At 41.0% G+C, this 288,358-nt stretch overlaps 6 protein-coding genes and 1 long non-coding RNA gene across 16 annotated transcripts; 3 read left to right on the top strand and 4 right to left on the bottom strand.

Moving 5' to 3' along the window:
- Positions 1–51,637: 51,637 nt before the first annotated feature.
- On the bottom strand, positions 51,638–66,036 carry NUS1 (NUS1 dehydrodolichyl diphosphate synthase subunit). Its single transcript, XM_065056740.1, has 5 exons — positions 65,413–66,036; positions 59,666–59,788; positions 57,137–57,289; positions 52,570–52,669; positions 51,638–51,870 (listed from the first exon to the last, which is right to left on the bottom strand). Exons 1-5 carry the CDS (start codon positions 65,813–65,815, stop codon positions 51,780–51,782), a joined length of 870 nt encoding a protein of 289 aa, XP_064912812.1. The 5' UTR covers positions 65,816–66,036; the 3' UTR covers positions 51,638–51,779.
- A 2,814-nt stretch (positions 66,037–68,850) lies between these two features.
- On the bottom strand, positions 68,851–78,349 carry LOC102088877 (nephrocan). The gene is made up of 3 exons (XM_005507446.3): positions 78,161–78,349; positions 72,748–73,649; positions 68,851–69,435 (listed from the first exon to the last, which is right to left on the bottom strand). The coding sequence occupies exons 1-3, from the start codon at positions 78,347–78,349 to the stop codon at positions 68,988–68,990; spliced, it is 1,539 nt and encodes a 512-aa protein (XP_005507503.1). The 3' UTR covers positions 68,851–68,987.
- Positions 78,350–88,768: 10,419 nt separating this feature from the next.
- GOPC (golgi associated PDZ and coiled-coil motif containing) lies at positions 88,769–118,125 on the top strand. Of its 2 annotated transcripts, XM_005507479.3 has the most exons (9): positions 88,769–89,168; positions 103,053–103,217; positions 105,720–105,743; positions 109,400–109,575; positions 109,857–110,022; positions 112,330–112,425; positions 113,212–113,376; positions 114,061–114,241; positions 114,761–118,125. In XM_005507479.3, the coding sequence occupies exons 1-9, from the start codon at positions 88,875–88,877 to the stop codon at positions 114,877–114,879; spliced, it is 1,386 nt and encodes a 461-aa protein (XP_005507536.2). In that variant the 5' UTR covers positions 88,769–88,874; the 3' UTR covers positions 114,880–118,125. The 2 variants fall into 2 exon arrangements, with proteins under 2 accessions (XP_005507536.2, XP_064912811.1); XM_065056739.1 differs by lacking the exon at positions 105,720–105,743 and having other exon boundaries at positions 88,772–89,168.
- Positions 118,126–119,503: 1,378 nt separating this feature from the next.
- Positions 119,504–162,173, top strand: LOC110362578 (uncharacterized). Its single transcript, XR_002420035.2, has 4 exons — positions 119,504–119,866; positions 120,461–120,619; positions 123,439–123,494; positions 160,147–162,173. It is a non-coding gene; the product is annotated as an uncharacterized LOC110362578 (long non-coding RNA).
- Positions 128,302–178,159, bottom strand: DCBLD1 (discoidin, CUB and LCCL domain containing 1). Its single transcript, XM_065056737.1, has 15 exons — positions 177,789–178,159; positions 161,734–161,946; positions 150,946–151,083; positions 150,330–150,381; positions 149,505–149,577; positions 147,633–147,766; positions 142,050–142,090; positions 140,544–140,759; positions 139,715–139,845; positions 137,722–137,869; positions 137,516–137,632; positions 135,959–136,049; positions 134,867–134,916; positions 133,203–133,322; positions 128,302–130,620 (listed from the first exon to the last, which is right to left on the bottom strand). Exons 1-15 carry the CDS (start codon positions 178,036–178,038, stop codon positions 130,103–130,105), a joined length of 2,292 nt encoding a protein of 763 aa, XP_064912809.1. The 5' UTR covers positions 178,039–178,159; the 3' UTR covers positions 128,302–130,102.
- A 16,387-nt stretch (positions 178,160–194,546) lies between these two features.
- On the top strand, positions 194,547–272,895 carry ROS1 (ROS proto-oncogene 1, receptor tyrosine kinase). 4 transcript variants are annotated; one of them, XM_021294512.2, is made up of 44 exons: positions 194,548–194,868; positions 196,627–196,680; positions 198,357–198,416; positions 200,055–200,081; positions 202,891–202,951; positions 203,637–203,785; positions 205,203–205,341; positions 205,830–206,031; positions 206,681–206,757; positions 208,924–209,046; positions 209,945–210,129; positions 211,300–211,397; positions 211,933–212,444; positions 213,052–213,264; positions 214,002–214,112; positions 214,622–214,803; positions 215,777–215,968; positions 220,112–220,212; positions 221,780–221,994; positions 222,323–222,480; positions 223,086–223,248; positions 224,078–224,340; positions 225,273–225,336; positions 225,980–226,182; positions 226,941–227,152; positions 227,653–227,939; positions 228,872–229,048; positions 231,459–231,676; positions 232,354–232,495; positions 236,163–236,395; positions 238,989–239,165; positions 240,196–240,370; positions 240,851–240,968; positions 243,070–243,251; positions 243,891–243,983; positions 244,756–244,891; positions 245,298–245,460; positions 245,727–245,791; positions 248,430–248,559; positions 249,188–249,285; positions 250,315–250,518; positions 251,771–251,905; positions 256,759–256,922; positions 266,617–272,894. In XM_021294512.2, exons 1-44 carry the CDS (start codon positions 194,746–194,748, stop codon positions 266,760–266,762), a joined length of 6,930 nt encoding a protein of 2,309 aa, XP_021150187.2. In that variant the 5' UTR covers positions 194,548–194,745; the 3' UTR covers positions 266,763–272,894. The 4 variants fall into 4 exon arrangements, with proteins under 4 accessions (XP_064912802.1, XP_021150187.2, XP_064912801.1 ...); XM_065056729.1 differs by lacking the exon at positions 228,872–229,048 and having other exon boundaries at positions 266,617–272,895; XM_065056728.1 differs by lacking the exon at positions 198,357–198,416.
- A 4,313-nt stretch (positions 272,896–277,208) lies between these two features.
- VGLL2 (vestigial like family member 2) lies at positions 277,209–284,712 on the bottom strand. Of its 6 annotated transcripts, none has more exons than XM_065056736.1 (4): positions 283,937–284,712; positions 281,427–281,718; positions 279,165–279,675; positions 277,209–278,579 (listed from the first exon to the last, which is right to left on the bottom strand). In XM_065056736.1, exons 1-4 carry the CDS (start codon positions 284,015–284,017, stop codon positions 278,435–278,437), a joined length of 1,029 nt encoding a protein of 342 aa, XP_064912808.1. In that variant the 5' UTR covers positions 284,018–284,712; the 3' UTR covers positions 277,209–278,434. The 6 variants fall into 6 exon arrangements, with proteins under 6 accessions (XP_064912808.1, XP_064912805.1, XP_005507504.1 ...); XM_065056733.1 differs by having other exon boundaries at positions 277,209–278,518; positions 279,172–279,675; XM_005507447.3 differs by having other exon boundaries at positions 277,209–278,356; positions 279,172–279,675.
- Positions 284,713–288,358: the final 3,646 nt, after the last annotated feature.

Here is a 288,358-nt window from a genome sequence, read left to right as displayed (position 1 = left end):
ACAAGTTTTTAGAATAATTCCAGTTTTCTATGGAACAACGGTAACCCTTTTCAACCTGATACTGTTGAGCGATCAGAAAACAATACACAGATGTGAAAAATCAAACTAATTCCTTTTGAGATTGAAGAAACCAGTCTTAAGAAGTCCTTTTCAGGAGGAATATGACGATCTAATATTGCTCTATTTCTTTACTTACCTGTACTTTTTACCAAAAAACCCTCAATTTTACAGACTTTGTTCTCTAGCTCTCATTCTCACACTTGGGAAACCCTTCCCCTGCCATGTGAGAGGGGCACTTCTCCTCTGGCTGGTCCCTCAGGAAGTCCAGGCTGCAAAGGAGAGCTCTCTGCCTGGGGGACTAGCAGGTCAGAGTCAGAATCTGACCCATGACTCGGGAAACATTTTTAGGACTGACACAGTAGACATAGCCATTCTTATTTGTCTAGGAGCATCCATCTGTTTCCCTGCCTTAGGAAAGAACCTTGCCCATGTCCCTCCTGCAGGCAGAGCTAGCCACATGTCTAGGCCCCTTATTGTGAATTCAGAGTGCTAGCCCAAGGATAACTGAAGAATGACTCCCTGAAATGGGAAGGGATACACACTTCACAGCGGAGGTGGTTTATTAGTCCATTTGCAAGCCAGATAAGCAACGATCTGACAAAGAGAAGGCTGAGTTTACAAGAGTGAAGTTGCCCCTGGACTAAGTTTCATCATATAATAGTTGCTCCAGTTTCATCATAGAATATCCACACAGAGATAACTCAGAGAAATGTAGAGGCCTGTGATGTGATCTTGAGGTCCTCCTGGCTGTGAGCTCTCTAAGCAGCATCCAAGCACACACTCGAGGTGAGAGGACAGAGATGTACTGCCAGACTCCGGGGCAAAGTGACACAGCAGTTTTGCTGGACAAGAATTCAATTTGGGAAAAGGATTTTGACATCTAAATATATTCACCTCGGGAAAAGAGTGAGAATGCATTTTGGCAGGAAAGAAAGCCATTAGACCGACTGTGGAGGAATCAAAGGAGCTTCCCAAACAGCAAATGTGCTAACCCCTGGAGAAAAACAGCCATGCATATTGTATGCCTTAGTGTCATTATAACACATTTCATTGACAGACTTTTGTTCTAGTTGCTAACATTTTGCTTTCAGGGGCCTCTGGTTCTCTCATCACTGCTGTCATATCTCCAAGAGGAAACAAAATGGCAGGGCTGAAACCTCAATCAAACCTGCCGGAGACGTGAGACCCCAGGGAGTGCAACCTCAGCAGTGACCGAGGGCAAGGGTGGTGTGGTCCTTCCTTCTCCCCCTTTCAAGCCACAGCCACGAGGGTGCTGGCAGGTTCAGCTTTTCCCTCTCTGTTTCATCCGTGTGGTACGGCCATTTGAAACAGCACTGCTAAGCTGCATCCATGCCTTTGCCAGCGCTGTCTGCCCTCTGTGCTCTCTAGCCTTGCATACATCTAGTCCCGCCTGTTTTGGCTCCTGCAGCACAGAGCCGCCTTTTCGGAGCTGATCCATACATCTGTGACAACACAGGGATGTTTTAATTAATTCTGTAGGGGGAGGAAGAGGAATGACCTTTGCACTGCCTTTCCTTCTGCTTTTTTTGCACAGTTTTGGATCAGTTATACCAAAGGCAGACGAGGCTGTTGGAAGCAAAGATGCGTTTCTATAATTTCTAACTTCCTGAGGCCACCTGGGACTGTCGGGATCTTGGTTAGACCTTGAGGCTGCCATAGAGCCTGGGGTATACAGGAACAAACATGCTCTTTTTCCAGTGTGATGATGCTCTGAAGATGGCAAATCACAACACCTTTAGGGTACAGGCAAGAAATGCCAGGTGCTTTATTAATTTGTCCAAGCGGTGGCACAGACTGCCCAGGATGCAAAGTCTCCATCCTTGGAGGTTTTCAAGACCCAACTGGTAAAAGACCTGAGGGACCTTGTCTCGTCCCATGGCTCATCCTGCCATGAGCAGGAGGTTGGACCAGGTACTTCTTGACTTCCCTTCCAAGCAGTTATCCTACAGTCCTATGAATCCTGGTTTTAGTTGTGCTGAGTTATGTTTCAACAGTATGTGCACGTGTAACTGTGGGGTCGGAAAACTCTAGAAGGGGAAACACCTGGGACGAGGAACCTTTCCACCATTTTTTGCTTTGTCAGGACAAAGTTACAGAAAAATGCAAAAGGATGAAGATCTATGAAGTGGCTTATTCTCACATGGCATTATACAAGAGTGAAAATAAATGTACATAAACACAAAAAGCTTGACCAAAGCAAATTCTACATTCCTCAAATTTATTGATAGAAATAGTAGAGATTCAGCACTCTTGTCATTCTCCTCACTGGACTGGAGAGATGAGCACCTGTTGAGATGATTGCCTCAGCTGAGATTTAAAAATGTATATGACCAACTGGCCATTCAGGGTATCCACCAACAGAGATAACAGCTAATAAAATCAGAGAAAAATCAGATTACTTCCTTCACAACCAACACTGTTTGGGTGATATTTCTTATTGTTTTCTGCTGATTCTTTATATCTGGTACATTTTCACGAAAAGTCTTAATTTTTAAAAAATAAAGGCTGGTTTCAAGATACTAACAACTTCTCCTTGTCAAAGTGTAAAGTGCCATTCCATGTTATCTTTTTTCATGTGTCACTCTGTTTTGCAGGCCTTGTTGGCAATACACAATTGTAATTCTGCAAGTGAGAGGAGGGATTGTTGTTAGGCCAAGTTCAAAGGCTAGTCTTCTGAAGGAATTAAAAATAAAGACAAAATACATCGCTTCTTGGAGCAAGAAGATCACACCAGCTAATCACACTTTGCAAATAAGTCCCCTCCCCCTCTCAGTTCCAGAAGGACAGGGAACTGCTGGAGAGGGTCCAGCGTAGGGCAACGAAGATGATTAAGGGAGTGGAGCATCTCCCTTATGAAGAAAGGCTGAGGGAGCTGGGGCTCTTTAGCTTGGAGAAGAAGAGACTAAGGGGTGACCTTATTAATGTTTATAAATATATAAAGGGTGAGTGTCATGAGGATGGAGCCAGGCTCTTCTCGGTGGCAAACAATGATAGGACAAGGGGTAATGGGATCAAGCTGGAACACAAGAGGTTCCGCTTAAATTTGAGAAAAAACTTCTTCTCAGTGAGGGTGACAGAGCACTGGGACAGGCTGCCCAGGGAGGTTGTGGAGTCTCCTTCTCTGGAGACATTCAAAACCCGCCTGGACATGTTCCTGTGCGACCTCACCTAGGCGTTCCTGCTCCAGCAGGGGGATTGGACTAGATGATCTTTTGAGGTCCCTTCCAATCCCAAACATACTGTGATACTGTAACTTTTTGGGTGATTACTTAAAGTTATCATCAGGTTCAAGGCTTTATTCAATTGTTATTTATTATTTTAGCTCTGAATTACTGCAATAGCAGCAGCAGATATGATTAACAGGATGACATGCTTGGGAAGGTATCACCTAACGATGTCATTGTGCCAGCATCATTACAGGTGTTCAAGATAAAGATGGATACATGGGAAGAACAATTATTTCAGTGCTTTAATCCATCTTAATTCCAGAGATTAGATTTGGTGATCAGAGAAGTCATGTTCCACAGTATCCTCTGCAGTAAGTCATACAGTGTAAGAATATGCTAATGTTTAATAAAAGATTCTCTGAATGAACACTGAATTTTGAAAAGAAATGTGGAAACCAGGCTATGTGGGCAAAATCACTGGACTAAATTCAGATCTTTTTGCTGACTGGGATTTTTGATTGGGTCCTTTTTATTTGTTTCTCTTAACTTGTTCTCAGAGCATATTCAACTAGCTCCCATGTTAAACAACAGACGCAGGGCTTAGGCAGAAATTTTATGTGGGTCCAGCCAGATGGGTCTTGCTGCAGGTGCATAAACTGCTCTGGAAAACACATTTTCTTCTTATTTCTGTGTGTACCTAACTGCAGAACTGAAGCCCTGTCTTGTTCTGCACTTAGGACGAAGAGCAGGGGAACAGGGATGAAGAACGTGCTTGTCCTGATGTACAAGCAACCAGGATTTGCTCCTTACTACACTGGGATTAATGAACATGCCTATCATATTCTGGAGAGTATTTAGCTGCCATGCCAACTGAAGCAAGAGCTATCCTCAGAGATAAGAACTACTTAGCAGACAGATATAATGCCTGTGTTGAAGTAAAAGCAAGTAAATCCCACCATAATGTGCTCCTGCACATACTGTGAAATCCTTCTCAAGGAAGCAGAGCCTGGGTGACAGAGTTTAAATCCAGTTGAGACGACTGGAACTGCTTTTCAGCTTTCTCTGACTCAGTAACCCAGCACAGGACAACTGGAGACAGAGTACCAGGAGGATGCTAGACATGCAAAACATTTCACAGCTGGACTTGAAGGCTGCCTCGTACCCATGAAGGTGCATTGCCTGACAGCTAGTCCTGTAAACTACTGCCCACTGTTGTATGAAAAGCCTGACAGATACTGCCCGTCCTTCTGCTCACTGCATCCTCCCTTCCCTTGGACGAGCACAGACTGCATTTGCAGGTTCAGATTCAGCTCTCTCCACCTCAGCTGATCCAAAGAGTTCATCAGAAAGAAGAACAGGCAGCCAAGCTAATGTTACTGAAGAGCAATTGGCCTCTCAAAGTCTATGAAACGCACAAAGTTGTTTCTAATTTTACAGCAAAGACTTTTAGTGAAGAGTGGAGATCTGTGATAAAAAAAAAAAAAAAAAGGCCCACCCTGTGCTTGAGACCCTCTGAAATTGTTCAGAAACTTTTGAAACTACAAGGAAGAGCAGAGGAGTTGACGCAAGTAGTATCATCAGTACTGTGGTCCAGGAGCAATCAAAACACAAGTCCCCTGCACTGTGGCATCTGCCATTCAGTGAGTGTCAGCTGTCTGGTGCTTTGCAAGTGAAAGGAGTGCTGATTCTTCTGTTCTCCAAAATGCCATCAATGCTCAGTGCAACAGCTGCACACAGGATACTCATCTACTCCAGATGCGGATTGTCAGGGTCTCAAAATGCTGAATATCCAAGCCAAGCCTCATGACAAGACAGCAACTTGTGCATCCACATTCATGGAAAACAGTGTATAAAAGCTGTACTGAATTAAAGCAATTTGAGGAATACTATCCTAATTGATTCTGGTATTTCCATCTGCTGGACCAACTGCTGGAGTAGGATTTCTTGACGTCCATCCCTGGATGAGGGGATGAACACAAGAGATTATATACTCCAGTCATTTTACTTAAACTAAAAATATTGTGTAAATAAAACAGAGGCTATGTGCCACTCCTTCCCAAGAGCCTGGATTTCAGACAGAGTGAGACACTTGCTTTGTAGACTGCTTTGAGGCTGCGGTACTCACAGGAAGTGTTTACACCAAGTAGCTGGACATGAGCTCTGGAGCTGTGTTCAATGGTAATGCAGCAGCAATCTGTGCACAGAACAAGGCAGAAATTTTGACAGGCCCCTTACCAGCTCTAAGGTTACATCACGCTTCAGTGTAAGCAGCTGCAGCAACTTTCTAAAAGGTCTGGAGTATTTAAGAGCTACATTACAGCAACAAAACATACCCAGAAAAGGTCAGTGGGGCAATTTCGTAGGCTTTCAGCAAGAAACCTGGAGGACCCCTGAGTATACTCTGGAAGTGCAAACTTTTTTTTTTTACAAGTCCTACCATGTACCTGAAGGTGACCTGAAGGTCACCACCACTGATGTGACATGAGGAAGAAATTTTTCCCCATAAGGGTGGTGAGGCACTGGAACAGGTTGCCCAAAGGAGCTGTAAGTGTTCAAGGCCAGGTTGGATGGGGCTTTGAGCAACCTCGTCTAGTGGAAAGTGTCCCTGCCCATGGCAGGGGAGTTGAACTAGATGATCTTTAAGGTCCCTTTCAACCCAAACCATTCTATGATTTGATGACTCTATAAAAATGTTCCTCCAGCACAGGGAATTGTCTGTATATAGTAAAAATCAACGGGGAGAAATTAAGCTAAGTGGGCAGTGCTTATGAGATGGAAAAAAACAGGACTACAACTATCATTGCTCTTCTCAGATTTTCCTGCTACCCAAATCCTGCCTGACTACACGTTTTGCATGTTTCTCCTACCTCTGTGCCACCTACTCTCCCTTGTTCTGCCATATCATGTGCTCTTTCACAGCACACAACATGGTATCAACAAGCTCCTTTTTGCTCCAGTAACTTAAATAAGTTTAAATCAATTTAATTCAACAGACTCGCTTTTCTGGTAGAAACAAGGCTTTACAGTGTGCCCAATTTAATCCATTAACTGGATTAAGATAAAAAAGGGGTGGCTGATGACTTTCAAGTTCAAGATGATGGGCGACTGAAAGCACCATGGAGAAGGTGCCATATGAAGATACCTGGATGTGCTCTTAAAGGAAGAAACTTAATCAGAAAGAAGAGACCTCCCTTACAGTGCAGTGCTGTGTAGTAAGCATGATTACTTCAAATTGCTAACACTGTGCTTTATCAGTACCTCTGTCACCCTTGCCTCTGGCAGTCACCTCAGAGGAAAGCAAAGAGCCTTGCCTGTCATCTGAGGCAGCACAGCTGATCATTGCGTAGTTTTAGCTGGCCACTTTTACAAAGTAAAACTTGTTGCTTTAAATCACTTTCTCCTTTAAACCATTTGGTTTTGGGGTAAGTCTTGTCCCTGGGGAAGGCAGAATAATTCAGTGTATCAGTTTTACTTTAAAAAGTTATATCAATTTGAGCGCTTGAACAGTCAGCTAATCTCAGATAATTACTAATAGTAACTTCCTAAGTTGTAGTTACCTAAATGTGCTCAATAATGTGACTCTACTTGAAGTCTGTCTTCTAAAGTCTGTAGACTAGACTTTGCCGCCTATCTGCAATGTTTCCATGTAAACTATCATTTGCAGATTTCTTTAGTACCATTGGATATTTTTGGGACTCATCAAGATGTCCACCAGGCATCCCTGGCTGAAATGCTCATAGAAGAAAAGGGTAGGCTACGAAGTCCTGCCCTTCGCAAGGAGAACAGTTTGCTTGTGTCTGGGACCCATGTAATTTTTACCCAACCCAGTTTTGCAGACCTCATCAATTATAGTAAGTCGAAGAGCGACCTTATAGGATAACTCATCACACTCTCTTTCCATTCCACGGATGACCTCCAAGGAAACATAATTTTCAAGACCCTCCATTACAGTGAAATGACTTATTGTCATGTCATTTCTGGCAGTCCATGTGCCTGCACTGTGACTGCTCCATGGCTCATATCAGACACTGAGGCAGTATTACTAACTTAGAATTTTCCCCTGTAGGAAGGTTGGAGATTTTATGTGCAGACCACATAATGATGCAAACGTATTTGCTCTATTATTCCCCAAGTTCCCAAAGAACGTCTAATTTTTCTCTAATGCCCAGTCCACCACTTACAGAGCACATACCATTTGCATGACCAGGACAGAACACGTTACATAGAAGTGGCTTCCTATTTTCTGTTATTCCTCCCTTCCCTGCTCCAAAACTGTTTGGGGATTTTAGATGCCTCAATGACTGACTTTTCTTTTAAAATGAATTATTGAAGATTGTACACATGCAGTTTCTCATTCAGGGTGAGACTTAATTAACTTTCACTAGGCTCTGATTTCCCAGAAAAACAAACTATTCCACACTCAATAACAAGCCCTAAACAAATTAAAAATCTGTTTTTTCTGTCTGAGTTTATGTAAGATTTCACTTCAGCATACAAAAGTTCTCATACAACTACTTCTGTTCTTCTGATCTCTGAAACTCAGGGGGCTGATTTTATTTGGTCCACTTACTCCTGTCTGGTTTCTGACTCTGTTGTTTTCTCCAGAGTCTGCCGGATGTCTAAGCAGTAAATCATGGCAAATAACTCCTGTCTTATCTAGCTAATTGCTACACCAACACAATGAGCAACAGCAAAAGAAACACGGTGGGAGTTTGTGCAACAATAATGCAAAATATTTGGTAAAACAGGCATAAAAGGGAAAAGACAGGACTAGGAAATCATCAGTGTTGCACTTGTATGGCATCTCTCCAACCATGTTTAATAATTCTTTCTCCGAATCAGAAAACCGACCATCACAGCATTTCCTCAAGGTTACCTGCTATCTTGTACTCCACAAATAAGTACATTTTGCTGGCGCATGGAGACTCCTGCCTTACTGCCTACTACTATTTCAATGGTAGTGTGATACTTTTCTCTGTCCTCTTCTAGCAAGTATTTTTGTCATGTCCTATGCTTCTCTTATCCTTCTTGGCAATGTGCAGTTGAGGATAAAATGGTTTTGTCTACCATATCAAAGTCACACATAACTGCTACCAGCTTGAGTTTTATGTGGTACATATTTAAACTTTAACAAAGTTTTCGCCTTGGTTGGTAAAAATGGAACGGTTCCCACTGAGTGTTTTCCATTACCAAGAAAAAGTCTTCAAACATATTTGGAGCTCTTTTATAGTAATTTGCTGCCCAGCTGTAGCAGTCCATTAAATTTAGGGGTTTAGAGCTGATAGATGTCTAACAGCAAACTACATGGATGGGCATCAGACTTTTATAGCAAGGAGGTTACTGGGACTTGAATCCATTTCTTCACACTCAGCTGCGCATAAGAAATAATGAGTTTGAATTTAGAGAGCACTATCTCTTGCACCAGTCTGGATAGCTATGGCACAGGCACAAATATCAGGGCTCTCGACCATAGTTTAGAAAATACGGCTAGAGTGCAGTTCAGTCCACCTGGGCTCCAAAGGTTTGGACTGGTAAACTAAACCCTAAATTGGGGTATCCTGCACTGATAAGCTCAATTTAAAAAATGTTTTTAATCTATTTTTTTTCTCCCCAGAGGAGGGAGGAGCTGTTAGAAGTTGGACCCTTATTTTGTGGCTTTATGAGACAAGGTCTTTGGTGGCAGTACCAGCCCGAGGCACTGACGGCATCCCCTGCTCTTCCCCACCATGCTGTCTCTTCCTACTGCTCTGCTCAAACACATCGTTGCCCAAGGTGCGCACGCAGTTGTTCCTACAACACTGTGAACATGAAGAAGGAATCGAAACAGCTTCTCTAAGGGTGTTTTTAATGTCATGGTTAAACTGGGCGGGTTCTGCGCTGGGTTACATGAAGATCTGAGTGCGAGGGGAGCTGGGCAAGCAGTGGCTTGGAGACTTCATGTCATGAAAACATGGCTGAGGAAACGGCTGCCAAAGGGCTGGGTGCCGTCAGGGTCCAAAGGCACAGGGGAAGCTCCTGTGATGCCCCATAACTTGCGGTTTTCAGATTTTGACTCCTTTGGTTAAAAGAGAGCGGCACTAAATTAAATCCTTGACTAGTAAGGTCGATTAAGTGACCTCAGTTGCAGAAGTGTAGCTCCTACTGGTGTCATACTCAGGGTAAGAAGCCAAATTTCTGGAGATAGTTTTGTAATGCACAGGGCCAGATTCATCTTCTTGCAGAACTACAGGAGCTTTGTGTCTGCTTTGGGAAAACCCTGCCTGCTGCCTGGTGTTCAAGCACAGAGATTATCTCTGCTTCCTCACCTGTAAAAAGATAATTACACAGCCCAACTTTCTAAAGAGCCTTCATGTCTCCAGATAAAATATACAACAGAGAGGCACTACATGAATTATTCAGGCTAAATTAAACTAATGAAGACTCTGGAAATTCAGTTGCTTTTGTTTCTTTTTTTCTGCACTAGGTTCAGATCCTGCAGGGGTCTTTGTGGTCTCAAAATATGCTGAAAGCAGAGCACTGCTAGCTCACAGCTCTGCTGAAAATATTTTCTTTATTGTCTGAAAATATATTAATTTAATTATTGACGAGCCCATTTGTGAGAGAGCTATTGAAGCATGACCAGCTCACCACAGTGTTTTCTCTAACCATAGGCTGCTACAGAGAGTAAAGAATGAAAAGTCAATGCAATCTCTGCGAGACAGCAAGATGAATTTATGAGGAATTACATGCTGGTTCATAAGGAAAAAATGATCACTTGGACAGCAAGGCAGGATTGTAAGGACAGGTCTTGCACTATCCAGGAAGGACCAAGACAGAACACGCACAGTGTCTCTCTGGAATGCCTTACATCCTTTACAGTACATTTGGGGTAGCTCTGCTATGGTTCCTGTTCCAGGCCACTGTAAGCAGCCTCCCTCCCTTCCTCTGTCCCCAAGATGCCAAGAGATGCCTCCTGGAGGAAATTCTGCAATTCTCACCCTGAAATTTCAGCCATGGGGCTGCCAGCACTGGAACACATGAAGGTCTCCTTCTGGAAGCTGTCCATCACATTTACAACCTGGTTCCGCTGATTGATTTATATTTTTTTTTAACCTATCTTTAGCCTGTCAGCTTTTCCCAGCTCACATAATCCTCTTGCGTTTCCTGTAATCTCAGAGGTGTTAAGGGCTCATTTGAAAGCAGCTTGGCTACCAGAGGAGTTTCCCAGCCTGGCTGGGTAGAACCAGATATTGTTATCCTCACTCCTTTGAAGCTGCATACCTGAGCCTTGCTTAACCGGGTCATTATTTTACTTTTCCTTTCCCGGATCTGTAACTAGCTCTTTAGTGCTTGCTTTCAATTAACTCTGCGAATTCAGGCGAGCAGCAATAGGAAATGTGGGGAGGGGGCAGGAGAAGCTATGCAGCTTTAATCAAAAGGTCATCCAGGCGTTTTCCCAGTTTGCCCCACTTTGTTACTGTAGGCTTACACGTGATCCTGAAAATGGAGTTTCTTGCCTAGAGCCTATAACAAACAACCTCTCACCGCTGGGTTTCTGTTTATTTTAATTAACAAAGGGCTAATTCATGACTGACACTCAGTGGAGCGGAAAGGCAAGAGGAGACCAGGCTTAGCCATGCCACCCCATTCCCAGCACTTTGCTGAGCCCTGGTGCCAGGCGGCCCCCACCGGCCCCCAAACCATGCCCAGGCCTGTAGACACAGCTGGGACGTGACTCCTGTCCCAGAGGAGGGCAGGGGATTCACAATTCTTTAGGAAGTACCTACCTGCCTACTGGTCAAGGCAGCAGGTTTATTTTCCAGAGGCAGATCTCAGCCCCAGGTGCACACTGCACTGCTGGAAGGGGCTGAGGGAGGGAGGGAGAGGAGGGCACCAGCTGCCCAAGGTGAGGTTTTGGCACCTGCCAAGAGCATCCCCTGCTTCTGCGCATTCACTGGCAGGAAGATGGAGCTGGCTGCAGCCTACCTAAAATCTGAGCAAGAAGGATGAGGTTCAGGGAGACCCAGCTACCCATTTTCATTGCCTTCTCCCCTTACTTTTCTGGGTGCAGATGTGATTCAGGTTAAAAGCCGCTATGGTTTGGAGTAATTTTACTGAACCACTGGGAACAGGCAGACTGCCAGGGGAAGACGGTCTTGTAGAGCCCAGCTCAGGCAGGATTACTGCCTTTCCATGGCAGAGCAACGCAGGGCTGAGACCCAGTAGTTGTGGGTGCATGGGCTGCATGGTGAAGAGGAGTTGTGCCTTGCCCTGCAAAGGCTTTAATGGCATTCCCCCACAGGAGACCCCTTCTGTGCCTGAGGCCAGGCTGTTGCCTGACACATGGTGTCTGATGCCACTGCTATCTAGGAGGGTGCACAGGCTGTGGTATGGCCCTCCAGCTGCTGAACCACCACAGGAGACCTTTGTAGTAGGGTGAAATTAGAGAGTGTGTGTTTTCCTTTGCTCTGGCCCATGCCAGACATCTTTGAATCTGCCCAGCATCTCAGCTGCACGTAGTGAACAGGAACTTAAGGGCACTATGTTTTTGGAGACATCATGAATTTCTTTTTTAATTTCACGAAAATAAATCCCAGCCCTTAGGAATGTGTCTAGAAGACACATTTGATATTCCAGTTTTTTGAGGTGAAATAGGAGAAAAATGGTGAGCATATGTGGATGCTCTTGGTTAGCTGGCTGGTGAGCGAAGGGTGTTTTTTCACTCTTCTTGTTTCCCCATACAGTAAGCACAATGGAGTGTGTGAGTTCCCCACTCTCATTATCTGATCGTCTCCAAAAATAGGTTCCTGCATATTTCATCCACCAGAAAACTTCGAGAGAGAGAAAAGACCTACTTTTTTTTTTTTATTTTTTCCCCTGCCATTTGTGCCTGAAGCCATGCATCACTCTGAGCAACTACTGAGAAGCTTTCATACTTTCTCCTGCTTTGCAGTGAGCCTGCTACATAGCTGTCAGGACACTGGGGGCAGCCACAGGCCTTACTGCTCCTTCCCAGCTGCTGCTATGGACACCTGCACCCAGGAGCCCCATTTCAGCTCAGCCCAGGACTGTCAGTCCCTGCCCCAGTGATGCCACAGTAGTGCTGGTTGTACGCTGGGACCCCTTGATCATACATCACAGCCTTGTCTCTGGTCCTGTCTACAATCCCCTCTCCTTTAGCTCCTGATGGGAGCACCTGAACGGTCCCTGGCCCCAGTTTATCTCCTTCCATCTCAGGGATTATTGATAGACCTTGTTATAGCCATTGTCTCTGCCCACCGTGATCAGACCCTGTGGGAACAGCACCCACTGGTGAGAGCATGGCCTGCTCTGGGGTCACCCTCAGGTCCCAGCTCATCCCCCTTTGGAAGCAGCTTTCCCTCATCAAAGAGCAGTGGAAACCAGCTCTGACAACACAAGTGTGGACAAAGGGTCGTAATGAACCACATTCATCTTGTAGTATTTATGTGTGCGAGCAGTGTGCACCATTACTCTCTCTGTGTTAAGTGATCAAAAAACATCTTGTATAGCCTGGGTCACGTGCCTTGTGGTGTCTTTGCAGAAGAGCAAGGGGGAAGGGATGATGCTCAGACTCCAAGGTGTTCCTGCTATAAAGTACTCCAAAAGTCTTTAGCAAACCTGTTTATCTATCTGTAATTTTAGTTACATAGCTTACCAATTATCTATCTTGTGATAATGCCTGGTACTTACAGAAAATAAAAGGCTAACAAAGCTTGTTCTCTCAAGCCTTTCCTCATCTGGCATGTGCTCCATCCCCCTGACCATCCCAGAGGATCCTCTCCAGTTTGTTGATCTCTCCTGTATTCGGGGACAAAGCTGGTACTCCAGCCATGGGCTTGCATGTGCCCAGCCAAGGGGAAAAACTGTCCCCTCTCGGCCTGTGGTTGCCCTCTGGCTAGTGCAGGCCAGCATGAGGTTAGCTACCAAATGAGCCTAGGTCAGCCAGGGTCACGAGATGTTCATGTTTCCTCTGCCCGTTCATCCCCTCTCCTCTGAACTCTCTCCAGTCAATCCCATCTTTTGTGAGGATGTTTAAAATCAAATGCAATGCCCACCTGTGGATCAGGTACATCACGAGACATGGTGTAGCTGCCACACAAAGCATCACTTGGTGGGTGCCTGGGGGACCAGGACAAGCCTGTGATGGCTGGAGATACATGCACGTGAAGTAAATTGCTTGTGTCTCAGTGTGAGGTGATCACAAAATGGACACAAAGCTCAGAAACAGCTTGCAGAATGCAACAAGATAGTTGTAATGATGACTGATCTTGTGACAAGTCACTTTGTTAATTCTCATTTTTCCCAAGCATAGAGGTGCTGACATTTCTATCTTTTCTTTAAAAAATATTTGCATACCTTATGAACAGAAGAGCTGAAGTCAGGCATCCATACCCTTCTTACACTTTATTATTTGTCAAAATAATGTCTGGTAGAAGCAAGACTGTGACAGAACACAGATTTTTATAAATATTGCCTAAACTGTACCCCTTTCTCTCCTTTCCTACATTCTCCTTTCTATTTTTTGCTCTCTTCCTTTCATAATTTTCATTTTCTTCTGACTCTCTTTTACTTCTGCAAATCATTGGTCCTTCTCCTGGTTAATTTAAGCTCCCAAAATAGCTATGAAAAAGCTTTTTTCCCCAAAGAAAAAGCAAAATGCTGACATCAGAAAATAAACCACTTCTAAGAATACCACCACTAGTATTTCATATTCAGCAATGAAAGATTCACAAGAAGCACAAAGAAGTTAACTTTTTGAAAGTTACTAATAGAAGTATGGCTTTAAAAAAACTTATTAAAATAGGGATAAATATAACCACATGTACATATAAGAACAAGTAATTTTAGAGTATATACTATCTCTAACGATAACTGGGAAACAGACACCTGGAGTGTCAGATTCTCAGTGTAGTTCTGCATTTTTCTTATGTGAGTTACTTTTTTTCTTCAAAAAGAATTTATCAAGCACAAGCAGATATTCAATTCATCTTTGCCCACAGTTTTCCCAACTGGTATTAAGTCAGGAAATACCTAGAGGAACAATCCAAACTATGAGATGAAATGTGAGAAAACACATAGAGCAATTGTGAGTGAAATATTAGAATTTCAGCTTTATGTTTACAAAATCTTATCTTTTCCAAGTTTATCTTTTCCTGCTAACTTAACCATAGCCACATAGGGCTGTCTGGGGTGCTGTAGAGTGTCACACCATGTCCAGCTGCTGCTCCAGGGTGTATGTGTTTGGCAAGTTTTGTGCCACAGCTTTCAGCCTTGCACAGATGTCTTGTGTACCTGAAACAGCATGAGCTCCTTCTGCTCAGAGACTCAGATTGCTCCTATAGTTTTGGTACTGCAAGAATGCCAGTGGCAGCCACACAAAACTCCCTGTATAAAAGGACTGGTAAAGACTGAGAACTTGCAGGCTTCTGTCTCTCACCTTGCTTTCCATAGTAGCAAATAATTTCGGTAAGGGCATGAAGTGCAAAACGATATGGATGCATTACAGAGTAGATAAGCTTAAAGAAAGGCAGTCCCAGAGAGCCAGCACACTACACGTTTGCAGACAGCCAAGAACAGGTCCCAGCCTCAGCTTAAGGACGAGCACAACACAAAGTCCCAGAGAAGCAGGTCAACATGACAAGGAAATGCAGCCCTGATATCTTGTTTGTCTGCTAGGGGGTGAGAAAAGATGCTACTGCTGGTTGCAAATGAAAGCATGTTTTAGTAGAACAGTACTCTCTGGAGGGTTTATTGTACTCACCCATCATTATTCGCTAGTTACGTGTCCCGGCATATATTGTGTGTGCTTTGGAAAGCTCAGATTCTCAACATTTCCTGCATTCCTAACAGTTAAAACTATCTGATCTCCCATGAGACAGCTGGATTTGCAGTGCTATTCAGCAGTCGCAAGTATTCCTCTTGGCAGTTCATGGAATACTGAGGGGATGAGCTACCACAATTCAATGAAAGGAAACGTTAGCATCTAATAAGAAACCAAGGGAAGATGAGACTTTCTTACAGGACACTAATTTGCTTGATTTTGAAATCCCACAACTTCAAAGAGACTGAGTAGGAAAGACAAACTGGAAGTATCCTTTCCTACAAAAGGGAAAGACATACCTGTATCTTATAAACCATTAGAATCCAAATTGCTAATACTATCGGAAGCAAAGGATGTACTGTCTGTTAATTACAGATTAAATTTACTATCACAACACTCTTACCTGGGAATACTTCTCTCATTGACAGAGATTAATGCCATCTTTAACAACCTAATTTACTGGATGCCAGGTTTTTTGCTATAATCTGCCCAACAGCTGTGTGCCCACCTCACGTGGCTGCCTGCTGGACGAGTAACTCAGGAGTGGAAAGAAGAGTAGAAAGTGAATTTTCAAGGGATTTTCTCAAGAATTAATTTATCTATGATGTTAAACACCATGGTAATCTGTCCTACCCTAGCCTAATTAAGTCAACAGATGACCACCATTGGTTTAGGCTGTTGTTTTCTTCAAGCTTGCTTTTCTCATGTGGGACACTGGAGCATCCACAATCAGAAAAGCAACACAACCCACTCCCTCTGCGAATATCACACAAAGAAACAGGAAGCAACAAAATCCAGAGGCTTCATTTGTCCTTGCGCCAGGATCCACTTTTTAATCCCCATTAAATAAATCTCAGCCAGGAAGCAGCTCCTGCTGCTGTCCCACCTGCAAGGGCTGAGCTGAGGCAGGGCAAGGAAAGGGAGGAAAGGGAGGAAATCTTGGAGAGCTGCTTTAAGCAGCACTGCCACTGCAAGAGGTACATACATAGAAGCAGGCATCCATGAGGGATGAGACCCATTGGCAGGGATGCATCTTGCTTCTTGGCCACTTCAGCAAGGCCTGATGGAGCACGGCCACCTTTGCCTTCCTTCTATCTAACTTCACTTGCAAGCTCATTTGGCAGCTGTTTGCAGGGTATACTGAGGGCTTCTGGCACCTGAAGTGCATCAGGCAAAGGGGAGGGCTCAGCAGTGAAGGCAGCAACACCTTACCCACCACAGCACAGAAACAGGTGCAGCAGAAATTCATTTTATACTGAAGAAGAAATTCCAGGTACCAGAACTTCAGCTTTATTTTGGCCAAAATGTTTTCTGTAGTTTTGTTGAGTCACTTCCATATTATAGGATTCACAGTAATAGTGCCTGAGGCTGCCGTGGATGCAAACCCTCCAATGCCAGAAGTTGCCTCCCAGGACAGAAAACTAGCATTTCTTCTGTTCAAAACACCATGTGACCTCTTTTAATAGTTTTGTTTCCATTGCTCCATTGCTTTTGCCTTCTCTAAGTGCTTACAACACAGTATAGTAAACAAAGGCACTGGTTCCTTGTAACAAGGCATTGCACTGACAATACATTGCATTAATCTTCAGGCTTCACTGAAGAGTTTAAGGGGGTGTCTACCCTCCTCTCTACTGAACATGCTTTCTTTTAACATGGTTTTGGAATGATTGTGTCCGTGGGGTGTCTGTTACTCCCCTTTTGCTCTTTTTTCTTCACTTCAGAATGTGCCACCCTTTTTTTTTTTTCTTGTATTCTTTTCTATTTTTTTCTATTTTACCTCTTGACAAGGTAGGAAAATCAATGGATTTGGGAAGCATGAGGTCTTTTTTTTGCACAGTTTTGAGAAGTGAATATGACATAAGCAAAATAATTACTTTCTCAAGCTGAATTGGCTCAATTCTGGCTGATTACTTTTTTGAAGCTACATTTCAGTACAACTCTGATCAGATCAGCCATTTTTCATAGCTAGTGTTTTTGGCCTGTGTGTTATTTTAAGCTTATCATTACCATGGGACTTGAATTCATTTGGAACTCATTAATAATCAGTATAATTCCCTTTCATTAGAAATCTCTTATTGGAATAACCACTTGTTGTGACAATTCCCATGAAGTGACCATCTCTGTAGATATACAGCTGGTGACAAATTAATACATAAGTTTATATTAAGCTAAAATTCCCTAGAATAATAAAATATCTTAATATCTTCCATGCATAGTTAATAGAAGATCAGAGGATGAAAGGTACATGTAGAAATAGGATCATTTGCTTGGTTATCATAATTCTCCTTTTCTAGTGTAGTACTCTCTAGGGATTTTACATTGCATATATATGCATCTTTCTCTGCACAATTTGTTTTTCTGCCACATGTAGTGGAACTCACGATGGAGTAACACTGGAGAAACACTGACACACCTGATGAAGACAGAGCCCTTCCCAACATTAACAGAATGGCTGGCAGTTCATCGTGTCTGAAGAGAAGATTTTATAATCAAACACATTGAAAGCCTGTGAAAAAAAGGGTTAAGAAAAAAAGAGCACTTTCTTCTTGGAGCATGTGTCGGGGATTGGCTCAAGGAGCACGGACATGAGTCCACCAAGCAACTGTACGAGCAGAGCCCATTTTAGTTGACATAAGTAGGCCTTAGTTAGCTTGTCTATTAGGCCGTGGGAAAGGGGGGAACGGAAAAGTACTAACTAAGGCAGGGTCAGGATATCCTTGAAGAGATAAGAGTCAGAAGAAGGGGGGATGCGCATAGCTAGCTAAACCCAAGTAGGTGGAGTAAGTAAATGTAACCTTTTAGTGCTTAGCCTATTAGATAGAGACAAGTATGCATAATTATGGTATTTGGTATAAATGCACGCTATCTCGGGCAATAAAGTTGAAGTATGCTTTATCACTCATATTGGGTCGGCCGCATTTCTTCCTCCGTCCGCTCGGGTCTGGATCTCTGCTGGGACTTTTCTCTGCAGAGCATGGACTGCAATCTTCTTTGGTTTTCTCTAAACTTTCACTCAGCAAACATATCTGTATCTTGACCTTGTTCACAAGTTATAGGTTTTGTAGAACTACTTGTGTGCAGGCTAACAAAGCCATGCACAAGTATTCATGCTGCTCTCAAGGGGTGTCAGTACGGCACATTTTGCTGAACAATGATGGGTTGTAGAGGAGAAAGATTTTAAGTAGCTCTTCCATGTGTGTAACTGCTCCACCACACGACACAAAACAAACACAATGATTCTGGCTAAATTTGGTGTGACTGAGATTTAAGAAAAAGCCCTTTTTATAGCCACACTTCTGCTGATAACTTTCTAACTCTTTTCTGGAAAACAAGGAGGAAAAAAGTAGACAACCAAAGCTGGGTCTGGAAGCAGATCCCTATATTGGAAGTAAGGGAAGGACAGGGACAAGAGCATGTCCCACGAGCAACTTATTGCCAGTTTTGCTGTCCAGCTTCATACTGCTTCAAAGGTGGCAAGCATCTCTGGGCAAACGTTTCTTTCAGATGTGTACAATCACCAGTAGCATTTCTGTTGCAATAGATCAGGCCGTTTTCTCAAGAAACTCATAAATGTCTCCAACAGCGTTTGATTACTCCAATTTTAGATTACTTCTGTCATTCCTACTGCCTCCATGGCTGGATGGAATAGGAGGCTGCCATTAAGCCATTCATATTGGCTTTAAATATCAACATGATCCACAGGAAAATAATTTCTGCTGCACCAATGGCTGTACCAGAGCAACAAATGCTCTGCGCCTCATCTGCCCAAATGTACTGTGGACAATTGTCTGCAGAACTGATCATAACCCATCTTGGGCCCATGGCAGCGAGTCTTCTCTTCCTAAAGTGGGCATTTCTACCAAGTTTGTCTCAAATAACTCCCACCCTGGAAGTGCCAGTTTCTCTCTATGTACTACAGTGGAAAACCGGCTGGTACCTTGGGTAGGGGCAGCTGTCCTGTGTGAAACACAGCTGTGAGAAGCCGGTCCCACCCCTGGTGACAGTGGCCCGAGGCCTCCCTTCAGTTTTCAGCATGAGGACACAAAGCTCATGATAAAGCAAAGAGTTTCCTTAAACTCCTTCAGAGCTCAGATGCACTGTGAGGAAAGAGACCTTCATCCTCCTAATGAGCAAATGTGTTCAGAGTAAATGCACTCCTTGAAGGGCATTAATGCTTTCATCACCACTGGCTAATGAGCCTGAACTTGCACCTTGTACTAGATACTAATCAGATTCCTCTTTCTGTACTCTCCAAAGCAGTGCAGTGATGCTATTTAAAAATCACCGCACACGGGTGTTCTTATTCAATATTTCTGTCACAGGAGTTGGTAAAGGTCTAGTCCCAGGCAAGAGCAGGGCCTCTTTTAATGTCCGGTATGTTCTTAATTTCTTTTAAGGTTATTATTAACTTATTCAATTTACAAAATCAAATAATAAGCCTTTTAATTGAAGAGTAATTATTTCTTGTAAAATGTAATTTGATTTTTTCCCCTCAAAATTTCAAATTACTTTGGTCCTTTTACATTTTTTTGTGATCATTTGCATAATCTACAACAGTTTCAGGACTGTCTTACTTTGCATAAATCAATTTTGCTTCTTGCTCACCTCATCACTTTCAAGGGGATTCTTTTCTGCTTTACCAGACTTAAATTAATCCTCTGGAGGAAGCGGTGTCATGACACGGCCAGCACCAAAATCTGCATAATGAAAGAAATTTTTTCCATTTAAATTGACACTCAAGAATATCACTGCTCATTAACAGACTTTAGATCTTTTATTTCGTTTTCATTGAGAAAGACAAGCATTCTTTCCCTAATATGAATTTCTTGCAGAAAAATTTATTCAGAGACCTTTAAACTTATTGCAGTGTAAGTTAGGTGCCTAAACACCTTTAAAAACAAGTCTATGGTCTATGTGATTTGTAGAGTATTAACATCACTAGCAAGACTATCAAAATTGCCATGCTTAATCAAAGCAGTTATCTGTCTCATTTGGTTTCTCTCTGGGGTTAAAACTGAGAAGATGGTTGAATAATGGATGGATGTGGAATCACTTATGATGAAAGGGAAATTTCTTTTTAATTCCAAGCACTCAGCAGATGCTTTTGCTGGTGATGATGTTCGATGAGGCCTAATACAAAATCTGTACTGAAACTTATAACTGAGAGGAATGCTCAGTATAACAGAAGGAGAGCATCACAAAACAAGCTCTCAGGCTGGAAGGGAGTGAGATAACACGTTGCTTGTCTCTTGAGTACTAGTACACAGCTGCAAAGCAGCCACATCTGTTTTGCTAGAAGCCTCCAGGGATATTTAGCCTTTCAGGATAGATGCCTTCACACTTTCCTGAAGGCTTTATCATCAATAATTCTTTTACAGTTTCAGAAGAAATAGCTGTTTGTGGGAAGGAAGAGCACTTCTTGCCCTTGGTCCTGTAGCATGGCTGCAGGATGGTGGAGCTTGAGCTCCTCATGTGCGTGCAGCCTTGGTCAGGGTCAAGAGCCAGGGGCTGCCCACTGTTGACTTCTCTCTGTGGCTTCAGGCTCCCAGACACCTGTCGTGCAGGACTCAGCTAAGGCTTCCCCAGACAATGCTGCTGATTTAATGATCACAGCCAATCTGCAGTCCACATTGACCTTTTCCCTTCTGTCCCGTCACATTTCCTCACAAAACACACGCTTTACTGGTTTCAGTCCAACTGTCAAAAGTAACATTCTCTTTCTTTGTAAGATGAAGGTTTTCCTCTTGACTTTATTTGCAGCTCACTGTTTCCCTTCAAATATTTTATGGTATCATGTAGCAATGATATCTGGCTTGCCTTTTGTTAAGTTTCCTGGGTTGTCAATGAGAAAGTTGCTTTTGTCAGCTAAATGAGATGATAAAGAACATTTAAACACTCAGAAAAAAACATTGGTGCACTTCTCCTGCATAAATGTGTGTTTTCCAATCATTGACTATTTCTTTGTCATTGCTATGATGTACAAGGAACACAACAGAATAAACTGAACACAGGGAAGCTCTGATAAGAAAACTTGCCTTTCAGAAACAGCATTGAAGGTTATATTTAATTTGGTAACATTTGTGAAAGACTTTTTAAAAATTATTTTCCTAGTTAGTATGTATTATTCCAAAATACATGCCTTTGATTTTAGAAATTGTCAGAAGAAATGAATAATTTTACCACAATTGTTAGATGTCGTTTGTCTTACATATTCAGTGCGAAATAAAAAAAAATCTGTTGATGCAAAATTTAATTATGTTAAGTCTTGAAAAATATTTACATGCTAGAAAAGTGGGAGACATGGTGACCCTTTTATTGAAAGACACATTAAAAAAAAGCTTCTGTCTGATGTATTTCAAGGTATGCATTTTTGTTTTGTCTTCCATCAGTCTCACCTTAATTCCCTGATCTGTTGTAAAATAAACATAGAAGCAAAGTAAATGATTTTGACTTGAGATCAGCACTATTTTCTACTTTACTTATTAAATGTTTTCCAAATGAGATACCTTGGCTGGTCAGATGTATAACTCAAAAGAATTAATCCTTTTTGGAAAATGTATCCTATTTATCCCAGTATCATTTGAGAGAGGCATTTGTGAAGGCACTCACATTTTTCTGCACTCATGGACAAGACACCTGGAGCTGGGGGGAGAGGAGAAGAGCGGGGACAGTGACAGCCCATCATTTGGACACTGGCAGGGTGGAGAGGGTGAAGTCGAGTTTGGTTCCTTCACGCTGTGTTGCTTCAGAGCTTATGTTGTAGTTACTGGATAAAATGGTTAGTGTATGTATAGGCAGGGATTAACTTGGACCTAAATCTTCCATTTCCTTGGTGACTGTGCCAAACCCTTGGCAAGAGGGGAGTAGCCATGCTATTGAAAGACGGGGCCTTGCTTGGCCCTATGGATAAATGTTGGCAAAGCATCCATGCGCTGCCCAGCACTGACCTGTGGATAGAGGCACTTGCCAGAGAGATGCGGGTTTTTGGAGACAGCTTTGTGGTCAGCATTTCGTCTCTGTCAGCCTTGAGCATCCTCCTACTGATGGTGTTATCTCCAGGTGCTTTCTGTTCAGGCTGCTGTTTCCTTAGTCTCCAACACTCTCCAGGCCCTGCACGACAGGTGCTTCCCCTTCATGTCTGTACTTGAAAAGATTTTCACTGCCTGAGAATAAATATTTTTCCTTCTTCCAGTTCTTAGGTTTTCAGCCAGAAAAAAATAATGTGACCATTTTACACCATTGTGAAGAGCAGATCCTTGGACCATAGGAGTGCAAGAGGGACAGTATACTGCAAAACAGTAAAAAAGGCTACTACAAAAAAGAGATGGGCCTAGTAGAGCTGTAGCTCCTACAGTCAGGATGGAAAATCTCCCTTCTCCCTGAGATCAGCTGATCACGGTAGTTGGAAGCTGGAAAAAGATCCTGCTACAGAGCAGTGAACAATGGCAGACTCTAATATTGTTTTGGTTTGTTGTTTTTGGTTTTGGTTTGTTGTTTTTTTTTTTTTTTAATTCCATTTGTTTAAGGTTTATGAATAAAAGCAGAGAGTATGCTCTTCATCCCAGGAGCTTTCACTCTAATGGGCTGTTAATGAGCTATCAATTACTTATGCAAAAGAAAGTACAGACATATGCACACATTACTGTTCCTTAGCTGAAGGTTTGCTGTGTTTAAATGTTGGGGGCTATACCCTCCTCACCTGGGTCACCGGCCCTACATACATCTTAGTCTACATTCATTCTGTTACAAGGTCTAGCACGTACCACTTCAAGCAAGATTGCATAGCTGAGGTTCATGGACTCATGCTCTGATCTCATCCAACATTGGCAATTCCCCGGGTAAGTTGATATGTAGCTCTTCTCTGCTATCAAGGAGTTGCAGTGTATTAATCAATCCTCAAGCCCTCTTGTGAAGCACACTAGCTGTTAATCTTATTTCTACAGGCACCATCTCCTTCTTCACTATGGATTCTTGAATTACAATAGCTAAAAAGCATTTCTGTTCATTCACAAGGGGACCAGAAGCTAAACTTTCTTCCACCCAGCCTTTGTCATCCACACACTGAGGACTGATCATTGTCATGAGCTTGACCTCATAATGAAATCAGTGACCTTGAAGGTGGCACAGGCAATACAAATCCTCTTGTTCACCCTGAGTTTAGAAGCAGTTTGCCTCACTCCTTTGATCAGCTTCCTCATGAATGAGGAGGCCTCAGCAAGACCTGCCTGAACCACTTAAATCGCTCCCTCCCATATGGTGCAGAGGAAGCATTTGTGTGGCCTGGGAGTGTTGGGACACAGATTGCTAAGCTCACTGCTCGGGCTGCTATGGATCCTTTTCTTTCCTCAGGGTCCTCTCCCATGTTTCCCCACATATCCCAGTCCCTGTTAACCCTGTAGTTGGCTCCAGGGTAGCCTCCAGCCCAGGGGATCAATGGTCTCCCACTCTGCCCCGTCTCCTTTGCTGCCACCTTCCAGAGCTCCACAGCAGCACCCAGCAGTGCTGGTAGAGGGAGTAAAAACCGACAGAAAGTGTAAAACAGCATAGAAAGGTAATTTTTTGTTTTAAAAATGCTTTTTTTTTTTTTTTCCTACTTGTGTGTGTGACTAGACCATGTCAAACAAGATTAACGTCCTGGAATTAGCCAGGATGTTAAGGGTTAAGGCATTTATGAACTTGTTAAGAAATGGAAGCATTATGCAGTCTTCACAATGTTTAATTTTAACTGCCAGACTACAGAGAATCTTTGATTACATTATCAGTTTATTCTCATTGAATGTTAGTCGTTGGATCTTTTTTTTTTTACAGTGCTATTTCTGTGTTAGAGCAGATATTTCTCCTAATTGACTGGAAATGGAGGATTTTAATTAGCCAATCTTTTCATGCAGAGGATTCCAGCTCCCGAAATCCTGGGCCACCATAGGGTTAAATGGTTGTCTAAAAGATTAATGACTTAACTGAAAACATTTTATCACAGATACAGAAAATAAATCCCATTGCCAGAGAGCCACAAACCGTGTGTGCTGTTGAAGAAGGGAACTGCACAAACCAATAACAACTGATTGTTCCTGCACCGGCAAATGGCAGCGATAAGACAAAAATCATTATAAGGATCAAAGTCGCTGAGCTCCTTGGCCAGCACTGATGCTGCAGGGCTGAAATATGAGGTGTGCTTGTGCTGCCTACCCAGGGGTGACTTTCTCCGGAGACATTCAGAGCCTGTGCCCTCAGCTGGCTTTCTCAGCCCAGAAAAGCAGGGATATGCGCTTTCATGCTGGGTTTGCGTGAGCAAGAATAACTCATGCTGCTGCAGCAAGAAAACAGGTGCTGGTTTTTATCCAGAGTTTGTATCCTCAGAGACTGCTGCTGGGACAGACACCATGTGAATTCTGAGCTTCAGAGCCCCAGCCAGACACATACTGTGGGATCAAACATATCAAATTTACAGCAGCTCTGAATTTAGCATTTTTTTAAAAATGACAGTTTCTCTTTTTTAAAAAAACCCACCCCGCCTTTCCCCACACACTTTTCCCTTCCTTGAATCGTTCAACACAGAGCTGGCTGCGACTATAACAAGATTCAGCAAATGATGCACCTATTGACTGACAGGAGAGTCTGGAGAACGTGCAGCAGCAAAATGGACACAAATCTCTCCCAGAGCACAAACATTTAGCAGTTAGGAGTACAGTGCACTGAATATTACATAAACGTTTGGCCACATGTGTTTTAAGGCTTGCTTGCCCACAGACAAGGACATTATCTGATGTTTAGATTAGGTTCGTGTCTACACACTGCAAGTACAGATTTAGTGACTTTTTGGCCAGAAATGAAATCGAAGATGCTCAAAATCACAAGCTTTAAGATATTTTCTCTTTTCCAGGACTAAATCCTGGAGTTTTTAATTGTTGAACAGGCAAAACTTTGTAAGGACAGAAAAATATAACTACTTCATCCACAGAAAAATGTAACTTGGCTGGGTGGGTGAGTGACTCCTCTGAAACTGCTGCCTTACTGTGAACATTGATCTGCTCAGAAATAAAAAAAAAAAGAAGAAAAAAAAAGGTATATTAAAATAAGTCCTTCAGGGCAAGAACTGTATTGTCTTCCATTACACTTTCATTTTTCAGTGCAAGACTTTGCTCTGTAATTTTGCAAAAGCAGCACTCAGTAGTAGGAGCCATCTTTATTCTGGCAGGCTGCGGGGCATAAAAAGTCCTGATCTTCAAGGGAGGCCCCATACACCAATACCACCGACATACGCAAAAATCTCACCTACTTCAAAAAGATTAGGCTGCAAAAAAACAAGCATTGAGAAGAAAAGACGACGTGGCAGTTGTTTGGACAACTTTAACTCAGCTCACGTGTACAACTGTGTTACGGCCCAGTTTTATACAGCTTTCCTCCCTTGGTCCTCTGCACTGTGAAGTGCATGGGGGAAGGTAAGTCACTCATTGAGCAGCTGGTCAATATTTTATTTTATTTCCTTTTTTCTCCAGTTTGTAGCCCCAGGCCTTGTCTACTGCAGGCATTTCAAACAGGCTCTGAATAAAGATGTGTCTATTTTCCCCTGGCCTTTTCTTTAGCCTTCATCATTATTACTTCTGACTGCTCCAGACACTGGTCTACTTGCATTGCCTTGTAGATACTGCCTCCTTTGGTGGGTGGAGGATTGAGGCTTTGAGAGATGGAAGTCAGGGTGATGTGTGCCTGATGGAGGCAACTGGACCTACTTTCCCTTGAGCAGAACATACAAGAGCAGGTTAACTGTTCAGAACATTTTTCCATCCATTTCAGCTGCAGATATTATATCCACAACGGCAGGGAAAAGAAAATAAAAGAGCTCCAGGATGATCCTATAGAAAAAGAGGAACATCAAATTGATGACAGTAGGCTTAAGTGGCTGGACTTTGCAGTGTTGAAGAAAAATAATCGAAACATGTTTCAAGAATAGCCAGACTCCAGCAGGTATTGCTGCACCATGGAGAGCTTGGAACAAAAGCTCTGCCAGGTGTCAGCTGCTGTTGTGTGCTAGGGAGCACCGGGCTGGGGCACGTCAGAGGAATTTAACCTGTCCCCATGAGGTGTGTGATTTTTGCTTCCCAAGAGCAAAGCCTGTGTGAGAAGACTTGCCCCGCCATGCAGCGCAGCACAGCTGCCTGTTCCTGTCACAGCTGGAGGGTCTCCTCGGTCAGGTCCCACCAACAGCAGATCTGTACTGCAAGGAGTGAAGGGGCAGCACTGCCTTGTGTGGGGAGGGGTCCTACTGGGACACCCTTGGATCCAAGTTCTGTACTCATCCCTGAAGTAATGAGCTGTAAGAAGGAATCTTCTTTTTACAGAAAGTTACACAAAGGAGCTACAGAAGTTTTTTCATTCTGCCTTTGCATCCCAAAATATATGGCTTTATTCCTGATAACGTATGATCTTCAGTTACCATACAAAAATAAATAATCTGCATGAGAAAGAGGGCAAGCTGAAAATTTATTTATCACCCAACCATTATAATGTGGTAGATGATCAAACAACCTGTGAAGCTGAGATAATTTTCTTCATCTTCAAGTAGCCACTGGAAAGCCTCATTACATGCCTGAAGTTGCATTGCTTAGCAACAACATTTCAGAAATTCAAGTTATCAGCATGATCACTAATAAGACGGTAAGCTGCAAAAGAATCCTGAATAAACTAGGTGCATTTGCATTTCAAAATAAATGAGAGTAAATGTCAGATTGTGTTTTGGAGTATATGAACTCTTTTTAGCATAGATATATTGTGTTTACTCAAGCATTTGTACGATGGAGACAAATCCGAAATGTTTCTAAAATTTTATAAATATGGCATGTCTGTTAGCTCCAGATATTTTACTACTCTTTGACTGTTAGCTTTAGCTAAAGAAGCCTGCTATCAGAAAAACATGCTGTCAAAGTATGGCACACACAGAACAATAAGAAGTGGTATTTTGCATGGCACGACACAACTATGAACAGGATGAAGATACAATTAGCATTCTGCAATACGCAGGATCCATTTGAAGGACTGTTTGCTTTATTCAACCATAGTTTGTGAACACTTTTTTAAACTTTACAAATACACAGAGAAGAAATTTGTTTAATGTCACCAAAAACCTTTGAGACCTCTGTGTGAAAATGTAGACAGTTAAGAGTGGTGTGGTTCACAAAACCAGTAAGTCTGGGACGTTTCTGTAGCCCTGGATTTCTGGTGAAAAGCACAGAAAACAGCCAGGGGAAAGCTCAATGAAAGTAAAGTGAACTATACCCAAGCACATGGGTGACACGTTGCCTTTCTCACCTGGTCATAATATTGAGCTGATCAGCAACCAAGAAGAAAAGAACCTGTCAGTGACCATGAAGTAGCTGGTTTGAACTTGTCCTTATTTTGTGTCCAGAAAATGGATCTTGAAATGTTTCTTTCACTTGTTCACTCACGGGGATAGCATTTAGGGGAAAACAAACAAACAAGCAAACAAAAAACGAAAAACAACACCCCCCAAACAAACAAACAAACAACACACACAAAAAAAACACACCAAAAACCAAAAAACATTTATTCCTGTTCCCTCTATAGACAAGCCACACTTACCTTCAAGGCAGAGAAGAGACAATGCCTTACCTACCCACTTGTAACTAGCAGGTGCCTTCTCTAGCCAGGACACGTATGGTTGTTCAAGCATTTCCAAAAGATGCTACATCCCACCTGTGCAAAACCTCCTCTTTGGCTGCAGGGGAGTTCTGGCCAGCTTTGACTCATTGCTTTGAAATGCACCCACTGAACTAGAGGACATGATTTTTTTTTTCTAAGAGCACCACTGGGGACAAGCAAAGCCAAGCACAGCAGTGATGGTTCCAAGAGTGGGATGCACAGGAACGACCTTAGAGAAGCAATCAGGTTGTGAGGGAAAGCACGCAGAAAGGAAGAGTGGCCGGGCTGAAGGTCACCCATGAACCTTACCCAGCCCACCACAGCAGGACCTTGTAGGGCACTTTCTTTCCCATACATCCCCTTGCTTTATGTAGAGCCCAGGGCACAGGATGGGCAGTATTGACATGAACAAGAGCTGACATTCTCAGCTTTATTTAGTAAACACTAATCTTTATTCATTTTAGGCCTGAATTACTAGTTTATTCACTGTGATTAATCTCAATGATTTTGCAAATTATCTTTCCACAGCATTTCTGACATCCAAGGAAAAAGAGCTGGATAATCAAGTTTTACTGTTGGGAGACTGATGCACAGAGACATTAATTGGGATGCTCACTCTGAGAGCATCTGACTTCTCAGAGCTGCCTGCAAATGGTCATGGTTGGACTTGATGATCTTAAGGGTGTCTTCCAACCAAAATGATTCTATGATTCTAACATATGTCCCTCTCCTGTGTCCAGAGCATGGCTCATCTCCATTATGTCGGCACCAAGTATTCTCACCACTTCTCCAGTCAAGCACCAGGGTCTCAAGCTTAGTAGTTAGGGATTAGCTGTGAAAAGTTTGTCTTCAGAGTCTTGTCTTTACTTAATTGGATGTGCCAGATAAGCTTAGCAAAAGACAAGGCTACTGACCCTACCTAGATCACAAGTCCCCTTTGCACCCCTGACCAAGAGATCTTATTCGTTTAGCAGTGTTAAGATCCATACTCGTACAGTCTGTATTTTTGCAATTCTACCCAAGACAAGTTAGATATTTCCTTCTCAAATACCTCTGAAAAAAAGACTCGTTCTTCAGGCTTTTTTTTAGTATTAATTCTCAGCAAATAAAGACAAATTCCAAGCCAAGTTTTCTCTAGTCTAGAGGTCATTCAGTGGGAGAGCTCTTTTCCCTGCAAGGGAAGAACATGAATCCACATGACAGGCAAACATTTCTGAAGGAGAGAAAAAGAGCTTGACCTTGGAAAAGAGACAGAGGTATGGTTGTTTGGATACTTCAAGAATACGAAGATGCATCGTTAAAATGCCATGCTTCTTTCAAAGACTTTTATAAACACTTTCTGTAAAGTATGGAAGTACTATAGAATTGCCATAGTATTTAGGTCTTTTCCAACCTAAAGACCTAGCCTGAAGTTATTTTGTTCTGCAAGTAGATATTATTTTAATTTTATATCTTTTTAGGAAAAAAAAAGTAAATACATGTGAAATGGTATTTCCCTTATTTCAAAGCTTAATGCTGGATGTAGTTTAGAAAACACTATAATTTTGAATACTGTGAAACCTCTTGTATTTTGACACCCACACACAGCCCTTCTGGCCTACAAAAAAGGTAAGAATGGAAAATAGCTCATTCTATACTTCAGTCATGTTTAATGTTGAAAATAAAACATGTAGACAACCTTATAATTCTTATAAATAATGATTCCACAGTCCAGAGCAATAAATGTGAAAACTATGGTTTATGATAATGTATTCTGCAGTGACAGTAGAAAAATAGGTCATCGTTTTGAAAAGAAGAGAAGCTATCTATCATGTTGAACACACTAACAGGAAATCTGAAGTAATTTCAGAGGCAGTTAGTCCAAGATATCGTTCTTCTGACCCCTGTGTCCACAGGCACATGTGAATGAAAAGCTTGTCGTGCCAAACATGCAGGAGGGTTTCTACATGTGTCCATCCCAAGGCTTGTCATATTTTGTGTTAGGAATCTATCTATCCATTTCTCTATATCATAGAATATTGATCTGGAGGCCATTAACCAAACCACATGGATTTTACTGGGGGAAAGAAAAGAAAGAAGAGAAAAGAAGAGAAAAGAAGAGAAAAGAAGAGAAAAGAAGAGAAGAAGGAAGGAAAGGAAAGGAAAGGAAAGGAAAGGAAAGGAAAGGAAAGGAAAGGAAAGGAAAGGAAAGGAAAGGAAAGGAAAGGAAAGGAAAGGAAAGGAAAGGAAAGGAAAGGAAAGGAAAGGAAAGGAAAGGAAAGGAAAGGAAAGGAAAGGAAAGGAAAGGAAAGGAAAGGAAAGGAAAGGAAAGGAAAGGAAAGGAAAGGAAAGGAAAGGAAAGGAAAGGAAAGGAAAGGAAAGGAAAGGAAAGGAAAGGAAAGGAAAGGGAAATAAAGGTGTTTAAAAAACAGAAGTTACTCTTATCAGCTACGTGAAAGGCATAGATAACTGCAAGCTCCTGCAGATATACGCTACCACAGAGCAATGAATCATGTTTAATCTTTACTCAGTTAAACACAGTTGCCCCAATAGGTCTAATTAGCCAGCTTTTTAGGCAAACAATTAACACTCTGGTGCCCAGACTACAACCAAACTCTGTAGATTACAAGGAAAAGTATGTGTGACCCATACATCTCCATTAGCACTGGGTGAAGATGGTCAAGTCTCTGGTAGAATTTCATTTTACTTTTGTCGACAGAGCTCCTCAGGGATATATTTCTCTCTGTAGGTGTAGGGTGTGAGGAGATGCTTAGTTCCATGCAACTAGGGCAGGATGCTGAGCCTGTGCTTTAATAAACATTTGACACAAATATTTTTCCAGCCAGACAAAGGCAAAGGTTCCTTCATTTAACTGGTTTTACAAATTGTTAATGTCTGATTCATTTTAGTCTTATTCCTTAATTCTTCTGTGATAATTGATTTATGTCTTATCCACTTTATCATTAAATTACAAGAGAGGAATTAACCCAATCCTATTTTATTATTCTTTTGTTCTACTTTTTTTTCTTTTCCTGTCCACACTCTCTTTAGCAGCTGCTTTTCAGCATGGAAAAACCTGCTTGAACGTATTGCTCTCAGCCTTGATTATCTTTACTCAGTGTTCCTGAAAGTGCACTGCTTATTCAGTATCTCAGGAATAGTCTGCTTCTGCGGGCTGATCTCTGCATAAACTCACAGTAATTGGCCTCCAACAGCCAATTTAACAAGTTTGGTGAAAGTCTTGCATCTGAACACTAATTTTGGAGTAAAAAGGTTAACAGCAAAGTCAACTAAGACCCATTTGTTACCAAAGTAAGAAAAGTGATTTGTCTTTATTTGACTCTGAATCAAATAGATGCCTATAAAAGGTCTGATAATAAATGTGTATCACAAAAATAGTTCTAGAAACTTTGAAAAGAACATTTCTGACCAGGAAAGAATGGCCTCTGCTCACCAGCACTGGATGTCTTAATGGAAGGTTGTCTCAGTCAATACTTTGGGCTTTCTTTGTGTTTTTGGAAAGCTGACCATGCAGGAATTTCCAGTAAAAATTTTACAGTGGTAATATTGCTGAAAAGAGAGCTTTGTCACATAGTGGGATTGAGGCATGCCAGAGTCATGGTCTTGGTTACCCTTCATACTTGTAGATAGATGCTTGGTTTGATATAGAAAACATAACTCCAGGATTTTTTGTTTAATTGTTTTGACAGTGGCTGGAATGAAATGCTAAATTCAGTCTAACTATGGTCTCTTGAAGTGGCAGCATTCAAACAAACAAAACATGCTGAGTTATTTGTGCGTGTTGAGTTTTTTCTCTCATAGCAAGATTTGGACTTCACTTAGTGTAATGCATGCAACACTTCTCTGCAAAAAAAAAGGACCTTCAGAGAGAGCAGCTTCAGGTTGCAGTTGTCAAAACTGTTATGAGGCTTGTTTTCGTTTCATTCAGCCTCTGAATGGAGGGACTGGTGAGTTCTCAAAGTATGGGTATGTATACACATATGTTTAGATTCTGGGTATATTAAAAAGCATACAATAAAGAGTTATTCACATGCCTAAAGTGAGAAAGGGAAGGAGGAAAAGAAAAGACCTCCATCAGGAAGTGCAATTTTTGAGTGTATTCTGCACAAACAACATTAAATGATCAGTATAATCTCTCTTGCTTCATTCATTAAAGTGGCATCTTCTTCATATAATTCCTGAAATAGATGCATGGCTTGGCTCACCTTGGACTTTAATTCTAGACATCTACCATTGAAATGTCCCAGTAAAAATGAGAAAGGAGTGTTCAACTCTGATGAACCTAGACCACCACCCAAAGGTTTTCCAGCAAGAGCTGGTGAGCAAACCCTCCCCAACACACCAGTTCACAGCAGTAGACCCTTCAGATGTCCTTGCCATCAGCCTATCTCCTTATGTGCCCCAAAGTATTGCCTGAAAAGGCTCCAAGGACAAAAACAGGCAGGTGCACTAGTTTTTTATGAAAGGAAGACTGAAAGGAAGAAGGAGTTGGAGGAAAAAAATCCTTGAGGGCAGACTTGTCAGAGACTACTGTGTTCTTCCAGTCTAGCAGTATGAAGGAAACAGGATTGAAGTAAGTCTGGGAATTTCCTCACCTCAGGCAATAACAGTGGCCAATTCAGCATAATGGTTTTATATATATACATAGTATTTTTTAACACCTGCAAAATGAACACTGAGAGGTTTCAAATTTCTTAGCACCTGGCCTTCAGATATTGTCTAGCAGAAGAATTTACTGCAGGTTTTATTAGCTCAGATTTACTCTGATCTAGTTAAAAGTTAAGCTAAATAAATTTCTCTTTAACAATATAAATAATATATGGATGTCATAGCAGTATCTTAAAAAGAAATATTTATTACTTTACATCAACATAGTCTCAGTTAGGTTGGGATGTGTATGTTTAAGTATGGAACTGGGCAGCTGAGATGTGATATAAGAATCTGACTGGGTTCAGGGGAAGTTACTACCAATGCCAAAAGAGCTTAACACAGAATTAGCTCATATTTATCTTTCAAAAACGATCCTAAAAGATTCTATGGTGGACCTGAACATGACTGCTAAAGAAAACAAGCTGCTAATAAATTTCATTTCCAGTGTTTTCTCATGACTATCTGGTGGTTTGACTAACAGGACCCTCAGGGACTTTGGTGTTACTACATGGATTTCCCACACAGTATATGGAATGGGTTTGATTTTTTTCAGAGTGCAGATGGCTTTACTTGTTAATCTCTGCAAATTCCCACTGACCTCTCATAAGTGCACGGTTCTCTCCTTAAGAGCTGATTCAATGTGCCTCCTCCGTCATTTCTCTTTCAGCAACTGGAAGATGTTTCAAGCCATTCTGGAAATAGACTTACGGTGGTGGGCTCAGTCTTGAGAAAATAAGAATTTCCTCCTTGTTTCCCTGTGTTTTTCCTAGGGAAGGCAGTTTTCTGGCCAATGAGAAAAGTAAGGAGAGGGGGAGGTAGGGCACAAAAAATACTTCCGAAAATGTCATTTAATGTTCTAGTTCCTACTTCAGCAGCTGGTATCTGGTTTTGCACCTTGTTCTGTTTCTCTCTCAAACAAACTCTACTCTTTCTCATTTATACCCGAGTCATCACTCCATATTACTTAGGAATAAAATTCACTGTTTCTGCACCATTCCTAGACAAATGGGGGGTGGGGATTTGGGGAGGCGGGGAGGCAGTACTTCCTTTTCTCCCTACAAGATATTTTGAGTCACCTTCTACAAAATTATGACTCAGATAGTGCCCTGAGAGCAATGTCTATCCTCCCGTATTCCCCAGGCGCACACAATCCTTTTATTACACTATTTCACATGGGAGACTCTTGAGCTCCATCTTCTGGAAAATCTGGCGAAAAGCCCCTGTGATTATTTCGATGGCGACAGCGGCGTCACGGGCGGGTGACAGTGGCCTTGCAGACCCATCATGGTTCTCAGTTTGAGCATCAGCATGAGCAGGTTTCCCCAGGCCAAATGTGAGCACACATAAATATCTTTAATTGCGTTTTTCAGCCTGTCGGATGTTTTCTGTGCTTTGGCTTCACTGAGGTGGAGGTGATTTAAGTATGCCCGGCCAGCCCTGACAGGCTGTTTCTCTTTGTTACGGGAGAGGCTGAAACAACATTTCAGATTATGCTCTTACCTTGATCTCCCTTACTCAGCAACCCGAGCTTTTGTGCTCATTTCAAAACCGCACCATCAATTTTAAGAGCTTCCCTTTGTTTCTTCTGGTCCACTTCTCCCAGGGCAGAGTGAACATGGCCTCCTTCTACCCTGCCCTGAAGCGTCACACAGAGGAACAATGCAGGCTGGAAGGCTGGCATTGGGTTGGAGAGGGGTTGGAGGAGGCCACAAAAACCATCGGAGGGCTGGAGCACCTCTTCTGTGAGGACAGGCTGATGGAGTTGGGATTGTTCAGCCTGGAGAAGAGAAGGCTGCAGGAAGACCTTGTTGCGGCCTTTCAGTATTTAAAAGGGGCCTATAAGAAAGATGGGGACAGACTTTTTGCTGGGCCTATTGCTATAGTACAAGGGGTAATGGTTTTAAACTAAAAGAGGGGAGATTCAGGTTAGACATGAGAAAGCAATTTTTTACAATGGGGGTGGTGAAACATGGGCACAAGTTGCCCAGAGAGGTGGTAGATGCTCCATCCTTGGAGACATTCAAGGCCAGGCTGGACGGGGCTCTGAGTAACCTGATCTATTTGAAGATGTCCTTGCTCGTTGCAGGGGGTTGGACTAGATGACCTTTGCAGGCCCCTTCCAACCCAAACTATTCTATGATTCTGTGATAAGTCATGGTTGACACAGCCCACTCTCTCAGGGACCACAGCACCAGAGATCCTAAGCCAGAGAGAAGGAGGGGGATGATGGTCAGGGAATCCTGCCAGTTGGTTCCTGCAAATGGTTTTGCTGACAGTATCCCAGAGAGGGACATCAAAGTGGGACTGTCCTCTCAAATGCAAGGGCCAGCACACACTGAGGTACAGAGTCAGTCCCCAGGGATTCTCAGGCATTTGAGCATTTTACCTCCATGGCACTGCGTATTTAGGGGTCCCCTGGCCCATTTGCACTCCATGAGGCCACAGCTGAAGTACCAACGGGAACACCGCAGCAGCAGTGAGGGCAGCGCTGGGCTTGAGAAGAAGCGAGAAGAACCAGGAGATTTGTAGAAAACTTTGTGGTGGAGACAGCAATACACTCAGTACTCCCCTTGGGACATGTTTGGAGACATGCATTTTCGTGAGTACAATGGCACCCAGAAGCACCAAAACTTGAAACAGGCACATCAAAAAGAGATGGTTACAGCCCAGAAAAGTTCAATATCTTACCACAACAGGAAGGCTGGATGTAATAGGGGCATCCATAAGTGGAGAGATGTTTCATACTTACTAGGCTAAGCAGGGTCATTTGAGGCCTTTTAAGAAAGGGCAAATTTTTTAAATTTTAAATAGTTGGCTTTCATAGGAGCTGGTTGGGAGCAGGAGGGGAATTTAGTGCCATTAGAAGAAATATGGGTACAAAATCTCATTGAATCCAAGAAAAAAACTTAGTCATGCAATCCAATCTCCTGTTCAAACCAGAGCTGATTTCAAAGCTCCACAGGGATCCCAAGGTTGCCTGGGACCTTGTCCTGTGAAGTGTCGCAAATCTCCAGGATTGGAGAGGCCGCATCCTGCCTGGTCCCTGGTTGCAGCACGTGGCCTTCTCACTGAGACATCTGTTTTCCCATTTTTCCCATGTGTGCATGGAAAGTCCCTTGCAATAGCTTGTGACTGTTTTTTTCTGGTCCGGTTATCTCTGAGAAGTCTGTCTCTGTCTTCTCCATTGCCTACTATTAATTTGTGATTTAATTTCAGAAAGCGCTCTTCATTCAGAGGAAAAGAGTAGAGAAGTTGTAGCAGCTAGGTTAACAGCTGCACCATCAACTTGAAACATTTTGTTTCATCTAATTCTGGAAAAAACGAAAACAAAGAAAGAAAACAAACAAAGCAGTGGTTTCACTGCCTGAGTGTCAACAATAATAAAATTTAAGCTTACCATCAGCCTCAGATTCAGCGTTTTCACTCTCAACACCACCACTACATTATTATTTTGAAAGTAACTTCACTTTCATTCACCAACCTGGGTGGGACTAAAGCTCTTCTGAGAGTGCTGACACTTGGTCTGGGACTAGAAAATCCTCTTCCATTGCCATGATTTGAACCCTTCATGAACACAAATGACAAGGTTTAATCACTTTGGGCAAATAGCCTCTGCACTGAAAACACCACAAGATTTTCCTCTTAAAGAAGGGAAGGAAAAGAAAAAAGGGAAGTGAATCTTTATAAATATCATCATACTTTGGGATAATTGCCAGGAAACTATTGAAAGCTTTAAGCCCTAACAAGACAGGAAAAATCAAGTTTATCTGAGAAATGAGACACAAAACACATGCTCTCTTTTTGACTAACAAAATGCAAGGAGTAGATTTCCCTTCCCCCCAATTTTTGACAACATTCCCCCAAAGTAGGAGCAGCTAAGATCATTAAGATTCACATAAACTCATCTTGGTCTCCCAAGGCATTCCTCTCATGTTCCTCTTCCCACAGGAGAAGCTGCAAGCACAGCATGCCCAGGCAGTGGAGAAGAAACAGTGCATCCTTTCCAGACCTTCTAGAATGATGCCTCTCACGTCCTGTTTTGTTCTGGTTTTTGTTTTGGACTCTCACTGTTGGCTAAGCATACATGTGTCACCCCAGCATAAGGTATGACCTGTAAGCACAGCTGTGCCGTAGATGTTATTAATAAAATGTTCTTATTTTCCAATCACTTTCAGGATTATGGGATAAGCAAAGGCCTGAACAAAACATTGGTTAAAGGAAGGAATGTGAGTATTCTTCTCCTTACCATAAGATACCCATCAGAGGGTGCAGTCCTTGGCCCTGCATGTGGCTGCACAGCAAGATTAGACTCCTTTGCTAAAATAATAGCAAGCTCCTAAATAAACCAGAAGTTTTCTTTTTCTCTTCTCAAAGGCACTCTGTTGCTCAAGAGCTTGGGGAATGCCAAAACATTAGAGGTGTCTGGGAGTAATTCATGAGGAGGGTGACGGGTGGTGGGTGAAAGGGAGAGGAAGAAAAGCACCACGGGATGAGGTGGGATGGCCCCAGAAGCAGCCAGGTCCCAGTGGCAGCAATGGGGCCAGGGTTTGGCAAATCTGAAGAGAGGCAGATTGTGCTCTGTGCCCTGTCCTGAGGGAACTGCGGCTCCCTGCGCTTCTCACCTGCAGCAGGACGGCTGCTCAGGTGGAGGGAGGGCTGGGGAGGTCATGCTCACAGCTCCTCCAAGGGATCACCGTTCTTCTGCAGTAACTCTGAGACCCCATAGTGAAAGCCAGAGGAGCTCTCACTGCTCCTTGTTGTTTTTCCCCTGCCATCCACAGCCTGCAAAGTAATTTGGGCCCTGCCTGTTCTGCCTGCGCAGAAGCCAAGATGGGTGTCATAGACAGGGCCACTGCCAGCATCCATCCTTCCCACAAGAGTCTCCTCTCTCTTGCTAAAAGATGATGTTCAGACATCATCTCCCAATGCTTGCCTCCTCACCACACTTCACGTAGCGTTTCAGATGCTTCAGGTGGGAAATGTGCTGTTTGCTGTAGTAAAGCAGCCAGGGACACAGATTTTTTTCTAGCCCTTTGAGGTGTTTTTAATTAATTTCCACTACTGGGGAAACCTTCCCACAGCAGAGACAGGCTCGCTTCCCCTGCGGACATGGAGGTTTTCTGCCTGTTTGGCTTTGCATGCTTCTAAACGCAAGCACCGTGTCAAGAAACAGGTGAAGAACACATTTTCTTTTCCCCACAGCATGAATCCACCAGTGACTGCTTTTCCAGAAGCAAAGAGATCCAAAGGAAAAGAGATTTTTTAGAACTTCAAAAGTTGGAAAAGAAGGCTCCTTGCCTTTCCAGTTCCAGTGCACAGAAATATTCCCCATTGGTGCACAGGAGGTTTCAGCTGGCAGCTTCGGTAAAATTTCGCCACCCAAATCTTAGCTGGTATAAACCACTCCTAGAGCCAGAAGTCCGGAGGGTCAGGAGCAATGAAAATAAAACATCTGGGCAGGGATTAATTATTTCTTACAAGGAAGACCACAAATATATATATATATGTGTTTGTTTGTTTGTTTGTTTTGAGAATAAGTTTAAGAAAACAATGAAAAAACTGCATTGTAAAAGCATCTTCCTTTTTGCATCATTCACAGCTTGGCCAGCCTGGAAAGTGCACTACAGCAGTGATCCCATCCCCTAATACATGTGTGTATTTCCTTCAGTAATTCCTCTAAGTGCAAGTTGGTTTTAAAACTTCTGGCTTTAAAGCACTGTTTCTAAAAGGTAGTCTTTTGCCTTCTCATCTCTTTCAATGTCTGTCTTTGTTTGCTTTAGCTATATAATTCTTCTCCTTTCTGCTTTGCTATTTTTTGCAGTAAATTAAAGTAGTGTGCATGCTTTCCATTATATATATCATTTCAAACATAGAAAATTTTCATCATTTTTTTACATCCTAAATACATTTGAAAAGCAGCATGCCTCACTTGAAATCCCATTTTTATGACAGTCAGAAGCAACAGTTTTGGCTACAATTCTTTTAATTACTTTTTCTTTGATTAAGAAAAATTTATTTCACAGAGTTATGTGTTCACACAAAAATACAAAACACAGAAAGGTCCTATATCAACAAAATTACACTGGTTTTGCAAATTATGCTGACTGCAAATATTTATCCCTTGAACATCTGTCAGACCTGTACTTCCTAGAAACATTTATAATAAGGTTTTCTTAATGCGGGTGGAAGGAAAGGTGAGGCAGGGAACCTAGAGGCAAAATTATATACCATATGAAATACAATCTAATGAAGTGTGTAAGGTACATAGATATTAATTTTGTCTGCTGCTCTTTCCTAAATAATGCTCAAGGCTTCCTAAGCTTTTTAAAGTTTCTTTCCTCTGTTGCCTCAATTCATGAGGTTCAAGTGGAAAGAGACACTGACAAATTTCTGAACATAATTTCCAATAGAGCTAAAATATTTTTTTTTAATTCAGTGGGGCCCAGATAGCAACCAAACCAAATATTACTTTTTAAATTAAAAACTCCACATCTTATCAAAATTTGAGAAGGTTTGTGTGCATGTGGGAAGCAGTTGTTGAAGGAGCCAGTCTGTATCCACTCCATCCCAAACAATCCAGCTGTTATCCAGCTGACATCCATCTCTTGTGCAAATTCTAACTTCATTCCCTATAGTCCTAAGAAATTCCCTAAGAAATGGCTAATGAGCTTTCATCCCATGTTAGAAATGCAACGTGCTCTCAACAAACATCTTTGTAACGAAGGCATTAACCAAACTTTTTGTCACTGAGGATATGATTGTTCTCCTAGTTGAAGAAAATACTCAAAAAGCCTTCAGGACGTAACCGACTCTGCAAGGTACCACTTGAGATGCTCTTCTGGCTCTTGAGGGACAGAGTATGCCAGCACCATATGCCAGGTCTTTTGAGACAAATGTTTAATAGACTTAAGGAGATTTCTAGGTTTGCTGTAATAAGAACCTGAGAATGGCCCTACTGGGTCAGATCGAAGATCATCCAGTACGTTTGTTGCCTCTGGCAGTGGACTGCAGCAGGTGACCAGAGAAGAGCTGAAGAGCTGGGTGACAGTGTATGGTGCTCGCTCAGCCTCTGCTTGTATCCAGCCCCTGAATTAGAGGTGATTCCTTTGCATTTAACAGATCCCAATAGATTTTTCTTCTGTGATTTTCCTTCTTCAAACTCCTATAGACATTTGGCTTTGTCGGTTCTCTCTCTGTCATACTCGCTCTAGTGGCAGGTTTGTAATGTACAGCCTGCTGTGCCTGGGCCAGTACAGGTATTTCTGAGGGGGTTTGGAGACAGAACAGCCTGCTCCTGTGGGACAGCCTCCAAACAGTCATCTGCAGGACAATACTCGGCATTAGAAAGGCAGATTGGTGTAGCAAAATCACCACCAACCAGGTGCAGGTGTACTAGAAAAGACCTCCTAGGAAGAACTTGTATTTTTGTTCAGAAGCTGAAGGCACATTTTCAATTTCACAGTCACCTTAGGCCAAGTAAGACCAAGTCCATGAACAGCCAAGCTGAGGCACAGCAAGGTCAACAGAATTGCCTCTCTCTCTGTATGACTTTGGGGGCAAAACTGGACTAGGAAACCCTTGTACTCCAAGATCGATACATGTGCCCAGTGAGAGGACACGGCATGGCTGTACAAGCAATGGGCATCTTTCATTGGCAGCTGAGTGCCAATGTCTTTTTGTCTGAAAGCACACTTTTGAAAGCTGAAAGCCACTGTGGGCGAGGAGGAGTTGTTCCAGCATGGAGTCAGAGCACATGGCCAGTTTCCACAGCTTCCTTTCTCTGCGGGAAGAATAGGCCAGAATTTCTGACATTTACAACAGGGATACACCAAAGCAACAGTCTTCATCCTCCTTTGTAGTCACAGCAGCTCTTTGACTTTATCACACCATTGATTTATAGCATCAGAAATTCTAGTGTTAAAACCAGAAATATCAGATATTTCCCAAGCTTTTGTATAGACCCAGCGTATTCTCCATAGCTTTGAAATCAGCTACACTTACAGAATCTTTTATTTTTCCCCTATATTTTACTATTGCAACCCTTTGTTGACTAAAACAGAGAATCTGCAGATTCCCTGTGCATGTGCATTTGTCTGAGTAGTAAACTGTAGGAGCTATAGTAGCAGCATCCAAAGCTGGCAGCTCCTTGGAGAAGGAGCACCCTGATGTTTGTGGTTTCAGGTTTGATGTCAGTCTGAGCTAAGGACAGCCAAGGCTCTACACAAAATTCTGAAGAGTGGTCAGTAATGTTCACTGTCCCAAAAGGCCTGAGTTTCTGGAGCAAAATGCTCAGCGCTTTTAAAAAAAAAAACCAAAACATATTTATTGCAGGCTGGGTCCCTGAGAGCAAGAATAGGTCTTGACAGTCCATTTTTGCAAGTGAGTGTTTTTTGGACGCTGGCTCAGCATTCTGCTGAACATAAAAAATTGTATCATGCACTAGTCATGGAAAAAAAACGGACTTTTGGGGTTTTTTCCACTTTATTTATTGGCAGGAGAGGGCATGTACTAGACCTGCAGCTTCTGTATGGCTAGAAAATTTTCATTCTTTTGTTATTTAAATTTCTGACTTATCTCCAAACTTAATATCTTGCTACGTCCATCCCCACTCACAATTGTTTGCTGATAAAAAAAAATGTTACTGAACAATTTGCTTTGAACCTGCTCTGTCTTTTCTTTTTAATATCACTAACTTTCATTTTTTGCATGCTTGCAGATTCTACAGCATAGAATGTCCTCCTGTTGTCCTTGTTTCTGATGTTAAAAACCTGTTCCATCCTTTTGCGAATGACTTTCTTCTATCAGCCTGCAAACAACAAAAGCGGCTTTAAAGATAAAAGGAAGAGGAAGCCAGATTCACTTTTCAATAGCCTCGGGACTGGACACTGTCCCATAGAACAGTGGAGTTTGGCTGCAAAAGCCTAAAGATGATTGAATTAAGCTCACACATGTAATGTCTTGTTCCCACAGGACAGCCCCGAGTGGCCTTTCAGCACTGGTCTGTTGCTAAAAAGATATATAAAAAAACCCCTGAAACATGATCTGGAATCAATATGATATTGTTCTTTCCTTTCCTTGCTTTCCACTTTGCTGCTTTCAGTCTGACAATGCCCCAACCTTCAGAGTCACCTCTGCAGAGATCCTGCTCCCTCCGGAGCAGCAGTGGATGCTCTGCAGCCCTTTGCATCTTCCTTAAGGTCAGATAGCAAAAGTCTCACAACTAAACATTTGCATCTTCTTGCTTGTGCTTTTTTTCCAGCTGAACGTGGAATCTGCAGAATCTTGTGCATTAAAAAAAATAGTACAGATTAATGCAGAAGATTTTAATATTGAATGTTCCTTTTTTTTTTTTTTTCTCTGCATACAATGGCTCAATTTGTTTCAAACAGCCTTCCTAGAATTTCCTCTTTTCAGAGGGGTGCTGGTGCCCCCTGTGTTCACATTAACTCCTTCAACACATGCACTTCTTTCTTCACATGTGCTTTCTCAGAAAGCTGGGGTTTGCTTACCACATGATGTACTCTAACATATCAAAGCAAATACTCAAAGCAGTTTTCCAAAAAATGAGAACCCAAAAGCCCTTACACAGCAATTTAATCTTTAACTCTTCAAACATCGTTTTCTTCAACTGATATCCTAACTTATTAAAGAATAAAATACCATCACACTGTTTAGGAATTGCAATTCTGCATCAATAAAACTTCAGTCTTTTCTTCAGCTGTAGAACTAGGCTAGGCCACTGAAAATAAACATGTATTTTTGGAAAGTATTGTTCTAAACACATCAAAGCAGCAGTATTTATTCCGTGTTTGTACACAGCAGAAATTGAAGATGCAGAATGATATGATCATGCTGCAGTTTTAATTTCCTGCGTAAAAATAAACTGTATACTACAGATGAGAGAGATGAGATGACATTTAATAGATTCCCAATTCAAGAGGTGTAATGCCCAAGATAATCTGACGTGATACACTGAAGAATAAGATTGTGCACGATTTAAGGTCAGAATAATGTTGTGATAGGTGGCTCATGAGCCTGCTGTCAGGTGGTATGTTCTGGCTGTGGAGATTTGAGTTACCCAAGCCATCCTTATTACTACTGTAATAAAAATGAATAAGAGCAGGTTATGTCTCCCATTCACTGACTTAGTATCAAAGCTGACGCTATCTGATGGTGGATGTCTTACTGTGAAAGACTTGGTGACCTATATTTTCTAGTTGTCAGTTGTCTGCATAACAGTAATTGAAGATGGAATTGATTCTTCCACATTGGTCAGCAAAATGGTAAGGACTTGAAGAGGAGACATTCTCCTCAGGTCAAAGCAATAGCTGATCTTTCAGAACATGGTAACTCTGGGGTTACCCATGCAGGTTTCCCAAATATGCCCTCTTTTTTCTTCTGGATACTTTGGCCAAGCAGAATTTGAGCACCTCCACCATCTGTCTGCTTTTCTGGACCAGTGACCTCTTCCTTGAAGCTACCACATGCTTGTTCAAACCAGGTGCTGTCCCTAGGGATTAGAAATGGGTGTGATTCTTCCATGGCACATCACAAATATTTACTGCGCCTGTGTCTACAGGGTGCAATAAGCCGCAGGCTGGCAGCCAGGGTTGCACTTCTGGTCTGTGCAGAAACCAGGCCCACAGAGCACAGGCCACAGCTCTGCTCCCTGGGGACGCTGGGCCGGTTGCTCCCAGGGGCACACGATGTGCTTTGAGAGATGCCAGGTAGGAAGGTGGCAGACAAAGGCCATCAGGCAGTTCCTGTTGCCCTGTTAGTACTGCGGATACAGCATGAGGAAATGGGGCTCCAGCTGCCAAAACATGACAACTCTTTTTTTTATATATATTTATCCTACACAATTATATCTAATACACTTACAGGTATTGATATTGAAAGAGATTCTGTTCTCAAAGTGGTGAAAAATGCAAACAACTAACAAGAAAAGTTTGTTACAAGCAGACCCATTTCTGTCCATTATACTGAGGTTTGGGATCAGATGTGGAACATCTTCAGGTGCCTGAAGATGCAGGAGGCTGTTGCTGAAAACAACATGCCAAACTCATGCAGAATGCTGCTGTCTCTTGCATCTGCAGGTCTCGCCAACCTTTGCCACAAGCTGCACAGGCTTGTATGCAATGCAAACAGCAGTTGCAACCGTTGTTCCCATGTCTGAAGATGCCTCAAGAAGGCAGAAGACCCAGTAAACAGTCTCACCTGCAGTAACAATCACAGGTCTTGCTTCTGCTGCAGGAAAGATGGATTAATTTGACCAGGTCACAATAAAAATGTAGTGTAAGCTGGGTAAACACAATCTCAGTGCATTAGGATTTAAATGCCACCACCAGTAAAACGAGGGAGAGCAGGAAGCAATAAATCTCAGCAGTACTAAACTGATTATGTTGTACAACCATTGCGGTATTAATCAGATCGTTTTGCATATATACAGCGTGTGCAACGCAGCTGAGCCGGCATCAGTGTAAGAAGTTTTATCTTTTGCTCTCATTCCTATGCCCTTTTAAATTCATACCAGAAATGATGCATAAATAGAAATTTAATTTTCCTTCCTTCTTCCATTGAAGAGGACTCCCCCCTCCCAAATCTCATCTTCCAGCATCGCTGTCACCTCCCACACTTTCCACATATTTTAAAGACTCTATATGAATAAAACCACACGCTTGCTTTCAAAGTAAGCCAGCTCCTTAATTTATTTCTGGGGGGAAAAAAAATCCTTAATGAGGATAGACTTCTTCATTTGAAGATCCAGAACTTGAAAGCCTTGCTAGCAAGGGTACCACAGACAGACTGCTGCTGGAGCATGCTGCATGGAGACAAGCATGGCCCCATGCCTGTCCCTACACAGGGAGACCCTTCAGGACGAGGGGCCCCTGAGGAAAGCAGCTGGTCCCCAGCATGTGCTTCTGGCAAGGGGGTTTGAGCCATGCAGGAGCAGGAGGGACATGCAGGGCCAGGTGGAGGCTTCCTGCCCGTGCAGGGGTTTTGCAGAGGTGAGGACATAGTGATGGGTGGTGCTGGAGAGGGGATCTGTGGCTGCAGCTGTAGCCACAAAGGGCTCCTTGCTGCTGCATGGGCAGGCATCACCCTTCTCAGCCTTCTCCTTGGGGTGGACCAGCCAGGCTATGCCCAGCTCCTTCCTAGGCATGAGCCGTCAGAGAACAGAGTCAATATGACCTTCAGAGGAGTATATGGAACTGCTTTGAGCTGGAGGAAGCTGCAGGCATTTGGGGCAGAGATTGCCATGGCCAGCCAGCTAAATAAAACATGGTTGGAGATGGGGAGAATTGCAAGGCAGTGATCATCATCAGACATGCTGAATATACTCCAGAGTATACTTACACAGAGAGGCTCACGCAGACTGAATGGGGCTTCAGTGATGAAGCTGAGAGGTAGGAAACAGTCTTGGCACTGCCAGACAGCATGGGGGAAAGTCCTGCCAGTCCTGTGCCACTGTCCCTGGTACCAGACAGATGGGCTGCATAATGAGCTGAGCCCACCCCCCAGCTGACGTGCAGCACACACAGCACTCACCACAGCAAGCTCCCGAGATGGGCTGCATGGGTTGTCTGTTAACACGTGAGGGAAATTGCACATTTTGATCAGTTAAAACTACTTTAAAATACATAAGCTACCCATAAAATTTGCAAGTTGAGTCTGTGAAAATCCAGGATTCTGCTCTTAAAGGTACTGGGGGTCAGCAGCTGCTTCTGTCAAAATGAGAGGGGTTTCTGTCAGGTCCTTCTCCAGGGCTTTGATACTTCCCCTCCAGTCCCAGAAGCTTGTGACAGTCTTGATCGGATGGTGTCCACAGCAAGATGCCCGGCCTTGTCTCTGAAATCTTCCTGAGATTTCTATCACACCTGAAATCTGCCGGTTCAGGCAGCTGAACTACAGCAGCCCAGCTCTGCAAGTGAGACAGTGCAGGGATGGAGAGCTGGAAAAGGGAACAAAAACCTGAACCCCACGTTGGGCTATGTGATCTCCAGCCTTCCTCCCAAGCAACATTCTCCTGCAATTCTGTAATTCTCATCACCATCTTACTCTGCTTTCTTTCAACACTGTTGAAAAAAAAATTGAAAACTAAAAGACTGAAGTGTTAGAAAAAAAATGGCACCAGCACAGTACTTAATTCTGTATAAAATATTATTTTCATGATGCCAATATAATCTCTTGGGATCCTAACTCCAACAGCATGACTGCTCCATTGTGATAGGAAGAGGAGATTTTATTTGGAATTCAACTTTAAATACTATAAATTGCAGAACGACTCATGACATCAGTTTGACAAAACAACATTGCCCTGCCAGTTCTGGAGAGAGAACCCATTTGAAACGACATTTGCAGATACCTTTGTGCTCCCCAAAATACGAAGCATCCTGCCAACAGAGTGGCAACTTTTGCAAAGTTATAGAATATGAAGTCTAATGGGAAGCTTTTGACTTTGATAGCTGACTCAGAGAGAAATTTTCCATTAAAATTACAACAAACACCTGCAGACAACAAATAAGACAAATGTTTCATTGCAGTTTATCAGCTACTGGGCTTCTAATGTTCACAATGTGAACTATATTACCAAACTGTTGTACTAGTCACGTTTAGTTCAATTAAACAACCCCCTAAAAACATGTTTTCTACATGATCAATCCATTAGGGTCTTCTGCTGTGGGTATTTTTGGGGAGGAGAGGCATATTTTTGCAGGCCTGGGGGATATGTATAGAAAGCAACAGTACTGAGAACTGACTGGCTGCACATGGCCAGAGAACATACGCTGTATTAAAGCAGTGAGGCTTGTCAGGGAGATGAAAGAGCCCTGGCTTGTGTTTGTGTTCAGCCAGTTGGATAGTGCAGCAAAAACCTCAAGGCAAACGGTTTCATTAAACATTAATTTGTGAACTGCTTCAAAGTTAAGGTTGAGGCATGCTTCTGTATAATACATCATGTTATTCATCATCTTAAAAAAGTTGTTTTGGATGCAATTAAGGAATAATCCTACAGCTCTCAGCAGAGTGATTCAATGGAATTCAGGGAGGTCTTGCATCATTTAACACAGATGAACATACAGCAGAGGAAGGGCTTGCAAGTCTCTCTCCCTTTTAATTTGGCAGATCTGAGGAAAAATGCTGTGTAGGGGCTTAAAGCGTGGCCCTTGATTCGTTTGCTTTAGCATTTCAAGCTTATCAAAGTAGCTTACCTCCTAGAAGACAGCTAGAAGTTGTTTACAGCCATTCATGGTGGCAGTGAATATTTCACAAATGGTAACCTTCACAGCAAGACTATTTGCAAAGTTTTGCAAAGGATGGGCCAGAATTCAGCCTAATTCTCCAGTTCATTCCTTGCTCCTGAGCCCAAGCTGCTGCTGTTGCATTAAGTGCCCAGGAGCAGCAATAAGAACCTCTTGCTAAGGATGTGCTGAGTGAGCAGAGCTCTGTGGGAGCTGCAGAGCTCTGGGGGCTGAGAACCCAGAGAGGACAGTGTGTGAAAACCAGGAGGACAAAGCAAAGCACCTGTCCCCATGTCCCCAGCGCTCCTCCTGTCAAAGGTGCTGGCTGGGCAGCACAGTCCCTTCAGTTTTTATGGGTACACCTGCCTTTCAGTGCCAATGAATACACACAGTTAATAGTGCAACATCAATTGCAGTGTAAAGGCCAAAAAGTACTTGATCTGCTCCTAAAAGGTCCCTATCTTTTTAATATGCTTGGGGCTGTTCATGGCAGTTAAGATTTCACACTCAAGCTGAATTCACGAAACATACAGGAAATCTGTCAAGGGGTTATTTTTTCTAGTTATTTTTACGAAGTACTTTAGAAAGCACTTACTGATTTAAGTGTGTAAGAACATACTTTCCTCTAAAAAGAGCAACCTTGCTTTTACATTCTACTTACTTCCCAGTCTTCACTCACTGCAGCATGCCATGCTGTACAGTTGCTCAATGCATGTTCACAACAAGAAGTCCTAAAAATCACTGTAATCTCAAGAACTGCTTTGTAGGTTTATTTCCTGTAGCAGCTGTATTATTGACCATGTTCCCAAAGTCCCTGCTGCAAAGCAACTAGTTCCTTGACTAGACATCAATAACTGTGCACCTCTGGAAAAGGAAAAAGATGGATAAATTTGAATCAATTGTTAAAAAAACAGTAGTCACCATACAGGCAGCTCTAATATTCTTTGCTATTGAAACTACAAATCAACTACAGCAAGCCACCTTTGCTGACTCCATTAACAAACAGCTAAAGCAGGAGAGCCCAGCAGCACCACCCTAACCCTGCTCTAGAGCCAGCTCCAGTTTGGAATCTACTATCAACCTTTACAGGCAGGTTGTAACTGTTCAAATAATAACTCAAAATGCACCAGGGACACTCAAACAGCTTTTCAAGAGCCAGCTTTTTACTCGAAAGGCTGAAGCTAGGTGAAAGCCAATTTAGTGAAAACCCATACAAGTTCCTCTGCACCCGCTGTCTACCAAATTGCACAATAATAAAATTTTAGGGTCATCTAGGGTTTTGAAGGAGACTCCAAAACCTCTCTGGGCAATCTGCTCCACTGACCACTCTCACAGGAAAAGGGTTTTCTGACTTGTAGATGGATTCTCCTGTATTTCAACTTATGCCCATTGTCTCTCAGCCTGCTGCTAAGCTCCACAGAGAAGAGTCTGGTGGTTTTCACTCCCCCTCCATCATATATTTATAAATGTTCGTAAGATCCTTCCTGAACCTTCTCCAGGCTGAGCAGCCCCAGATCTCTCAGCCTCTTCTCATACAACAGCTACTCTGCCTCTTCATTATGGCCTTCTGCTGAACTGACTCCAATAAGTCTGCGTCTCTTGTTCCAAGACGCACAGAACTGGACCCAACACTCCAGATGTCTCACCAGATCTGAGTAGAAAGGATCACCTCCCTTGAGCTGCTAGCAACACTCTTCCTAGCACAACCTAGACTGCTGGCCTTCTCTCTAGTCTGGCTCATGGTCAGCCTGTTATTCAGTGTGAACCCCAATACTTCTTCAAAACGTGTCTGCACACCGGCTTCCTCTTTCAAAAGAGGTCACACTCAGATGGTGAAGGCTTCTTCCGCTCCACACCCTCACTGTGCCCTGCTCAGAAGGAGGGAACTGGCAGGAGGCCCAGCCTGGATCGGGGTTCAGGACTGACTCAGCAGCCAGGAGAGGTCACATGCTTTTTAGTAGCCCAGAACAAGTTTAGCAAGTACCCAGGACTATCAAAGAAGTATTTTTATGGTAAATGCTTTACTGTAAAAGCTTTCATAATAGCTTTTGTAATAGCTTCTAAGAATTTGGACGTGGTATTGATACAAAAATTTGTCCAGTTCTTACAATACAAGAAACAATTGCAGCCTTTCAGTACTTAAAAGTGGCTTATAAGAAAGATGGGGACAGACTTTTTAGACTGGTGTGTCACAAGACATGGGGTAACAGTTTTAAACTAAAGGAGGGGAGATTCAGACTAGACACAAGGAAGACATTTTTCACAATGAGGTGGTGAAACACTGGCAGAGGTTGCCCGGAGAGGTAGATGCCCCATTCCTGGAGACATTCCAGGCCAGTCTGGATGGGGCTCTGAGCAACTTCATCTAGTTGAAGATGTCCCTGCACATTGCAGGAGGTTGGACTAGATGACCTCTGAAGGTTCCCTTCTAACATTCTATGAGTCTATGATAATTTAAGAATAGCACAAAAGAGCATGTCATTTCAAGTCCTCCACTTTCCCAGAGTGTTGTAGCTGTATGAATAAGGCTACATTTCCCCAGTCAAACCTGCAAGAGTATTCATGTATCACCATAGCCTGTAGAAAGATTATAGTCTTTTATTGATCCTTTGTTTTACATATTCAGATTTAACTTTCAATAATAAAGTTCAATAAATTGATTCCCTAATAATAAAAACTTTTTTTACACATTATGTACAGGTAGCCAGAGACTAGAGCCATACAGCATGTCACAGCTAAACCACAGACCCTCACACTGAACAAGCGGGGAGAGGCGCTCACTGCCACGACATACATTCAGAGATCAAGTTGCGGATATGCACAGTGCTTTTGGCACAGCTCACTGAAGACTGCCCACAAAGGGACAGTAAAATAATCCCAACTAAGTGATAATGTGGATTAGTTCAACTACATTAATTCCAGGAGGAACACTTAACTCACAATTAAACTAGCCATCAGAAGAGATTTGATTAAGTTGAATCAAATGCAGCTGAACTAATCATTTTAGTTTCATTAAGCATCCCTCTATAGACAAATCCTAGACCTTGATATCCATCTCCAATATAAAACAAATCTTTGAGATATACAGAAGATTGAGGACTGAAAGGAGCTCAGGTATTAGAAGTATTCTTTGGCAGTTTGATACAAATATAAAAAATATATTACTTTTGAGGACTAAACTAATCTTTTCCCATTTTATACCTTTACTGCCAGCACCAGAACTGCTTCTGTGACAAGTAACACTTACATGTGTTAACTTAAACAAAACATTACATTTTAATGAAACAAAATTCACATTACAGATTAGCTTCAATACTCAAGACACACTCCAATAGGCTATGTGCTTCCCACAAATAAGTTAAACTTAACATTCAGTGAGAAAACTTTTCCTATAGCAATGACAGAACCCAGGAAACATTGCAGGACTCTTCATCTGTCCTGTGCAGGAGCTGGCAAACACCAGAGACCAGTCTGCAAAAAGCAGCCAACTGTACTCTGAGCATTCCAGCTCATACGGAATGTTAGTTGATGTCAAAACCATTAGTTAAGCAATTAAAACATCCCTTTCTCTTACATGAAATATACCACAGTGTTCTCCTGTAAAGGCAAACTGACCTTAGTATGACAAAAAACTGCAGCTAAGAGTTTACACAATCTGCTTTATAACATCACATCAAGCTACAACAGTTAAAATACACTGTTTCACAAAGCAGCAGTCATTAATTTAAAATCTGGCAGTTCCCTTTTAAAAGCAGTTGTTTTCCCTTCTAGTGACGCACCTACCCTGAAGGAGATCAAGTCATTCATTTTGAAGAGGGGAGGGAAAAAGCAAGAAGAAAAATCAAAAAAACCTCACAAACCACAAAAAACCCAGAAAACCAAACCAGGAAGCACTTTCAGAATGAAGTATCCAGTAATTTCACAGCCTGTAGGGTAAAAGGCTGCAACATTAATGTTTGTTTCCAGTAACACAGCTCTAAAAATACTGCTTTGTCCAAATGCTGCTATAAAGACTTTCAAATTATTCCCAACCATAGGAATGGAGCTCAACCAGGACATTCCATGATGAAGACCATTTAGCTAATGATCTACTTAGATATCTCAGGTTTGAGATACTGTAGTGCAGGTTCACTTCATCTTTTCTGTTCTGCTACAGACTCCCATTCAAACTCCTAATGCACAGTTCAGAACAAACCTAACTGAAGGCTTAAGTAGACTCCCCTCCTGGGTACACAAGCAAGTCTCATTCACCATGGAAGTGGAACCCAGTCCATTTTCAGATTTTTCAGCAAGGGATGCCAGAGCCTGAGCCAGCTTGTCACCTTAAGCAAGAATTTTATGGGGAAAATGGGTATATAGACAATACATAATAGTGTTTATGCTTATTCCATATGGAAAACTGACCTGATGCTAAGAAAAGTTTCATTCAGGGCCGTAAGAAAACTTTAAGATGTAAAATAAAAAAAAAAAAAAGAGGATGGATAGTGCTACATGGACTGCCTAACCCCCTTACCATAGAAGCTTCCATTCCTTTTTACAGAACCTTCTCAGTATTTCTAGAAGTTGATACCTACTGCTGGCTTAGTCATCACAGACAAGTAGCAGCCTCTATTCTCAGTTAACAGAACTGACCCCTCTGGAATTCACATTATAAATATATGCAGAGATAAACCAGGTGATTAGCTCAAAAATGCCTGACCATTAAGAACTACAAACAAAAAAAAAACCCACAAACAAAACACCAACCAAAAACCACAAACACACACACCCAAAAAAACCAAAAACAAGCTAACATGAGAGCTCTTCCTCAGATTTATTGACCTTCAGGGTATGGAACTCCTATTTATGTTGTCCTGTAGATTTCACAAGACTTAATTCTCGCACGTTCTTTTGGTCACTGGGACATGTAAGTCAGGGTAATTCAGCTTTGAGCAGCTTTGCTTGCAATAACTGTCTTTTGCCTTTTAAAGGAAATCTCTGCATTTCCCCCTCCCCATAGATTCTCACGCATTCACACAGACTCTCTAGAAAGGTAAGACACTTTATTGAATTTGTTGATAAATTAAGAAAGGACTATGAACCAGACTTATGGGTCACAGGTGCTTGTAAACAGACATCAATTCCTTCCCACAGAAAGCCTGACTCCATGTGCTCAGCAACAAGTCACTTTCCCCAGCGTTGCTCACAGGCTGCATAGTGATGGAGGGCAGAGAAAAAGTCTTCATAGCTGATGTTCAGGTGGGAAGGCAAAGAACTGAGAAAGCAAGTTAGAAAAGTTAAAATAAGCTTTCATAAACACTGCATGATTCACATGGTCAGTCAGGAATATGACTACTCAAAGCTGTTGTCTGAGCAACCTTGTGAAATTGTTCTCAACACTCTTACTGCCACTCAACTCTAGTAGCTAAACCAGCTGTCAATATCTTGTCACTCTCTAAATAAAGTCCACCCATTAGAGCACAGAGGGCACTTTAAATCAGTGAGAAAGCTGGAGAAGCACAGGTCTGCCCAGACATTTAAGTGCCCTATAAATACTCTCAAGATTTAAGAAATACAGCAACTCTAGTCAGTCCAGTTACTGCCAAAATTGGAAAGTAATACAGAGGTATGATCATCTTACATTATCCTATTTCTCTTACATCCTTAGCTTCCCTATTAGAAACCTGATAGTACTCAAAATCCACATAAGGAACACCAACAGAACTGGGATTGGGTGACCAAAGATGTTCCTTAAACCTGAAGAGTAAAGCCTGCTATTGCCTAATCACGGCTGAAGAAGCAATGAATATTCGACAGGTTTCATTTAACAATTTTTAAATACCATCAAATCAATCACCAGACACTTGTTTAGACAGCTTTCCTCTTCTGGCTATTCCATGCGGTAAGTCACACAAAAGATCTGTTTAGTTAGATATTATTGCAACCTGCTTCACAGAATTCATAGGCAACTCACACAATCTCTGTCAGTCTGATGTGCCACGGAAGGAATCCTAATGTGCTGTCCACAGGACCAAACTTCAAGACTAAATCAGGATCAGGAAATCCATTTGTACCTGAAAGAACCGGTTAAATTAGGTTTTGTTAAATTTGTCAGACTTATTTTAATTCTAAACCCTAAGGCATCTGCTTTTTCTTTAAACGCATTTTTTTTAAATGAACTGAAGCTCCTGAGGACAACTTAACAATTAAAAGCCCAAGAGGACAGACTGGTCTTGCATCCCCTGAACAGGCCCAGTTACAGTGTTATTGTAATGTCAGGTAGTTTTCAAAGACTTGCTAAGGCAGTGACAGGAACAGTTACGTTGTTTTCAATAACAGCAAACCCTAACACTGCTGTTTAAACTGACTTGTTCTAGTTTTATCTAGGCAAACTTGGTTTTAGTAGCATAGAACATGCTGTACCCTGACCCATACCTACTACAGTCCTAACTCAACTATGTGAAGTTACAGTCCAGAAGAGTAAAAGAACTATAACACACACATAGAGGGGCAACAAAAAACAAAAACCACACACTAAACCACACCACACAAACTTTGTGAGGTTCCACTGAAGAACAACAAATTGGTATCATAAACCACCAAGAAAACAAGTTGTAAAAAAAAAAAAATATATATATATATATGTATATATATACACACACCCCCCCTACCCTGTCAGGTGAAGTGTCTCTTAATCAGTATGGAGCTAGACAGACAACTTTAAAAACAACTTCTACTATGAAATTTCAGACAAGCTATTGTAGGTGACATCTTTCTGGTTAATGATTAAGGAAGAACAGGGCAATATTTTTTTTCCTGTTACTAAGTGGACAGCACAAGCCACCCCAGGGCAGAGCTAGGTAACACTGAAGGACTTCACTAAGTGCTCACGCTACCCATAACTTAAAAACCCAGACACTATCCTTCCACTAGTCTAACCTCAACTCAGATGGGCATAGAAACAGCTGTTTGGAAAAAGCTAAGCTTCCTTCCCTGAAAAGCCAAGATGAAATACTACAGTTTGATGCACAAGGAAGTTTCCCCAAGTAAAGATAAGCTAATTAAATCTTTAGTAGCTTGCAGTCTTGCTCACCAGTGAGAGTGTCCTACTCATCTACCAAGGTTGATGACAGCAGCCACATGACACTGTCTCTCTTCCACACACTTCTGCCATGCCTGAACTACTCCAGGCCAAAACTGACAGACATGCAAAATAAGCTTAGAATGAACAGTCTTGGTCCAGCTTTCCCTGCTGATTCTATCAAGTTGATTAGGGCTACATGTGGAAACCAGTACAGAACCCCAGTGGGACCCAAGAAGGTTAGCTGTTTTTCATGCACCCACCTAGCTCATCCAAAAAGCATTCCAGCAGTCATAACCCTACTTTGTTATAATGCTGCCATTAGTCATGATTACTGCATGCTCTTGGTTGTTACCCCTTCCTTTATGCACTAATCTGACAAGTTAACTGCATAAGGACTTACACTGCACAACACCCACCTTTAGCAGATAAAGTTTAACACTGCCTATTTGTTCTGAACCTCAGATGTTATTTCTCAGTTTTCACACTTATTAAAAAAAAAAAAAACAAACAGTCAAGACCTTTTTACAAGTTTAAGTTCAGTTGTAGAGGAACTGAACTTTCAGAATAAAGGACTAGGAAACTAAGGTCCTATCAGATTTTGCCCCACCCAGGTTTTGAAACTGAAGCTGGAGACTGAGAAGTTCACATCTTCCCTCCACACTGACTCATCTCAATAATCCTTTTACCAGAGGTAAAGATGCTATTTTCCCAAGCATGTGCATTTCTAAGGAAGGATGAAGTACTCAGATATGAGTACTGTGTGCCACAGTCCAAATCTCATCTCAAAGTTAAGCAGCTTTTGCCTTTTTTTTTTTTCTTATGTGTTCACAAGTCAGTATGTTAGTACAAAGCAGCTTTGCAGGGAAGCAGTGAATACTTAAGAGTGGGGACTCTGGAAGAAGCAGACAGCTTTAGTCATCAGCTGATTCAGTAGCTGAGCACTCCTCAGCTGGCTAGTTCAGCAACAGGATCTTCAACATTGCCATGGCTTTTCAAACAGGAAAACTTTCAGATAGCCCAGTTAATGCTAATATTTCCTGCTGGTTACTATCTGAAGGAAAATGAAAATGTACACTGTAGCATTACAGTCAGAACAGCCTACAGAACAGAAGACACAGTTCTGTGCTTTCCACCCTGCACCCATCTAAACATAATAACACTACCAATGCTTTCCACATGGAAGCTCCCTCAGAGCTGCTGGAGTTGCAGCACTCTGTAAGTATTGCACACAACAATTTGGGAGCAGACTCAAAAAGAGGCCTAAAGGCTTAGACACTCAAGGGACAGGATCTGGCAACATCCCTTTTAGGTCAAGCGTTCTGTGAGGGAACGTGAAGGAATTTGTAGAGCTGACAGCAGTACCCTTCTCTTATCCACACAGATTTTACAGGCTAACTTAAAAAGCCTTAACTTTTAGTCACATTCGTCACTAGGAAGGCAGACATCAAATAGAGACAATATTATAATGCAGCTGGCACCTACTTTTATGAAAACAAGCTGGTTAGCTGAGGCACTGCTCAGAACAAAGTACTCTTACACTGAAGAAAACTCAAGCTGTAAAAATTAGAGCACGACTGCATTAAGAACCAAAAAGCCACACGACAAGCTAGAATCATACCATTTTAGGACTAGACTTCAATAACTGCATCCTAAATATGAACAGAAAGTTAAACTACATTATCACATATTCAAAAAAATGTGAAAAAAAACAGAAATTAGAGAAGTCACCAAGAACACAAACCCCAAAAAATAGTTACTCAAATACTGTTTACAGAATTTAATGTCAATTTAGATCAGTAACTCACAGGTGTTTATGTTCAATCCAATAAGGACACAGAGAAACTAAATTTGCCTGCAACTAAAATGAGTAGTTTCATAAGCTGCTGTTAAACAAGTCATGAAAGAGTAGTTCTTCACCTCCAACTGTCCTAAACATTAAAACCAGGCAAATTAATAAGCAGGACTAGATAGAGATACTATCTTTAGTATATCTAAATTAAATTATAATAAAAATAATAATTAACATATAATCATACTATATAATTTAATATATAATTACAATATATAGTTATAATAATTATAATAAATTATATTATCTCTAAATATCTCTATTAGACACTACCTTTACTATCTTATTAGCCACATAGATTAAGCAGTCTGTTTCTAAACTCTATAGTTTTGACAGATTAAAAGTGTAAGAGATTTATTTTTCTGTGCTCAGCTAGCATGCATTACTTGAACAATAAGTCTGCTTTTTTTTTAAGGTTATGCAGACTGGATCTAATAATTTTAACACCTCTAGACAATGAAATGCATGGATAGGAAGTCATGAACAAGTGTTTGCAAAGCTCCAGTTAAACATCACTGGCCAAAATACATACATGAGTACTAGCTGACACCAGTTCTTTATCAAGGATGCGTTTTAGAAAAGCAGTTATTCATTTCTTTAAGTTGCCTTTGGGGTATGACGGGATAGATGTCCAAGTTATTTCTTCAAGTGCCTTAGTAAACATGTTTAATAATTCCATCACAGTTAGAAGCTGTCATGCAGCATGCAAACAACAGGGATAGAATTCAGTTTGAAATTAAGATTAAAGCATCTAAACTGCTGCTGTTGTCAGTCTACATGACAATTCAGCTGACCACCCATTTGGAGAATTTAAAAAAAAAAAGAAAAAATCATTCTCCAAGTCCAATTAAATGAAGCCACACTGCAATAATGTGCCTGCAGACATCCAAGTTCAAGTGTGCAATCTGAAATCTGTACCCTGCAAAGTTAATTACAGTTGCAATTAACATTCATGGATTGCCTAGGAGAGCTGAGCAAGTACTACAGCTCCACTGCACCACTGGGGAAGCAGAAGGTTGTTCTGAACTACTTCTCCCAGATGTGACATTAGTGTAGCCCTGCCCTTTCATAGCTATTGCACACAGCCAGCACCTCAGTGCACAGTTAGTAATCTGCATGAATTAGTAACACAGATAACTAAGACAGTGGTTTATACAACAGCAAAAGATCAGCAAGTGCTCCATCATTCATGATAGTTACTCAGCAGTACAAGCTCTAATTGCTGTAATTAGATCCGGAAAAGACTCTCTGCCCATAGCCAGGTTTGCAATATACTAACTCGCAAAAAGTTAACCCAGGTTATAATAGTCTAGTTTCAGTGGTACTTTTTCCAGAAAGCTCATCACAGAACATCCCACAGAGGCTGTAAACTCTGAAAAGCAGAGACTCTCCAATTTAGCTTAAGGTTTTTGTTTCCTGCTCAGAGGAAAAGCTCAAAGTGAGTAAACAAGCAAGAAAGATTTTGCAGAAGTCTGAAAGCAATAATCACAACTTACCCTGATACACTAAGCATTGATACACATTCTAAGCAATAAATATACTAGAAACTAAATCAGTTATGCATCAAGTACTCCTTCCCCTCCTCCCCACAGACTATGTCATACTTACTACTTAATAAGTTGTCTAAGACATTCACATCCAGGTCTGTGTACGTTTTTTGCTGCTGTGCTACCAACTGACAAAAGTTCTGAGCAGCTTTTACTATGTCTGCTTTTCCATCTTCTGGGGACAGCACCTTCAATGTAGATTGGCAATTTAAAACTGAAAGTACAAAACACAGTTTAAAAGCAACGGAAATACAGTTGTTTTGAATATGCTTTAGATATTGACAGGATATGATCACAAGTAACTTACAAATTACTTCATATATTATACAGCTAGTCAGATATCTTCCGGATTTTGCTATATTACTGAAAAGCAAGTTGAAGGCACTATTTTGAGGGGTCTTGTGAAAAAATGGTTTAATTAATGTCAGTTTTGAAATTTAGAGTCTTCCAGTGAATTATCATTTGTTGTTATGCTCCCAGGCAAAGCAGCAGAAGGAAGGTGCCTGGATAGTAACTTGGGGGGTGGTAAGCAATGCAGAAAGACTTGCAGTTCAGGGAAAGGAAAAAAGGAACATGTTTTAACAGCTACTGTGAACATTCATGTGACAATGATTAAATTAAGATAGGGTCCTCCCTGAAGATGGTAACAGGATCTTTCAGCCACACCTCAAAATTGATGCAGGAGTTACAAAGCTGATTTAAGATTGTGACAGAGAAGCTAGGGACCAGCTAATATTACTACAGATTAATGGGCGAGTTCTGGTACTGTGACTTCAGAGAACCTTTCACAACAATCATTTTGTCCACACTATTATGAGATAAGTCTTCTCGCATTACATGACTTGCATCATCATCAGTTTTGATAATGTAACTAAGAGGTAAACTTACCAAGGATGCTGAAGACCACCCAGCCTAAAGTAACTGGTTAGATACTAGTGTCTGGACTCAAGACTGGTATAGAACTTATGATTGTTATAGCTAGACACTTTAAAATAGCATTTCTTAAAACTGCAGAACCTGACTGCAAAGGACCACAGAATATAATCAGAAGATTCATAAGAACACGTAGAACACGTCAGTGTATCCAAAGCCACTACAACCAAAGTAATTGTTCCTTAATCTTGTTTGATGTCATATATCTTATGCTAAAGAATTTCTCTAACAGTATTCAGAAGTGAAAGACATCTTTTTGCTTCTCAGAAGTGAAAAATTGCAGTTCATTATTATAAACTGGACAGATGTCAGCTTGATCAGTTCCAAGTACAAAGCACCTGGTCTGACTGCAGAGCCCTTTAAGAATGAAAAATTCTAAAAATTACAGAAACCACTTCTGTTATTCATAGTTTCCAGCACAAAAGGTTCCTGAGACTCAACTGTACCCTTTCAGTCAGCAAGTCTGAGCAGCCTTCCAGTATAGTTCATTTGGTCTGGACATAAATATCCCGATTTAGGTAAGGGTAGTTAAGTATGCTGGAGTTTAAGACATTGACAACATGTCTACCCTGTTTTCTGCTGGTTATTTCAACTTTCACAGGAATAGACAGGAATAACATGGAACTCAGCTGTTTTGATGGAAATGCTAGCACTTTAGCCTAAGCTGCTTACAAGACAAGTTTATGCTACAACTTTGGACTTTATACTGGAAAACTGGCGCAAAGGATCTCATAATCCTATCAGCTCTTGTAGGGGAAGCAAAACTCAGCCAACAGCACCTGAAACATGGCTAAACTACAGCACTAAACTACATGGCTAAACTACAGCACTAGTGACTGTTTCTCAAGTCTTTGAACCACATAATATCATTGTCTTAAAAAAAAGGGTTTTTTTTTTATTATGAGACCTATTTAAATATTGAGTTGTAGGACAGCTGTAAGTACCAGCCTATCCCTCTAATGCAAAAGGCTTGCCTTAGTAAATACATGCTTGTGATTTACTACATTTTGAACAGACTTCTAGTGTTTGTGTTAGTCAGCATAGCTAAGTGAATACTTACAGCAGATTGTGCTGAATAAGGAACATTAACTTTGAAGCATATTCCTGCTTTCCACTTGTACTACATGCAAAAGCTGCTGTCACAGGTATTTTTAAACTTATATCCTTTACTTTCCTGGTGTCATTATACACTGCCACGACAACCAGCTGTTTTGCTCTTTCCCTCCTTCTCAGCATTGAGGTATAAATGTGGAAAAATCAAATAGCATTGTTTGTTAGTTTGACATCAGTTCCTTTACTGTAACTCCAGTGTTTTTTCAATTCTCTCAACAAAAGAATTTATCTCCCTGAAACAGTTGGGAGTTGACCTACACTGATGCGTTAAAGGGGTGATGGCACAAGAGTCAGGCTAAAGGGAAGATCAGACAGCCCAGTAATGATCACTATGGGAAGGAGGGAGCAACACTCCACTATTAGTTAAGAAGAAATATGCACAATGCAAGTTTATTACTAGTCCAGGAAGGCTGCATGTGTTCTAATCAGTGCTTAATGAGGGAAAAGGTCACTGTATACAGGAACGTGTTTAAGTCAAAGCAGAATTATTATTTATACGTGGCTATTTAAAGTCATACCAATCCCACCTTGCAATTCATCTTACCTTGATCAGCTTTGTCTTGATTTGCAAATTTCACCATGTACTTGGAGCAATCTAGTCCCAAGAGTTCTTGCTGCTGTTTTAAGATTTCATCCATCAATCTTGAATTATTCCTCTTGAAAATACCTTTAAAAAAAAAAAAAAGCTGTGTTGTCAGTTGACTGCTATAAAGAGTGCTATAAAACAAATCTAACACTAGGCAGGAAGAAAAAAAAAAAGAATCAGGTAGGCAGTACTGGTTTCAAACTGGAGCTTACAAGTACAATAACAATACAAAACAAATGCTACTGCACATGACTAATTTCAGTGACCTTGGAAAGACAACTCACATGCTTTTGTTCCTCTTTCACCCAGCCTGGTTTCAGTAGCAAGCTGCAACTGCATAAGGGATAGTTTAAGACTTAATTCATTGTCCCTAGCATGCTAGCAATAGTTAGAGATAGCAATACATGACCAACACAGGATCATCAAGTCAGATAAGCACCAAGTTTCTTGAACACCTAGCCCATGCTGCTGTTGATTTGCAGTTTATGTCTGCTGCCACACCATTAAGGCCGCAGGCTAACAAAGCAAGTCACCACAAAGCAAGAGCCAGAAGACTAAATCAGCATATCACGCCATGTCCAATGCCATGGATTTCCTAATAAGAGGGTTTCACAAGGAATATATATTCCAAGAAGTTAATGCAATCCCCAAGGACTTCTTATACTTACATGTTTATGGTAGACACATTTTGAGTGCAGGAGATTACAAAAAAAAAATTGCTTAACCAAACATACTCAGGTTCTTGTTCTAAAATAAATGTTGACTCTTAAGAGAGATACAACACAACTATTTCTATTTAAAATCCACAGTAAAAAATGTTACATCTTAAATATTTACAATGCAAAAGTGTGACTAAGCACATTTACTTAGGAATTGGTAATGCCTTCGTCACACTGTATTCAGGGCTTGTTACTAACAGCCTAAGTTTCTTTCAGAAATCCTATGTCAAGCACTTCTGTTGACCAATTTAAAAATGCCCACACAATCTTACAAGAAACACTGAACTTGTATACAATTTTATGATCAAGCTTATGATTCATCTCAACTCAATTCTGGGATTAGAAACTGCTACAAACAGCAGTTTCCATATCAGTAGTGGCCAAACAGTGTACAAATGTTTGGTTAAAATGATAATACATTAGGAGTTAGTTTGCAAAATGAAGTGATACAACCCATTTAACATGCTGGTCTTTTAGCTCTCGTTAATATTTTTATTAACATATATATTTTATATACAGGCTTCAATAGATGGTAAAGCATCTGTTTTTCCTCCCACCCTGGGTAGTGACAGACTTAGAGACTGACACAGGCAGTTCATAAGTAAGAAGCTGCAAGTTCAGTAGAAGCAGGATTCAAAACTGACAGGAACCATGAACCAGAAGGGCACAACCAGCACAGAGAAATGCCAGGTGGCATCAGCCATTTGTTTGTCTGGCTAAACTATCACAGCCATCACTTGTTAATGTCTTGGTAGCACCCCAAAGTCCAACATTCTCACTTGCTGTGCCTTTCAGAGCAGCAGAATCTGGTAAAACACCAGAAAAGAGTCAGTTCTTCCTTAAAAGGGAACACCTTAGCCTAAGTTAAGCCTAGGAACGAATGAATTTCCACAGCACCTCAATTACTTGCTTCTTCTCAACTCCCAGTGCCAACAAGGAAAGAGTCATAAGGTAAGAAGTCTGTTTTAAGCATCAAACTATTAACAGTTTGAGAAACATCAAACCATAACCAATTCAAATAATGTATATGCAAGAAACTGTTTAACACATGAACAGCTTCTGCCTACATCCTCATGATGGATCCTGCTGGTTGCAGTTTAACAGAGGAAAGCAGAGCTTGAATCATGACACTGGACTTCACAGAAAACAGAGAGCTAGAAAACACTAAGCTCACCTATTCCAAGAGTCTAGAAAAAAAAAAATATAATCTGGAAGTGGCTGAAGGCACTTAAGTTTCTTTCACTTTAAAGCCACTTAAGCTGTCGCTAACCAAACAGGAAGAAATCAAGTTAGAACTTATAAACTAATACGTGATCATTCCTCACACATTTTTTTCTTGGAAGGGCATCCTGTACTCGGAGAACAAGTACTCATCAGCAGTTAAGAGATACTGTCACATTACCCACACCTATAAGGAGATTATCTTCTACAGATAAGCACTAGTCCTGAATATAAATGTGGTCTGAGGACTCTGCCAACTCAACACTGAATCACAATTGTTGAGCATGAAGTTTCACACAGGCAAAGACCTATAGCAGGTGCCACTTCATAAACACAAAAGTGTTTCAGTGACAAAGCCACACCAGATTTATCCCCCATTGAAGTGAACACACTGAATACACAGCAAGTTTTATGGATTGATCAGATACGCTAAACTACCAAGTAATTTGGAAGAAACTAAGAGCCTGTGTTTGGGGCTAATTAAATAACTTATTTTGCCTACTGCAATACTCTATCCTTTCAAAGAATTTCTAAGAGAAAACTGGTCAAAAGTAAAGCAGTTCACTGGAAAATTAAATCCAGGATGAAAACCCCAAGTTCTCCATACAGTAGTACTAAAGGCTTTAAGAAGCCTTCAACCCAAAGCATCTATTGAGAAACCCAAAGTACTCATATCCCAAGACACAACAGGCTCCCAAAAAGCACTTTAGACTTATCCCAAACTATTTCAGGAGAGCTTCACTGACAGAAGCAACACTGAAGCAAGCCCTCTTGAGTGGCAAACTTAACGAAAAAGTTAAAGTATGTAACACTGGTCAAAAGATTCTGCTCCCCAGAAGATATCTTAACAGCTACTATATAATTGCACAATCACTGCCTTCTGACTATGAGAAGGCTGCATTATTTCCTCAGAGATAAGGTCTTGACCAGCATGGCTGGATTTCTACCAAGTAAAAGGATGGGCAATACAGAAGCCCACAGAAGCTTACTGAAGCAGCTCAGCAGAACTAAACTATGTCTCACCACCTGAAAAGATGAAAACAAGCCCACTGTGTAATTAAGGTTCACCCTCTGCTACTGGTAAGACAAGTTGTACCTGACTTCATTGACCTTCACTATATTAATATTACTGCTCAGGGTTCCATCGTTCACTGTCATTCAGAACTGGATTTAGCAACAACTGCAACACTCTAAATCTATCTGGAAAGGCTTTATGTTCAATCCAGATACCATAAGGAGCTTAGCACCAACAGAAAGGCAACATATCTGCTATTACTAGAAGTAAGCATACACTCAAGCTGTATGAATGACTACTTGCTTACGCTCTCAAACCAGTTTAGATGGCTGAGCTGACAAGATGCTGTACAAAAAGCAGTCATGGCTGCCACCCCAGGAAACCCACCAAACATCTAGCAAGAACATCTATGTGTCATGGCAGGCTATTCTCATCAACTCAAAGTTTGGCAAAAACCACTGATTTAAAATGTTTTAGTTGCTCTGCATTCTCTTGCCTTCTTCAATTGTGTTCCAACAAACTGGAATTCAAGCTGACAATTAGAACAGCATATTCTGGTATCAACAGACTAACAAAAGAACGAAACACTGAAAAGCATTATGTCTTGATACTAGAGTCATGAGATTATAGCTATATTTTCAGATTTCAAAGGTGTTAACAAAACATCTTAACACACAACTTTAGCATGAATGTAACACTACATGGGAACAGCAGCAAGTAATGTCCAAGATATATATTTTTTTTCTTGATTGCTAACAATGCCAATTGTTCTGAAAGGTTCTCTCACACACACTGCTCTTCAAAGGACATAACCTTGTTATTTCTGGTCATCATAGTTACAATCTTGCAATAATCAGTCTTAGATTTGACTGGATTTCAAGACATGATGGAGAAGTAGAAGTAGCTTCTCCACACTGAGCTGGCTCCCTGCTGTCAGACAGGATCTCAGTGGCAGTAGCTACCTAAGCACTGGCTGTGGCCTTCTCTCTCTCCTCAGTGTTAAATGGCTGCATGGTGAACAAGCAGAAAAGCAAGACCACCAGGAAACTCTCAGCTGGATCAGTTCCTCAGTTCTCTTATATGTAATTTGTGCAGCAAAATGCAGGAATCTAAAAAGGGACTAAGCATAGATACATATTAAGCAACACTACAGATAGTTTATTTGAGGTTCAACAGAAATTAGAGATCCAGAACAATAAAGTATCTCTCCTCAGGTTATGAGGGGAAACTCTTGTTTGGTAATAGTGTTTGCTCTGCAGCATTTAAGCTGGTTTCCTCCACTGAAACACAATATAACCAAATTCTACAACAGCCCTGCACAGATGTTCAGTTTAAACTGCTGTCTGGTACTAAGACTAGTTTCTTAAAAAGATCTTTGGGAATTTAGTAAAAGTTAAGCCATTTGAGTCTTGTATCATGTGCAAGGACCAGACATGAAACTGAACTATTAATAGCAGTGGTTTCAAAAAAAACAACAACAAAAAAAATCAAATGCCTATAATCAGGGAAAGACCTATACACCTCCAATGCTTTTGCACACTTGGAAACAATACATTGCACCTACTTAGGCAGGATGCACTGTTAAGTTTTTCCTGAGAGAGCACTAGAAGACAACTATTACAGACTGTACCTCTAACCTTGCATAAACTTACAGAGTTAATCTAATTTGCATGACACCTCTAGACAGCCATCACAGGTGGCTCAAAACAACAGTTAAACACTGGTCTCTTACAGTCTCACCATTGGTGGCAAGAGCACCGGGATCTTCAGCATGAAGGCTTCTCCTCTGGAGAGGACAGAAACATAGAACATAGTCCACCTCAGCCTTTAACTGAGACTGGGCATGCTATCAGCTCAAAAATCATCTCTCATCAGCTGGGTAGAAAGCTACACCTAATAAAACCTTGAATATGGCTGGTTTCACCTTCTCTTTCGGAAAGAAAAGGTATGAGAAAGAAAGATTTGTTCCTTCATTATTTAACAGAATGTTAAATCTATACTCTGAGCTTATTTTTAAGATATGCAGCGACGTGGAAGCAATGTATCTGCAAGAACAGGAGTTCAGTCTTATACCTGAAACCCAGTAATGAATAAAATCACATGGTGGATATGAAAAAAAACACCAAAGCTTTTACAAACACTGGCTCAGAGTTAGCTCAAGCACCAAGTAGCACCAGTCCTTATACCAAATGTAGACCATGCAGTTTAATTTTATCATATAAACATCATGCAAGATACACGTGTTCACGTTTAACTACCTTTCCACCCTGTCTCTTCACAGGAGAAAGAATACACAAAAACAAATGGCTACTCTCACCCAGCCACTTCTGGAAGTTCAGATACAGCCTGTAAACAGAGCCTGTAAAAGCAGGCAGCCCAAAGCTCCCCTCCGCTAACAGCCTGTACCCCTCACAGTCTTTGCTCTCAGATGTCAGCAGCTCCTGTCAGCCCAGGGCTGGGGATAAGGCTCTCGGAAGCTCACACCACCAGCTCTCTCCGGCAAGCACCTGGGTGAGCTCACCCCGGCACAGGAGCTGGGGCAGGAGGGCACCCGGGGCGCTGCCTAGGCCAGGCGGCTCCAGGGGACGGAAAAAGAGCCGCCAGCAGCGCGGCCAGCCCCGGCTCGGCAACACGCCGGCAGCGGGCGAGCCCGGGCTCCAGCAGGTCGCACCGCGGGCCCCGGCGGCACTGCCTGCCAGGAACCCTCCCCAGAGCGGCCCCGGTGGTACGAGCTTCCCACCCTCGCTCACCATTATGGTCGTAGACGCTGATGTAGGAGATGCCCACCGCCATGCACCACACCACCAGGCTGGCCATGTCCGCGTAGCTCGGCTCCTCCTCGGTCACCACCAGCCCCATGTGCACCGGCAGCTTCTGCAGGGCCCGCCCGTCCGAGCGCCACCGCTGCCGGCCCTGCGCCGCTCCCCCGGGCCGCCGCCGCGCCGCGCCCGCCTTGCGGAAGGCGAAGGTCCCTGCGGCGGGCGCCAGGAGGGCGCACGAGGCGGCGGCGGAGGCTGCGCGGCGCCAGAGCCACGCGCGGGGCCCGTTGGCGGCGCGGCCGCGCAGGCAGGCCAGCAGCGCGCGCTGCAGACAGAGCAGGGCGCGCAGGAGCGCGTGCAGCGCGCGCCAGGCCAGCCCGCCCGCCCCGCTCATGGGGGGCGCGCGGCGCGGGGCGGCGGCGGCGCCGCCGTCACCAACCGACAGGAGCGCGCGGGACAGCGGCGCGAGGAGAAGGGCGGGGGATGCCGGTGCCTCAGCCGCAGCGCGCCGGCCGCCGCGCCGCCGCCATCCCCTCACGGAGACTAAGTCCGCGTCCCCCGCCCGGCAACCGCCGCCAACGCGGCCATCTTCCTGTCGCCCCGCCCGCTCTTTCACCTCTCACCCCGCCACACGCAAGGCGCCCATTGGCTGCCAGGTGGGCTGCCGTCACTTCCGTCCGCGGAGAGCGAATGACGTGGCCCTAAGGGAAGGGACGGGGCGGGGCGAGGAAGGGAGCGGAGGCGGGAACGGCCTGGGGCTCTGCCCCGCCCCTCGGGAGTGGGCGGGGTCTGGGCGGGGCTGCGCCCCCTGGCGGGCGTTGCTGGCGGTGGAGCCGGGGCGGGGGAGAAGGGGCGGCAGCGGGGGCGGGGACGCGGCGTTTGGAAAGAACCTCGGTGGTTCCTGCGCGTCCCAGCGCTTCTCTGGGCCGGGCAGCGACGCTTCCCCATCTCCCAGTCGCTTCAGGGGCTCGTCTGAAGACGCTCCCTGTGTCCCGCCCCTTCCTTTGCCCTTTCTGGCGCCCGTATCGCCTCGTTAACGCCGGCGTTTGAGACGGGGGGGAATCTGAGCACCGCAGGGGCAGCCGGGCCTCGCAGGAGTCTTTATGCAAACGGTGTGTTTCTCCTCCAAAGCACACTGCAGACGCAGCACGGCGGTGGGAGAGGGGGGTAGCGTGTCCCTGCAGGGGCGCACGCCCTGTTCCCGGGGCTCCCACCAAAGCCGCGGCTCCCGGGGCTTCTGCGCTTCGGCTCGTAGCGGCCAACAGACCTGAAGATGCAAATCCCACTGCGGGCGGAAGAGCAAGAGCTCACAAGCTAACCCCGTACCGTCAGACTGATGGGCGGGCTGAAATGACACGGGGACAGAGGTTCTCCTCCCCCTCTACTCCGCCCTGGTGAGACCACATCTGGAATATTGTGTCCAGTTCTGGGCCCCTCAGTTCAAGAAGGACAGGGAACTGCTGGAGAGGGTCCAGCGTAGGGCGACAAAGATGATGAAGGGAGTGGAGCATCTCCCTTATGAGGAAAGGCTGAGGGAGCTGGGTTTCTTTAGCTTGGAGATGAAGAGACTGAGGGGCAACCTCATTAATGTTTATAAATATGTAAAGGGTGAGTGTCACAAGGATGGAGCCAGGCTCTTCTCAGTGACGACCAGTGATAAGGCACAGGGCAGTGGGTTCAAACCGGGACACAGGAGGTTCCATTTAAATTTGAGAAGAAACTTCTTCTCAGTGAGGGTGACAGAGCACTGGAACAGGCTGCCCAGGGAGGTTGTGGAGTCTCCTTCTCTGGAGACATTCAAAACCCGCCTGGACACATTCCTGTGTAACCTCATCTAGGTGTTCCTGCTCCAGCAGGGGGATTGGACTAGATGATCTTTTGAGGCCCCTTCCAATCCCAAACATTTTGTGATTCTGTGAAATACTTAAAGTGCTGTATTAAAAAATATAATATTGAATGAAAAATTCTGTATCACAAAAACATTTTTCTTGCTCAGAAAAGAACTGCTTCCTGGATTGCTAACACAGACCAACATTAGCCAGCAAAAAACACCACAGTCAAACCATTAGGGAGGCTTGTGCTCTTCCATGAATACCTACTATTAGATATTACAATAGCTACTGAAAGTCTGAGTGGCTGATGAAAAGTTAAAAAGTTAAAATGTAAAGAAAAATGAACTTAACGTCTTTCTGTTCCAGTTATATAGCTTCATGTGTAGGGTGCCTGGGAAACCCAAGTGTCAACTGCATTTGCATAGGCGACATACCCAAATAGCTGCACTCTGACACCTGACAAAACAGCCTCTGTGAGTGTGAGCGTGAATGGGAACTCGGTTACTGAATGCCAACAGAAGATAAAGAATAATAGAAACTGTTTGCCTTGAAAAGTAATTTGCTGGTGTTATTACTCCTCAGTTATCAGCCAAGATTTATGAACTGCCAGGAAACTCCTTGGATTACTCTTTGTAAGTCACTGGTTTTAGTGGCCTCGATAATCCAATTTTGTTTAGTTATCAAGCACTTTGGAAACTGCTTGATAAAATTTGTACATACATCAATACATCAGAGCTGATGCACATAACATTAAGTCCTTTTTTTTGTTATGTTTTTACATGTTTTACATGTTTTTACATGTTTTTTTTTGTTTTTACATTTTTCCTGCCAGTGAAGTGGGACACTTGCAGTGTGCACTCCCATGTGTAGTATACCTAACCTCAAAGTATACATATAGCATCTCAAGCTATATTTGTAGACAATTAGCTGCTCAGCTACCAGAATAAACTCTTTCAAAAACTTTGCCTCACTTGATCTTACCTTAATATCTTCCAGAGGTAGAGATCTATTTCCTGAGAATCCCTCTTCTTCTGTTTACAACCATAGAATTTACTCCAGTGGTTTTATTCCTCACTATTAATTAAATTTGGAACTAGTATGAAATTTAATTAGCCGGGGCACTGATTTTTCTGTTTGTTGCATTTGCTGTGATGAAGGTGAGCCTTCCGTGTTTTGCCCAGAGCTCAGCTGGTTTAGTCTAATGTCATTTAAAATAGTCTAAAATAATTAAAAGAGGCAAATATTACTGGAAAACTGAAATTTATTTGTCAAAAGCAAGAATCTTTGAACCGTTCTGAGCAATTGCCCACATCAGTGTAACTCTCCATCTCCAACTGCAGACCTGTGAGTTTAAATGTGTTGAATGCCAGACTCCTAGTAATAGTATCTTGCAGTATTGCAGGATTTTATTTATGGGCTTTTATGCAACTATAAGAATGCTCTACTGTACAAAGGTCCATACAGAGTTACAGACTGCTTTTCTAAGAGATAATAATTGTATTCTTGCTTCCTTCAAACTACATAGTACTAATGGCATAGAAATGCAATTTATTTTTTTTATGATTTTCAGTTTACAATGGCATCCTTACTACAGCCCTTGTGTCACTAACTCTTATAGTACAAATCAAAGAGAAACTGTTAGCAGCAGCCCAGCAGGCTGGTTGTCAGTAGAGATGCTGGTGGTAGAGGGCAGCTCTGGACAACGTTAAGGTTCACTACAGATTAACCATGGGTTTAATCAACTTCATAATCATAGTAATCATCATCTCTGTTTACTCCAATGCTGGAGGCCTCATGGGGTTTCATTTTCTTCCTGTCCTCTTTGCTTCTTTCCGTGGAAGACAGATTATCTTCACATTGCTGCAGAATCTTTTTGGAAGACATCCAACTTTCTCCCCGGCTTTCTGCGGGTGCCACACACTGCCCTCCCCTGACATCAGTTCCTTTGGCCACCAGTGCTCTTCTGGTTCTGAGAAGGTCACAGGTGCAGTTCCAGGGGTTTCCATCTAAATACAGATGACGGAGACGAGGTAAATACTCTACAACTTTCTGATCCAACTTTCTGATCTTGTTGTTCCGTAAATTTAGAACCTGCAGCTGTTTCAAGTCCTTCAGCTCTTGTTCTCCAACATCCTCTATGTCATTTCCCTTTAGATCCAATCTAGCAAGGTTGTCTGGAAGTCTGAATAAAAATAAAACAACACAAAGATGTTATGTTCATCATATTGATTCTATTTGTGTAAATGGTATTTGGTGGTGGGTATCTGTCTAGGCACATCTGATGTATTAATGTAAAAGTATCGCTAATAAAAAATGCAATCTTCTGCAAAAAACATGTGGTCCTGAAGTGTTCATATCTCTCTTTTTTGTTGTTGTTGTGGTGTTTGGGGTTTTTTTTGCTTACAGGAATACTGTCTGCGCACACTTGAACTATTTTCCCAAATTATTGCACTTCTGACCTATACCGTGTTTGTGCGACTGAACTAAACAGCAATTTTCGTCCCATTGTACTATGAAGAAAGTTATATGTTCAATGGAGTGTCAAGTTTAAAAATGCATTTTGTACTCTTTACTGCCATAAGTATGCCAACAACCAAATTATAGCACCATGAAAGATCAAAAGTTTAGAGAAGAATGGCAACACTGCTCCTTCACATACTTCTGTATATTATTTGTTTAAAAAGGTTTTATAGTTCATAAAGAACTAGAATATTTTCCCATTTTGTTCTCTTGCTCCCATCAGATTCAAACACTAATAATCACAGAAGTGGTCTGTAGGATCATAAGTCGGTATGATCATTAAGAAATCAGCAACAGGGGAAATAGAAGGGCTCCTTGATGGTCTTTCAAAATAGTACTTTAGATAATTAGAACTGATTAAATTTCAAAATAAAATAAAAAACCGATAAACTCTGGATATGATAGCAGACTGGCCAGTATCAGTCTTATTTTCATACATCTTACAAATCTGTGTGATACAACTGTTTTATTTCAAAAGCCTTGCTCATTTATGATCTTCTAATTTCCTCCTGCTCTAGTTAGTGACAAATGCCTAACAGAAAAGTCAGTTAACTGGCATGGAATATTTTTAATAAAATTAATTTGAAAGTACCTTAAAAATTGAAAGTACCTTAAAAATAATTTTGCTATAGTAGCATGCAATGTGATGAGATTAAGAGTCATGGTTAGAGGTTTTAAGGAAACTTATTCACTGTAACTCTCAGGAAAATTATAAATAATGTTACTAAGAACTATTTAGAGTAAAACAGCACTATACTGTAACCTGTAAAGGTTGATGTGACAGTTTATCTCAGTGTAATGATAGGAAGATACCTTTGATAATTACTAAGAGGCTACATTATGACCCTTATTGCTGTTTTTTTATGAAGCTGAATTTGACCTCTTAGGCTGAAAGGTGGTTTCCATATTTGTGTAAATCTCACAACTTCAGTGGGACTATTTCAAGAGTAGGACAGGTCTGTAGTGTGCTGTAGTTTTTTGGGGGGTGTAAGAATTTTATGTGTTGATGTGATTAGTTACTCCACAAAATTTGGTCTTATCAAATGCTTGTCCCTGCAATAAATGTTTTGAAACCTAATCACAAGCGAATATTATAGTTGCCCAGTATGACACTGTAGTGTCAGAAGGGTACTTGGGTAAAACCTTGGTGCCCCTGACGTCAAAGGCAGAGGACATCACCTGAGATGTTTATCAGACTGACTACAGTCTAAAGCCTGACCAGCGAGTCCTTAAACCTGTGAAGAGTCTTACTTTACTGGTATGACTTCAGCTTTACGGCTCTGTTGTTCGACTTCAGCCTGTGTTGATCTTGAGAAAACGCTGACACTGGAGAATGTGGTGAGTGATCCCGCTGCTGGCAGAGCAGCCGTGCACACGCGGGAGCTGAGCACTGCAGCCGTACTGGGACGCAGCTGCTTCAGGGAGCATCATCAGATTCTTCCCTGGACTCTTAGCACTCCCTGCAAGATTTTATGGAGTACAAGCTCTTCTGTATGAGCCCTGAAAACACTCGGATTTGTTGTGGATTATTTTCTTCTCAGAAAAATTAAAAGAAACTTTTTTTCTCGTCATTCCTGCTGAATAACTGCTAAGACGCATTAACTGTGGCACATTAACTATGTTATTTCAGCTTTGGCATTAGTGACCGAGTTCTCAGGTAACTGTCAGAAGTAATACTTTTATTTCTGCACATCCATGTGTACCTGGTGATCAGCAAACAATTAAGTACATAAATTTTACATCTTGTCATTTTTCCCCTCTTTTATGTTTACTGCCTCCCCTTGAAATCTGTATTCATTGTTGAGTTGAAACCAGAAGTCCCCAACATCTCCTTAAAAGCTGTACTGCTTCAAGGCTAATAGAGAACTCTTTCCTGTTAATTCTCTTGACTACAGAGGTTGTAAAATAAGATGGATTAGACAATACTAAAGTAACTAGAAAGCATTAAACATTCCTGTCAAGCTAGACTGAAATCAAATATTTATACACCACTAAATCACTTTCTGCTTATAAAGCTGCTGCCAAACAGATTCAAATGCTAAAGGACCTGATGCTAAACGAATTGAAATTTTACTGCATTATTTATTTGGGCTAGTTAAACCTGTCCACAAGCCATAAAAATAAAATTTAACAGTGCAGTTGTGTTAAAGAAGTTGATGTTAATGGAATTACATAGCTATTTTTATGCCATCTTATCGCACGGCTTTTTGAAATAATGAAATTGCTACTTTATATCAGACCAAACTCCATTTGGCCTAACATACCATCTCTGATAATGGCCAGGACCAACACTCAGATGAATGTGACAGAACCTGTAAGCAGGTCATTAATGAACACAGTATGCCCAGGGGGTGTTTCTTCTCTGCTGCTTTGACTGGAATTTTGCTTATAGCCTGAAGCAGGAGAGCTTATGTGCATTCCAAATACTTTATAATGTGTAATTTAATGAAGTTGGGAATGCTAATATCCACTGAAAAAGCACATTCTTTTTGACCAGACTCAGCTCCTGAAATCTTAATATTTTAACCATAGTAAACTCAGTGCAGGTTGGTAGAAATATCAACTCTAAAATTGCTGTCTTTCCTTTTCATTGAATGCTCTATTAATTTTGTGTTATGGGAGAAGATAAATTTAAGCAGCAGTATAACGTCTCTGAAATCATTCTGTTACATTCTCCTAGCAGGTTCCTCTTATTTGTGTGCTAATTAAACAAAGTAGTCTCACTGGCAGGGGAAGATGTGAAATGAGTAGATTCACTGGGGACCACAGATCTAATGAAAACAGCTCTACTTCTACGCTGAGACTGCTAACGAGTGCTAATTAGCGCCAGTTCTGGCAGTGGGTTTATAGTATGGATAGCCTTCTACCATGACTGGGTCCAAATACAAATTTGTTTTCCAGTTTGGCCCTCATTCTCACAATGTAAGGAAAGAGAGGTGACACCTGGGAACCAGCTGCCCTCAGGTTCACTTGCCTCAGTGGAATAGAAATGAGGAGATTCTGTTCCAGTGCCAGATTGGAAAGCTGCACACACTGCTGAAGGGCTCCTGCCTCAAACGTGCTAACAGCGTTGTTGTCAAGAAACAAGTGCTTGAGGTCTTGTAGTCCTTGGAAGTCCTGCGCTGTCACCCTTTCAATCAGGTTGTTGCTGCAGTCGAGTTTCTGCAGCCTCCCAGGCAGCCGGAGTGGCAGCATGTGGAGCTGGTTCTTAGAGAGCTCCAGTGCTGTTAAGTTAGGAAGAAGCTGGACACCATCTATTGATGTCAGCTGATTTTCTGACAGGAAGAACTCAGACAGGTTTTCTAGGTGTTTCATGTCTCGAAGTCTTATTGTTTTGAGTCGGTTTTTCTCTAATTTCAGCGACAGCAAGGATTTAGGTAGGTCAAGAGGCACTTTTGTCAGAAAGTTGCCACTTAAGCTGAGAAACTGTAGGTTTTGGAAAAATGCAAAGAAGCTGGTTGGGAATGAGTTCAGTTTATTGTCGGCCATGCTCAGGTACTTCAGCCTAGGTAGCTTAAGTGGTGCAGGCACAGATTCCATGTTGTTGCCATCCAGAATCAGACTTTGTAAATTGCAAAGGGAAGAAAATGCACTCGGAGGCAGAGTCGCAATCAAGTTGTTCCGAATATCGAGTACCCTTAGTTTCATCAAACCTTCAAAATCAGATGTGTGCAGAGTGTTGATAGAGTTATCAGCGAGTCTCAGAATTTCAAGGCTAGATGGGAGGAAGGCAGGTATTTGCTTTAGTTGATTTTTGTAGAGTTCCAGGGACTTCAAGGTGCTCAGAGCTTTAAAAGTGTTGTTTTCTACTGATTCTGTGCCACTGCATGACAGGACCAGCTCTTCAAGGGATGACATTCTCCTAAAGTCAGTAATCTTAAAGAGAAAAAAAACCATGTGATAGTACACCATTTGTTTATGGACCTCCTTTCTGTTTACTTGTAGATGCTCTGACAATTGCTAGTTTATATTGAGAAACTGTATATTTAGAATGAGAAACTAGAAGAAATTGTAATGATGAAGGTGTTACTATAGGTACCTGTGGTTTGCCAGTATTTACTTACATTTTTAGAACTTTGTTGTTTAAGTCTGGTTTTGAGCAAAAACATGTATTTGAAGAAAGAGCATTCTTTTTATTTCTGCCTGGTGGACAGCCTAAGTAAAATGGAGAGCTGATATCACCAGTGGCAGAAATCCTTGCAGAGAAGCGATGATTTTTACATGTGCTCAGTGGAGCTTGCTGGAGCAGTTTTAAATTCATCATACAGCCATTTTCATGTATCGAAAGTATTGTCCCTGCAGCATCTGTTTCCCAGAGGAAGTAACCATGGATATCATCAACTCTCCCCACTACGAAGTTTTGGCAGGAAACTAAAATTCAACACTTTCATTCCTTTCCTCCCTCTACTATCTCTCCTTTTCTTTGAATTAAAATCTTCACACATTAAGATGACCAAACCAAAACTGTCAGATCAGCTTGGTCTGAAAATCACCTCTGTGGAACAGATTGCTTTTACAGGAACTTAGTTTTTGTTAGTCGGTAATAAACAGATGCTTTGTGGTGGTAAATGGAACTTAGATGTTAAGTGTGACTGTAATATACAGAGGCATACTAATTGTTTCCTTATTTTCCTGCTCATTGGAACCTGCTTGTTTACAAAGCTTGCCACCTTGTGTCTCAAGTTAAGAAGCAAACTTAAGTGAATCTGGCAGTTCCCTCCAAGCCGAGATGTGAGGAAGCAAGTGATGAGGGTGAACCTGGGAGTTCTCTGAGCACACCAGGTGCTTAAACAGTTGTTCTCTGAAATTATCAGAGATGCTGCCCATTGGCCTATGTGCTTGATTTTTAAAAATTCGTTTATATAGGAATCACAGAAAGCTCAGAGCAAGATGAGCAGCTGTTCCCCGTGGGAGAGGAGGAAGGAGTATCCTCATCTGTTTTCTTTTCCCATGTCCAATATACATCTCCATACAGATCTCAGGACTACCGCACCAGTAAGAGATGTTTAATGCTGGCAGTCTCCATGCTATTTACCCCAGGGCTTAGTAGCTACCAGCATATTTTTCTCTCACTAGGAGACGCTATAAAGCATGTTCTACAGCATAACCCCTCAGCCCAGTCAGGAACCTACACAGAAGGCAGTACAAGTCCTTTTTCAGCACAGGTACTGGGTAGTAATTTAATTCTATTATTCTGATTGAATACATTTGGCTATCATAGTTGTGTATGTGAAATCAGCTTATAAAGGCGACTCTTCAAAGATTCCTTCCAGCTTCATTTATTCAGTTCTTGCATGGTTTTTACCTTAGCTACAAACTCTGCATCTTAAGTTCTGCTAAAATTAGAGCCCACACAGCTGTGAAAGAGGAGGCAGATTTCATTTTTCTCTGGTATCCTTAGATGTCACTAGCTTCTGATTACATTTATTCAGTCTTTTAAAGTCATTTCTGAGCAACGCAAGATTTGATGCAGTTAGTGTGAAAGTGTAGATATGGAATCTCTGTTGATGCAGGTTTCTCCATCAATTACACTTCGGTTCAATGAGGGAATGTACCTTCATAAAATAATTTATATTCTTAACAGTAAATAACAAAGCTGCCATTTTCTATTTTTTCTACAAATGCAGTTTTATAACATATATATATTGCTACATGGCAATTACAGAACAGCACGTTCAGTTTTAGCCATGATTAGGAGACTAATCTTGCAAAACTTTATCATGAGAAGTCCCATAGGAATGAACTGCATTGCTCAAGAGCAGAAAAGCATAGTCCTGTGTACGTGATAGAACAGTCTTAAGGAAATTGAAGCAAATATGAATGTCCGTAAGTTAAATATGTTTTCTCCTACAAGTTCAAAAGCAATGTTTCCTGTATTTCCTCAGCTGATTCCTGTATGTCTATAAGAGGCTTAATTTTCATCTTATTAAGTGATGTGAAGGTCAATGTACAGACATTCATCCTGTAATGTAGTTAGGCTTCTTAATGTGGATTATTATAATTCCTATTTTCTACCTATTTGGTATGCTTTGCCAGGCTTTGTGACCATGCTGTTTTGAGACTTAAATATTTCTCCATGCTGTTACAAACCACCCAGTCTTTCTAATACGCATCAAGACATATTTGAAAGTCCATCAGCTCTCTTTTTGCTATAAAGTGATGTTTTATTCTCTAACTGGGCTGTCTGTAGAGTGATACTCATATCGGTTTACATTTTAAAAACTAGATCTCCTGAAAGTGGATCTAAGACACTGTTCCTTTAATATAAACATTTTAATCATTTTACCATTTTTAATGATTTTTTAATTGCTTTTAGAATTGTTGTGAACTGGGATTTTTTATAAGCAGTTTCTTAAACCAGTTCCCTATTGTGGGGGGCAGATAAACAATTTTCTTTCAGCAGGTATTAGTATACATAGAAATAAACTATATCTTCAAGTGAGAGTGAACAGATTATAATTGGCCTTCAAATCAAGGAGGAGGCAGAAATTATTGAAAAAATACACTAAAAATAATCTGGATTTGTTATTATAAAGTCTGTTTATAACAAACCTTAGTGTGTAAAAATACCAAAAGCAAAATCCCAGCCAGTGTTTTCAATGATGACCAGCCATGTCAGAATAAATACAAAGTTGATCTGGGTAAAAAATATCTACATTTTTTTTCTTATTTTTCTTAAAATCATATGGTATTTAACATACAAACATATCTTATTTTCTTTTTAATTTCTGTACAATTTTAAGAATAGCCAATGCAAGGTAATGTCAAAAAGTAATTGGTGCTCAGTTTGAAACAAAATTTGTTTATTCTTCTGAGGCTTCTAATTGCCAAACCATACAGCACGAAGGGACTTAACTTCCTTTCAGTGCACAGTCACTAGTAGAAGGAAAGCACACTGATTGCTCAGCTGAATTAATGTATAAAGTGAAAAACTCTCTCCTTAGATGGTTTCAGGCACCATTTGTTCCGAACAGCCATAAAACATTTATTGCACTACTCTGTTCACTTATACCCAACGTTTATAACAAACACCTGCCTTTTGCTCAAGTCAGAACCTAAGGTGGTGACTTTACCAGTAACCAAGGAGTAGCTGACAGGTATGGGCCTAAGAAAGGAAAAATGGCTCTTCTTCCTTATCCTCGAAAGAAAATAATACCTTTTTAATTTTCCCACAGAAAATGTATTTCCTAATGATTCGTTTGACAGACTTTTTGTTTAACTAGAGCACATCGATATAGCTAAGTCACACCAATGAAGGTAAGGGGGCTAAAACAAGAAAACCAGATATATTAGTAGTAACTAAAAGAGAAGTAAAATCTTTCTCTGAGTTAAATTGCAAAATTACCGACTATTTCACAGTGCGCAACAAGTATCCCAGATCCTGCTCTAAGCTGCCTTTTAGCCCTTTTCATTCAATGCTGAGAATAAAATCAAATATGCATTTCAGAGCAGTTAAAGTCATATTCTTTGTAAGAGAACAAGCATACTTAAGAGAAAATGTACCTCTTTTGAATCAAACCTTTCTTATTATTTGTCAGAAATGGATACACAGCAAGCATGTACAATACAGGTGGTTGTGTTTCCCTTGTTTCTACCTATAGCAGTTAAATTTATGAAATAAATATATTTCAGGGTAGGAAACAGAAGCACCGTTCCAGACTGCAGTGCAAAGTGAGCATAAACCGATCACAATTATGTGATCCAGTGACGCATCAAGAAACCCAGAATGAACTTTTTTAATAACACAAGTAGTTGGCAGCTTTGTTTAGAAGCTGCTGTTGTTGATATGAGTTACTAGAGAGGCCCAGCATTGCGTTTAGGAACATCTCACGCTCTGCCTTGGACTCCAGCAATGCATGAGCAAGTCCTGATTACTTACTCCCTCTGCCATTTCTGATAGCACTTGTACCTGAGACTTGCAACTCAAGAGGAGGAAAAGAACTTCAGTTTCATTTCTTGGGGAAATTATTGTTGCTACATAAAACCTTTCCGTTTATTATAAAAAAATATTACATTTTATCAAAAGTTGTAAAAGCTTTTAACAAGATAAAAATAATTCTGGAATGCAATGGTTTTTTGGCCATATTAAAAACAAGTCAACATTTGGCTGTTGGGTGTAAATTACTGCTTTTTGAGTTGCATATAAAATATCACCATGGCAGCACCAACTGGTGCTCAGAGACCTCAGGATAATGAAAACACTATAGGAATATATTTACATATCTTTACAAAGTAAGTAGCAATAGAAGCAGATCTGGCACCATTCCAACAGTTTTTAGGATGTGGAATAATCTTTGCCCTTCACTCAAAAGCCATCACCACCAGGGAAACACAGCTTCTGGTTACAGGACACTACCGAAAGTATTTTTACTGGATTTTTTTCCTACCTGGAGTTGTTTAATTTTGCTGTGGCTGATGTAGAGTCTCCTGGTGGTGGAAGGAATCTCTCTGGGGATCTCTGTAGCTCTGTAGCATTGCACTGACTGAGCAGGGTCACAACTGCATCTTCTTGGGCAAATGGTACTTAGACCACTGTGAAAAGAAAGTAAGACAACTAAAAGGTAAGATAAATACATCTTCCAAAACAAGAGCTCTGAAATTGTCTCGGCAACGTACAGCATAAATTAAGCACCAAAGTCCTTTTATACCATGAAATCTGATAAAAGGATATTATGACTGTGTATTTTATCCCAGTGAAAAAACAGCAAAAACAATACCATAATTTGCCTGGGTTAAAATGTTGGCAGGCATTACAAAGAGTGAGAAACTTAAACAGTGATAAGGCACCTTTACATTTGTAGGTATGCGAAATTAGTGTTACTTATTACCTGACATCTAATCTGCAAACATCCATATTATCTCCAGTTTCCTAGTTTTGTTAAATGTGACACCACAGAATTAGTGGAGAAAAGATAAAGAGCTGTTTTATAGTGGGGCTGTAAAACCTTTGTATCTTCTGTGACCCGGTATTAGAAACAGTAAAAACACAACCACAGTCAACACTGGAGATTTTTCACTCTTCCTCTTGCATTATTCAGAATCCCCAAAAAACCCAAGCCCAGGCAGCTATTATTTTCAAGCTAAAACTTTCTATTCACTTTCTGAGTGTCTGTGATACAGCTGAGTGCTGCTGGGTGATACAGATTTTTTAAAGACTGGACAAAAATCTAAGTTACCTGTGTTTGTTCACATAAACCAAAGTTTAATTATTCTTGTCTTTGAAAATTACACAAGTGAAGCACTTGAAAGCATTTAGTATAAATCAAGAGGTAGATGATTAAGAAGACCTATTTAGCTCATGACAGATGGAGAACTCTAAAGTTCCCCCCAGAGTTTTACCTCTACTTACTAGTGCCTCTCTCATGCATTTATTAGCTGTGCCAACCAGAGATGTAAAGTTCAGTTTGTGATTATTTTAGGAACTTAACTTTCTATGCATTCTTTTTCCTTTGTACTCAGCAATTTACAATGTACAAAGCTGTGTACATAGGAAATCTTTGTATCATTATACTGATCTGCTTTGCACTGTTACCTGTTTTCTTCCATCCTCTCCATTGTATTTTCAGTAGTGATTAATCCTATTCCTTGAATTCAGAACCAGGCCAGTTATTTTTCTGAGCAGAAGATGATGTGAAGCTGATTTGGCAAATGGATCACAGAACTCGGGACTGTCCTCAGTGGCAATGCCTGATGGATGCAGCTGGGTTTACACTGGACAGTTGCCATATTCCCTCCTGGAGATCTTTCTGTCTCCATAATCCCCTACACTGTGAGTACAGAACTGCATCCCAGCATCTGCTAAACTAAACAGCAACAGCAGAAACCTTTTCCTAAAACAGCCTGTCAAACTGGCGTGTTTAGCAAGCTCTGCAGAAAAGTCCTGCCTGACTTATGCCATAGTGATCAATTGAACAAAAATGAGTGGGTGAGCAGGATTAAAGCTTTTAAAACAAATATTTTAATGTGTCTTGATGTAGGGCTTGGTACTTGGTTTGTGGTTTGGCTTTTTTTTTTTTTTCCTAAAATAATCAAGGTGCTCAGACAAAGTGTAAAACCTTTCTGCATACTGACAGCTACTAGTGGTATGTATCACCATGCCCTGGAACGGTCTTTGATCCTGTTTTTCCACTGACTTGAGTTTAAATGCTGAGGTCACTAAGACAATAACGCTCGGGATCTCATTTGGCATTTGTGTTCCTCAAAAATGTCATCAAAAAACAAATGCTCTTCGCTCAAGGATGGTAAAAAGAAATGAAGATAACGCCCTATAGTTTGCAGTTGAGAGCTCTAGAGTACTGCAGTGTCAGTTGGAGAATCCCTTTAAATAAGAACTGTACATTGCATCCTTCCCTATTGTGTAAATTGTAAGCCGCTCAGCTGATGTTAGAATGCACAGCTGTAGTTACAAGGTAACACCACAGTAAGGTGCAATGTTCTCTTTACATTTTTTAATATCTATTCAATCGGTCTTTACAAACTAATGGAAAGAAACTTTACTGGTTTAATAGTTCATTTGTGTGACATTAACAATGATTTAATCATGAGTGATCCTATGTATCCATTAATTCCTGGTATATGTCTGCTTTCAGAAGCCAGGTATTTTAAAGTGATAGCTATGATCCTATTAAATCTGTCCTGTACAATTTCTGACATGCCTCCACCAGAGCTGATGCCTTTGTTTTTGCACAAAACTACAACCTGTGGGGTTTTTATTGATTCTAGAACTTATGGCAAACAATCCAGCAAAGAGTCATGGGACTGTATGAGTGTAAGCCTAGCAGGAAATACGAGCTATGCAAAAGAAAAAAAAAGTGAATAAACATTCCAGGATCTCTGTTGTGAAAGCAGCACTGCTGGCCCATGAGTTGCACAGGTTCGCAGGGGGATGTTAAGAGCGCCAATCGCTGGTGGCCATTTCCTGCCAGCAGTTTTTATGTAAACTCTCCGCACCTTTCCATGGGGATTCCTGTACAGGACTAATGGCCTGATATTCCCCTCTGTCATTTCTCTGCCAGAAATAACAAATGATTGAACGATAGCACCCATAAACTGCCTGCGTGAGACGTCCCAAGGACATTCTATATAGTATGTGCTTTAACCAAAGGTAAACAGTTCAGATCAAAACCTGCTAAACCCAAAGTCCATGTTGGACTCTTTTGTGTTGTTGGCATTTAATAAGGACATCGGTTATAGAGTATCATGGCAAAGTAGTAAAAGACATTGGACAAATTTGGATAAAAAGCAAGATTGAGTTGATCAAAGTTAGAAGATCGTTTGGGATTGCCGCTTTGAGTTCAGATGTGAAGAAGGGCTCATAAAGTACTGTAAAGTTTGGCGATTTTTTTTCAAATATATCAGTTAGTATAATACAAATATTATCTTTTTTGTACAAGCCTTGCCTCACACAAGATTTCAGCATCTACAGTACTGGTGTACAGGCCTTTTCTTTCTTCATCAAAGTCATAGGTTTGACAAAAGCACACATATGTTTGTCAAGAGATAATTTTTTTAACCTAAGTTACATTTAGAAAATTACATAAAAGATGGCATTAAAATGGGAAGAATGAGCCTGAAGAACTCTAGTTATGGAGCATTTAGAAACGTCTGAGTTAAGACAGCCCATAAAAACTCAAGGTGGATCCTTTGTTGGGTACACGATGGCACAGACCGTACAAGGGAAGATGCAGTCTTAGCACAAAACACATGAAGAAGCTGAGTCCTTGGACTTGACGCGTCCCTTGACCATGGGAAGGAGGAGTTGCAGAAAAAGACCAGCTCAGGGCCTGCAGGGCATGGGTAGAAGCTTGGTCACTGCGGGATGTCAGAAACACAAACAGTTTGGCAACTAGGAGCTGCTAAGTGGTGGCGTATGCTCTGAAGGATCCTTGTCATATTTAGCTGCCATATGCTATCAAGTGCCTGTCACTGAGTATGTGTGAATTTATAGTTATTTTTTGCTGGAGGTTTTTAACTTGGATTTGGACCAGTTTTTCATAGGGACAACAAATGGCATTTGTCTGCTGCAAAGGTTACTTCCGATCAAGCACTTATCTCCAGGGCTGCTAAGGGAAACAACCATAACATTGTTTTTAAAAACACTATGCTTTCCTTAATCATCTGGTGAACTGTTTTACAGAAATGTTTCTCAAACAAAGATCCTCTGAGGGTTACACTGAATCAAGAATGTCAACCTAGATGCATTCTAAGCAAACTAATTATCTCTAATTAATATAAGGATTATAGATTTATCAAAAGTGATTTTGTATTTTATTCTTACAACATAAAACTGCAAGTAGAGTTTCACAATCAGAGGCCTGTCTGAAAATGATGTCTCAATCTTCTTCATATGCCAAAAATTCTGTGGAAATATTTTTATCCACTTTCATAGCATGTGGAAAATGCACTTTCTGACTCCATGCCAGGTCATCTTCATACACTGGAAACAGCTGCTGGATGACTTAAAGAAGAATTTTTTTCCACACGATAAGTAAGGTAGGTTTCCTTTTCTTTCTCTGCAATGCCTACATAGAGAAGATGAAAGTGATAACCCCTGAGGAATTTCTCACATGTCACCTGTCTGTGGCATGTTTGCATTCCAGAGGAACTAGCACAGTGAAACCTGTTGAAAAGGAATTAAACTTTATTAAATAAAAATGCACATATCAAGGAATTTTAGTCATTGTCAATTTTATGATAGTGCTGAGGGACATCAACCAAGACCAGATGCATCTGAGGCAGGTACCCCACAAAAAAAATGAGCTGAACTCACATGGAGGAGGTCAATTTAAAGAATTTCATACACATATACCACTATTGCTGCTGTAATTGGCTTTTAAAGTATTGCTGCTAATGGTATCCACTTGATGGAGAACTGTTATTTATAACTGAGCCACTGACAGCAGTGCCTATGAAATCAGAGATTATGGTATGGCATGATGACAGTTTTCTAGGAATGATCTTCTGAGTTAGTCCCAAAAGGAAAGAAGAGGGGGAAGTAAAGAGGGAAGATATGATGGCTGAATGCATTCTCGACCTAGAATTTGAACACATGGGTCTTTTGTATATGAACATTTATGTAAGATCTGTAATTAACCTGTGTGAGACTGTGTCTCTTGCAGTACCACCTATAAGTAAAGCAGCAGGGATGGATCATCCAATCGATGCTGCAACCATGCAATTCTGTATCTGGGGTTTTGCACACACAAAAGCGATTCTGGTCAGTACTTAAGGGCTTTTCAGAGTCCTGTATGAAGCAAGCTAGGCCAGGCCCTGCCAGTTTCTGTACATGTCTTTAGCCTTTAAGAGTGGCCTGCTAGTGACTGCACATCCAACAGAACCAGAATGGAGCTTAAACTGTACAAAAACGTCCACTGTTCAAATTGTGAGGCACAGTTTCAACAAGATGAGGACCCTGAAACAACGGGTTTTGAAATTATACTCACTGTGTGCACAAAAAGATGGTTTCCTTCTTCCATGCCATGAAAGCTGAATATTTTTGGCATGTGTTTTATTCATTAAAAAAAATAGAACAAAAATTCAGAATGAGGAGAGTTAAGCATAAGTGTCTACATAGCAATAAACATGGGAATAAGGCCACAATAAACACATGGAAAAAAAAAAAAAGCTGATTTGAAGAAGTGACTTTTGGAAGTTGTCTTGTGTAAAAAGAGACCAATAAGCAGTGAATGTTCCCTTGAAATATTAATATTAATATTAATATTAATATTAATATTAATATTAATAGTAATAGTAATAGTAATAGTAATAGCAATAGTAATAGTAATAGTAATAGTAATAGTAATAGTAATAGTAATAGTAATAGTAATAGTAATAGTAATAGTAATAGTAATAGTAATAGTAATGGCTGAATTGTTGCACCCATGGACTCACTGCGTGGACTGTAAAAGGTGGCCAAATATGAACTCTCTAGGCCTGCAAGGCAGTAATCACCTAAAATAGAAAAAACTAAAAAGTCTGGGGTTTGTTAGCAGAAATTTTGTGTAATGACAACTGAAGATGTATGTCACTTTAAGTATCAGTGTGGATAGATAACTTCATCCTCTAACACGCTTTAGAAAGGCACATTCCAATCATCTAGTCTAACTCCTTTAGTAGAACATGAAAATCTTGCTTTATCATCTCATTTTTCTCCCATACTTTGATGCTGCAAGATGTTTTTTGTCTTCTCTCTGTTCTCCCTTTGGTGTCCCCGCTGGTGACTGAGATGCTTCAGCACACACCACCCAGGGGATGGCCTTGGCACGTGCAGGCGCTGCAGCCCAGCACGCACAGCTGGGCAGCTGCAATCACAGCGGTTTCCAGGTGAACTGACCCTCATGTGCAAACATATGTGTTTATATTGTAAATTCTTTGTGCACAGGTTAGGTCTAACCAAAGGTTTGTAGAATATCTCACACATTTTCCCAGTCTCAGCATGGACACCAGATACCAAATATACAGCGGTGGTAATGTCAATTGAAGTATTATTATTATTACTTTTTTCCTTTTGATTTGGGTATCACTTTGCCTTGTTTGGTACTAAAATGTGTCCTCCTCGTGCTTAAAGTAATTTACTTTCTAAGCACAAGGAAGATGTCAGACAAGTTACCAGGTACTCCAGTAATCCGTTAAAGTATGTAGATTTAAATTTATAAAGTACTGTTTGTTCTCAAATGTATATAATAGCAGAGTAGCACAGACACCTCACGTTCTGTACACTCTACCTTGTCTAAAATAATTGAAATTATCTGTTTAAATTATATGTGAAAAAATTAGCTGGTGTTCAGTCTCAGCAGCTCTACATGGTCAATAAGGTCAAATGAGCAGATCAGGAAGCTTTCAGTGAAGCCCTTTTGACATTAGAAGTATTCAAAAAATTTAAATTCTTCTTGATGTATAACTAGCTGCAACTATTTGTTAGAAATGTCTTCTGGGTATAGAAAGGATTCTCATTGCTAGACCAGTTGACTCAAACTACTGCTGTTCTTTAAATGTTCTTCTATTATTTTGTTGATGTTATCAAGGTAGAGTATACTGCATCTTACTTTAAATTAATTTAATCTATTTAAAGGCCCAAACTGCTAACCTCTCTTAGGTTCAGTTCCCTAATTACTGCACAGCTTGCTTACAGAACATACTTCTGGTTGTCTGGGGGCTTTTGGCAGGCATTTCAAGGGTAAGTGGAACTTATATCAGAATTTTCCGGGGAACCTACAAGTATAGTTTTGAGATAATGAAATTATTTGTGTGTTTACCCTTATAACAGTGATATCTGCTTTTAATTTCAATCCCCTTTTTACGTGGTATTTTTGGTGAGGAATACAAATAGTACCTAATGATAACTACATTTACTCAGATTTGGCATTACAGCCACAGATTTTCTTAATAATATATTGCATTCCTTCTCATTTACCCATAGTCCAGCAAGTATTAGACTGATATTATGCTTTGGGTAGGCTTTTGAAAGAATTGTATTTGAGAAGCTAATCTTTGAGCGGAATAAGCAGAGACAAAACATTGTTTGACTTGTGAAATGTAAGGACATGCAAAGCAAAGGTAGCACTGATAAGGGATGAAAGAGTTAAAATTAATGACCACAAAACTCTGATACCACTGTAGACAAAGACAATTTAAGACAGAGCTGGACCAACCCCTAAGCTAAAGGGAAAGAACACTAAAAATCTGAGAATATGTGTTTCTTTAAAAAGCAGCAGTTATACATAAGTTGCATTAAGTTTTTAAAGGCAGTATTTGCTACAGATATGGAAAACTTCCTTCTCAAGATAAGCAGAAGCTGTTTAAATCCATGATTGAGATATATTAGCAGATTATTCTAATGCTTGGCTAAGTGCTAGATTACTGTTCTGTTAAAAAAAGGCAATGAATGTACTGTCATTCTATAGGTACTACACCAGTGTAATATGTACCAGAATCAAGGCCAAAGCTAACAAATACAACTGATAGTCTTGAAACAACTAATTTTATTATGTGGCTGGACTAATTGAAAGAATAATAATAGTTTAGCTTTTGACATAGCAAATACCTTGATTTCCTGTCTGACCCTGTTGTGAAAAAAAAGAGAGTGTGGCTGTGGAGAATGAACGTTATAACAAAGGTCAAGCAAATGTTCTGTCAAGCTGGGCTCACTCAGAAGCACTTGGGTGACTATAAACACGTAAATCCTCTGCTCAGCTACTATTCTGAACACACCAATTTACTGAGCCACTTTTTTTTTTTTCCAGTGCGTATATATAAAGGTGCTTGTAGCTTTTGTTTCCATCATGGACTGGATTAACAGTAAGAGCACCCCCGTTAGATGCCCAGTTTGTTACTAACTACCTTCAGTTACAGTGCTTTCAATTTGAGCAGTAAAGGGCAAATGAGCAGCTTTGTAATAACAATCTGTAAGTTTCTTTTCCAGCCTACGATAGCAGATCCCAGAGGAAATGTGATATCTGCTGTTAGTGATGAAGTTTGCTTTTATCCAGCTCTTCCGAAAGCACAGATTGAGGAAACACAGTTCTTTCCTGCTCTGACTTCTCTCTTCACATTCCAGGTGAGTGGTCTAACCACTGAGCTGTTAAGTGGTATCTTTCTGTCTCTCTGTGTCCCAATCCATTATTTATGCAAAGTGGAGTAGGGAAAGAAACTCACCCCAGGATGCCCTACAGCCTTGGGGCAGGGCATGCAAGGCTCCATTTTCCTGTTGTCCACTTCTCCGCTGACCGGAGGGCCCCTGTGCTGACAGCCACGTGTGTGGGGCCACGTCGTTGTCAGGACTAGGGTCTTGATCTAGGTTAAAATGACCCTTTTTCGAGGTGGAATTATTACTTTGATGCCATGAAGCCAAGCTGCATGAGACCACTACAAGACTTGCTAACAAAGCTCAACAAATCAACATCAGAAGCTCAAAAATCAACATCAGAAACAATTGCAGTATTTCAAAGGAGATGAGCTTTAAACCAAGGTGAGTGCCTTGGAGAGAGCATCCTTGTAGAGATGGCTTATTCACAACCACTGTGAGCTAAAAAAATGCAAATAGTTTTTATACAGATATAAATGCATTCATCAGTGCTTCTAGAGATGCAAAGGTACCTAGTGCAGTCTTTTTCATAATATAATACTTGCAAGTTTGCATCTTTGCTGAGCACGAGCAATGAATGTGTAACTGCAAATCCAACTGTGTGGTTTGCACCTGCTCCTCGCATTTGTGAATACACTAGAGAAGACTTGTCTTTCCTTGGGGAATGTGTACAGTTCAGTAATTTTATTGGTATTCCAGCTATTGATGTTCTCTTTTGAACCTGAGAAAAAGTGGAACTTTCTGAAAGACACAAATGACGTGTTCCACCAGTCAACAGATGAGGTGCTTGTCTGAAAAGCCTACTGTTTCAATCACTAGAAGTGAGACTGGTTTGTTCAACGTGAGCGTCCTTTCATCCTAAGAAGGACTGCCAGCTGACAATCTTGCTGAGACATGTTACATGAAAAATCATGTCATTGATGGAAATCAAGTACTTCCTCTTATGAAATCTGCATATATAAGCAAATTAAAGGTATCTGGCCAAAAGAAAAAAAGCCAAACCAAACCAAACCAACAAAATAAACAAACCCACAGCAACAAAAAACAACCAAAAACCTCCCATAAACACGAATTTCCTCAAAAGACCCTCTTGTCTCAAATCATTCTGGATGGGGCCCTGAGCAACCTGATCTAATTGAACATGTCCCTGCTCATTTAGGTTGAGAGAGGTTCTCCTCCCTCTCTACTCTTGTGAGACTACACCTGGAATATTGTGTCCAGTTCTGGGCCCCTCAGTTCAAGAAGGACAGGGAACTGCTGGAGAGAGTCCAGCGCAGGGCAACAAAGATGATTAAGGGAGTGGAGCATCTGCCTTATGAGGAAAGGCTGAGGGAGCTGGGTCTCTTTAGTTTGGAGAAGAGGAGACTGAGGGGTGACCCCATTAATGTTTATAAATATGTAAAGGGTGAGTGTCATGAGGATGGAGCCAGGCTCTTCTCGGTGACAACCAGTGATAAGACAAGGGGCAATGGGCATAAACTGGAACACAGGAGGTTCCATTTAAATTTGAGAAGAAGCTTCTTCCCAGTGAGGGTGACAGAGCACTGGAACAGGCTGCCCATGGAGGTTGTGGAGTCTCCTTCTCTGGAGACATTCAAAACCCGCCTGGACACATTCCTGTGTAACCTCATCTAGGTGTTCCTGCTCCAGCAGGGGGATTGGACTAGATGATCTTTTGAGGGTCCCTCCCAACCCAAACCACTCTATGATTCTGTGACACGGTGCAGGGCCTGTGAGGCCTGTGCTGTCAGGTATCAGTCAGGCGGCCATGATCCTCAGGCCCCTTCCCCGCTGGCCCCACGTCCCCTGGTTTTGGTTATTATAGCGTGGGCATGGAGCGGTGTTTGCTAAGAAAAAGTTCTCTTTGATGTTGAAAACAGCAAGCAGTCTTGAGCAACAGATGCTACTGACTGGTGTCCTATTTGCATTAAGTTCCTAGAGAATTTAGAAAGCCTCTTAAAAGGCCAACTCCTCGGGGGCAGGTCGCACACCCAAACACGAAGTCTGAAGTTGAGAAATGCCAAATGCAACGTAAAAACAGCGTTTTTCGCAGCGAAAATCTCTGTCTCGCTCGCGCCAAGCGCGGGTGTATTTTTCAGGAGAGGAGCCCGCTGTCCCCCTCCGGCCCTGCCCGGCCCGCAGCGCCCCCTGGCTGCGCAAGCTGGGGAAGCGCGGCGGCCGCGATCGGGGGTTCGGGGCTCGGCCGTTGCTGCCTGCCGCCGCCTGGAGTTGTGGCAGGCAACACGAGCCGCGCGCTGCTGCCCGCCGGGCCACGGCGTCCCGCCCCCGCCTGTCAGCGCCGCCGCGCATGCGCGCCGGGCGCATTCCTCTGGCTTCCCTGCGTGGCCGCCCCGCCGGAGCCGGGCCCGCTGCCGCCGCTGCCGTGTCCTGCGGGGCGGGAGGGGGCGCGCAGGGCGGCTGAGGCAGGGCGAGGGCTGAGGCTGAGGCGGGGGGCGCGGGCCCAGCCCTGTCCGGGGCGTGCGAGGGGAGGCGGCGGCAGCAGCGGCGGCAGCGGGAGGATGTCGGCGGCCGGCGGCGGTTCCTGCGGACCGGGCGCCGCGGCCTGCGCCGGTGCCGCGGCCGGTTCAGCCTCGGCGGCGGGCGGCGGGGTGTCCATGTTCCGCTGGCTGGAGGTGCTGGAGAAGGAGTTCGACAAGGCCTTCGTGGACGTGGACCTGCTGCTGGGCGAGATCGACCCCGACCAGGCCGACATCACGTACGAGGGGCGGCAGAAGATGACCAGCCTCAGCTCCTGCTTCGCCCAGCTCTGCCACAAGGCGCAGACCGTGTCCCAGATCAACCACAAGCTGGAGGTACCTGAGGGGCGGTTGAGGAGGCTTCTGGGGGATGGAGGTGGGGGCGCTGGGGCTCTTGCCGCCGGGGTCGTGCGGGTCTGGGGGCCCGTGCCCTGCCCGCGGTGGCACCGAGAGCCCCTCCCGTGTGCTGCGGCCGCTGGGAGCCGTACTGGGAGCAGCTGGGGAGGGTTAACGTGGCCCCGTGTTTTGGGAGGCTGTGTCCAGCCCCGCGGGATTCGGGCCTGGCCGTGCCCATCCCCTGGTTTTGGTTATTATAGCGTGGGCATGGAGCGGTGCTTGCTAAGAAAAAGTTCTCTTTGATGTTGAAAACAGCAAGCAGTCTTGAGCAACAGATGCTACTGACTGGTGTGCTATTTGCATTAAGTTCCTAGAGAATTTAGAAAGCCTCTTAAAAATAGGGCAAAGACATATAGTCGAGTTACTTAAAGCTTATAGTCCGTAGTCAAAACGAGGACATTATTCCCGTTTACAAGTGAATGGAACAGAAGAATGGATTGGAGATGGACTTTGACAGGTCCTCTGGCCCCTTCATACCCTGAGACAGATCGAATAGCTCTCTGCCCAACTTGGTGTCAGGAAATTAATAGCAGAGATCGTGCGTTCTGTGAGGAGAGTAATAACTGTCTTTATCGTTGGAAAGTTTTCGTCATGCCTAATCCAGAATTTCAGTCAGGTTGGGAAGAAGGACGCATCAGCTGGAGCCAAGCTGGCTCATGTTGATTCTACTGAAGAGGCAGGGCTGCAGGTCCTGTGACTTACGCAAGAACTAGGGCATTCTGGCAGGAGATTCTGGGGAACTTTGTGGTCATTTTATAACTACAGTCTAACTCGAGTTGTCTTTGGTTTAGTAGGTGATGTAATTTGTCTTGTCCATAGCTCGTGTGGATGTTAACTGCCCTCTTGTCTTTCTGTTACATGTTAGAAGCCTGTTGATGTGTCTTCCCTCAGCTTTTCCTGGGTTAAACCCCTCCAGTTTCTTCAGTATTTTTGTAGGCCATGTTTTTTAGTGTTGTGTTATTCTACTAATTGGGTGTAAGAGGAAAAACTTCTTCAAAACCATGAAGATAGGTGCTTTATAAGAGCTTCAATAGAGAAGGAAACCATGGGATTCAGTTCTTTCATTCCTTTGTGTTACACTTATTATAATAAAGGAACTTAAGAGTCTTCAAACAGTAACCTGTTCTTCTGAAGTTCTGCCTTGCAGTAGGAAGTAAGTAAATTTGCTTTGGTTTTATTCAGGTTTCTTCCTGGTATGAAAGCATTGTTATGCAAAATAATCCATAGGGTTTAACAAAGGATCAGGATATTTCACAATAGAACAAGGAGCTCATTGAACTAGAAGCTTTCTTCATTGCAGTCTTTATTTCACCAGAATACTTTCTGTAGTGATGTTTATGATATTCTTTGTGATTATGTTGCTATGCTGTCATATACATTTTAACATTGGGTGTGTGTATATGCTGTCAAGCTATACAGTAGGCTTAATTGTAAAGGCATAGTAAAATAAGATTTATGGGTTTATAGGAGACAATTGGTATTTATTGTATATTACACAGGGGTGGTGGGTGTTGTGTACAAACTTGTAAAACAGATGAGTTTTCAGGTTATTTTAAGAGAATGAGTCAATACTTGGTAAATATTTATCTGAAAAGTAATTTCAAGCTTAAATATTTTGAAAGGAAATGATAAAACTTGGATCCTGAAAGGTATTTTAGTATCTAATTAAAATTGTCAGGGGCACCTTGATAACTAATAGTCTGTGCCTCAATCATGAATGAGTTAAAGAACAAAGGAACATAGTTCATAGTTGTAACAGCATAATTATTGTGTAATTGTTTGATAAAAATGATACTAAAAATCCGGAGTGAGTGCTTTAGAAGTGAGTAAAAAGCCTTTTATTTTGTGAAATATTTTTATTACAGATAATAGTGTTAGTTCTCGTACCTATAAAGGAGTTATCTTTCAAATAGACATTTAGAAGGTTCTAGTATTTTCTTGAAAGTTGTTAATTTTAGGACCTCATGATTATTAGAGGCAGAAACTTGAAATGAAAACTGCTATTGAAAATCTCCAATGCTCTGTTGAGAATTAGCATCTTTTTTTTATGTAAATACGTGTCTAGTCAGAAGCCTCAGGGACCAAAATGAAGGACACAGTTACATATTTTTAAAGAAGTTGTTAACATTAATACTGGAGTTTAGGATGTGATCAGTTGATTGACTTTTTTTTTTTTTTTAATAATGTGTTACTATATCTCATGTAACTTTTAAAATTGTGGTGATTTCTTAATAGCTTGCAGTTGTAACTTCATAGTGCTTGTACATTTTAATACAAAGCTTTCAACCCATTCATAGAAGTGTCATTAGACATAGTTTACTTAGGTGCAACCACTTATTCAAGCCTAAGTTAAATACATCTTCAGAAGTATGCCCTTATTTGGATTAAAATAATACTTTGACTGAATGTATCAGTGACTGTTAACAGCAAAGACTTTACTCCTGCAGCTGCATTTTCCCACTGTTGCCTTGCTGAGAGATTATTTTCTAAAAGAAAAAAAAATAATAATAACAAATTATGAATATAATTCTGTTGATTGCGAGTTCCATTTCCTTGACCAGCATTGTAGGATCTCATTATAGTATTACAGAGAAGAATAAGAAAGCCAGTTCCAACTTTGATTTATCAATTGTATCAGCTTAATATGCATTCTCTGATCAATTCAATTACTTTTTAGAGACATAGCTTATGTTGGTTTCATGGATGGAAGCTCTTGCTGTAGGACTTCGATGCAAAGAATATTTTGGCATCATTGGTGTATAGATACTGCTAAAGACATGAGTCAAGGCAAAATATTGTATGAGGGTTGTTTCTAAATAGTGAAAGAAGTAGTTTCCAAAGAGGGAGTTACATGCTGCCAATTCAGAGGTAAGTTATTTTTAGAAAGAACCTGAAGGTATGCAGATGCTCAGTAGATGTTTGCAGATAGTTACCTGTGCTTGAGGGTGATGAAAGGTTGTAAACATACTACTGTGCTAATAACATTTGCAATCCTAAATTAAACTACTTAAACCAAAGGGGAGGAGGATTTGTTTTTGTGTTTATCCTGCTGGTCACAGTAGGACAGAGTTAAATTAAGTAGCGTATCAGAATTAAAAAAAAAAAAAGTGTTAGGTGATAGAAGTCCCTGTCTTTACTGAGATCAGCATCACTTCAGAATAACGTACTGAACAAATGAAGGAGTGTATCTTGATACTTCATGGACGGTAAGGTCCTCGGGCTGTTAGAACAAAAGGAGATGACAGCCATTTTAAAGGCGATTTTTGTGATGCTTTGTCTCTCAGAAAGCATTATGAATCAGCAGATGCAGGCTGGCAGTCAGTGTGTGAGATTTCAGTATATTTGTAATTGAAAGTTCATAGGATTTATTTTTCCTGTTTGGCTGTCACTTCAGGTGAAAATGATGCTGACTGTGACATTATCTAAATGTCCACTTACAGTGGAATTTTGTAGCAGTAAAAGAAGTAGGTTAATGTGCCAATAAAAACTGAGCTTGACTTTAGCTCTGGCACTTTGACTGCCAATCTGATTCTGTAGTTTTAAATGAACAAGTTAGAAAGGAATGTCTGGTAGAGCACACCCTGTGTCTTCGCAGTTGTGTTAAGCCAATGTACATGCTGAAGTTAGGGAAAACATTAAAGTATATGTCTATGTAGTTACTCGTGTATGTAGTTTTATGGTCTTGATGAACTCGGAATCAGCGGGTTTAGAGGAACATGTTCCTATGAGCTGAATTCTTCTGTAAGTAACTTGTTACTGTATCAGCTAAAGCATATGTAGTATTATGTAGGTAATCTGAAGATCCCTATTAAAAAGAAATCTGAAAACTGAAATCTGAAAACTAAAAAAAAAAACCACCAACAAAACATAGGTGGTTTTATATGAATGGTGACTTTTCATAAAGTGTGTGAGTCCATTTTATGGAGCACACTGCAGAATCGTAGTCCTGCTTTCTTCTTTAGCAGTACTTTTTAAACAAAGGTAGGACCATACACCTTCTTCTGAGGGTCGTTTTGTTTTTTTTCCTCTCTCTCCTTTGCTTTGTAGTGAGAAATGCACCTATTGAAGCCAAAGATAATTCTTTTCCCCATGACAGGTGTGGCTATAAAACTGGGAGCATAGTTGCAATAACTTTGTGAGAAAAGTAAGTTGATTAATTTTTTCAAATGTCATAAAAATTTTCAGTATTTACTGAGATGTTATTTATTAGCTATATTTCTAACTCTGAATACTTTTTCTGCTTTGGAATAGAAATCTGTTGGTACTAGATAGAATGTGGTCTTTTGGAAAATCAATTGAATGAGATTTGATCCAGCTACTGCTATATCCTAAAACGTGAAGTTTTCAAATATTTGAGAAGTGGAAGTACAAGTTTGCAGAAATTTTCTACTTGGCTTATATGCTAAATTGTCATTAGTTTGATACATACAAGCTCTTTCACAATAATTACACCCTTTTCAAAGGGGTCACCTATACTTAATTAATATCTTCCTGTATCAGAAGTCCTGGAATTCTCTATCTTTTTAACTAGCTTACTTTAGTTTCAGTCAGCATGTAGTTAAGTGTTTTCCTTTTTTTTGCCTCGTTTGTTGGGAGCTGCCAAAAAAAAGTGTTAGGGAAACCAGTATTTTAGTTTATACTTCTTAGTTTTATTTACTGAATTATGTTGCCTAGTTTGTGTGGCTTTCAAAATAATGACACTAATAAAACTGCCAATATGATGTCTAAAAATGGATTTGTGTCTTCTTAATAAACCAGTAGAAGCAGGGGCATACCTGAAAAAAAAATCTCTGTGAAGCAGACAGAAATTTGGCACTTCCAACAAAGTGTGCAAGCAGTAGTTTTAAAAAAAAGTAATTTGTGCTTCTCTAAGTAGGTGCAAACAGAACAATACAGTCAAATACAAAGTAAAACACTGGCAAAAAACAGTACATGAAGCAAAGAGAACACAGTAGTAGGTTGCTGCACAACAAGTATTTTAATGATAGTGATAAAAAAGATCAGTGACTGGCATTTAAATGTGAGTTGATGTATCCATTTATGGAAATTGAAACAAAATGTTTATATGCTTTACATGTGTTGTTATTAAGTTCTCTTCTAATTGTTGGGAGAAGTGTGCTAATAATTACATATACAGAATGGTCTTCAGCAGAGAAGATAAAAATAAGATGAATGCTGTTTTGTATCCTTTTAATTTGCTGACCAGCCTTTTGAATGTTTTGTCAGCACTGGAATGGAATCAGAGGAGTGGAGCAATTCATTTGTAGGTATCTCATGTGCTTTTGTATTCTTTTTGAAATGTATTAAAGGTGGACTAAAATAATTTATGATTCATTTATGCATTCAGTTTCTTATACTGCATTTTCACTGAGTCTGCTTACATAGCTACACTACTGTTGTGTTTACTTAGAGAAGCAGTAAATAGAATTTTTTTCACATTCTTATTAGCCACATCATAAAGTCATTTTTGTTACATTTAAAGCTATAACTAAAAACTTAGGATACATATGCCCTTTTTAGGGTCACAATAATAGTGAAATAAAGTCTTTTAATTTATTTTAAAAATTTGTAAGTACAGCCTTTTAAAGTAATTTCCGGAAATGGGCTAGTCATTTTCATCATTGCCAAGTGGTAAGTGTTCTTTGGTTGTGTTGAAATCAGGGATTTTTATCAACATGGATTATGGTTCCCCAGTGTATCATTATTCAGAAACTTGCATTTTGTACAGTACTGTCACATTGTTTAGCTTTGCAAGGAGCATGGTGAGATTAATGAGGATCTGGTCTGTTTGATGGTTTCTCATTCAAACCAGTCCATTAAACTTAATAGGGTTATTTGGGAAGTTGCAGCAGATGCTGATTAATGGGCAGGAAGAATCAAGTAGTCTGGACTTAGGAAGAGTTGAGTGTTCTTGTGTTTTGGAGAGCTGTAGTTGAAGTGGTGCTGAAATAATGCTGGTGAGTTAATGGAGATGACATTCTTCCAGCAATTAGAGAAACATAATACTGAGGAGTTTAAGTACTTCATGTCTAGGGCTGATGCCAAAGGTAGGTGTCCTCATGAAAACGTTTTTGTCTGTGGGCTGCGTGGTTCCTAACTGCGCAACAGGCTCTGTTGTTGTTGAACCAGCACCAGTTGCGTATCTGGTGTCTGTGAGTGTGTTTAGGCCTCAGGCTGTAGGAGCTACAGCTGTCATGTCCTGAAAAATTGTTTTCTATCCTGCAGTTGTGTAATCTTACTGGAACACTTAGGAATAACGTCTTCATTGTTTGTAAAGTATAATTTTTTTTTAACTTACTTTTGCCTTTAAGCAATGTTTCTGTCTTTAAAAAAAATGCCCCTAAAATGTAATGTTAAGCAAGTATTCTAGTGTCATACATTGATGTTTATGTTGCTTTTTTTTTGTGCATGTACTGAGACAGATGCCACAGAGTAATTGCAGTATGGCCCCTCAGTTCAAGAAGAACACGGAACTGCTGGAGAGAGTCTAGCGCAGAGCCACAAAAATGATTAAGGAAGTGGAGCGTCTCCCTTATGAGGAAAGGCTGAGGGAGCTGGGGCTCTTTAGCTTGGGGAAGAGGAGACTGCAGGGTGGCCTCATTAATGTTTATAAATATGTAAAGGGTGAGTGTCATGAGGATGGAGCCAGGCTCTTCTTGGTGACAACCAGTGATAAGACAGGGGGTAATGAGTTCAAACTGAAACACAGGAGGTTCCACTTAAATTTGAGAAAAAACTTCTTCTCAGTGAGGGTGCCAGAGCACTGGAACAGGCTGCCCAGGGAGGTTGTGGAGTCTCCTTCTATGGAGATGTTCCAAACCCTCCTGGACATGTTCTTGTGCGACCTCACCTAGGCGTTCCTGCTCCAGCAGGGGGATTGGACTAGATGATCTTTTGAGGTCCCTTCCAATCCATAACATTCTGTGATTCTGTGAAACACATATGTTGGTAACTTTCTGGAGTCTAGCATAAATTACATGAAGACACAGTGCTAAAGAAGTAAAACCACCTCGTATACTTTGTGTATTAATTTGGTTTAATCCCACAGCAAGATGCATAAGCACCTCTCATAAAATGGCTCTTAAAATACATATATGGGAGGTGTTTTGTTGGTAACAGAATCAATGGAGCTCGTGAAATCTCATTTCTTACTGATTTGTGGGGGATGATTTGTCCTAATGCAAACGTGGAGCACTTTCTCAAGTCGCTAAGACCTTCTGATTCAGGCACCCTCCCTTCTCTCTGGAACTCTCTGCGAGTTCCCACACCACAGCATCCTTCACCTTTTCATCTACTTGTGGGTTTGGCCAGCTGGCAGCAGCAGGGTCTCGAGCTCAGAGCCGCACGTGTGGTAACCAGCCATCAGGCTGTTTGCTCTTGGAGTGGATTAAACAAGCTAGCTGAGGTTTGACTCTTCCCCCTTTTTCCTTCTGTGAGGCCACTTATCTGTCACTCCTACTAGCAGCTGTTTTGTGCACAATTTAGATGTTGTAGGAACTTTAATCGTATACACACCTTAACCCATCTAATGGATTTGTCTGAATCTTGAAAATTGATTCAATTCAAATCAGCAGGAAGAGAAGGCAAAATAGAGAGAAATGTACACATACAGATAAAATGATGACACTAGGAAACTAAGATAGAAATGGTGAAATGTTACCAGTTGTGTGTGTTGTTTTGGGGTTTTTTTGTGTTTTTTTTTGTTTCTTTTTATTGTTAGTCTGCTTGTGTTTGATGTTTCTTGAAGGCCTGGCTGCTGGCCTTTGGAGATTACATTGTGGAAAAAAGATAATCTTTCATTTTAAAAAGATGGTTTTCAGACCCTTATGAGTTTAGAAGGTTTGGTATGGGAATGAATTAGGTGTACCCGAAAGACCTATGAAAGGAAAACAAAAAACATCTTTAAAGAGTATTTGCTGCTTTGAAGGCACTTGCTAAGTCCTTGGCTTATGACTTTTAGCCACTGGAGGCTGGTAATACAATAGATATTTGTGTATATATATAGCTTTCCTTTGCTGAAAAATCTGCATGTTTTCTAATATGTCCATTATGCTTAGTCTTTTTTTGAGCTAGAAGTTGATATACTGAAAACTGTATCATTACAGGCCTCAAAAAGCGTTAATTAAATTTTGATGTTGAGGTGATTAAGGTCTTCCTCTCATTTTTATTTGGTGTAGTGAAAAATGCCACTGACTTGTAGTGGGATTATTCAGGCCCATAACCTGGCTTTCCAATTCAGCTTGGCTGTATTTTGAGTCCTCATGTCTGGGCAATTGATAAGTCTTAGATATTTTTGCATATCTATTAGGTCAAATAAAACTCTTGTTTGTACTGCAGAAAATATTGGAATGGTAGCTCAGAAAATGAAAAAGCTTTGCCCAAAGCTAAAAACATTGCCATTAATTTATCTGACAATGCCATCTCTATGTTTTTCCCCCAGCCCCCTACAACTGGTTTCACTTCCAGTAGTGAGAGGCAGATTATTTCCTGTCAACGTGGTATGTTAGTCACCATCATCCTACTTTCTGAAGTTTTCTCAGTCTGTGTGTGCTCCTTGCGATGCCTTAGATCTGAGAGGCTGCAATATTGCCATCTCCCAATGCCCCATTCAGGCAGCGATGGTTGTGAGAGATGGCAGCGTGTGGTTTTCGCGTGCCATCTGTCTGCTTCCTGTTTGTGCTGGTCTGTTCACAAATACCTCTGTATTTGTACTACTCTTTCAAGTTACATTTATTCATTTTCTTTGTGTATTTACAATGTAAGTTGTTCAGGGCAAGGTTCACGTTTTTATTATTTACTATGTACAAGCTTAGGCTAGATTCTTTGAGTATGGCTCTGAGATCTTACAGAAATAAATGTTTTTTGGCTAGTTATTTTAATGCTCACTTTTCTATGAAAAATGTACAGATGGATGAATGAATATTTCTTCTGGGAGTTCAGATCATCATATGAAAAAAATTATATGATACAAAATATATGGAGGACACCTCAATGATTTTACATTGTTCTACGGCTCCTGATGACAAACACTAGTTAAGACTTTAAGAACTCCATTACTGTAAATGCAATCAATCCTAGCATTTAAGCTGACATTTATTGTCAGTTTAAAATACATATTTAGCATAACATCATTTATAACAAACACAGCTTTTTCATTACTCATAATGGCTTGAACAGGAAATAAGAACTTCGGTTAAAAACAGAAGGACGTTATGTCTGGACTGTTTTGCCTAGAGGTTTTTCTTTATCATTATTTTTGCATTAATATTTTTGAATGCTCTGCAGAATAAGTATTTGCCTGTTGCTTAACACCATGATTTATTTTTTTTTATCTCCCACAGGGGGGTGGGGGGGAGAGTAATTTATAAATTCTTGAGTTATTTCTATTGAAATTTGGTTTTAATTTTCATAGGTATAAGATGTCTGTGAGATCCAAATAACCTGTTAAATGGCAAAATATGCCCCACATTGGGTAAATCTTTAGCCTTTCAAAATTATTCTTCTGGTATCATCTGTGTGTTAGATTGTTTGGAAGATAAATGTTGAGTTTTACTACTTGATTAATTTGACCCAATTTAGAGTTTAGGGGTAGCTCAATTATAGACTAACGTGATAATCTGAAGCAGAAGCTCTCTCTGAACTGGCATGTGTTTACTTGTACTTTGTGGAAGTAACAAAAAACAAGCGTATGGAATTAACTTTTTTTTTTTTGCCTAGCCTCAGACAGGTCAGACCAGTCTTAAAGGTTGGTTTGTGGTTTTATTCAGAACAGTGAGGAGGAAAAAAGGTAAGAAACCAACGAGTATGTCTTGTATAGTTGACAGCACGTGGATGGTAATTGTGACGGTAAATACAAAGAAATTAACACTTATTGATAAATCGGGGAACCAGCTTGAATAAGGTACTTGAAAAAAATAAGTGGTTCTGTCAGTAATGCTGTTCTTTATCTCTTAGTCTTTTCCATGCTGACCCATTTACGTAACTTCTCTCAGTTCTCAGCAGCCAGTGTTGAACTGAAGCATTTCTCAGAACAGTCCAGGAAAAGCTGGTGATTGTTCTCCTTGACAAGAGAGGTTTGGAAAATGGAGCATGGAAAGAAGAGGTCTGACTTCCTTTAATAACGAAGAAACTTTGTTATTTTCTAGTTGATTTCATTAAGCTATGGCTTCCATTGCAAGGCCCAAGCCAGGCACTTCCCATTGCCATTAGCACCAAATTCCACCTTGGTCTGAGAAAAGTATCCAAGACTTCAGTGGGTCAGAGACAAATGAACATAGCTCAAAAGCATTGACCTTGTCAAGACATGTCAGAATAAAAGGGAAAAAGAGCTGTGCAAATTCTGTCTCTCTTGTGTCCTCTCTGCTCGATTTGTCTAGGGCTAGATGTATGTTTTCATGATTAAATCATAATTCCATGAGCCACAGTCAGGTCCTACTACTAACCAACCGTGTGTTGCCTAGGGCGTAGATTCACAAAGGAGTTAGCAGAGAGAAACTCAGAGGTTACCTTGGAGTGTGAAACTTGCTAATGTGGAATAACTGCTAATCTGCACAGTTGTGTACTGCCCTAAATACAGAAGAGTTCCTTTTTTGGCTGAATTGGCAAGTTGCTGCCAAAGGGTGTTGCGAAAGTAAACACACTACCTTCTCTTCAACCTCTGCCCTTTATTATTTGCTAATAAAAGTTTCTCTTCTCTGTTTGTTGTTTGGTGGCTCTCCCAAAGCTCTCCTAACCATGAAGTTCAATGGTTTCTTGTACATGGATGTTCATCACTTCTGTCCTAGCTGGCTTCTCTGCAAATTCAAGAGCAGTCTCAGGTGACCTGCATATTCCTTCAACGATCTTTTTGGAGAGTACATCCAAAAAGCTTCCAAATAAAGGATTTATACAGTTGCTTGTGCAACATTAATTTACCCTCATTGTGCTTATTCTTGTATGTGGGTGTCACATTTGCCAGCTTTCACTCAACTGGGACCTTCCTGGTTAGCCAGGACTCCTGATAAATGATGTAAAGTGGCTTGGTGAGCACCTGCACCAGCTCCCTCAGTACCCTTTGGCGGAGCCCATCCGGCCCCATAGACTTGTGCACGTCTAGGTGACATAGCAGGTTACTAACCATTTTCCCTTGGATTATTTGGGCTTCGTTCTGCTCCTTGATCCTGCATTCCAACTCAGGGGGCTGGGTGCTCCTGCCTCTTGTGATGGATGGTGCTCCTGGATAGAATAGCGTGCCATCTGTCTGCTTGTTTGTGCTCATAATTTCATCTGCTGTCTCTACCCCCCTCTCTGTTTTTTACTGAGTATCTTTCAAAATTGTATGTAGAGGTATTGAATTTCCAGTGGTGTTTCTATATTATTCCTTTATAAGGTGAGTGAGGGAGTGTGGATAAAAAACAGTGCTAATAAGAGTAACGTAAAGGAGAATTAAGGGCGCTGGCCAAACTGAGAAAGGCTGAACCTCTATGAAATAGTGTGAAGATTTATCAGTCTTCATATACGTAGATGACAAGATTTGGAACCAGCTTACTCTCTGTGTTTTTGGTGTGACTCTTGCATCTGAATCTGTTCCTGGGGTAGGTTTATGACTTTTTATAATGTGTAAATAGATTACTTCCACTATGTGCACTCATATCATTTCTCATCTTGCTCCCTTTATTAAAACAACAGGATAAAAATTTAAATCCTAGGTCATATGCACAGTCTTTTTTTTGTTTGTTTGTTTTAAATTATTAATTTGACAGTCTTTTTGGAGCATTATTCATGTCACAAAACTGGTAGCCATCATTCTCTCTGCTTTGTACATGAAAATAAGCTTCCCCACTCCTAGAACTCTGTTCTGTCCCTTACATGCCATTCTCTACCAGCTGAGACTGGACCGTGTTTGATTGGTGTATTTTATCTTTTCATCAACTGTCTGCTTATCCAGCATTTCAAATTAGAATGAATGAGTGGTTTTGTGATTGTGTATGTATTAAAAAAAAAAAAATCCTGTGTTAGCTGTTAGTGCCCATTTGAAAGGAAGAGGACATTAGTGGGATTTTTTTGGTACAAGTCATATCACTATACATTATATATAATAATAATAATGCAGTAGTAATGTTATACGTTACATGAAATTGTGACTGGGTCAAACTGTGCCTTCAATATTAAGGTCTCAGTAGCCGGCTGTGTACTGTATAATCATCTCTTAAGCTGGCGATACCTTTTTGCTACTTTCAGGTGTGTGTTTGCTTTAGTTTGAGGGTAGATAATTCATAGCAGAGAGATTTTAGCGGTGGCTGGTTACTGGGGAGAATACAGGTTTGTGAGGAACTGATTTCTCTAAAATGATATGAATTTATAGTATTTTAAATATCATCTCACTGTGGATGGCAATTTCTGCTTTAGAGTTCTGTCAGGGTTTACAAATTATTCAAGTTTTTTGTCATTCCACAAGATAGAAGTTGGAAATGCTTGCAGCCCTGTTCCTGGGCAAAAAGTAAATGCTCACCTGGTCTGTCAAAGCTCCATCTAAGCGGATAGAGAGGTGATTCTTTGCTGTTCTGGGAGCGTGGTCTGGAATCAGCAGAGCTCCTGGGCAGGGTGTCTCCCACCTTTGGGTCTTGGAGATGTGGGATGGGAAGGGAGATTATTCTCTGAGGCAGCAGCAAGCTGGAGATTGGCTTGTCCCATCTCATCAAATTGCACTCTAATTTAGGTGTGCTGAATTACCTCTGGAAGGGCCTGTTTATGCCTGATAATTATCCTGGAAGCTTAAGGAGGCTGTCCATCTAAATTATGTACCTAAAGTTAGACCCAGTCACTACCACCCCCTGACAGTCAAATGCTTCCTTCCTTCTTTTTATTTATTTTTTTTTTTAACCGATACAGACATTATAAGACAGTGGTTTATGAAGTTGAATGGAGTGTTGGCTTGCAATTTGATACTCATGAATTTGTACGTTAGTATAATATGATGTTAAAATGTCTAAAAATACCTTGCTTTAATATGAGAGGGTTTTATTGCAGAATTAGGGGCTTTTCCATTTTGCTTCTCGGTTCCAAATTTTTGGAAGCAAAAATATAATGTGGGAATTTACCTAAAAAGCCACTGAGATAAACTTCTGTATTTTTTGAGCAAATAGTAGTTTTAAAGCTTGTGTGAATGTAGTTTATCTTAGAAAATGCCACTTGGATGTGAGGATAAAAAGTAATCCGGGAAACATGTTAGAACTTGTTCTTTTATTCCTGTTATAAACACTACAAGTAAACTGTATTTTAAATGTTTCAAAACTTTTTTTTTTTTAGAGTTAATAACTATTCACGGTTTTCTACAAACACATTTTGGGGGCATGTTAATGCATGGCTTCTGATTTGCCCACCTTATTTTATTTCAGTTAAGCTGTTAGTAGTAGACCGGTTGTAAATTGTATTATTTGGTTTCAGCATTGCATTAATAATTATAATTTTACTTTGATCAATATTTTTTCAGTAAGATTAATAATTCAGTAAGTTTTAAATTGTGTTTACTTGGCTGTGGTTGTAAATCCTATTGTAGGCTTAATGCCAGTGCCCTGTTTCACAGTGGATATCAGCACCAGATATTGTCTGCATGAGAAAACAACAACTACTGTTGCTTTGAGCAGTACAGTTGTTTAACGCAAGGTGTGTGGATGAATGAATTTGATGGCAGTTGGGGAGAAAAGTGTGAAAATGTTCCAGTGCTTAAGATAGACTACAGAGGTGTAGCATATATATGCCAGCAAATAATGTGTCTGTGTATCACAGTTATGATGAGCTCATTTAATCATTGCTTTAATTACTATGATGGATTATGTCTTGCAGGCACAGTTAGTTGATCTGAAGTCTGAACTGACAGAAACGCAGGCCGAAAAAGCAGTATTGGAAAAGGAAGTGCATGATCAGCTTTTGCAACTCCACGCTGTTCAACTTCAGCTACATGCCAAAACTGGCCAGAGTGTTGATTCTGGAGCTATTAAAGCAAAACTGGTGAGTATGCAGGCCAGAATGGAGGATTATATTATACTTTTCCTTCTGCTTGTTGAAGTTCTTCCTTGGAAGGTGCTAGTAAACTGGTTACAAATTTTCACATTAAAAATGTTAGAGAGAGTTAAATTTTCTTTCTTAACTAACATTTACCGTTGGTTGTTAGCAACCATTAAAATTAACATAAATAACATTAGAGTAATGAATAGGAATTTGAGAAGTTGTTCTTACATATAACATTCATAATGGTTTCTAAAGAGTAAAATCAGAAAATAATATTAGTGGTTTATAAAGCTTTTCTGGAGAAAGAAGTTGCAAAAGATAATAGCTTACAGTGTAAAAATACAACCAAATCTTTAAAAAGCCTAATATGAGGTAAATATATTGTTTTTGTTGTAATTATACTCTTATCAAAGTAAGAAGGGAATTGTTTTGCAATACAGAGAGAGGGTAGTTGGCATCACAGTCTTCTCTCTGTTGTCATTCTTTGTCTTTAAGAACGCTGCAGGTGCATCTATGGTATTATCCATTGCTACATGCAGCAGATTATCATAAAATAATTCAATAAATCACTGCTAATTTTGTATGGTATGTTTTTTAGAAACTTGGACCTCTACAAAGCCCACCAAAAGTTAACGATAATTAGTCTGTACAGTTAGTTGGCATTGACTCATAACCAGAGTGTAGTCTGCCTTGTTACTAGCCATGGCACAGATTCAGGCTTTAATACTGATACTTTAAGTTAGAAAAATAATGTTGTATAGATTGTGATTTCTAACTGTTGGCATAAATCAAAGTCTAGCTCTCTGGCTGTTTTTAAAATTGCTTTACAGATTGGTTCCAAATACCTAGTGCTAGCATATGTGGAACATTAGATTAGTCTCCTCTGCTATTTTGTCCTGTTAATTAATGTTTAATAAAACACAGTAATAGACTATGAGACTTAAAGGCTATCTAGGCTAATCACTGAATACCAGGAGTAACCTCAATTCTTCCTGTTTCAGATCCAAAAGCTGTAATTCAATTAGAGCTATGTTTCTTGATCTGCATACTTGCTTATCCAGTGTAAGAGTAAAGTTTTGTGGATTTTCTGCACATAATTAATTCTGTATTGAATTATAGCTTAAGCATGACCAAGTTTCTTTAGAGCTGTGAAAATTTTTTAGGATTTGTAAGTAAGTATTAGTTAAAGATCACCAGCATGTTGTGTTAGGCTGCAGGTTTATATGTAGTAAATTTTTTAAGTCAACACATCACTGTGGGTGATTTCAGTCTCTAAATTTTATTAGTGAGGCTTAACTTCAGAGTGACATAAAGAGTAATACTTTTAACCTTTTTGTTTCTTCTTACCTTGTTATAAGCATATCTCCATGCTATTGACAGCAGTCTTTTTCCCACAGGTGACAATGCTCGCATTATTTCCAATTTTATCTGTGTTGAGGTTGAATTTATTAACAGCCTAGAGTGACATTCTTTCCTTAATTCCATTTAGTTCCTCCCTTTTTGTAAAGATCAGGGCTAATCTTTTGTATTTTCTTTGTTTTTAGGGATATCATAATTCTAATGGACAGAAACTCACTTTTAAACTGTTCTAGATACAGAAAGCTATAAAGTGTGAGCAGCTTGAACAAGCAAAACTGAAGCTGCTTAAATGATAATAAAATGGGAAGTCTGAGTTTTAGGTAGATGAAAACTGTGGTGCTGATCTGGCAGTCAGAAAGCCTCTGAGGGCCAAGAGGGACTGCAGCAACAGAATGTGTGAAGGGGAAATGAAATCCTGTCTGCGTTAACTTCCTGTTTGCTTTGGTAACAACAGCCACTCTTTTGTACATAGGCTCAGCATAATTGTATATTCTGAAAACTGTAAAATTGTACATCGTGGTGAACAAAGACATTTTAAAATTTCTCCAATTGCTAAGCAGTTTATAACATCATGTAATTTAGGCTGCCTACCTCTTTAGGAGTGATGTATCTGCTTAGTTCAGGCACAATAACTCTTTCTTTGTAAGAGTATAAAGTTGCCTAGTGGATTTTTGGTTTTTTGAGTTTTGCAGTTGATATATCTTTTTTGCTACTTCTCCCTGTCCTTTGTGCCCTTCTTGCAATGCATGTTTTGTTATTCTTTCTGAAAGGAAAAAATCTGTTATCTGTATAACAGATGTTATATTGCAGAATGTATTTTCTATTATACTTTCAAAACTGCTTTAATGCATTTCACGTTATCTTGCTGTTCTTTATAGAGATTCTTGGTAGTTTAGGATAAAGCATTGTTTTCAATAGTACGATAAGGTTAATTTTTTTAGTAATATTTTTAATAACTTTCACTGCAAAATACCAAAACTGCTGCTAAGTACAATTATAATAGTGTGCTTGCTCTTTCTGCCTTCTAATGAAATATGCAATCTGCTGGTAAATTTCTTTTGGAATAACTTATTTATATTGCATTTTCTTGAAGTTCCTATTGCCTATTTCTCTAACTATGGAACTCTTTTCTTCTGTCTTAAGTCTGTCCTTTCTGTGGATGAAATGGTAAGTATGCTGATTGACTTTTTAATGTTTAAGCAGTGCTTTTGGTTTTTTTTCTTTTGCAACAGCTTCTATATGTTGGTTTCAGAAACTGGCAAAACAGATCTGACATCTTCCTGTCAACTGGCAAGATGCTGTGTAAAGAATTTTCTTTGCATTTTAATTTTCCTTTTCTAGTTTTGGTGCCCTCTTTCATAAGTCTGTGTGTGTTTTATTTCTTACTCTAAGCTAATTTGAGGTTATATCTAGTAACTTGACATTCAGAAAGATTGTTCTGGCAGTATCTCAAAAAATTTTAAGGCGTTATACAATTTCTAAAGCATAAACACCAGACACATCTATCAATGTGTTATGAAGTATTTTATTTATTGTGTTTAAAAAAAAATCCTGTCAACTTTTCTGTGTTTTCCCTTTTTTCTCTTCTTTTTATGGACATTATTTGATATGATTTACTGGCTTGTATAACAGCCCAAAACATATAAACTCAATAATAAAAGCATCTCAACTCAATAATACATAGGTAAGAAGAAAAAGTGATGCAAAGTTAACTTTTATCTTTCAGTCTTTCATGCTGGTAGACTTGAAAGGTTCTTAAGCGGCTTTTCTACCTTTATTATGTTATATACCTCATGATCGTTACTCAGTATTTGTTCTTTGAAAAGCCACAGGATAGCTGGTAACTGGAAGCTTTGATGTTCAACATTGCAGCTGCATTTTTGGTTTGGTGTTTTTTTTATATTACCAACAGAAAATATAGCTTGTTCTATTTTGCAGAACGTGTACAATACTATGAACACTAGAAAACATGAAACAACTCTGTAACTTCATTTTTTTAAAAGAATTTCAGAGACTTAGCACATCTCATGACCATTGATCAGAAAACCTCTTCACATATTCTGTATTGCAAACCTTTGATTTTTCTTCATGATGATCAATTTGAGACAGTCTGAAGTAGCGTTAAGATTGGCTTCTGGATGTAATTTTCACCTTAAGTCACCAAATAACAGTCATAGTCGTGGAGAAAATAGGAAGAAGAAATTTGTGTTCATTGTTCCTCATATTTTAGGTATAATGTTTAAAATGCGTGACTAAAAGTGATTCCACTTGGAGATAAAACATTTGACTTTCTGTTTAATTTAAAAGATGAATCAAATTCGGAGAAAATAAATGGAAAATTTCAGTCTTGGTAAGAGTTTTTAAGCTGGCTGCTTTGTATAAATACAATAAAGTGTGCCATATGGAATTTGCTAGGGTAAGCAAATATCTTGGGTCACTTCAGCAATTCGCTGTTCTGGAGGAGGTTGGAATTCTCCCAAGGTGTATTTCAGATACATCAAAGAGCTCATGTATCTCTCCAGCTTTCTTCTACGACTGGTACATTCTAACAAATTATTGGCAAAGGTATGAACTTTTAGTTTATGACTTTTTATTCAGTAAATAAATAATAAAAATATCCAGCGACAAAGAAAATGGAATGTTGGGTGTGAATAATGTACCTTCATAGGTCTGCCTTAAATTGTGGTCTTTGCCTTTTATATTTGTCAAGCAAAAGATGTTCTAAGAGTACATATGTAAACAGTGAGCCTGTGCTATTTAGAGCACCTTGATGCAACATTGGCAATATGTATATAGCTAACATAAGCTTTAAGGTACAGGAACACTGTGCCTGTATACAGACTCATAGCTGTTGTAAAACGAGTGTTATGTCTGAATTGTCGCCCTTCTGGCAACTAAAATGTGTGGCAGAGGCGTCACAACGTGTTGACACTCATGAATTTTTGTGATTGCCCTTTGGCTGCTGGCAGGAGATATGAATTACAATAGCTCAAGACCATCCTAGTAGAGATAACTAGCATGATTTTAGAAATTCCTGTTTTTCAAATTAGATTGGTCAAAATTCTTGGCTTAGGAGTGATCGTGCAGTTCAGAAAGAGGTTTGTTGAGTCATCTCACAAGTTGGCGCCCAACTCAAGGGCCAGAGAGCAGAAGTGACTTTGTGTGAAAGGTGTTCTAACACGCATGGGGAGTCAAACCTGCTCTGAAACTGCATCAATATGGGAATTACAGGAAGTTAAATGGCAGTGATCTCAAGCAATCTTTGTGCCATTCCTCCTGAGCAGTGTGCTGGGCAATTCTTGGCCGACATGTACACATATGTAATGTATGATATTCAGCTAACCTAATAGAAATACTTCACAGATGAGGGAGATAGTAGAGTCCCTCAAATTCAGAGTTGTCTTTCTGGCAAATAGCTGTAAAAGCCTACACATACCTATTGTGAAAATACCTTTCTTTGGAAGGACCCACCTTGCTCAATATCTCAAATGTGGTAATATCAGCCATATTAATTTTTATATCCAGGCTTGGAATAGTGAATAAGCATATTCACAATTTGAGAACGGATTTGTCTTGTCAGTTCTGTAAAATTTTGTTTCTGTCGCTTCTTTAGTAGCACCTCCTGGTTTGATTTGTTCAATAATGTAATTGATACAAGTGCAAAGAACACTTCTAAGGTATGCTTCAAGAACATGTTATGGTGAACTTAGTTTTCATCGCTATTTCAGTTAACAGACCTTCTAAAAAGACAATAGTAATACATCCTGTGCCTCTACTGCTTTCCTGGTGTGTGGTGTTTTTTTCCCCTCACTTTGTAAAAGGGATATAAAAGAGGTATAAAATATACAAGTAATCAAATGTGCCTGTCTCAAAGTAGATTTTGTAGAATAGCAGTCTGAGTTGAGTATACTAATTCCGTTGACTCCAGTACTCTGGGTATTAGAAAAGATAATGACTATGCATTTTTTATACATTTGGGATGGACCACTGTGGAAGCAATTAGTATTTCCATAACTCCTTTTTCATGGCTTGGGTGAGGGAAAAAAAAGGAAGGTACATTCCTTAGAGTGGTATTGTGTGGTTTTTTGTTTGTTGGTTGGTTTATTTTTGTGTTGTTGTTTTTTGTTTGTTTGGGTTTTTTTTAAACAAAACTATATTGCACTGACTTCTCTTAGTTTTGTCAGGGTAGATATCTTAATACGTAGAATTGCTGGCTTCATTTTTGTAGTCTTTAGAGTCTCATTTGGAAACGTCCCCGGCTGGACATTTCTTGGTTGTTTACAGGAAAATAATTGTCTTTTTAAGGATATACAGACTTAAAGAACATTTCCATGATGTCTGGTCTTATTAAAAATTGTATTAAAATAGTTAAAGGATATTATAAAATTGAAATATTTAGTGATTTTTTCCTTTAAAAAATAATCTCTCTTTCATTGTATGAATCTTCTGTTTGAACACAGGAAAAAGTAAGGACAATATTCAGGCTACATAAATTTTGCCACCTATGTGTGGCAGGGAGAAGCACTATTGCCAGTTTCAGTCTTTGAACTTCAAACCACTATATGCATTTTGTGCTTAGGGGTTGTAAGCTGGATAAAAATCATGTCAGGAGCACAAAGTTGGATTTAAGGCCTCTTCTCCCCAGGGGGACGTATGCAAACCACTACCTGCGGTGCCAGAGTCCCTGCTTTCATTTTTTTTCCTGCATGCATGTTCTGTAGACATGAAATTTACTTTCACATTATATGTGCAGAAACAGTAAGTGCTCTTTCATTATTAACTTTGATAAAAGCTTACAACTTTTTATTTTTATTTTTGTTAAGGAGAGAGAACTTGAAGCTAACAAGAAAGAAAAAGTGAAAGAAGCTCAGCTGGAAGCTGAGGTGAAGTTGCTGAGGAAGGAAAATGAAGCTCTTCGTCGACACATAGCTGTGCTTCAGGCTGAGGTTTATGGAGCAAGATTGGCAGCCAAGTATTTAGATAAGGAACTAGCTGGAAGGTACGTAAAGTCAGTCCATGTCCCCTAGCATGAAATGTTTTCTGTTGTTGTTTTCTTCCTTTGCATCACCAGAGGCAGGTCTAAAGAGAAGACTAAGTAGAAAAAGTCTCTAATTTGTAGTTAGTTGAACAAGAGGAAGAAACAAAAAGACCCCCACAGTTATTGCACTTGCACTAATTGCTGCATGATTGTGCTATAGCCACGTGAAATGTAGGAGTTGTGCAATGCCTTGATTTTTCAGTCATCGTATAGCATGTTAATTTACTGTCTTTGTTATGCAGGGTCCAGCAGATACAGCTGCTAGGCCGAGATATGAAGGGACCTGCTCATGACAAGCTCTGGAATCAACTTGAAGCAGAAATACACCTTCACCGTCACAAAACGGTTATTAGAGCTTGTCGAGGTCGGAATGATCTAAAACGACCAATGCAAGCACCACCAGGCCATGTAAGTTGAAAAGATGATCTGTTCTTACATAATTTTCAGAATTTATGGAAAATAGATAGAGTTATTTCTTCATCCTTGTAATTTCTTTCACTTCAATATTGAGTTCTTTCAAATGTCACTTCTAAATAGAGAATTCTTTTGTATGCTGAAGGACAGTTCCATGCTGAATAGCATGTCCCCGTAAATTACCATGAAAGATGATACAATTCCTTTGACTTACCTGTGAACGCTCAGTCCTTTTGAAAACCGAACCTTTGCTATGTGTGTGTATAAATATGAATTTAACAGCCTAATTCTGTTAGCTAGGTTTCAAAATGTGGAGCCAACTTATTTACAAAAACCAAGAACAACATTTTGAGGATTTTATTGAACTGAAAGTAATTTAAAAAAAATTTTTTAGTGGCCAGATAGACTGACACCAGTACCCAAAGGAGATCTACAAGAAATCTGGAGAGGGACTTTTTACAAGGGCATGCAGTGATAGGACAAGGGGTAATGGCTTTAAACTCAAAGAGGGTAGATTTAGTTGAGACATAAAGACTTTTTTTGCTTTTTTTACCATGCGGGTGGTGAGGCCCTGGAACAGGCTGCCCAGAGAAGCTATGGATGCCCCATCCCTGGAAGTGTTCAAGGGCAGGTTGGATTTGGCTTTGAGCAACCTGATTTTGTGTGTGTCCCTGCCCATGGGGGTTGGAACTAGGTGATCTTTAAGGTCCCTTCCAACACAAACCATTCCGTCATAGTATGATTCTATGACACTCTTTAAAAGAATTTATTTTTTTTTTCTTACAAAAGATACTTACAAAACCTATAAAAAGCATTTCACTGTGAGTAGTCTTTCTATACTCACCCAACTTGACACATGACCAGGTTATCACCCCAGTGTTCAGTGCCTAAAACCAAACATTTTCAGGAAAGTGCTTTACTTTGATCTGTTCTCAATACCTTAGTTGGTTAAATGGATCTTGCTGATTATGTTTCTCATTGCATATAAACTTCACAGTATCACAGTATGTTTGGGATTGGAAGGGACCTCAAAAGATCATCTAGTCCAATCCCCCTGCTGGAGCAGGAACGCCTAGGTGAGGTCGCACAGGAACATGTCCAGGCGGGTTTTGAATGTCTCCAGAGAAGGAGACTCCACAACCTCCCTGGGCAGCCTGTTCCAGTGCTCTGTCACCCTCACTGAGAAGAAGTTTTTTCTCAAATTTAAGCGGAACCTCTTGTGTTCCAGCTTGATCCCATTACCCCTTGTCCTGTCATTGTTTGCCACTGAGAAGAGCCTGGCTCCATCCTCTTGGCACTCATCCTTTATATATTTATAAACATTAATGAGGTCACTGCTTAGTCTCCTCTTCTCCAAACTAAAGAGCCCCAGCTCCCTCAGCCTTTCTTCATAAGGGAGGTGCTCCACTCCCTTAATCATCTTCGTTGCCCTACGCTGGACCCTCTCCAGCAGTTCCCTGTCCTTCTTGAACTGAGGGGCCCAGAACTGGACACAATATTCCAGATGGGGTCTCACCAGGGCGGAGTAGAGGGGAAGGAGGACCTCTCTCGATATACTAGCCACCCCCCTTCTAATACACCCCAGGATGCCATTGGCCTTCCTGGCCACAAGGGCACAGTGCTGGCTCATGGTCATCCTGTTGTCCACCAGGACCCCAAGGTCCCTTTCCTCTACACTGCTCTCTAATATGTAATTTCCCAACCTATACTGGAACCCGGGTGGAACTTTTGGTGGACAAGCGTGTGTGATTTTAAGGGTATGCACAATGGCAACAGCAACTTAACAAAAGCAAAATAAATACCTTGATTTATTTAGTCTCTCTTTTAGTTTTGAGTTGGATGGCTTTTGGTATGGTTTGTTTTTATTATAATAAAAATAAACTTGAGCAAGCAGCCTCTTCCTTGGGACTGTATTACATCATCTTCTATAATTTGATTAGTTTTAAGTTGCAGTTTATGTCATAAAACTTTTCAGCAGTGATCAGCATTTCTTCTGTAGTCCTTTTATGTTTTTAATATGGGTCTGATTTCCTTCTTCTGAAGTTAAGTTCTATGTTGTGCATCACTCAGCACTGAAATAATTGAAATAATTATTCTCGTCGGGGGTGCATAGTGAAGAATCTTTTCTGATTTCATGCCCTGTCTATAAAGAGGAACTGTAAGTTTGTCCTGCCTGAAACTAGCCTATTGCTGGATACTGTCTGTATACAATTAAAAAAAAAAACCCCAAATGCAGAAATGCATCATACTTTGGTTCACACATTTATACTTATGCTATGTTTGTTTTTTTTATCTAACTAGGATCCCGATGCCTTAAAGAAGAGTCAAGGTGTTGGTCCAATCAGAAAAGTTTTGCTAGTTAAAGAAGACCATGAAGGATTAGGAATTTCAATCACAGTAAATACTTGCCTTTATTTTCCATGGCTCAGAAGAAGCAATTTAAATTTCTACTTCTGTAAAATACGTGGATCAGTGAATGTATTGTTAGAACATGTGAAAAACGCATACACAAATCCATAGCTATAGTCGTAGAACTTGAAGACTCATTTTGATAGATTAGGAAATAGGTAACTGCTACTTCATGTAAAACTTATGATGTCATCTTAGGTTTAGGGTGTAGACAATTTAGCAGATTAGCCAGTGGTGAATTTCAGGTGTGATAAGCCTGTTGAAGAGCAGGAACAATCTGAGAACTAATTTCCAAAGCTTAGCCATTGTGATTGTTACATTTTTGGTAAAGTTTCAGTATTGGCATCACACAGCTAAGTAAAGCTGTATTAACTTTGTACAAGTAATTTTGAAAATTCCAGTTATTATACTGTTTTTCTAAATATGAATATCGTTTCTTGCAAGTCAATATGGTGGCTGATATGATTTTTTTTAATGAGGTTTTGATTTTGTCTCATCAGCTTGTATGTGATTTTAGGCTTCTTTTATTATGCAGAATTCTCTCCGGTGACTTTTTGAGTATATATTTAGAAATTGTCTGTTCTTTTGTGGGGAGAAGAATTAAGGGAAGCATCTCATTTCATGCTTTGTTCTTAAGCATTCTTTTTGTCTGAAGCATGCTTTCTAATTTTCTGTAATAAAAATTGAAATAAGCACTTTACGAGCAACTACCAGAATGTTGATTTTATGGTAATGGACATCTCAGTTAATTACAATCTAGTTTCTTTTTTATAGGGTGGGAAGGAGCATGGTGTTCCAATACTGATCTCTGAAATCCATCCTGGACAACCTGCTGATCGATGTGGAGGGCTACATGTTGGTGATGCTATTCTGGCAGTAAATGGAGTTAATCTAAGAGATGCAAAACATAAAGAAGCTGTAACTATTCTTTCCCAACAGGTCAGTTGGGACTTGTTATCCATAGGCACATTTAGGTGCTTCCTGTGTTCTGCCTGTTGAATTACTTCGAATTTTAATGTTTTCTGTGAAGCATGGTGTTATGCTAAGCTACAGTGATTCCTGAAACTGTATCACCTTCCACTTAATCCTCTTATGTCTTGCAATTTAAGGAGAAAAATGCTGGGTCTGTACTGGTTCATTTAAACGCATGTATTGGCTAATGATTCTTCAGCAAGGCTGATGGAAATCAGCTTGTTATATTGCCCCACAGAAATAATTATTTAGTGACATTCATTTTATTTTTTTATGACTGGACAACTCCAGCCAGACAATGGTTCCCATATACTTTGTGCTCTAGAGTCTTCTTCCTACCTTGCTTCCCATTTTCAGGCAGTTAGCAGGTGCACTTAATTTATCAGAAAACTTACTCATTAGAAGTCACTGTTTTAAATGTATTGGTACATAATGAAGAAATTCAGGTAACTTTGGTGAATCTTAACTATAAAGCTGTACTTCTTAACTCAGTAAAAACGTAATTCAGATACATATCCAAAATATTAACCACAACTGTTAATGTGTTTACAACAGTAAAATGTATTTGTTTCAGTAACCTAGCTCATCTTTGTAATACTATTACGTTGCTGTGCAGTAGTGAGTAAATGTGTAATTTTTGTTGCGTTTTAGAGAGGTGAGATTGAATTTGAAGTAGTGTATGTTGCTCCAGAAGTTGATTCGGATGATGAAAATGTAGAATATGAGGATGAGAGTGGGCACCGTTATCGTTTATATCTTGATGAATTGGAAGAAGGTGCAAATTCAAGTTCTAATAGAAAAGATGGAAATGTGGATGTCAAACCCTCACAAGGTAAACCTTCTAAAATGCATGAACATTGGTTTTAATTCTGGAGTCTCAAAATGCAAACAAATTTCTGAAAAATGCTGGTTTTCTATTCATTGTAAAATTAATCTCCTGTTAATTGAATTAACCACTAGTAGGCTGTCAGCTCTTCTGGTTGGTCTCTCACTTACTGGCCTGGTTTACTTAGATACAACTGAATTAATTGAATGTGGGGTTTTTTCATAATTACCTTTTCCCCAGAGGTTGAAATTCCATTTTATTCTTTATTTTCCCAACTCTGGTCTGGAAGTAGGTAATTCCTGTTAATACTTTATGTTGTTGGAGTCTTTAAATGACATTTTTTAGATGAGAGAGGTATAGAAACAGTTCCTGGTTTCCTGTCATACTGTGTTCTACAAAAAGCCTATTAACTCTTATTTTAGTAGTCATTTCGGCAAACTCTCCAGTTTCTGAAATAAGGCTCACTGATCTGTCCTTCCCAAGGTTGCTTTTCTTCCTTAAATAAAATTTCTTTTTAACTTGCAGTGTTTGATAAGAAACCAAGTATTGATGGACATGAAAATGGAGACCTGGGAAATTCCGTTGAAGCTCCTTTAGAAGACACGGCTCCCAAATTAGCCCGTTCTGCTGAGTCTTTATCCTAAAAAGAAACAAACAAAAAAATCAACTGGACAAATCCCATCTTTGGGAACAATTGATAATCAATATTGACTGCTCCAAGCTGCGTATACTAGTGTAGGTTGTAAAAGGATGGTTAAATGTCAAAGGGAACTGTATTAACGTTGCCTGGAAAAAAGGCGGTTACCTCAGGGCTTCGTTGTGAGCAATTCTAAATGTGGAAAACTGTCTTTTGCGTGAAACACAGTAGTTATTTAACACATGGCATGTGAAATGAATTTTCTTTTAATAACAAGCACCAAAGCATGGGATTTCTAAAAAGGGTAACCTCAGTACATTCAACTTTTAATCTCATTGATGTCCCCAGGGAAGTAGAAGAAGATGTGGTCAACCTCATTTTGACCCTTTGATGTTTTAAAGGGGCAACTGGTGTTCGGTTTGGTGTGAAACAAACTTTATCTGTGGAAGGACAGAGGTGGAATTGTACCATTGCATCCATGAGTTTTGTGCTTGGGATTTTTGAACTGTAACTTTCAAAAGAACGCACTTTTGTTCTCAGAGTAGGAAAAAACAGAGCTTTTATTTGAGCAAAGACCATCAAAACCCAAATGGGACAGTGGAGTCATTGCTAATCATGATCCTTCAGCCCATGATAATTTTACGAGTGAGATTTTTGGTATCGTTTTAATGAATTCACTGCCAATTGTTCCATTTGAAACTCGCTCCAAAATTATTTAAACAGAGTATTATGGGGGTTTAAAAGCAAAATTAGTTTTAAAAACCACTCACAATTATGTGGGCCCTTAGGATTTTTGATTGTTTTTGTTTTATTTTTTCTGAGCATCATCAATTTAGCGTTCCGTCTTGAGTGGTTATGGTTACTGCTAATACAGAGTGGTTTGAGTTGGTCGTCATTAGCTTGACCTTATAAAGTGCTGAGTGCTTTTGATGGGTACTGAAAATATTCATTTCACATTAAAATAATCTTTAAATAAGTGAAAGTTGAGTGCACAGTGCTTGACAGGAGGTACGCAGAATCATACGGTGTCAGGCCCTATCTGTGTTATGTTACGGCAGTCTTATTAACCTATAATTGTCTTACTGTTGAAAGAAGACGTTACTCCTTTTGTAACAGCAGTGTATCTTAACCTAGCTTTTAATTGGTGTACATCTAAAGGCCCACAGTGTGGCTGCAAATGAGAATGTTGAGGATGGTTTCTTGGCCAGTTCCTCTAGTCTGTTTGCAGATCTTTTGGTGAAGTGCAGCACTCTCCATGTGCAAACTCTACACTGCAATCACATTTATTATTTCAGTACGCAATGCCGGCTTCCCTGTTCACTGCTCTGCAGGCTGTTGAACTGTGACGTGAAAAGATTTTATACATTGAGAGAGGAACTAATGTGAAAAGGCATCTTTGCAAGTGTTACTGTATGGGATGTACATACAGAACAAAAAACCTCAAAGGCCTTTGGAGTAACATCAACTAATCTTATGTTCTAAATTATGATGTAGAACACAGTTACTTGTCTCTCTTAGGAGCACTATATATATATGTTTATAGAAAAAGCCTAAAAATGTATATACTTTATTCAAAGATTTTGCTATTTATAAATCCTTTAACTTTGCTATTTACATGATTGTTTTGTGTGCGTGCGCGCATGAGTTCCACTTAATGGAATAACATTATTTGGTTCATTTTTTTATAGTGGTCCTTGTCATACAGCCTACTGTTGAAGGGTTTTAAAGTAGTCAAAGCTGTACCGTTTTCACCAAACAGAAACTAGTATTTAAAAATAAAACTGTGTGAAGAAGAAACAGGTCCCCAGGCATGTTTCTTGTTCTGAAGCTTCAGAAACTTGAGGACACATTGGCTGTGTGTTAGCAGACAGATCCACTACCACAACTTTTTATTCAGATTTGTGTTTGTCCCACGGTGACCCAAGCAGAGCGCGCTCTGAAACTGTCTGTGGCCCGGGCACTCGGTGTCTTCTCTGTCAGAGACGGCACTTCAAAGCCAAGTAGTGATCTTCTTGTCTTGGAAAATCATTGCTGTGTGAAATCTTGCTGCAGTTGTACAAAATGAGCCTCGTCTAACTACACTAGGAACTTTTTAAAAAGGCATTAAATTTGCCTGTACAGTTTCCCTTTATTTGAGGGAAAGGTGACATTTTTAATTTATTTGTTCTTCCTTCTTGGCATACCTTATTTTCCACTTCACGCTTTTGATCAATTTTAGCCTGAAGTGGGAGGGTGTTTCTAGAGTTACTTTCCTAACATTCCTTGTTTGCCAGTTTCTTAGGATGCTGTGCTCTTTTCTTCATCTTCTGGAAGTTGCTGGACACTTTCTCTGCTCTTACCTTGTCTATTTTTAACCTATATACGAGATCAACAGAAAGACCAATTGCTGAGGAGAATGGCTAGTAGACAGATTAGGTAGCAGTAAATTATGACCAGATTTTCTCCCTGCAGTTTTTATAATCTTTGTTGATAAAGCCCTGAACGGGAGGATTTTGCTCAGACACTACAGGCTGTCTCCATGTACTCCATGCTTCCTACCAGGTGATGTAACATACCGTTTTATTGTAGTCATACTGAGATGCTTAGAGAATAATATTTAAGCTGAGAAAAGTTTTGCAAGTTGGAATTTCCAGATTCAGTAGACGAATGTGTGTTCTCCCCTTTGTCAGTAACTGGATGACTCAGTCCTGCTGATTCCCAGAGGTTGAACGAATTAGACTTGGAAGAATTTCTGAGGAAAGTCAGTATTCAGTCTTCATTTTTATTTTTTAAAGTGTAAAACGGTTTACTTGTGTGTATATATATTTTTACTCAAAAAATAAAATAATATTCTAAAGAGAATTTTGCAATTTTTTTTTAGTAGATAATTCCTTGCCTATTAAAAAATCTTCAGTGAGACAATTGTATTTTCAGCTAAAGGTGGACAGTGTTTGTTTGGCGTCTGGGACCAATGTTAATTAAGAGCATGTAAGTTAAGGAAAGTGCTTTATGGCAATAAATTTGATCAAAGGCTGTATGTAGTATTTCCTTTGTACAAGTGTATTCTTGGCAGTGAAGAGGGTTTGTGTCTATCTCAATATATGTTAATCCACAGTTGTATCAAACAAAATTATCTGTCCAAACATTATTACATCATAGATAAATCTCATTTCTGTAGCAGATAGAACATTTTGGAACAAATGTATACATCTAGTTAAACTGAATGTAATATATTTTTATTAGCCTGTAAATAAATGTACTCTTCTGCATTGCAGTGATTTCTTCACCTATTTCAGACCGTTATTTAATTTCCTTTTTTTTTATATAAAATACAAACATCTAACCCTGTGTGTGATCTTTTCCTGTTAAGCATGTAGTCCACACCCGGTCAAAAAGCTCATATGAGTAAAACCAAAACTATGTAACATGAAATTTGACACTAATCCAGTCTTGGCCAGCAATAGTTAATAGCCAAGTACATTTTAAAAAATATATATATATTTACAGGATGTCTCAAATTTTATCATCTGAGATGCACCTTCTGCTCAATGTTTTTCAATGAACGAAAAAAAGGAAATATTTCCGATGTCTAGCTCTGTAATAACACCATAAATATTCTGAAGCCTTTGGCTAAGAAGAGCTATTAACGCCCGAACCCATCAAAGGATTAAGTCATTCAGGTGAAATTGTGGAAACTACAATTTACCATTTTTCTGTCTTTGTTTTTCCCCCCCCCGCCCCCATGCATTAGGAATAATAAGTATATTCTTATTTTTCCACTGAAGTTACAGAACACTTATCTTCAAGATACATTTTTAACCCTGATTTTGATTGCCTACACTTGGGTGGTTGCCTTGCCCGAAAGCATCAGGTTCATCTGATGAACAGGGAGCTCAAATGAAAGGTAATGGTGTGGTAGCTGTGGTAGTAGTATAATTATGGTGGTGCTTCAGGATTTATTGAGGATGTGTAAGTAGACAGTAGAAGACTGGGAGGGTAGGAACTCTCTCAAGAGGCAAGGTTGAGTCATGTTGGATGAAAATATGGATAACACACAAGTAGTGTGCGGTTAGAACTGCGAGTGTTTATTTTTTAGCTCTGAAATTTTTAGGAGGGTTTAGATATGGGTGACTTCAACAGATGGAAGGAAGAGGGAAAGGAGAGAAAAATAACATTTATTTGAGCTGTCATAAAACAAGCAGAGGATTAGAGGCAGCTCTGAATGAAGATGGAAAGAGGAGGAAAAATAATTCTTCATGTCAGCTGGAGTCAAGGAGGATCACTCAAAATTTCTTGGTGTCTCAGTGCCCAACTGAAGGACCTCAGAGGCTGCTTCCAGTGACCACAGTCACTGAATAGCTCCCTGCATTTTTTTCCAGAGATCACACATGACAGGACAGAGAGGAACATGTCCTGACATGCCCATTTTTGCTGCTTAAAACCTCAGATAAATAGCCTGAAAAGAAAATCACCGAAAATATTTCAAGCTTGCCTTTTGTCCAGAGGGTGTTGTTTCCGATACAACTTGGTTTCTGATTCTTGCAAAACCAGAAGTTTCACAGTTGGAGGGGAACCCAGGAGTTTAAAAGTGGCAAATGTGCTGACTTCAGAAGAAAAACACTTTTTTGTTGTTTGTTTGTTTGTCTGTTTTTAAAGAGGGCGGTTGTTGCTCCATGTGCTTAAGAGCAGCCCTGCCACAGACGTACTTTGGTAATTGCTCCCGCTGCCCACACCAGACACAAACGGCTTCTGGGCCAAGTAGCTGAATAAGACCCAGCGATATATTTTGAGGGTTTTCCCTTTTCAAGGGAAAACTTTAGTCACTTGGATAAATTTTCCACACACTTTGCAAGTGTTTCATTCAATTGGATGTCAAAATTATTCAGTGTCTCTTTGCCAGCCTTCTGCCTAGCGTGTGGAGACTTGTTTCTCCCAGCAGTACCAAGGGGAAGCATCGGAGCTGCTAGGGTTTTGAAGGGTCTGCAGGAGGATGCCCTTCCAGTCCCCTGTGAGAGGTATGTCAGAAATGCATCAATCTGTAAAAAATAATCCAGGAAAACTGTTTAAAATGTTTAAAAAACTTTTTCTTTGTAACTTTCTACTAGAGATAATGATCATGTTTCCCTCATTAAGTTCTCAGCACTCTGTATTTCTTCAAATTTTCTTTCTGAAATGCAAAAGCACTGTTCTTCTCAGTGGCAGCAAGAGCCGTCTTCCCAGCTCCCCCTCCATCAGATGCTGGCTCTGCTGCCTGGTTCTCAAGGGCTGGTTCTCAAACAGAAGGTTCAGAAAATGTGAAAACAAACAAAGCGAATATACAGGCGTTCAGAGATGTGTTTTGGTTGCCCATAGCACTGGCAGTCAAGGGTGCTTGGGAGACATCTGATAACTTTTCTGTTAAGCTGCAAGCCTTCAAATTGTTAACAAATATATCTGTAAGTCTCCACAAGTCCTGTTGATGAAATCTTAATTTTCTTATTAAGTGTCTAAATAGTTGCACAAATATTACATCTGTAAAATGGAATAAACCTGATTAGCATGGAAATATTTTTTGTAATGAAAAATTTATTTGCTGTTGTCCAAGTGTTTCTGTTTATCAATTTCTTTAGGGCAATGGAAGCATTAATAGTCACGCTGCTGAACTAGAGTAGTTATGTATTTGATCCACTGGGCTCACACTGCGGGAAACATCCTTGCCCTGAACGCTCTTGCTTCTGACCAGAAGTGGGATGGATGTCACAGTTCACCCCCTGTTGGAACTACCTGCGGTGAGTTTGCTGCTCTTGATCCTTCCTCAGCTAAAGGCAGGGGCAGAAAGCTGCTGTGGGTTGCCCGTGCTGATCCTTGTATAGGATCAGAGCTTTTGGGTTATGTGCATAAAGGCACCAATTCTTCTTGGTTTAATTTGTAATTTACATGGCTACGTATCCTTCTGTGCAAAGGATTCCCAATAGGTGCTATGACTTAAACCCTTCAGTAGGTACACACCTCAGATAATGACCTTGGCAACTTCGGGCTTGGAGCAGAGGAATGGACTTTCTATATGTGATAAATGGGGATTTTGTATGGCTGTCAGGTGACTGTTACCGCACAGTTTCCTGTTTATTTGATCTTCCTTTTTGTCCAGCGTGACAGTTCAGGTATTCTGCTCATTTATGACAGATGTGGGATGGCATAAGAGAATTCGGGGCGCTAGCAGAAATTTTTCAGATCTGAGATCTGTTGTGCTCTTAACTTGACTATTCTAAATCCAGGTCACTTATTAATAACTTTGGAACTGATTTTATGTTACAATGAAGGTCACAGGCACTTACACTATTTTAGCAAGACCGCTGTGTATTAGAGTAAGTTAATGTGTTTGTCCTGAGTGATTTGGTTAAATAGGAAAATGTATTTTGAGCTGTCTCAGTTTAATGCTATTTTCAAAATCAAAACTTTTCTGTTTCTTAGTAATGGTAATTTGTGATCACGATCCTAAGGTTTTTAGTGCTAAATATTTGCATTTGTATTTGGTGCCAGAAGGGGGCAGCAGCTTCCTTCAAATCTTCGACATTACCCAGACCTTGAGAAATGGAACCTTCTGTTTCATGGTTATTTTGTTTGCTTGTTTCTTTGGATTTTTTTGGATTTTTTTTTTGATGTGTGTGGTGTTTGTGTGTGTGGAATTTTTGGTGTATGTTGTGGGGATTTTTCTGTATGTTTTTTAGGTTTGTTTGTTTCAGATTTGTTAGTTTGCCTTATTTTTTTTTTTTAAATTTAAAAAACAGAAAAAACTTTATTCATTAGACCTATTTCTAGTAAGATGTGCTCTTAAGATAACAAATACCCAGTCTAGTTCACATCCTGTAGCAAGTACTTTGCAGGTGACACATCTTATGGTAAAAATTGTCCTCCGTGTCTGTCTAGCGTATGTACAAGCACACATGAACACATACACAGACAATTATAATTTCATGGATTAATGACTTTTTAAAGACTGCTTAAACATGCCCACCAATTACTTAAAAAGGAGTGCTCTGCTCTTTTATAAGATCACACTCAAGCATTAAATTTTTTATCTCTGTGGGCAGATTACATCTTTCCAAAGAAGGAACCAAATGCACCGATAAAACATGAAATGAGATATTGGGTAGGTTTGTAAACTCTCTTGCCTGCACTTTGCCAGTGGCCTTCAATCACGATATGCAACCAGCCTTGTCACATTCCTGGGATCTTTGCTGGAACAGAGGTTACTCATAGTCATGTCAGACTGTGGTGGTGGGAAGTGGAAAAGGGAGGTGATGCTTACATTTAGCTCTAGTTCAGTTTCAGACAGAAGCTTCTGGGTCAGAGGAAAGAGGAAGGTCAGTTCATGTTGATGCACTGTCAGCTTCGCTTTACTGTTGTTGGTTTCCAATGACCAGCAAATGGTAGCGCAGTCTACTGACCTTGTTTGCTGTTCTTAACCAGGTGATCAGTGAATTTGTGAGCCAAATGTTCTGTGGTATAAAATATTTATGTCCTTGATGCTGGTCCTTATACAGTGTGCATGTTGAACTATAAACGGGGTGTGGAATGTGACTTCATGTCTCAAGAAGTTACCTATATAAATGAAGTCTATACCCTAAAGGGCTAACTTTCCTGAATGCCATCTGCCAGGCATTTGTAAGATAGTAGAAAAGTTTTTGTGGCATTATTACCAAAAGCATGGCCCGCTTTGAATTATGGAGTGTCAAAAAAGACTTGTGTTGCATTTTGTGATGAGATGTTGGAAACGCTTGGTTATCCGCGGAAGAGAAGTTGCATGAGCTGTCCACAACCTGTCCACATATGACTCTGCATTTCCATATAACAGGCATGCTTTATCCAGGTCACCTTATTCAAATTTTATAAAACTGTCTGTCAGAACAGATGGTGTCACTTAAGGATAAAAAGCTTAGCCATAGATGTGAAGAAAAGCTGCCTCTTCAAGTGAGGTCTGCTACTGTGTTGTATTCTTTATCACCCCTGTCTTCTCTCCCTGTGTGACAGAGGATGTTTTGCAGGTTTGCGATTGGTGTTTTCAGAGGTCTTTACATTTTGGGGTGGGCTTGATTTGTTGCTGCAGCTCTGGACAAGTGGCAGCGTATCTGTGTGTCTCAGTTTGCCCTTCCATGCAATGGCTGCCTGGGCCACAGAAATCTAGATGTGTAAAATACGTCTGTAAAGACTGAAGTTCATAATACGTGCTCAAGGCATTAAATCGTTCAGACCAGTGGCTGGGTAGTGGCTAAGGTAACTTACTGTCTTTCTGCAGTCTTTTCTCTCCTACTTTGATGGCAAGCATCACCATCTTCTCTGCTATCTGCCACTTCTCATGGAGGAGAACTTATAATAAGCTCCCTGACACAGGTCAGGCTTCGGCCTGTTTCTATATTGTTTGTATGAAATTGTTCTTGGTGTTTATTTTAAGCTTAGAAATTTTGGATTACTTTTTTGCCTACCTTCTAGTAAGCAACGTGTGTGTGTTTTTAAAGTCTGTTGTGGTCTGTTGTTATCTGGTCTGGCTGAGAGAATGTCACAGTTTTTTAATAATTTGTTATGTTGTAAGTTTTCTCTCTCCTTTTAGTGGCTCAGACTCATAGGAGGAAATGCTGGCTATCCAGGGATACTGTTCCTCTTGAGGTAAGTAGATAACACAGATCATGAAGGGAGCTTTTCCAGTAAGGTCTGTTAAAAATTTTGTGTCCAGTCAAAATTACAGATTCCTGAGGTCAGTTCAGGGTTGTTAATCTAGACACAAAAGCCTTTAGTAACAGTACTGCATCATATATGTTGGCTTATGTTTTTTGCTCTGCTGAAAAACGATGTGCTTTAACTTATCCAGCTGTCTCCTTCCTGCATTTCTCTTTTTAGTACCTGTGACTGTATAAAAATAAATGGGATGATAATCTCTTGGATGTCACATGGCATGTCATGTGGGAATAAATAATGAATTAGCTCAGCCAAGGACAAGAAGTTACTGAGTAACCCCTGCATACTGTAGATGGCAAATGTTTTTCAGGATTTGCAGATGCATAATGTGAGGCCAAGCCTAAACAAATAGGGTAAAGTTTGAATTTAAAAGTCTCCACATTTTCATGCCCAGACTACACAATGAGATAGCAGAGAAAGTCAGATGTGAGGCATCCTTATGAGTAACATGCGTGTTCCCCAACTAAGGATGTCTTCCCTCTTTATCTAGCTTAGAAATACTTTATTTGACTCCTTCTTGTGTGTCCTTTATGGATGGTAAGACTGTACTAGCGGGGCTTCAAAAAAAGAAGCCCTCAGGAGATGTTTCTATTTTAAGTTTGGAAGTGATTGTACCAAAATGGCACCTTCCTTTTAAATAAGTGTGTTCCTTGAAACTCACTCAGTCTTCAATAACTCACAGGTATTGCTGCTGCTTCTTCACAACATTGTTCGTCTTATTAGCCTCACACAGCTGTGGGACGGTAATTTTCAGTATATGGGTATCAACAACACTGATGATTTTCAAATGAAACAATAAATTCTGCTTTCATTTACCCCATGCTGAACTGTCACAGCGGAGGTTGAAGGTCAGTACAAGCTTACATCATAGCTGACATTGGAAAGAAAAGAGCAGTATAGAATTTTTTTAATGGAAAATAATAAGGAAAAGAGGAATGAAACAATATAACCTTGTCATTTCTAGGGTCTGACTGATTAGGGGAGACTAGGAGAAGGCTCTGGGAAGACCTTATTGCAGCCTTTCAGTACTTAGAAGGGGCCTGTAAGAAAGATGGGCACAGACTTCTAAGCAGGGCCTGTTGTGATAGGACAAGGGGTAATGGTTTTAAATGAAAAGGGGGAGACAGCAGGAAGAAGTTTTTTCTAATGAGGGTGGTGAAACACTGGAACAGGCTTCCCAAAGAGGTGGTAGATACCCCATCCCTGGAGACATTCCAGGCCAGGCTCGACAGGGCTCTGAGCAGCCTGATCTGGTTGAAGATGTCCCTGCTCGTTGCAGGGGGTTGGACTAGATGAACTTTGAAGGCCCCTTCCAACCCAAACCATTCTATGATTTTACGACTAAGACAAACACTTGCTGAGCAAAGCTAACTTGGTTTTGGAGAGTGTGTGAACAGAGGAATACTGATGGATTTCTACGAGGTTACTTTTCAGTGGGTGCCTGATCCTGCAGGACTTCTGTGAGACCACTGACTCCTTTCTTAGAGATCACAAAACTCCTGCTCTTGTTTGTTTTTTTTTTTTTCTTTTTGTTACTTGCCCTCTTGAACTGAATTAGAATGCCACGGAGAAAAATTACCTGCTTATATTGCCTTCGGCAAAAGCCACACAAATAGTTGCACTTCATTTAGTTTTTATTAACTACCTCAGTGGTGAACTTATATGCACTCTTTTGAAGGTGTTGCTGGAATGCAACACAACTGTTTTAAGGTTGAAGTATGTTAGTGTGACTTAGTGTAAATAATGTAATTTTTTTGGCAATAGGGCTTCCTTGCTGTGGCTTTCAGATCCCTCAGAAATAGGGAGTGAGCCTTCATCTCAGATGATGGCAGAAATTGCTACCTGTATCATACGGTTACAAAACTGGGGTTTACTGGGTATGTCATGATAGAGCTGACCTGTGGCTTTCCCTTAACGCTTCTCCCATTCAGCAGTGGGTGTAGGTTTGCTCTGTGTCACAGGTGCAGCTTAGACCACCCGAGCACTGAAATGCCTCTGGTGCCTTCTGCACTTTTCTGCCTGGCCACAAGACCATTTTCTTCCAGTGCAATGGAGATGAGTCCTGGAGCAGCTCAGCTTCTGGTAATGCGTCCAGAGAGCCTGGCAATGACAGAGCGGTGCTGGGGAGGGTGCTGCAGTCCTTGCCATATGGCTGCATGGGATGGGAGTCTCTGGCACCACAGAAAAACAAATTGTATGTGTTTTAATGATAGTGATCCACCATTAAGCACAGTTGGGTGTCTGCTCCTGTAATGGGACCTACGGCCTGATGTTCCTGTCCTCTGTAGGGAATATTTCACGCCTCAGATGGGGCTCCACTAAATTCTGCCCACGGAGTGGAGAACTGCCAAATGGCAGTCGGTGGGGAAAAACCTAAAGAAAGTCAGCATTAAAATCTCAGTCTTCCTGGGGTTTAGCCACACCAGTAATGCAGACAAGCCATGTGATTCACAACCTGCTTCTAATGACTAGAATCCAACCTCATGGGTCTCTTTTTAAAGAATGAAGCAGGGTTCCCTCATTTATTCAGGTGTTAGAGGCGTTGCTGTGACCACTGCCATGTTAGCTCAGTGGTTACAACCCTCATCAGATGCAGGGGATGCTGCTTGTCCTCGGTGCTAATTCTGCCTTCCCCTATCTGTGCAGAAGCTGCTGTAGCCAGGGGGCTGCTGGACTGGTTGAACCCACTCGTGGTGGTGTCTGGAGAGGGAGGTGAGGCCAAGTGCTTGATCCAGAGAGAGGCTGTGAAAGAGAGCAGATGGTGCTATGAGTGAGGGAGTAAGACATCCGTGGAGCTGGGGAAACCCTAGTTCCAGTCTGCAAGTCAAGGGCTGATTTTAATCTGTTGCCTGTTGGATGTAAAGATTCTGGGAGGTACTAAGGCAGGGCTTAATATCTGATGGTAAAAGTCTAGAAACTAAAAGAAATAGGGAAATACTATTTAGAATTACACTTAAGAGGAAAAAAATAAGCTTTTGTGTTGAGTGTTAGAGAGTCACTTGACAGAAGAAATAAGAATTCACAATCTCTTTGCAAGCCTAAAGAGGTGAGAATATTTGTATTTTTGCTGTGGTGTTTTGTTGTTTTCTGTGGGTTTTGGGGCGGGGATTGTTGGTTTTGTGGCTTTTTTTTTTCTTTAATATAAGGCACTACCAGGAGCAGATGCTAAACTGTCATTTCTGGTTTTCAGTTGTAGATAGTGTGTGTCACCTTTTACACCTTCTTACCTCAAGAGCCTTCTTCAGTTCCCTCGGTCAGAGACACGAGCAGTTGCATTGCGTGACCCTGCCCCTGGCAAAGCCAGAGGTTTTCCGTCAGCTGCAGCTGGGACAGGCAGACCCTTAGCACCATGATGGGTTAATATTTAACCATCTTGTGAACTCTGGCTTGGTTTTACTGTTCCAGCCTACTGGGAGTGCCTGCTCAGGAAAAGAATTCGTTATGGAAATGCTATTGAAATTCCCCATTGACCAGCCTCTACTCTCACACAATCTCTAGAGATGTTGGAGAGAGACTCCAAGCTAATGAAGCCCTTCCAAGCATGTAAATGTTTCAGAATGGAGTATACTCTAATCTTCCCTGTGGAAGGAAGATTTTTAAATTGTTATGTTTCATAAGACTGCCTGTGTTACACTTGGTTTTGATGGTCAGAACAGCCCGGTGCAGGTGAGTTGGACTTTGATATACCAGTATGTGAGAAACAATTCAGAGGAGGAATGTGAGGATGAGCCACTACCACTGTGAAGAATCAGGCAGCCCCCTTTCCTTCCCACACTAGGATTTAGCATCTCCACCACCAGCAGGACAGACTACACCGGTAGGAAGTTCCCTTGCTTATCTGCTGCTATGGTCACTAAAAACTTCGTGTTTCCCAAGCTGAGGTGGAGAAGCTCAAGGCTTTTTATCTTAGCCGCCTTCAGCAGTCACTCAGACATGAACCATGAACGTCACAGCAGTGACCAGGAACTGTGAGTGACTGCAGACCTGCTATGCTGCTTCCATCCCTGTCAGCACCAAGCCGCCATAACACAGGGAGTGAGAAGATGCTTAGGGATTTATTTTAAGCCACCTTCTGGAGTTTTGTGGGGTTGGGGGGGAAAGGGGCCTTAGGGATGAAAGCAAGGTGCAAATTGAGACCAAGCTTTTTATTTGGCTAAGACAGCTGTGTTAAGATGGATTTTAATGGCAGCAGAAAGGGGCATGTGCTACCAAGAACCACTTGACGTTTGTAGCATGCTGCAGATGTGCAAAGCATGTGGCAGGGGCATGCAAAGAGATTATTCTCATACAAGCAATGTCATCTGCTGCCTGCTCCCCCTGCACTGCTGCATTATCTTGATGCCTCATGATGTAGGCAGGAGAACTGATTACTGAACTCTGCTTGTTTGTGAAGTGACAAGTCAGGCTTATTAGCTGTGTGGGTGGAGTATTGGTTTCAGGCTCATCAGGAGGGCATCCTCATCCTTCCCTCAATTATAAGCATCCAGCAGCAGGGTTGGGCACAGAAGTTTGTTCGTGGGCGCTTCTTCTCTAGAGCTTATGGCTAGAAAAGCCAGGCTAAATGGGGCACTGAGAGAATCTTTTTTTAGCCTCTCACACTGGGGCTGTGAATTGCAGCCGCGCAACTGGCACTTTTGCAGGGCGTAAGGAACGCTCCTTCCTCACCCTGTGGGATGTGTGACGAGAGTGGGTGAGCAGCGATGATCAGCCACCGAGTTAAGTAGCAGGCCTGTGTGACTGATTTACAAATACCAGTGTTCTTTATTTACACAGACATGTAAACAACAGAAGGTAAACAACACCGCCCAGCTCGGTCTAACAAACAGGCTGCTGCTGTTTCACTTCGGGACCTGAGGTGTTTTAGACATTTCACAGAAACCGTATTGACAGCAAACACAGGAAGGCTACGAGCTTACCTTGACTCTTTCTTTGCACGGGAATCGCATGCATGGCGCGGCAGCCTGAGGGAACGGCACCACTTGAGGCCACAAAACAAGCATGCGCAAAGACCCCACTAAGAGCTTGCCTCAGGGTCAGATATGGCTGGAGTCAGCAATCCTTGTGAGTAGTATCGCTGCAACTAGTCTGTACTCTGACAGCACTTGCCACGCAAGGATCTGCAATCACTTCGTGAACAGACCACAAATCTTTGTTGCATCCTTTGCAAATGATCCCCAGTTTACACATGAGAAAACTGATGGCCTTCAGGTAGCAACTTTCCCAGAGCTCAGGTTGTCTCGTTTCCTAACCTTGTGCTTTAAATATAGCACCATCCTTCCTGGAAGTATACCACTTCTTGGCATTTTAGGACATGCTTTTGAGTTCAAAGTGACGCTCCAAGCACTGCAGGTAGAAGGGCAGCGGACAGTCCCAGTCGCTACCAAAAGCTGTTTTGCTCCAATGACACCTCTGCTGAAAGAGGAGCCAGCCACTGTGCGACACATTGCACCCATCCCCACACTTTTTCAAGTTTGTCCAAACACAGAATTAAGGGTAACATTAGCTGCAACACTATTTGAAAACAACTGTGCTGATCTGCTGTCTTGCAAATTTTGCTGCAACAGTAAGCCATACACACACTGCTTTACTTAGTCAAAATATTTCAAATAGGAATGTTACACTAAATTTGCAAGACAGAAAAATACCTAGTGGAAGGATGAAAAGTTCAGGAAGTTTGCTGCTTTGTGCCAAGGAACAGATTTGGTTACAATTTAGCAGCAAAAGCATCAGCCAGGACTTGGACAGGATTTGGTTCTCATTTTGGTTCCACACACACTTCCTGAAAAGTAAAACCAGACTGAAAGCATTTGGTTTGTTTTTCATTGTTTCTTTTTCTATTGCAGAGTGATCACCGTGGCTTGAACCCAAAACTGGTTTCAGCCTTTCTACCTGTTTCTAACATGAATAGCAAGCATGTTAGATCAGATCAAGCATGTAAGAAACGCTGCTAAAAAAGCAGATGGGAAAGTGGGTTTGAGCACAGCATTTAAATGCTCAGCTGCCTTCTCTTGTGCATGTCATGCTTCAAGTATTTTTACTTCTTCTACCCTCCCAATAAGAACTACAGTGATGCCCTGTCTTCAGTTATCATAGGAAAGGAGATGAACCACCACAAGTGTAGGACACACCATTTACAGATGCCAGTACAACAGCAGGTAAAATAAAGTCAGAGAAGGAGACCTGTTTTTCTTAAATAGGCATTTCTGCAATCCTTTCAGTCCCCCAGGTGAAAAGGAAACTTAAGAAATTCTCCTTAAATAAAAGCTATGTACAAATTGCACACATTGCAAATGGAGCACTGAGATCAGTCACAGAAAATAAGATGTACAGTCTTCACTGATAACATCTCTCTTGCTATAAACAGCGATAAACAGCATATGCTTTCTTCAGATGTCAGAACCCAGCAAGACTGCAATATTATGTACACAGGGCTTGTTTGCCTTCTGCCTCCCGCAGCAGAGTCCCTCCAAACTCTGTTTTTGCTGCAGTAAAGCTGTGCGGCGCCGATCCTGCGCGCCGCATCTCCCCTGCTCGGCAGATCACAAGAGAGCTGTCATTGCTGTCTGGCTGATGGGTTTGAGGCAGTCTCTGGGCGTGGAGTAGCCCTCGCTCCCGGGGGCGTTGGGCTGAGGTTTCTGGTAGTCCATGCTGTAGCTCACGGAGGTCAGAACACCGTTAACTTTGGGTTTGTCATAGTTTATGACACTCTGGGGTGTCTGATAGTCTCCGTTCCTGGTGTCGGTCTTACAGGAACTAGAGAAGCTGCCTGCAGGAAGGGCATGTTTCTGGGATGAGATGACAGGTACGTTGTAGCCATTTTCAGAAGGGAAGTTATTTTCTCTTGCTACGTGCCGCTCTATGATGGGGGTGGCGTATTCAGGCTCTTGGCTGGTCAGGGGCAGAGCATATTCATGCCGGTTTGCTCTGTGCGGGCAGTGGTAGTGATTTTCAAACTCTGCACTCCCTCTTCTTCCCTCGTCTTCCGTGTCCATGGGTCTAAAAGTAGATCCTTTCCGTGTTACCATCCCAGTCCCAATCATGAGAGGCTGCTGATAATCTAAAAGGAAGCATGAACTGCTCAATAAGGCACAGATTATTTTATGTATTCAATACTTATGTTTTGATAAGTACGTTATGGTGAAAAATGACTCAGTTATTGTATCAAATATGTGGTTATCAGGAATGTGAGGAAACATTGCCCCAGCACAGGTCCTGTAACCTCCTTCAGCAAGCGTTGCAGAACATGGCAGAAGCTCTTCCATGGAGGAGCTTCAATCTGACATCCCTTTTCCTACTCCCTCCCTCCCTTTTCCCACATACCCACCCAAATAAATCAACTTCATTTCTGGAGCTTACTCAAAAGCCCTAAAAAAGAGGGAGGTCAACAAAATATTGGCAATGAACTGGACAAAGGACATTGCACGAAAATAAACAAACAAGAAGCTCTCCAAAACCAGTGTCCCACTTTTGGAATAATTAGAATGCCCGGAGGATTCTTAACGTGCCCTACCAAGTGATGGTTTTATTTAAAAGGCATCTCGCAGTAGCTGACTGACAAGAAGGATGAAGTTAGGCAGAACGGCAGCCAAGGGAGTCAAGGGAAGCGTGAAATGTGCTAAGCCGGCGCAGCACTGCTGTGGGTGCGCGAGGCGGGATGAGCCGTGGGAGAAGTCGGACCAGCACCGCTGGAAGAACCAGGTGACCACCCTGGTCAAGGGGGACAGCAGGGACAGAGCTGGGGATGGGCAAATGATCCAAGCAGGAACAAGATGAGATGGAGAAAACGTGTCCTCAAGAAGAGAATGTTTGCACCTCTAGTTGAGGCGGATGCCAGGCTGCCATGTAGAAAAGAGATCTGGACTAAAAAGGTTTTAAAAAAAAAAATCCAGTAAAACTATTATAAGAAGATTCAGTGTTCTAACTTTCTTGCTTTGGTGCTAGTGACAATCTCTTCCAGATACATACGGTGGCCTGAACAGCTCCACTAAGTAAGTGACACTGCTAAAGTATCAAGTTTTGACGCAGGCGCTAAAGCTCAGTTTCTGTTCTGGCATCGTGGTTCATCTGACATGAGCGTCAAATTCGATCCCATATGTCCTGTGAATCTGTTTGGCAGTTCCTGGCTGCTTCCCAAAATTCAGCATGTAGGGTGAAGGTGTTATGATATTTCACTAAGTAAGTGGTGCAGCTCTTCCCGGCGCTGTGGCTTGGGATGAATCTCCCTCGCTTGGGATGAAACATCTCAACTCGTTCCTGGCTGCCTTAGGGATTTGAAGGGGTGGATTTTTGTGTGGCATGTTAACCTCTATGCACATTGCATATCTGCAATTAAATTATTAAATGACACACTTCTGGGCTGCGTTCCTGTTTTTATTTGACGTTTCTTAGTTTTTAAGGAGACTGTAGGTGAAATGCTACGGCTGGGGAGCTGTCTGGCCAAACTGGAGAGTTAGGGGTTCTCACACACTGCAGGAGGGGAGGATGGAGAGAGCAGAGGCTCCTCAGACACAGCTGGGGGAGCTGGATAAACCATGATCTGTGAGTATTAGGAAACAGAACTTCCAAAACAGTAAGCAAGCTTTACTCACTCCCTTCATGAAGTAAAACTACTTTATAGGTCTCTGCATATTTATCTTGAAAGTTTCTGTAAAGGTTTGAAGCTGTCTTTGAAAGATATCCAGGGTAGCATCATATGGAATTATAGTAACCATCCATTTGTTTTTTAAAGTATTTCTCTGCCAAACGCTTTGGAGAAATTCTGAGGAATTTCTAAGTTCTGGAGGCTGGCAACAGCAAATTAATCTTTCTGGAAGACTGCTGATCACTGATCCCGTGAAATGGCTGGTCTCACTAGCCTTCCCAGACAGACTAAACTAGGCAAGGATAAGATATGCTAAGAGGATGAATTAAAAAAAAAATATCCCTTTGGGATGCAAATAGTACTGATGTGGGGATTTGCTCTACCCAAACAGTGACCCGGAGCCACGGCAGCACAGGAGAGAAGCACTGTGGTTGTTTTTTTCCCTTCTCTCTCATCTACCCACTTCCACTTCAGGGAGCCTTGTCTCCAAAACAGTTCAGGCACCAGGAAGGCTGTGCAGGGATCTCAGCACAACTTCCAGCTGGGCATGAAATCCAACTGCAAACCAACTAAGCAATTTTTCTATTTGCTCAGTAACAAGGGCCATTATATCTTGTTCCATTTCCAGAGACATTTGTGTTTAAGTAGAAACACAAAAATTAGTCAGCAAAGCCAAACTATCCTATCTGAGGCACATTCTTGCACTGCATCCATGCCTGACTGCCTTCAGCTGCAACTATTTCAGAGTCAGGAAATCTTTCCCAAAAACTCCAAGGAAGATTTTCAAAAGAGTGGCGTGGGTTTTTGTGTATGTGTGTGTGTGTTTTGTTTTTTTGCTTTGTATTTGTTTTGGTTGGTTGGTTTGGTTTGTTTTCTTCTGCAGTGGTATATTTAGCTGCCTCACTAGAAGTCTGGGATGAACAGAGATAAATCTGTTCCTGGGCCTCAGCTTGTGTGAGAGCTGGAGCTTGTAACATTGCTGGCCTGTCCCTCTCCATGTCACCTGCTCTGCCCAAAGAGTAATAAAAAAAAGGCATTGTGGGGGGAGCAATTATTACCTGCCATGTCACTGGTGACCAGATCTAGTTTTTGTGGTGTCTCCTTCTCATTATTATAGCTGATGGTAAATTCAGTTGACTGATGTCTGGTGAAGGGCTGCTTGATTTGTTTCCAGCAACCTATGATAAAGAAATAAAACCAGAAGGCTCATCAGCAAGTTAAATGCTTACGATCAGAAGACTTATCAGAAAGTTTAATGTTTAGTGTACTCATTGCCGTAAATGTATTAAAGTAGTTAAAAAGCAAGACTAAAATAGGCTGTTTGTAAAAAAAGCCCCTAAATTTTGATGGCGAAAGGGAAAAAGTGAATCAATTGGAATTTCCAAGTGAAAATGAAACCTTATACAGGATTTTCTAGGCAAGAAGGGCTCAAAGTCTGTGGGTTCCTGCACTGATGCCTCAAACTATAGCAGTAAAATACCAGCTTTAAATCAGTTACATGTTTTGCCATTATGTGGCAAAAATAATGCTTAAAATTTCCTTGTAGACAAGTATGGTTTTCATTTCCTTGGTATCTGAGCACCTGCACTCATCAATTAATTTGTTCTCACATCTTTGTGAGACAAAACAGAAAAAATCCACAGTGTCAGGCACTTGCCTGGAGCCTGTGACAGGAGGTCTGTGGAGTGATAGGTTTGGCTCCCAGCTTTCTAAGTCCCCAGCCTGGTTCACAAGGGCTTAGGAGCTTGATTTATGAAGCACACATGCAACAGATGAACTGACTGGGTAAGAGGCTATCTCAAATTTCTTGGGATTTGTCCTCATTAGCAAGTGAGAAAGGATTATGATGTGACCTTGAAAAATCATATTAGCAAAATATGGTGTTAAGTACAAATTAATTTTCTAATGAGGGCAAGCTGCAGTGGGTAACAACATTCCTTTCACTGACGTCAGCACCTGCTGAAGGATGGGATTTTGGAGATGAGCTATTGCAAGGCACTTGTCAAGAGACATGTGAATTGCCCAGTGGTTTCTTTTTTTATGGAAAGCTGAGGTTCAGAAGGATATTCCTCTGTAGAGTTAGCTGGCCAGGAAAAACAGCTAAACCTCAACTCCCAAGCTGATGGGAGACCACACTCTAATAAAGTGTTATTGAGCAAGACAAAGAATATACTTCACTGGGTTTTGCAGGCATCTCCTAAAGCAAAGTCCTCAAGCCAATCCCCTATTCAGATTTCACACATGAAGTGCAATTCAGTATTATCAGGCATAACAAATACAGTCCCAGGCAGGGAGGGCAGTGAGATGGAAATATTAAAGCCATAAAAAATTATTAGCCCTTTCTCTCTTGGAGACAGGCAATCCCCTCTGCTGTGGGGAAAAGAAAAGGAAAGCAGGATTTTTCTGCAAAATAGGTATTTTGGAGGAGGGAAGGAAACAGAGGGCACCTGGGAGCACTCTTACGTTCTAATTTATGCGCTTTGTATAATAGATCTTTTTCTAATTGCCTTTCTGTCATAGAAACCAAATTATACTGTTTCTCAGGGCACTGTGGAGGATGACACAAGTGGGACTATTGTTTGCCATTTCCCTTGTATGAAGAGGTGAATTTGAATGAGGAAACGTGGATGCTCTTTCATAAGCGTTTCACGCTTAATTGCTTAACTCCCTTCCCGTTGGCCCAGTGGACAGGACAGGACAAAGTACACGATTCTCTACTAACCTGATTTCTGAGCACTGGATAATCCGTAAGAAAGTCCTTTGGCTTCTCTCCTGCAAGGAGAGGAAAGCATTTATAAATATCTGCACATAGAGCATTTCAGCTTCATGCCTTAGCTCCAGCAGAGAGAGCCTTTGTGTTTAGTGGCTGAGGACAACACTTCAGTTTGAGTTTCTGGAGGCTGGTGTCTACTAGAACACAAGGCATGCAACCCTGGGTTTCGGCATTTCATTTCATTTCATTTCATTTCATTTCATTTCATTTCATTTCATTTCATTTCATTTTTCCCCATCTGTATGCAAGCTGTGACTGCCGGTGTTCAAATTTCTTGTGTTCACAAGGGCTTAGGAGCACTCATCAATCTGATGTGTCCATGTCTGCATGTGTCGCTCCAGGTTATGTTTTGGGTCTGCTCTTCTAAATTATTCGTCTAGTTTATAGATTTAGTGGGAATCCAGGGCAGAGCTGGGTACTGCTAGGGATGAAGCAACATCACCAGAGCATTGCTTATACTCTCAAATCCCCAATGGCTGAAATAAGCATTTCCTGCTCTACATGCAAGGGACATCTAGCAGGAACCATAGCAATGCTTCTTCCAGCCCTCTGACTTCTGAAATGAAGAGGCTCAGTTCTAGCTGCTTTCAGCCCACTATGTTAAGTGCTGGAACTTAAGGGACTGGGAAGCAGAAATATAATGGGAGGAAAATGAAAGAAAATGGTCCAGAGAGATAGCTCAAATCCTCCCTTCACTGAAATTTTACTTGGCTTTGGTGTGGAAACTGTTCCGTCTTTGATGTTTTACAACTTGGTATTTGTGTGTATATGTAGGCTGAAGAGAGCAGCCAGTGACATTGGGCTGTAAATGGGCATGTGCAGTTCTGACCCACTTTACCTTAGTTTTGGTCAAAGTAGGGGAGATGTACAGTGAGAAATACAATTTACAGAGACACAATGTGAGTTCTACTTAAAAGGAAGACTGCTGAACGGTATGGATTTCCAGCTCACTGGTAAAGAGACTCTGGAAAGAGGGCACGTAGGTGGACAGGCTAGCTAGGTAGCCACAAATGCCTCCTATGACAAAACCCAGTATCTTACTTGCGTAGAGCTGCACAGATGCAAATTCCAGAGAACAGGAACAGACACAGCACGATGAGGATGGGGACAATTATAGCTGTAAGCTTTAAGCCTGCATGAGAAAAAAAAAGGATACAAGTTTAAAAGGCAAATTACTCTGAAGCTGGTAATTTTTACTACAGAGAATACAGTGGAAGGTAGATATTCTTGCAGGAATGCTTCTTGCAAGAGAGCATGAAAACTATAAAACTGCAAGACTACTCCTCAGCCATGGTTGGTTGCCATGTACCTATGTGGAACAGTGTCAAGACAAAAGAGTTAAATATACTTTCTCAAGGGTGACACTTGACTTAACACCCATATGCATCCTTACAAAGAGCAGTTCTTTCTTACTACACAGTAGGTAACTTTTAAAAAGTCACACTGTTTTTAGTTGCTTATAGAACTGCCAAATGAAGCTGCAGCTTTACGTGCCGAGTATCTGGCTCATGCTGAAATGGCTGAAACATTTCAGTCAAAATAGTTCAAAGATTTCCATGAGCAGAGCTAGGGAGAAACCTGTTTAGCCACTGTTAAATTCTAACACAACATGGTTTAGAGCAGGGATTTGAAAATTAGCAGTGGGGTAGCTCTTATGTCAGGAATGTGCTATTTGCTCTTCCTACAGACACTTACCAGGCTGTGAGAATAATGTAGTACACCTGTCCACAAGGTATTTGCAATTTACCAGATGAAATCTCAGTAGATTTCATTTTCAGTGAACATGGATACAATTTACCCATTCTGCTGCACAGATAAACTGAGCTTGCTCTTAGCAAGAGTCATGCAATTTCAGAAAAGCATTTTTCTTACAGTGATCGCTTCTTACAACCAGTTTTTTTATAGAGACATTCCTGCAACTATCAGCTACCTAATGGGTAGCAGTGTTTGGTGTAGTGGCTCTGGTAATTCCTGCCTGGATATGGGTCCACCAAACAGTCCATATAAGCAACAAATTTTGTTTGTTTGCTTTTTAAGATCTAAGAATTTAGCTCCACAACATTAAAGATGAAGACTGCAAATTCAGGGAGAAATACACCAATTAAGGTTGTCTGCATCCCCATGAACACAGGCATTATGGAAGAGTGTTTAATTATGCAACTGTGTACTACTGAATGCTGCAACGAGCTGGGGACCTGCTCTGGGAGGAGTCATGGTTGTGTAGAGAGAAGATAGCATTTCTGTGATTACAGGTATTACAATAATTACAAAACACTGGGAAAAGGTGAGGAGGAGCTCCTCCAAAAAATGCTGATGAGTGCTCACTATAGTCCCTCAAGCCACCTACCAAGCATGACAAATTTGACAGGGAAACCAAAGCCTAATGTTTCACACATCAAGAAAAATTAAGGCTTTCAATCTCTTTTTGTGCTTAAGACAAAAGGAACTTATGCTCCTCCCTCTTCTCTCTGTTGTTACCCTTTATTAAAGTCTGATGGGAAAACAGAAGTTTTGGTTTGTGAGGAAGTTTGAAGGTTACTTAGTCTGGGCTGAAGACATGATGCATCCTAGGGAAAATGCAGTGCTAGGTGGCGTTACCCAAGTTAGTCTCTTCTGATGGGATGGGCTCCGTAACGGTCCTGTCTTCTTTTCCTAGGGAGGTTTCCGTGCTTTGGCTTGGTTTTTGCCACATAGAATGCGTAAACGAACTATTAGCTGCAAAAGAGAAGGGGGTGTCAGTGGCACCATGGTGGCACAGGGGGCTTTGGAGGCACCGTGCCTGGGGAGCGCTGCTTACCCCATACCTTGCATTATTCGACAACCCATCAGCTCGAGCTTCAATGCTATTCTTTGGTTCCAAGTTTGAGGGACAATTCGCACATAACGGGCCACTATTGGAGGGATGAAGTTATTGCGTACTATGTCACCAGGGTTGGAGTTGCCTTGGAATACCTGCAATGAAATTAAATGAAAGTGTGTTGTTTGCTCCATTTAAAAAGTCTCTTTCTTCAAAGTGCCCCTGACATCCAACTTGAAACGTTTTCGTTATTCTAAAACTAAAATATGTTGATAATGTGGGATGCAGCCACAAGATTTGTGGAATTGAGACCCCTGGAAAGAAATAATCTTTTTAGTTCTAACAGATGATCGCATTTTACTGTTAGCTCGGAGAAGAAAGATTATCACTCTGTTTCAATTCTGTGTAATTTCTAGTTAATGTAGGCTGGTATAATGCTAGTTTTTGATTTAATAGCACTGCAGCACCCTTATTTGGGCAAAAGGGGATAAAAATATAAAAAGAAAAAATGGAATTGAAATATTTCTAGACATTTTAGTAAAATGGACAGTTTTCTGAATCAAGTTTGAGGAGTGACTATTAACTATATGGTTGTGTCTCCTTTTCCCTGTACTTACGCATTATTTCCCAGAATCAGTTCAGCCTATGTACAGAACAGTAATCCTTGCAAAATTAGTTCTTAGAGATGCTTTGGCATGATGTAGGAGGAGTTAAAAGCCTGATGAGATAGGGAGGTGAGGTCAGCATATCTTAGATAAAATGCCAGACCACATGGGGTTCTGATGGGACAGGTTTTGTCATGCACCCTAGCTGAAACTGAGATCATATACAATACTTCTGTAAGATTATTTGTAAATAACAAGTCATTGTGAAAAACTGTAAACCAACAGACTTTAAACAGCCATCCTTCACAGTTCAGCCACTACTAGGCTGATTTTTCACTTTTTGGGCCAACACCTCCTAAGTTGAATGTTTAAAAAATCGTAAATCAGTTAACGTTGTGCAGTGAAATTCCTTTCCATACAAGCTACAGAAATCAGAGCTAGTAGGAAATCCCTCGACAGTTCTACCAACTTATTAAGAACTGCCTTCAGGAATGAGAACCAGGTAGAGCCTTATCCTGAGGAAAACTGAGCTCCCTTGGAAATTATGAGTGAAGGTGTGACTTTGGACACTGTGGGGGTAGGGAGGGCTTTGGGTGGGTTTTTTTGTTTGAGAAGAAACATGAGGTGCTCAGGGGAAACTACCATCAGACAAACCTGTGCAGCACATCCTTTTTCTGCAGAAACTAGTTGCACTGCTGTTATCTGTTCATTGTTAAAGTCACTCAGAGTCTGTGAAAGCTATTGTGTGGACAAGTATTGTGGTGTAATAACATCTATTTTAAGTTCAGTTGCATCGATTCCTAACACATGTAGGCTGTGCCTACAGACTTGTGTCAGTAGAGTCCCACCAGCGGGGGGTGGGGAGCAGTGCAGTCTGTGGTCACCGTAACAGCCCCAGCAGAAGCTTGATCCACTGGTGCAGCCTCACCAGCAGCCCTGTGCTTTCACCAGAGTCGATTGTGTCACTTGCTGGAGGGTTAGGTTGACTATCCTGGTGCATCTGAAGCTGGATCTCAGGTTTGCTGGTGCCACACCGACCAATGCTTCTGCACTGGTACAGCGTTCCTAGCATGGGCAAGCCCTGAGCTGAGCTAAAGACTTGCCCAAACAGCCTGTTGTACAGCTTTAATTACACAATTTTTTAAAAAGAAGAATACAGACATACACATCCCTCCTTGTGTGTGTCTCACAACTTTAGCAAACCCTGGATAACTTCCTTGTCTCAACAAGCTCTCTATCTGCTCCATGGCTGTAAATTACACTGGTGAAGACAAACCAAGTCTAGACAGGTTTGAAACTCCTAATCTTCCTTGACAGTGAAAGTCTGCCCTTCAACGTCAAGGCAGCGTATGCATGGTTGCTCTGTGTTTTTCTATCCCTCCTGCTTTCCCTTACCTTTTCTTCATTGCTCAGAATCCCTTTGTAAGTTCTCCATTTCGAGTTGTTATTTTTGTAGTTCATTGTAAATGTCTTCACGTAGAAGTTGAAATTTGGTGTAGTGGAGCCAGAGCCAGTGGTCTTAATCCCTTTTAACAAAATGCAAAATACATTTTCATTTGTTAGGTGTCTTTTTTAAAGGAACATTTTCAAATGCAAACATAGAAGCAAAAACTATTTGGAGGATTTTGCCTTCAAATTCTTGGTTCATTTTTTCAAACTATGTTGGAATTCTGGGGTGGTTACCGAGTTTAAAAGTTGGGTGAAGAAAACTCCAAAAATGACTCCAAAAGTGATAATTGCTTTTTGATATTATGGTCCATATCATCAGTCTTTACATCTTTAGCAGCAACTGTAATTTACGTTTCTACAACTAAACCAGGAACTGGAAACAGGAATCTTTTTTGCCTGGGCCATTATTTCAAAGGCTAGGATTTTAACATTTTTTTAATATTGATTCCAGAGCTGCATCATTTAATAGGTTCTAAGCAATCGTTTATCATCCATTCAGACTCTACAGGTCCCTGTGTAAATGTTTTGTTCGGAACCTACAGTGTGTTGACATCAGGCATGCATGACAGTTGAGTCCAATCCTATATCCCTATAGGAAGACCAGTCCTATAAATAGCCATGATTTCTTAAATATGAAAATAGTATTTCTCAATGCAGAACATTTCGTTACATTTAATGAAAGAAACACTGCATTAGTGCATTATTAGCTTTTCAACTGCACTTAGTTTCTTGTCCAGCTGAAACCCCAGCTTCTAAAAACCAGACAGTGACATACCTGTTATTCTCTTCTTCTCTCCCAAGTCTATCTCCAACCATTCACGATTGCTGCTGTGGTTAGAAGCCCAAGACAAACCAGGGACATGAAGCCAAGCCTTGTCAGGAGACCACTGGAAGAGCTGCCCAAATTCATTGGTCTCCTCCCAGTAGGAAGATGCAGTAACCTGGCTCTTGGAGAGGAATCCCTCTTCCAGACTGAGAGATTTATTGCAGCCTAGGAGTCCCCACACAGACAGACAGAAGGAGTTATTTTGCATTTTCACAGCGTATTCTTATATTAGGCTAGAAACATATGAAGACCACCCACAACAGCAAAGTCAGATGTTGCTTAATCTAGTGCTAGCCTGATGCTATCCATTAGCGGTGGTGTTTGCCAGTCAATTTGTAGTGGATGATCCAGTACCAGAGCACTGCAGTCCTTCTCCTTCACCAGTTTAGATCCTACATACATGATACCTGCTGACTACGTTTGCTATTTTCCCCTTTCCATTTTGTTTTTTAACCTCTGCAGTTTAGTCTCAGTCATGTGAAAGCTTCTTATGTTTCAGAAGGAAAATTTAAAAATATAATATTTATGTTTCGAGATTGGCTTTAACTATTTTTTCTGTACCAAACATTTCTCAGATGAAGGCACTGTACTGAAAGGAACACTTTACTGTAAATATTTCATGATTCTCACCTGCAATTAGAGCTAGGAAAGTTACTCACTAGAGAAGCTCCTTGATACGGCTGCCAAGAGGTGATATCACAAAGATAATAGCTGCAGGTTAAGTATTATGAACTCCACCAAAGAACCCACAAAATTTCTGCACATCAAGGTTCTTCAGAGAAAAGAGGCCAGTGGAGTAAGGTTTCAATGAAGTTAAAAATAATTCTCTGGCAATTTCAAAGGCCTGCACATGCTCTACAGTTTTCAGTGGAATAGTAAATGATTGTATCTATCTCAGATGACTGAAATATAACTCAAATGAATAAGAGCGAACTTTTCCCCCCTCTTTGCTATGTTCTATGCAAATGAACAGCTTGACAGATTAAAGACGCTTTTGCATCTTGGAAAGCCATAAACAAAAACCCGTTCTGTATCAGTGCAATGTAAATATATTTTCATTCCTCTCTGTGTTTTCGTTCTCTTCTTGTATAATGAAGATGGGATTTATAAATGTCTGAAGAAAAACTGCTTTCATTTTCTGCCGCCTAAAGTGCATAAAAACAGGATTATCTGATTGCCATTTTTCATACGCTGGCACAAGAAATGTAACAGCAGAATGCTATTTCTGTTTCTCGTCTATGTGCATATGACCTATTCTTATTCTGCATTTTCTTCCTAGCTTGCTTCATGTATCTTCAATTTTTTTACTCAACTTGCCAATTTTAAAAAAATTGCTGTCCTAAAATATCCTTCCTAGACACTGCCTGACATTCTCCTGATTACTTTTCAAAAGTTTTACAGAAAATACTTAAATAAAAAGGTAAAATCTGAATAGCTAAAAGCCATTATTCTTACCATTTGAAGTAAATATAAAGCGCTTATCTGACAGCGATCCTCTGTAAGAAAAGAAAAAGGCAATTCAGAAGGCGGTTACGGGAATGCCAAGGTACAGTTTCAGAATCACTGTTTATCTAGCAAAATATCTCTGGCTGGGTAGCTGCTTACTTTGTTGGCTGGTTATCTGCCCCAGATAGAGTGCTCTTGGGCATCTCTCACCATGATGGAATCGAGATAGTTATTTTTAATGGTTTTGAGCGTTTCTTTTGATTTAACATGGTGAATGGAGTTAAATCGAGTTGGTGGCCAGTCACAAGTGATGTTCCCTAGGGCACAGTATTGGGGCCAGTTCTGTTTAATATCTTTATCAGCTATCTGGATCAATGGCCTGAGGCCAGTTGTTCAAGGTTCAACAAGTCCAAGTGCTGGGTCCTGCACTTGGGTCACAACAACCCCAGGTAGCGCTACAGGCTCTGGGAAGAGTGGCTGGAAGCTGCTTGGCAGAAAAGGATCTGGGGGTGTTGACTGGCAGCCGGCTAAACATGAGCCAGCAGTGTGCCAAGGTGCCTAAAAAAGCCAAGAGCATGCTGGCTTGTATCAGAAAGAGTGTGGCCAGCAAGACTAGGGAAGTGATTGTGCCACTGTACTTGGCACTGGTGAGGCTGCACCTCAAATCCTGTGTTCAGTTTTGGGCCCCTCACTACAAGAGGGACATTGAGATGCTGGAGAGAGTTCAGAGAAGGACAACAAAGCTGGTGAGGGGCCTGGAGCACAAGTCTGATGAGGAACAGCTGAGGGAACTGGAGCTGTTTTGTCTGGAGAAAAGGAGGCTGAAGGGAGAACTTACTGCTGACTACAACTACCTGAAAGGAGGTTGTAGCATGGAGGGTGTTGGACTCTTCTCCCGAGTATGAAGAGATAGGACGAGAGGAAATGGCCTCAAGTTGCACAAGGGAGGTTTAGATTGGATATTAGGAAAAATTTCTTCACTGAAAGGACTGTCAGGCATTGGAACAGGCTGCCCAGGGAAGTGGTGGAGTCACTGTCTCTGAAGGTGTTTAAAAGACATGTAGACGGGGTGCTTAGGGACATGGTTTAGTGCTAGGACCTGGCAGTGCCAGGTTAATGGTTGGACTTGATGATCTTAAGGTCTTTTCCAACCTAAATGATTCTATGATTCTATGAAAATGACTCTTCTTCCCATCAGCCTGTTAATCTTGCTGCGCACTTCTGCTTTTCTCCTCTGCACAGACCAGCAATGTGAGAGCATTCAAAAGAACCAGGAATTGGAAAGCTAACATGGCCTGAAGCTACCTGTGGTGCTCTGTTCCAGCACTGGGCCCAGGTCTATTCTCACCTACAGTAGCTTACATTAGAGCAACTTCACTGAAATCAATTACTTTCTATCAGTCTAAGCCCACATCTAGTTTGAAGAAAATCCAGCCTTAAGCACTGTGAAAGAATTACACTTAATGGTGACTAAATTGCATCAGCTCTGGCCATTCCTATTTGAGCTGCAGGTGTATCACAGCCAGACTGAATGACATGTACTCCTTGTTTTAATCTGGGTGGGAACTGGGTCTGTGATAACCACAACCAACAGGAATGGTTCTTTCTGCTCCATTAATACCACCACATCTATGGCTCCCCTTTTCTTCGTCTTGACATGAACTGCTTTGCTCCAGGAGCAAAGCCATTTCCTGGGCCACTGCACACAACCCTACACAATGCAGGACAAGATAAAATCACTGCTGTAAGGAAAAGCAGTGTTTTCCTTGGTCTCTCATGGAGCCACTTTCTGATTCCCAAAAAGATGCCCCTGAGGTTTCGTTGCAGAATGGATGACTCTGACTGGCTGCCTAACAAAAATAAAAGCCTGGGTTTTAATGTGAAATTAGTTTGGATTTCTTGACAATCTGACCCCTTCAATGTCGCTTTGATTAGCTGCACGCATCACTTGCCCCTTTTGAAAAGCCTTGGCCAGTGTGACTGAGCAGTAAAGCACCTTCTGCATCAAGACAGCTCCTGCTCAGGCTGCCCTTTATTGTTGGCCAGGAAAATTTCCCCTGAGGTACCTTCTGTGGACTAACAGCGGTGTGCACAGCTGTATGTTTTGAGAGCACTGCAAACGTGGAACAGGAAAGTAGTCCCATGTCAGGGTCAATAAAAACACTGCCTCTTTTTGTCATTGAGGGGAAAGCTAATGACTACAGGCAAATGAAGCCCTTCAGAGATGACAGAGAGCACTGGGAGGGAGCTGATTTATTTGGGCATGTAGGCGGTAGAGTAGCTAGAAGGAGAAACTCAAGCCCTCCCTCCCACATCTTCCCCCCAGGCAATCCTCAGGGGCAATCAGATGTGCTCTGCTCGCTTCAAACCAGTTTGACATTACAGCCAAAACAATTTTTGCTTTCTTAGTGAATGCAAAGCAATCCATTTCAAGAGAAAAGAAGAAAACAAACACCTATGATGATCAGAAAAACCTACCCAAAACAGAAATCACTGCGCTCCTTGAGTACTTATTTATGAGATAAAGCTTTGTAATAAAAAAGTCACACAGATCCCTTTCAAATAGAGGGCTGTAATTTTAGCGAAGAAAAGGAAGAGGTTAGCATTTCTAAGGTCTATAAAGCTATGAAATCAAGCTGAAATACTTCTGCTATAACTCTGCAAGTCACTGAAGAGGACAAACTAATTCAGTTAAGTGGTAATTCATCAGTTTCCTAATGTGACAGGTGGCATTTGTCACACAAATTTCACTTTGTCCTTTAAGGGAACATATCGCCCCATGCTCCTCATTTTCCTACACAACCTTCAAGATCCTGCCTTGCTGACAATACAGGTGGCACAACTGCACAGGAGACCTGTGCTGGTAGCTCTGCAAAAAAAAGATGTTGATTCCCATAATAAACTTCTGTCAGCATCAAATACTCTTTCTTTTACTTTTTTTTTCTTTTCAGAATTGCTTTTTATAAGCAGTGGAGGTTAACCCTGAATTTCACCTTTCACAGTTCATCAGCATGTGTTTTCTTGCGTTTTCAAAGACAAATGATTTCACATGCATGAACATACAGTCACAGGCCAGCTCATTGAAAAAGCTAAACCCCCATATACATGTACAGGACTGTCTAATAAATCCACCCACTTGATCTTCATTATGGCATTTGTGGGTACAGGTCCACACATGGTTCATGAGAACAGAAAACCTCACAGATGCCAGAGCATAACAAGCCCACTGAAAAACAGAGTCAGGGAGGCCAAGGTCAGCTCTTGAGGGCTGGTAAGCAAGCAAGCCGTAACTCCACCGTCACATTTAACATATTTATCAGCTCGATGCGTTCCAGCAGCAGCTGTTGATGAGTTCAATTTCGGCTCAAGTCACTAAATACCTTAAATCTTTAATACTGAAATCCACTAGAAATGAGATTTTAAAAACTTGAGTAAGCTTATATTTGAGGGCATCTAAAATGCTCTTAGAGCACTGCTGTCCGAGCACCAACTTTTTCTTGCCAGCACTGGCTGCTCTGTAGGAATTTCTTGCAGCGTGTAGGTATTCTGAGCATATGGGAGACATGCAGCTTTGGAAATAACTCTTACAAAAGCCTTTTTAAAGCATGAAATGCATTGGTTCATTTTCTTAGTAAATAGGTCCACTGTTTCTAGGATCACTTTTCATGTTTTGAAATAAAAGGATTTCCCTGCGTTCTCCAATTCTCCTCTCCTGGGATGAGAGGCTCACACCAGCAGTTCTTTCGCTACTGGGATTGTCCCAGCTCCCAGGAGCAGCAAAAGCATTCTGGGAAGTGCTGTGCTCACACTCCCATTTTTGTCTAAATCTGTGCCATCTTATTTGCAAGCATCTGACCCAGTATGAGCCAGTTTACCTTCGGTTCCCTGTATAATTTGTAGAAAACAATGGTTGTTTCCTCAGGGCAATTCAGTCCCTTGGAGATGTGTGTTGTGCTGGAGGAGTGACTCTGTCTGGCCCGGTAGGCAGGAAGGCTAAGGGGGCTACTTTTCTCCTTAGGGTGTTCTCTCAGGGGCCTCCCATTAAATGGGCTAAATCTGAGCCCTGGAGGCTGCCTTCAGCCTAGAAATGCACTTTTCACCTCTCTTGCAAATAAATGGGAGTTTTCACACTTGATGTAATAGAGACAAGTTTGCATCACTGCATTTCTATTACCCACGTGAAACATATAGGATATGTTGTGAACAGGAACATTAAAAAGATGCTTGATAGTTAAGGTGATGGATTAACCATGCAAACAGTGTTTTCCACCAGCATGTGTACATTTGCTGTCTTATATGCTTCATTCGTTGCCCACTAGCTGTTGTACAGTGAAAACAAAATACAAATGGGAACCCAGCTGCCTTTCATTATAGCATTGCATGCACTACTGTCCAGGTTACTCCTTCTGGGATTCTCAGGGATCATGAACATAAATGGTTCTGTACATAAATGGTTCTGTAACATCTTTAGATAAGGCACAAAATATTTAATTTAGGACTTCACTAAGGTGGCACGTGTGATGGAAAGAATCAGTATTATTTGTTTTATGAAGGGGCCTGGTGCTTGAGCTGAGCTCTCAGTCCTTCTTTGCTTGAGACAAGTTTATATTAATTTTCTTTTGCAATTAGCTTTCAAGAAAAGCAGAAAATATTTCGGCTTTATAGGCCTTTGGCTAGTGGTCTACATGCTACCCATCTTTGCATACTCCAGTGCCACTATATATAAAACATTTCAATCTGTGCTGAAGCTTAAGCCCAACAACAGACCAAATGAATGTTTTTATTTTTTAATGAATGAAACCATGATTGTAAAATTGTCCAGAGGGTGTGGAGAAATCATGGGAAAAACAGGAAGAAAGTATAAAAATGACATATTCCCTTAGTTCTCATAAACTGTAGAACTGAGGAGATATCTCTTCCTATCAAAAAAATAAAAAGCCTCATGAAAAATCCAGATAACGTTTGAAAATTAAAAAATATAAACCAATAGGAATGACAGAGGCAGCTGCTGGAAGGGCTTACTGTGCTGGATAGAGATTAGAGGATTTATTTCTACTTCAACAGCAGTACAATTAAAAGTCAGAAGATAAGTGGTAAATATAACACCCTTGCTATAAATATTCTAAAAGAGAAAAACTCCGAACATGTCAAAAGCACAATGTTTAAGAAGTTGTTCATTAAATGCCCTATGGCTCAACGGCACTTTTTATTTATTCATTTATCCAAGCTTTTTTAAAACCTTGACGTGAATTTAGCATGATTTATTAGCGCATTGACTAAAGGTGTTTGTTGCAGAACATCGTACTTCCATGTATCTGCTAACAAAGTAATTTTCAAGTATATTTTGGAAGGAATAGAAGAAAAAAAAATAGAAAATACCACCCTATATGGTGTAGAACCACTGAAAACTTGGAACATCTTCTTATATCCAATGCCAACATGATTTTAATAAAGCTGTAGAAACAAAGCCCAAAAGCCCCTAGACCCACACCTAACAATTTTTCCTCCCCAAAAAAAGTGTCCCCACCTGCTTCTGCTGCCCTGGCCAGCGCATGGTGCCCCGGGGGTGCTCCTGGAGCCAGCGCTACTCACTTGTGCGAGGGGACGCCGTTGGCGACAACACCTTCGTAGTGGCTGATGCCCTTCTGCTGGGTGACGCTGATCTGGCCGCCCAGCTCGTCCGCGATGACGCCCGCATGTATCGCCGACTTGCACAGCAGCGAGGTCTGAAAGGCAGAACCCATCAGAAGCCAAAGCTCAGAGAATCAATCTGACGAACTGCTAATGCTTTCAACTTCCCAGCCACTGGTATATAAGTGTTACGGCTCATAAAATCCAGCAAAGGCTCAAGAGGAATAATGGTGGGGGTGGGGAGAGAAGAAAGAACAGTAGTCTCTGAAAAAATACATTCACTTCTGAAAGTCACCTTTTTTTTTTCTTTTTTCCAAAAGGAAAACCAAATAATCTGCTTCTGAGAAGATGCTGTAAGGTTTGAACCTATTAAGTATTGTGTCATTCCTTGGGAAAACAAAGTCAAAGGCAAAGCAACTCTTCTTTGCAAAGAGAAAATTATAATTACTTGATGGACTTGCCTGAAGGCAAACCTATCTATTACTGCGCCTTAGGATTTGAGTCATGATGTACTTAGGCAGTTTGGCTATATGGTGACTGGCTGCCACTGGGTTTTAAGTATAGCCCATTTGCCCATGTCTCTGGTGGGATAATCCACATAAAGGAAGAATACAGGCAGGACAACTTGTGTGCCAACTAGGTGGCAATGATGTACTCCTGGGCTAGGAGAGAGCAGAGAAGGGCCAGCAGAAAGGTGCAAAGGAGACATTCCCAGCAGCTGCTGACAGAGATGGGTCCCAGTCACAGGGGCCTGGTTTGGGCTGTGCTACTGGACAAGCTGGGCTGTCCCCTCCCAGGAGGGCTGGGAGAGGTGGGGACACAAAGGCAGCAGAGATCCAGGGGAGCCCTGCGGGTCTTTCCCATCAGAAATGCTGAGTCCTCATTAACGGTGGAGGGAAAATTTCTTTCAAAAATTCCTCAGTGCAGATAAGATCTGCATGAGGTCATGCCATGTGCTGCTTTTCTTTCCTAATCGCCCAAAGGAAGGGCAAGAATAACTGGCTAACGTGGCATTTCTTTGTTTCTTCAGCTCTGCGCTTTCCAGGCTGGAGTGGTGAGCTTGAATAACTGGACGAACAGGTTAATCATGAACACTGACTTTTAGGAAACTCCATATTTGTGATAGGGTGGGATTTTACATCAGTGGCATGATTAAACATACTACCCTGAGAGACGTAAAGATTTCACAGGCATGACAGGAGGGGAGTCCAGGGTGAGGGGCACAGAAAGGGCAGAGCTCTGTGTGATGTGAACTGTGGATAAATGCAACCACTCAGGCAAATTCTTTGCTTTAAAGAATGAGCTGTTAAAACAACCCAAGAGGTTGGTAGTTATCAGTGGGATGTGATTAAGCAGTGTATAATGCTTATTTCATCTCAGAGCAGATTGCTGGGATACTGCAGGTGTAATCTTAAATAAAATCCTACTGCTACTGAAATATATTTTTTTTTCCTACAAGAGAGAACTTTAGAAAAGGCACGCACATGGACTCCAAACAAGTAAAAGCTGAAGTTGTAGGAATATTTAGTACATCAGTGAGTACTGCCTCAAGAGGGACAAACCCTATGCTGGATTTTGCCAGAAACCGCAAATCAGCAGGTGTATTTGACAAGTCAGTGGACTTTGCTCTCGCACAACTGATACATCTGTTTGAAAAGTGTCTCTGGGTGCTTATATACTGATAACATACTCATATACTGATAATAAAAGGTATATCTAACACAGCTGGGAAGAATTACTGACAGAAGTCAAGCAGCAAAAGTTGAAACCAAGTTGTGCTGTGCTTCTTTGTTCTGTCTTTATAAATGTCCCCTCGTTACCCTGTGTACTTACATCTCTGTATCCATCTCCGATGTTCCCAGAAATGTCACCTGCTATGTCTCTGCACCCAGCAGGACAGTATCTGCTGTAGTGAGAGAAAAGAGGCTTGCTTAAAATATGAACTGTAGTGCTGACACACAGAAACAAACCCACACAAAATAAATGCTCTCAAACCAATAAGCATTTTAGCAGTAAGTTCTGGCTGATGATCTGTTAGTCAGTGGAGAAGGTAAATAAATGGGCCCTTGAGTTCATGAGTGGACTGCACACGGCAGCACGCAAAGAACTAGAAAAGCAGTTTTGCAAGGGCATTTCTGTTTAATTCTCTCATTCTAGAAATGCTATCACATGCGTTTTCAGCACAGCCCAGATAAGAAGCCTGCATGTACATCCAGACAGCAGGCAGAAAAGCACAATTTATTACCATTTCAAATCCTATCACAAAGTTCAAGGAACCAAGAAATATAGCTTGTCCTCAGATAATCTTGTATCAGCTAGGATGTGATCTGCTCTCAGGAGAAGCACTGGAATTTGAGGCTACTTTGAATTTCAAAGTGGAAACTCTTTTTACATACACCATGTATATGTACGCCCTAATGAGAATTGCTGAGAGCTCTGTAACTCTGTTCCCTCATTTTTCTGTGCTGCAGACTTCCATTCTGCGCTACTGCTTCTCACAACTAGGTCTTGGACTATTACAGTATCGGAGCTCAAAATAGTTCACTTATCCAGAAAACCAAGACTGTACCTGCCTTATCTGACATTTTCTAACAACTGGACCAGACGACAGATACAGTAAAGCTAGCCAGAGCGCAGAGAGCTGCAAACCCTCTTTACCTGTATTCAGCCTTTGTGTAGTGGTTTGCTCGTTCCAAGCATGTGATTAGATCTGTGAAAAATTTACAAATGTCAATCCCCATTGCAGGATGTAGAACAGAAATACAGACAAAATATTTGCCTAAATATGAAATTACATTTACAGACCTCTGTGTACAGTACTTAAACAACTTTAATAGATGGAAAGCAACAGCTATGGTTTTCCTTCATTCTTTTCATCTCTCTCTTCTGCTCTTCTTATACTGTACACCTTCAACATAGTTGCACAAACTCCCAGAATATTAAATGTAGGAATCAAATCTTAATCTCTCCTATCCCTTCATCCTCTCACTGGGTGGTAGATGCTGGATTCTGGAATACAGTGGAGCTTCAAGGAGAAAATACTAATTTTCTTTCACTGGGCCTGTATTGCAATTTGTCTAGGTAAGATTTCCACAGCTATTATATCTGGTTACAACTGCTTCTTGCACACATGCTATTAAAAATATCATGGTTCTTGCTAATCTGGAAATATTTAGGACCAAACATTTGGGCTAAAGTCTATGTGTGTAGAGAAGATCATTAAATAGAGGGAACTACGCCACTAATCCTTTAGTACTTTTGGCTTTCACCTTACCTGGGTGATCACTACTGGCATAGGACAACAGAAAGCCTCGTCCTGACACATGGGATCCACTCTCAAAGTGAACAGTCGCTTCATTGCTCTCCAGAATGATTTCTTTGGGGACAGGCATCACATTGCCACAGTATGGCCCTACAGACAGAAGAAAGTTTACAAAAGTTTAGATGACATAATTAGGTTGGAATATTCTCATGATTAGCAAAGAGTTTCGTAACACTCATTCTCCTTCAGTACCAATGCAAATGTTGACAAAAGGGTTTTGGCTTCAGTCCTTCATGGGTATGAGCTCCTGACAAGGAGTGGCCAGGATCCAATTGTTTCTCCATGGCAGCAATTCCAGTATCCAGGTCTCTCATCACATAAGCCTTAAGAGAATGATTAATGCCCTTGGGCCTTTGAAGTACAGCATGCTTACAACCAGCAGTAACTCATTAGAGAAAAGAACAGAACATTCAAAGGCAACCCAAGGGATCTACACAGGGTCCCCTAGATAAACTCTCCAGACGTGTACAGCTCATGCTGCTGTAGCACAGCAGCCATTCAGGACAGATAAAATCACAAACAGGGTACCTGGTTTTCAAGGACCCATGTGCCACAAGCCAAATCGTACTACAAGGCAGTATCATTTTACTCAGAAAATTTCCTAATTTATTTTCCTTTTAAAAACATCATCAGACCATTGAAGTATACAGTTCAAGTGTCTAATTTTAAACAAAAAAGAGAGGGAGAGAAAGGGGAAGATAAAGGGGTTGGGACAGGGTGACGAAAGATTTGTGCTTACATTGAATTAGATAAGGGTTTTATAGCTACCAATAGCAGTATCTTGGAAGAGTCTTTAGGACACTCATCTCTCGTGACAGCAGGCATGCCCAGGACTCTTAATAATTACATTTGTTTCTTCAGAAGTCAGTTCCTGAGGGGAGCTTTCTTTTGAGATGCCTATAGTTTTCGCTCTTGTCTTCTGTCACCAGACCTGGGTGCAAACACTTGTCTCTGGCTGCCCTCGGGAACAGATGACAAAATTCCAAAGCAGCTTGGATACACTTTTGCAAGTTTATGAGGATGATTACAATATAAACTGCATTTTGTAAAATGGCATTTTTATTTTTTTCCCTAAGAGAAAAAACAAACAAGACCCTTTACAAGCCCTCATCCCATCTGTTCTGGTGAATGACAGCTTTTGGATCCCAAAGCAAGTCCTTGGGATGGAAAAGGATCACTTTAATTTTTCCTTGATAACCTCATTTTACAGGTAGTGGCTACTTTAGAGTAACTTAGAACTGACTTCTGAGATACAAGAAATTACAATCACAGCACAAATTTGATGAATGGTACGCTTCCTTCATTTTGCTGATACTCTTGGGTGTGGGTCTTTCCCAAATAATTCATCGGCCATATAGTAACTGTAATACCAGCCTATTTGTAAGCCAAATGGAACCAATAACAGCCACTAGTCAGCAGAATGGGACAAACCAGAGGAACTTTTGTCTTTTGGCTTATAAAAATCATATGGCAAAGCCAGGCAGGCAGAGAAACAAGCAAAGAGTGTGACATTTCCCTGGAGTACTCGTGTTGAAAATGACTCACAACTTAGTCAGAGAAAACAGTGTCTATAAAAAGGGTTAAACAAATTGCTTAGGAAATGAACTTATCAAAAAGACAGCATCTGACACTGTGTCATACCAGACAACTGCACGAGTGATTTATTTGAGAAGGTCTTTTGTGTCAGATTGCTGTGGGAGAAGTAAAGTGCTTTGATTTTTCTTTTGATTTTTTTTTCAAGAGAGAGAAAGGGGAAGACAACAGGCAGCCATCGCATTTCTTCAAAATGAAACACCTCAGAAAGCTTTAGTCCTTTTCTTCTCTCAAGGATTGCCTCTATGTATTTTCTCACAAGTGCTCCTTGGCTTTCTCCCTCGCAGCAATTGGCAGTGACCTATCTGCTCCGTAGGTGTAATTTAGATGGCTGATTTACTCAACCACACACTGGCTGGATCAGAGCTATGTGTCTCCATCAGTAGCAAGTCTACATATATTCTAGGTAATTACACAAACAAATCACACATGTCATAAGCAAAAACAATAAAATAAAAAAGTCTAGACACATAGAGTTGTATAATCCAAATGAGAGCCAAAATTTAGAAACAGTCAGCCTAAGAAATCGGCATGCAATGCCTAAGGACAGCTTTCTACTGTTAAGTAACAAATCCAAGAAGGGTTACCAGGCTAGTGTTGTCTTCTGACAAGAGCAGTTCTGGTGGACCAAGAGACTCCCATTGGTAGCTCAAAACTAAGGGGGCCTAGGACTAATTCTTTAAATAACATAGAAGCAAGAAACAGTATCCACTGAAGGAATATTTTCCAAAAGTCTACCAGTTTTCTACATAGATTTTGAAAAATTAAAAAAAAAAAAGTGTTTATTAATACTACAAAACATTCATGTATTCCTTTGTTGCAAACTGAGAAAGTATTTCCAAATATTTCAACACAGTTCTTCTCAATAATTCAGGTAATATCCTATCAACACTACACTGCCAGGTCTTCAGATTGTCCTGAGATCTAGCAGAGTTTCTGTGTTATCAAATACAGAAATGGGCACTGAGAGGTATGGTTTAGAAAAGAAGTTAAAGTGTTATCTCACCCCTCTATTTCTGTTCTTAGAGAAACCTATCAGATACCAGTTTAGCTGAGAGGTTCTTTACCCCTGAAAGAACTACAGATGTGTGCAGCCTGTTTTTAGGAAGAGGTGTTATTCTGCTCTTTTCAGTGCTTACTGTGTTTTGAATGACCAATGTAAGCACCTTTTTGATCAGATTTACTTAATACTGTTTTATGTTTAGCAGCACTGCTCTCCATTATGCCAAGTTTTTGCTGAGTGGCCTTTTTAACTTCAGATTCTGGTTTTCTCCCTAATCAATTTATTTTACATTGACAATCTTCCAAGAAATTCCTCAAGGGGACAACTAGTAATGCTTAGAAAATAAAACTGATTCAGGGTCAAGACAGTTCTTCAGGTTCAGTTTTGACTGATTGGGGAATGTTATATTTTCATCTATTTTCTAATTTTCTTTAGAAAAATGTCTTTGGTTTCAACCACATGTACACTTTCCTATGCACTTCTACACAGCAGTCCTCCATTTACTTCCGTTTTGTTAAGCCAGAAGCGAAAGGGTGGTCTCCCAGGCTCCCTGCATTTTGGTTTGTGGTGGGCCTGAATTAGATGCACTTTATATACACAGTAACACCCAGCAGATTTGCTATCCGTTGACTTAACTATTACCTTGAATACGTATATTGTGAGATATTATAGACATTTGAAGATTAAAACCAAACAGCATGTATAGACATCAAACTTCATGTGAAAACTATATTTACTAGTCAGTATTTTCCACTTGCAATTGAGGTGACAAAAATACTACTTTATTATCTACTTTTAAAACTCATACGTGCTCCCTGTCTTCTCGGTGTTCCACTTAGGACTTCTTGATTTCCCTAGGCTGTCCATATGAGTACTGTACAACCAGAGTGGACAGATGATGGAGAAAGTCTTGGTTTGTGCTTGGTATGAAAATGAGAAACTTGTCTATAAGGCCCTGTTAACTGTTACTGCAGCATTTGGACTTGGCTCTGGATAAACACTTAATTCCTAAACTTGGGACTAAGCCAAAAGTTTAAGATCCTTTTTGAGAACTGCCAGATCACGTTATCAGTTTTTCATCTTCTAATGTTAGTTGTGAGGTGGGTTGTTTTGCATATTCGGCTTGAAAAATAAGTAGTGAATGCTGATCTGGCTCCCTGTTTCCTGTTAAAGTGACTCAGCTGGAGCTCTGCTAGGGTAAGTAGGCGGGATTGTTTGGTTTGTTTACTAAGAACAAAGAAAAGAGTTTGATTTGATAAACAGATGTGTTACATCTCATGAAACTGAGTAGGTGTTCTCCATATTTCAGTATTACTACATCTAGATGCCTGGGCCTTTTCTTCTTTCAGTGTCTCATTAACGAGTTGGCCCAACTGTGGTTGTGCCTGTTCACTCCAAATTCTTTAATATATATGTATCTTTAAAATTCTGCAGGAGAGCTGTTATGGGCCTAGGAATTTTGAGTGTATCTAATTTAGCATTCTCTATAATTAAACTAAAATGTAATGCCTTTGGTCCAGAACTCCTGCTCTGTTGGTATGGTTTAAGTGATTTAAATGAAATACTTTTATTTTGGAATCCCTGTCTCCAAGCACTATTAACATCCTGCAAGATACATGGTACATGTCTCCTGGATATCCTTTGGCTGGTTCATCAGGAGACGGAAGAGATTATTTTACATGTTGTTTATTTTTTAAATGTTAGCAATAGTCTGCAGCTTTTGTCTTTTTTCATAATGTCATTTTGTAAATCTTATGATCTTTATAGCATTGTCTGGTTTTATGAAGTCTAGTTTACTTCTATTGTCAACCAGACTCTGGCATATTTCCGGAGGTTCCTTTGTTGAATTATGTTCCTTGATTTTTTTCTACTTCCTTTAAGAAGCGCTGTGCCTAGAGGACTCTCCTCTCACACCAGCTGGCAATGCCTACACGCCATTTGTTTCTGTAGTTCTTAACGCTTTCTGCCTCTTCCGTAAGACTTTTTCTTCCTTTTAAAAGTAATTCTGTCCCTCTTCAGCTAGTGCAAGTCCAGTTCATTCTGCTTGTTCTGCTTTCAGATTCATCAAATTCATTTGAAATCTGGAGCTTGACATCTGCAGAAGTCTTTAAGAAACTCAATTTAGATATCAACTTGTAATGTCCACTCTTCGATGGGAATTCTTCTCCCTTTTCTTTAACCTTAGTCTAGGAGAGTAAGGTAGGGCTGGGGAGTGATGTGTAGCAATGATCCCATAGATTTCCAAGATTATAATTTCCTGGGGAGTTTGTTTGGGGAAGACAACATTTTAAATTGTGATCCTTATATTCAGTAGCCTTTTCTCAAATAAAGCAATTTAGAAGTAGCTCAGTAGCTGAGGAAGGACAGCGGAGGTGATGAACATAGATTAAGCTTGCTCCACTTCAGAGCTAAAAACTCAGCCAGAGCACAAGTCTTTCATAAAACCAGCAAGGATCTGTTATATGAAAACTTCTGCATTCTTGAAATTAATTTCCACCCCCTGTTCACACAAATGTTTCACTTTCATAAGCAGTAACTCTTCCTGTCCCACTACCAAGGAGGAAAGGAGAGGTCACCTCTCTTTGTTCCAACCCTGTCACACATACTCAGGGATAACCAGTGTCACCCTGCAAGGATGCTCTAGGAGACAAAAAGTGTTGCTCCATGCCCTTCTTTCATAGAATCACAGAATGTCCTGAGGGAACCCACAGGCATCATCGAGTCCAACTCCTGTCCCTGGATAGGACAGCCCCAAAATTCATGCCATGTGTCTGAGAGCGTTGTCCAGTCTCTTCTTGAACACTGTCAGGCTTGGGGCCATGACCACCTCTCTGGGAACCCTGTTCCAGTGCTCCCCCACTCTCTGGGTGAAGAACCTTTTCCTAATGTCCAACCTAAACCTCCCCTGGCACATCTTCCTGCCTCTCCCTTGGGCTCTGTCTTTGGTTGCTAAAGAGAGGAATTTGGTGCCTGTCCTTCCTTCTCCCCTTGTGAGGAAGCTCTAGACCGCCATGAGGTCTCCTTTTAGTCTCCTCTTCTCCAGGCTGAACAAACCAAGTCACTTTAGCTGCTCCTCCAAACCTTTCACCAACTTTGTGGCCCTTCTTTGCAAGATGTGGGGAAGGTGGTATTTAATACTCAGTAGATACGAGTTGACAGGGTAGTCACATTTGTCAGTCAGGATGAGACAGCCCAGTTATTCAACATCTAACCCTGTGCAACACAGGCTGACCTCAGACTGTGTGGTAAACGTTTCTCATTTTAAGAAAAACAAATATAACTTTCAGATAGCATTTCCAAATGGTTGCCAAAGACAATGTTAAAGGAAAGAAAAGACATCTAATTAGAATCAGGCTGGAGGAGTAATTACAATTTTAAAAGCAAGGGTCTGGGCCAGCTGTAGGTCTGTCTGCTTGACCTCAGGTGAGATCCCCCACTTCTAACCTGTCTGTGGTTTTAACCAAACCCAAAGACAAAAGCACAGCTACAGTTAGAAATACTTAGTAAAGACCTGTAGCTGTTTAAAAACGCAAACAAACAAAAAAACCCAAAAAACAAAACCCAGAAAAACACACAATGCACTTCATGCAGCTAAGAGGAAAAAATAATTAATTTGATAAAAGAAAAGCAGACATTCTTTGTTGTATAAATCTTTCCAAAGCTGAAACCTCAGGATACTGCAACCACTCAGGTGAAACCCAACTATTAGGAGAGTTCTGACTGTTGAGAAACTGCTCGACTTGATGTTCAGTGAGAACTTGTCTGGGCATTTCCCTGGATTTCTTGAAATACCAGAAACAATACTGTAATAGCAAGTTTCCTTTGAGGGGCAAAAAAGAAATGCAGACACACCCTTTATTCAAGCAAGACATTTATATACAGTGCATAATAAGGAAAGACTGGTTCAATGAATCCCCTCAAGTCATAATGACAGGTAGGAGGCATCTGAAGGTGCTCGGTTCTCCTGCACACTCCCTCTCAGCAGCCATGAGACACTCGCACATGAGTAAATGCTCCATTTGTCTAACAACCCTTAGTGACTGGAGAAAGCATTTTCAGTAATTTCTCCATCTATTTCATGCTAGTTACTGGCTGTAAATTATGCAAGAACAAGTTAACTGCACTAACTCTTCAAATTATTACTAGTCACTCAGCAGATCTGACATCCACCCCAGAGGAACACATCAGCCTCCTACTGACTGCAAGTGAATGGAGAAATAGGTAGACACCTCTTCTTCGATCTATCTCTCCAGTCAAGACTGATTATCATCTCACAAAATTAAGGGAAAAAAAATACTAAGCCATTAGTTGGGGAAAGAAGGGGGGAAAAAAAGCAAGAAAAAAGGTCAAAAGAGGTACAGAAATCTGATAAAGATATGAAAAGAAGTTGACTAAAAGCAGCTCCTGTCAAACTTTTAAAACATTTATGCTACACCTTAATAAGCAGTGCATGTTCTGTTCATGAGAACTACAGGGACCACATGGTTAATCTTGTTTTCACATATCCCTTTAACTAATTAAAAAATCAGAAGCTCTAATTCAGAGCTTAGTATTTTTAATATGCTCAGATAATGCAATTAACTTGAGAAGAAAAGCATTTAAGTAACATTGCACCTTGTCTACACCACAACAATGTGCTTCATATTAATTTTTCTTCTAGATTCCTTTAGTGTGACAAAAAAAAAACCAAACACATTTTCATCCAGGACAAAGCTATGCCTTGGAAACAGAACATGACCATATATTTATTTCTCCTAGAGACAACACGTGAAAATCTGTGCTAATATTTAAAGGTTTGCCAGACAAAGGTGACTCAGTTTCACCAAAACTGGTGTTAGACTTACCTTTGCTGACTGATGATTAATATTTTCACATGTAAGTCTGGATGCAAAGCTAACAGTTTGTATAAAAAAAAGGCTTGCTACAACTTCTTTCCTCTGGTGAACACTGAAGAAAATAGTCTGCAGAGTGATAACCCAGAGATACAGTGTTCCTGTGCTTTATGCCTCTGGTTTTAAAGCTTCATTAAGATTATTTAATGATGAACTTTTGATTGCAATATTGGAGAAACCTACTAAAGGCAATGGCTGCTTTCACAGGTCCAAAGTTGAGATGTATCAAAGGTGAGAAGAACTGTGGTGTCATGTTTGTGTTCCAGGTAATCTGGGAGGCTTCAGTAAATCAGCAGATGCAACGACACTACACACCTTTCTATGAAGGAATTAGATACATAGCACTCTTCTACCAGTCTACAAAATTTGAGGAGTGCTCTGAACTTAAATAAAACGTATATATAAGTGGTGTCATCCGTAGTCACCGACTTACAAAAATGAAGAAATCAGTGTTATGGCTAACATAAAATCAATCTGTTCATTTGTATATATTAATAACAGTTTGCCCTTACTGCATGGAACATAAATACCCCAAACAAGAATTGAGTTACTCCTGCCTGTACTGCAGGAATCCCAGTAGAAGGTTATAACACTGAAGGAATCAATTAAATGTAAAGACAACACGTGGGAGAAATCTGAAAGGAAAACAATACTTTGTCATCTGAAGACTTTTTTATATTAATTTTATATTTACGCACATAGTGTTTTGCTTCTGACCAATTTTCTAAGCTTCAGGTACAGTTCTCAATAGATGTTCGTATCTATACCAACATCACTTGGTTGTTTTCTGTAGAGTTGAAGAGATCAATATGATATTTAAAACATATTTCACTTTGGACCTTATTGTCTTGTAATTGCAAACCTCTGAAAGAGCACAGGCTGCTCAGCTAATTTGAAACATGAGTAATATTCACACTGCCAACTTCCATACTTTTTAGGGTGTCCTTTTTAAACCCAAGTTAAATACAGAAAACATGCAGAAATTAATTTTTAATTGCTCAGATGATTTCAGTTCCTGTAAAACCTTTTCAACTCTCCATCATCCTATGAAAGAATTTCAATGGCAAAGGTCAGCGTCTTCTGGGCCAAAGGGAAGATTTTGACTTGTCTGTAGATGTTCATGGAGAAGGGAAGGTTGTGAAGAGGAGATCTGGGCTCAGAAACAGCTACCAGAAAGGAAACTTAATAGACTGAACGGACTTAACAGTGCTCACTCACAGAGCTTCTTTTGCTTACACAAATGCATATTAAAACCCAGAGCTATGGTAAAATTATTGAATCAACTGAGTTAGAAAAGTTCTACTCTCATCTATAATACAAGTGATATTGTGAATTTATGCATAAAACACTGTTCCCACACTATCGTTCTACATGGATTTACCTGAATGTAGAGCAGAGACTCTGTAGATATGCTAGTGGGAAAGTCTACAGCAAGCTACAGACCACAATACCCATTACAGATGGTATGTATGCCTAAGCTATAAAACTTGTTTAATCAGATATGAGCAAAATGTGCTAATTGTGCAGTTTGTTGCTGAGAATGCAAATCATCATCCATATGCATCAGACATTACCAATCAGGTCTGAAAATGGGTGTGGGAATACTTTAAAGAAATTTATCATATGAATTTGATTGCATAACACACAGGTATTCTGTATTTACAGGCTGAATAAGTGTGGGACGAAACTTTGTGAAGATGTCCTCAAGCTGATGTATAAGGAACCAGAATTTCAATCAACATCCAAGCTTCATTTTTCTATTCAGAAAACAATGTATTGATTTCTCCTTGCTTCCTAGAAAAGCATTTGATCAGAAATGCCAAGATAGCATCAATAAAAATTATTCAAAGGTATGATAATGCAATATTCAACGCCTCTTAACTGCCAAGTACAGACAGACTGGTTCAGGTGAGCCCAAGTCATTACTTACAGTTCTGAAATGAGGTAAACAACATAAAAAATCCCAGCACATACACACACACAGAAACATTCCTTATGCCTCAAATCAGGCTCTACATGAGGCTTAGATATCAACATGTCACTGGCCACTCTTGGTGAGGGCTGTTTTAAAATGTAATACATTCCTCATGAGAACAATAATTACCTTTACCTTCATTTGTGAGCAAGGCTTTAATACCTCACTTGATCTTATCTTACCAGATGAGTGATAGGCCTATCATGCTCATGAATGAAAGGCAATAACTCACTCCTTACTACTAAGATATCTTATGAGTCCTCATCTTATGAGAACCACACACTTCACTAAGCCAAGCAATGAGCTAGGTAGTCTAGAAAACCTGCAGAATCTTTGTGTAGCTTGTCTCTTCATCATCCTTTTCCATTTAATCAATTCTGCCTGTTAAGTCTAGTACAGCATGTTCAGCCTCAGCTGACTGAAGGGTTGCAGCCCACTCCCAGCAGGCAAAATTTTATGAACTGTTGATTCAGGAGTTCATTCCTGTATTGTGGAACTCCTTGAAGCCCTGAATTTAAATTGGACATCTGAAAAAGGGTGCACTGACTTGAAAATCAGTTTGACTTTTCTAGAAAGAGCAGATCAAAAGTTTCGGCAACAACTGGATGGAAAAACTAATTCAAGGAAGGCCTCAGGTTCTCCCTGTCGTCGTTATAACGATCCTGTTGTCGTTATAATTGTCTTAAGTTCATAGCTATAGAATATTACTCACTTATCTTCCTGTGCAAATCTCTTGCAGGAGCAGACTGGCTGCACGCATTTAATATAGGCATGTATTAAAGCCTGTACATTAGCAAAAGGTATCAGTGGCTAACAGCTAGGAATAATAAAGGTTATCTTTGAGGCCTGAACTGCCTAGGAAATAGAGACATGCAGGATAGTTGACTCCAATTTCTCATCTTGTTTCTACCTGGTTACTGAGCCAGCTCTTCCCCTACCTGAGAAGGGTACAGGGCTGACAGAGGTCCCTGCAGGTGCTGTAGCAAAGCTGTGACAGCACAGCTTGCAGGTCTGAGGGCAGAGCCCTGGAGGTGGGTGGATGTGCCAGAGCTGGGCACAAGCTCCCGTGGCCCCTCTGCAACACAGCACCACCCCCAGTCCGGGCAGCACAACGTACGGTGTGAGGGGCAACAGCCTCCCATGCCAACAGTGACACATTTGGGTTTGAAAGGGAGGAGGAAAGGACAAGGGCTGACATTTCTCGCATTTTGCCAACCTGGGTTTTACTCACACTTTTGCCAATTCATGCATCAATTGCTGCCTTATGTTTTACATACCATGCAATGTTGAAGAGCTCTGGATGGTAAGGTAACTGGATTCGCATTTCTGTGATTCGATATCCAGGTCTCCAATTTTTAGGATCAGGCGTTTTCCTGGAGGCACTTGGATTTTCTTTTCACATAAAGTGTAGTTTGGGTACGTCCCAGGATAGTTCTTGGATGCCAGGGTCCCACTGTCTTGATACATCACCGTGTGCCCACATCCATCCCCTGCAGCAGGAGAAGAAACAAGGACGAGAAATGAAATGTATTCCTCAATTAAAAATGTGTAAGAAAATATTAGCCACATAATCATGTCTCATGTGTGCTTCTATCTTTTAAAAAAGTATTTTGTCATACTCCACCTTGGTTATGCTGTTGCTGGAACATAGGTAACTAATGTAAATACAGTCATATTTCTCTTGTGAAGCAATATAAAGGAGGGTTGGAAACAGTAATGAACTAGTATGTATTTGACAGTCCTGTACAGTTTCTCTGCCTTTCTGTTTTACAGCCAAACCCCATTGAAACCCTGACGATGCAATTCCACATGTAATAGGTAGGATCCTTCCTTAAATAGTTTTCTCCCAATTATCATTCCACATTTTATTTCCATAGAAAGAACCGTCAGAGAGAGGGTAACTGAATCACGATACATGAAAGCACAGACGTGATTTAACTACATCCTATCATGGACCCGACTCATTTTCCTGTTGGTTTTCTTGCACCACTTGCATAATACGAAAAGAACAGGGGACAAGGCAAAGACCCAAGAGGGGCTTCAAAAGTGGGATATGCATCTCCAACGATTGGCAGGCTACTTCACGGTAGCATGCCTGAAGATGTGAGTGCTGCCGCCTCCTTGCTCAAGGAGCAGGGGTAGGTGCCCGCAAAGTGTTTTTTCATCTGTGGAGTCTCTCCTTGGTGGACGAGCATCTGAGGAGCAGCTGCAGCAGAACGTGTGACAACAGGAAAAGGCACATGGAAATACATGGGGGGATGTGGGGACTGACATGGAAAACAGGAAGCATCCATGGAGGGGAAGGAAGGAGGTACCAGATAAGAGACGTTGACTACCAAAGGAAGTAATTTTTAGTGGACTGTTTTAAAGTACACTAGTAAATTAAAATTTACATATTAAAGTTTAAGCCATTTCATTCTGCTGAGTTTTCCAAATACTAGAAACTACTGCAATAGTAGAATTAATGCTATATATACATGCATTTGAGGGGCAGTCCTCAGTTTTAAGTCAGTTATGGCATAGGCACTCATATAGGAGTGTTGTATACTGTTACCCACTATCACTGCAAAATTGAAACTAGTCCTAGAAGTATTAAAAAATAAAGAATCCTGTGGAGCTGAGAATTCACAATATTCACCTTAACTACCCAGAATTTTACTTCTGGGGATATTTTAGTTAAACTGGTTTGGTCTGTTCAGTTTAACTGCTTTCTGAATCTCCTTCCATGACCACTAAGAGGAAAGAAAGTAAGATTTGATAAGATTATTTAAAGGTGAACAACTAGAAATGAAGTTTTGATGATGAAACATGCCATACTGGGGGTTGGGAGGAAAGTAGCATGCTGTGCAAAGATAATCTCCAAGCTATCAAATTTTGACTTGCTACTATATAATTACATTGCCATTTCATCCAACTCAACCACTTTTTCACAAGAAACAGCATTTATTTTCAAGCTTTATCATTATTACTAGCTTTGTTTTCTTGTATTAAATTTTATCATAGGTTCATGCTTGGAAAAGAGGTGAATAGGAAACATGGATCCAAAATCATATCACCATAAAACGTATTAAATATATATTTTTCAGATCTCCTTGTCCACACGCTTTAAAAAACATCTGTTGTTCATGTTTGTTGTCTAAGCTCTATCGATTTCAGAATGTACAGGAATGTACTCAAGATGAAAGGCAAACTAGCCTCTTGAGTAAACCATCTTCTTAATGGAAACTTTCTGCAGCAGGAATAAAAATGTAAGGAGCAATAGACTAGAGGAGCTATCGACTTTCTGAATGCAGAGAGTGGTCCAGGGAGGTCCAGCAGTGTAAAACCAGATCACTTCCAGCAGGACACAGGACAGCCTTGCTGCCTGCAGAGCTGACTGCTGTGTAGTAAAAAAGAACTGCCTGTGGCCTTTAATTTAAGCTGCATGTTTCTAGCTGTAAGCATTTACTTTAGCTGGGCTTCTGAAAATAAAGTAACTACAATCTGGAGCCTGGTTTGCAACTTATCCTTACTGGGAAAGAGGAAGGAAAATAAAGACAAAAATTATACAACTACAGCAAAATGTCATGGGGATGAACTACTTAAAAAGAGAAGTCTAGTGTTCACGTAGTCTTCCCCTTGCTGGGCTACGTTCTGACTTGTGTTGCCTTGGTACGATCCCAAGGATCCTTTGTGGTACAAAACTCTCCTCAAAAAGCTGTAAAGACATTGGTGTCATGGTAAGACCCTGACAACCATTAAGGTCACAAAGCATTATATTTCTGCAGAAAGTGTCCAGGCAAAACTGTGCACCAGAGACCTCAGCCAGCCATCCTCCTCTGTCGAGGTTATACAAGGTCTCGTTCCTAGGGAAACTCTTTTTTTAAAGCTGCCTTTGAGTCAGCATTGAAATGTATTAGCATCAGAACGTCTCCTGAGCTAAGAAAGCATAAATGCTATTTTCTGACTTTTCACTGCAGGAGCATGGTCATTCAAACACTTCAACTGAGGAGATGGAAGCGCAGCATCATCCTGCACCTATAACATTCCTTGCTGCTTCTGTTCTGCCTGCCTTGAAGAAAAAGGTCATGACAAAAGCTTGTTCACCACAAGAACCAAAGCAATGTCCAGAAAGTTAGACCAAGTCCTAGTAACCATTGCTTCTTACAGAGAAGCCTGACTGCCGCTCTAAGTTTTGAGATTCTCTGCAAGATTACCAGAGCAAAGAAAAATCTTACATTGAAATCTGCTGGAAAATGCACCCTAGGGAAGGAGTCTGAAGGCACAGAGGAAAGGCAGAATGAAACTCAGGATCTGATAACTCAAAGAGAGATTTAATGACTACATACAGTAAAAAACTTTATTTATAAACAGACTATATTCCAAGGGCTCAGAAATGGAGGCAAATGGTAAGGAATTCAAAGTGTATCCCTATTCACATTTTGAAATTTAAAAAGGTGAACAATACTACCATTATTGTTGTTGTCATTATTTTCCATGTGAAATTTTTTTTTCCAGTCAAAGCATATCAGACAAACCTCAAATACATTGAGCTTAAAACACAACTGCTTGGCCTTGTGAAAATGATGGTTTAAATACCTGATGTCACACTCTTTCCTATAAGCACAACTCTTCTGTCTGGGAATACATGTATTCAACCAGTCAGTTCAATGCAGAACTTCTGGCTAACACTAAATTTTCACGTAGCATTACTTCTGAGAACTGCTTTCCATCATCCTGTTTGGCAAGAAGCTGGCAACCTTGCCTTTGACATTAGGTTTCATCACTTCTCACTGGACGGGAGCAAAGCAAAATATTTGAACACAAGGTATTCATCAGCCAGAAAGTCTAAACACACTTAGATTTAATAAAATCTCTCCTCTGCACAAGGAGTTACTAAAAGCACATCAAACATGATTTGTAAACCAAGTTCCCACAGGCATTTGAATCAAGATCAAGATTGTGGTCTTTGGATTGCAGGTGCCCACCCTTTGGTTTATGCTCAGCCTGTACCAAAGATCACATAGTGCTGGAATTAAGGCTGTTTACCACAGACAAAAATAGTATCCTGTGGCAGACGATGGAAATAACTCCTCAAGAAGTGAGAACCACCACAGGCACCTTCCACCACAGCAGCAGGCACACTGCTCACACCTTGCCCTCTCTCACGTGTTGCTTGCCAGGAGCTGCCCATGTGTGTGAGACCAAACCTGGGACCCCTCCGGAGGACACCGGTGCCTGGCCCTGTGGAGAGGGCAAAAGGAGGTACCAGGTGGCTGGTGGGTACCACACCACTTCCCTTCCTCAGTCACCATGCATGACGGATATGTGTTGGACAAGGTGAAGGAATATCTCCAGGCAGCTGCTGGCTCATGGGAAGAAAGGCCCCCGTCGCTACCCAGGAAGGATGTAGATGATGAAACTGATGCCCACAAACAAGCTCCTGCCCCACACTGTGAGTTGCACTGGACACAGCCCCTGATGGATGCTGTGCCTTTAGAAAAACAGCAGTGTTCCCATACACGGCAGGGTTAGAGATCTCTCAAAATGATGCTGGTTCCTTAAAGTACCCTCCTGACACCTAAAATCACCTGGCTGTGCTGACTCTCTCCTCTCATCTCTTCCCAAGCCCCATGCTCAAGCCAAGCCCCGGCCTCTTACTCCTGTGCTCCCTGGTCTTTCCCACCCCTTGCTCACACACGACTGGATGTGCACAGAGCCTTCATCCAAGCCCTCAGCATATCACCCTCCGAGTTAGGGAAGAAGCTACAGTTTTTCAAACAACTGCTATCAAAAGTTTCCATGTGCTGCACTTTTTGCTGTTTATACCACCAACTACAAAAACAGTCATATAGCATGATATCAAAGCTCATTTTCAAAAGTATTGCTACAATATCCTGGCAGCAGACAGCTGCCTTTTTCATCCTTCTGATTCACCTCAGTAAGCAACTAATAACAGACTTGGACTTGCTCCAGTGCTAAATACCTGTTGTACTTAGGTGTGCTCACGTACACAACCAGCAGCTCCCTGTCCTCTTCCACCCTGCTGCACAAGCCCTGCTGGGCACCAGCATTTCTCTCTTGGCCTCTATGGCTACAGACTCACACTATATGCTGCCAATCCCTTCCCACCAGGACAAAGAACTCCAAAGTAGCCTTATTTCCCTCTCTGCCTCCTCTCTCCCAGTTTGACATCCTTTTGGACAGCCACATTCACGGTGATGCTTGGGACAAGCCCTGCATGGAGGTCAGGTCGCAGAGCCGGCGGGGGGCTGTAGACCTGTCCTTTTTCCTTCCCTCTCCTCCTTCCCTTGAGGGGAAAGAGCAGAAAATTGTTTGTATACCTAAATCCTGAATTCAGCCAAAACTCATCATTTTCTGAAGAGCCACACTTGCAAATAGACACAGCCAAAGCGAAGAAAATGCCATTGAGTTGAGGGTATGGCTTTGTGAGCTCTGATGAGAATCCCCATGAGGAGAAATGAGATTTGTCTTGTCTTCCACATTGCTCTGTCTGAAGTAATGACTCTAGCTTATTGAAAGTCACAATAGCTGAGACAAGACAGAGTTCTGCACTCATGTTTGAAAGAAAATTCGAGTTATGCATAAGAACAGATAAGTAAAAAAGAAATTAACTCTTTTCAGTCAAACCCGTGCCCTCCTGTTCATGTGGGATAGGAGAAAAGACCAGGGGAAAACAAGTTTTTTTGCCAAATGCTATCCAAATCCACTGGTGTGGTCTGCCAACACTTCAGGTTTTTATACAGCTGCTCTGGCCTCCATCACTAACAGAATCATGCTGCAAACATGAAGGTTTGTACCTTCACTGCATCCTGATGTGACGGAGTAAAATCCAGAGTTGAGCACTTCATCTCTAACCTCTCTGGTGCCAAACCTGGGTCAAGAGCATCAGCTCTTTACTGTGCCATTATAATGGAAGAGAGAGAGAGCACTATGTGTCTGGGACCTAAATCCACTACTTCTCCAGAGAACGATGAAGATGTCAGATGCTTGTGCTTTTCCTGGCAGCGGCTTCAAGCAGATGATGAGAATAAAGGGCAACATCACAGACCTGAGGCATTGCTGGGCAGGTGAGTACCACCAGTCTTCCTTCCTGGCAGTGCTGGGACTCAGAGCCACAGGCATCACAGGGGGACCCAGAGGGTGACCACTCATTTGGGAGTTTCACAAACCACCAGTTTCAGGGCAGATACCGTTTACACCAGCTGAGCAGCTGGCTGAGACGTGTCTAAAAAGTATATAAATCCACAGCAGTTTCTTTTCAGAAGTCCAGCTTTACATTCTTCACAATATTTTGTGGATACAACAAAAACTATTTTTGAATAATTAAAGAAACCAGTGAAAATTAAGGCAAGCCTATAATCATCTGAAAAAAAACAAAAACTGCAGTCTTCCATGGCCTTTAGGTTAGTATTAATGTATTTTCAAGGGAAAAAGTCCCATGCTTTGCACTATGCCCTACCACAAAAGGAGAAAATACTGTGCACACTTTTTATTTGAATTGCATTTTAATTTGTTTGACTTCATTGGGTTCTCAGGAAACATATTAACTCTGCACTACAACAGTTCCTCAGGACAACCATTTCACTGCCCAAGCTAACCAAGCAGTGGCTGGAAGGCTGAGAGCAGGAAGGGAAGGTAGAGCAGCAGAAGAAACAAAAGAACATTGTGGAGTGTTGATTTCATTGCCCAAATTATTTACTTGCTAACTTCAAAGGGATGCAAAAGGAGGAGGAGGTCAAAAAAACCACAGCATGCTTTTCCCTCCTCTTCACACACATTATTTACTGTAATGTCTCTCTTAAAGTAGGAACGAAAAAGCAGCAAATGATCTCCAGTTGGTTCCACAGCGGTTCCATAAATCACAAGTTCCCACCACTCGCCCAGCTGCAATCACCCTCCAGCTGCCCAGGCTGTGGCTGGGGGTTGTCTTCCCCTGCAGCCAGCCACAGGAAAGATTATCTGCCTCAAACATATAAGTTATTTTGGCAAGGAGCTGGATCACCACAATCAAGTATAGAAGAAAAATCTCTGACAACCATTCTAAGTGCCTTATCTAGCAAAGTAGCTTACAATTGTACTGCTGTTTTTCAAAGTTAAAGAGTTTTTTAGCAATTGCACACACAGCCATTTGCCAGTGGCCAGGGAAATCTTTCCAGCTGTGCTGACTTGCCTGGCAATGACTTTGTCGTATTGATACAAACAGCCCGGACAGCCTTTACTACCCCAGAAACCTCTAATGTTTGCAGAAGTCTGCAAAGACAAAAATCTGATGAGATCTGAGATTTTATTTATTTAGCTCCTAAACTGTCAAAAGAAAAAAGAAATCTCCTTATAAGCAACTCTTTGGATCAACAGGAAGCCGTGTTCCGCTGAAGAGGGAACATTACACTCAGCACTCAGGTTTGAAACCTTAACAAATAGTAGAGTAGTAAGTCTTACTTAAACTAACACAAATATGAACTCACACACTGAGACTTTTCCAGTTTCACTGTATCCATAAAGACTCGATTATTTTTGCTGCTTAATCAAATAACTTTCTGGAAAGTAAGCATCTCATCTGCTTATACATCTTAAAGACTTGTGTCAGGATGAAGCCTGACACTATCTGTCTACATTTACATGAGGCCTCAGTGACAAGAAAATTCAGATTACCATGGAAATCACTGTGCCAAAAGGAGAAAATGGCAGCTACAGCCTGGTAGTCCCTTTCCTATGAATTATTTAAAGAACAAGGTTTACACAAAAGTGTAAATAGCATCATATAATTTTCTTGCTTTGCTTCTATTAAATATGCAAATAGTAGCAAACTAGGTTTGCCTTTGCTTTTTAGGATCACTATCTGGCTCCATCACAATCTGTGAAAGACAGGCAGTACTGTAATACATGTCAAAAATAAGCATGTTCTAGTCACTGCTTCCAGGACTTAGGCAGTATACCAAAATGTAGTCCTCCAGAGAAGTGAGTTTCAGCACTGGAATTTGCTTTTCAGCACTCTAAATACAGCACTCTTGAGCTTGTGGGTGTGAGAAAACTTCATTGCCTTTTTAACTGCTGCAAAAAAAGAGATTTGTAAATTTTAATTTATTTATTTGCTCCCTGCATAGCTGCATTCAATATTTGTCAATGCTTTTCTTTTATGGATGTGGCATATTGCTGTGATTGATCAACTCAACATTTTATTAGTGGGAGTGTTTTTGGAAATAGAAACAAGAGCAGAGCTACACATTTATGGACATTTCAGAGTAATCTTAAGCGAAGGGTCCCCTCTTTGCAAAAGGAAAGTTGAGGTTTTATTTTCTAACAAATTCCAGCCCACTTGAAGATACACATCCAGATGACACCCTTCAAGGGCAGATGTGATGAGAAGGCACCGAGAAGTTCACTGCCCAAGCACTTAGAACTGCACGCTCAGAAGGAACCTTTAAGGACTGTAAATAAATGGGAAGAAGGTCTGTGTTCCTCCACCAGCCACCCACACAGTCAACTCAGGGCCCTGGTGAAGCTTCAGTGCTGTAAATACTATGGGGAACAAATATCCCACAGACAGGAGTTTCTTCCCTGTCCCTTTGCTCACAGCATCCCAGCAGTGCAACAGGGACATGGGGCCGCAGTGGGAGATGGAGCCACCTCCCACCCCATGCTGGGCTTTCCCTGGGTTGGGGGGACATCGTGCCATTAAGACACAGCCTTGGATTCTCCTTCTCTGGAGACATTCAAAACCCACCTGGACACATTCCTGTGTAGCCTCATCTAAGCGTTCCTGCTCCGGCAGGGGGATTGGACTAGATGATCTTTTGAGGTCCCTTCCAGTCCTTCACAGTCTGTGATTCGGGGCAAACATGCAGTTGGATTTCTATTAAGGGCTTTTCAGGCAAAGTAGGAAATGCTAATCTTAACTGAGAGACATATCATATATATGCAAATTGTTTGCTCTACTTTCTCCATCTGTTTTTTTTTTTTTTTTCCCCAGGTTTTTCTCTTCACTATGCTTTACTGTAGATTAACTTAGAGCATATAGCACCGAATTTGGACTGTGTGGGAAACATATGCTGCAAGCTCAGGGCCAGACTCGAATATTGGGTTGCACAGGAATAGGAATATTCATAGCATTGCTAAAGACCGACATACCCACAGGAACAGGAAATTCAGAGACACCAGGGTAAGGAAAGGCAGAAGCAGAGCTGTTCCAGTTACAGTAGCAGGTGGGAAGGCAAGATTTCAAAACTACTTTATTTTGGGTAAGAGAAAATGGCTGAACATGACCAAATGAAACCACCACACCGTCTTTTTTAATACATAGTTCCCTTGTCAGTGTGATGCAAGTCAGGCAAGATTGACAGTTATCAGTGATAAGGGATAGTCCCTTTTCTTGAAAGCAAACCTATTCTGGCTTCCTTGAAAAAATCTCACATTTACCTTTTTTACTTGCATGCCTAGATGGAATGTGTGATTTGTTAGTAAGGAAGGACAAGAGAAGTCATGCCACTTTTTTCAAAGCAAATTATACAGCCCCCACCCCCATTATCCCCAAGGTATAAACAAACAAATATCTCAAGAGAAAATTAATTGGTTTGTGAAGGAAACAATAACTGCTCTTTAGTAGCAAGAAACAATTTTCTGTTTTGCCTTTTGACTCAACCTAATTTCTAGGAAAGTAGCTCTTTCCTCTGCAGTTATTGCAATCTAACCACAAGTGGTTCCTTACAACTCCAGTAGAAATGGAAGTAAAAACTAACTGCTTTGGTCAAAGAGCTACATCAGACTTCTGAGCTGGAACATTGAAAGTAAGAAATGCCTTTTTTCAGTGTGCTTCTGTGACCAGCCTGCCTGATGCTCATCAAGGTATTAACCAGGACAGTATGATCAGAGGGTCTGTAAATGAGGAAATCTTGTGATCTCTTTGGTTCATTGTGTTTACATGTGGTTGCTGTCAAATATATTTTAAATTAAAAAAAAAAAAAAAAACCACAAACAAAAAACAGCCACACCATTACTTAAATACGAATAGCATTGGTTGTGGTGCTGTATATGATCCACAGCATCATTTCTGTGTCTTCTGTGACACATTAATATCAAACTGCATAAAAGATATTTGTAAATGGATGTGAAAAATAGCAAAAAAGAGAATGTTTTAATGCCATCCTGTGCATATCACTTACACTGAAACTCCGTAATTTTGTTTTATTTGACTGGATTTTTTGATTAACAGTAGTATCAGACAATCATGTTCTCAAATTTTAAAACAGGGTACATCAGAAAGGTCTGAACAGTTTTTCACTCATCTCTAGAGAGAATACCTCAATGTAACTGCTCAGTTCATTTTGACACAATATTCTTTTACTTTCCACTTAGAAAAACAGAGAAACTGAATTTCATAAAAAAAAAAAAAAAGAGATTCATTTTCAAAACACAAGCATTAGCACTTGTTGAAAATCAGTATGTTCTCAGATACTTATTTTAAGGACCATGAGCTTAACTATGTGCCTCCTGTCTGTCACAAAATACTAATAGATCAGCAAGTGCTGAATCCTTCTCGGGTTTGAAAATGTGAACACCTACCACCACCCAGGTACTCTTCACACGTGGCACAGTACTTCACATTACAGCTTATCTACTGAAATTGTGTTTTAAAGTCTCCAGCTCTGTGGCTCCTAGCCACTTCAACTTCAATTCCCCTCTACCGTGCTGACACAAGAAACATGGGATAATACAACCCCCTGGCTTTGGGAGCAAACTGAGACAACAGGTAGGGCAAGAGCTCCAGTGTCAGCCATGGACCTTGCTGCCGAAGCCTCCCAGTGGAGGGAGACCTGCAGAACCCTTGAATTTGTTTTACAGGTTAAAATATATTTTTTCATACCTGAAGGATACCGTAGACATTTACAAATGAAGCATAGCTCACTGCAAAGTCAAACCAACCCACCAACACAGAACTGGTGTTTCAACAGAGCAAAATACAAGTAGTTTTGGGCAGGAGCCGCATGTCTCCATTCTGTGCAGTTACCACAGCTGCAACAACAAGGCTCAGGCGCATAACAAAGCCATTCTGTTTGGATGGGTGAAGAAATCCACCTATGTTTCCAGTGTTTTGAGGTCTCCCCTGCTACACCATGAAGAAAAGTTTTGTTTGATTTCTGACAGGACACATGGGCCTTTGTATAGAGCGAGGGATTGCATCCAGAATTCCCCATGTGTTTTTGTAATTTGAAATAAAACAAATAAACACAATTTTTATTCAGTAGGCATGAACATCTGGAAGATGACATCAACATGACTTCAACTTTAATGTCAAAGTGTTAGACTGAAATCCAATATTGTTGAACAATTTCTAGTGGAAGTGCCAGAAACTTGAACATCACGAATTAAAACTGTGATGGAAACAAGGCTTCTGCAGCAGCTGAGGAAAGAAACAACATTTTAGAGCTTCACTAAATGCCTGGTGAACGTTACTGTAATTACAATAGGAGCTCAAGCCTAAATGTGTGATACTAATTATCAAAATGAAGACGCTGGTCTTGTAGGAGGCCTTGGGTCTGAGTTGTTAGCCTTACCCTGCTATGCTTTCCTCATTTATTCTCCTGTCTGTCATCTTGGTGCTTTAAAACATCTTTATTAAAGCTCTTTGCAGATGGGCAAAGAGAGCACAGCCTGAGCACACTCATCCTTCCCTCTGCCTACATGGGGGAGCAGCGTGGAGCTGCTGCCACCAGGCAGCAACCCTGTCCCATCGGGGGAACGGAAATAATGAGTAAGGATGCACTGGGACTGCAAATCCTGCTCAGGGAGGATGAGAAAGTCCCACCACCACCAAGCTAAGCCTTTGCGTCTCAGAAGGAAGTTCCCGAGAGGCAGGTCCTGGCCCTGCCAAAAGAAGAGACAGGGAGAGCGGGAGTAAAAGACCAAATTGTTTCCTTCTTGTAACACTCTCAGCTCCCAGGCTTAATTACACAGGATCAACAATCCTAACCATAACTACTGGCATGCTCTCTATATGCAAGCATCCAGCCAACCTCAAAAATGTGCCCTTACCGCTCACACAATTTTCATACAAAAATCAGTTTAATTGGATCATAATTTATTCTGAAAGAAAAATTAAGATATCTGTATACTCTTAAAACTAGTCAAACCACTATCCTTTTTTATTTAAACATCACTGGTAGATTGTCCCAGTTTGGATTTTCCTACTCCCAGTTGTAAAGCTAATTAAATCTTTTGGGGAAGTTGTGTGCTCATTCTTATGCATTGCTATTAACATTTTTTTTATTGCAGGTAGTTGGGATCCAATGCCATTCCACTGCATCCAGTCAGAAGGATTTTATTTTGATTTTGTCTGGCTTGTTTTATTCTTAGCAGATGGTGCAAACCTGTGTGTTGATGAGTACATGCCACAGGAAAGCATCTGATACAATTCATCTGGTCCCAAACTACAGCGACGTCTATGGTGAGGACTTCAGTGCCCACCACCACTCAGGACCACACTTCTTGGCATGATGTGTTAGTTCAGATAGGCTTTCAAAACAATACTATTTCTGGTACCTAAAATGGCTTTGAGAAGATACCTTAGGCATCTCTATACAGTAACTCAAGCATCCTCAAAGTGGGTGTTTTTCAAACTAATTTTTACTGTGCCACACAGGTAGCTCAAGTGAACTAAGACAACACAGTTTTGATAAATATAAATAAATGTATTTGTACATATGAAAATCAACAAATAATTTGCCTGAAATATTATTCAACAGCCATACATGTTATGTGCATGTGAAGGTAGCAACTTTCCCAAGCTATCTTTTTCTCCCTCCTTTGTCAGCAAGACTCCCAGCATCCTCCCTGTCTCTGATTTTGTTTGAAATATATCCCCTGATAACCTAAGGAGAAGTACATATAAAGGGCTTAGAGCTATTTATAGCAAAGCCTGTGTGACTGAAAACATTGCAGTTTTCATGCGATGGGTACACACATTGCTTATGAACTGCAGCAGGAAAACTGTTGCCTCCCTCTTTAGTGATTCTAGTCAGCATTCTCAAGGCAAGACAGAGGGAGCCAAGGAAGGAAGCTGACATAAGGACAAAATGCAAACAAACTGAAAATTTACCAATCACTTATATTCAGAAGCTGGAAGAGGAGGGTGGGCACAAGAAAGATGCATCCCTATCTGCATTTCAAACTGCTGGAAATGGGCACGCAAAGTGGATTAGCATGATCACACCAATATTCTTTGGTACTGCTTTTGTACAAGCCCTTGAGAACAGCCATGATGGCTCAGAATTACTGCATATGCTGTTGTCACATTAAATAGCAGCCTTGCCTCAAAATGTTTAGAAGTCTACTGCCCATCAATTCTTTCAACCGGGCATCAGGCACAACTGTCAACAGACGCAGTAAAGCTGCAAATAAAGTTCATGTTTGGATGCTGATATGCAAATCCCACAAGAACTAGTTTCACTGCTCTGCTTTATTCAAAATGAAAATAAATGAGTTGCAGCAAGAGGAGTGGCTTAAATCTTGTTCTTAATAGAGTAAAACCCCTATTCCTCATATGCTTATCAACCTCCAGTTCAGTTTTAAGTCCTGCTGGCCAGGAATGTAATAGAAGATGACTCAAAACTCTGAGAAGAAAGACTCAGATTCAACTCTCATTTTGATATCTGCTGCCCACAATTACATGGTTCAAGGTCTTGCTCAATGAAACCAGAAGAAAAACCGGAGAAAGGTGCAAGGCAAAGATCATGTGTTCAGGTTTCCCTCCTTTCTGCCTCGGGTTCAAACCACTGGAAGGAGATTTTTGGAAGAGATACCAGGTCAGGTATGACTGTGTGAGGCTGGCAGGTGGGGACCAAGGTATATTTTGTAGCTGTCAGCAAAGAACTGGCAACTAAAACCACAAGCAAAGTTAAGATCAGGGTACAGCAGAATAAAAAGGGAAAAGATGAAACTTTTATTACAAATTCCGAAACTATTTATTACTCATGCACAGTCAGAGATGTGATATTTGTCCCCAGGTGGGACATACTAAGCTTATAAACTTGTTTTAATTAAAATCAATTCCCTAAATGCTCAGCATTTCCTATCCATCACTCTGTGAACAACAAAATTCCATGTTTCATAGAAGCCCTTGGACAACACACATTTAATGTATTTTCAAGAGCAGGATAAGAGCTGCCACCTGGGCCCTGCACAGTAACACTCAGATACAAGACATGCTATGAAGTAACCAAGCCACATGGCGGGGGGGAGGAAAGCCTCTCATTAATATGAAACTTAGGTAAGAGAACAGAAGCTATAACAGCAGCTTTATCCTTGTTCTGTAGCATCCCTCAGGAAAAACTGAAAAGGAAGGTGAGCTGTTCACAAAAATAACCCACAAAAAACACAAAACAAAACCAAACAAACAAAAAAAAAAAAGGTTGTGCAGCCACAGAAAAATGTACTACTCTATTTTTTAAAATGAGTATTTTTAAATCAATGTATTTAAACCAGTACATCTCTCTTTGCACCAGCTGGTGGGAGACACCAGTGGTGACAAGATATAGGATTAGCCAAAACTCAAGTCTGATTCACTCTGGCACTTCTCGTGCTCCCTTACAACATTTAAATCATGTCAAGAAGCTTGTGTAGCAGGAAGTTGGTATCCACTTATCCTTATCTCCTTTCTTCACTGGTGTGACTTTAGGACACTTAGTCCCTAATTTATAGGGTAATATCAATAAACAAACAAATACAATAACTACCCCCCTGAGGAGAAAGGAAAGACAGTTGTCAAAACCTCTTCTGTTTTCTAGACACTGAACAGACTATCCTGCAGATTTGAGTTCCGTCCAAAGAGAACCAGGCAAAATATTATCTGTGTTTCCATGCTGTTGGTTTGATAGTAGCACTACTTTTAACATTAATAGAATAATAGTGCTTTTACCAATTTATTTGGGAATACAGACAAATAGTAGGATTCATACGTACAGGTTAGTGTCACTGTATGCACTAAAACCCCCAGAAATGCCAGCAAATTTACTAATTCTAACTGACCCTCCAAATAACTTTCTCTTTGGTGCCATTACATGAGACAAACATTGATGAAAGAGAAAACAAACAAAAAACCCTCATGAAAATTGGGGATTGAGAGAATATTTTTTTCTTTGCTACGTATGTGTTACCTGGAGAATATCAAGTTGGAGTCTCAAAACACAGAAACATATTGAGGACAGAAGAGCAAAGCTGGCATGAAGCTGACAAGTAGAAAGGCAACACAACTCATACCACATTCTCCCTTCTGTAAAGATCTGTACCAGAAATCTCTGGTAATGGGAAAAACCGGTATAAATCAGCCAAACTACTTTGTACCACTGCCTGGGTGCAATGCTAATGCACAGCACTGGGTTATGGAATTTGCAGCCAAGTTGGAACATTAATACTGAGACTACTAATTTGTCCAAATGCATTATCAAGCTCATTATGATGCTTAATTTCCAAAATTAACCATTTTACAGTACATATCAGTCAACACTTCTAAGATGGATGCATCAGGCCACACAACACCACAAGCCAAAAGGTTCCAACCCCTCGATGGAAGTCAGCTGTACTTGCAATTTACACAGGAAGCTTAACCATGAACCACATAAAAACACAGGGTAAAGAGAGTAGTAGCTGGGCCCTAATTTTAGCAAACTGCAGTATCATAAAAGTGCTTGCAAAATCCCCTTGAAATTTCTAACGAAACTTTGTCCCAGGACGAGTAAGGGCATTTCTCTTCCACGTCGAGGCAGCAGGGCAGCGGCCCTGCCTGTATCCAGCTATGGGGCAGGGGCTGCCAGCCCCGACCCCCCGGCGAGAGCAGGGAAGTTCTGCCGGTGGCCGAGCGCCGGCCGCCGCGCTCAGGGATCCCGCGGGGCTGACGAAGCGCGGCCGGAGCCCGAGTGGCCGCGGGAACCGCCAGAGTCCCTCCCTACCTCCTGCCTGCAACTTGCCGGAGACTTTTCTCCACTTACTTGACTTAAAAAAAAAAAAAAAAAAAAAAAAAAAAAAAAAAAGCAAAAAAATAAATAAGCGCTAATTAATAGAAGATTAAGAAAGCCGTAGTATATATTCGCCGTAAGGCCGGTTACCACTTTAATCTCTCAGCTACTCAGACACGGGGATAAACCCGGCGAAGATTAACCAGGTCAACTATATACAGCCCTCAGAGCAGCTCAGGCTGCGCTTCCGCGGAGCAACGAGACAAGGACGGCGGAGACCCCACACACACTCCCCAGCACCCTACTTCTCACCCCCAGCGCGGGGTAAAAGCCCCGGCGGCCGTGCACGCAGGACCCCCTCCCCGCCCGCCTCCCGGACTCACCCAGCTTCTCCGCCCGCAGCCAGAGCGGGGCCGAGGCTCCGAGCAGCAGGGAGAGCAGCAGCGAGGGGGCAGCCCGCGCACCCCCGGCGGGGCCCATGGCTCCGGCTCTCGGCGGGGCGGGCAAGGCACAACTTCCCCACTTCCCTCTTGCTGCTTTCTCTTCCTCCCCTCTTCCTCCTCCTCCGCCTTTGCGGGGTGGCTCAGGAGCCAGCCCACGCTGGCGCGGAGAGGGGCGGCCCCTCCCCGGCATCCTTCCCCCCCGCAGGTGTTTCTGCGGAGGCGGAGAAGGGGCCGTGCGGAGTTGCCTCCGGCCCCGCGCCCCGCCGGTGGCCGGGCTGCAACGCTACCGCCTCCCGCCTCTCCAGCCCGGGGCTGGGGGTGGAGAAAGGAAACAGGAGAAAGGGAAGCGCCACTATTCCCATTGGGCTGCAGCGCGGGGTATCTCCTCCTCCTGCCGTGGACCGAGGGGCCGGCTCGGCCCCGCCGCCCTTTCCCCTCCGCTTCCCGGCTTGCCGCTTCTCCTCCCACCCTCTGCGGTTCTCTGGGGGTGCTGCATCGTGACCAGGGGACTCCTCAAGGTTTGGGGGGCTCCCCGCTGCGCTGCGAGCCGGGAGGTTACCCCAAACCCGTGCAGCCACCAGCATCGCCTGCGAGCCCCCGAAGTTGGCGGGCCATATACATCAATATATACACACACGTGTAATGCATACATATTTTTAAGCAAGCAGGATTCCTTTTCTGCCATAGGGAGAAGAGAAGCGGTGGGGCGCGTGGGACGCCGCGGGGTGCCTGCGCGGGGGCGGACACGAGTGGGGCCAGCGGGCGTTCAGCCCTTGCAGCAGAGGTCGTGCTGGAGCTTTCCGCCCCTGTAACCTGCTCCTGGGATGGGATCTCCACACAGGGGTCCCAAATGCATATTAAACATGTGCACGCTTTTGCGCATTAAAGTTGTGCTCTGATTAATTGTGGATTTTTTTTGAAGGATGCTGCGGGCAGCTCTCTCTCCAGGTGGGATGGCCTCAGCTGCCCTTCTCTGCTGACCTGTGGCACAGGGAGTGACTCAGGTGCACGGTAAAGAAACGCCTGCAGCGTCAACAGCCGCAGGAGACCCACACATTAAACAGTGCCCAGCAGTCGCCCTTTTAAAAGTGTGCCAGACAATTCAAAGTAGCCTGCCTGACACCGTAGAGCATTTTCAGGGATGGGTTGCCATGAGGTGGGTAGATTCACACTGCTGGCAGGTCAGAAATACTGCACTGCCATGCCAAACTGAAATATGTAATGAACTTACATATCCTAGAGACAACTTATAATTGTTCAATTTTGTAGTATTTTAGAAAAAGTAAAGTTTAGTAAACCTTTATTCTAATTGAGTTCTTGTTTTGTAAGTTGTAATGTCTGGTTTTAACTTTTCAGACACCATATGTGATCAGGCATATTTTTTACTATGTACTCAGTACATTGCATTCTTGGTATATGTATTTAACACAGTTTTTTAGTAGTTGAGACTTATCCCTTCTTTGCAAAAGAGAGTTCAAAATCTCGACTAGATAATTAGACAGGGTGTAAGGCAGAGCCTTCTTTGCTGCAGCAGTTTAGCAGTCAGACTTAATCCTTGTTGGACCTCATCAGCCAATGCCAGCATCCTTCTGGCTGAAGAAGGTTGTGGTGGGTCACTCACTTCGATAATCTGAATGCTGAGAGACTTTTAAAGAAGAGTATGTCCATGTAAATAAAAGTGATCTGTTACTGTATTTGTCTCATAGATTGTCAGGAACAAATCCATGCAAATGAGAGTGATTATGGAGAGGCAAGTGCAAGAAAGTCAAACCCTGCAACAGCCTCAAGACTAGATTTAAAAAGAACATGGAATTGGTAAAAATATTGTGGTCATAGAAAACAACTTAGCAAATGCTGGTTCAAAACCTACCAATGATACCCAACATAAATTAAAATATGAGAGAGACAAATAAATAGGACAATATAGATGTTGCAAAATATGTATCACTTGTGAAAGAGTTGCAGTTATTGAAAAGCAATGTAACAACAAAATAGCAAATGTTGTTTTGTATCAGTTTCAGCCGGAATCAAAACCAGTCAGTCATACACAGGTTGGTGCTGTGAATTACACTGATTTGCATTCCATCCACTGAGATCTAGAATATATTCTTTAATAATATGGATATTTTTTAGTTGTATTTGTTGAAGGTCATGATAAATATTGGCAGGAAAGTCCTGCAAGTCAGTGCCAAGTCACTTTATGGAGGCAGTGCTGCAATAAACTGAGTCTGGTGGTCTTGGGCAACTGAATATGCAAAAACCTTTGCCACAGTGCTTGCAGATAAAGTTGCTAGTGCTGAGCTTTCAGTAGAACTTGGGTGGTTGGTAGCTGGTACAGGCAAGTTAGCAGTCTTGGAAGGCCACAGGGTTTTTGCCTGTCACACCTTTGGGAGGCTCATAAGGAGGAGGGAGATGGGTTGGCACACACTGGGAAAGGAAACTTTCTCCTTTTGCTGGGCATTGGAGGCTTGGCAAGGTCCTCTGGGACAGATAGCTAGAGAATAATTCCCTTCAGAGTTATTTTTATTCCAACAGTTTGCAGTAAAATGAGAAGTCATGCCCTTGAGAATGGGGCTGTAAAATATCTGGGAGTGGTACTTGTTTTCCTTTTGTGATTGGTGAAGGAGTTTACTGTACAGAAGCATTGTCTTTTCAATCTTCTCACTACCCTGGAATCAGCAGGAGCTGGTTGCTTATCCAAAGCCACGTGTTTCCTGTTGCAAATGTCTATGATGTTCGGGTGGAAACTTCACATCTTCCAGAAGATGCTGGAAGCAGGGGGTTTCTGTTGACTTCAGTAGGATAATGAATAACACAATCAGTGCAGTAGCTTCTCTATTATTTATTTTGCTATTAAATTCACATTACTTTATCATGCCCTCTCCCTGTCAGTTTTCAGTATGCTGTGGGCAAGGAACTTACTGTCAACTTCCAAGATTAAATAATCATGAAGATGAATGAAGTAGTCTATAGTTCTCAAAGCTGTTATTCAAGGACTTGTGTAACCCCTGTCACATTGCTACTTTGGTTCATGTGTACTTTTCCAAATATCCCTTTATAGGGAGGAGAATTAAAACCAGCTTTTAAATAAATACAGTTTTAAAAGCAAGTGCTTTGTATAAAGGCAAAAGTTTAATTCAGAAAAAAGGTGTACGTCAAGCCTGACTAATAACTTGTAGGGATGTCACACAATGGGAGGTTCACAACACAAATGCTCCCTGGCAGATCACTTCTGACAGCTTAATGCAGCTGATTTTGGTCAATAACGCTGATTAATTTGGAAGAAACCGTGTTCCCCAAGAATGTAAACAGGTTGCTTTTTAGCATGAGCACATGCCCTTCCTTTACAGTTAGTTTTCCGAGCATACCAGTTAGGAGTGTTTTGTGTGTTTAATGCAAAAGGTATTAACTCTGTCACCCAAAACTAGATAACGTGTCTCATCTAGTTTTCATTATATTGATACATTTACTGTGCAGCCACTTGCAAATGGGAAATTATGTCTGACCCCAGGATGAACAGCAAGACAGGACTTCAAGACAAAAAATCAGTTCAAAACACTTTAGGAGGTGGTTGGTCAGTAGGGCAGGAACATGCTCAATTGTCATTTATGGACTTGTACCCCGTAGCTTCATGGATTTACATTCTTACCTATACTTGTGGTATACTGTTACATACTTGTATGTAACACACACTGAAAGAGCTTCTTCTAAGCAGACCTAAAGCATCTAATGAGTCCTTGCTACCTTGTGTCATTTAGAGCCAGTAGTTTGTCTGGGGGAGGGGCAGAGAAGGAAGGAAAAACACACCGAAGAGTTTACCTAAGCTTATGTTGCAAGCTTGACACTGTATACATATTTTCTTTCAAAAGCATCTGTTTAGTACATTTGTTCTAGGAGAAAGAAAAAAGGTAAAAAATGTAATTTATACAAAGAGGTTTAAGTTTCATCGTATTGAAGCAGCCTTGCTTTTGTGCAGCCAACAGGAAAGCTCCTGTTCTTCAGAAGTTGTGAGCACACTCTTTGCTGACTGTGTAGAAGGGAGAGGAATCATAAGGCACAGTGAAGTGGAGAGGACCCAAGGTCACAAATCACAAAACCCAAGAACGATTCTAGACATTGAGAGATACATTAATTTTGTCATTTAGCAGAAGGGTAGCTTGCAGATTGAGAGGTCTTTTAACCATCTTTATGCATGGGCCAGGTTTTGCAGTTTCATTGGTGCAAAGCAAATATTCTAATGGATTTACAGGTAAAGCTGAGAACAAAATGCCCTAGTTGCTGATCTCTGTGTATTCAGGTACTGTGTTTTACCAGAAGCATATGTGGTGGTTGAATAAAAAAAAACAGAAAATGAAACATAGGAAGTAAAAGCCTGAAATGCATCTAGATTCAATATTTGTATATGATATGTGAGGAACCCTCGTTGTTAAAAATGATTAAGTTACAGCCAGGTCAGTGCTGCTGCAAAGTTGTGGCGTGGCTTAGAAAGTCTAGCAAGTTCCTTGAGACACACTGAATTATTCTGTATATGCAGAGTGTTTAATGGACACAGTACACTTTGCTGCATTTGTGTCATTGGAAGACTAAGGCCATGCCTAGGAAGCAGCAAAAACATTTCAGCCTCTATTGAGGTCTGCATACCATTAAACCAGCTAGAGATGTACTGGCCTCCGGGACTCCTCTGGGCTTCTCGATATTCACCTGACTACTGCTGCAAAAAAGGTCTTCTCATTTTGTACCAGACTGCTGGGTTGGGCTCCCCATGTCACAGCCAGCTGTGGTTCTGGTGAGGTTCATGTTAGCAACCTCCATCCTTGTGTACTCTTCTGTCCAGGTGTGAAAATGCACAGGAGTGATGGAGGTAGTCAAATAACATTTCCACTTTTCAGGTAGTTTTGTGCAAGTAGCTAAGAGGATATCATGACTCAGTGCTTCATTACTTCAAGGGAAACACAAGGCAAAAATTAGCCAGAAAAAAACTTCTTCAGATAGAAGAAACAGTTTAACTTGCACTGGCACAAGTTGCTGCCCATACCCATACGGATGAGTTGGAGCCGTAATACTGGCATTATGCAATTATGCTAGTAGCAAAAATCCCCAGGGAGGAGAGACCATAAATATTCTTAGACCTTCAGAACATGGAAGAAGAAATTTGGGGCAATAAATTCGAATAATAATCTCTGGGAGAGAAAACCAAACTGCAGCAGGCTTCAAGACTTTTGTCTTCTATTTTCAGCAGAATAATTGGTCTCGTATGGGCGGGAGCGGTAGCAGGGCCCTTCCTCACCAGGGCTGGCAGGCGCTGCCTGTGGGATAATTGAATGCTAAAGAGGATACACAGCCTCATTCACTACAACAGCAGCAGTTGGGTGTAACTCTAATGAGAGCCATATAGGGGATGAATGTGCACTTTTCATCACTTTAATTACTGTAACCTATCCAATCATGTCACCTATTATGATGCAATTATGAGATCAAGCTGAAGACTAATCATTTGTCCCACTGCCACATATTTTGCCGTTTCTCGCAGCTGCTTGATAGTCTTAGGTCATAATTTGTCTTACTTTCAAGGAAAATGACATAAAGTTGCTAATCATCCAGATTTTGAAGATAATCAACCAGACGTGCCATGCTGCTGTCTTATTTGCTGTCAAGAAATATGGGGCAGAATGTTCCTTTTCATTTAAACATATTGTTTTTGGGTTGTCTTGAAAAATATTGTGATCTAAAGATTCATGACACTCTTTGTCAAAACAGAGCCTACTATTTTATAACTGACTTGTTGGCAGCATCCTTGATCAGTTTGCCAGTGACAAAGCTCTCATTGCTTTTTATAGGTGTTTTTAAGAATTTTCCCATTTCTGTAAGGTATTAGCCCTCATACGTTTAGAAGATAACCACTTTTAACTCTTAACACATAGGTAGTATGTAATTTTGAACCGTAGCATGTTTTCTTTTTGAGGGTGAGTTCACAGCTGAATTTGCATGGTCTGCATTTTTTTCTGTGAGAGGCAAGTAGTCTTAATCATTTACTCATGTCTTATGAGGCTGCATCAAAGTAGGAGCTAAGAAATAACTTGTGCAAGATATGAAGCAATCCTGTGGTCACTTCCAGGAATAAACAATTATGTTTGAATCACATGGCTTTTTAATAAAGACAACAATCAGTCTAGTTATGTTCTTCCAAAAAAAAAGTGTGGAGTAATGGAAGGTGAGTGCGTGTGAGCAGAGTTTAACCATTTCTCATGTAGTGAGTGTGGCACTTACTCCCATGTATACTAGGGAGAGCAGTTTACATACTGTTTTATTGATCACTAGACTCCTGGCTATAGGAGTAAGCTTAGAGAGCTGAAAGTAAATACAAGTGTGAGTGGTGTGACTGCCTGGTTTAACAGAAATAATTCAGTTTACACCAGTTCTAGCCCTTTATCCTAATTTCAAGTGTTCATGCCAAGTTGCAGTTTTCTTGCAGGGTGTGATGTGAAATCAGGCAGAAAGCCTCAGGGGTGGAAAAGTAAGGCCAGAGATGGCTTTCTTTGCCTTCAGTTGATTTCTTTGAAGAGAGAGGGATGGGAATCATGCTTATTAATTCAATAATTAGTGATTCGTGGGACTGAGCTCCCTCCTCCCACCCTGTGCTCACTTTGGGCCCTATAGAAGATTGCACTCCCTGGGAGCTTCAGAAGTCAGCCAGTTGTGCATAGTGGAAGCTGGGCTCATAAATCTGCGATAATCATTATGTATGGAGAAAAAGCTTCTTGTGCAACTCTTTCACATAGCATTGGGGCATTACACCAATGAATTACAAGGTCAAATTCTTTTAATTCATAACTGTCACAGCTGTGGATTACAACTGTATATATAGTTTGAGGGTTCACTGTCAATTGCTTTTAAAGCCTGGCTATTTATTAAATGTAAAAAACTGATCAAATGTCATCTATCTTTGTAAAGACTTTTGTGTCTTCTAAAAGAAAATTTAAAAAAAAAATATTGGTCCTTGCAACAACCCCCACTACCCAGCCACATTCCTCATGTGCCCAGAGAAACAGGCAGCTTCACAGAGGAGACGCTGTGGGACAGCTCAGCTTAGTACAGTGCAAAAGGATAGAGGATGCACACCCAGAATCCCAAATGGTGAGCATGATGCTGGTGCAGTCAGCCACAGCTAAGGCTGTGTTGGCGGCTGCTCAAACCAGGGCAAAACTAACCTTGATAATAGTTACCTGGCATAGTCATGCAGTGGAAACACATACCTCTAGTCTCCAGAGAGGACATGAGTCCCTGCAGCTTCTGACTTTCTCATGGAGTATCCCACTCATCTGGGAATTATGAGGATTCAGCATCTTTTCAGGGATCACCATAATCTTTTAGGTTCAGACTTCTGCTGTGCACATTTGAATACTATATCATTTATGTATTTATAGCTTTCAAAAAAGATGAGCATGCTATATAAATCAATCATCAGGATTCATGTTAGCACTGTTAAACTGTTTTCTGACTTCGTAGATTTTAATTGCAAAAGAGAAAAATCAAATGGATTTTGATTCATTCTCATGGCATTATTTGGTCCCTCTCCCATATTCCTATCAACATGCCCTCGTCACTAGGGATCTAGAGAGTCAAAGCCATTGAGAAATGGTGGTCAGATATCCTGTGTTACACTATCCACTCCTGTCACTGGTAAGGTGGTGAATTATGACTTCTCAGTTTGCCAGTTCAATCAATTCTAAACAAGCAGGAGCAGGGAGCCTGGCTGCTCTTCAGCCCCCTCTCAGTTACAAACCACTGTTGGAGCACATGTAGGTTATCCCACATTGGTTTCCTCTGGTGGCAAAGGCTGGCTATGGTGGACCATGAACCTTCACTTACTTCCTTGCATCTTAAAAAGTATTTAACAATATTTTTCTTGATGTTCCCTGTTTTACGTTAGTGTCCTGGGGATTTTTGTTGTTGTTTTCATGTGTGGAATTACATTAATGTAATAAAATAGGGAACACTGGAGCAAAAAAAAAAGAGAAAACCAGCATGACAGAGATACCACAGTCAGAAAATAGTGATAACATTTGCAGACAGCTGTTCTACCAAGTGAAGGCTATCTGGTTGCTACACGAGAGAAATATTTACAGCTATTTCATTTTACTGGTCTTATAGAAATTCCTCATATGTATCATCTTCATCTGAAAACCATGTGCAAAAAAGCAGTGAACTATTTTGATTGGCACACAGATATTAAAGTGTATGTGCCTGGGCACTCTTTCTGGACCTGGAAACACTGCCAAAGTAAGAATTATTACTTAGCAGTCCTGCTCGGGCAGAGTCTCTGCCTTCAGCTTAGTTCTTGGGCCTAATCTAAACCACCCTGAAGTTATCAGAGGAGCCTGTGCTAAATGCAGCACTGGGTGCTCCTGTGGGCCCTTGCTTTCCAGGTTCTGATGGATCTTGCTGTAGTGTTTCAAGGTATTGTTGAACCCATAGTAATAGGATCTGCCTAATTTCTGCAGCTTGCAGAGCAGCAGAACAGAGCATGTGCCTGCACCTCAGCTGTTCAACCTTCATTTAACATGCTATTAGGATGGGTATCCACCAGCACACTGGGCTGTGAACACAAGTGTCTGCAGGGGTTGGAGGATATGGTCTCCTCTGCAGTCTCTGCTGTGGATTACTGCAAAAGGGCCATTTTCACAGAATAGACTTTCTCTGGTGTGTAATTAAATCAGTATTCCAAACATTGCTAGAAAATAAAAAATACAGAAACATCTTCTCAGCAATAGTTGTTACAGTATCAATTGTTTTAAAATAAGTAATTCTGTTACATCTGTTTTGATCTAGAGATTTTCTCTTTCTAGCAGGTTCCTTTCTTCTTTGAGCTCCACTGATTCCTTTCAACATTAGAAGATGCAGGGCTGTGTGTGTGCATGTGTTTTTGCATATAGGTAATACTGAAAAATAATATACTTTTCATAAGCCAATTTATATCTTTAATCTTGGGAGTAGAAAAATATGAATCAGTATGACATCCCTTGTTTGATGCTTCTCCTCTCTTATCCTGCTTTACCTTGAGGTAGTATTTGTCATTACAGCTTAAGCATGTCATTGTTTTGCAAATCTTTAGGGAGTACAGATGTGCTAACAATTAAAGGCCAACTCTTGTTATTTATATTATCATGATGCAGAGAGAGGTCACTGCTATATTGTGCAAGATCACATTCAAACACATCACAAACAGCAGACCCGGGTCCCTAGGCTTCTTTCTATTAAGGGACAATGATGTATCCTCAGACAGAAAGTTAGTTAACAATAGCAGCTGTTAGAGTGAAGGTTTGAACTAGATGAGTAAAAAGGTCCCTTTCTTGGTCTTCCTGGTGCTGACCTGATGTGTTGAGCCAATTCAGCTTGCTGAGCCAGCAAAACATTTTCTTGACAACAAGGTGAATGCCTTTCTGCTGTGTCAGTGACCTGAATTAGATCAGTAGAGGATCAAAACAACATCAGAGCTGGTGCAAGGGATGACCACACTGCTAGAGGACAGGATAGGGGAAACTGAGGTCTGGGAACACGGTGAGAGGGAAAGGGAGGGTAAAATGTCAGGGGTGCTCTCTTTTGCAGGGCAATAAATCCTTTCAGTCTCTGTGTGCACCCTCACCATTAGTGTTCAGGTGTAGCTCTGTGTTGTTTGCCCCTCTTCTTGCTCTGGCATCTGCCTGATTTCTCGGTGAAGAAAACCTCTTCAGGAAGGAAACTTCCTTCAACTGTCAGGAAACTTCCTCAGGCAAGGGAAAACGAAAAGCTGGTTCAACACCCAGGCAACTGCTTTGTTGTGGGTCTGACAGCACGTCAGGGCCAGCACGAGTGGCAGCACACACACAGCAGGAGACAGCTAATACTTAGGCTGTTTTAAAGCATTGTAATTAATTTAAAATCAATAAATCTAAATGCAGATGACTGCTGTTGCCATGAATGGACATGTCAGGCTTGGTTCAGTGGCCTGAACAGAGGCACCTCCTGCCTTTTGAGATGCTAAGATGATCTCCTTGCCTCGCAGCTGCTGGTCTGGAAGGGCAGGGGTCTCCATTGCTCTGGGATGACACCTGCTTGCCCTGGCCCTGACAGGGGCTCTGCCTGTCCCTGTCTGGCCTCAAGGTACTCACCCACTGGCCACGGCCGAGGACCTCATGTCAGAGCCCTGGCATCACCAGCCCCTGCCCCAGCGATGCCCCAGCAAGGCTGGCCTCCAGCTCCCACAGCCCTGCCCTGCCCTGCCCAGCCATGGGCCCCACTGAGCCATGGGGTCCATGTTCCAGCCTGGCCTCAGCCTGTCTCCATCTGCAGGGAGGTGCCCAATGCCTGGAGCTGCCCCATTCTTCCTGGCTGCCCTGTTCCTGGCTGCGGTTGGGACAGACTCTTTCTGCCAGGCCCTGTGCTGGGGCAGGGTCCCTGTTGTGGTGACCAGATGCCCCCATCCCTGGGTGAACCTCTGGGATACCCTAAAACAGGGCGGGTATCACCAGCAACCTGTATTTAGGCAACAGGATAGAGTCCCAGGCCTCCCTGGTGTCAGGGAGCAGATGTACAGTCATGGGGCTCAGCACCAGCTGCCTCTCAGCAGGGCTTGTTCTGGATGTGGCAGCTGTGGAGGAGTGTGCAGGCTTTCTCCTCCACCCAGTGAGGTGACAAGTGACTCCTGAGGAAAGGCCACCTCTTAAATCATGGCTGCTATTGACACTCCAAAGGGACTTGAAACCGTTAGAGGATACAATCTTAAGAACGGGGTTGCCTATGGTGTTGGCATACATTAGCTACGGCTTTCCCACAGCATTTACCTTTTCATCTGTTAAAGCAGATGGAAATGATGTGCCAGGTTACCGTCCCCAAGATTTTTCATGTCAGAAGTCCCAGCTAACCATGGTCTTCCCAGGGGATGTTTCCCTGTCCCTCAAACAAGAAGACATCAAACTTATCTCCAGCTGTTTGCAACAGGCCTGTGTTTGCCTGCTGGAGACTCAAAAACGTTTTAGAGAACTTGTTTAAAATTATCATTTTTTTCTACTACAAGAGGCTTTGTTCTTGCTTGTGTAGAGAAAGGGAACTACTTGTTCCTGTGGACCAGTAACAGTGCCTGTACCCAGGGGCACTGCTCAGCCAAGGAGAGGAGGACAGGAAATGTTGGGGGAGAGGGACTGAAACTCTAGATGTTTATTGAAAGGTTAGTCCAAACAGCACTCCAGAAACACACTGTCACAAGCAGGTGATTGAAATGGTCAAAACCAGACCCTGCTAACTCCTGCCCCACATGGTGGGCACTGTTGCTTCTCCAGCTGTCACAAACTCTGTGCAGATGGGCTCTCTTCTGGGTTGCTGGATGAGCAATTTCTTTTCATGAAACTACTGGGAGATTAAATGTTCAGGTATTTTGAAATACCATGGAAACCAGGAGGTGTTAGAGGTAAAGCCTTTTATGGGAGATGTTTATGCAGGCTGAGCATGACTGTTCTGAAGATCTCTACAAAGATCATGTAATCTGCACTACTGCTTCTGTTCCTTTTGTCTTTTTCTCCTAATCTTGGCTTTATATCTTCTTATACACTGATCTACATGCTCAGAGTGATAAGTCACTCCCTCTGCAGTTTGCAATCTTCTTTCCTTCTGTTCCTCTCTAAAAACCTTTGTAAATCTTTCCCACGCAGTCCTCTTCAGACATGCTGCATCAGGCCACTTTACATTTACACTGTTGCCCTGTCTGCTACTTGTGTAGCTTGAAATGTAGTTTTCTTCAAATTTCAGACTGCACATTTGATTAGTGACAACCACAAGATACCTAATAGATAATACAGTTGAACAAATCACCAAAGTGCTTTGCAAATACCTTGCCAACCTATCCTCCTTAAAGCAATACAATACAAAAAGCAGTGCAAGCTTTATCTACCTGACAGCAAGGTTTTTATTGTTACGTTGTTGCTTCCTTTGTCCCCTGATGTCATATAGGATGGTTACACTAAAGTAGTTTAGTAAGCCCTGATACAGTTTTTTTTTCTTTCTTTTTTCTGTATTTTTTTTTTTTTTAGCAGCATATTTATAGATCTTTGTTACCCTTTAGCATTACTTATATTTTGTGTCCTGGCCTACCTTTCACATCTCTTGCTATTGTTCATCTCCACAGCTCAAATTTGCCTAGTCTGAAATCCATCATTGTGCTTTGCTTAATGAGACATTTCTCTAGTCATCATTACTGCAGATCAATAGAAACAAATCCCTGTCTCCTGACTGGTTTAGCTAAGTATCTCATGCATGACTGTCTTTCCAATTTGATCCAGTTTAACAGTCTGCTTCTCCCCCCTCCCCAACCCCACTTCTCTAATCTGCAGAGATATAAATCTTGAGCCAGACTCCAGGGGGTTTCTCTTGTATGAGTCTTCCCTCTGTTTGTGCAAAGCTCTCCCTGACCGACTGGCTGCTATTGCCAGACAAACAACTGCCTGAGCAGTTTGCACTAACAAATAAAAGGGGAGGGAGGCAGGGGCAGTGGAGGGCAGCTTTTTGCCCTCAGGGTCCTTGTTCGCTTATTTTACTGAGAAATTCAAAAGCTAATGAGGGCCCATTGCTGGAGGGAAAATGAGAATAATCTGTGATCTTTGGAAAAGAGTGAGAATCTGTCACCACTAGTGAGTGCTTCACTTGAGCAATATCTTTTCAAGGCTACCCCCACAAGACAAAGGGGTTAGAAACTGATAAGTAAAAGCTGAGATTTTCCTTTTCATTGCTCTGCCCTGTAGGCTGGTTGCGGGATTTAGTCTTTCCTTTCTCAGCTCTCCCAACTTCCCCCCTGCCAAGACAGGACTCAGGAATGTGTTCTAACTTCGGGGAATTTTTAGTGCTATATAACTTGGTACAAGCAGTCCAGATTATACATACACGTTTGGGACCTTTGGGTGTCCCCCTCCTTGCCTCCTCAGGCATCCCTTTTTCTGTTTTGCAGTCCTCCCAATTGCTGCGGAAAGACGTGGTTTTGTGAAACTATGTACAGACGTGTTCAAATGATGGTGCATGGTCAAGTGTTTCGTTTGATGTGATTTTAGTTGCCGAACTCACACGTGGGAGCAGATTAACATTAGATGGCTGGAGTGGGTGTTGCCCTGAGCTGTTGGCCTCCCTTTTTGATGGAGTTGATGCCACTGGGGCAGGGATGATGGCATGGCTCCTGGCCTGGGTCGGCTGGGACCCGCCCCGAAATTTGACAGCTTTTCCTCTGGAGTATGAAAATAACCTGAAGTTGGCATCAGTTTGTATTAATGTGTTGGGTTGTAACCTTTGGCAGCCCAGGACTCGCTTTCCAACAGATGTAGGGGTAAAACTTCGTGTCTGCACACTGGGGTGTATGGTAGGGGAGGCTGCCAACCCACCCTGAGCCAACAATTTCAGTCTTCTGCTCTAAGTACGTAGGAGCCCTAAACCTCTGTCTCTTAGGATCATTAATCTGCTTATACAATACCATTCATGTGTACATATGCACAAATATGTGCATGCTCACATACAGGAAAGATTTGTCTTTACTGATCATGATAATTCCAGGTATAAAGATGATGTTACGTGCCTTACTGGAAGTAATAATATGTATTTTTCTCCTCAGGATATAATAGTCCATATTCATTACTATCAGGGTTGATAATTTATCTGTATATAATTTTATTGCTTTCAAGGAAGTTTAAAAGATGAATCCACAGTTTGTGAGGTGCTCTGATATATGCTGCTGTTCAGGTAAGGAATTGTAATAGAATCTGCTTTTCTCTGTTATGCATTACACTGCTATTTTTCTCATTTACAGTCTGCTCTCTTGCAGACCCCCAGATTTTCTCTCCCTGTGCTGGGCTTTGGGATTAAGAAAATTATATTCCGTATGTAGATCTACTATATGAAGGACAAGGTTTATTAATGATGTCCCACAGAGTCTGGATTCCTGGTTCTGTGCCAGGATGCAGTTTTATGGAAGAGATGCCCTTAAAAATAACACATACCCCATCATTTACAGATTTTACAAACCCTCCTTTTAAAGTTTGGTTTCTAAAGCCCATAAATACTCTCTTCCTGAAGAATTCTTTAAATTTAGGTGAAAAATTCAAAGGCCTAGGTTACTGCTAGTATTTGTTTGTCCAATGTGTCAGTATAATCATAAACAAGAAAGGAAACAGTTCAGTGTTTTTTTTCTTTGAAGGTCCCGGTTTATGGGATGTTACAGTGACACCTGGTGGAAAACAGCGCTGAAAGTCTATGAAAAATTTCTGCATCCTAAAACGAATTATTCTTTTGCATAATTTCTTTAATATTATTTTATTAATTATCTGCAGTAATGGCTAGAGCCCATTTGTGCAAGGTGTGAATGTACTACACATATATGAATGTGAAAATTCTTACAAGAACTATCAGCATCAGTATTTGCAAATCCTTCCAGTGATAAAGAACGGTTTAGTTAGGCGTTTTTTATAGTAGCCAAATTTTCTTGCCCTAAGAGCCAAATGCTGATATTTTTATGTGTCTGATACCTTCTTCAGGCTTTCAGGTGCACCTTGACTACATTCCTCACCAGAATCTTAACTTGATCCCTCCTTTTCCCCTCCCACTGCACCTCCCTGTATACCTTCAAATAAGACCCAAGACACACCCTAACAATAAATTGTTTCCTAAAAAACAAAACAAAACCCCGAAGTGTTGAATAATAGATGCAATTATATATATATATATATATTTAAGATTGAAATTAGACACATTTGTTAACCTGTGCTACCCCTAAACTAGCAATTTAAAGCCGTGCCTGGCAGCAGTGACCACATAAACCTACTGTTAAACTGCTAGTTTTGTGCCTTGCTGGTTTTGGTCCATGTCAGCACTAGCCCAAATAATATCCAGGAACAGTATGTGAGTTAGCAAAAGCTAGGAGTCATTCCTCATCAGTGTTCAAGTTGTGGTCATCCTCTCCTGGAGTATGAATGATTTTTGAAGTGTGGATCTGACTTATCCTATGTCACCTGTTAGGGTGTGGATGTGGGTACATTTAATTTACTGGTGTAGAACTAGAGATCAAATCCTGAGGGTCTTAAGTCTCCTAAAGATCTACCCAAAGCACAAAGTGCTCTGCCTCAGGAAGAAATTACAGCCTAGGTCTGCCTGTCACCAGATTCCTCTTCAGTTATGCTGCTCACGTGAGCTCTGACAAAACTTCTTCAGCCTAGATGAGCTGGATTAGCAAAGAACTACTATTTAAGCAGTCAGACTAGACTGGATTATTTTGGCTGGAGCTAAGGAGTTCCCTCTTGAGCAGCTTTGCTGGTGGGCTGGAGGGCGGGCAGCATCCTTCTGGAGCAAAGAAGCAACAAACAAATGGGGCAGTAACTCCCCTTCACCTTCCCCTTCACCCTTAGCTGAAAGCTGAGCTCACTATAGACAAGTCTTATTCTCTTTCAGGAGTTCCCTTGAGTAGTGGTGAGGAGGCTGAAATAATGCACAAGCAAATCCCCAAATGCTTCGCAGGACAAGTGGAAGAAAAGGAAGAAGCCTCCTCCACAAAGCCTTTCCTTCCTCTGACCGTCTTTGAGCCATGTGCTTGGCAATATCCATCGCCTCTCTCCAGCCCAGCTTATCTTATGCTTCTGTCTCGGTGCTTTTAGTGCCTTTCACCTGTCATGCATGGGCACAGCAGCACATGAGGCTGTGCTGCAGCCTGAATCAGAGAAAATAGCATCAGAATGATGTTAAACAATTCACTTTTGTTGTTGCTGGGTTAGTGTTAACCAGATTCTCAGCCTGGTTTATCACATGGCTGCAGGACGTTTGCATGGCAAGGGAGTGGGGCTTGGGAAGGTAAAGGAACATTTACATGTGGTAGGAAAGTGGGTCCCCTCTTTAAGCAGCAATGACACAATGTGCCAGCTTAAACTTATCATTAGTGCTCTGTTACGTATAAAATAGCACATTTACAATGTGTAATACGCATGCACATAAATTACGTATCATTTGTTTATATATACATATATATTTGTAAGCTGGATCAATTTCCTATTGCAGTTCACAGAATTACTCTGTGGAGGGTCCTGTGATACAACAGAGATGTACTACAGACTGGGAGCTGGGTGTTCTCACTGACCTCTTTAATGTGAGTCTCCAACTTTAGGTAGGATTCTTCAAGTCTTTTTAAATTAGATACACGAAAAATCCACCAGGTTCAGTTTTATTGCATGATATGGGCACAAACTTACTAGTACCTTTGTGCCCACTCATGTGGACACCGCCTAGCAGATTTGCTCTCGTTAACATGTGTCTAGGTTGCATCAGACAGGGGCCTGTTTTGAGTGGTATTTTGGTGTAGAAATGGGACATTTGGAAGCAATCATTAAAATAGATAATTAATCATCATTTTTGTACTGACTGACAAAAACTGTAGTGTTCTAACAAATTTATTCACCACCACAAATGAATTTACTTCATTGTATCCACTTGAAAATACTTAGAAATAGCTTAATCATAGTGGAAATGAAGATTAGGACAGTTTTCTCTCACTCTCTCGCTGTTTCCGTGTTGCTTGGAGCACCTGATTAAGAGCACTGCACTTAGTTTCCTCTGTACATTAATTATATTTATGTAAGGAGATACGCTGACTTTCATTGGTCGATTCTTTTGTTTCAGTGGTTTAATAAGAAACTATGAAATAGATGTTACGCAATTTCAAGACAAGTGCTCCAGGAAGCTGAAAAGTTGTTGAAGGAACGGAGTGTAAACAAGGATTTTAAAAACATTGAATAACACTGAAATGCAGAAAGTTCACAGTGGCATCTCCGTCATCTAGCCTAAAAGGAGCTCGTATGGCCAAGTCAAGGAAAGAATCGGACTGCCAGATGAAACTGTTCAAGTTATGAGGAACATTTGCCTTTGGGATCTCCCGCTAAACAGATTTGCTGCTTTTTACTGTGTATGGATTTCTGCAGTGTACTGTACTTTCTCAAAAAACTGTCAAAACTTGTGTACAAGTAACCTGGTAAGTTTTGAAAAACTGTGTTTAATCTTTTGAAACATAGATGGTTATTAGCACTGTAAGAATTTTCCATTACATATCAGCTTTTTTCAAAATTGTTTTAAAGAATGTAGCTGAGTAAAAACAGAGTTTGAGAACTAATGTTTCATATTTGAATTTGTGGAACTGGGTAAGGAATAAATGCCATTAACCAGTTTGCATGTGTTTTTGTTTTATACTTTATATACTGCAGTTCCAACAGCTCCTGAAATTGCTACAAATGCTAAAGACCCTGGAGGGTGAAGGAGATAACCCTTTATTATTTCAGTTTATACACTTTGCTTATCAGTTTCTGTCTAGTATATGACTTGTCTTGTACAAACCTAGGAAAACTGTAAATTCAGAAGAAATTGGCTGGGAATTTGTGGTTTGCACAATTATCCCAAAGTAGTTTCAGCTTCTTTTTTAAGTCACTTATGCTTTAAATTGTGGATGTTTCTTTAAGTACTAAAGTAAGTGGTTGGATCCTTAATCTTGTGCTTTCTTAGTGCTCCTTTGAGTACTCAGGTGGAATTTATTATTTTTCCTTCTATTGATGCACAACAAAGATAAGCAAAACCTCTCAAATCCAAACAAGAATTCTACATGAGGCTTTCAGGAGTGACCTCCTTGTTTCTATTTGCCTGAAATGTTGATGTTGCTTAGAAGACCACGTACCTTTGATCTGCAAAAAGAACATTTTGTGCCCTAGGACTAACTAACTGTGGAAACCTACTGCAAAGGACTATCACCTGCTCCATTTTATTTCATACATTTGTCTGACAGTTCCTTTAAAACTATTTCTAATTCTTGCACCAGTGAGAGTTAATTGCCTTCCCTGATGGAGACCTATCATGCAATGATAACTTTAATGGGGATCCTTTGATTTAAGCTTAAATTAATTCAGAGTAAGTTTTTGTTCCTCTCAGCTTTGAAAGACAGGAAAATCTTATTCCTGTTCAGTGAATGTATTGTATAAGGGATTCAGATGAGAAAAATATGATCTTTGAGTCCGAGAGCTGTAGATTTTATTTGTCACCTCCAGACTACTTATTGCATTTAGATTTGCTTTGTGACACCTCTGATTATCACTATTGTCACAGTGTGCCCAGTGTGCTGAAAATTTCTTCCTGAGAGTTATTTTATTAAGGGTGCTCTTACCTCCTTGCTGGACAAAGCTTAAGACCTAACATTCAACTCTCCAAGGCTGTTAGATACATCCTCAAATCATTTGCATTTCACAGGTTGTGACTGGTTTTGCACACTTTGAATTATGTGAAAAAGTAGGCATCTTAGCCCAAGAACATTTTTGACAGGTGACGAAGGGCGGTCACCATATGGCTGTGTAAAATCCCTTCAAAAAGAGGCCAGACAAAAGAAATTCCACTTGAAGGAAGGTCTTTATGCTCTCAAGAGGTCAAAACCACTTGGCTTTGTCATTTATGACTAACATATTTATGAAATTTTCATTATTGATTCAGTGAACCAGAATCAGATGAGAGCCAAATTCCTATCTAAGGTAATGTAATTGACACCAGCTGATTATGCCAATGTCTTTGATGGTACTCTGAAATTATTCTCAAGTGAGAAGCTACTGGTCTGTCAACAATAAATTTCTCCAAATTAGGAAATGTTAGTCAAAGAAAATTTGCTTTACAAGAAAATAATGCTTTAATATATTTCAATCAAAGAGCTTTGGGGAAACATTTTGACTTTGTAAAAATGTATGTATTTCTCTTATAGGAAGGAGAACTTGGAATTACTAACCTTTGCAATGTTAGTGACATCACTGGAGCAGTGAGTAATAGTTTACTTTGTTAATTACTGACATTTTATGTTACTGCTATTTGAATAAAATGGGTACAATGATTATATTGTCAAAGACTTCACATAAATGTGCACAGTTGCCTGTCTGGCATAAGTCAATAGGTTGTGTGTTTAGACTTGGCTCAAGTTATTGCAGACACAATTGTCTTTTTTGTTTAAAGAAAATGTGTAAAGGGTGTGGATCTCTGCTGTGAGCCATGTTCACATTTATGATCTACAAAGTTCGTAAGCACTCATTTTTAAGAAAATGAATAAAAATTAGTGTTGCCTTCAAAATGCAAATCAAGACAATTTTATTTAGCTACCTTTGTACAGATAAGTGTTTTATTCTGGTTTTAGAGAGATTTGATGGGAGAAATCTTAAAATTACAATTTTTGAGAATTTAGAGATCTGTAGGATTTCAATTGTCTGTGTCTATCATGGAGGACTCTTAAGCTTCACATGAGCTTTCAATAGCAGCATTCTTGCAACTGTTTGAGCTAATGTTCTCCTAGTTCAGATTTCAAATGCAATTTAAATTGGCAGTTATACATATTCTTTGAAGAGTGGTGGAGAATTCAATCATCAATATTTTCCACAGAGACTAGTGGGAAGCAGCCTCTTGGCACCCGGCATCCAGCAAGGCCAGGTCATTTATGATGCTGGGTCCATAAAGGCTGTGTTGTCATGACAATGCATAGCAAGGTTGGCTCACTCATTTAGGTCACAGTGTATCTTTGCTCAGTGTTATAAAGTCTTACTGTTTCTTTAATGAGGTTTTGCAAGGCTCAATGTCAGTCTCCTGCTTCCAAAGCCATTCCCTTTCAGTTTCCTTTTAAAAAGAAAAATGTACATGATCATGAAGAAGTGAACGGGACTGAATAAACAAGTGAGGTCCAATATGAAATCCAAACCACATCATATTCATTATATCTTTGAAAACTCCTTGTTTTAAAGCCAATGCCTTGCCTGTTGCAGAGTAGGAGGCTCGCATTGCATGGCTTTCCACTGTGCTTGGCTGTGCTGTGTGCTCCATATCTCTTCTCCACAGAGAACAAGGGGTAAAATAAAGCTGGGAGAAAGGGAACACTGACTGCACCCACTGTGGCTGGATGACTGGACATGGACTGTCATTAGCCAGGGCTCCTTCTGCTCCTGGAGCTGGGCGTCAGCCCTTTCCCAGGGCTTGTGTCAAGCTGAGCACTCTCCCCAGGTGACAGTCACAGTCTGGTCAGGTGTCCTGCAATCCTTTTACTGCCCTCAGTACATGCAAGGGTGTCAAACACTTTAGCAGAACTGAAAAAGTAGTTGAACATCTTCTCTTCTGCACAAACCAACCTTTAAGAATTGTTTTTTTCTTCTGCTCTATATTTGATTTTGCATTGAGAAGAACACTATGCAACATAACTAACTTAGTGTACATAGCATGTGAGTACCTATAATCTTTGGTATATTTAATATTTTTGTTACAGAGTTTAAGTGCTGTAAATGCCTACTTTATAGCTAAGGAACCAGGGCAAGAAGGACCTAAGTGACTTGGTCATGCAGAATATTTTCCTTCATCTGGAAATTGAACTGTTGTCCTCACTCTTAGCACAAGGAGTATCCTCTCTCTTTAAAAATGTGCTTTCAAAGTCCTTTTTAAAGCCACTGTCTGTCTTTGCAGTGCACACAGGGATGTCAGTTTTGGAATGCAACAGTGCAAATCGATTGCCCACTGAAATGTGTGAGTATTGCCTTACCCTTGGCTTTATAGCACTTGTCTCCAGTCCATCAAGAACCTTAGCCAACACCAGATGTGGAAAACCTAACCAGAGGAGTGTTTCTATGAAAAAGATATAATGAACATATTCTCAGTGCATTCATAAATTCTGTCTTCGGAAGTTATGATCTATGGGAGTTACAGAATCACAGAATGTTAGGGATTGGAAGGGGCCTTGAAAGTCCAATCCCCCTGTTGGAGCAGGAACACCTAGATGAGGTTACACAGGAATGTGTCCAAGCACGTTTTGAATGTCTCCAGAGAAAGAGACTCCACAACCCCCCTGGGCAGCCTGTTCCAGTGTTCTGTCACCCTCGCTGTGAAGAAGTTTCTTCTCATATTTAAGTGGAACCTCCTGTGTTCCAGTTTATACCCATTGCCCCTTGTCTTATTATTGGTTGTTACCGAGAAGAGCCTGGCTCCATCCTCGTGACACTCACCCTTTACATATTTGTAAACATTAATGAGGTCAACCCTCAGTCTCCTCTTCTCCAAGCTAAAGAGACCCAGCTCCCTCAGCCTTTCCTCATAAGGGAGGTGCTCCACTCCCTTAATCATCTTTGCAGCTCTGCGCTGGACTCTTTCCAGCAGTTCCCTGTCCTTCTGGAACTGAGGAGCCCAGAACTGGACACAATATTCCAGATGTGGTCTTACCAGGGCAGAGTAGAAGGGAAGGAGAACCTCTCTCAACCTACCAACCACGCCCCTTCTATTACACCCCAGGATACCATTGGCCTTCTTGGCCACAAGGGCACGGTGCTGGCTCATGGTCATCCTGCTGTCCACCAGGACCCCCAGGTCCCTTTCCCCTACACTGCTCTCTAACAGGTCGTTCCCCAGTTTATACTGGAACTTGGGGTTATTCCTGTCCAGATGTAAGACTCTACACTTACCCTTGTAATATTTCTTTAAATTTTTCCCTGCCCAACTCTCCAGCCTGTCCAGGTCTCACTGGATGGCAGCACAGCCTTCTGGCATATCAGCCACTCCTCCCAGCTTGCTGTCATCAGCAAACCTGCTGATAGTACACTCTATTCCCTCATCCAAGTCACTGATGAATAGATTGAATGATACTGGTCCCAGTATTGTCCCTTGAGGGACTACACTAGATACAGGCCTCTAATATCAAAATTTTCATTGTGTTTGTCAAAATGTGGGGACATTTTACAGTTCATTAAGTTCAACCACTCACTCAGATATTCAGGCAGCGAGAAAGAACTAGTACTTTTCAGGATTTTATTCTACTGGGGCCTGTGTTAGAGTTGTATGCAGATGCAGATGAAGCACATGGTCTTTACTAGATTGATTTCTCGCTTTTATTAAACCAATGAATAAGAATTACCATTGGTCTGGGATAACTGGCCTGATAGTTTTTTAACTGCCTTTTTTTTCTGAACCTCTTGAATACATGAAGCTGGCATCATTTTAATGTTGACTTTCTGGTTTTTCAAGTGTGGGTTTTCTTTCTTTCATTATTTGCCAGTGATAAGGTTTTGTGGCATACTTTCACTGCAAGAAATTTTTAATTAATTGATACTATCTGAAATACTCTGTGATTATATTTGTGCTAATCCTGCAATTTATTTATTTGCTTCTTGGCAGAACAAGACATACATTAGAGCATGTGAGGTAAGTTAAATGCTATCAGATCAATATAAAAAATCATTATTTCAGTGATTACAATGACCATATAGTGCTAAGAAATACAATGTAGATACATAAACTTATCAATCCTGGTCTACTGGTTTTGTGCTCCATAAAGCTGAAGAACGAGTAAAGTACTGAATCCTTTCTTTCCAGCATGGTGAATAAGGACATGTTTGCATTTAAAACTGCTGTGTAGCAAGGAATATTGCTTTCAAGAAAGCAGAATAATCACACCAGTATGGTACGGAGTACAGATAGAAGTCTTGTTCTATCTAGTTTTTCATTAATGCCATCAAAGATGAAACAGGTGAGAATGCTTATCAAGGCTGGTATGGCACCACTTTGGTGAGAAATGGCAATAAGGAGTGGGAACTAGAAGACAATACACACTCTTGACTGGGTAGAGTCTCCGAATGAAGTAAAATGCAATTTAGTAAGAGATCTCAAATGGGGAGCCTGTACTGCAAGATGGACTGGGTTTACTGTGATAAGTATGGGGCAACAAAGTGCTGCTAAAGAGACGGTGCCTTTCTGGGGCCCTTTTAAAATGAACACAGAGTGTACGACCAGATGGGGATGGGACTGTTGCAGGATTGTGTTTGGGACTGTTGAGGTCTCTGTCTGAGGGCTGTACCCAGATGGGAGTAGCGTACTTCAAGTAGGAGATGGTGGAGTTGGAGGGAATCCCGAGTAGGAACAAAAATGCATTGGCAAGCTGGAACTTGGATTAAAAAGATTGACTTTTTTAATGCTTTTTAATCTCTGAAATTGTAACCATGACAAAGGTTTACAAATGTGCTAAATGATGGTTTTGGAGTGTAGGAACAGTCCAAAAAGTAACCAACTTTTGTAGAAACACTGAATTAGTGTGATTTTTGTTGTTGTTGTTGTTGGCTTTTTTTTGGTTCATTTTGTTTTTGTTTTTTCTTGTCTGGCCTCACAATATGCCAGCTAAATTCACTGATTCTACAAGGGCTTTTGTGAGATTATTTTTCTGCTGTATCAGCTGGCTGACTTGATTCCCCACATGGTCAAGTGAGCAGCAGGTCACTGCCTGCAGAGGAACAGGTCACTGTGTTCTGCAGGGGAGAGGAGGGTGAGTAAGTGTGTGACTTTTCCTTTGGTGTTGGCTCAACTCTGTCCTGTGACTACACCTTGGGACTGGAATCTGGTAGTATTACTCCTGTTGGATATTATCTCTCACCTAGAAACACGGGAGTGCCACTGAATTCAGTGGGAATATTCACAAGGGCAGCAGAATCTGGCTCACATAGGGGCAGTTCTGATCAATGGAGAATATGTGACTATTGCTTGTTTTCAGGCAGAGCAGATGGCAAATTTCCCTCTGAGTTTCTAAGGCTAGGAGCTTTAGTAATCCTCTTACCTCAAGCAAAAATTGTGTTTATGGTTCAGACAAAGATGAAAAGAAGAAAGAAAAACACTGCATAAAACGAATGGTCAGAAATGTCTGTCTTAAATGAAGCAGAAGGCAGTATGAATCAGCAGGTAGTCTGGGGACACTATGCCATACAAACTAAACAAATCTTGGTTGTAAATGAAAGCTCCAGTGTACAGCTGGTAACTGATGTCTGCTAATACCTGCATATTTGCCTGCTAACCGTCATGATAATTCACTTGGAAGTATTTTATTTCTCTGAATATAAAGACATCGGAAAAAACTTTTTGAGTACTTGCACTTGGCACTGAATGCCTAGATATGAGATAATGTATGTAGGAATACACTGCTAAGCAAGTTTATAAATCCATCTCACCTGCAACTGTCTTGTTTGAAATAACGTGCCTTATCAGTTTCTGTAGGGTGCCGGAAGTGTATATCCTAGAATCACAGGAAGAGCAATTAAAAAATTTGCTCACTTAACATAATGAATTATTTCTGAATGATCTGAAGGTTAATTGTCACTTGAAAGGTGGCTGCTGTATGAAGCAAACTTCAATATTTTATAGGCTGAATGAACTTGCAGAATAAAAGGAGCCCAAATAAAATACTCGTCTAGAAAAGCTCAAACCATCACTTCTCAAAAGCTTCGGCTTTCCAGAAAACACAGTCTTTCATGTAATTTTTAAGCTACTGAGATGCACCTGGAAAATGTTACTACCTCTTCTTAAGTTCTCTACCTGTAAAGCAGGGTAGCACTATATCTATGTTCCTTATCTAAACTGAAGACTCTTAGGAGTTTTCTGGTTTTAGGATGTGAGCATGGAGAACTCATTGCCCTGGGGTATTTGTTATATTTGTAGCTTGTAGACATGACTGTACCAGAAGGAGTAACTACTAACAAGGAAGTGTGAATTAGACATGGCTGCTCTGATGAGTCACTAATTTCAACTATTTTGAAAAGTGACTGGAAATACATTTGAAAGAATCTTCCTCATTCACAGGAAAGACAGGAAGCAGGAAAGAGTGAAACCAAACATGTGGCACGTAGCACTAACAAGTTAAAAAACATTATTTCCTGACTCCATGGTTGTCACTGAATTCTATTCCCAGCTTTAATGTAGCCTCATGGTTGTGCTTTCCACGAAAGGACAGTGTGTGAGAAGGAGAACCGTAATTCAGTGCCCAGTGAACCAATGGAAACGCTCTCAGGAAGTTCTTTGGATTGAGTTTGTGGAACTGCTGTTTTTTAGAATGAATATAATGACTTCCACAGGGTTTGTATGTATTCAATATGTTCACAGGATCTGTACGTGTTTAAACTGTGTCTGCGTAATTCTAGGAGGAAGTTTGCCTTTGCACAAAACTAACCAGTGAGTTCTGTACCCTACACAGACAGTTTCCTGTAAATTTGGCTGTAGCCGTGCAGAGGATGCATATGGAGTTGAAGCACAAAGTAAGTCTGAATGGAGTCCTGTGTCTGATTCACAGTCTGATAAATTCAGTTTTAACATTATAGTCTTGTTCTACTCTCTTGATTTCTTTGAAAAAATAGGAATGTCTTGAGTATTTTTATTTAGCAGAATATTACCACTCCTTTTTTTTCATTTAACAAATACAATGAAGTTAAACATTTCTCATCATAAAATTAATTTTCCTCGCTTTCATGGACATCAGACTTTTAAAATCCAACCTCAACTGTTCAAGATGATACTCTGTCAAGACCTGTCTACTACCTTGAAATTATTGCCAAAGGCTCCTGAGACTTACATGGGAACAACTGGGCTAATACAGTGCTGTTGAAATAGGCTCCTTGAAAATCTCTTCAGAAGTCTACCATAGCTTCTCTGTGTCAGTATATAGCAAAATTTTACTAAGTATCTGTAACTAAAAGGGCGTTTACCAAAGCACAGAGTTGTAGTCACATACGCTTGCATTGAGTTTGGCCCAGTTTGGGCTTACTTATCAAACTGTGTTTAAAATGTCATGCAATTTATTCAGCAAAATTTTCAATGTATTCTTTTCTGTCTTTTCATTGGCCTCACACCTTTTGGGTGTGTGGAGTGACAGACTTTAACCTTTAAGGCCCAAAGATTGTCACAGAGGTTTTTTCTCACTATTGAATTATATTTTCCCTTCAGACTACTTGAATAAACCTAGTGCTCCGTTTGCATCTGCCATTGGAAGTCACAATGTCACATTAGGGTGGAAGCCAGCTAACATCTCTGGGGTGAAATATATTATCCAGTGGAAGTTCAATCAGCTCCCTGGAGACTGGAGGTACACAAAGGTAAAGAAGAACATTTCCTTTTACTTGGCAAGGAAATAGGTTCTTGATTTTATTTATAATCCTATCCCGTTTCACTGGAGAAAGAAAGGGCAATTTATTACTAGGGTGCAATCATATAAAAAAACTCACGAGGAAAGAAAGTAATGACTAGATTTTGAAACAGAAGTGGCGGTAATTTACTACTGAATTAAATTGTTCCTTTATCTTTTCCTAGCAGTTGGCTAAGACTGGTAAAATACTTTGGGATTCTTAGTGTATTTGCAGGACAATGGTTGTGCTTGTTATCTCTGCTCTTCACTTTATTTTAGAAAAACATTGGATAATATGTTAGGTACAAGAAAGAGGTTTACAAAATCATGAGTAGCATAGAGGAGTTGAGAAGTGGACAATTATTATCCATTTCCTCCAACATAGGAACTAGGGACCTTGATAGAAACTAGCAGGTGTCAGGTTCAAAACTAGCAAATGAACGTATTTTCTCACAGAATGTGTAGTTCAAATGTTCAGCTGCTTTTTGGCAGATGTGGATGCTAAATTACTAAATTTCAACTACTAAATATTGAAATAACTAAAATTACTAAGTGGAGTTCAAAAAGTGACTGGATCAATTAATGGAAGAAAAAATTAGGTTCTAGTAAAAGCAAACATTGCCATTGTTTCATGTTGAGCCATGCTTATAAAATGACAAGACTGGGAGTATTTAAAAGAAGTATCACTGTAGGCTTTCTCTTTTTTAATACCTTTCCCTAGACATATTTTTTGGTTCTTGTCAAAGACACAATGCTTGGCTTCGTAGACCTTTGTTCTGACTCAGTATGGTTATTCTCATATTATGTACTTTTGCGTCAACTGTACACGTGTTATCTTGCTATCAACTCAATTGGACCAATTTGCAGAGCATGGCAAGTTTGTGCCACAAATCAAAGGTAAAGATACTTTGCTAAGCAGGAAGTTCTGATGAATTAATCATTGGTGAAATAATGGGGAACAATTGCTTTGGACCATAAATATTTTAGAGTAACTAGGAGCTATTGGATCTTGAACTTGTAGTATATATATATCAACAGTTTAAAATACGTTGCCCATAATATGTTATTATTTTAGTTTTTCACCTTATTCTTCAAATTTACTATTATACTGCATCCATCCTTCCATACATTTACTCATTGTTTAGATTTGGTAGTGTGTTCTGAAGAAAAGAGAGGAGAAGAGAAAAAGTTCTGACAGGACGGAAAATTAAAGTCTATGGTGAAAATAGCTCCCAGAATTTCTTCTTATTTAAACTTAGGATGTTACTTTTCAGTATCCTGAAATATATCTGTTGTTGTATGAGACCTCTTTTGTCCTGATAACACTCTACATAGCAACTGCAGATGGAGGAATTAAAAAAAATGATTGTGTCTGTGCATTGATCTAGGTAGTATCTGAAAATTCATATACAGTCAAAGAACTTCAAGCCTTCACAGAGTACGTGTTCCGAGTGACTTGGATCATTACATCTCAGCTGCAACTCCATTCTTCATCGAGTCCCAGTTACCGGACACATGCTTTTGGAGGTAACAAATAGAACTTTAAATTGCAGCTTTCGGGACCATATCAGAAACATTTAGATTTCCTTGTTGTTTCTTTCACGGAAAACATTGATGCTTAATCTTCAGAATGATGTCTATGTTGTCTGCTGGGTAGCTGCAGAAGACCAAACTAAAATTTTATGGGCTCTTTTTATTTGAACTGGAAGATTTAGGGCTACTTCCTGCTTTTAGTTTGAAAAACATGTACAGAAAATAATGGTCAAAATTGTGAGGGCACACTGGATACCTTTGTGCAAAATTATGCATGTTAACTTTTTAACTGAAATACATGCACATTTTCCTGGTTCAAAAAAAGAAAGGTTAACCATTGCTGAAATCTTATGCTGTGCATAATCATATTTATTAGCATAAATGAATTAGTAGGTGTGAAACCTAAAAATGTACCTAAAAAAAGAAAAAACTATTAACGTACTAAATGCCATCCCAGAGTTAACTACTTCTGTCTCTTGCAGCTCCTGCAACAGCTCCTGTCATTGAAGATATCCAAAGTTCAAGTCCAAACACTGTTGAAGTTAGGTGGTCTCCACCACTTTTTCCCAATGGGCTGATTGTTGGATATAACTTGCTCCTGACCAGTGAGAAGCATGAGCTGCTGAGAGCCTCGAGAGGGCACAGCTTTCAGTTCTACTCCACTTTCCCAAACAACACTTACAGGTACAAAAAGAAAATACAACCAGCGTGGCCAAGTGTGCTGTAGCTCTTATTGCCCCGATAGTACAAGATATGCCTAAATACCACTGCTGCACAATTATGCAGCTTACTTATGTTCTTGCCGAAAGCAAGAGTTCCTTCCTTGAGATAACGGCGTTATTCCAGATAAGTTGGTTACTTATGTGCAACTGAGATGGGGAGGAAGAAAAAGCAATAGGTCTAGAAGGCTGCATTTTCTTGGCTGCTGTTTTTCATTTTTTTAATCTTATGTGGCATGTTTTCAGTATATGCAGGGAATAACAGAGCAATACTCCCTAGCCCCTTAAACATCTGGAAAAATTCCTTCATTTTTAATAAACACAAAGGCCTGCATTCTGCTTGCACTCTTTTGAAATGAAGTTGTATTGCTCTTGAGTCTGAAACCCCATTTTGAATTTTAATTTAGAAGATTCTGTTGTTGCCCCACCTTTGGGGAACTCAGATTCTGGTTGGTTTTATTTTTATTATAAATTTCTCAGGGCATTATATTTAAACAGGCATTTTCTAGAAGTCAATCACTTCTGTAGCAGCTGCCCTACTTGATAAAATATTTATCAGGCAATCTTTCAAAAGAAACCTGCAAACCAAAACCTGTCTCTTTTCTTTAATGTAGGTTCAGTATTGTGGCAGTTAATGAGTTTGGTGCTGGACCTCCTGCTGAAGCCAACATCACAACCCCAGAAAGCAAAGGTACAAAAGTAGTAGAGTCCTTATCATTGTCTGTTTCTGGGGTCAAAGTCACGTTTGCTGGGCTACCATGTACCTGGCTGTAGAGAATAATATTTAGACTGTAAACAGTGCATGAAAAGTACACTGAGGAGTCAGTAGCATATCAGAGAGACCCCTGTGTTTTATCTGTAGACATTATTGGGCTACACAGCATGGTAATAACCTGCGATGCTGGTAGGCCCAAAGACATTTGGCCTGAGGTGTATACAGATGAAAAACACCTCAGTGGTTAGAGACAGTGCCCGACAGGACATACTTTCATTTTCTAGGTGAGATTTTAACAGCTGACAAACAAATGTATTCTTCTTCTTCTAATAAGTACTTAATATGAATCTCTTTTGCCAAAACTTCCTCAGTTATCTCATGTCAAATATAAGAAATCCTGTCAATATTTATTGCTCTTTCATAGCTGCATTTATCTTACTATATTACCTAATTAATAATGAAAGTAATGATACTCTGTAGGTATCGCATTGTAGAAATATTAATTAACTACCAGAGAAAGGTACATGTTGAGACGGAGCACAAGTGATAATTAAATCAATGTTAGCAAAATGTATTTTTAGAAAAGAAAACAAAAAGATGCTCCCCTCCTCCTGAAGAAATCCAGTTGTCAAACACCTGGAAACTCTTCAATTTTAGTAAACACTTTAAGTTTGTCAATCTCTAATCTTCTGCCATTGGTCGGAGAAATTGAGCTTATAACTTCTCTGGTGCTTTTAAAATCTGTTTTGTTTTGGTTTGGTTTGTTTTTTGCTTCTTTTGGTTTGGTTTGGGTTTTTTTTATTAGCTTAGATACTCTGATATGTCCTTATCTGGAGACTCCATAGAAGTTTGCCCTAGGGCTGGCTGACCCTGAACCATAAACTTTTGTGCCATTTGTGAAATGTCCAGGCTGGTACATTTGACTGTGTTCATTAAGCCAATTACCAACCAATTAATTTCAGGTAGAAAACAACCAACCATACACCCCCAAACATTTTCTGGGGGTAGAGAACCACTCCACCTCTCCTTCTGAGATAAGGAAGTGATAGTGGCCTCTTGCACTCTGCTTTGGAGAGGTCATTACTGAAATGACTCATTGTGTGTGTCATGTGAGAAACGTATGCAGCTCAATCTATGCAGGTTATGCAGGAATTAATCAAGACGGCATCCAGCCACAGTCTTGTGATACCCATATGAGGAAATAATATCTGGTAGCAGACAGCTGTTTAACCTAGAGGGAGAAAAAAAAAAGGAAGAATTGTTTGGAAACTGCAAGTAGCCAAATGCAGACTTGAAATAACACACCACTTTTGAAAATGATGGTAACTACTCGTGAATCCATTTAGCAAGTGATGTGTAAGGTTTTCAGGGATATGAGATTCAGAAGCAAGACTAGCTATCTTTTCCAGAGCTATGCATAGCCTAGACAGGAGATACAGATTTGCTGCAGTGTTTTGATGTGAGTTACTTGCGACTGTATAAGCATGAAGTCACCTTATGTGAACAAAACTCTCCTTCTTGATTTCAAAATCTGTGACTTAAAAAGAAAAAAACCCACAACATTTTTAAAATTTATCAACTCTGAAGGAGATAATATTAACCCATTATCATCTTTACTTGTGAAAACTACTTATTCCTTGAAAAAACTGGTCAGTATGATGAAATACGTTAAACAAACATACTTCCTTTGCTTTCCCCCAGCTCTGTGGGATAATATTCTAGTTCGAACGGGCTTTTCAAAGAGGCCCAGGGGGGTTAAATATCCCACTTCCGTTGGATTTTGGACTGACATGGATGTCTCAGTGCCCTTGTTTCCTCGGGAGTCTGTAGGGCCTTGTTTGCTCCAACTTCCTTTCCCTCACTGGAGACTCACTGCTGTTACCTGAAAAGATGGTGTGAAATTCCAGTGGTGCATTCTCACCCTGTGGTGAGCAACCAGAAGGCAGTGTAGTGAGTAACTCCATCCACTTTCAACATTCAAAGAGTTTACATTTTAGTCAGTCATTGTTAGTGTAAAATTATATATGTACACATACATAAGTGTGTGCATGTGTATACACGTCTTTTAGTGCTGTATCTGAGTTAGAAACATTTTTCTCTGTGGTGACTACCTATCTTAATTCTGATTTTTTTTTTTTTTAGTTAAGGAAAAAGCATCATGGCTCTTCCTATCCAGAAATCAGTCTTTAAGGAAGAGATACACAGAACATTTCCTCGAAGCAGCCCAGTGTCTGCAAAATGGTGTTATACACCACAACATTACAGGTAAAAACAGATAGAGCTCTTTCCTCTCATCTCAAGTATGACTTCGACCTCTGTGTTCACCAAGGACAGAATGAACCTCGCCTAGCCTGAGACAGTATCTAGCCTCCCTTCATAGTCAGTGAGGAGCAACAGGAACTTTCAGGACATGATTTGAGCTATTTGAAATGACAGGCATTGGGAAGAGATTAATTGTTCTCCCCAGTACAACCTTTCCTTCACTGAATCTAGGCAACTACTTCAGAGCTGGACTTTTACATAGTAAGTAGCTAAACTGAGTTAAGATGAAGCCAAAGCAGGTGTTTCCCTGTAATTAGTTGGTCCTGTTTGACCAACCTGATCTTCTACGGCAAGGTGAACCACCTAGTAAAGAAGGGAAAGGCTGTGGATGATGTGTACTTAGACTTCAATAAGGCTTTTGACACCGTTTCCCACAGCATTCTTCTGGCAGCTCATGGCCTGGGTGGGCATACTCTGCGATAGATAAAGAACTGGCTGGATGGCCGGGCCCGAAGAGTTGTGGTGAACGGAGCCAAATCCAGTTGGTGGCCAGTCACGAGTGGTGTTCCCCAGGGCTCAGTATTGGGGCCAGTTTTGTTTAATCTCTTTGGAGGAAATGCAAACCCCTCGGTTTGCCCTGGAGGGGCGCAATCAGTGCCAGTTAGTTTGCATGTCATACATACACCCCCTTTCTGAAGGGGAATTGTCTATGATATTGTCACTTACATAGCAAATAGAAAAGTTTCCTTATTATCTGAAAGTAGAAGCGGAGGAAAAAACTGGTTAACTTTTCTCCAATAAAGCTGGGTTGCAGATTGAAAAATATTTCTTTTTAAGGCAAGTAGAAAAAGTAACTGAAAAACTGAAACTTATTATCTCTGCACATATCTTTCTATTTTAGGAATTTCTGTGAATGTTTACCAGGAAGTTGTCTACTTTTCTGAGGGGAATTCCATCTGGGTGAAAGGAGCTACAAATATGTCCGATGTATCTGACCTAACACTCTTTTATGCTGGCTGGGGGAATATTACATCCATCTCAGTAGACTGGCTTTACCAGAGGATATACTTTGTCATTAATGAAAAGGTAGTGCTCTAGGGCTTAATTAATTTCTTATTTCATTTGAACCATTACTGTGATTTATTTTACATAAGAAAATTTGATTCATATACAGATATGCATGCACAAAATATAATTATAGAAATAGACTTTTAAAATTTAATAATATTCACATATTTTAGAGATTTAAAAAAGAAGAAAGGCTTGGATATCAGGTCATATTTAAAGCAAACAGGCTATATGGAACTTTGAGTCCATGTCTTATTTTTCTTCTTAGGACATAAACCACTTTGATTTTAGCTGCTTTGTTTTTGGGACTGACTTAACACTCACCTCATACCCAATATAAGTGACTTTGTTACTTTGTTCTCCATCTAGCTTGTTCAGTTCCTATTCTGTCTCAAGAAGGAGGTCAAATAAGTAATTAGTGATATAATGCGCTTCAGAATTGGCAAATGGTGTTCAAGAGGGAAAGTGTTTCATACCTATGATCACAGCTGAGATTACAACTGTTTCAACTTGAAGTAAAAGTGATGGCAACTCTGCATTGGATTCCCTACTCATAAAAGATCAGTTACTCTAATGGTCAGACTTTGAATGTATCTTTGTAGTCTTCTAATGTGCAAAGAACTGGAAAGTTTCCCTAAATGGTTAGTGGGAGGATTTATTGTTTGTTTGTTTTTGTAAGCCTCTTGCCATGTCTGATTTTTTTCACTTACTGCTCAGAGAAGAGGGAGCAGGAAAAGCAGTAGTAAGAAAAAGATACAAATGAGCTGTAGATGAACAGACTGATGGTAGGGATTTCTGAATCCATTGTAGGTTATCGAAATCCCAAGGTATTGCTGCCAGGATCGGAAAAGCACTTGCTTCTCTCTTTTCCCTTCTTTGCCAGATTGTTTTCAAAGCACAGTCTGCCTATACCCCCAAAATTGGGGGTTTCCCTCTAGGCAAGAAGTTAAGATGAGGATGAATGACAGACAGCTCTTTTAGGGTAAGCTGTCATGCATGCAATTCATATGTGCCCCACTGAGCAAGTGTTATACTTGGGTGACTGACAACTCAGGAGCCCAGAAGGACCTAAGATTGTCAGAGAGGTGTTTCATTGTCTGGTTCCCCTGAAGGAATCTCAGGTCAGCTCATTTGCTCATTAGCAAATGCTTTATGAATACATCACTAGTTTTTCTTCTCATTCCCCAGATACATGTCTGCCATTTAGAGAACTGCACAGCAGCTGAAGACATCACTCCTCTTAATGTGATGTCCCCCAGAAAGGTTATAGCTGATCCCTTTAACGGGTAAGTGTCCTCCTTTGAGCATTTGGTGTCAAAGGTGCTATAAAGCTCCTCTCTCATTTTCTTCACTTCATTAGTCATCTAGGTTCCTGCTTCAAACTCTTCCCTTATCAAAACAGAAGTGCAATTGGCAACACATAACAAACGACGAAACAATTGGAACAAGAGTGATGCTATGCAGTGTTGTTTTCTGCGTTTTCTTCCTAGGGTGTTAGAGGAAATTAAGTATTTCCAATGCATAAATTTGGTTTCCAGACATTCCTTGCTTTTATGAATATGAAGCTCTGTACATTTTAAATGTCCATACTTAATACTTGAGGTATTATGGAAGAATATTCTCCAATAATCTGCTAGCCAAATCCCCAGAAGGTAAAAAGTGATATGCTTAATTGTTCCAGGGTGTATATTAATAGCACTGAAAGCATTTTCCTGTTGTCTGCATAAAGACAGGCACATCTCTGAGCTGTTAAAATATTTGTGACTCATCTATGGAGTTCTTGTGCTGTAGTTATTTGGGTCTATTTTCCTCCACGGCCAGCTATATTTTCTGTCTCCTGGAGGATGGCATATACAGAGCAAACCTTCCGCTCTTTCCTGGCACTGCCTCCACAGCTTCACCAGTAGTGAAATCCAGTGCTCTGAGAGACTTCATGATCAGCTTCCAATCTAAGAGACTTGTTTTCTTCAACAAAACAGAACAAGCCTTTGTGTCAGGTTTTCTTGATGGTTCAGAGCTTCACACACTGCGATCACACATGCCACTTAATGACGTGGAGAGCTTTGTTTATGAGGATGGCACATTTACTGTCACAGATGGCCAGGCAGTTTACCATGAGGAGGTCTCTCCAGTGGGGAGTTCTAGCTTCAATGAGTATGTTGTGGATTGCAATTTGGCCTATCCAGAGTACTTTGGCTTTGGCAACTTGGTTTTCTACGGAGCATCTACTCAGCCTTTTCCTTTACCAACTCCTCCTCGTTTTGTCACGGCACTGTTTGGATTGGACCAAGCTGTGATCAGCTGGAAACCACCTGAACACACTATTGGAACCAGTAAGTTTGGTTGTTTCTTCCTGAAAGTCCAGTCCTTTTGTTTCTAGAAGAATAACTTCCTGGTTTCTCTTCTCCTGATGCTGGGCTTTGGTGACTTCAGTTTCTGATTCTGCTGAAAGTTGTGCAATTACCTGAATTTGAAATATTTAATCAAAAATTTGCCAGTAGAATAGGTAAATTGTCTGACTACATTAATACAAGTTTACATTGCTAACTCATTTGTCTTCTTCAAGGTATTTTAAGAAGGAAAGTAGCAGTAACGTTGGTTGATGATATCACACAGAAAATGCAGGCCAAAGATGTAGTGACTCTTGATCAGTGACTGTGCTATAGTCTCTGTCCTCTGTGCATGTGTCTTTGAACAGCAGAAAATTACCTGGTTGGGGAAAATGTTTATTCTTTCAACTTCATTCTTTGTGAGGGATTGAACCACTACTCTCGTTTGGTCACAGAGTGAGCAAGTGTAAATTTTTAATTTATCCCTTTCCTAATTCCCCTGATACTGACATTTTAAAAATGAGCCTCCAACATTCAGTTTTCTCAAAGAGCGCACATCTTCTGTTACAGCTATCCATTCTGTAATAACATGATCATTTCTATCTCATAGGTCTGTCTGCCTGGCAGAACTGGACCTATGATGTGAAAGTGTCACCTCAGCACCCATCTGAGGAGGAACGGATTGTCTCAAACATTAGTGACACGAGGTTTACAATGAAGGATCTGGCCAGCTTCATGACATATGAAGTGTCTGTTAGAGCTGTGTCTCCTGCTGGTGAAGGACCGTGGTTGGAGTCATTTAGAGGCACAACTTTAGCAGAAAGTGAGAAATGTTTTGTCATGCAGGACAAAGGAAGAATGAGTTATGCATACAGCTTTCCATCTGTTGAGGTCCAAGCTTTGGGACAAAGACTGCAAAATGAGGGACACAAAAAGAGTTGATTTAGAACAATTAAAGAATACAGGATAAGTAAATTTGCTTTTAGTTAAAGTAGCAAGATTTTCAACTACAGTAATGGTATTATATACTATGTATTTCTTATTGCTACTTATATACATTTTTCTAATGCAAATACACTATCAAACACATTATTTGATATGCTATCAAATGAACAGCTATGAGAGGTGTTATTCCTTTCCTGTTTTCTGTAAAGCACTTCCTATGATTAAGTGGTTTGAGCACTGCCTTGAGGATTGATGACAGTTTATGGGAAAGTGCAGGCTCACTGAAAGCTGAAAATCACTGGTTTGAGCATAGATGCCAGGGGAAGTGGATGTGTGCATAACATCTGAAGTTTGTAGACCTTGTAGACCCACAGTGGTTTTTAGGCATGTAGTAGGATTCCAAACTGTCTGACTGTTCCAGATCTAAACCTGCCCTGAATCTGAGTTTCTCAAATGATGATGTTTTCATGCCTTTCTTCTTTGTCTGTTATTTCTTAGGGGCAGATTTAACTGGGCTTCTGTACCTTTCAAGAAACAGAAACCCTTGGTGTTGGAAATATAAATATTATGCATCAAGTATTGGTGTGTACAACTGCAGTTTTCTTTCTTTATCAGCTGAAGAAGAACCATATATATTGGCAGTGGGGGCTGAAGGGCTCTGGAAGCAGCGGCTGGATAGCTATGGGCCAGGAGAACTCCTCTATCCTCAAATAAGAAATATTTCAGGTAAATACTAAACAAACTACATGCTGCTGCTACAGACTTGTTGGCATTTATTAGCTCTCCATAAGTTTCATCAATAGAACTGAAAGACAAGAGTTTTCACTGCAGCAGTCTAGACTTGAGTGCAGTGCAGTGCCACATCTTTGCTGAGCCAAGCCTTTGTGTTCATCTGCTTTCTTCTACTTTATGGGTCAAATTAATCCCTAGTGAAACCCTGCTGACATCACCACAGTTACAGCAGAGCTAAAATCAACTTTCTGAGCTAAACAGTTCTGCCTGCAGTGTTGTAATATATGTCATAGGTTTATAATCATCAGGGCTATAAATGTACTATATATGTGCATTGTATTCCTGTAAGGAAGTATCTGTCTTCATGTTAACTGAGCATAACTGTTCATTTGTATTGATTTTTCTTTCAAAAAATATGTGTTTTTTTTTTTTTTTAATTTACATGTTTGTAAAATGCTTTATATATGTGTATATATATATATATTATTTTTTTTTTCTTCAAGACTTCGACTGGTATAATGACACTCTTTATTGGATTAATTACATGGGCAAAGTGCAGACCTGGTCACTGGGCAAAAGAGAGGGTACCACTGAGAATACTTATATATCTGACATCAGAAATGCAAGGGTGTTGGCCTTTGATTGGTTGGGTCAGTGCTTGTACTGGGCTGGTAAGGCAAATACGGTAGGTATAGTTGCACTTCTTGAAAGGAAAAAAAAAACACCTTTAAGTCAGTAAGAAAGACTCTAAAACAGTGTTTGGGAAGATAATCCTTACTTCTTGCAACCTGAGATGCACTTGGGCCTTTGCTATTACTGTGTAGAACAAGGAGGCCTTTTCTGTGTGATTTTCCAGAGTTGTACAAAAGTTTGGGGTAAAATGTTCACTAATATTCAGTAATGCAGGATGCTGAACTTCAGGGGCAAACCAGGCAAATCAAACATGCTATCAGCAGTTTTGTTGGATTCAGCACTGTAAAAAGAAGTGAAGATAGTGAAAATGGAGGCTGCCAAGTTGATCTCAGTTAAGAAGTAGATGGACTTTATTTTAATCCCTATATATGCAGCAAATCTGACACAATTTGTTTACAGAGAGATTTTCATGACTGGCCTGTGTACTGTAATATTTTGCAGATCACTGCAGATAAAAAAATAATTACAATTGCACTTTGTACTCTCTCATATCAGGAACATTGACATGCGAATTATTTAAAAGGTATCTGCCTTCAAAATTGCAGTGCTAATTTATGCAGTGCTGTCAAATTATGCCTTCCATTTCTTGTAAGTGCAAAGTCAGAAGCTGTTTTAAAAACTGGAGCTAGAAGGCCAGATTTCACACTGCCTTGCACCCTCATTTACACTTGTGAATAGTGAATAAGAAGTGGGTGAGAAACTGTCAGACAGAAGGCTGCCAAAACTGGGAGAGCCAAGGGGAAGAGATATTTCAGCTTTTGCCTTTGTTACTTTCTGGCAAACATTAACTAATAATTTTGCCTTGTTCTTCATCCTTATACTTGGAATGCAAAAGGTTAAGCTTTGAAAGCTGAAGGCTTACATAAGCTTTTGCTAAACAGATGTGGAAATGTCACTTACGTATACTCAATTGATCATGGCTGATAACTTAGGTGTGATGCTAAAAGCAATTCTTTTGTCCCTAGATCTACAGAAAATCGCTGCTGGGAGGCCATATGGATGTTGTGGCTCATGTTGTGTTCCTAGTGAAGGATCTAGTAGTGGATTCAATAAATGGCTATTTGTACTGGGCCACAATGTATTCAGTGGAGGGTGCAAGATTGAATGGAGAGGAGTATCTTGTGTTACAGGAGCAGCTACAGTTTTCTGGTAAACAGGTGACTGATTTTTTTTTTTCAGTTGCGGATGTGTGGTTAGATCTCTTGAATATAGTCAGTGTTCATGGTTGTCAAGATCACTGTGTTATGACCAGAAAAATAACATGCTTACAATATTGTTATATCAAGAACAGGATAAGAATTCTTGTAACAGAGGTACCAAAACTCTGGCCTGTAATTCTAAAGTCAGACCACTGCAACAAAATGTGATGTAAAAGGTGTCCTTATGGCTGTAATGCTGCTTCTTCCCATACGTGAAAGTTACTTGTTTTTTCTAGTGGTCAGTTCTGGCTTTCCCATCAAAATACAGAGCAGGAGCTCCATAGCATCCTGCCTCTTCTGTGATGTTTCCCGCCTCACAGGTCCTGACAAAGCTAATTTGGGGGGCAGACACTTGCTGGGGACACCAGAGTGGCACTTCATGCTGCAGAGGTGCTGCTGCAGAGACAGCTTTTGCTCATGCTGATGAAAGAGGGGGCATGGTAACTGGTGCCATGCCTGTGCTTGCTTGCTTGCTTGCTTGCTTGCTTGCTTGCTTCCTTCCTTCCTTCCTTCCTTCCTTCCTTCCTTCCTTCCTTCCTTCCTTCCTTCTCCTCTTCTGCCCTCCTCTCCCCTCCCTCCACCTACCCATGTAGCTGGGAGAAGAGTGATGGATGACCCAACTCCCTGATAAGAAAACCCCCTACTGCCACGAAAGGTACTGGAGGATGCTGTGAGTCAGTAGGATGGGGACTGCAAACCCGGTGAAGCACACAAGGTCTGACGAACCTATGAACCTTTCCCAGCCTGTATCCTGAGCAGGTCAGGCCAAGTGACTGTCTGATCTTTTGCAGTGCTTTTACTCTATGGAATCTCCTTCAAAGAAAAGCTGAATGCTCTCCACCTCAAATCACAGCCAGTGTGGGGTTTTACCCTCTGTCCCAAGTGTTAGACTGCCACAGAAGAGGTTAAGTTAGCTATGTTATTGCTGCAACAGCTTTCTTTAAAACACAGCTCTTGCTAAAGAAGCCTTTAAAAAAATTTCCATCTGTCTTACAATTTGTGCTCCGATTTTACAAGAAGACAACCTCTCTATTAAGGACCCTTTCTAAAATTTAGACATCTGTGTTTCTTGGTTATCTTAGTATCATTGCCGAGAACATTTCCATTTTCTTTCCTAAAGGAGAAGAGACTGATGTTTCTCTGATTATTAAAACAAAAGCCGGGCTTGGCTTAGTCTCTGAAAGGCATTTAACATTCGGAAAGGCCAGCCAATCTCACAGATCCCTGTTACATTGATGGGGGCCTTGGGGGCAGAGGGAAAGCTGGTTCTGGTGTTTGGAAACCTAACTACAGAAGAACTGAACAACTTTTGTCACATGTCTGTGCTGCAAATGGTCACTGTATTTTCCACGGCTCTCCACGGAAGCTGACTGGTGTGGACTGTCTTCATGGGAAGAGACATGCTGTCCCAGCTCAACAGCGCACTTACCACATACCTTCTGGGCGATGTGTTGCAAAGCACTGACAATTTGCAGTTTATTCTAAGCGGTGAACATCACCTTCCTTGCCCTTTTCTTCTGTTTCACTACCTGTTTCTCTGAATTGCCTCATGCTAACCTTAAATTTTCTTGCTCTTGTTTTCAAGAACCTTGGCAGCAATAGGACTACTTGTCTGTTCCTGTCATTTTTTTTCTGCACCTTTATGTCAGTGATACCAGCCTTCAACCATCCACTTATTCACACCTCCTACAAACAAACGTCTCCTCTCCTGCTTCAATGCTGCCCTTAATCTATGCACTGACTTCCTGAACTCAGCCTCCTGCTGTGATGTGTACAGGAAAAAAGCCAAGTAAAAATGTCTAGGTTGAGAAGTGACCAGTTATAGCTGACAGGTGTTTGTTCATTAAAATAAACCTAAAATAAACCCAAAATAAACCTATCAGGAAAAAAAGGGCAGTATAACATTATTTAAAGGTGGAATTACCAAGCTGGTCATTATGTTTTGCACAAATAATAATATGTATCTTCCTTACACAATGGAGTCCTTTATCCCAAAAATAGTACCTCTTACCTCAATATGAAAACACAGATGTAACAGTTAATTTTTGTTATCCAACACTTAGAGCATGTTCTCTGCATAACTGGTTGTTACTGGTATTTGCTAGCTCTTTTTCTAATAAAGAGTTGCTGCTCAGATCGTCAATACAGAATCTTCATCTGTATCTTGTTTTAGCTTGAAATCTGACTTATAAGAATAGAAGTGACTACTTTGTAGATGACAGATTTCCTAAACAAATATGAAGGCAGAGCTTTGAAAGTCTAATTTCTTTGGCTGAAACTAGATCCCTTATGACAATTATTTTATTTTCCGATCAGTTGTTTAGCTTAGCTAGTGCATATTGGCATAGCTTGATTGATTTTGGCAGAGCTACTCTGATTTTTTCCAGTTTAGGATCTGGCACAGAATTTCCAAAGCCCTTAGTAAGTCGTTGACACGGTACAATGTGCCTTGGACAGAAGTAATTTATAGGGGAGCGGCAAAGTGTGTTGCATGAAGGAGCAGGCAGGACCCTCTCGGTGTGGCCTTTTAATATTTCTGGTCAAGGGGTGTTTCAAGAAGCTAAATTTATCTTGCATCTCATGATGTGGAGTTACATTGCATGATCACAACTACATATCATGTCCAGACATTCATAGCTCTCTTGAAATGAAAAAAGTTTGTCTATTTTTGAAGGGCAACAAAAGGGAGGTGGTAAATTACTACCTAAGTCCTCAATACGAATAGTATCAATATTTTTTTGCCTTTTGTTAATGGGGAGAGAGGGATCAGAAGAAAAAAAGATGGGCACATCTATGGGAAAATGTAATAGTTGCGGAAAATAGTGGGGCAAAGAAAGAGGATCCAAGTGTTTACAAAAACCAGACAGATCCAGGAAGATGTGATTTGGTGTGGAGCATGAGAGGGAGAGTAGGTAAATGCGATAAAATATAACATGCTTGATTAAATATACACTCAGGCACATACATACTGTAAAATGTTTTTAACAGGAAAATCTACAGGAGCAATCATTCAAATCTTGATTTTCTGACACACAATGTCAACAGAAATATGTCAAGATTGTTGTTACATAAGGACCAACAGACAACCAAGGGATGTGGCATTTGCTTTCCTGTCATCATCTTCTGCAGTTTATTAACGAAAAGTTAAAAAAAAAAAAGTCTGCTCCACTTACATCCCTAATGGAAATCTAAGCTTATAAAAGAATAACTCCAACTAGTGTTTGGATGAGAAGTTTGAGAGCTGCCAGAAAACACTTTCAGAGAAGCCCCTAACAACTTGTAAGCTGTGCTAATGACTGAACTTGATAATATTTAGCAGACTAATTTGTGGAAGCAAATTCTTTGTTACTCACAGAACAGATTAACAGCTATCTGATTTCTATTATTTTTGCATATGGTATTGAATATGTTGTTTACTGCAAGAGCAAGAAAGCTCTATTTTTAAATATGGGATCCTATTAAAAAACAAATCTTGCACCTAGTTTAGATGAAGATGAAATATTGAAGTAAGGAAAAAGAAGATTGTTTCATTTTCCTCCCTGACTCTTATTTAATAATAAAAGATTTACAAAAATGTAAATATTTGAATTTCCTGTTTAACCAAAAACATCAATAAAAATTTTGCACATATATTCCATAAATAATGTAACACATTAAATATTTTATACATAAAATCCAAACTAAAAAACAAAGAAAAAATATATGAAATACTGATTTCAAAAAGTGAGTCTGACTTTCAGACTGGATATCAACCACCTGTTTCTGATACAGAATATTGAAATACAACAGATGCTCTGGAAATTTTGGTAGCTAGTTTCAATAATCTCTTGATACACCATTGTCATAATATCAGAAGTTCTCAGATACTCCAGGGTTGAACACTGCCTAGAAAATACTGCCTAAAAATCATTGTTTGCTATTACGGGGCATCTACCCAAGACCAGATTATTTTCTAGTGCTACTTCTCTTTGTGTTAGAATAAAGCTTCACATTAATGTTATTTTTGCCAATAATATTTTTGCCAAAGAGCTACTCATGATGCTGTCAAGACATCAGAAGAGAAGGCATGTTTAAACTGCTGTTTGGACTTGTTTTCCTCAGGTGGTTGGTTTAACTTTGGATCTCACCTATGGTTTTCTCTACTGGCTTGTGCAAGATAGTCTATGCCTAAACCTATACAGAGTTTCTCTTTGCAAAGAAGGGTAAGTAAATGCATAGCAGAAGTAAGAAAGTCTGTATTTTCTAGTTTTTGTGATACTCTTTAAAAACAAATTTCATGCAGTGCTGGGCAGACTCATTGCTAATTTTACAATGAACGAAAGAAGAGATAATGGTCACACCTGACTGATGGCGAACTACATGTTGGGATGGTTGTTAACATGATTTTACAGTAAGAGTATGGATGGTACGGATAGTATGGAGTATGAATAGTACAGATGCGTAACCGAACTGAGGTTATGCTCATAAATTCTAAGACTTAGCTTTAGGAAATAATCACCATTTATTTTCTGTTTTATCTTGACATTTACAACAGCTGACAGTTTTCAAGTGCCCAGAGCTGTAACTTGCTCATCTTGCATGGAGCTTAGGACTTGAACTGACACCACTTTCTCACCTGAGCAATCAGAACTCAGCAGGCTTTCCTCTTGAGCACCCTGAGCTTGAAATGGCTTCATTATTCTTGAAAGGCAAAGTTTTTTAAAAAAAATAATAAACCCATCTTTATAGGTCAGCTTGAATATATGCTAAGACCTGGAGAAAAATGGTAATTTGTTCTTTAAGCACCAAGTGCATGATGAGTGGTGGCTCATGAAACTACATTTTTGCTTCTTTTCATATGGAGAGTGCCTTTTTTTTTTTCCCCCCCCAAGCATCAGGTTAAACCTCTTAAACTTAATTGAACAGTATCTGTATTTGCATGTGCTCATGAAGTTGCTGGCTTTGTGTGGAATCACCTGAACTTTCTGATTTTAGACTTGCTATGATTAATGGTAAACATTAAAAGAATCAAAATGTGTTCATTACTTTTAGTAATAACATGTATCTCCATTATGAACCAATTGACAGCCATAAATCATTGTCCCTGGCATGCCAGAACAGTGAGATTAGAAATAATCCATTCTAACGGACCTGATAGCCTGTGAAAGCTTTTAAAAATTTGTTTCGGATAGCATGTGTCTAAGAGGAAATACATTTCTGACATGGCAAAATGATGCCTCTTATGCCTTATTTAATCTCTTACCCAGAAGACAAATTGAGACCAAAAAAAGGCCTGTAAATTTTGACATAGAAATAACAAGACAGATTAAATAACCGGTGAGGACGGTAGAGGAAAATGTTAACAGAGTTGAATAAATAATGGAAGGTTATCAAGGAAACTAGTAGGGTCAGATTAACTGGGAACTTGCTGTAATGAAGCAGAATGAATCTCATGCTGTGAAGTAGACTCCACTGTTTCAGTAGGGCTGATCTTTCAAAATCTTTAATTTTCTACATACATACATCAAAATATTAAGTTGTTTTATAATTGTTTTCTAAAGAGATCAAGGGAATGAAGGCTTTGTTTTGTGGGTGTTCCTGCAATCTGCCATTCTGAAAAGTGTTCTGCTGCAGAGAAATTCATGAAAACTTTTTGAATTATTTTCCTGCCTCCAACATGAGTATTAAAAATTTGAATGATGAGAATCTTATTAATGTGTCAAACATTGCATAAATTTTGTTCTCTCTACATGTGTATTCTGTTTGCTAAACTCATACATGTTTTCACAGTTGTGGTAATGCTATCATCACAGAATTTGTAGCATGGAGTATCTCAGAAGTATCTCAGGTTGCACTGGAGTACTACAGTGGTCGTCTGTTCTGGATTAATAGTCTTCAGTTCATTACAACTCAGGAAGTCAATCAGAGCCTTAGCATTCCCTTCTCACAGCCAGCAAATTTTGAAGCCTTTACACTTGTTCACACATCACTTAAACCTTTGCCAGGTACATTATTTTCTTTATCTAAACTCCTCAATAAAGGTGTTCATTGTCACCCCATTGTTCTTCATTCTTGAAATTCTTTAGCCATTTGACAAAAGATAATAACAACAACTTATTAATAAATATATCAGACTATAACTGGATAATGTACAATTATAAAACTGATGGGTATGGCTAAAAAGAAAAAATGGTGATGTTAGTCATGGTTTCTATCTAATGACAGCTTACAGGATTTTCCATAGTACTTTAATATTCTAAGTCAGGTTTGAAAAGTCTACCTATTGCTTATATTCTTTAAATTATTATTATTTTTTCCTCTCTTTGTGGACAGGAAATTTTTCTTTTACACCCAAAGTGATTCCAGATTCAGTGCCAGAGTCTTCCTTCAGGGTTGAAGGAAATTCTTCAAGTTTTCACATCACTTGGAGTCCTTCCACAAATGTGGATTGGGGAACCGTCTTTTACTGCACAGGATCAAAAGCTCTACAAGTGAGGATATTAATGCAATCCCTCCTTATTATCCACATGTATTTCTGTGTCTGCTTGCTGGTGTATATATTTTAAAATCAAAATACAGTTTATTTCTTCTCTGGCATTTGCAAATCAGTCAAACAATGAACCTAAATAGTAAATATAAATCAAGTTGTCCTGTTTCTCCAGTGCTGAGGCTGGCACAGGAGGAGCACAGGCTTAGCAGTAGCTCTGGGTGAGCTGCTGGGGTGTGAAGAGTGGGTGAGAAGCTCCCAGTGCTCGAAGTGTGAGAAAGCCATTCACACTAAGTCAGAGACAAGAAGTGTCCTCTGAGCTGCCAGTGGGACAGCCTTTGTCTAAATGTGAAATTTAGCCTTCATCCATGCTTAATTTCAGCATGTTCAGCAGTCTGTACTTTAAATCAAAGGGCAGATTGCTAGCAGATTGCTACGCATCACTGCGGTGCCACAGGAGCTGGTGGAAAAAAAAATCACTCACAGGAAGAGAAACTTTGTCTTGAATTAGTTGACCAGACTGGTGAGGGAATGTTGGAAAACTGAAGGCCTTTCTGAGAGGGAAATAAATGTTTTGTTTTATTTTTTTCTGTTTTGTTTCCTTCACAGTCTTTGCAGGGTGAAAGATGGCTCCATCACCATAACCTGACAGTGCCATCCTACCGAGTTGATGGCCTGGAACCATTTGCACTCTTTGATTTTACTGTCACTCCATACACATACTGGGGCAAGGCATCAACAACATCTGTACTCCTTCGAGCCCCTGAAGGAGGTACGAGAATTTTAAATCCCATTCCTCACCTGTAACAGGTACTGGAACCAGGTCTGTGTCAGCAAGTGAAACCCTGGAGAGAAATGAGGAGGTTCAGGGCTAGTCAGCTGTAGGCAGAGTTGCAAGGACATGTTCTTGAATATCTTTGGCAATTATCTACTGCACACAGAAATGCCTGCAGCAGCAGTGATAAAATTTGGAACAGAAAGCGCATGACAATATGCACCATGTGCCTATGACTCCGAACAAGAAAGAGAAATTGAGATCCATTACCATGACCATCAAAGGCTGCATGTAATATATTAACCGCTTATTAAGTTTTTACTAAAGGTTATGCACTTTTTACTTCAGTGTTTAATTTTGTACTCATGCAGGTCAAAGTCAAGTCAGCTAAAATATAGTGCTGGGTGACTGGAGCGCTGAGAAAGCTTATGAGCTGCAGCAGATTTTGAAGTGGTGAGGAGAGTAAATACAGTACACTCTATACTGAGAATATTCTTGCACCTCCATTGTTATCTACAGGACTTGGCTGTAGATGTGTCCTAAACTAAGTGCAGGAGTGCATTTTTCTCTGTTTATACAGCTCTTTTTTGCTAAGCAAGTTAAAATCAAATACTTACACACCAATGAGAAACAGAAAGGAATTACCATTAAGTTTCAGATATTCTTATCTAATTTACACCTCACCAATTGCTATCTGCTTCTGCCAGCATTGGAGCTGTAAAGTTCAGGCTCAAAACTGAAAGAGTTATTTATGAAGTAGAGGTTGTGTTTTAATAGGAGTACTTCGCTCTGTGTTTTTACCTTTTTCTTTTTTTCTTTGATACAGTTCCTTCAGCCCCTACGAATCCCAGAATATATGTGTTACGAAACAACCTATATAGAAGTGATGAGAATGTCCTTGTGGAGTTCAGATGGGACAAGCCCGAAAGGGACAATGGAGTATTAACACAGTTCAGGGTTTACTATCAACTATTGAGTCAGAATGGCACTGCTGACACCTCCACAGAGTGGAACATGAGCAACATCAAACCCACCCTGATGGTCTTTTCTCTCAAGAATGTGTTTTCTAGCCTCACAGTAAGGTTTCAGGTATGAAAAATTACTGAACTTAGCTCATGCTAGATGGTAGATGTTATCAGTGCAGCCTGATGGGTTTGCCCAGGAGATGGTATTGAGCTTGGGGCAAGAACTTGTGGTTTTTGTTTATAGAACTGCTGATTCGCTGACTCACTTTTGGATACCTGGCTTAACCTTTCTACATATTGTATTGTTCACTAAATGGGGTGCAAAACAACGCTGCAATATTATACAGGTTTGGTGAGGCCCGAAAGAACATTTTCTAGAGGTCTCTTAAAACCATTGCTAAAAGCTACAAGTTAAACACAGATTCTGCTGAGCTAGTGGAGGGAGATGGGTTATTAAAACAGAGCCACAGAGTGAGGTAAATTCCCCTGCTGGAGAAATGCAAGGGCTTGCATGGCTTTCATAAGAAGAGACTTCCACATTAAAGCTTCTCAAGAGGTCATGCTTTCATTTTGATAGAAGGCTTAGAACACACAGATTGTGTGCTTGAAAGACAGGTTAAAAACACGGGAACATGTAATAGGCAGGGTACTGATGGGAGAGAACACCATGTTGGTTGCAACATCAACCAATATTGGTCACTACTCCAGCCTGGGGAAGAAGACAAGCCTGTCTTGTGTCCTTTGAGCTCTAATTGATAGATGCAGCATAAATAGTCACTCTCTGGACCACTGCTTAAAATTCTCTTCATAGCCATGGTCCAGCCCTGAATGCAGCCTTTAAATTGACCAGCACATCTTTAGGTCAAACAGAGCACATGGATGGGTTCCTAGCTGAGCAGCCAGGGGATCTGTTTGTTGTTGTTGTTTTGTGTGTGTGTTTTTTTTATGTTTTGTTTTGTTTTGTTTTGTTTTCCTCATTATCTGTGATTCTACAGACTCCCAGATGCAGTGACTTTTGTTGCTATTTAACACATATAACAATCTTCTGTCCCACAGGTGCAAGCCTTCACCTCTGTGGGTCCAGGACCTTTGTCTGATATAGCTGAGAGGAACTCATCAGGTATGTATGACTTAGATGCCATCTCATGGTTTGTGTCTAATAGCTGGTGAAATTTGCAGTATGGGTGTTTGGTAATCTGATAAATAGCCTCCGACACTTCATGTGACCTTTGTTATACCCTACAGTAGACACCACAGAGTTACAGCTTCTGACATGAAATGGTTAACGTATTTCTTATAATTAGATTAGATGTCAGGCATTTCAAGCCTTTCCTCAAAATTATGTAAAATTAACTTTTCTAGGCAACCTCAGGAGAGTACGGAACAGCAGGTTTTGATCTGTAACCTGCATATTGCTAGAGATCATAGAATATTTCTAATTGGGCTGTGAAAAGTAACCAGGAGAGTTAGAGACCTAGTAGGGATCTTAGACTATTTATGCTTTGGCTGTTAAAGATAATTAAGTGAGCAAATCTGCTTTTACTAGGCTTTTAAAAAAAACATTTAAAAAACCTCAGGAGTTTATACATGATGACAAGAAGATATCTCATTATTTTATTTATTTGCTGTGACATATGACCAAATATAATTTGTGCAGGGCCATAATTTATTTTTATCTTGTACTTGCTTTCCTTTTGAATGGTTGCTATTGTCTAGATTGTTTTTTTTTTTTTGTAAATTCTGCTGTGCACTTTTCTTTCCAGATCTTTTCCCTGTCCCAACTCTAATAACTGTTTCTGCCAAGAAGTTGTTGCTTACTGACATAGACAATAATAATACCATATGGGAACTTTCAGCAAAGGCAAATGTAAAAGATGTCTGTTATATTGTTAATGATGACAAAGCGTACTATATTGTAGAAGATTCTCTTTTTCTCCTGGATATAAAGACTACTTCAAAGTTTCAGGTATTCCATTGTTCATTCCCTTTCTTGAGAGAATATAGGAAAATATGTGGCCATTATTGCATTATTTTTGGGTTAATTATGTTTTTGAAGAAATCAAAGCTTCATATTTGAAACAGAAAAAAACCAGCATGCTGAGCAAAGCACATTTAATGGCATAATACAGAGGGGAAAACAGAAGTGGAAAGACAATTTTCTTAATGACTGTCAGTTTGTTTGAGATGTAATATGAAATAGATTAGCTGGAAAATTTTCCTTTCTAGCAGTACAAGAAAAATAGATACAATTTTAAAGTATAACATAACATAACATAACGTAACATAACATATTTTTTTGTGGTCATCAATAACTATTAGAATAGACCAGAGTATGCCAGTGGTAAACTTTTCCTATTAAACATGTATGATTTTACTGTCATCTGCTTTGTTGATAAGATATTTCAACAGGTATTTAATTTTAAATTCACATTACTAAATACAATATTTTCTGTTTGTCAAATGTAATTGAATTAAACTTGATTTCATTCTAATTTCAAGTACATGGAAGCAATATTGAAGCAACAATTGGTATTTGTGAGATAATAATTTTAATTTGTATAGAAATATTGAAATCTTTACTACATGGGATCTCTTTATATTTTGACTTCTACTTGTCAAGTAGAAACTATTTCAGAAAAAAATCTAATTTAATAATGTACTAGCATCAGGTGGGAAAATTCTTCTCTCGAGTAGCATTAGTAATGTCTTTATTTTTCTCAAAAGTTTTTCAAAGATGCATATCTTCACAATGCCACAGCCATCACAGTTGACTGGATTGCAAGACATATCTTTGTTGCCCTGAAAACACCATGGAATGAAACTGAAGTGTTTGTTATTGATCTTGAGCTCAAGATAAAATCTCTAAAAGCCTTGAACATACAGTTGGGTAAAAGTAATTCAACTGTATCATCTCTGTTGTCATATCCTTTGTTAAGGTAAGACATATATTACTAGTAACTTTTAAAAGCATATTCTAAACAGGATTTTCATGAAATCATCAGCTTTGGGACCAAAAAGGACCTTTTATAGTATATGAATCTTTGCATCATGTAAATCTCAGAAGCTTCGGGATGTAGTTCTACTTTTATGCTGCTAGTTGAGTTTGGACACATTAATTTCAAAAGATGTCTGTGTTTGAGTAAAGATTTCAAATGATACTTAAATACTGATAGGTTCTTCTACTTAAGTGATGCAGAGTCAGCATCAGACAAAAATTTTTTACAGTAACTGTTTTATCCAGAATACTAAGTTATTGTGATGTTCCACTCAATATTATCCTTTAAACACCTGGAATCACTCTGCAAATATGCTGCTGTAGTTACCTTGTTTTAAATGTTTGGGAGGTTTGCAAATGTAGTCACTTATAGAACTGCATTTAGGGCAGATTGCTCAGATAGAAGTTTCTCAATTATAAGCAATGCATTTTATTTGATAGCCGCTTGTACTGGATTGAAGAGCTTGATTATGGCAGCCGCATGTTTTGTTATGATATTCTGAATAACACCGTGCACCACATTTTGGGATACATATCAGTAGAAGAACAGATGAGGAACTACTGCACCTGTAACGTAGCAGAAGCAGATCTAGGAAGACCTATGAGTATAGATGTGTCTGACTCCAAGAATCCTCAGCTGCTCTTTGTCAAAGGAGGAGATGAAATATGGGCCTCAGACATGGATGGTTGCCACTGCTGGAGAATTACCAAAATACCAAGTTTCCAAGGTCTGAGCACTCTGTTATGTTTCTAGGTAGTTTGTAATTCTTGCTGTCTCTTATGTCAAACAATGTTCATTTCAGCAAAATAACATTTATGAAGCACTTTATTTATAAAAATGATTGATCTATAGGCAAGATGGACAAAATGTTCATGTTCTGTGTTTCCAGCTGTGTATCCTGTTGATACAAACTAGGAGGAGGAGCAGTGTGAGGATATTGATGCAAGTATGTATTCTGTTAAGATGTAAATCAAAGGGAGGCACTACATCCTCAAATGTTAAATGTCAATGGATTTTACTTATAGTATTAACACATTTTTTTGCTAGGGTTTCATATTATATACACCTGTTCCAGTTTATATCGATGAAAAGTTACAATACTCTCTTAAATTATGCCTGAAAGTGGCATTGCAGACTTCAATATGTGGGGAGGGTACTTCATACTGGTAGTGTCTTGTGTGACAACTTATCAATGTTGTGCTTCTTGTAATAATAACATTTAATCTTGGTTGCTCAATTTTCAGCTTGATTCTGGAGCAGTGTTGGTAAAGCTGTTCTGTTACCTGAGGAGCTGTCTTAATTGTTCCTGGGAGATGGCAGAGCACTGTGGTTTTCATCTTGGAAAAATGAAGTTTCCATAGGCAACACTTGCTCTTGTGTTTTATTTCTGGTGTTTGTTAATTGTATTGGAGTTCTCATAATTGTGGATAATAAAAATCCTTCCAATCTACACTTGTAGACTGAAATAACAAAGTATCTCAGCTGCATGAGACATACTGAAAAATATCAGAAATCTCTTTTCCAGGGGAGGTCTTTGAAGATATGGTATGACCAAGATACTCATAATGACTCACTGTGAATACAAACAACAGTTTGCTCTTGTAAAATTGTTTGCTCAGGGTTTATTCTGAAGCTTAACTGTACAATGTTTTCCTACAGGTAAGAAAATTGGCAGCTTGACTGTAGATAAGAAATTTATATACTGGAGCACTGAAATGGCGGAATACACTGAAATCTGGCTAGCAAATAAAGCAAGCACAAGACACTCTCTTCAGAAGAGAGCAAATCATAAGCTGAAAATCTTAGCTTACAACTCAGCGGCGCAATTGTATCCAGGTAGAGGAGATCTGGGGTTGTTTTGTAAATGTAACAAATTTATTTCAGAGCATGTATGTAAGTTGCAGACCATGCTATGTGTATTTATATAAAGTATGCTTTGCGGATTCAGATGCCTTCTACAGGGAAACAACTTGATATGTATATTTTTAAAAGGATGAATGCAAAGACTGACCTTGTGTTGGATCACATGGAAGGTCATGATGAGGGACATTGCCCATGTTTCAAAGACTTGGGACGTTAATGCCAAATCATGCAGATTTTCAAAGTTGTGCCAGACCTGGAGATAAAGAAAGAGCAAACGTCCACAAAGTGTAGCAAGAGTTTGGTAATTATCCCTGATACATATTTCTAGTTTTGTTCACAATTATGCAAAGTTAAAACACATGAACAAACAAAACCCCTGCCCTTCCAAAGACAAATAAGAACTGTGCTTATTAAAATGATTTATAAAGAAGTACCCGAGAGGCAATTAAAGCAAGTAAAGCCGGGTTTCACTTAGGATTCCTAATAATTTAAACAAACCGTTGTAGAATGATAATGAAAGAAATAAAAATTAGTTTTAATAGAAAGTTAGGATTCATGGTCCCTCTACGGATTATCTTCGTAAATGTAGAGGTTTAGAACACCTACTAGCCCAATGAATACATTAAAAATAATTCTTTAACTTCAGTTTTGCACAATAACCTGTCAAATATACAAGACAATATTTTAACAGAATGTACTTTTTGGAATAAAATAACTTCACACTCTTTTGGGCAGCCAGTAGTTGCTCCTGCTTGCAGCTGCCCGGACCAGTGCTCAGGCTATTCTCTCCAGCACTTTGGGCAAGTTTGTTCCCATGAGGTCTGTGTGGGCTTGGCGTTGGTGCAGGAGCCTGGTTTGGCCCTGGTACAGAATGTACCAATCCTTGTTCCCAGGGACAGGGGTTCATGCAAGAGCCTCAGGCTTAGCTGATGCAGAAGTGAAAGAACTGAATTTCAGTCCAAAGAGATTATTTCTACCCAGAGATCCTCATAGAGCTTTTCTTATTTACATTGACTGCTACGAATATATTTGGAAAAATACACAGCCTTGGCATTTGGGGGTGGGGGACACACAATGTTCTGAATTATTCACACAAGTTTGAGATAAATGAACACACTAAAATAAGAAAATAAATTCTTCTTTCAGTACCGAAAGCGAATAGTGTATCTGTGGAAAAGTGATATTTGCAAAGACCAGCTGGTTTGACTGACATGCTTTTTGCTGCTTTAGTGATGTGAGCAAGGAGTACTGCTAGAGTTTCCTTTCATTCTAACCTATTTAATTGCCATCCAGAGATGTGATGTCAGTTGATCATTTAAAACATCAGAAGTACTCAGTGAAAATTATTGTCCTGTCACAGATTCTGTGAGAGAATGATTTCTCTTCAGGGTTAGGAGGAAGGGGACTGAATATGAGTGAAGGATTTTCTTGTCAGGGTAAACACATTTCTATGGAACAGCCTGACAGAAACTTTGACTCTGAAAATGACTCAATTCTTCATTCCATCTGGGACTTTTCCTGTGGGAGTTATCCTACTCTAAGTAACTAAAAAATTGACAAAGATTCAACTTCACATTTATTTTTGTTAAACAGAATTTGTTATTCTCCTTCCCTTATGTGCATGAACCTGCCTTTTGTAGGGCTGGTGGGGTTGCCCAGGGAGAAAAGATTTCAACAATGAGGTCAGTTGCTCTGGCCTAAGGGCAAACATTGGTCCTTGTACCATCTTCCTCATGCATCTCCTTAATCTTTTCCTTCTTGGCAGCAAGCCCATTTAGAACCATAGAATCCTTCCACTTGGCAGAAACCCACAGGATCATGGAGTCAAGTGATGAGGGTTCTTCTTTTGTTACTTTTTGTTTACTATCAGAGAGTAGTTTCCTATTGTGTTCTCTCTATAGACTCCTTTTCTGCTTCCAAAATTTGTCTCCCCTTTCCCTGTTGTGTTACTGTGAACTTTGCAAGTGAAAATCTGTTTGGAAATGAAGAGAGAAGAAGTTGCTAGAGAAAGTTGCTCTCTATTCTGCATATCTGTCCTTTCTGTGACAAGTAAGTTCATACGCGTCAGTGTGTACTGTCCTTGATAATACAGCAACACGATCTGGATTTCCAAGGTCTTTAGGTACTTGAACTTAAATTCTTCAGTAAATCTGTACCTTAAGCGAATCTGTTAATGAGACTTTACTTTGATGACTGCCATTTTTGTGTCCATGAAAGTGATCAATAAAGTACATTCAGGTTTGATCTTTTTTCTATTTCTGTTTGTGAAAGAAGAGAGAATAATTTATGGTTATGTTTTCTCATAGGAATGGTAATTGAATGCCGTGTAAGTTTGAATTGGTCCAGCAGTAATTTTTTTTTTATTTTTTGATGTTTTTCCTAGATGAAAGATGCCTGATTCTACTGCTAGACACTGAGAAACCTACTATTCTTGATACGACAAACACCAGTATTACATTAAGCTTGCCATCTGCCACACCACAGCAGCTATGTCCTGGCATATCACAGCCTACGCCAACATATCTGGTATTTCTTGGACAAATGACTAACAGCCATGGGAACTCAAGCTACCATTTGTCTACTCTACAGCAAAACCCATTGGTATGGTTATTTTGGAGTAAAAATGCACATGATATCATATGTGAACAGGAAATGTGATATCACTGCTAGTCATTTGACAAGCCATTTTGTTACTTTAACTCAGGGATTTTTTCCACTTCTATATCCCCAATAGTAATTCCCCTTTCTCATCAGTATTTGTTAAGTGGTAGATTCTTTAGCTTTCCTCTGTGCAAGTACTCCTCTACTTTTTAACATGTCTTCGCTAAAATCCTGTTAAAACAGGTTTTCAGTTTGTACTTATAAAAAGAGCAGTTGTGGTTGATATTAATCTGTTTAAATAACCCTTGAGACTCTCCAGCAATCATAAGGCCTGCCTTCATATGTTTTGTGGTAAATGTACTTGCCTAAAGGAATATTTTCTTCTGTTACAGTTTTTTGGACTTTGCCATTTCCTATTTAAGCACCAGCCACTGAACAATATGCTTTTGTAGCCGTGTTAATTACACCTCAGCTTGTTTTTTAGCATGTATTTTCTGTAGTGACTTATTAATAAAACTATCATTTTAACTTTTTTTTTTTTTTTAATGCTAAGGTGTATTAGAATGCAAAAGCACTACTGTATTTTTTTTAACACTCGTTTTATTGACAGATGATTGGATTGACATATGAATCTCTTTTCTAAGAATACTCGTTTATTGTCTGATTTTGAATTACAGGAATTTCAGGGTTCTATAGCCATCATAGACAATCTACAGCCATTTTCAAGTTATGTCATACAAGTTGCAGTGAAAAACTACTATTCAGATCAGGAAGTGCTGCCTATGGGAAAAGAGACAATTGGCACAACTCTGTATGGAGGTTTGTTTCACATTTTATTCTGGCTTTGAACGCAATTCTCATCTCAGTTAAAGGAAGAGGTGTGTATGTTTGGGTTGCAAATCAGAAAACAGAGAAATTTGCTGCTTAAAATGTAACCTGTGTAGATCTTCATAACATTTTGGCAACCAGACTTGATGAATCTGTAAGATTCATAACACATGTATGTATTCTACAGTGCTTTTGCTCATTGGCTTCCTGAGGAAAGATAAACTGTGGTCAAAAGTGGCTAAACAGTTCCAGTTTCTGCCTTGGACAACATTTTTAATAAATCGTATTTGAATGTATATGTGGTTATGCATGTTTAAATACATGCATTATTCAGCATTAAGATTTTTCCCCATGGCTTGACATTATTCTCATAATTACTATTTCTTAGGGTAATGCAGGTTTGATTTACTGTGAACCAGGCCAAAACCACAACACTTTATTTTTACTTCTTTTGGTCTGAATACTAATTGCACATTTTCAGCTGATTTTAAGAATTTTGATGTGCCCTTCTCAGGCCCTTTTACATTAGAAGAAGAAAGGAGTAGTGCTTTGAACTGGAATATTCACTGTGTAATTTAGGGCAGAGAGTGGACCGGTTAGGGATTACCTACCTTCATAGTTATCCTCTCCACCCCATGCTGGACTTTCCATTGCAGAACATAGATCTGGTGCTGCCTTAGTTCCCTAACTAAATAGAAACTAGAAATGCTGGATTTTGCTTGTGCATTCAGACCTCTGCTTGAGTCCAAAACTACTGACTGCTCATCTTGTCGTACTTGTTGAAACGTGGGGCATTTCACAGTGAGGAAACTCCACTGTCTGCTGCACTTCAATGCAGACCCAGGTGCTGGCACTAGGAGTGCCAGCATGTCTCCCATCTGTCCTTGAAGCCAACGTGGCCCAGAAGCTTTGCTCATTTGCCACAAGAGCAACTGAGATTCATAGGCAGCCCAAGTTCAAGATGTCCTTATTCTTTGAGAATACTACTAGTCTGAGCTAGATGTTTTCTGTGGTTGGAAATATCTTAATTAGGGCAGGAAGATGCATCTTGTCATCCCCCAGAAGGAAAAGCATTATCTGAAGATGCATGCTGTGCCTTTGCATGGGTTGTGTTGCCTTGCAACCCAACCCACTAGAAGTAGCTGCTCAGGACTTTTTCTTGTTTTGCACGTGTGTGTATGCACATGTACACTTGTATCTGTCTTCATGAGCAGCTGAATTTGCACTGCTCTTCGATAATTTTCTCACCATTCGAGTGGAACTGCTGGACTCACTTGATGAAAACATGGAAAACTACTATGAGAGCTAGCTATTTCCTGTAGTATACATAGCACTTGCTCTTCTATTGGGTTGGTTTGCTCTGCAACTGTGCTCCATTGACTGTGCCTGGTGTCACCAGCCAGGGTCAGCTTGATCCACATAAACTCACCACTTGCAGAGCCATCAGGCACCTCTGACAATAACCAGGTCAGCAAGGCAGAATTGTGACTAAGCCTACATGGCAGGCAGTTTGTATTTTGCAGGAAAGACTGTGGAGATTGTACCCAGAGATGATTGCTGTTGAACTCACAGTGATGTGGGAATGCTGTAGCTGCACCTTCACTAGCTTTCCTGTCTGGCTCTTGCCCTGCAGCACTGGAGCAATTCTTCTCTGAAAGAAGGTGATGGAATGAAACTGAAAGGCACGGCAACACCTGGTCCTTGGGCATTAGCTCAGTTAACCCAGCTACAGCAAGGCTGCCCATAGCTGATGTACAGCTCTGCAGACTATGCAGCTATGGAGATATTGCTGTGATACGCAGACAGGATGCCATAGCAGGAGTCCTATGTTGTCCCGTTCTCTTTCTTTACCTCTGCTTGGCCTTTGGATGCTTCAGAAGGTGCTGAAGCAACTGGAACTGGAATAAGTGCAGCCACCGCTGTGTTTTTGTTACTTGTCTCAGTGTTTCTTTAAAGGTCCATCCATAGAAGAAGTAACGTTTCTTTTTGTCACTGTTGACCACAGGAGAGCATCACCTGTGAGCTGTCAGTGGCTCCTCTTAAGGACAGATCATTCCTTGTTTCTTGTCCTGAGAGCAGTCATATTTTTTCTGTTAAGAAAACCTCAATTTAAGATGAGCCTCTCTTCGTCTTTCAAATGAAAGTGGAACAAGAGGTGCAGGCACACTGTCACTCTTCTTTCAGGATCCAGGGATGCTATGCTTTGGAAATTTTCTTCCACCATGCATTTTTTTTTTTTTCCTCTTAACAGTCTGACCTTTTAGCATCTGCAGCATCAAGCAAATAGGCTCTCATCCTGTGTGGTTCTCTGGCTATTATGAGCATATTTTTTAGGACACTATGGCAAGAAATAAAAAAAAAAAGCTGGCCTCTGATAAACAGATGTCAATTCTTTGCATGGCAATCCACATCTGTATTGTAAAAATCTATATGACACACTGATTGAATAAGCCTGAATACTATTGGGATGTGACAAGAATTCACACTCTTGCTTCCGAGCCATCCTGCAGCAACGTACACCCTCTCAGGGACAAAGCACATAAGTAATATAAGAAACAATTTATTGTATGTAACTGCTAGTTTAAATTGTAATCAGATGCTGCTAGGGCTTTTTGAAATGTGTACACCGTTTCATACCTCTGAAGCTGCTTGAATTCCTTCTGTCTTTCCCTCAATTCTGTAATGAAATGAAAGAAGTTTGGATTAATCTGTACTTTCCAACAAAAAACAAGGAAGACAGCTTGGAAAAACTACTGCGTTGCTCTTGCCACAGAGTGTCACTCTTTCTCCACATATGTTTTAGCTAGTGAAATTAGACTTTGTCTTTACTAGTCCAGCTTCTGTATGTTTCAGTTAAATAATCTGCAGTCTTGCTCCTAGAATATACATTATAGCATATGTACTCATAATTATTTTATGCTAGGAACATAGATAATGCCTTAACTTTTAACCTATGTAGATAGTTCAATAGGAACAAATAATTTTTAATGTGGAGTTGGGGCATGTCATATATGATTTCAAAGTCTGTGATCTCAAAGTTTCAAAGGAAGGTTTAATTTTTCCAAAACAATTAGTGAGTAACCAGTTGGCATGGACATTAGACAAGCAACCCAGTTTCCTGCTTAGACAGCTCAGCCAGGCCATGTGTTTATGATCAAAACTGTAAATGATGGCAAACAATGCTGAGTTTCGGGTTTTCTTCCTTCAGACTTTTCGGTTCAAGGAAGGACTTTCCAATTGGAATAGTACATGAGTACTTTTGCCAGTGCATATCGAAGTAAGCATCATATTAAACTCACATCTGAGACGCTGATTAGGAAACAGACAGCAGGAATTCAGTGATATGACTACAAATGTAGAAGTATAGGACAGCAGCTGGTGTTTTTTTTGTCTGCTTGCATGGTAGGATAACCAAGGCAATACTAAAAAAGTCCCTCAAAATATTTTGAACTTCTCTGCAGCTGACTGACTATACAAGAATATAAGTTTTACATGTGTAGAGTGTCAACCCTGTAAATGGGTTATATCCATACACTTTTTACCCTTTTTTCAGTGATATTTCTTGACTTCTCTAAAAAATAACACAAGAAAACAAACAAAAAAAACCCTCTAGTGACATTTGTCCCTGAAAGGAAATTATTTTTTCTTTCTGTTTCAGTCCCAGAGGCAGTTGATTCCATTAAGACAGTGGTTTTGTCTGACACCACCATCAACATCTCTTGGAGTGAACCTTTGAAGCCAAATGGACCTCTGGAATCTGTCCGCTATCAAATCTCTGTTAATTTATTGCCTCCTGTCCCAGTGACACCCTTGCGAAAAAGTGAATTTCCAGATGGGACACTTGCCTGGTCTGTCAGTGGGCTCCAATCTGGAACAATCAATTCATTCAAGGTATAATATAAGCAGCTTTACCTGCACTAACTTTAAGTTGCTCTTCTGGAAAGCTATATGTGTGTTTTGAAAATATGAATTCAAAACTTGGCAGATGTCTCTCAGTTCTTTAGTCTTAAGGGAAAATAAACACCACAGTTTATTCCTGTATAGATAGTTCAGATAAAATCCTAGAACTGAGGTCTTTTCTATTTGAGGAGCACATCACAAATCTCAAAAATAGATGGGAGTTTCTGCTGCCATCCTGTTGTTACTGCCCTCAATTTCCATGCAACACTCTAAGAGAGGGTCAAGTAATGGCTAACCTCTGTTCTGAAAGGAGGTTGCCTGGAACTGTGACCTGCTTTTGAAGGACTAGTTGTAGTGCAATAACCTGGGCTATGTGAGTGCATGGCCAAAAGATAAAAGCTTTTCTCAGGAAAGCAACATATCTGAAACCTTCATAAAGAGGAAACCTCCTTATGTTACATCAAGAGCAAACTCAGCCATTTTGTGAATTGCTGCTTTTCATTTAATCAACAACTTTTCATTTAGAAAAAAAAAAAAAATTCTTAGTCCAATAAACCAAAAAGTATCTGAAATATTCATAGAGGTATAGTACATGACTGGATTAATATTTGTCTGATTCTGTCTTCCAGCAGTCACATTTTAAAGAAAAGTGTACTATAAAATATGCATGCAAAGTTCATAACAAGTACAATATATCAATGCTGATCCTTTAGCAGATGTAGAGGACTAACAATAATTCAAACATGCAAGTAAGGGCTTGGCTATTTGGTAGCCTTTGAAGACAATTTCTGTAGACAAGAATATTGAAGGGTGGTTACAAACCCTCTGATTTTGGATTGCATTGAAATATGATGCTGTCGGTGCAAGGGAAGAAGTAGTTTCTTCTACTGTCCAAGCAAGTCATAGACAGAGGAAGATAGAAATAATAAGAGGCCAGCCGCAGGCTACCTAGCAGAAGCAGCAGAATGGGATATCCATCCATCAGCTGCTGCAGTTCATGTGGACTCCCACGCCAGTGTTGCACAAAAGCTTCGGTGTCTTGTGTAGTTATGCTGGGCTATGAATGGTGAGAATTGGGGGCAGACAGAGCAGCCCCCCACCCCCCCACCCCGCCCTGCTCTCAGACTCAGGCAGCGAGGCTTTTGGGGCAGCCAGGGCAGGGGAAGCATCATCCTAAAGTAATGTCAGTATTACCTCCCTGAGCAGTAGTCATTTCTGTAAAAGTGAGCAGGAAAAATATCTTAACATTGAAATAAAATCAAGAAGGTGGAGGAACCAAAAGAATTCAAAGCAGCAAGGACTAAAAAGGCAGCTGGGAAAGGCTCTATTAGTATGCTGAAGAGGAAGAGAGTAGGAAGAATAGGTTGCAGTATCTAGTGGTTTTTTTTTGTTTGTTTGGTTTTTAGGAACAGAAGGCTTGTGACCAGATATTTAACACAATTGCATGAAGCCAATGTTAGCAGAACAGGTCAGGAGAAGAAAAGATCAGGTTAAAGAATATTTATGTAGGTTATATATATTTGAGTCAACAGCATCTGATGGCCTTAAGCTACTTAAGGAGCTGGTTAAAAATAGTCTATGAATGTTCATAATTATCTTCAGTAACTTTGGGAAGAGAGGAAGTCCCACAGAACTACAAAAAAAATGAAGTTACACTTAACTTCAAAAAGGAAATTATAGACTACTTTGTGTGAATTTAGTACCTGAAGTTGTTTTAGGGATATATATGGTTTTACTAGGACTATATCAGAGCATACATAGGTATTATTAGGACAAAATGGTAAATAGTTGGTCTACAACCATCTAGAGGATAACAGAAGAATAAAAATGTCCAATGTGGGTTCATGAGAACAAAACATACTGCTTCGCCCTTTACAGGTGAAGGGTTAAAAGGAAAATAATAAATGATTTATCAGGTCAGCAGGGCTATCACCAGGGTGACGTTTTCAAAAGCAACCAAGTAAACATGTCTGCAGAATGCACACTGAGTGCATCACATACTCTGAGAGAGTGGTTATCCCAGTTCACCCATGGTCTGAGAGAATACTGAGGTGATGACTGGACGGGATCTGTTCTCTCCTTAAACTGATTTTGTGCTGCTGTGAATGATTTGGATGGTAAAATGAGGAATACCTACAAACCTGTATACCTTTATGTATATCTGTAAGTATGCATACTCAAATATCTTGTCATATTTGTGGCTTACTGGAAGGCAGTATACTAGGGCATTTCCTTACCTTGTATTTTTTTGATTCTGAAACACTGCCCAGTATGTGATGTGACACCTGTATGCCTGTGTAAGAGTTTGTGGCATTTAAGAGAAGTCTAGAAAGAGAAGAGTCTTTTTAGAAAGATCAAATTAGAAATTAAGAAGAATCTCTGAGGAAGGGAACTCTAGGCCGTGAACTTCCAGTCTGAAGATGTGTAACGCCTCAGCTGTGAGGCTCAAAGTTTTTCTACACCTATACCTATATTTCCTGAATATTGTCTTGTTGAAAACAGCTAATCTTCCAAACACTTGGAGCTGCTAATGCCACTTTTCCAATTGGTTTGGTGTTGTACCGTTTATCTGTTTCCTGACCAGGTTCTTGCTTTTCATCCCAACGAGAACTGGTTTTCTGAAAGTGTCCCTGTTATTGCAAAGACTTTTGAGACTCCAGCTGCACCTGACAATATAGTTCCCAGGAACACCAGTGTCCAGCTGGAATGGAGAGCTCCTCTACATGTCAATGAAACCAGCTTTTGGTTTGAGCTGCGTAAGGTAAAAATACCCTTTAATTTTTTTTTTTCCAGATGAGCAAATTTAACCCAGTCTGTCCTCATGAGCAGCATGGGGTGGCAGGATGAATCTGAAGAGTCTCAGTGGTTAATTTGGGCAGGGTGATGTCAGTCTCAGTGGCTCAGAAGGGGCAGGATGGAGGCAGTATTTGCCAGGAACGAGGGGGAGTGCAGCTGTAGCATTTAATACTCCATAGTGCCAAAGGACATCCTGGATGACCCCACCAGAATTCCTCCCAGGTCTCCTGTTTCAGTAGAGTCTCCTCCCTTTTTCCTCACTGCCCTCCCTCAAGCTGGCTTGTAGCTACATATCCTATGTCTGCTCTGCACAAGAAAGAGAAGAAAGGGATTTTCGGCATTTAATATGAGCTACAAGCTAGTATCTGAATTTTATTTTCCTGTAATAGAGGCTAGGAGGAAATGATAGAGAGAAAAATGGGTCTGGAAGTGCAGACTGTCGAGGTAAGTGCTGCAGTGAGAGCAGCATGGATGGAAGCTTCAGATTTTAATGTCTGGACCACTAGACACAGAAAATGTCATGTGCTAAACTGGATCACATAGATTCCTTAATATAGATCATCAGATTCATTAGACCTACACCAAACATTTCCCATCTGCCCTAAAACAAATGTCATAGCACAATTCCACTAAACTGCCTTCTTTCAAGTGCATCATGGCAAGCTGAACTCACGGGTCCGTCACAGTGATCCAGAAATACAAGATGTACAGAGATAAGCAAGGGAAAGGCTCCTTTTGGCTGTGCAAAGGGGTCACTTAATCTGTTGTCCTTTGTGGCTGCCAAGACTTGTAGGTCTCCTGAAAACGAAGAAAAAAATGGGTTTTTTGTCCTTGGTCTCCAAGAGGACAAAGTCGCGTGATTAAAACAGCACATGCATAAACTTTCCCCTATGATATTAAAAGGTGGAAAAGTAATTAATCTACCCAGGAATAGAACTGTGACACACTTTCAGCAGAGTAAGAAAGTTGACCATGATGTTATTTTATTTTTCTAGTGGCAAAGAAAAAGTGACTGGTTTTCTCCTGCAAGCACTGCGTGCACAGCAGATCTTGTTTACACATGCAATCTCACAGGAACTCTTCCTTCAACCAACTACTTTGTAAGAGTAACAGTAGTTTATGTTACAGGAGTGCAAAGTACTTCCTCTCCAACAAGCTTTAAAACTACAGGTAAGCACTGAATATAGGATAACAAGGTTTTAAGACTCTTTTCAGGACATGAATATTCAAACATGATATTTTATAAAATTTAGCAGGCAATTTTCTTGTACTAAAAAACAATAGTTGTGTGTGTTTGAAAAATAAATAGCACACTATCACATCTGCAAAAGTAAAAGGGTGAAACAAATGAGGTTCACTTTCAAGTGGAGCACAGGAAAAGAGTGAAGGGAACTGAAATGAAATGCCTATATGCATATGAACTCATAACTACAGGTGAAAGGCTGCATGTGAATGAAAATTTGAAAATTGTCCATCACAAAGCAGAGGCCGAAGATTCATACTCCATGGGTATTATTGATAAAGATCCTCCATCGCCTTGCATTTCTAAACACTCATGTGTACATCTAAAATTTTGTCTGTGCCCATTAGCCCCTTGTCTTGCTATAAACACATTGTAAGTGTTCTGTTTCTTCCCTCCTTTGGTCTTAGCTGGTGTTCCCAGTAAGCCAGGAGTTCCAAAAAAATCAGAAGACATCAAAAACTCTGTACAGTGGGAAAAGGCTGATGATAATGGAAGCAACCTGACCTACTACATCTTAGAAAGCAGGTAAGCTATGCATGCAGGTACTCTTCCCATAGAGAGCTGCCCATAACAAATCTGGGTGTGCAGAGGCTTTCAGTTTGGCTCTGATAGGAAGAGTGAAATATCAATGGCCCTTCTCGAAAATGGCCTTTTTTGTGGGATCTCTTTCTCAGGTAAACTAAGTGGCCACCATTTCCAGAAATTCCTGGAAAACTTAGAAGAAAATGCACACTAACAATATTACAGACTAACCCTGAAATACAGGGATATATTTGGATATATGTTGGTGAATTAGAAGAAGATTTGGAGATACTGTCAAAGCACAAATTTTAAACACTTAATATGTATTCTGAGCTAAAATATATGTAGAAATAGTGTTCAGAGGAATCATGGAAAGGTGTTACAAAGTGGTCAGAAAGAATCATAAGGTATTACCACGAACTTGGGATGACCAGATAATTTTTAAAGCACTCTGTCATCAAATACAGTTTGTCTGGACTACACATGTCACACTCATTAGTTATCTATAGAGCGCCAGTTCTCACTCATTCCTGCACTGGCATTGTAAGTGTTGAATGGACAGGTTAGAGTGTATTGTTGTGGTTAATGACTTTGAAATTTCTAATTTTTTAGCCATGACCCTGAAGGGGTTTATTTAAGGTAGGCAATGCAAGACTTAATGCATTATTTAAAAATGGGGAAAGTCCATCTTCTGATATATTCCTATGACATTTTTCGAAATCAGGACTGATGGAGGGAAGCAATTTTTTAAACTCAGATATTATTTCCTTTTCCTCAGCTAACTCTGTGCTTATGAAAGCTAACGACTGACAGCACCGTGGAGCTGGGCATACTTTACCTATATAAGTTTTCACCCAGACATACTTTCCTGGTGCTGTAAGCTTCCTCCATACAGTTCTGTGAGTGTGTAGCAGCACTGACCTGTGTGCTATGAGACCACCATAATTTTCATATGCCAGCCGCCAGTTTGTACCTGGCTTGCTGTGCATGGGTAGAGAAAGGACAGACCCCTGGCCTGTGTGAGGGCTGTGTGTTAGCCACTGTGTTCTCTAGGCTCCAGCTTCTCATTCATCTCTGAAATCTTAATACATTGCTAAGGTGTTGGGTTTTTTAATGAAATGAGCATTCTTCCTGCAGTTTGAATGTGCACATGCTGATACTTTTGTCTGAATTTAGCTTTGAACCTCATGGTCATTTTAGAACAGGTAGAAAAATGTTAGGCCAGTGGTATAGCATTCTAGAAAATATTTGCACAGACCTTTGAAACAAACCCTGTTTTTCATACAGTTCTGGTAGGAATATGTACACACCAAGGACATGAACACACAGTTTTCCCATGTCTTTCTGATTTAGAAGTGTTTGACCTTTATTTTGCTTCATTAAAGTGTGTTGGGAGAATGATTGACATGCACATGAAGGTCATTTCATATGAAATACTAGTGTCTTGCGTGACATGAAATGATATTTCAGATATGGCCTTTCAAGTTGAAATACATGGTCTGCTTTTGGTCGGTGAATAATCAGCTCTGAATTTATTGTGAGCAATCAATCTCAGTCCAATGGGGAAAGGAAGAAATATCCCCAGCAGTCAGCAGATACTGTGGGAAACTGGCTAGCTGAAGAATCGGGGCTTCCCTGCCAATGACCTGCTTCCTGTTTAGCTTGTGAAACCTGATGCACAAGAGCCACTGAATTACTCTGGGCCCAGGAAAGCAAAAACCTCTAGCAGGACACAAAAATAAATGTCTATTTTTTTTTTTTTTTTTCCTGAAAGCCAAATAGGAAAGTTTTGAACTCTTGGCTGTGAGGTGTTTACCGAAACAGGTGAAACAGTGCTGGAGATTTTTATGTCTAAAACATTCTAGCATTTCATTTCCAATGCCAAACTAAAGATGTGTAATTCCTAGCATTGCTGAAATGGCATAATACAATCTTCTGCTCCGCAGCCAAAACCCCATTACGAGATTGAGCTTTCTTTCATGCAGGCAGAGAGAGATATTTTGAAGGCCATGGAACTGAAGTGAAGAAAGATGGGAGGGAAAGAAGTAATCTGCCCTGACTATGTTAATGACATACCTGTGTTACTTTGCTCTGCCTGTTGCAGGAAGCATTCTAACAACACCACAAAGTCCCTGTGGGAGGTGGTTTACAATGGCTCCTGTACCAGCATTTGCACATGGGAGGCCAAGAACCTAGAAGGAACTTTCCAGTTCAGAGTGGCAGCTGCAAATGCGCTGGGACTTGGTGAATACAGTGACACAAGCAAGGATATAATTTTGGGTGAAGGTATGACCTGTACTTTCTTACTCTGTTAATGAAGTTTGTATTCAGAATAACCATACCAATTTATGAAGACAGACCTACTATTTTAATAATGATATTGCTGAACAGGTAAAGCAATGTGTCTAAGCACTGGTAAATGGCGACTTTTATATGGTGAGCCCAGGTGCTGGTGCTCATCCAGGCTCTTTTGCACAGCACAGTGGGCCTGAAATTTGCTTCTGACCATTTATACCAGTTAATCTCTGTGGGCCTGAACATTGCATTGTGGTATGATTCCTGAAATAAAGGCAAGCTCCCACACCAGGTAAAGATGTGAGGATTACTTTTTGCCCTTAGACAGAACTTTGGACCTGAAGTTTGTGAGTGTTTTTGAAAATCCCACCTGGAGTGATTAAACAGTTCAGCATTTTCTCTTTCCATGTACACAGTAGATCATCACCACAGGAGTGGCTCAGAGCTGTGGGATTAAGATTAGTTTGACCAAATGTAGACATCTACATACAGCTTGCAAGAGAACTTTGTGCAGATGAAAACATTTACACAGCAGGCAGCTCAAGGGTTCTCTCAGGTTTGCTCAGCTCTTTAGGACTGATTTTGTTTGTGTACAGAGTCACTAACCAATTTTCCCCTTCTATTTAATAGATACAGTTATCTCCCCAGACACCATCATTGCCATTGCTGCTGTGAGCGGAGCTGTCGTGCTGAGCTTGACTGCGGCCACGCTATTTGGCTTTGGTATGCAGCTGAGTTTTTCGCATATCCTTGGTTTGCCAGGTCTCAGCAAAAGGCAGTTCAAATGGTGGGACATGATCAGCCTCTAGGTTTAGGGAAATGCTGAAAAATCCCCAGGGTAAGAGCTGACAGGAATTTGTATTTTCTCATCCTTTGAGGCCCTAGAGATGGTGGATTGTGTTTTCAATATCAAGGGCAGGATTCCAATTCACGCTATCCTCAGGCAGCTCTTGCTGTCGATTCCCTGCAAGAAGAACACAGGATTGCTGAAGGAACTCTCAAGTTGGATACTGCTTTTATTCTGCAAAGGATCCCATTTTTTTTTTCTCTTAAGCTTTGTGCCTGAAGACAGGATGTAGAGCGGGGGTGTCAAACTCATTTTCGCTGGGGGCTACATCAGCCTCGCGGTTGCCTTCAAAGGACCGAATGTAATTTTAGGACTGTATAAATGTAGGCATAGTTACTGATCTCTACTCATGTAGAGATTACCCTGAGATGTAGGTGTCTGTATGTGGTGGTCCTGCCCTCTCACTCCTCACCCTCTCCCTGAGATACAGCAGTAGCCCTTTGTGTTCAGGTCTTGACTAATTTCTCAGCTCAAGGACCAGTTATCTGTGTTTTGTGGGAAAAAGATGGTGACCAGACAGAAATGTCTTGCTTACATGAGCTGCTGAGGGATCATATTGAGCAGAATACCAAAACATCTGTAGCCTTTCAGCCTGCTTGCACACTGGGGTGCTCTCAGAGTGAAATGTCTGATGATTTTCTGTTCCAGTATGGCACCAAAGATGGAAATTCGGAAAACAGGCCATGCCTGGGCAGATAGTGTTTATGGAGGAAGATAAAGAATTAGCTCGACTCAGGAGGATGGCTGAGACAGTGGGACTAGCCAACGCCTGTTATGCTGTAAGGTATGTTCCTGGAGCAAATTTATTTTTCAGGACAAAAACATCTAAGAGGGCTTCCCTGGACTAGTTTTCATCAATGAGACCTCAGGGTGGAGTTAAGGGCTGCATCTGCACTGCAGGGCAGGTGTGCTCTGAAGTACACCATGCCACATTGGCTCTCTGGTGTGCACCCTGGCCTGGGTCGCCCCCAGCCCACCCTGCACACTCACATTGGCAAGAAACACAAGTACACGGGGAAGGTAGAACACCTAATATTTTACAATTGCTTCCAAAGCATCCAGGCCTCACTTGAGCTCCCTTTAAATGTATCAAATGAGACAAATAGTACCAGATTCATTTAAGGAAGAATTTTAATAACATTTCAAACATTCTTAGGTATGAACAAGTGACTACTATTGCTGTTTTGTAGCACTCTTCCTTCTCAAGCAGAGATTGAATCATTGCCAGCTTTCCCTCGGGACAAACTGAACTTACACAAATTGTTAGGAAGTGGAGCATTTGGAGAGGTGTATGAAGGGACTGCAGTAGACATCCTGGCAGATGGAAGTGGAGAATCCAAAGTAGCAGTCAAGGTACTTGCAGCTATGCATTCCTTTGGCAACAGAGTGGGGTGGGCAGAGGGATTTGGCTCAAAGGTTAAACCACAGAAACAGGTGTTGACAGATTTGGGTATTTTCCTGCAGTATTTCTTGCAAGTCACTCAGGGCTGGGCCTATCTCCTTGTAATGATTGCTAAATGTGTATTTTAAGGCCATGTCTATGTCTGATTACTTAAGTGCTACATGGTAATGGTGGTGGTGACCTAAGTGCTATTACACTTTTGCTTTCTATTGAGTAGACTTTGAAGAAGGGTGCGACAGACCACGAGAAGAGTGAATTCTTGAAGGAGGCACACTTAATGAGGTAGGGACAGCTCTGCCACTAGACACCCTTTGGAGCCAGTATCATGTGAGCGTGGTGGCCTTCAAGAGGAATGAAAGTAACACTTTCCTCTAAACAAATTACTGTGGTGTTTTGTGTGTGTTCTCCTCTTTCTGAAAAAGAATTAAATCCCTGTTGGTTAATATTTTAAAAATAAAACTATGAAACTGATTAGCAAAATTTAACATACAGACAGCAAGTTCAGTGTGCTCATGTCATGGATTTATTGGGTTTGTACAGATTATTTCAGTATCTTTGCTTCCTTATAACTGCATTTGTTGTTAAAGGCAATTGGGTAACATTTGGCTAATCCCATTTTACCAAAATAAAAATATCAGAACCAGCTGGTGCCTTGAAGTTTCAAGTAACTGTTTTTTAAAAATGTACATACTTACCACTAGAGGTTGCCACATACCTCTTCTATTGAAGCAGACTTAAAAAAACAATGTGTCTGTCATCAGTGCGAGAATTTCACATAGTCTGATTGTTAGCTAGAAATCTGGTTTTCCAGAGCCTTCATGAAAACAATTAGAAGTTTGGCTGAGTTTTCAGCTGGTAACATAAGACTGAGAATGTGGTTTAGTTTTCAGATGCACTTCTGCACTTCTCTGCCTTAATATTCATGAACGCAGAATTAGAAGCATCTTTTGAAAAATGAAGGAATTCATATCCTACACAGAAAACATAATGTTATTACATTTGAAATTTGTTTTCATGGCATTCTTTTTTGTACCTACATACTTGTAAAAAAATATCTTGCATTTTTCGCCTTTTTCCACATACCATACACTGAATGAGATAAAAGACCCCTGAAAACCAATATGGATCCATGTCATTAAAATGTAAATTAATGGGAAATAGTAAGTTTCGTGTGTAAACTTCCTACAATCTATTTTTAGTCTACCTAGCAGTCATAAACCTAGTTAAGGTTTCTTTTCTATGTAGTGTGGAAATTATACGTATCCATAGTTCAAAGTCTCTGAAGATTCCCCAATACTGCTTTCTTGTTGCAGCTAATAATCCAAAACTAGAAATCATGGAAAAATATATAATTGGAAATTAATACATTTAAATGTAAGCATTGATGTACACCAATACAATCAGGCATAGTAACAAAGAGAACAAAGAAGTTAAAACATTATATATTTCCATTAAACAATATTGTTTTTAAATAAGTATGTTTTAGATGTTTTAAATCTTTCACTTTTTAATGTGAAAAAAGAATGATTTCATTCCCTCATGGAGGGCTTAAATGATGTTTCTTGATGTTCATCTGTAAGGTCTCATAAATGAAACCAAGAGCAGAAAGGAAAAATAAGTGGACCTGATTGCTTACAAATGTTGATGCTAGATATTTAAATGTAGCTTTTTTTTTTTTTTGGATGTTCATTAAAATTTGGATTGTAGTGTTAGGGATACTGTCCCAGTTAAGCAAGGACTATTTGTTTCTTCCATTAATTCTACGCAGCAATGGGGAAATTGAGTTGCCTGTATTTCAAAAAGTCATTTCATATTGATTATTGGTGAGTCCTTTGTATACAAATATATGTAGCAAATTCTTGTGTGTATCCCATGACTTGGGAAGTCAGGAATGACAGCTCTGTGGAGAAAGGTCTGCGTGAGCTGTAAGGAAAGTTCCAGGTGCTCCTTCCCCTGTTTCTGGTCTTGGGAGTGCTGAAATTTGGCTGATTGAGAGGTATGTGTTAGGGGCTGGGGGAGCTGTCAAGTTCAAATTCACAGTTTTCTCTAGAGTCCCTGCCCACACCTAATAATATGTGAATTGAAAGAGGTTAGAAGGAAACTGTCCCTCTGTTTTATTTGTTTGTTTACATTGGTGTACTTGACAGCATTTTAGACACCAACGGTTTCCCCCAACAGAGTCAAGTTTCTCTGACTGCTGGTGCAAGTCATTTCACACAGCAGTGCAAAGGGAACACCATTTTCTAACACAATAAATGTGATTGTAAGAACACAGGCACTGACAGAGGCTATAAATATTCTTCATTCTTTGAGAAGTGCTAGATCTGAGAGTGCTCATTGCTCTGTGCTAATCCCCCTCTCTTTGGACATACGCGGACAATCACTAGTATATCTGCAAGTATTTCTCATGCATATTTTGTTTCTCTTGAAAATGTACTGTGAGAAACAGTCCTCCTCTGAACTGTGAGAATAATATGTTGCACCTCGTGCTCTTCCTTTCTCTGCGTATTTCTCTGAATCAGCAGTTCTACTATGAATATAGTAGTAAAAGTACTCTATTAAAATAATACAGATACCTTTAATGTGCAGGTGGCAATTCACGTTATTCCTAGACAAGATTGCCATTTGGCTACCTTTCTTTGCTTTCTGGAAATATAATGAAGTGTGCTTTTAATACATACACATGCATTAGAGTACCCATCAAGGTACAGTGTAAGCCCATGTCTTGAAAGGATGTCCCTGAACTCTCCCTGTGACTGAGCAAATCCAGGCACTGTGAGCTGATAAATCATGTTGTTGGTAGAGGCAGGATTGTAAAGGCCAAACTGCTCATTCATTGCTTCCAGCTATATGGACTTTATTAGCCATCAACCAACTGGATTTCTTATATGGAATCTTACAGCTGTGTCTTCCTTTTCAGTAAATTTGATCACCCTCACATTCTGAAGTTACTTGGTGTCTGCCTGTTAAATGAACCTCAGTACCTTATATTGGAGCTGATGGAAGGAGGGGATCTACTTAGCTATTTACGAGGAGCCAGAAAGCAAAAGGTAGGTTGAAGACCATAAGACACATATTTTTAACCTGTAACTGCCCACAGGTTCTCAGTTTTTCCCTCTCTCAGAGGCCATCCTGATGTTCAGCTGTTTATGTACCTGCAAGATCTGACCTGACGTTTCCCTACTACCCTGGGACCTCGATGTTGAGTGCTGACCTTGCATTTAGAGTTGCTGTGAACCAGATTGAATGTCATTAGGTCACTGACCAAAATTGTGTTTTCAGTAGTGAGATGTCTGCTGAGTAATAGGATAATAGTATTTTACTGAATAATAGAACAGCAAGCAAACCTGATTTGATAGTGGGAGGAAATTTTCAGGGTCTCATTTCTTCCACTATAGTGAAGAAATAATTCTGAAGGTCCCAGGATATTTTTAGCCCCAAATCAAAGAATGGGATGTATTCACCTGCCTTGCACTGCGGTGATTTGGCAGTTTACTGTGTTGGTAATTAGAATTCACTGTGTTGACATCCAGAGATTTTGTACCTGTTCTTTGCATGTTTTGGAAAAATCCTATACATTACAAATGAGGAAACGATACCATTTTTGCATGAGGAGGTTGTTGTTCTGAGCTTGTAAAGTTGGAAGACACGGCTAACTTCCATTTTTGTTTTTTGTAGCCCCAGAGTCCCTTACTGACAGTGACTGATCTCTTGGATATATGTTTGGATATTTGCAAAGGCTGTGTCTATTTAGAGAAAATGCATTTTATACACAGGTACAAGACTCATTTCCTTAGTTTTCCAAGGTTTACCCACAATATCAGGACCAATTATCTTACTTGGGAAAAAATGCCTAGAAGATGTAACAGGGAAGATGAGAGCTCTGGAGTAAAATTTGCTATGCTTTTCTGCTAAAAAAAGTTGTGTCACAAAATGGTGGGCTACTCTAAGATCTGAATCCAGTACTTGTTGCACCCTAGGCAAGAATCATATCCTGTGCAACCAAGGGAGGGGCAAGAGGGGAGATCCATTTACTGTTTTCATCTGCCTAACAGGTAGCTACAGAGAACACAGAGTCAGGCTTTTCTCAGAGATTCGCAGGGAAATGAAGAGAACCAACAGGCACAAGTTCCAGCAAGACAAACCAGACTATATTGTTCACAATGTGCAGGATCAATCGCTGGAACAGGTTGTAGGGCAAGGCTGTACCATTTCCAGTCTTGAAGATACGCAGAACTTAACTGGATGAGGCCCTAAGCCACTTGATGCAACCTCAAGGTTGGAATTGCTCTGAAAAGAGGGTTGAACAAGATGATCTCCATAGATCCCTTCTGACCTGAGCTATCATACAATGCTTGGTGAGACCGCACCTGGAATATTGTGTCCGGTTCTGGGCCCCTCAGTTCAAGAAGGACAGGGAAGTGCTGGAGAGGGTCCAGCACAGGGCAACAAAGATGATTAAGGGAGTGGAGCATCTCCCTTACGAGGAAAGGCTGAGGGAGCTGGGTCCCTTTAGCTTGGAGAAGAGGAGGCTGAGGGGTGACCTCATTAATGTTTACAAATATGTAAAGGGTGAGTGTCACGAGGATGGAGCCAGGCTCTTCTCGGTGACAACCAACGGTAGGACAAGGGGTAATGGGTTCAAACTGGAACACAAGAGGTTTCACTTAAATTTGAAAAGAAACATCTTCTCAGTAAGGGTATCAGAACACTGTAACAGGCTGCCCAGGGGGGTTGTGGAATCTCCTACTCTGGAGACATTCAAAACCCACCTGGACACATCTTGTTTCTGCCTTTCTAATCAGGGACCTGGCTGCTCGCAACTGTCTTGTGTCTGAAAAAAGATACGAGAACTCCTCCCGTGTAGTAAAGATTGGTGATTTTGGACTTGCCAGAGATGTCTATAAAAACGATTATTACAGGAAAAGAGGAGAAGGCCTGCTCCCTGTCAGATGGATGGCTCCTGAAAGCCTCATTGATGGTGTCTTTACAAATCGCTCTGATGTCTGGTGAGTTGTAGCAGTCACACAGCTGTGGGAATAATCATACTAAATCCCACAGCAAGAAAATATTGGTTTACAGGGAGAATGATAAGGTAGTATACTGCCATCCGTAATAATTTTTAGGCTAAGGCAGATTTCCTCCTAAGTGATATTTTAATGAACTAATGAAAAGTTTGTCATCATGACAGTACCTGCATGGTTATATTTCTTAATGCTTTGAGTTCTACCTTTGGATTCTGCCTGGAAAGAGGTAGTGTCACTCAATTAAACAACTTTGTTCTAGGCCCACAGCATAATTTTTGCTTGATCAGTCAGTAAATTGATTGCCTGCATGCTGTTCCATTCTGTTTTCCATTAGGTTGATTGACATTTCCTTCCTACAGCAGAATACTTTCCTGTTAACGTTTTACCCGCTTCTGGTGATTTCTTTATTTTGAAGCCAAATTTTCTCAGCATCATCAGGGGAGCATCATAGTACTTTGCTACAGAAATTTACTAAAGGTTTATATCTGGGTGGGTTTGAGTTTATGATGACCAAGCCGAGACGCCTTGTCGGGAAGAGGTATGGTGGGGGATGAGAATAAAAAAAAAAGGACTAGATCCATTAAACCTGAGTTTCACACAAATTTAGATTTTGGCAGCCGTAGGTACTCATGGTGGGCTATAGTGCACTAATTTTCCTGTGCAATCTGCTCCAGGTGTACATACTTTGGCAGGTAGATTGGAATAGCTGATTTCCAGAGGTCCCTTACAGCCCCAGCCATTCTGTGATTCTGTGATTCTGTGATCTTGTCCAAGTCCTCAGCTCCTGCAGCCCATCCATTTGACTGGCACTCTTACATTTATCTAAGCAAGTGGTTCTGTGCTCTGTGCCAAACCAAATGAGGTGCTGACTGTTTAATGAGTGGTGCTTAGGAGAACGTGTCTCTCTCCATTTCCAACCACACCTCTAGAGATTTCTAAACCCTTGTTTCAGTGAGGACTTGCTCAACCAGAGAGCATTGCCGGGGGAAGTTGTGGGCTCTCAGTGCCTTTTAAGCTGCATCTCTGTGAGTCTGGGAAATTGTGTCAGTTATACACATTTATTTTAGCTATTCCAGAGGCTGGCTTAAGGAAGTATGAATCGTTTCACAAAAAATTAAAACTTCTTACTCCTAATTTTTGTAACTGAGTCTTAGGTTAGAGACACTGTAACTGTTTATGAGGAGATTGTTCATAATAACTATGGTAATTAATTTTTTTTGTCGATGTTTCTTAGGGCTTTTGGAGTCTTAGTGTGGGAAACATTAACTTTGGGTCAACAACCATATCCAGGTTTCTCCAATACAGAAGTTTTACAGCATGTACGATCCGGAGGAAGGCTGGAATCTCCAGATAACTGTCCTGATGACCTGTAAGTTAATTTTGTTTAAATATTTTTGGTAATATTTACAAGAAGCATGAGGCTTATTGCCAAATGGCCATCATTTTGAATGTTACTTATTCCCATTAAGAGTTCAATGTCCTCCATGTTTTTTTTCGGATAAAACAGCTAGCACTTGTAGCTGCCAACCCACTACTAACTCACCCAGTAGTGCTGCTTGTGAGTAAGAATTTAAGTGTTGAAGGTGAATGGTGGATATTTCAGACACAATGTAAAGTTAGTTTTGAGCATGAATCTGGTAGTAATGTGACAACAGGCTGAGTGTGCCTGATGGCATTGGTTAAAAGTTAAGATGGCTTTAAAAAGTATTTGCTGGTCCCTGTACACCATGTGCCTTTAGTAGCAGATATAACTGGCTTTCTCTATGGTAGTTGCAAGAATTAAGCTAATATTAGAGCATACATGGAAAATAAACTGTGCTCTCTCTGCAGATATAGCTCTTACAAAAGACAATAGAAAAGCTGAAGCAGTACAGCAAAGGGGAAGCCTGCACTTCTGGTTAGTTTTTCACTGAACTGTAAAAACGAAGCTTTCAATTTCCATTTGTCTCTTGAGCACAAAGTTTGGCTTTAATTGCAAAATTCTTGCAACTAAAAGAATAAAATGAATACATATAGTGGATCAAACCCATACTGGACAGAAGCGTACAAGGAAGGAAGTTGAACCTGAGCCCAGTGATCACTCAGTATTGTCTAATTTCATGTTGCAATTCCTATATCACCCACTCTGCACAAGCAGTCACAGCAATGCACTTCACAACAGGTCCTACCAGCTGAAGGTCAGGCTACTTAAAGCGCACAATTCTTACTCCTGGGGCTGAGGAAATGGATTGAGAATAATTCTGTGATTGGCAAGCCCGGATCTCTGTGATAGGTCGCACATAATTACCATGCTCTGAGTTCCAGAGAGGGTGATTATTTATCATTATGTAAGCATAGCTGAAGCACCATATTAGCAATAATTTTTTTTTGAAGTAAGCTTTAGCACTTGGAGGAACTGAAGAGCTGAAGAGATAAGGATTTTCTTTTAAGAATAGGGTCAAAACTGGAAGTCACAGAACAAATGAAAGCCCAAAGGAATTTCAGTTTCAATATTTTTTTGCTGAAAAAGGTTTCCTCAAAAAATTCCTGACAAGTGTCCTGTGAACAAAAAAGCACAGGAGGTAATGTATGACTATGTACTAGTGTGATATTCAAGCTCACACAGAGGCTTAGAAGTTGCCTTTAAAACACGCAATCAGATCTTCAGAAGAATCAAGAAAACTTCGCTTGAAGTCATTTTTACGGTCCCAGATCTTAAATTTAGCCCAGAAGGTAGGGCTTAAACACTGGTCTGCCTGTTGCAGCTTGTAGGATCAGGGCCTAATAGCAGTAACGTAATTTTTGAAAGCCAAGGGGCTGAATGAGCTCTTAGACTCCTATACCATCTTTTATCTCATTTGGTGAACACTCAGCACCTGTACACATCTTCTGTCAGTAGCATAAATAGCTTTTTGCTACTTTGCTGGGTCATTAATGGCATGCTGGGATTCTTGACATTCCTGCTTCCCTCCTTGTGGTTTTGAACCTGCATCAGGACACCAGCAGTCTGTAATTGTCTCCTCAGCACTTTGGCTTGCTCATTGTCATTTGACAAAACAAACCATCACCGATAGGAAGAGAGTTCAAAGGCCAAACTACTTCAGCTGAGAAGTGTTTAGGAATCTGTGGTAGGCTTACATTGCAAGGGCAAGTAGGGCTGACACAGAAACCTTGGGGCGTAAAATCACTAAGGAAGTGGGATTGCATTTTTTTTGGGGGCAGGGGGGAGAAATACTCCCCCTCGCTTTCACAAGTTATTACTCCAGGGAGTAATCGTTTGCTTTCCCCCAAAGAAGCATGGATAAGTAAAGATTGCTAATGAATTGGAAAAGGGGCTTGGGGATCTAGAAATGAGCCTCATTTAGTGAGATGGATTAGATGTATGAATGGCACTACTTTCGCAGTCAGAGATCCGCATCTAGCACAGCCACCTGATAGTGAGGCTTGCATGCAGGAGTATGCCAAGGTTGGGACTGAACTGAGCTAACTTAACATAGATCCTCAAAGGCAGTGGATTACAGTCAGGAGAATTTGTACAGGCCTGATGCCGCTTGCTGACTGGCTGTGGTTTCACCAAATGCTCAGTCCCATGCAAAGATACACAACTAAGTTTGATGAAGAAACTTTAGTTTGCTAATTAAAAGCTTTTGCTACTTGGTTCTTAAACCTAACATAAACCTTCAGCTAGTGTTGTGTTTGAATCTGTTATTTTTCATTTCTTCCTGAAAAGCTTTCCCCATGATGTAAGGGAACCGTCTGAGTCTCATTCTCATACTGAAGGGGTGTACTATTTGCTAGCCCATGTTTGGCTCCCAAAAAAATATAGGAATGTTTCAAGCCATCGTTTATATATATCTTGGCATATTAACCTGACTTTTCACCTGCATCATGTTGATGCCTTTCTGGGTTAATGAAAGTTTATGCCACGTGACTTAAAACTTTGGATGTCACAACATGCCTTAAAAGCTAAATATCGTGCCACAAACAGCTGTTCATGCAAAATTTGTAGATATCTTCTGAGAAAGCATGAAAGTTTTTGGTGTTAGAAACCCAAAGCTTATCTGAATTAAGCACTTCATGAACAATATCAGTTATATCTGCTATTAATATTTTAAGCCCACCAGCAAGTTCTTTCAAATAAGAATATGGAATATAATTAAAATGAGAAAATTCTAGTCCTGAATGTTTTGGCAGCAATGAATATCCCCACTCAATAACAAAACTGAACAGCTTTATAAAGCATATTGTCCAATAAAAAAATTGTTATTTTGAAATATAGAGATTGGTCTTAGGAATACAAAAATATTCAGAATCCATTTTTGTCATGTTCGTATGTCATAAATGAAAAGAGGGTACATTTAGATTCTATACAAAGAAGAAGGTGAGGCCCTGGAACAGGCTGCCCAGAGAAGTTGTAGATGCCCCATCCATGGAAGTGTTCAAGGCCAGGTTGGATGGGGCTTTCAGCAACCTGGTCTAGTGGAAGTGTCCCTGCCTATGGCAGTGGGGTTGGGCTAGATGATCTTTGAAGGCCCTTTCCAACCCAAACCAGTTTATGAGTCTATGACTTATGTATCATTTTCTGTTTCTTTCTCCCTCCATTGGCCTGTGGCTGTTTGTTCCTTTCCATCGGAGGAGCAGAGTACTTAGTCAGCTCTTTTCCTTCATTGCACTTCATTTCCTTCATTCCTTGTGCACCTTGCACAAGGCTCTGCTCATAAGAGTCCAAGTTCTAACCTGAACTCACGTTTTTTTATTGGATATCCTACTAACCAGCACCACCAGAAAACAGATTGTTTGCGTTCCAGCACCCAAGGCTGACTTTCAAATTCCATGTGACAGACGCTTTGCTGGCAGCAGAAGTAAAATTAGTGTTATTTCACTTTGAGTCCTATTCAGTACTTTTCCATCTATATTTTCAGGGTCATCAAAAAACAGTACACCTGAAGGTAAGCAGATGAAGTGATTCAGAGCATTAAGAAGTCATTATCACATTTTTAAATTCTTAAAATGGATTTTCAAGTTTTCATTGGATCCTTTTGAAAAAAAAGAAACATTCTGTCCAGCTCCACAACCACACAATACAGGACAACGTAAAGTGGTTTTGAAACAATTTTTCTACTCACATTTCTCACCCAATTTTGATATTATTGAAAAATCAGAAGTCAAGATTACTCCCATCTGTTACCACAGGTTTTGTAAAATACCCAATTGTGTGGAAGGACAGCAGTCTCCTTTTAAAGATGGGTGAGCAAGGATCTGAGCAAGCCAGTTCATTTCACATAACTCAGTAGTGGCTGGTGTCACATAGCAGCAGATCTGGGACGTTGCTTGTCAGGGGAGGATTTGAACTTAGGGCTTAGAGGTGAATACTCCACATTCCAGTAGCAGCTTCCTAAACTGGCCTTTCACTGGCTGCTCAAACGACACTCTGGGGTTTTGAGACTCTAAGACCTCTCTCCAGTTCCAACAATTTGCACGTCCAGGTGCTGGCTGTGTTTTGGTTTTCAGCGTGGCTCACCCTGGCTTTTGTAGGATTTGGTTTTGTGTAGCCTGGACTCACCTTGAGTAAGCAATATAAATCAGCCCTGTCCTTTAGACAAACAGGAGGGGCAGTTTTCCACTGAATGGTACAGATAGTGTTGTGCAAGGTGGGCTGTGATCCCTGCACTGGGAGGAAACTCATACCATTTTTGCCTTTGATAGGAAATCTTATCCCTATTTGTTTTGGTCTGGAGGCAGAAGTCTAAATTAACCCTCTCTCTACTGAAGGGTTTGTGTTGAACTTCCCCTAAATTTAAGGTACCACAAGCTGAAGGAGGATTAAATAACCTGATAACTTCAGAGTAAATTCTAGGTTTAGGCATCTTTATTTTTTTTTTTTTTTTCTATTGTGGAAGAATTGCCTCTTTGTCTCATTTCTTCGAAAATATTGGTGACTTCTTTGGTGGAAGCAGATTTTAATGGCAAATGTGTCTTTTTTAATGTTATAGATGCTCACAATCTCAAAAATATCCATCTTTAAAAAATTAAAAGCATTCATAGTGAGTATTCCTGACAAGCGATCTTTAATCTGCTTTTCCTTCCCTCAGCAGCTGATGATAGTCTTTGTACAACATATAAAGTTTTTGGAAATTAAAATCTAGGCCAGACTTTCTTCTCAGGTGATTTAATGTTAACTATTGAGATGAATGATTCTATTATATTTTCTGTTTGCATTTTAACTTTTTTTTTTTTTTCCAGATGTGATTTAATGACAAGATGCTGGGCCCAAGAACCTCACAGTAGACCTACTTTTGCATATATTCAGGACAAACTGCAAGAGATAAGACACTCTCCACTGTCCTTTATCCACCACCTTGAAGACAAACAGGTAGCAACTGGAGTCATCAACCAAGCTTTTGAAGGTGAGTCTGGGCCAGCACTTGCTGTCCCCATGACCTCTTCCCCACTAACAGAGTGGGATTCAGCAGTTCTTTTCACTGCATTTGTCACCACCTCAAATTCTCTGCCTATAAGATGGGGAAGCCAAAGATTTACCTCTCTCATAATGAACTTGTAACGATTCACTAGGTGCCATTAGGTATGATGCATTAGGTAAAGCACATATAAAATTACCAAACAAAAAGACCCCAATGAGGTTGCAACTGGGCCTGCTTCACAGAGACATCCAGCTTGCATCTACATTTTTGATTCTTAATGACCCTGTTCCACTAAAGGAAATGCTTAAGATCCTTGTACATCCAGGAGAGCCTTAGAAGGCTTCTGAGTGGAAGTCTGTTCCAATTTCAAAGGCATCTACTTCCTCTCCATCAGGTAAACATGGCAGTTAGGCACTTACTTTGGGAGCACTGATTCAGTAGTTGTCAGAAAGTGAAGCATAAATAAGGTACCTAAGTAAGGGCAGCCTTGATCCTAGCCCAAACTGACAGCTCCAGTCAGGAGTCACACCATATCTGTGCTCTGCAAACTGGGAATGAATAGAACTAAGTGTTGTTAGGAAAGATATACTTAAGACATGAGACACAACAAAGCTCAATTATACAAGAACATTATTAAGATTGTGAAGACAGGAATTAAAAAAATAATAGGTGATGGTAAATTTGAAGTCATCTGTGCAACTGTGATTCAAATCATCTAAACATGGAAATGAACATCCTTTTCTAGGCAAGAACAAGAAACAGTAATTCCTGACTGGCTAAACTTTGAGAAAATGCGAAGTCTTAGTAAACAATGTGATCTGTAAATCTACAAAAAGGAAGTTTTTATTATTTCACTTCTGTTTCAGAGGGTGTTTTTTTTTCTTTTAATTTAATTTAATCTGTTTGCATTCTATGGTTTACTAATGAAAATATTTATTGTTAAAAGTATTACTTTCTATTCTAAAAATGCAAAAACTAGTTGTTTCTAAAATATCTGAAGACTCTATTTTTTGTTTCTTGTTTTGTTTTGTTTCTTTTTCCTTCACAAAATGTTGTTGGTCTAGGCACTCACCCTGTTTTATAAGCTGTTTTGATACATCAGGATTTCCTAAAAACTTCCTGATCTATTTCGGGAGTGGCTCAGTACTCAATTACACAACTATGTAGTCATTTTTCCATAGGATTCTACCTATAAACAATTCCCCAGCAATGTCAAATGCTCAGTTAATTATAGTCTAGTTGATATTTTGCTATCATTATCATAACCTATCGTTTTCTACTTTTTTAACAGCTGATCTTGCACCTTTATATATAATGAAAAGGTTTGTGTATTTGCATTTAGTGTAATTTCTTAGTTTTTTTAAGGGCATCTTCACTGTGAATAGTGAAGTTCAGGAAAGAGACATTTAATCTGGCACAAATCTAGGCCTGGCATTAGCTCAGGAAAGGATTACAGCCAATTAATTAGGCACTATGCCCAAGCTAATAGGCCTCACATTTTGGATGGGCTTCATCTCACCTAAATACAGCTGTCTAGAAGCTAGGACATATTAGCTAAGATATCTCCGTAGTCAGAGGCAGAAACAGACATCTCCAGAGAGTGACAACTCCTATGTTTTATGGATGTATCATAGCATGAAAGGGGTCACCTTTTGCGTTTCTCTCCATCAATGATGTCTGGAATCTAGGTGACTTGCCATATTCGACTTGGACACGGCATCTCAGATTAGACCTTTACTTTTCAGACGGCTACAGGAACACAACATCCACTGGACACAGGACTGTACTGATTCAACTGCTTGCACCTACTCCTGAGCTAGTGTGGTTTCCGAGCTTAGACATCTCTGCTCTGTATTCCCTAACTCCCTGGGCACAGAGACGTGAAAACTAAGTGCGTTAAGAAATTCTTGTGGCACTGCAGCGGTACCTGTTAAAATCTTTAGCTGGGCTGAATATTTTAAATACAAGCCTGCCCTCCTGCTCCTGAGAGTTGGGGAAAGAAGCTGGAATAGCAGGCCTGGCACAGGTGTAACATGAAAGGATTTTCGTTTCAGTGCAAGTCTCTGCTTAGCATGTGCCAGCTGTTAACTTGCTCAATCTAGCCAAATCACTACTTTCACTGGGATGACAAATTCATATTTTTAAAGTAAAAGACATTATTTTGCCAATTTTTCGGGTTCTTCCATACAGCAGAGATCTCAGAGAAAAAGCCATTGCTTAGTCAGGGAGAAATGTAGTGTTCTTAGAAATGGCCAGACTATTGAAAAGAAAAATATGGACTGAGGCTTCCATGCAAAGCCTCAGTTTGAATGGCTAAAATTTGAAAAAAGGGTTTACTACAGAAAATGTTGTTGTATAATGGACTTCCAGGTTAGTCTTAATAATAGTGGTACTCCATAACGTAGGTTATGTTCAGGGAATCTGTTGCCTGTGGTCACTTCTTAAATCAGATTCCATTAAGCCTGTTTATAATAACCTAGTTGGTTAAATCTGGCCCACTGTGGTAAGCAAGGCAATTCAATGCAGGCAGAGCTTTGGCAATGGCTCTCAGAGCCAGGCTGTTTTGCTCAGCACATTCTCTCCTCGAGCCCTGTTCCCTCATGTGGCTTCCTCCCGTTCTTCCCTTTCCATAGGCTCTGCCCAGCTGTTGTTGCCACAGAGCCACTGCTGGATCTGCATTGGGGTGGGATGGCAAAGCAACTCTCACTATTTTTCCATTCATTGTTTTCATGCTTCGGTTCTTGAAACTTCTCAACTTCTCCTCAGTCTCTTGTGGTGATTTTCATAAAGGGAGTACCCATCAGGAGACAGTGTAGCTTGAATTTTATTCATTTATATATCATCCTGCCATTTAAATATATTTTAAAAGGTTAAACACTTGCCTCTTCCCCCAAGAAGGCTTTATAAGCCTGTTAAAATGTTATGCTGCATACTTCACTGAAGGCCTAGAGTCTTGGTGATGTCTCAGTGTTGCTGGATTGTCTGCTCAGGGACACATGCATGTCAGTTTTCTGTAGCTCTCCAGCATTAGATTAATTCAACGTTTTTTCTGCCTGCAATGTAAATCTTGTGCAGCAGAGTTCAGTGAAACATGGGCTTCAGAAGTGCAATTGATTTAAGCAATTAAATGGCAATTCGGGTTCTAGTCAAGCTTCTGGACTGAAATCCGTGCTCCATTATGACTCTGTGTAAACAGTTTGGGGCATGAAATGTATCTCAGTTTGTGATTTGTAAAACACTATATAATAAGTAAACAATTTTTAAAATTTGCATTCATTTTCAGTTGGGACTAACTGAAGTACCTCTTGTGTTTGTAGTGGTAGTAGAAAGATGACGGCCAAAACAAATAATCCAAAAGACTGTTCCATGATGGATTGTCCTGGAAAACATTTTCCAAAAATGTTATGTGGTCATTGGCCTTTGCGTGTAATGAAACTCCTGTCATGAGCTTCCTGCCAAGAAATACTTGCTCTCACCAGGAGACTTGGTTCCAGAGTAAGAGCCAAATGTCAAGCAAAGTGGAACAACGGGCCTCAAAATAACTGTGATACTTAGCCCTACATAGAATCATACAACTTCCAAATTCTGTTGAGCCTTACCTTTATGAGGTCTGTACATATTGTCAGTGCTGTTTCATAGGTGTGAGAGCTGGAAAACGTTAGATTTTCTCAACAACATTAATGCTGGTGCAGTATGACACACAGCTTGCAAGTGTGGGTGAACTAATATGGACGGTATGTTAGTGGTCTAGACAGCACGCTAATGGGATAGCATGGAGATGGCAAAAGGGCCACCGGGTGTGTTATTGCAAGAGTTACCCTTCTAAAGGAGGCATCAAATGGCAATAAATATGTCTGAGAAATACCAGCAGCTCCTAGCACTGCTGCTTCCGAAGGGAGAGAAGCAAACTCAGTACCAGACACAGGTCTAACAGTTCAGAGTTTTTTCTCCTTGCTCTTACAGTCTTTTCCAGGACATTGGTTGTGGGCATTAAGTAGCATTAACAATATTTTTTTGAGTAAAGAAAGGACTATCCAGTTGGAGGACTGAGACAATGGTGGGTTTTAAATCTGGTGGGAATCAACTGAGCAGAGGCCCCATCACCAGAGTCCCCATTCATTGCTGAAAGATCCGCTCTTTTTCTCCCAGTTTCAATGAACGCAAATTAAATGTCATGAATCAGCATGCTAACAGGATTGCTGTAAAAATAACCAGTCCATCTATTTTCAGACATAGCGTTTTACATTTGCACATATAAGACAGCACTATATGTTTTTGGGCCCCAAGCATGCACCTTTATGGACAGAAACACCTGCTTGTTTTGGCAAATATCTTTTCTGACATCAGACAACTGGACAATAAGCAGCTGTAGCAGCTCCTTGCCTTTATGATCCAGGAGGACTATTCTTATCAGTACTGCTCCCCACAATCCTTTTTGGACCTATAAGGAAAAAAAGTCTGATTGCTGAGAAGCTGTGTCACAGCACCACACTTTTACTGCTAGAAGTGGCTCCTCTGGTGAGAGGAGATGCAGGGCAGCTGGAGAGAGCCTGAGAAAATCCATGGCAAAAGACTGAAAATAAACACATTTGGCCTCAAAACTGTCATTTTTTAATCTCTAAGCTGGAGATACTGCTTGAAATATATGGGAAGATAAAACAGTTAGAATTTTGTAATATTTCCTTTTTTTTTTTTTGCTTTTTGTTCCAAAACCACTAGCTCGGTGTATTTACTTTTTTTTTTCAGTAATTAAGGTACTTACTAAAAATGTCACCTTTTTATTTTTTTTTTTTAAATCTCAATGCAAAACCTCATATTGAAGGGATTTTATATTAAAATCTGGAATCAGTGATTTCACCATTAATTATTTGTCTGCCCTCTCTACTGGCTGAGTAGTACTGGTTTGCTGTTCTTTGTGTAAGAGTCATCAGTTTATTTTCCTAAACCAGACAAATTTAGAAACTATTCTGCACACCTCTCTGAACTTAAAGTAATCACTTGGACAAACGGAAGCTTCTCTAAATCAGATGTGTTGATAAGAGACATTTTTAAAACCTAGCCTCCTTTGTATTTTTCTGAAATTCAGTAATCCTCTTCCCCACTTAGCTTAGTGAGTGGCTGACCCAAAGCCAGCAGAGGTCAGAGAAAAGGCTTCTTCCAAAACAGCAAGTGGTTACAAAACTGCACGAAAAGGGGGACTTGGTGACGTGATCATTTCTTATTTGCCCCCTAGAAAAATTCTGTTTGGTTCCAGAGAGCACACACAAGCCATATGATATGGCAAGGAAAGTCATGTTAGTATTTTGCCTTGGACTGAGGAAAAAAACCCCTGATTATATGATAGGAGCTGACATTTGTGTAGTATAGGTGTATAGATATAAGTAACTAAAACCCAGGCACTGCATTTATGCTGGCTGTCTAGGCTGTTTGACAGTCACCAATGAGTTGTGGACATGTTCAGGGGGTGTTATTGTGTAAAGGTGAGGATGTGAAATAATCAGCTCTACAAAGGGATTAATTCCTCCTTCTCTCTCCATTGACTGGTAAGGCAGCCTAGTCAAGGAGCTTAAACCAGACACGTAAGATCTGGGGATTCAAACTTATTAAAATGAATATTGGTATGTGACCTAGAGAAGCGGGAGGTAAGGGAGATGCTTTTCTGTTTATACAGCCTTATTGTATTTCAGCAAATATGTAAATGACTTTTTTTTGTGCTCTTATATTATAAATGATAATAAACAAGATAACAAACAAGTTTATATCTGTATTTCCCAAGATAGCTTCTTGTACACAGAGGTTTCATTCCACAGATCTCTGAAGAATCTATTAAAATAAGAAGAAAGACAGGTAGTCAGTTCTTCAAGCAGTTTAGTGCAGTGGAAATGCAGGATGAGCAAAATTCTCACTTTTAACACCTTTAGTGTCTGACAGAATAGCAAAGCTTGGTGAGTCACCCTCAAACCATGCAAGATCATATGCTTCATTAGACAGGAAACACAGATATATCTCTGCTGATATATAATACAGAGTGGAGTATTAAAACGGATATATATTTGTTCTATTTATATTCTTACTGGCAATGTGCAGAAACTGAAACACAGCACCTCCAGCTCCAGGTGGCCAGCAGGTATCAGGAAAATACTCCCTACACAGGAACTGTCTCCTTGAGCTTACCAACATAGCTGAGGTGCAGAAGTCAGGGTTCAACAGCTACCTTTTACGTCCTTAACAAAGATATGTCATCAAATGTGTCTTTTGAATGTGTTAACTGCGGGGCACATCTTTCAGCCATGCCAGTAAGTCAGTCACTCTCTTGTTTACTACAATGTGCCTTGTGTGGCAGGGACAAAGGGCAGAGCAGGTATGAGAAAAGCAAGAGGATATTAGTGGGAAAAAGTAAACATGGCTTCACTTCCAAATACCTTACCATATTGAAGGTGTTAAGCATCATAGGGGATTGTGTTACCTAGAATTAGTAACGTCTCAGGCTGGCTACTTAGCTGGTGTAAATCAGTGGCATCCCATCACTTTCTATGGAGTGTTTTTAATTCACTCTAGCTGAGGATCTGGCCCTGAAATAGCTGTGATTAGAAGAACAAAATCTCTAGATCAGTTTGTTCAGTCTCTACCAATCAGCTTTTCTATGGACTTTTTTTTTTTCTTCTTCTATGTTGTCACCTTCTGAACTTAAACACCCAAAAAAACATCTGCTTATCAAGACATCACAAAAATTTGCACCCTTCCAGGCAAGACTTCAAAACATGTGAGCCCACACAGCCTACGAAGCAGACAAGGAAAGCCACTCTGCACCCGTGAGGCAGGATACGTGACCCAGCTCGGCACCCTGGCTGCCCTGTGGCAGGAAGTAGCCGACTGAGATGCTGAAACTGGGGAGGGGGAAGCAGAGATTTTATCAGGCTGGGACCAGTCTCCTCAGAGGAGGCTGAGCAAGCAAACTCCATCCCTCATTAGTATGAGTCAGGCGACCAGTTTCTTGTGTCAATTAATGTGGGGGTCTCTACAGTAAGCTTCTGCCTACCTCCAGGGAGATGTGTTGTGATTAATTTACCTGCAATTCAGCTCAGAAGTTGTGCTTCAAGCACACCACTACTAGGAAAAGTGTTCATCAACGTCAAAGCTACGTACATTTAGGACCTGATAACATGTATCTATGCAAGTACAGTGCTGAGCTTTGAATGTGCCATTTTAGTTACTGAAAGCAGTCTACCTGAGAGAGCATGGAGCTCGGTGGGAACCTGCTCCTCAGCAGAGTACTTCTCAGTCTGTACAAAGTTCTGGAGTGCCAGAGCTAGCCTGCCTCCTGCCCTGAGGTAGGGTGTTCAAAGCAGACATGGGTAACTCTACACTATGCAGCAGTCCATGGCGTAGACAACCCCCCAGGATTTAAGTGTTTGGAGCTTACTCCCCAGCACGACTTCAGATTCCATGAAGGTGTTCCTTGGACGCCTCGTCTCGGGATGTTTTGTTGGGTCAGCCAGGCTTTGCTTGTGAAATCTGAGGGGATCACATCACATGGTTTATCCTGCATTTACTCACGTATAATCCAGCATGACTATACATCAATCAACTAATTTTAGCAATGTTAAAACTGAAAGGAAAATAATGATATCTCGTTAATATACTGACCTACCTCCTCGCTCCAGCTTCTCTCTATCTTTCTTCAAATTCTTAACGTTTTTTGGAAGGAGCTTCCAACATTTATTCAGAATTCTCTGCATTTACTTCTGACTTCCCAAGGTATTGGTGGAGCTTCTAGATCTCACATTTCTCAAGAAATTTCATAACATATAATGATTTTTTTTTTCCTCAGTTACTCAATTATCTTTTACCTCCATCCATCATTTAGCTAAGTAAGCAAAAATTATTTGCTTGCTTTGATGACTTACATGAGAGGCAAGCATGGTACTACTGACATATCTCCATAGATTTTTTGGCTTGTATGGCAGAATGGTGCTAAGCTTTCATAGGTGCCGAACATTGTGCTAAGAGATGACACAACAGTGAAGGAAAGGGCACTTGTAGTCAAAAATCTCATCGTGAAAGTGGCAATATGTAGTTCATATGTGTCATGTCACATAAGAAAGGACGTCAACATTGTATTCTTCCTCCGTTTTTGTATAGGGTAAGAATATTCTGCAAAAATAATCCTTCCTGCTTATTTTGTCCCCAAAGTCAAAAAGTAAAACCAAGGCAAGGTGTTTGATATTTTTAGCTCTTTTTCTCTATAATGAGAAATGCAGTGGGGCATAAGCTGAAAAAGGATTATAATATTTTATACATTCTGCAGTTCTTCAGACCTGTTGGGGAAAGAATTAGTAATGTATCTATATATCTGGTAAAAATATCTCAGTGACCTCATACTCACATTTGTGTAAACATCACCTCATCAGTTCCAGATACTTATACAGGAAACAAATCTGAATGCTCCTCTAGTGTTCTATACTTAGGCAGGTCAGCCGGCATATGTCTGGTCTGTAAATACCCAGTTTTACTTGGGTCCTTATTTTAAGGTTTCTCTCCTAAGAGTTTACTGCAAACATGCCCTCTGCATTTCCCAGTATGCATTTTCCAAAGCAACTTGCCCCAAAGGGTTTCAATTAAAAGATTTATGAAACAAAAGCCAAATACAAAGAGCTGTACTGGTTGGTAAAGTCTTTGTTGGGATTGAATTACTAAATATTGCCATAATAGTCCTGAACTGACAAAGTGAGTATCAAATGATTTTTCATAGCTGTCAGTCACTGTGGTATGTGACCACAGTTTGCTCTGTTTCTCAGTCCTCCTCTTGCTAATGTGTTCCTAAAACCCAAATTCTCCTTCAGACTTCTCCTGATAATCTTTCCTAATGGACTCTAGCATGTGGAACAGACTTCTGACTTTATAGCTTGGGAGAATGTGTGATTATAGTGACGTAATAAATTGCATATTGTCTTGTGCAACAACACAATGCTTGTGTATGTTTTGAACAGAAAACCTTGAATGTTGCATGCTTCATTTTCTAGTTATGATGTAAAAAAAGGAGAGAGTGTAATAAAAGAAGGTATCTGTTACAAAAGTAAATCCACAAAATGGTAACAATTATCACTTGAGCCTTTAGTTAGTATTTTTACATTTAGAAAAATGTTTATCCCCTGCAATAGACTTCAGGAAACTGCATGTGTAAACAGCATCAAATTAGGGAAAAAATATAAAGTTTTCAGAAATTATGAAAACACACTGGATTGCCAAGTTTAAGCTTCTAGAAAGACAATATTACAAGTCCTTTAGAGAGACAATACATAACGATTTAGTAGGCAGAGAACTGCCTATGTTACAGGACTCTTTAGCAGTGTTATTATCAGGGTGACACAAAGGTACAGATTAAAATCACTTTGGCTTTATGCCAGGCTATCTTTACTACTAAAAGAAGAAAACCATGTGTTCATAACTGTATTACTGCCTGTGGAGGTACGGATAGTGATGGCCAAACTTCCCTAGTGATTTGCTTAAAGCTATAATCCACATAGGCAAAAGCAGAAAACAAATCTGAATCGTCAGTCACTCTTTATGTGGTCACTAAGCCAACTTTCTCCAACAGCTGTTTGATGTTGTTTACTTTCTAATACTACATGTGTATCACTGGGCTGTTGTCTTTTTTTTTGTTTGTTTTTTAATACAGATAGTGACGTTCCATGTGCAGATTCGGACAGTATTCTTTCAGCCATGATGATGGAAACGAGGAATCAAGAGGGCTTAAATTATTTGGTATTAGTCAAAGAAGGCAAGCAAGATCAAGGAAGCATTAGTTCTGCTGAACATACTTAATATGGTTCCCTCTGTTTGAGAGAAGGAGGGAAAGAAGAGAAAAAGCTCTATCAAAGAAGACAAAAGCCAAGGAAAATAGTCAGCACATTGTCACAGAGATGTCTTAAAAACCCAACAGCTTTCTAAAACACTAAAACTATCAGAAAATACCATAAGGTACTGAATAATGTGTAGCAGAATAAGACAACAATTACGTAACTTTTAATTTTCTACATGTTATGGTTTGGGTGTTTCACAGGAGATAGTTTAAGGGAATAAAACTTATAATCAGACAGTAAATGATTTTACTGTAGTGTTGACCAAACTCATGCAATCACATATGCCTCAGATGCAGGAAGTCCTTCCAAAAAGGGAGCACTGGTGTGCTGTTTCAAAGAAGGGACAAACTCACTCATGAAAAGAAAAAACCAGTTGAAATATAGCTTCATTGTGCACAAATAAGTCTTTACAAATTGAAAAAGTAGCATAAATTCCTAGTGAACTCCAAATCAGAAAAGAATTGAAGGGGTCTGGGTTGTCCATTGCTGGGAATGGTCTATTTCATTATTTAATTTATGCAAATGTTTGCAGTCATCTTGAATGTTTAGTTGCCCAGTGATTGATGTGTGAATCTAGACAGTCCTTTTTTCTTACATTTATTTTGCTTTCCCTTTTTAATGTTCATCATCCTTGCTTATTTTTTATCAGACTGGGTGAAGGGAGGTACTTTTCCTTGATGTGTTGGAAGATCAAGTCAAAGTAGATAATAAAATTATATATATAAATCATAATTGAATAAAAGACAACAATGAACTTTTTGGAACATTTCATCATGAATAAAAGTTTGCAAATTATGCAGAGCTCTTCACTGACATCTGTCAGGAAGCTAGAAATATGCTCTGATTTTATGCAAATATTTGATAATGGGAGACACTGGAAAGTAATAAAGGCACTATCTGATGTCAGAATGTACATATTTTTAAGATGTGACTCCACTGAAATCAAGCTTCAAAAGTTTTTTAAATGAAGATCCAACACAAATGAACAAGAAATTAAGGGTTTGACCATTTTACTCAAAAGAAACAGAAATGGCCATCTTTTAAATTAGGATTCTTCAAAGTCCCTGACAAAGCTCATTCAAGCAGTCTATAATTATGTAAATTTTTTTCTTCACCTACAAATTAGTGCACAAGCCAGATTTGCTAATAACAATAACTGCAACATTTTGTTTTTTAATTCTAAGGTATGCTTAACAGACCCTGAGTGACAAACAAATATATAAATACCGTATAATGTTTCCTTGCTCTTCAAGTGCTGCTTGAGTGGTTGTGCAGCCATTCCTTCCATTTCAGTAACTTAAACATGAATAATGTTTACTAACCAGTAGCATGTGCTGGTCAGAAACCAAGAAGACCCCAGTTCTGTACTCATCACACCTGGATGACTTCATGTATGTGTGTAATTTCACCTGACTACAAAGTACTGCTCAGTCAGCAAGCCACAAACAAAGGTTTTGCAAATCAGTGGGACTTCATATGATATGTTTTTCTTTAGCAGGAAAGGCCTAGAATCCTTCCAATTTTTTGTCTAGGCAACACCTTTCACAGGCCTCATGATCGTGTCTGTGATGTGATAACCCAAGTCAGTTCAGATTTGTGTAGGTCTGAGTTGGAAAAGATTCACGCAAGAGCCTGTCCAACACAGGGAAAATAGGTTAGCGGGCAAGATGAGTGTCAGTGGCATACAGCAGCCAGAAGTAACACCCCTGAGTTCTTAAAGTAGCCATGAATACCCAAAGCAGCACAGAAAAAAACAAAGGGGAAGATAACTCTTGCTTTCTCAACATTTTCTAAGTGTTTCAAGACAAGACTAACTTTAATGGAGGATTTCTCACAGCATGATGAAGAAGAAAATGTCAAGTTTAACACATTGCCAATAAATGAAAGTTCAGGATATTGACCAGTGATCTACGCCTTTTGCACCTAATAACATGAAAAATGGATTGGACTGGATGAAACACAAATCTTGCAATCCAAATCTAGGGATCCTGATCTACAACTTGCTGAATTCAGTGAAAGACACAATACCTAACCCTCCCCATACATGCAGTGATCTGAGGGATGCTGAGTGATACAGTTTGTCAGCTCTGAGCATGACCCTATCCGTCACTCCATTCTCCCTCACTTCCCTGCCTTAGAGAAAGGATGCAAACACAACTATTCCACTGAGTCATGGTAAAGCTGAATTTGCTGTATGCAAACTTGCTTCACTTGCATTTACTCGTGATGACACTCACAAAGAGTTTCTTAATCCCTTATGTTTCCCTATCGCCCTTTTCTTCACACATCTTCATCACTTCACCTTCTCTATCTCATTGAAGAGAAGCTGCTATGAAGAAAATGAACTCCATCCCAGCCATACCCCGCACAGTCTCTAACCTGCCCAGGAAGAGGAGACGTGTGGTGCCAGGTGCTGATGTCCCAGGTGAGTCTCTGGTTTGCAGCCGGTTCCTGTCTCAAGATCTTACTTGCTTCTTGATGCCAACACAAACACTTGGCGAGATCCCTGAGGAATGATGGTGAGCATGCTGCAGGACGTGATACCATACACAACCCACTAGTGCTGGCAATGACTGAACTCTGAGCCGTGCTTGGACAGACATGGACATACTATGTGGCTTTAGTTGGCTTATTTAATCTCTCAGCTGCAAACTTGACATCCCTATGAACGGACGAAAAATAATTACTGCTACCTATGAATAGTATTTACTACAACATAACACAAATACTGTGGTGATTAATTAAAGTTTTTAAATTATTTTGTAAATGTGAAGGGCCAGGGCAGATGCTACATATTTACTAAGGCAGCATTTCCAGTGGCATCAATTCTAGGTCTGCTGTCATCATTTCCCTTGGTCTACAGCGGATGGTAACACCTGACCATCAGTGCACTTCTGTTTTTCAGAGTTGTTTGCAAGGGCCTTTGAGCCTCGTGACCAGATCTATCCAAAAGCGGCGTACCTCATGTTTTCCATTCAGGACCACAGTCAAGATCCTACAACAAAAAAAATAATGCTTTATGACAAAAATATTAAGTCCTTACTGGGTCACAGATAAACTTATAGAAAATTTACATGTAGCTGCTGCTGCGAGACATGCCAGGCTTCAGTGGGATCACTCACTCATGCCCATGTGCCACAGAGGGACCACTCAGCAGCCTGACATGAGTTATGGGATTGTGGCTGTCAGGATCTCCAAAGACAAAACTTACACAGTTTGAAAAGAGGATTTTTTGAGATATGGAAAGCAAAATATGTGCTTGCTTGTACCACATAGGACTGAAAAATGTAAGGCCTTCAGATGGTTTCTTTGCCTTTTTTATACTTAACATTCAAGTCTCATCTTCTCTGGGAGACTTTACTGTCAGTCATTCAATGGCATCGTCCCAAGATTCAGGGAACTTAATAACTATCAGAAAGGCAAAAGGTCATGCAGCTACACTGCTAACATGAGCGTTTTCTATTAGTCTTCTTTACCTGCAAAAAACAAATAAGTGGCAGGGACAAGAAAGGCAGAAGCTGAGTTCACCACAGCCTTACTTATGTGAGAAGCTTGAGCCAGGGCCCAGGGCTGAGAAATAAGATGTTGTTTCTCAGCTTTCCTGGTACCCTAGGTAAGAGAGACTAGTAAGACCCTTCAGATCACAAGATCCCTCAAAATTTGGTTTCCTAAATACCTGTATGAAAGGACACAAAGATCTTTATGGCAGGGCCACTGAACCCTTTCTTCCCTTGGCTGTTTTCAGAACAGTTTTACTGTCTACTTTAATTGACTAATACCTCCATCTTTTGGTGGCTTTTCTTTTTTTTTCCTCTGGTATCTGTGGCACGCTGCATATGAAGGCACACAACCAGGTGAAACTGACTCTTTGCGATACAGGTTTAAGACTGCACATTTTAATAAGAACTGTGAAGGCAAGCTTCCTTCTAGATTCAAATTTATGTCTTTCTACACAAAGTTGATCTTAACTCAGCTACAACAGACTTGAAAATAGTCATTATAGAAAAGAATGTCTGTAAAATAGCCCTGACAGGTCTGATGGTGGCTAAAAAATTCTGGTTTACCTTCATTTCTTTTAACCGATTCTTGAAAGTTTTCCTTATACACAAACACACATTGGAGTGAGTTGTATGAGCTTGCATACCAGGTGGATTTTTCAAGTGATCATGGGTCTATTTATAATGACACTTGGCACCTCTAACTGACATTATGTTTTAACTCTAATAAATAACCAGAAACCCAGTGCATCAAAGCCAAGTGATGATGCCAAAATATTGTCATTATTGCCAGTGACATGACTGATACTGCCATATAAAATGACCTTTTTAATAATGTGTTAACTTCTTCTTCAGATGACGTCTTCCCTTTGGAGGATGTTCATCACCGCCTTCTATCTTTTACGGTAAGAACTGAACTGTGAAACAGCCACTCTCTGTTTAGATACCAATCCCTTTTGCAATGCTGTTGACATAGCTGGATCTTCTTTTTCCTGATGTTTTTTCTCTCCTATCTTCTCTGACAAGTCACTTAGTACTTGTCAGAGATGTGGCGACTGAAATGCTTTTGTTCTCCTATGCACTACAGTAAGCAACTACAGTTACCTCTTCATCTATCCTATAGGAAACTCAGTGGAGTTTCAACATGTTTTGTAGCACCAAAATCTCACCACTCTGATTAATCTCCTGGTGTATTTCTCTTCACCTATCCAATTTTTGCACCTTTCCAGGTGGGCTGACCATGTGTAAGTGCTCAGTAATTTCCAATCACAAATATATTTAGCTTTCTCTTACAGAGAAACAGGAGAGGCAGAAGTCTGGGAGTCACAGAATTAACCTTTTATGAAAATATCTTCTCTTACATCTTTGTATTTCTTCAGTCCGATATCACCACATCCCCAAGGATGAAAACCTACTTACATGGCGCAGCCTTGTGTTCTTCAAGTAGGACTTTTCCAGCTTTGTGCTTCCATCTGTTTGTCTGTGGACATAGTCTTTGTTATCCTACTAGAGGCATTACTCTTTAATTTTTGAGTCTGTTGCTTAAGGCGCAAAGAATTATCCTGTACCTGAATCTACTGAAACAAAACTAGTGGCCATGATAAACCATGGTTGGTTGCCAAATATGTCCTCTTGCCTACCCCACTCAGAGGTGGCTCTTGGCTTTAGTGGCAGCATCACCAGATCAGACGTTGTCACTTCTCTTCAAAGAAGCAAGCAGAGAAGGGACTGTTGGTCCTATTTCTTGCCAGCATTCAAGGCTGGCATTAAATAATTAACACAGGGATCAAAAATGAGGGAAAAAAATCACACATTTAGTAGTATCTTTAAAAGTCTTTGTATACTTAATCATGTGGTCTTGCGGCAGTAAGTTTAGGTGGTCACTGAGAGCTGAGTGACGTGTCACCAGCAAAAGGGCTGGACCTTAAGGCTCAGTTGTCAGGCCTGCATCCCATAGTCATACTGCCACCAAAATCAAGCTTTTCCACTTCTAACTTTTGGGTTGCTTCTAATGTTTTTCAGATCTTTTGTGCAAGGAATGCTTTCTGAAAGGCCTACCTGTCTCCATATAGAAATTAATTTACGAGTAAAATACTTGATCTTGAAAGCAGCATAAGAAAAGGTGGTGACAAAGTGACTAGAGATGCAAGTGCCCGGTTGCTACTGTGTTTGTACACTTGTGTTTTGGCCCAGATCATAGACTCCTGCAGCTTCAAAGTAGTTTATGTGTTTCTGGGGCATGAGAAGAAAAAAAAAAATAAATGTGAGCAATAAGATGGCTTTTAGAAAACAGGCCTATATGCAAAGAGTTTGGACTGTGACTAAAAATTTATGACTGTTACTCTAAGGACTATGCATATATAAAAATTGCAAATTCTTATCTGATTTGTATTTTTTTAAAATTGCAAGAATGTCAAGAGAAGTGGCAGAACAAACCAATAAAGTGCCCTGAGAAATACACTCCCAAAGAGGGCAAACAAAACCAAATACAAGTGCCCTCTTAAACACGGGATTTGTGTTTTCTTAGCAGAATAAATTCTCTGCCTTGACTCTCTGTGCTCTCACTGAAGTGGAGGTCATGGCTAGTGACAACTGGGAGCTGCTCCTGGAGGCTCTCTTGCCTTTTTAGGTTATGAGGGTCTCCGTGTGTTTAGGATAATATGATTGACAGCTCCACTCCGGCCCCAATTAGCACCCTATAATTTATTAGCTTCTGCTTTCAGATTATGCGCTAACTTCACAAATATTTCAACCACGGAAACAGCAGCTATCAAGTGTCTCTCTTTCCTGATCCAACTCACTGGGACTGCAGTTAGATACAAGGAGGGAGCTGTGCAGCTCTGTCAAGAGAGAATAATCATTTGTGTCTGTGTGCGACTGGGGCTGTCGCAGCTCTTTAGGCCTCTGTGGAAAAAAAAAGAGTTGTTCCACTGGATCAGGGATTAGGGCTTGGTTCCTACCACAGGGATATCCACAGGGATATGGTACAGGATTGGCTCTTCTGCAGAGGGTTTATGTTTGTTCAAGTCTGTTTATTGTACAAATACTCGTGCTTCAACTCCATGCAAACAGCAGTGATGGAAAAGTTTGTGTCCCTCCTAATGCCATTTCTTTGCTCCTCATTGCTGCAGCATGGGGCCACGGAAGTGTGTGTGGTAAGGGAGAGACAGGCTGTGGCAGAAGAACAGAGAGGGGATGAGATGCAGAGTCAGGCCTTGATCCAGAAGTCAAGAAGAAGATGAGTGGAGAAGTTGGGGGGTGTGATGAATGAGGAGGGTGCATTGCAGCCGTTCCTTGGCCGGGTGGGAATATCCCATGTAATGGGGAGATGGAGCCCCCTCAGTAACATCCAGTGTGGTATTACAACTCCTAGTGGGACAGCTCTTCTGTTTTGTATTTATCCTGCCTTTACTGTGGATGTAAATAAGCAACTGGCACAACCTCAAAGAAATGGTTCAGTCCCCTGTCAGCCTGTGCTTTTGTGAGCTGCAGGCAAGCATGGCAAAGGGAGACAGCCTTGCGTGTGAGTGGGGCCCAGGGATGTGCACCCCTGCACCCTTGCAACCTGCACCCTGCTCCCGGAACCCTGCACCCCACACCTCTACACCTTGCCTGGGCTCCTCCAGTGCCTTCCCCTTCTCCCACAGGACCTGATGCACAGAAGGCAGGGGCAGGAGGAGGGAAGAACATGATCCCTCAGCGCCTCTCTGTTACAGTTTACACTCACAGGTTGGTGCACATGATTTGTGGGTTATGCTGGGCTGTGGAGGCAGTAGAAGGTGCACTGCAAAGGTAACTCCTCCTCTGTGATTAGAGACGGACCTGAACAGGGGGACCTGCTGGCCTGAGCTGCTTGTACAGTCGGTTTAGGGAACAGTCTAACCATTCTGGGAATTAAATTAACAGTATGGTTGCCAAGGCTGGAGACCCAAAGCCTGGGGGCTGATTGAAGTAAAGATTTTTCTTTTTTTTTTTTTTCTTTTTTTTTTCTTTCTTTTTTTTTAATCTTTTTCTTTTTCTTTTTCTTTTTCTTTTTCTTTTTCTTTTTCTTTTTCTTTTTCTTTTTTCTTTTTCATTTTTTCTTTTTTCTTTTTATTCCCATTTTTTATTCCCATTTCCCTAAGCAAAATTCCCTAGCCTACAGAATCAATACCTCACTCCTCTGGATAATCACACCATGAGCCTCTCTCCTTCCCCTGCCACAACTGCTCCTCTGGGTAGCAGGCCAGGGAAGCCAGCCAGGATGTCGCAATCCCCCAGAGGAGTGGTCTCACCCTTCTGTAATCAAAAGGGCATGTTAATTACAACCCTTGCCCAGAAAAAGATGCACGAGAACTACCAGTCTGAGAATGCTGGTGCATCTAAAGCCACCAGCAGCATTTTCCTCCCTTCTGGGAAGGGACCAACCTTTAAGCCCTCACTAGAGCTCGCTGGGAACCTAAACAGGACTTCAAAGGGAAGGCGAGAAGGGACGGCTGTCCCGCCTGACCCAAGGAGGAGACAGGGCAGATACATTTCCCCAGAGACAGGCAGCGCACAGTCCAGCGGAGGCACAAGGGATTACTCAGACTCTTTCACCCTCGCTCTCCTTGCCTGCTCCTCCTCTGCTGGGCAGTCCTATGGAAAATCCACTGGAAAAGGAGACGGGAAGCAAGGAAGGTTACCCTAAGGCTCGCCAACATCACACTGTAAGTGCAGGGCCACATATGGATGTGTCTAAAGAGCTCTCTGCCACGTTCTTGAAACTGCAGCTGTACTGAAGTGAAACCCTTATTAAAACAAAGTGGAGACTATGACCACAAATACTATATCCCATCCTTACTTCCAGCCTTTCCTTGATAGATCATTATTAACCTCGGAGTTGATTTAAATTGTATTATTTTGTGCTTTGCCAAGTTTCAGTAATTTTCAGAATGGGAAATAAATGTGTGCAGTGAATACACTCAGAGTTCACTCTGCAAACTTCTACAAACCACTCTTGGTATCAGTGGATCCTTTCGCTACACCCTGTACTGCCATGCTCTGGGGCAGATCCCATCCCTCTGCCTCCTTCCCTGGACTCTGCATGAAAGGGCTGGGAGCTTGTTTGTCTGTCTGTCCCAGCCAGGCTCCTTTTTTTGTCAGGTGGGCAGGTAGAGAGCACAAGCCGGTTCAGACCTCTGCACAACACTCACGAAAGGGGCAGTGGGATGATCTGCTCTTTGGGCTACAGAAAAGAGACCCACAGCCCTGTTCTTTTGGTGTGTGACAAACACATGACATACAAGACATATGTAACATATAAGAAGCATTTCTTTTCTATTTCCAGATTTCCTGCAGGCATTCATGATTAAGCAATCAATCTATGAAGCAAAGAGGAATAAAACAGACCTGTGAAATGGCATCGAGCTTATTTGCACTGTTACTGCATTAGGAGCTGGCTCCAGTCCTGCAAAGATACACTCTCAAATGTTAAAGGTAGATGCTGTGAGCGGTGCCTCTGGAGTCAGAGTAATGCTGACTGAGCAAAACTCTGCAGGGATTAGCCAAAATATGGCGTGTGCACTTTCAGGCTGCACTTCATCTGGAGTAGGAACATTTTTAAAAAATTGTTTGCATAGCATCTAACACCTTGAGCCACAATCTCGCCTTCAGATGCTCTCACAATACAACAATAAAAAAGAGTACCTGAAGAACAAATGTCAAAGACAATATTAATGTATTCATTGTATAAACTCTCATGCTTGGAAACATTCACAGTCCAAATGGATTGTAAATGCCCATAAAGCATATGACTGGTTTGCACTTACGTGAATATTTCTGAATGTATTTGGGCTGTATTGCCCAGTCCTTCTTATTGTGAATTATAGAGGACAGGGGAGAAAAAGAAAGAAAAATGAAACTATTCTGATGAAGCACAACCAATGCTAGAGCTACATTAATATTAAAAAACAACAACAACAAACAACAAACAAACAAACAAACTTTAAAAACACCCTAAAGAAAACCACAGGCAAATGCTACAGAGTGATCCTGTTAGCTCCAAGCCTCTGCAACAGTAAATGTCATTTTCAGCTACTTTTCTCCTGCAAAGCCCTGCTGCCTTTTTTCTTACTAGACACCTTAGAATGTTTTTGGTTTAACCAGTCATATAAATTCTGGAGTCCTTCCCTTGCCCTTTACAGCTTGTCTGGGCTCTGGCTGACTGGAGGCTGAGGGCGAAATGCTCAGGTGTGTGTTTGTCTAAAGGAATCACAGCAAGTCACCTTCTGCCATGTGCCGAGCTCTGGCCAGGGATGTTCCACACACAGTGTATTTCAAAGCAGCTCCTTGTCAACTTCTCACAATATTTACTCACACTGTGTCAGGGCATTCTTACTATTGGGATTCCTAGTCTTTCCCATAAAAGGAGTTATGGCTGAGCTGAAACCTAGGAGAAGAGTGTTTTGGTTATTCATAACTCCATTTCTGACACCTGGTGAACATTATGTCAGATTACGTGAGAGCGTCAGAAGTTAAAAACTCTCATCATAGCAGAAAAGTCCATTTTCTACTGCTTTTCCCAGTGTCAGAGAAGTAATATTAAGAAAAATTAGAACAAAACAAAGCACAGTAGTGTTGGGAGCAGATGCTTTGCTTGTAAATAGTCAGCGTTTAAGGGGAAATTGCCACTTATGCTCTGTTTCATTAATTGTTCATCACCCTATAATAGTATTTTAATTTACTTGTGCAATAGCAATGCTGAATGCTACAGTCCCCTCTTCTATCAGCTTTATGAAGAAACATCTGCTATTATGGAGCAGACCCCTTACATTAACCTATCTTACAAATACACCGTACACTAAAATGTAGCACTGCAACAAACTAGAATTTTCTTATCTTTTGTATTTATCACTGCGTTTTTTACTCAGTAATGAAATATTTTCAACTGCTAGAATTTCTATTTATTTTTAATGCAAAGTAATAAAATAACTCACTTAATCCACATCATAGGCATTTTTCCTGTTTCATCCTGAAGCTTCCAGTATGTTTCATTTCTCTTATTTAATTTAATTCTTCATAAAAGCACACAGGGTGAAAGAAGGAGATACCTTTAATACAGCTTTTCTACTGTTAAATAGATACCTTATTCCTCCTTCAAAAAAACCCAAACAAAACAAAACAACTATTAAAGTGACAAAATGACAGCAACAAGAAGACAAAGAGAAATGTTAGAGGCAACTCAGACCTATTGTCCACTATGTGCCTTTCCTTCAGATGTTCCTCGTAAAGGCTGCTGGGTTGAGGGCAAGCAGTTCTTCACATGTTTCCTTCCCCTGCTTTAAAGGGGGCGTTTCTTTCACCAGAAAATGTTTCTTGTAAAAAACAAAACCAAAAAACCACAACCAAACAACTGTTTTATATCCAATGCAAATGTTGTGCCAAAGTCTGAGAAGTGCCACCTTGCTTTTTTGTCTTTCTGGGGTCTGAGCAGTTGTGCGTGGAACAGCTGCATCTCTGTAAGCCCGGGGCAGGTGGCCCCAGCCAGACACTTGCCACTCACAACCACAAAGCTGAAAAACCTGAACAGTTCCTTGATAATTCAAAAATGTTAATGAGTTCCAGTTTCTTCTCCTTTTACTTTTCTATAATGTAAAGTATAAATCCAGTTCAAGACTGCTAAGTAGCTTTCCCATGTTTGCATTTGAGAAATAATTTTCACTGCCATAAAAAAATATTCATACCACTACGAAAAAGCCCCCATGATTTCCTCTGACCCCTGTACGAAGGCCAGTGGTTTTGCATCACCATCCATGATGTCATTTAACTCTTTTAGAGTAGACTGACTGCAGTTCTGGGTATGGGCTCTGCTTAAATAGAACTTCAATGTCTTTGGCTCTCCTCTCTCAACAACAGGATCTTCCTCTCCAAAATAAGTCTGAAGTATCATCCTTGCAATGCCAGGTCCTTTTAAGTCCTGTTGTCTTTCCCCAAGCTGCAGGGCCACAGTGGGCTTGGAAAAGGGCAAGGGGGGATCTGGGAGTCTTTGTGTCAGCACATCAGCTCAGAAGGGATCCACCACAGAAGGAGTAACGGCGAGCTGCAAACCAAGATCAGAAGCTGTTACAAACTGACCCGATTTCAGCTCCGAATGCCACCATGTCTAACAGGCAGAGATCTACAGGGGAGAGCCAGGGGAAGAAGAGTGAAGGACAGCTCTAAAACCAGTATAGATCCTTGCTTTTATCCTGAGGCTGCAAACCTGAGAACGGAGAGAAGAAAAAAAAAAAAAAAAGGAAGAAGAAAAATAGGTACAGGCATTTAAGGACAGAGAAAGATAAACTGCATTTCTGCCAGGTGAAATCAGGAATCAGTCTAAAGCACGGACTCTCTGGAGCCCCAGGAGGCTGTGGAGCAAGGAGAAGACCCCAACCAGATGGCAGGCAGGCACACCTCCCTCCTGCCTACAGTGAGGCCACTGTAAGGAGCCATTTGTGGTGGGACTGAGCCGTGACCTTTGGGATAGCTCTGTCCTGCTCCCAGCTCTTTCTGCTCAAGGCAGAAGAGGGGCCAGCACCGGGATAAGAGTACCACAAAGCAACCTGTACCCTCAGGGCATATTTGTGGGTGTCAGAAATTCAAAAGAAGTTGTGGGGGTGTAGGTGTGTTGCCCTGTCCCATTTTTGCCCTCCCCTTCCTTACTTGCCTGACCTGAGAGCCCCAAGAAGGGCACCCAGGGTAGAGCTCAGATACCTCCCATGGCGCTTCCACCCCCAATTTGTCCCCCTAGAGCAGTACCCCATCCACCCCACCACAGAGGGTCCATCCCCACTACTCTGGGTGGTGTGAGGGCTGTGGCGAGCAGGGGTGCAGTTGAGCTGAGGGGACCCAGAGAGGTCAAGGACAGCTCTTTACCTGCATCCACATTGAGGCTGAGGCTCTGTGTCATGTCCCCCGCTGCGCTGGGAAAGGGTCCTGGTGTTGTCCAGGCCGCAGCGGTGCCTGCCTCACTCTTGCCGAGTTCGCAGGGGGGGCTGACCGGTGTGGGCACAGAGGCGGGGGTGAGGCGGTGAGGGCGGACGGAGGCGGTGGGCACCAGGAGCGAGCCGTAGCGGGGGTCGAAGTGGGGCCCGTAGACCTCGTGCATGGCGGCAGGGCGGGGGTAAGCAGTGCTCTGTGTCCCGATGTAGGGGTGGTGGTGGTGGTGGTGGTGGGCATGGTGCCAGGGCTCGGGGCCACCCTGGTGCAGGTGTCCGTGCAGAGAGGCGGGTGCATAGGGGTCAGTGGTGGCGAAGGGCAGCTCACTGTGGGCAGCAGCGGCCAGGGGGCTACTCAGAGTGGCTGGGACCGAGGAAGGCTGGTACGTGCTGTTCCAGAAGGATGGGGGGAAGCTGCGCTGGCTCATCGGGAAGGAGCCATCTGGATGAAGGCAGTGGGAGAGAAAGAAAAGACAGCAATGAGCACATCCAGCAAACCCTGACCTCTTTTCCCTAGGGCTCAGCCCCTTCCCAAATCCCCTCAAGCCAGCCCTCACCTTCCGTTTATCCCCCCCAAAATTGCCAAACACAAGAAATTACTCCCAACAAGTACAGATTCCCCTCCAGATAAACATCCATCGCACCTAGCCCAGGGCTCACCCATGGAACTGAAACTATTTGCTCCAGGTTTCTCTTACTATGTATTTAAATAAAAGGCTGTTATCCAAGGTGAGGGAAACATCTCTTTTCCTCAGTAACAGAAACTGAGCGGGAGCTTTTATGCACCTCAGCAATTTCCAGGATTGGATTGTTCTTGTTTGTTTTTGCAGTAATCTCCCTGCCTGAGCATTTACATCCAACACCTCAGAGAATGCCTGAACCTGCCAGGAAAGCGGCTGCTACTTCAGTGCAGTTTCAAAGTGGGCAGGAACAGCATGAGATGTGACTAAGGGCCAGCTCAAATTTTCTAAACACGTGAGGGCAATTTCCCATCTATTACACTGGACTTATGGCTGTTTCTTGGGTATATTGTTAACACATTTGAGAGGCACTCTGCAGATCTTTGGAGACTGGCAGGGCAAAGGACAAGGACCCTACATTTTCTTTACTCAGTAAGCAACATACAAGATGGACTAAGGATTATTAATAGCGCAGATAAGCATTATGCATTATTAATTGGGAATGCGCACTGTTCCTGAGACATACAAAACCATGCTCCTGATATGTGTTTGCAAGAAGGTAGGTAAGTTCTGCCTCCTGGCATTACTCAGGAGAAAGGAAAGAGGTTCAAGACGAGCAAAGGACTCTCCTCTCCTGATATAAATTCCAACACCAAATATCTTTCGCCCGTGAAATATTTAAACTACTATTTCGTTCTTAGAAACTACCAAGAGCAACTCAGGGAGGGTCTGGGAAACCGACCCTTAGCTAAGTGGATGACCCTGTAAGGAAGGGTCCGCAAAACTGCCACAGAAGGTGTGCCTGCTCTGACTCTGGTGGGCAGAGAGTGGAGAAGGTCATTCCCCTCTTCCTCAGGTACCCTGGCAGGCTTGTCCATGTTGAATAGGGCATGGCTACAGAGAACTGTACATCAGCTGCAGTCTCAGCCTTGCCAGCACAGGGCCGCTGCTGTGGGCAGGTCTGAAAGCTGTAATTTTCAGAAATTTAGGGTCCTTGTCTCTGCTGCAGAGACAACCAGGGTGGTGATACATGTAGTACAAGATCCAGGCACATACGCAATCTGGTTCTTAGCAGCGGGAAGCTGGTGAGATGATTTCCACATTTGCCTTTTGCTTTGTTCCCACCTTTGATGACCACCACACTAGACTTAAAGCTGCCCCGGCTGTGTCGACAGGGGAGGCACTTGCCACAGCCACAGTGAGAGGATCCCTCAGCAGCTTGTTTGGCTGCAGCCCCTGTCAGGTAAATCGTCTGTGTAAAGGCGATTGGGTTCTGCCAAACACCTCGCTTGGCACGGGCAGCGGGAAGCACAGTGCAAACAGAACGGGGGTTTCTCTTCCTTTTTTTCAGTAAGAGACACAAGCAGCTTGCGGCTCCCGAGCCGGGACAACCGGTTCCCAGGGGCTGCCCGCCAGGCACCCGCGGCCGGCGGAGTGGAGGGAGATGTCCCGGACCGGGGTCCCGCCGCCCTACGCACCCCACCGCACCCCACCGCCCTCCACCGCGCCTCACCGCGCCAGGAGCCGGCGTTCCGCGCCACTTTCGCGCTGCCGAGCGAGAAACTGCTGGGCTGACTGAGCGCCCGGCTGAAGTGCTCGTCCACCACGGCGCTGATGTCCCCCTGGAAATAGGTGAAGAGGACGCAGCGGGAGCTAATGTACTCGGCCTCGGGGGGTCGCTCCTTCTCGGGGCTGCAGTCTTCCTCCTTGATGCTGGTCGCGGGGTGGCTGGAGAAGGAGTTGCTGACGCTGGCGCTGCTGCCGCTCTCCGGGGCTTCTTGCATTTTGGAGTAAAAGGCGAGTTTCTAGAGGAAAGTCGAGGGGGCGGGGGGCGGGAAGGAAGGAAAGAAAATAGAGCCGGTTACGCAGCGCAGCAAGGTGCGCTGTCCCTCTCTGTGGCAGCAGGGATGCAGCGCCGAGCCAGCTTCTGCGAGCTTTCCGAGAGGATGCAAAAGTCTGGTCCTCGGCTGCCGGCCGTCCCACCAGCAGCACCCAGCACCCCGCAGCAGCATTTCTGCCGCACCCTGCGGAGGCAGCGAAGGGGCTGCAAGTTAGTCTGGGGACCCGAAACCCAGAGATGTCGACAGGGATGGAGCAAGATAGCCTCCGTACCGGATAGGGGGGTTACACAGGCGGGTCCCCAGCACGAAATCCCGCACAAGAAGGCACTTTGAAGGCCGGCTCCTGGGGGGACAGTGGCCGCCAAGGGGCTGAGGTATGGGTGGACGAAGCGGGGGCCGCGGGCAGGCGGCGGCCGCGCACTCAGGGATGGCGAGCGCTGCTCGGTCCCCGGCTCGAAAAATCTGACCCGAAGAGTGTCCTGCAACTCACAGCGGCAAGGAGGAGGAAGACAAAACCAACCAAACAAACCCCAACCATACAAAAACCAAACAACCAAAACCAAAACAAACCACTGGCAGCCTCAAACACATTTCAGGGGGAAAAAGAAGAAAAGGTATTTCCCTGGTCAGCAAGAAGCTCCAGGTATTTCCTAAGAGATCGTTCTGTTTTTACTGGATCCCGCTGTGTGGGAAAACAGAAGTTTGCTGAATGTTTCCCATTTTCTCTTTATCAGCGTTAGCGTGTCCGCAGCTGCTGGGAGTTTCTTAGAAATAAGCAACGGGGACGCGGAGTCCGGGCTTGGCCGCTGCGGGCAGAGACCTGGGGCGGGCCCCCGGGGAAGCACCGAGGGGACGGGTCGAAGTCCTGAGCCAAAACACGCGAGATATTTAATAATGTCACTCTTTCGTGACGACGGCCTTTCCACTTGGCTCCCGGCTCTGCCATTGAGGTAATGATCATTCCCCTAAGAAATGTCACAAAGCCGTGTGCGCCGCGTAGGGGGTAGGAGAAGAAAGGAAGGTGGGGGAAGACATCATTTGCTATTTCTAACAGGTATTCCGGCTCCCCTGCCAGGCGCTGAAGGTGGCACACGGACCACCACGCCGGGGGTTACGCGTAGCCGCTTGCTCCAGCACCGGCCCCGCACGACGGGGGCTGCCGCCCGCCCCGGGCCCGGGGTGCTGCTCTGTCTATCCTTGCCCTTTTTTCGTTTTGCTGAGGGAAGAAGGAATTAATTTCTGGAAGGGATAAGGGGGAGGAAAAAATGAGGAAAAACAGAGGGCGAGAGAGAAAGCGTCGGGCAGCAGGTGCAACCCGGGGAAACGAGCCCTGACCCACGCGGGACAGCAGGCATCACGCGGAGGGCAGCTCCCCGCGCACAGCGGGCTGTGCTTGCCGCGAAACATCCCCGCGGCCAGCGGGATCCTTTTAACGACTTTCAGTGATTAATCGGTACCCGCGATAGTCGGGCGGAGCTGAACTCACTGCGGCGGCGAGACGTGACTCTCGGCCACGAAGTACCTGCGGGTCTCGCAGGCAACCGCTGCCGCCGCGGGAGCTCGTGGAACGGACCGTGTTCTCGCCGCCGAGCGGGCGGCAGGAGCGGGAAGCCGGTCTTGCCCGGTTCGGGACCGGGGCTTCCTCCCCTTCCGCCAAGCCGGAGAAACGCCGCACCCCTCCTGGCACTCTGGCGTCCCATTCTTCCAGAGGGTAATTCCGGAGCACCTTGCCAAGGTGCTGGTAAAATATCTACCCGAAGTAGCTCCCGCGGCTGCGGCCGGGATGCCGGCGCGCAGGGGGTGAGCAATGCCCCGGGCAGCTCGTCCTCGCCACTGCCCGCGGGCCTCGTGCAAACGGCGGGCATCGCTGCCCTTGAATAGAACCCGTCCCGGCAAAAGGAAAAAAAAAATCCCTAAAAAACCGTCGCAGGCATAAAATCGCTCTCGAGGCAGCCCGCAACCCGTCGGTCGCCGCGGCGGTACGTACCCTGCCAAGCCCCGCGCCAAGGTGGGATGCGGTTCTGCTCCGCTCACCATCGCAGGCTCCCAGATCTTCCCCCCTCCACCCTTTCCCCTCCCCTTCTCCTTTTCCCTTTTTCCTTTTGGTAAGGCCCCAGACGACCATCCTCCAGATGGCACCCCTCCCACCCTCTGCCTCTTCACCGCTGCCCCCCGCACTTACCGGGTGATAGGGGCTGTAGGCTGCTGCGAAGTAGGACTGGGGAGGACCGTAGACTTGGTACATAACATCCAAACAGCTCATGGCTGGCCGCGGCCGAGAATTATTTTTTTTCTCATCAACCCGTGTTCTGCAAAGTGGAGTAGTGCTTCGCGGGAGGGAGGTTCCTGGGGGTTAAGAGGCAGAACTCATTGGTGGGAGGAGTGAGGGGGCATGAGGCCGCGCTGGGCTGATATGACAACCCCTCCCTGTCCTCTTTCCCTGCCTCTCTCCCTCCCTATAGCGCGGCTTTTCCCCGCAAACGCATCGGGGCCGGCGGGGCTCAGCGGGCACCGTGTGCGGGGACTAGTTTCAGCCCCGGACCCGGGCCCGGCGAGAGGCAGGGGTGGGGGAGCCGGGCAGAGCCCCTTCCTGAAGCCGGGGCTGCCCTGGAGCAGCGGGGCGGGAGTTGCGGGGGAAGCTCCAGCACCCGCCTCCCGCCCCGACCGCGCCGGGACTCGCCGACGGCCGCGGGGTGCGGTGAAGCGGAGCGGCTGCAGGGGAAGCGGGGGGCTTGCCCAGCAGGGCAGACCCTCTCCGGTTGCTTTTCGTTTCATTTATTTCATGTGCTCACCGTGCCGGGTGCTGCCCCACCGCCGGTGCCGGCTCCCTCCGCGCCCCCCGGGCAGGACGCTCCTGCCGCCCCCCGGCTCGTCGAGCCCCGCTATCCAAGTGGATGAAGCCGGGCCTCGGGAAAGGCAGGGATGTGGGTAACCCCTTCTAATCCCACCGAGTCCGGCGTCCGCCGCAAAATGCCACCACCAAAGTTACAGGAACTGAAAGGTCTGACGAAGCAAAGGAGGAAAAATCGGTGGCTTCGAACGAGGAATCTTCCGAGAAACTTTGAATCATTAAAAATGCCGGGAATGAAGATGCTTTTGCATTTAATAGAAACTCAAACAACGCCGAGGGCAAAGGCACGTGGAAAGAACAAATTATCTTGAAGGTAAACTGGATTTACTCCCCGCCTTTCTGCTGAGTACGACACACAGAGGTGTAAATAGGCGAATGCATCTTAACCGCTAATTTTGACGGAGATGCATGTGAGGTCGATTTCAATATCAGCTCTTGGAAGCGTTCGGCTTCATGGTATGGGTCACAACTACTGTGAAAAGAGACCAGTTTTAAGTTGTATTTTAAACATTTGTAATAAAAAATACAGAAAATGTGAGCAAAATGACATTACTTGCTTTTCAAATGCTGATTGTTTACAAAACTATGGGGAAAAATATCTGAAAAGAACGAACACTTCAAATTCTGAAGACCTGGAAATATTAAAATTCATTTTTGTAGAAAATACAATTAAAATTAGTATTTGACTCTGTTTCCCTCAAAATGTATTTTTTTAATTCCAAGTGAGAAGAATTGTTCTGAATGCCTGTCCTTCGCCACAATAATATTTCAGTGCTTAATGAGCACAAGTTTCAATTTTTTCTGCACCAGGTGCAATGTTTAGAACTCACATTTAAACATTTTTTTCTCTTCCTCTTCTAGTTTGGTAAATTTGTATTTCATACTGCAGTGCACCCTGGAACACCATGGCTGTGGGGTTCAGCCTCAGCACTGTTCCTTCCCCCAGCAGAGCAAATTTTGTGTCGGTGGTCAAGAAGAAAATGAGGGGAAATGTGTTTCATACTCTATCATTTTATTTCTCCTGAGTAGCCGGCAAATAACCACGGTGTGGTGAAGGATTCACTCTGTGGCTGGCATCCAAAATAAGGCAGTCAGCTAAGGAACGCCTCTCCGCTCTGCGCAGTGAGGGACTGAGGGTCCTCTCTTGGAAAGACAGGATCTCGCTTCTCCTGTGTGTCCCTGCTCCTGAGATTCAGGGAGCTTTCCCACCACACAGAGATCTGTGCCTGTTTCAAAGGTAATGGTGCACTGGGCGATGTACAAAAAAAGTTGATTTCTCAGAAGATGAGTCTGTTTGAACATGTACTCCAAAGACACAGCACACCTTCCTGCGGTTCATATAAGTTCTCCATCCATGACTTTGTGCAGTAGCAAAATTAGGACCTGACACTTGCCAAGGCTGAGCATTTGCTTCTTGTAAAGAATAAAATAACAACATGTGCAAACGAGTGCTGCAATGTGGCAGATAGTCTAGTTTGTGTCCCCTGGGGAATCTCTCCTTGAGGGATGAATTTAGGAATTTTACCTCACATTCAAGTATATGATAGAGGCATCAGGTCTGATGTGGCTCAGCACAAATTCAGTTATTTTATTATAAATAGCTATTTGAGTGTCAAACTGTCCAATATAAGACACAAGCAAACTTTAGTGCCTCAATGCAGAGCAATACAAACATTCATGCAAAGGTGCTGGCATTGTTTTGCCTTCTCAGTCCACTCTGTGAAATCAGTCCTTGTATAGGAAATTATCCTGGAAAACAAGCGTCAGAAACTACATTCACTGATGATCTCACTGCATATTTACAATTATATATAAATGGTTTTTCTTGGTCTTGACTGAAGAATTTTAGGTGGATTGAGTCACTCGAGGAACAACAAAGGCTTGGACAAAAACAGCTGAGACAGAGAGAAAATTATGAGAGCAATGAAGGAAAGCACACTTTTAAGAAGGACATGGGTTAAGATTTGGCTGTGTACCATTGAAACACTGGCATGGGATTACTCCTATGGTCATACACTGGTATTGTTTCACAGGAGCAGTGTGAAAACAAAATCTTGTTAGGAATAACAAATTATGGGTTCTGATAAGCAGCAAGATGCAAAAAGTTACACCTTGCCTTGGAAAACATTCCTATAAAGCAAATCAAAGTTATCTTCTAACTAAGCTGAAACCTTTCACGAAAGAAGAATTGGGCATTAATGTGAATGGCTCACTGGACAGGCAAACAGGTCATCAAACAAAACATCAACATTCAGAAAGGCTGGGGAAAAAAAAAAGTGGAAACATGATAGCACTGATTACATTTGTTGCTCACCTTCCCAGGAAATCCTACATCCAGTGCTAACCTGCCAGCACCTGGTGTGCAAATGTTCAAGCAGGAAACATAATGTTTGATAAAATGATTTTTTGTTAGGAGAAGGTACCTGATCTCATATGTACTTCATGCTGTTGATAATGCACTTTTTTAGAAGCTCAGGGAGACTTTTGCTGTTTCCAGGAAGGGACGCTTTCCAGACTGGAAGATACGTGAGGTGGATGGAGAATCCAGCCCTTGCTGCAGCCATTTACCGCAGTGTTCAGCTGCCTTTAGCGTTTCTTACTTCTAGCTTGAGTTTGGCTGGCTTCAGCTTCCAGCTGTTGGTTCATGTAATGCCTTGCTTCACTTAGCTAAACCGTTCTTTGGTATGTAATATTTCTCTTATGAAACTTATTTTATTCTACATAATAATCTTTTTGTTTTTGCCAAAATAGATGCAGCTCCTTAATATTCTACAGCAATTTCTTCAGTCCACAGATAATTTTAGTACCTTTTCTCTTTGCACTGTGTGCAATTTTTCAACATTATTTAAAAAATGCTTACACAAGAACTTGTTATTACTCTAACATCTCTCCTGCTGAAGGTATACACAAAGTGAAATCCCTTCTTAGCAACTGGTGCTTATGGCTATTTTTTTTCCCCCCACAACACAACTGTAAAGGCACATCATGCAGACATGCTTTCCCAGTATTGGGATACCACGGTATTTTCAGGATCGCTATTACAAGTTTGTAAAAACCAAGGACTACTTGGTGGTATTGGGCTGATGGCACCAGGATGTTTCTGGCCTTTCTTCTGAGGTCTTACATAGCTGACTGTGATTGCAGGTAACCAGGCTGAAACCTTTGGTGATCCTATGTGAACCTATGACATCTGCTCACAACCCCTTGTAGAGTCATCCTTTCCAGGACTCTTTCCATCACCTTCCTTCCTTGATCCTAGATGTGCAACCCTGGAAACAGCTCCATTTGTGTGCTGTCTGTTATTGAAAGTGCCAAGAGACTTAGCAAAAGACTCAGGTCTTTCCAAATGTCCCACTTCCCACCTTACTCACCAGTCTTGTCACTATGTTACCTGCAAATTTATTGATGTGATTTTATATCACCTTCCAAGTGGCTGATGAACAAGTTGCACAGTTCACAAAATAGCTAATAGTCATATATAATGTTCATATACTGTACTCCTATATAGCAATATTAATACTCCTAAATACTAAAGATTTTCTGGTGACTCCAGTTTCTTTCAATTTTTGTCCATTTACTGTGTGCATCACAATGTGATGTGCGTGCAGTGCCTCCTCTATGAGACGACAACTTTGATTTCACTCAGCTTCCTATTTCTGCTCTCTATTTTATTCTTTAATGCCTCAATCTGTCTGTAGAACTCAGTACATACTTAAATTTCAGTAGAATGCATTGCTTTGGCTGAAATGGATG

Source organism: Columba livia, chromosome 3 (genome assembly GCF_036013475.1).
Source record: "Columba livia isolate bColLiv1 breed racing homer chromosome 3, bColLiv1.pat.W.v2, whole genome shotgun sequence".
Classification (NCBI taxonomy): domain Eukaryota; kingdom Metazoa; phylum Chordata; class Aves; order Columbiformes; family Columbidae; genus Columba; species Columba livia.
Note: the sequence above shows the minus strand (reverse complement) of the source record. Positions and strands in the feature narration are given on the sequence as shown.

Bases quoted from the DNA above. Each gene is read 5' to 3' on its own strand.
- NUS1 (XM_065056740.1), bottom strand. From the start codon at position 65,815: ATGAGCGGGGCGGGCGGGCTGGCCTGGCGCGCGCTGCACGCGCTCCTG. The intron at 57,290-59,665 runs GTAAGATGAATT...TTGTACTTTCAG, and splicing joins TCAAGACAAAGCTGATCAAG to TTTTAAATTGCCAATCTACA. The intron at 51,871-52,569 runs GTGAGTTGCCTA...TTGCTTTCTCAG, and splicing joins ATCAGACTGACAGAGATTGT to TTCTTTGCCTTCCCACCTGA.
- LOC102088877 (XM_005507446.3), bottom strand. From the start codon at position 78,349: ATGTATTTATCTTACCTTTTAGTTGTCTTACTTTCTTTTCACAGTGGT. The intron at 73,650-78,160 runs GTAGGAAAAAAA...TTTCTCTTTAAG, and splicing joins GCAAAATTAAACAACTCCAG to ATTACTGACTTTAGGAGAAT. The intron at 69,436-72,747 runs GCAAGTGAACCT...ATTTTTATTCAG, and splicing joins CTCATTTCTATTCCACTGAG to ACTTCCAGACAACCTTGCTA.
- VGLL2 (XM_065056736.1), bottom strand. From the start codon at position 284,017: ATGAGCTGTTTGGATGTTATGTACCAAGTCTACGGTCCTCCCCAGTCC. The intron at 281,719-283,936 runs GTAAGTGCGGGG...ACTTTCCTCTAG, and splicing joins CCTACAGCCCCTATCACCCG to AAACTCGCCTTTTACTCCAA. The intron at 278,580-279,164 runs GCTGTCCTTGAC...TTCTCTGTCCTT, and splicing joins AATGTGGATGCAGGTAAAGA to AAATGCCTGTACCTATTTTT.
- ROS1 (XM_021294512.2), top strand. From the start codon at position 194,746: ATGAGGAACATTTGCCTTTGGGATCTCCCGCTAAACAGATTTGCTGCT. The intron at 200,082-202,890 runs GTAAGTTAAATG...TACCCTACACAG, and splicing joins CATACATTAGAGCATGTGAG to ACAGTTTCCTGTAAATTTGG. The intron at 215,969-220,111 runs GTGACTGATTTT...TGTTTTCCTCAG, and splicing joins TACAGTTTTCTGGTAAACAG to GTGGTTGGTTTAACTTTGGA.
- DCBLD1 (XM_065056737.1), bottom strand. From the start codon at position 178,038: ATGCCGGGGAGGGGCCGCCCCTCTCCGCGCCAGCGTGGGCTGGCTCCT. The intron at 151,084-161,733 runs GTATGTAAAACA...TTCTGTCTGTAG, and splicing joins GAGCTCTTCAACATTGCATG to GGCCATACTGTGGCAATGTG. The intron at 137,870-139,714 runs GTAAGGGAAAGC...ATTTCATTGCAG, and splicing joins TTCTGAGCAATGAAGAAAAG to GTATTCCAAGGCAACTCCAA.
- GOPC (XM_005507479.3), top strand. From the start codon at position 88,875: ATGTCGGCGGCCGGCGGCGGTTCCTGCGGACCGGGCGCCGCGGCCTGC. The intron at 105,744-109,399 runs GTAAGTATGCTG...ATTTTTGTTAAG, and splicing joins TCCTTTCTGTGGATGAAATG to GAGAGAGAACTTGAAGCTAA. The intron at 113,377-114,060 runs GTCAGTTGGGAC...GTTGCGTTTTAG, and splicing joins TAACTATTCTTTCCCAACAG to AGAGGTGAGATTGAATTTGA.